The sequence below is a fragment of the Artibeus jamaicensis genome, unplaced genomic scaffold, assembly GCF_021234435.1.
Source record: "Artibeus jamaicensis isolate MK-2021 breed Jamaican fruit bat unplaced genomic scaffold, CSHL_Jam_final contig_426, whole genome shotgun sequence".
Classification (NCBI taxonomy): Eukaryota; Metazoa; Chordata; class Mammalia; order Chiroptera; family Phyllostomidae; genus Artibeus; species Artibeus jamaicensis.
The window spans coordinates 2372689-2637403 of NW_026521826.1; the positions used below are offsets into that span (position 1 = coordinate 2372689).

A 264715-nucleotide genomic window follows, 5' to 3' on the forward strand; every position below is an offset into this window, starting at 1 on the left:
AGGCGAGCATCTGAAATTCCTCCTTCTGGCATATAGAGATGCTCTCAGAGCCTTCTGGGAAAGGAGGGGAGGCAGCAGGACAGCTGCTGGGAGAAAGCAAGAATCCCATTGTTCTAAAGGATGCTGGTCACGTGGCTACAGACCCATTCAGGACTTAGGAAGACAAATGAAGGAAGCCGAGAGGCCTGTCTAGGAGACAGGCGCCGAGAGGGGCAGCAGGAGGGCGAACTGCCTGGCGAGGATCCAAGAGCGCGTGCGGCTGTGGTGGGGGTGGGTAGCCTCATTTCTGCAAGCCTTTCTTCCTTCTAACAGATAACGGGATAACGCTTTCCTTTTGGAAATACAGCAGAAGAAAAAGAAGTAAAAGGATTTACAAGCAAAGAAGCAGTAAGCTTAGATTGAGTGGAAGTTTAGAGACATTAGTGAGTAGCTGACATCTGTCCCCTCTGAGCAGAGAGTAGCCCAGTGTACCCCAATTAAACAGGGGGAGGGAAAACTCCAGCCATCAGCAGGTTAGGCCCAGAAGCGAGCCCCCAAATAAATCTCCTCTCCTTGTGGTTGGAAGTTTTCCACAGGCCTGCTCAGAGCAGGAATCGGAGGGGCAGAGAAAAGAAGGAGTTTGCTCACAGAGTAATTCTCCCTCCATTCTTTAGGTTCTTCCGAGTCTGGGCAGGGATCAACTGTACCTCCCTTCATGGGGTTTGCCGGGCTGGTTTCCTCTCCAAGGGAGACCATTATGGACTGACTGCATCCTCTTAAATTCACATGTTGTGAGACCCTAACACCCAATGTGATGGTGTTTGGAAGTGGGGCCTTTGGGAGAAAATAGATGGGTGGGTCCCCCATGATGGCTTGAGTACCCTTATAGAAGAAAAGACAAAGAGATTCCTCTCTCTCTTCTCACACATGAAGATGACGTCATGTGAGCATACAGCAAGATGACTGTGTGCCGTCTGCAAGCCGTCAACCAGGACCCGAATCTGCTGGGTGTTGCTCTCGGGTTGCCAGCCTCCACAACCATGAGAAATGCGTGTCTGCTGTTTCCGCCTCAGTCTGTGGTGGTCTATTAAAGTAGCCTGAGCTGCCCAAGACAGGGAGGGACTGCTCTGCCATCCGGAACCCCAGGATTCTCTCTATAAAGCGCAGTCTAATAGATGCACACAAAAAATGCACCCTGAGGTTTAAATCCACAGGTGTTTAATAAAACACTCCTTTAGGGATTGCACCTTCGGCTCTACTACCCAGCTCCAGTGCCACACAGGGCACATTACAAGCCTGGGACAAATGTTTGTTGAATAAAGGCAATAAAGAGAGGCACTTAATATCACCAGTTCTCCTAAGACACGTTACTTGGGGTATTTATGGTTGTTAGCTCCAAAATTGGATCCCAGATGAATGCAGAGGGATGAAATAAAAAGGCCACTATCTATTTGGTAACTGCTATTGCGGCCCCCAAATGTGACACTCTCTTAGGATTCTAAATACGTCCCATGCCACTATATGGTGCCCAGAGAGAGAAGGAAGCCCGGCAGCCCTGCCTTAGCAGCACCAGAAAGTTAAAGTACCTGCGGATCTTTGCTATGAAAATTACATGTACCTCTTCATTGCATAGTTAATTCAGAGCCAATTATTTCTCTGTCCAGAAGAGTAAATGCATTCTTCGAAACCCTGCGGTGGAAAAGCATTCATGACATGCCCTTTCATTTCTAACAAAAGATAATTCGCACATGCTCTTTCCATGGGAGAATGTCATTTAAACTAGACTAAGCTTCCTGTAAAAAAAAATAAAAGAGGGGGAATGAAAAAAGCAAAAGAATTAATGAGACAGGGGAAAAAAAACCCATCACCAGACCATGTCCCGATCCATGCCAGAATGATCATGTCCACGGGAAGTATGCTCAGAGTATCGGTATTGTATTCCCTCACCTATCACTATTTAAAATTTAGAAGACTTAATAAAAATCACTCATCAGACGCTTGTAGCAATCACTGTGGGCTGAGTTCCCAGCCACATTTGTGGGTCTCAGATGGAACACGATCCTGAAAGGCAGCAGAAGCTGTTGGTTTATTTATGGTGCAGGTCTTTTTAATGGAATGGATTATTTCCTTGATGTGAGTACGATCAGCTGCCTTTGGTGCCACATTTATTTGGTCTGCATAGGCTGACTATGAAGGAGAGCCACCTGCAGAATATATTTTCTTTCTATTCCAAGATCCAAACTGTTAACAGAAAATTGCTGCTTTGGGTGTAAAGAGTTGGCCCAAAGTGACAAATGAATGTGTGGTAGCAAAACTGGGCTTTTACAAAACCATACTGGCAAAGTCAAACTACATCCTGACTCCACATCTCCAAAGAAGGCAGAGTAAGAGCCAGCAAATTACTATCTTCATAGCAACAAGAAAGCATAATGCCATTTACCCTACATGGTTATACTCATTCACACTTTTCAACATGTTCTCCATCCCCACGTCCACCCCTGGCCCAAGCCATCATCTCCCACACCTGGGCTGCTACCATAGCTTCTCATTGACCCCCAACTCCATCAGGATTAGAATTAGGGGGAAGCAAGTAGTCATTTTGGGTGCAAAACATAACAGGGTGCTGAAACACGTAGAAATCAAGATAAATAATATTTTAGTGCAATATTTTTTAAAAAACTAAGTTTCTAAAAACATATCCATAATGAACAAATTATCACAATTATAAATAAAGACTTGATACATAATGCCACACCAACTCATACTGGAATCTGAAGCTACAAAGAAATTGTGCACCTCTATCCGCAGCCTTAGCCCAGGGCCTAAGAAGAGTGCAATCCCCAGAAACCAGAGAATCAGTAAGAAGCAGGATTTAAGAAAACAATATATTCACTGGGACTAATAGAGAAACTCACTGGATTCTAATTGTCCGAACATTCGAGAACTAATGGACTAAGCTAACCAGTCTGCCAACTGTTGCCCTTTCCTGGACAGTGTCTGCTCCAGCCAGCAGCCACAATGAGCAGGTTAAAGCACAACTGGATCCCATCAGTCCCCTCCCAAGGAGGTCCATCTTTTGTAAAATTCAAATTCCTTACAATGGCCTTCAAGGCACTGTGCCGTCTGACTTCCTTAAACCTGTCTCCTACCCCAGCCATCCTGCTTCAGTCCAACCAGCTACCTTGCAGGGCCTCGACCTCTTCCAGCACAGTCCTGCCATAGCCCTTCACCAGGACACTCTTCCTGCAGGTATACCCACACCGCTTCCCTCACTTCCCTCAAGTCTCTGTTCACAGGTGGCCTTATCAGAGTCCTTCCCTGAGCACCCTAGAGAAAGTGCCAGGTCCCCCAAGGCCCTATCCCTAGGAGTCAGCTATGCTTTTAAATAGTACTGACTGCATCCTTCATGTGCATTTGTTATCAGTCCCACTAGATTGTAAATTCCCACTAGGATACAAATTCCCATGAAGTAGTGAGCATTTTGTTCACTTCTACATCCCCAACATGTAGCACTGTGCCCACCTGTGGGGCCAACAGCAGAAGCTGGGGACTAGACATTGGCACATTTGCAGGATATCTGTCCCTGCAGGGATTACATTTAAATCAACTCACAATTAGTCAGGGAGTAATGGAGAACAAGATGGAAAGCAGGATATGAAGAAGATACCAAGTTCTAGGCCTGGGAGTGAAGACATGAAGGGCAGCACTGGACAAGCTCCGCCATGATGTCTATTTCCATCACCACGCAGGTAGGGCTGCCTCTACCTTGTACAGCATGTCTGCACTGAGCACTACACTCCCCCAGACAATTGTGACGGGTCAGGAACAAATGCGCCAGGCAGCATGGAGAGCAAAGTGATGACTGCAGTAAGGCAATTCTTCACATATAATCCCACCTGCCCGCCCCAGGTGTGGCTGGGCCCCTCCATCCAGCCCTGTGTGCTCTCAGCTTCCACTTTGTCATTTCTTGCTGAATATATGTGGTCCAGCACAAATAATGCCCCTATTTTATAACAAAATATTTTATTACAAAATCATAAGCATATAATTCTGTAATATAACAATAGCACACTCAAGCACACCATATGACATTTTATGTGAACTGGTCAAGTTAAAACTATAAATTATTACATCCATATTATTACCCTACCAACCACACTCAAGCTGGCCTCACTTCTGCGGGACCCTGCTATATACTGTTAAAGAAAAATAAGCAGAATAAAAATGCAATTGCTCTAACTTGTAATTTCTTCCTTTCATTCCCATTGACAGCCTGATATTTTGTCATATGTGAGAGACGAAGTCAGGTCATGCCCAACCTAATGTCACGGGCAAGTCTGCACTCTTGGGCCCTAACATTTGTAAAACTGTGAAAGCCTAGCTGTGATATCCCCAGTGTGGTTTTCTGGGAAATGTGTCATGCTGCCCCAGGGATGAAAAGCAGCAAAGAGACTTGAGCTCACGTCCTTCCTTTCTTGAAAGCATGCTTCATTTCTCTGTCAATCTGAAAGTCAGTTGTGACTGACAGACACGGAGAAAAATAAAGCAGTGGTGTTGTGGGGATTTGGAACACATCAGAACTGAGATCAACCAGGATGGTAGCTGGCTTTAATGCTCAAAGCTACGGTATTGGGCTCCCACTTTCCACTTTTAGTTATCCTTGGTTGTTACCTAGTATTCTTTTCTTAAAATACACACACACACACACACACATGCACACGTGGCTGGCAAAGGACCCAGCCCTACTAGAGATCTCCCACATGACTTAAAATGGATCTGACAAGTCCGACCTGACAAAAACATAAGCATCAAGATATTGCCAACAAGGACGGGATTTCACTAGATTTAATTTTAAGGCAAAAAAAAATAACAGTGAAACTTAAAATTCAGGATGTAAGTGGATAAATTAGTTCAGGTAGAGTGAAACAGATGTTGTGTAATGGCTTGTCCACAGCGTCCCCTCAGGTGCTGTGCAGGAGGTAGAGGGACCTTGGTGGGAGCGGAGAGAGCGAACAAGCCAGTGAAGAAGTACGGGACCAGGGCCTGGGAGAGAACAGAGCTCTGGGGAAATCAGCTGATATTTAGGACTGATTTTTCCTAGAACTATTTGCCAATTTCTAAGAATATAGCTGAAAGACTGAGCACTGCTTTTGCCTGATAAAGTGGTTTAAGGTCTAGAGTCCCGCAAAAAAAGAAGTCCTGGTGAATGCCCTCTTTGGTTGGGTCTTTAAGGAGCTACTTCCTAGGAGTAAAGTCTTTAAACCTGGAGGTATGGGGGCCTTTTTAGGCTTCTTGATGATCTCAGTCCCTGAAAATGTATTAAGGAAATCTCAGATGTTAGTGCCATCCAGCCTACTGGCAAAGGAAAATGAAATCATCCTAGGTCTCTTATTATTTCTACAAATAATTTTATAAATTTACTATTAAAATGAACCCAGAATATGAATATATAAGGCAACCTGAATAAAACTGAGTAGAAATATCAGACAAGAGAAACATACCTATAAGATTCTATATTAGACTTCCAGCCAAGATGGAAGTGTAGGTAGATACACTTAGCCTCCTTGGACAAAAAAAAAAGAAGAACAACAAATTTAAAAACAAAAAATCACCAGAACTGCCAGAAAATCTAACTGTATGGAAGTCTGACAACCAAGGGGTTAAAGAAGAAACATTCATACAGACCTGTAGGCGGGGTGGAGAGAGGCAGTGGAGCAGAAAGGACTCGCAGCAAGGCAGTTGCTGGAGGACCAGGGCAGAAGAGGTGGAGGCCGGCAGACTGGGGCAGTCCCACATTTGCCTGTGGATGAAACAGGAAGAACAACTGGGGAGTAAGACAGACCGTGCACCCCACAGTTCCAGTGTGGGGAAATAAAGCCTCAAAACCTCTGACTGAAAAAACTTGTGGGGGTTGCAGCAGCAGAAGAAATTCCCAGCTTCAAAGGGGAGTTCATTGGGAGAACAGTAAACTTACAACAAACTCACAAGTGTCTCCAATTCCAAGATTGGAGAGACCCACAGGGTTGTAGAACACGTGCACAAAACCACCCACCTGGGGATCAGCACCAGAAGGGCCCAATTTGATTGTGGGTAGCAGGGGACATGACTGAAAGCTGACCAAGAGCTCTGCAAGCAGCATTGTTCCCTCTCAGACCCCTCCTCCACATACAGCACCACAACACAATGACAGGGACATGTGTTGCCCCACCCTGGTGGATTCCTAAGGCTCCACCCCTTTCTACGTAATAGGCTCGTGGGGAAAAAAAATATGGCCCAAATGAAAGAGCAAATCAAAGCTCCAGAAAAAATACGACTAAGCAATGAAAAGATATCCAACCTATCGGAGGCAGAGTTCAAAACACTGGTAGTCAGGAAGCTCACAGAAATGGTTGAGTATGGTCACAAAACAGAGGAAGAAGTGAAGGCTATGAAAAGTGAAATAAAGGAAAATGTACAGGGAACCAACAGTGACAGGAAGGAAATCAGGACTCATATCAATGATTTGGAGAAAGAAGAACTAAACATTCAACCAGAAAAGAATGAAAAAACAAGAATTCAAAAATATGAGAGAGGCTCAGGAACCTCCAGGACAACTTTAAATGCTCCAACATCCAAATCATAGGGGTGCCAGAAGGAGAAGAAGAGCAAGAAGCTGAAAACTTATTTGAAAACATAATGAAGGAGAACTTCCCCAATCTGGCCAAGGAAATAGACTTCCAGGAAGTCCAGGAAGCTCAGAGATTCCCAAACAAGTTGGACCCAAGGAAGCACACACCAAGGCACATCATAATTACATTACCCAAGATTAAAGATAAAGAGAGAATCTTAAAAGCAGCAAGAGAAAAGGAGACACTTACTTACAAAGGAGTGCCCATAAGGCTATCAGCTGATTTCTCAAAAGAAATCTTACAGGCAAGAAGAGGCTGGAAAGAAGTGTTCGAAGTCATGAAAGGAAAGGACCTACTTCCAAGATTACTCTATTCAGCAAAGCTATCATTTAGAATGGAAGGGCAGATCAAGTGCTTCCCAGATAAGGTCAAGTTAAAGGAGTTCATCATCACCCAGCCCTTGTTATATGAAATGTTAAAGGGACTTATCTAAGAAAAAGAAGTAGATCAAAAATAAGAACAGTAAACTTACAACAAACTCACAAGTGTCAACAGCTGAACCTGAAAAAACAAACTAAGCAAACAACTAGAACAGGAACAGAATCACAGAAATGGAGATCACATGGAGGGTTATCAGCGGGGAGGGGAAGGGAAGAGAATGGGGGAAAGGCGCAGGAAATAAGCATAAGTGGTAGGTTAAAAATAGACAGGGGGAGGTTAAGAATAGTATGGGAAATGGAGAAGCTAAAGAACTTATATGGATGACCCATGGACATGAACTAGGTGGGGAAATAATGGTGGCAGAGGGTTACAGGGCACAGGAGAATAAAGGGGAGGAAAAATGGGACAACTGTAATAGCATAATCAATAAAATGTATTTTAAAAAAGAAAAAAGTTAAATATGTGAGTAAAAATTAATCATTTTTGACTTCTAAAAACAAGCAAAAAAGTTTTGTGAGATATAAAATTTAAAATATATATACAGCAGTGATCACATATACATTGGAAAAAGGTTAAATTTAGGAAAGTGTTGTAAGGACCTTGTTTTCTCCCAGAAGAGCTAAAAGCATCAGTTATTAATTAGGCAAAGACTGTGTTGTGAAACCTATGATAACCATCAACTATAAGAAAAAGAATTAAAAAATTGTAAAAAGCAACAACAAAGCCTATCAACTTTCAAGCTAAGAGCAGATTGTCTTCTAAGCTTCTTCCCTAAGGAATTTACCTGAAACTCAAGCAAGGATCAACATACAAACTTGTTCACTGAAGGGGTATTTATGATAACAAATGTTGGAATCAAATGTCCAGCAATAGAACTCTATTTGCGATGAACTATTTTGCGGCCATTTAAAATGATGCCTTCCAGTTATATCTCGTGGCATTGAGGAAATGCTGTGGGAACAGGAATGAATGAAAAGAGCAGAAGGGAAGTGTCAGTAGAGCATGCCCAAATTCAGTTTATAAAGTATGCACACACAGGGCAAACACCATTAGAAATAGACAAGATAGTAGTGTCAGGCCGAGTGGGGAAATTACAAGTGATTTTAATTTTTTTCTTATTTTTACTGGTTTTCTACCTTAGGTATATATTAATTTTATAATCAGAAAAGAAGTTCTTAACAGGCAAGAAACTGATTGTTTTTCTTTAAAATAAAATGATTTAAGATCCTTCTTTATCTGAGGCAAAAGGAGACTCAGGCAGGATGTGTAAAAAATAATAAAGATTTTTCTGATTTGTTTTCTTCAATCCTTTTGGATAAATAAGGGTGACCTAACATCGCTATAGCTTTTCACCCACGTAGCTTTATTTATATGTGTGTTCAGTCAATTTAATGCATTCATTCACTCAAAATCTCAACCATTTTTGCTTTATACATTTATGAGGTTTGTTTGTTTGGTTCTTGCTTTTTATATTTTAAGTGAATAAATATGGAAAAAATAAAAGTTATTTATTGGGAACTGGGATTCTGGGTACTTTTTCCCCCAAATCTCTGTTATTGCTATAATAGCATGGTTCATGCAATTTTCAAAAAAAAAAATACTCTCAGCTTGGTTTATCTGGTTCCATGGAAGGTGAAGTGCAGTCTTCCCGAAGCACCCATCAATCTTCCACACAGTGAGATCTTGGAACTGGAGGCATGACTCACAGGCCAGCCATCTGTGACCTGGACTTGTGTCCTTCGTGGCTCTTGAAAGCCAACAGTATGACATGAAGTCATCCTGGAAGAAGACAGACAGTATGTGCAGAACCCCTGGAACAGTGCCCAGCCTTTAGAAAGAAACAGGCATCAGTCTGTTTTGATGCAAATGTCTTCTCCATTTTTGATCTCTGCTTCAAGTTCATTTCCAAATCAGGTGACTGAAGATTATAAGTACCCTGGCCTGGCTCAGAGGTTTGTTTTGTTTTATTTTTAATTTCCTAGAATATTTTATCTCAATTTCTTTATCCATTTTGAATATATATTTTTTCTCTTGTTAGGCATGGAAATAAAATTGACTAGAGGGCAATATAAATCAGAATATGTCAGGTTGGTATTCCCTCCTGATGTTTCTTCAGAATTCCCTGTGGGAAGGAGCATCACCTCTAAAACGGCTCACAGTAACTCTCCCAGGACACAGACGGCACCCCTAACACAGCCAGCTGGAGAGAGAAGAGAAAGGATGGGGTCGGCTGGCTACTGGACAAATCAAGCAACACAGCCGGGGTCAAGGTTTCAAACTATCATTAGGCACGCCCTGGGGGCCCACCAGGAGACGTGCCATGATGCCCCAATTCCACAGGGCTCTTTCCTCCTCCTTCCAAGACAGGACTGGTGTTAATCATGAAAACCTTTGCAAAAAGACTACAAATATTTCATTGAAATAAAATGAAATGCAGGTCCCAGCTTGAGTTTCAGCTGGTGTATCTGTTGGGCTGGTCTGGCAAACTAGTGGGACAGACTTGCTGCTGGCGCCAGCACTGGCATTTCCTGGGGGAGAACTCATTCTAGGGGGGAGGGAGCCAGGCACGGAGAGCAGGGTTCATAGGAAGGGCACACTGGCTCTTACTAGGGTCTGACGGAGAAAGAAGGATGTACGAAAAATCAGACTGGTTATTTCATTCCTATATTGCAAAACTTCATGGTGCAAGCATGACTGATTGTACACGCACACACAACATAGAATAACAGAGAGAGAGGCGCTGGTTCTCCCCCACCTGGCCACAGGCCTTGGTACACAGCTTGGTACCAGGAGTGCCCCGGTGAATTAGGAGCAGTGCCCAGAGACAGATGTCTTGGTATCGGTGGAAGACCGTAAGGTCCAGGAAAAACAGTGGGACATCAGATGTGCCCAGGGGGACACTGCATGCCCTGAACAGGGGACAGTACACGAGGGAGCAGCTTTATCCAGTGGTGAGTGAGGCATGCCCCGAGGAGTGCCTGAGATGTGTTGGGAGAGCCTGGCCCCGAAATGGAGGTCACAGGGGGAGCATTAGTGGGAGACAATAAAATCTGAGTTATGACTCATAATGTGACCCCGTTAGACACAGAGGCTGGCGACAGCCAGGGAAACACAGGCTGCGAGACTGTATCTGAGGCTGTAATTATCAGACCATTTGTTTTCACCGATGACAGGGACAGAAGCACAGTAATTGGAAGAGAGTTGTGCAAAGACTCAGACAAATTGTGTTCCTTCTATCCCATATTTTATAGGGAAAGCTTACAACCAAAGATGAACTCTGGGACACACTACGGCTCGTTACTTTTGACACGCTGGGCCAGAAAACATGTATCGCCAAGTGATTCATCACTGTTTACACCCAGATCATAAATCTTTATTTTCCAAAAGCTAAGCTTTGGATTCAGGACAGACCATGGTGTTTATTCTTTTTCGTTGGCAGTCAGAATAGCCTCCTGACATCCTTCCCTATGGATTTTATCATTTCCTTGGGGACCATTTTATATACTTTCTGTGACTTGTATTCCACCTGACCGAAAAAATACAGTTGCTGTAATGAAGGAAAGGATTTTTCACAAGTCAGTTTGCAAATTCCTTTGGGGAGATTGTGTTGGCCTGACCCTGCAAAACTATGTCTAACCAGTTATAAACTGTGTCTAAACTAAACTCTGAAATTGCTAAGGAAATGGGATTGCTACTTTAAAAATCTTATTTTTAAAAAAGAATATATTTTAAGACCCCAAATTATCATAAGACCATATGGGGGGAAAAAAGAACTTTGGTTTATCACTTACCAAGTACCAGGCCCTTCAGAGAATTGAAATAAGCCCCATTTAATCCTCCTGAAAACCTTGCCAAGTGGCCACACTCCCCCTGCCAGGGCTCTTTACGCCATAACTGGAGTCCTCCGGGATCCACAGGTCAGTTACAGATTGAAACCAATCTGGCCCCCAGTGTTCCAAGGAGGTTTTGTTGATATGATGCCGGCTATACACCCTGGGAACCATGGATGTCCACCCCACGTAGACATTCTGACCAAGACTTGGCCTTGAAGAAGCAAACCTGACGTGTACAGACCACACCCTGTGAGCAAGAGGCAAGGAGAACAGGCACCAGAGATTCAGGGCTCGAGGATGTTCCTCCAGAACCTTCACTGTCAACACTGGGCCAGGAAGCCTCCTTCTATGTCCCCTCAGAGGGCTCCTGTCATCTTACCACATTCAGATAGACATTTGGGCCTGGGGACCCTCCTTTACATCCAGATCAGGTGACCAGCCAAAACCACGGAGATCCTTCATGTCACTTGGGAGATACATGAAGGCAAAATATTCAAAGACAAAATGTAATAATGCAGGTTAACATGAGAGGTGTCTTAAAGAGAAGAAAATGCAGGTTTCCATATAGCAACAACAAAGAAATAGTTAAAAAAAAAAGTCGTTCTGCCCCAGAATGGCTTCTCCTTCTGTAGAGATGAAGAATGAAGAACATCCCCCCAGTTCAGATAGTGCTTCAGAGTGAATCTGGCTCTTCAGCTGCGAACCCCAATTCAGGTGCCCTCGGGGCTTTATAGAAATCTTATCTTGAGGGAAAGAAAACTGACCAGAGAGGTTAAGTCCTATGTTCTAGGTCACGCAACGCCCAGTGGGGAAGCCGGGGTGGGAAGCGGGTTCCAAGCACGGGGTTCGTGGTCTGGGCCTCGTGCGGCGTCACCTCCTGTGTAGGACAGAACTGCCTGTGACTCAGTGCTCGGCTGCGAACGACCAGAGCTCCTCAGATGCTGCGACTGCCCTCAGGAGCGCGAATGCCTAAGCGACACCCACCACCACGCTCAGCACTGATGTCCTGGGGGTGGAAGGACAGAAAAACATCCTGCTTGTTAAAAGTCATGGAATTTTCTTAGAAAAATAAAAATCAACCTGCCTTTTGCCCCAGCAATTCCACTGCTAGGATTATATCCTAAGAATCCTAAAATATCAATTTCAAAGAACCTATGCACCACAATGTTCATAGCAGCACAATTTACAATAGACAAGAGTTAGAAGCAACCTAGGGGCCCGACAGTAAATGAATAGATCAAAAATTGTGGTACATATACACAATGGAATTCTATGCAGCAGAGAGAAAGAAGGAGCTACTACCCTTTGCAACAGCATGGATGGAACTGGAAAGCATTATGCTGAGTGAAATAGGCCAGGCATTGAAAGACAAATACCATATGATCTCACCTTTAACAGGAAGCTAAACAACAAAATAAACAAGCAAGCAGAATAAAAACAAAGACACTGAAATAGAGAACAAGGGGACAGTGACCAAAGGGGAGAGGGGAGGGAATTTAAGGGGGGAAAAGGGGAGGGATTTGGAGGAACAAATAGGAAGGACACAGGGACGAGAACTAAGGAGGGTGGAAATGGGAGGGAGGTGGGGAGCACGGGGCGGGGGAGGCTGGGATGGGAGAAATAGACAAAAAACTGTACTTGAAAAATAACTAAATAAAAATTTTAAAAAATAATAAATAAAATTGCTGAAGCCAAGAAAAAAACCTTTATGAATACCAAATTAATAATTAATGATATTGACTTAATGCTACATTTTGTGGACATTAATTAAACTTTTAATAACTTTAAAAAAAAAGTCATGCCTTGTATCTCTTCCAAAAGATTAGACCAGAACAAGAGTTAAATGAGTAATTCTGCAGTGGAGACACCTGGCTAATGGCACCCAATCACGGGGGTGGGGTCCACCTCATCCATGCCGCCTTGAGGAAGTCACGTGCCCCTGATACAGGGGGATAAGAAGGGAACTTCACCTCTGCAGCCTTTCTCCCAAAGATCCACAACTTAGACAAACCCAAATTGAGGGCCTTTCTACCAAATACCTGACCAGTACTCCTTAAACTCTCAAGGTCATCAGAAACAAAGAAAGACTGACAAATGGTCCCAGACGAGAAGAGACAGAGGAACCCCACCACTGAGAGCAACGTGGGACCCAGATGGACTGGGAAACGGAACGGAGAAAAAGCAGTACAGGCACAACAGGTGAGATCCAAATGAACTCAGGTGTCCAGTTACCGGTAAGGTACCAGGGTTGTTTTGTTGGTGTGGACCAGTGCTAATGTGAGATGAGACCACTGCAGAAAATGGAAATGGCCGGGGGGCTCTCTGTGCCAGCTTTGCAACTTTTCTGCAAATCTAACATTCTTCCAAAATAAAAGGTTATTTTTTAAAAATCAACAAACCATCCAAGGAAATAATAAACCACTTGGAATTAATCTCTCTATTAAAATAAGTATTTTATTCATAGACACACAATTGTAACGTAAATAATTGTAAACTAAAATTAAAGCAGAAGGGAAGCACCTAGGGGCTAGTTGAAGTAGTGGGCAGCTTGGGAAAAGAGGGACTTCCTGGTGAGGGGATCAGTCTCTCCTCTCAGTTGAATTAGGATGGGTGTCCTGTGGAGGGGAGGTTCAAGTGAAGGGGAGAGCATGGCCAACTGGCCAGTGGACTCTTCCAGAAAGGGAAGAAAGCTTGAGAAGACGGCAGCCGTAGTGGGAAGGACAAAGAGAGAACATTGGCTGGAAGTGGGCAGAACAGCAGCACCCTAGAACCCGCCCCCAACACTCACTCACGCACCCTCCTACCACCACTCACCCCGACACCAGCAGCTGAGCCCTGGTAATTTCAGCTAGAAAACATTTCTCAAATCTTCCCCTCCTCCTCCTTGCTCTGATCACAGCCCCAGGTCAGACCCACGATGACCTGGACTCACAAAAGTCTCCCAGCAGATTTCCGGGCTCCTGACCTCCCCGCTCCAACCCCTCTACTCAGCCCTGCGTTCAATGTGTATGAACGCAGAACAGTTTCCTATCCCTTCAGAAAACCTCCCTTGGCTCCCAAGTCCTTGGATGGCCCCACCTCTGGCCCCGCCTGAGTGCACAGTCACCACCTCACACCTGCACCTCTCACTCCAGAACCCCAGCCGCGTGGTCCCGGTGGTCCACACTCCACTCCTCAGGGCCTCAGTCAAAGCTGGCCCTGGCTCACTGCACATACAGCCCCAGGGGTCTGGACAATGAAGCCTCCACAGACCCTTTTCTGATTCACCTCCTGTCCTCGACAGCATTTCACTAACATGTTAAAACTCTGTTTGTGGGTCCTAGACCTTGAGCTTCTCAAAGACAGAAAATGTCTGGCCTGTGATGGCTGTTCTAGAAATGTTGGCTGAACTGACTGAAGTGCGTACAGAGGCACTGAGGAAACAGAGCATCCCAGAGCTGGTCAGGAGCAGTGAGACTCCAGGAGCGTGGTGGGACTTGTCTGGATAAGGCTGGGACAGGCAGGAAGGGGACGGCGGAGCCTGGAGCAGAAAGGACACTGAATTGAGGCTGCCCTGTGGGACCCACAGAATCAAGGGGGTTGACAGTGATGACTCCCCAGGCTGGGTTGCACGGCCCTGACCCAGCCTGGAGGAAGCACAGCGGCCCTGAAGCCGCCAACACTAGAGACGGCCCAGGGGTGGAGAGACGAAGGAGACGGAGAAGTAGTGGCCTCCGCTGCCTGCTCATCCAGCTGAGGCCCAGGTGCTGGGGAGCAGAACCCGGTCGTCCCCGCTGACCCCTGTCCCAACTGCACATTGATGCCGATAATGGGCTGAGTCGTGGCCCCGAATTCATAAGTTGAAGTGTGACTATATTTAAAGAGAGGAAATTTAAAGTGGTGACTAAGTTACAGTGAGGTCAATAGGGTGGGCTCCACTCCGGTGTGACTGGTGTCCTTACCCAGAGAGGAGGCGAGGGCACAGACACACACAGAGGAGTGACCGAGTGAGGACAAGGGCACAGCCAGCCTCACAGGAGCCAAGGAAAGAGGCCTCGGGAGAAACCCACCGGCCCACACCTTGATCTCTGACTCCCGGCTCCAGAACCCTGAGAAAATACGTTTCTGTTGTTGAAGCTGCCCTGTCTGTGCACCTTGTTACGGCAGCCCTAGCAAACCAATGCAATGATCATAGTGAATACGGTTGTCTAGGCCACCGGAGTTTGGGGGCAATTTGCTACACAACACTCTATAACCAGCCTACCCCAATCTCCCAGATATTTTTTAGTCACTGGCACAACAGAGGCTCTACTACACCTTCCAAAGAAACGCATTTGACATTGGAAAGTGATTGTTATGTTTGGAAACAGACATTCTTCTTATGAGAGCTTGACTGTTGTTTTTGTGGTGGTAGTCCCACCGCGAAGAGACCATGGGGTGGGAGGGCAGTTTCTGGGCACCTCAGGGTGAGGGAGTGCCCTGCCGGGAGACTCCAGCCCCCCCTCTGGGCCGCAGTCAAGTGGAGAAGTTAATTGCCAGGCTATAAAAACGCAGTAATGATTAGGTCCCTCAATGTGCTATCATCTATTAGCATCATGATGTCTGCGGAATTAGGTGAAACAAATGTGCTTTCCGGCCTCCCCGCTGAAATACTGCTAAAGATTAATTGGATTCCATTTCAGAATCTGTGCACCTCAGAGTGGGTTGGACACGTTCATCACCAAACAAAACACAAGATGCCAGGGAATTCAGCTTACTCTGATTCCGGGGTTGTGCACTGCCCATCCCTGAAGTAATGCCATCATCAGGTTTTGAGTTTTCTTTCCCCGAAGTTTTAAACCCTTTGCAGGTGTTCCCACTCATTGATCTGTAAATTGCAGATGTCTCTGAGTGGCATCTCTTTGCAGGGAGAATAAAAGCAGTGAGAATTTTCTGAGTTACTTCACTGCTGTGGGGGGCCCAGAATTGCCGATAACACATAAAACACAGTAACTTCCTCCCAATCTATGGCCAGGTCACAGCCAGCTAAGAGGCCCCACCAAACCCCAAGGAGAGTTCCAGGCTAGCTGCAGTCTGACGTTCGGCTTCCGAAACGGAGGTGTTGGAAATGTCAAGAGCACCATCCCCAACGTGAGGGTGTGTCCGTGGCACACCCTCTTCCTTATTCTTTGGCTCTTCACACTCTCGAGTCATTGTCTGGACTATGGTGGTAAAAGCCACTTGAAAGTGCTCAGCACACGCTGATGTGTGTGATCTCATCTCTCAGTGTGATCCATTCTGCAACCAGTCAGACATCACGTTGGAACAAGTCAGGGCACCAGTGACTATAGAATTGCCTGATATCTTGTACAGTTTTTCTACCATTTCCAAAGCGGGTCCCAAGCCTCCAGCAGAAGAAAGGCCACCTTGACCAAGCACTTGCTGGGTCAAATTTCCTTTGCTACTCATATCCTGTGCCAAGTCCAAAGCCAGTGGACTTGGCACAAACCCCGGCGGACTCGGCCACTGGATATGAGAAAGGCAACTTTGGTCACATCGGTTGCAGGATACTCCTTGGTCCTGAGTTGGGAAGGCTCCAGCTCAGGGGCCACTGCACATGGAACCAGAAGACAAAGGAACCGGGCATGGAAACCTTCGGATAGCCCAGTATTGCCTTATACCTGGGCAACCAGGGCCCCTGCCAGAGCCCTTCCCCAGGTGAGCACCTAGGTGGACAGGGACACCCACTAGGCTGAGAGGATGTCCCCTCCCTGTCCAAGTCCCAGAGTTCAAGCCCTTTCCGGGGCTGGCACGGACCCCCACCCCAGTTTTGGCTCTGCAGGGTGGCTCAGGCTGCCTCCATGCACCTGCAGGAACACAGAGTGCCCTGGGGTGGGCGCTTACTTGGGAAGGGCTGGGGCCCCGCTGGTGCGGGAGCAGGAGGACGGGCTCTCTGCGCGGCCTGCGATGCTGCCTTAGCAACAAGGCAGTTCATGCAAGATCAGTCCTGGAAAGGCTGCCCGTGCTTTATCAATGACAAGGCCATAGCTATACTTTCTCCTCCCACCGTCTGCTCCGAGACTCCCTCACCACCACAGCAAAACCCTGTAGCTTCGTTCCTTGAACATTATCTTTCTATTCTTTATTTCCTAACATGAGTTAAAATTTCTGTTTCTCATTTCATAAGCAATGGTTAGCCTTTTCATGTGATCCTCTATTTCTTATGAGTTATTGACCCTTAGTGGAAAAAACTGAACATGACCACCGAGGTTTTCCTCTCCAGCACCTACTAGTGGCATGTGAAGAACAAGGGTGCTTCATGGCTGCGAGGAGCCCCAGCCCCTGGGATGAAGAGCTCGTGCAGGACAAGGCACAGCCTGAGCCACAGGACCCTGGTGTCCTTGAATTTATTCTCATATGCTTCACGCCTGAGGGAGTGAATTCATGTATGGGAACCGACTTTGTGGAGGCCCCCCAGGGGCCCAGCCCTGTCACAAATCTAAACCTAAGTCAGTCTGCACGTAGAGGGAACGCCAGTCGAGGAGACCTGACCCACAGTCATCACAGCCCCCCAGCTGAGCCTTCACTCACTCGTGTGACCCCGGAAGCTGGGCCTGCTGGCCTTCGGAGGAAATCCCAGCCTCCCAGTGCCCCCTGCCCGGTTTCTGAGTTGCTGCTTCCAACGCTCCACAAGTGCCGCTCTCTCCAAAATCCTCGGGAGGAGTCTCCACTGCCTGCGAGGTGCCGTGCTCCCCCTTCTGTGGACTGCTTTCCTCTGAGTAAAAGACACCAGTCTCGTGACTCCACTGTTTCAGCTTCGTCACCGGACACGCCACTCGGAGGGACAGGGGGTACCACCCCTTGTTTATTCCCCACACTGATATTTCAGCACAAAACCAGTAGCCAGACCCAGTTTGCCTCCTAGATGAGGGTGAGATAAAAGGATCTGAGTAAAGTCCCATGGTTAATTGAAGAGCCATATATAAATAAAATTAAATTGAGCTGGGACTAGGAGTGAGGGGAAGAAAAGAGCTCTTTTCTTGTGGCTCTGGCCAGGGCCGCAGCAGCGCAGGCCTGATGAGTAAGATCTAATTTGCCACGCCACAGAGAATTCACTGGCTCAAATTTCCTTTGCTCCTCACTTTTTGTTCCAAGTCAGAAGCCACTGAAGCCAGAGGACCCTGAGCAGGGTCACTGGATCACAAGGAGAGGGGGTCCCCTAGTGCCGAGGCACTTCCCTGCCACCCAGCGGCACAGCCGGGTCTCGTGTTCATCCATTTCTCTGACGGTTACAGTACTATTTCTTGGCGAAAGCCTTTACGTGAAAGTTTAAGGGAAGCATTTGTCTTTCACTTTTGGCTTAACTTTAATGCGTTTAAGAATGGCAAAACACAAGCTGTAACATACAACATTAAGAAAATCCTTATGTAACCAAAAATATTTATGAAAGGGCTATTAAATCTTCAGCCCCAGGATGGATACTAAAATTTCAAGAAGCCTAAGATATACGAAGGCGGCTAAAGTACCAGTAGCCAATGAGTCCCGAGTGAAGAATGAGGTTTTAAGTGCACACATATCTTTCATTTGTAAACTCAGCAGACACCTACGGAGTAAATCCCATGTTGCAGGCACCTGACTAGGATGCCAGAAATGAAAGACCTAGCCCCTATCCTTAGGGGCCCAGAGATGGTCAGGGGAAGCAGACGCATCACAAGGAGGACGGAACAACATTCACACGGCAGCACGTCTGGCCAGGGCTCCAAAGATGGATAGGAGCTGGACAGGCGGGGGAATCGGGGATGGATGTCCCAGGCCCAGGGAGGGCCTGAGCAGCTGGGGCTGGGGAAACCCAGCCAGTGCTCAGGGCTGGCAGGAACTCGGTTCCTACGCATAGGGCACGATGGGAGAGAAGGTTAAGGCATGCGTCCTGCTTCTCATTCAACTGACTTGCTGAGCGCTTTCTGTTATCAGGCCCTGGGTTCTGCAGAGAGCTCAGCAAGATGGGCTACGGGGAAGGGAACAGGGCAGCAACCAACCGCGATGCCATGAGATAAGCACAGCCTGAGGCTGTGATCCACCTCACGTGATCCACATCACATCAGGATCCAATGTGATGGAGAGAGTGACTGGCTGGATCTGAGCCAAGGATTCACAGAGGAGGCTGCATCTGGGTTGAGTCTTCAAGTCCAGCAGCAGGGCCCCAGGCTGACAAGGGGAGGAGGAGAAGAGGGCACACCCAGAGGGGCCTGGCCTCTGCAAGCAACCAGGCAAGTGGTTCCGCCCGATCAGAACCCAGCACAGGAGCCTGGCGTGGCTCTGGTGGTGAGAGCTACAGAATCCTGGGAAACCAAGACCGAGGGTCTGCAGGGGCCCCCATGGGGAGACTTGGAGGCCCTTCTTTTCCCCCCAGAACGCTGAAGGTGGGAGCAGGAAGTGGCATGGTAAAATTTTACTTTTAAATAATATCTGGAGATTTTGTGAAAAGCGGATGGAAGGGGCACAACCACCCAGTCTGTGTTGACCACAATCACACACTGTTGAGGGACCCTTGACTTCAGTGTTGGGGGATTCAACTGCCCTGAGAAGATTTGGAATCAACTTCGTTTGGGCTAAAATTCCTTCCCATTATTCTTTCAAATGAATAATAGTAGCAAGCATGCAAATGCAGTTATTTGTTGTGCATTTAGAATATGCAAGGCCTGGTTCTAAGGACCTCAGCTGAGAACCCATGTGTGAGAAGCCCCACATGGCACAGGCACAGAAACCAAGGCTCCCAGGAGCGAGGTCATTAGCTGGATTAGCGGGGGAGCATGGATTTTTTTAGACTCCCAAGTCCACGTTTTTAACCCTACAGGATCTTCTCATTTTTCACACCATTAGTCAAGGCCCCTTGGTGATGACTATCCCTGGCGCCAGGGATAGTCATGGTGTTACTTGCCTGATATACAACTGAATAGGGTGGGGAAAGAGTCAACTGGTAACTTTGTTCCCAACCTCTTAAGTGAAGGCTGGAAGTTTTCAGTGCTGATTGTAGGGCGTTGGCTTCTCTAAACTGAGCACGAACCTGAAGAGCCTACCAAGGCTGAACTAGAGGCAAAACCTGCGTCGGGGGACTCTCCCACCAGTCAGCACCACCTCCGGCCCCTGGTGGGACTCTCCCACCAGTTAGCACCACCTCCGGCCCCTGGTGGGACTCTCCCACCAGTTAGCACCATCTCCGGCCCAGGGGCCGACAGGAGAGCTAAACCAAGAGGGAATTCTGGAGTGTTCTAAGGAGAGAAGGAACTTTTCCTTTAACACAGCTTTCACCAAAAACGTACCCTTTGAGCTAATCTCAGTCCTTGTCCATCGCCTGCTCCAACGTGGCAGCTGTCGTCCGCATGGCTGTCACATCTGGCCATTGGTCCCAGCTCTGCTTTACAACTGAGAGTCGCTCAAAGCCTGATGTTAGCTGTGCCCGGAATTCTCTTTCAAGAGCTAAAGATCTGCAGGGCAATTTTGGCAACATCAAAGTACTTCATTGACTTCTGTAGTATTATCTCCAGAAATCGATAGAAAACAGAAATTGATAAGAAAACGAGAACCAATTCTTGGTCTACTTAACAAGTGTTTTGGATAGAAGACCTTAGACTGAGGTCAGTGAGCAAACTCCTGTTCCTGTGATATTCTATCACTTTGCAACAAAAAAAACACTTTGTCTTTTTCACTCCTCCTCTCTGCCTCTCCTGCTCCTCCTGCCTCCCTTGTAGCTGTTATTTTCCCCCGGCTTAGATGCCTCTCCGGGAGGACTCTGAGTACCGCTAGTCCCTGCCAATGGCTAACAAGATGGCCAACCCTCACCATTGCCCCAGGGCTGGTCTGGAAGGCCCACCTTCCACTAGTGGGCAAACATGCTGAGTCCTCCTCACAACCTTCTTCCCCACTTTCCCACCTCCTGGTACTTAAATTCTACATCTACCAATTACTTTCCACCTTGAGGAGTTGGTTTCTTTTTGAACAGGCAGCTGGAGGCAGTCAAAGCATGACTTAAATGATTGCTTGCTATTGTAAAGCTCCTTTCATCCACAGGCTTACCATTAATCACACTGGAAAATAACAGAATGGTAAGGAGTGAGTGCTGGTATTAATAAAATCGTGCCAGCCACACACAGAACCAACCAGACACGGACACCAAGAACCATGGTGTCACCTCCTCATCTCCCAATGATTGTCCAGCTGCCGGAGCCAAGCTCACAACAAAGGTCCCAGCCAGAGGGACACCAGGAGGAAGGGCAGTGGGCTGTAGGCACAGTTACATCTGCAGGCTTCGTAACTTAGAAAAACAGAGGTCTGACTTGTTAACCAAAACGCCAATTTATTACTACACAATGAAGTGTAAGATATTTTTAAATACAGGGCTGAAAAAAATTAGTAAAGCTATAAGGCAAGTTGTTGTATGACTCTGACCTGACAGAAAAGGAAGTGAGGATGGTCACTCAGCTACCCCACAGGACCGGTCACCCTTCTCACTGCCACAGGTTCCTGCCTTCACAGGTGTTGGCAGATGCCCCTGTTCACCAGACAGACACTGTTCTTGGTGCTGGGGCTGGAGAAGCTGGCAGACAAAGCCCTGCCCTCTCAGAGTTTATTCCTATTGAGGGGAAAGACAAGAGGCATAAATACATCAGATAAATGTATCATACCATGTCGAAGAGTGGTAAGTGCTCAGAAATAAAAATAAAGCTAGGAAGGAGAGGGAAGATAAAGGTGTTTAGGAGCCATCCCTCCCAAAAGGACACATCCATGCAGAGAACTGAGTGCAGGGCAGAGAGCTCTGTGAGCACCTGGGGCAAGAGCCCCAGCTCCAGTGGGGAGAGCAAAGCAAAGGCCCCAGGGCAGCGCTCAAAGGCTTTGTTTCCTAACAAACCCATTGTTAACTGACAGGGACACCAGAATTAGAGTTTTTATCCTCAGGTAAACAGAGGGCACCTATTATAATGAGATCACTGTTTTGCAATTGCCCTTTTAGAATCATTTTCAGGTTGCCATTTACATCTTTTGACTTTAGAACTCCCACTGAAATAACCAAAGAACATAAACCTAAGCAAAGAAAACAGGGCTTTGAAACACAGGGTCACCAGCAGGCCAGAAATGTTTTTTCTGGGGAATTCCAAATGAACTTCCCTGTGATGAAATGCTATCGCTCCCCTAGCCTCAGGTCAGGGGCCAGTGCAAGAAGACCGGGATCTGGAGTGTGCACCAGCACACTCAGAGGCCAGCATGCACTTGACAGACTGATTACAATTGTTCCCAGTGCTATGGATTTTTAAAAACTAGTAGGTGAAGCAAATCTTATCTAAATCCCTTCGCTGCAATATTAATGCACCCTGGAGATGTAACCGTGTCCAAACCCTGGGAACAAAAAAATGTGTATTTCCGCCACTGTGCGTGGGCAGTCGCTGGAACCCTCTGGGAGTGCTGGCTGGTGTTTGTGCAGAGCAGTGGGAGAAGGACTCACTCTGAGACGAGGTTAGGCACCCTTTCCTGGAGAGCCGGTTCTGTGAACCCCTCCTGCCTGGCTGCTTGGCTCCAGCCCCCGGCTCCTTCTCCTCTCCGGGTATGTCAGTGTCTGCATCCCAGGTCACCGAGGTTTCTTTTATGACACCAGTCACAGGTTTCATTAGAAATTCACACTTTAAAAAATTTAACGTGAAATATCTCATATTGTAGAGGACTGTATCAAACATATGCCTATGCTATAAATAATTATAAAGCAAACACTGAGGCTAAGAAGGAAGAAGGTACAGAGAATGAGTAGCACAGACGGTAGGTAGAAAATAGAGGGGAGGGCAAGAATAGTATGGGAAATGTAAAAGCTAAAGAACTTGTGACACGTGAACATGAACTAAAGGGGGGTGTGCAGGGTGGAGGGGAATGAAGGGGGGAAATGGGACAACTATAACTATAACAGCATAATCAATAAAATACATTAAAAAGAAAAAGAAGTGGAAGGGGAGAACAATTTAGTCGCCTCCTGCTCTCGTCCCCTGGACCCCCTCCTTCTAAATCCCCAGGGGTAAGTGGAGTCGCTGAGTTTCTAAAGGATAGCTTCCTTCCCTTTCCGATAGTTTTGTCACATTTCAGTGCATCCCTGTGCAACAGGTTTTTGTCACACAATAGTCTCATTTTGTCTCTCTCTGTACTTTGTGTAAAAGGAGCCAAACTGTATGCATTTCTCTGGGATAAATTTCTTTTGCTTAACATGGTATGTGATATTCATCCCTATTCACAAATGTACTTGTAGTCCACTTATTTCTACTGCTGCACAGAATTTCATCTTATGGCTATATCACAATTTGCTCACCTGGACTATGGTGACAAACCCTGGCGAGTACTCACTTGTTTGGGTTGTGATTATGAACATCGTTATATTTGGCTTCTAGGACACCCGTAGAGCAGTTTCTCGTGGGTACACACGGGGCGAGGCAAAACACTGCAACACCTCCCAAGACTTCCCACCCTCCTCCCCGGAACCGTGATTAGGAGGAGACAGCGTACTCATGAGGATGTTAAGTTATGTGGAAGAGAGATTCTACATACATAATTAAGGTTACTGGTCAGTTGGCTTTGAGTTAATCAAAACGGAGATTATCCCAAGGGCTTAATCAAATCACATGAGCCCTTTAAAAGCAGAAGGTTTTCTCCAGCTGACCACTGAAGTCAGAGAGATTCGAAGCCAGGGAAGGGTTTGATGTGCTGTCGCTGGCCCGAGAGAGGACCCCAGGACCTGAGAGTGACCCTCCACCCCCACTAACAGCAAACAAGCAACTGAAAACCTCAGCCCTACAACCACAAGGAACTGAATCTACCAACAATCTGCATAACCTTAGAAGTGCATTCTTCCCCAAGACTTCCAAATAACAGCCAAGCCCAGATGACCTTTGACTTTGGCCTTGTTAGCTTAAGAAGAAAACCCAATCAAGCTCATCTGACTTCAGACCTACAGAACTGTCAGCTGCTAAATGTGTGACAGTTTAACCTGCTACATTGGTGGTGAGTTTTGTTACACAGCATCAGCAAACCAATACAACATCCATACAAGTGAAATTCTTAGGTCCCAGAGCATGCACTTGCCCAATGTTACAAAGTAATACCAACTGTTTTGCAAAGCACTGCAACAATATTTACCCTTGCCCCAGAGTATAGTAGTTCCAGTTGCTCCACATTCTTGTCAACACATGATATTCTCAGTCATTTACCCTATGGTTTTAATTTGCATTTTTATAGCTACTAATGAGGCTGACCATCCTTCTTTCTTTTTTTTGGCTATTGTGTTTTCCTTCCTTTGTGCAGTATTTGTTCACATCTTTTAGTCCAATTCTTTTTGGGTTCTTTATGTTTCCTCTTATTAATTGATAAGCTTCCTTTATTCTGGATCTGAGTCCTTTGTCAATTATCATTTTACTTGTAACTTCCTTATAATTTTTGTCTTAAGAAATGCTTCACTATTTATCCCAAAGAAAAAGGACTTCGGGTTTAACCTTCCTAACCCGTCTTCAGAAAGAGGAAACTGGCCACCACCAGGGAGCTGTCCTTTTTAACGTACTGGTGGCAGTGCTCGGTGCTCCTTCGTTCTTCCCTGTGCTTGTTAGATTTTAAATTGCACAAGCAATTTACATTCATACTTCTCCACAATGCCCACCATTTTCCAATTAATTAGGCTCCAATTTATAGGCAAGGAAATTGATTTCTAAAATCAATTAAGTGACTCCAAGTAATGAGGCTGCACAGCCAAGATCTGATGTACCTTAGGATTGGAAGGGACCTCGGAAATCATCTGGGGGCTCTTTGTTCCACTGAGAAGGTTAATGAGATTCAGCCAGTGAGGGGCGGAGTCCCAGCAGCAACCAAGTCCCCGACCCGGAGGCCAGGACCCCTTTCATCACCTGGCGCAGGTCCCCCTCCTGTTGGAGTCCCCGCACTGAGGCTTGTCAAAGCTCTGAAAGGAGGGTCAGACTTGCTCTCGTACAAAGTCTGGGGAGGATGGTTTCACGCCTCTCTCTCAGTGACAACAGCACATTTCCCCACTTAGTGACCTCTGGTGAAAGGGGCAGAAACAATCTTTAGTTGACATGGAAAGTGGACGAAAATAAGAAGACAATGCTCAGGCACAAATGAATATTTCATGTTCCAAATCTGTTCACACTTTATAAAAAATTTTAAAAGCATCTGCTGGCTTATGTTTGACTGATGCTTGACAGTTTACAGAGCACTTTCTCCTGTAGTGCTGTCCATTTACTACAATTCAGCAAACCTCCACTAGGTCAGACTGCAGCACTGTCTACGAGGCCTCCTGCACTGTGCCCAGGGAGGCAAACGTGTGTCATGTGTGACAGGGCCTGACACATGCCATGATGCTTCTAGGAGTGGAGGGGGGGCAGAGCAGGGGCAGAGTGGTGTCAGGAGCAGCCTGGTGGCCGGGATATTTGAGCTGGGTCATGAGCAGCAGGTGGAATTGCCCAGGTGGCTGTGGAGAGGCAAGCACACCGGTGTGAGGTGCAGAGCAGGCAGCACTATGGCCGTGGGACCCCCCTGGCTCAGGGTGTGGGCCCTGCTGTCAGGTGGGCCTGGGTCAGCGGTGCAGTGCCTGCTGTTGGCTAGTCTGTTAGGCATGTTCTTCACCACCCTCTGCCTCCGATTCCTCATAGAAAAACACAGAGTAGAACATGGAGGCGTAAGTGGAAACACTGTGCCTCCTCACACAACCAAGTTTAAAGACAACAAAGTATTAGTAACGAAAACACAGAAAATTGAACTGTACGGAAGTCTGACAACAACTAACCGTTCAGCCAGACAGGTAAGAGGGGTGGAGTCAGCGGCTGGCGGAGAGGGGTGGAGCAGGAAAACTTGACCAGACCGATGCAGGCACAAGGGTGGCGGTTGGCAGATCCCAGGCATGGGGTTTCAACGGGCAGACCCAGTGAGGGTGCAAGGTGGCAGGCTGACCGCGGTCACACATTCGCGACAGATAAACCAGGTGAAGGAGCAAGCAGTGGGACGGACCATGCAGGCCCCAGCAGCAGGAAGCAGCAGAGGAGACCGCCATTGCCCCTCTCTGACCCCGCCCCCACATATAGCGTCACAACCCTGCGACTGAGTTGCCCCGCCCTGGTGAACACCTAGGGCTCTGCCCCTCATATGTAACAGACGCGAACAGACCAAAACATTATGGCTCAAGAAGAACTCAAAGCCCCAGAGCCCATACCTCTAAGTGATGAAGAAATAGCCAACCTACCAAATGCACAGTTCAAATCACTGGTGATCAGGATGCTCACAGAACTGGCTGATTTTAGTCACTAATTAGAGAAACATATGATGGGCTAAACTAATTGAAATAAAGGGAAATGCACAGGAAACCAATAGTGATGGAAAGAAAACTGGGACTCAGATCAAGGGAGTGGACCAGAAGGAAGAAAAAAATGACCAAACAGAAAAGGATGAAGAAACAAGAATTCAAAAAAATAAGGAGAGGCTTAAGAACCTTCAGGACATCTCTAAACGTTTCAACATCCGAATTATAGGGGTACCAGAGGGTGAAGAGGAAGAGCGACAAGTGAAAAACTTATTGGAACAAATAATAAAGAAGAATTTCCCCAATATGGCAAAGGAAATAGACTTCCAGGAAATCCAGGAAGCTCAGAGAGTCCCAAAGAAGTTGGACCCAAGGAGGAACACACCAAGGCACATCATCATTACATTAGCCAAGGTTAAAATGAAGGAGAGAATCCTAGAAGCAGCAATAGATAAGGGGACAGTCACCTGCAAAGGAGTTCCCATCAGACTGTCAGCTGATTTCTCAAAAAAGACCTTACAGGCAAGGAGGGGCCGGAAAGAAGTATTCCAAGTCATGAAATCCAAAGACCTACATCCAAGATTGCTCTATCCAGCAAAGCTTTCATTTAGAATGGAAGGGCAGATAAAGTGCTTCTCAGATAAGATCAAATTCAAGGAGTTCATCGTCACCAAGCCCTTATTATATGAAATGTTAAAGGGACTTACCTAAGAAAAAGAAGATAAAAAAAGATGAACAGTGAAAGGACAGTAAACTCACAGTTATTAAGAAGCACACCTAAAACAAAAGCAAACTAAGAGGACAGTTAGATCAGGAGTGGAAACATAGAAATGAAGATCACATGGAGGGTTAGCAACAGGGGAGTGGGAGAAGGAGAAGGGGGGAGAAGGTACAGCATAGATGTAGGCAGAAAATAGATAGAGGGGAGGGCAAGAATAGTATGGGAAATACAGAATCTAAAGAACTTGAGACATGTGGTCATAAACTAAGGGGACTGGTGGGGGAGCCGGTGTGCAGGGTGAAGGGGAATGAAAGGGGGAAATAGGACAGCTGTAATGGCAAAATCAATAAAATATATCTTTTTAAAAAAAAAAACACAGAGTAATAATGGGGCACAGCTTTGGGGTTGTTGTGAGGAATGACAGACAAAAGCACTTGGCAAAATACCTGACTCATGGTGAAGGCTACCTGCTATTATTTCAAAAGCTGTACATAGCCTGATGGAGCTGGCCAGTGCCATTAGGGCCAGAGCCTCCATGACAATATAAATGGATTTTATTATGCTGACAAGAGAGAGGTTTCTGAGCGAGGGAGTGATATGCCGAGATCTGTTTCAGGAAAGAACTGGCAGTACTGTGGAAGGAGGCAGTGCGGAAGCAGAGAGGAGGGAGGAAGAGAGCCTTCTGTTGTATTAGTGGTGTGAGGAAAGGTTTAGTGGTTTGTGCATAGTGTGTGTGCATGTATTTCATCCCCCGAGAGCCCGTGCCCGGCTGGCAGCACCCTGCCTTCCTTACTCCCCTCGGGTCCAGTGCTAGAGCACAGCCAGCTTCACTACACATCACCGGATGCGTGAAAGAATGGGTAAAACTGCAACCCTTACAAGGCTCCTCTGCTGTGAGCAGGAAAAGGATGGTGGCCCCTTTCCCAGATGAGGAAAAGAGAGCATCCGAGGCTACGTGACTTGCCCAGGCCTCTCTGCAGGAGGCAGCTCTGGGGCTAGGAAAGAGGGCTTTTCACTCTGTGGTATCAAACCCGTCCCGATGGGGTTGCTTTACATTAGTTCACCTCAACCAAGAACATAAGATGAGCATCCTAAGAATAAAATACAAAGACCAGATGAATAAATAATAATAATAATAATAATAATAATAATAATAATAATAAAATTTCCTCTGAAAAAGTAAAAAAGTTCTGCTGATGCCCACTAGATGGCAGCATCTAGCATCATTTTAAGGACAGCAACGGCAGCAGCCACACCCCTCCACTGAGGGTCTGTGTAGACCTGGCCCCAAGGTATGGCTAAGCTAGGGCTTGAATTTGTTATTCGATCTATGCCTCACAACCACTGAATACTTTAAATTAAAATCTCCTAGCAAAAAAGTATCAAATCCCGACTTGCAGAAGCATAATGTCAGCAAGCCTCTTGTTGCCAGAGTGGGCATGGAATGAGGTTTCATTACGCTGCCTTGACTCTTCATTAAAGACGTCCCCAGGGGAGGCCTTGATTCCTAGACGCATCTTAATTGGATTTTTCCAGGGTTAAGAAGGTGCAGCAGGACCAGAGGCTTCCCCTGGCCTTAGAATGGGCCGGCAACACCTCCCACCCAGGCCCGAGACTTGGGCTGAGCTGGGCCAGCCCCCCACGCACTGTTGAGAGCCTCGCCTACCAGTGCCCAAGACTCCCCCTTCCAAGTGCTGTCCGAGTGCTCGCACCGCCCCCTCCGCTGAAGGCACACAGCCCCTGATGCGCCCTGGTTCAAGCGGTCAGCCAGGGAGAGTTAGTCTGACAGTTAGTTCTAAACGCGTTGCCTCGGGCTGTACTACGTTTTGCTTTTACACAAACAACACGCGTGTGTGAGTGTCTGGCCACGTTCATGTGGTGACACAGACAAGACTGGGGAGCTTCCCTGTGACACCTACACCTGCACCTCCCTCACCCTCTCCTAGGAAAACACAAATCGCACTTCATCGCTCCCACAGCACTTTGTCATGTACCCACCTTTGTCGTGGTCGACATCCGAGGGCGCCTTCATGCTGACAAGCACACACAGTCAGTGCTCAAAAATTGTTAGTCGACACCAAATAAAGTGTGAACACAACACCCTAGGGAGGGGGAGGGTGGGCTCAGGGGAGACTGGGTCTCTCTGGGTTCCTGCCCCCTCACTGCCTGGGATGGCGGCCCCACCGTGCTGCCCCGCACTGGGCCTCTCTCACAGTGCTCCGTAACACCCCTGGGGAAGGAAGATGGAGGACAGCGCACAGCACTGCAGAAAGAGCCAGCACAGCTTGCACTGAGGTGACATGAGCAAAGTTCCCAAAGACCTCGTGCAAGAAACAGGGCGCTGCAGAAAATAAAGAAAGAAAGTAAAGAAAGTAGAGACCAACACAAAAAGTTCATGCATTTGAGCCTAAAGGTCACCGGTTTGCAAAAAACTCACCTGGCCAAACAGTTCATAATCAGTCCTTGAGTCCTTTTTTTAATTATGTAAGGAGGGAGAGAGAACAGATAGAGAGGGAGGGGAAGTTAATGAGTTTCGCTGAGAATGGAGAGGGCACTTACGTATAAGACTTAAGCTTATCAGTAAGAGGAAATAAATAGCCCCTTTTGGAGATCATCCAAGTGTTGATCATAGGTTAAACTTCCTTGCCTGCAAAACAAAATGTGGAGCAGAAAGGGCACTTATGTGTTGACCTAGTGAGACTTGTCCATGACTTTGCCTGTCATTTCCCATGGGCTTGATTTATTCCCAGTGACTCGTCCACCTTCGCTGCCTGGCTTCTGCTTCTGCTGGGGGCTTTGCTGCACTCGACCAGAGCTGCCATCTCCTACTTATTGGTGTAATTCTTTAAAAACGACTTGTCTGCTAACTAGATACATTAAGCTCCCAAAAAGGCAGGGAGTGAATATGCTTTTGCTCAATGTTATATCCCCAACACTGGGCACTGAGTTAAAAAAACGGACCCACAGCCTGAACCCAAAATGCATGCTTCCCGAGAGCTCCATTCACCCCTGTGCGCCCACCAGAGACAGGCACACAGGGACGGCCTGCCACTTGGCTGCTATTAATTATGCCAAGCAAACCACACCATTCTTCCAATTCACACTAGAAAGCAGCTCTAAACTCACCACATCCTAACCTCAAGCAACTCAGGAAATTCTTTGGAAATAAACAATGACAGATGTTACCCAGCAAGACTACTGTGATGCAGGGGGAGGCTAAGGGTTACTTTTCTGCCCCTTCCTTGTCCCACTCCACCCTATCACTGATGCTCATAAGGACCTGGGTTTTCAACTGTCCAGTTGTATTTTCTGGAGAAGAGTCTCTGAAACGAAGAGGAAGATCAAGACTAAGAGTCCCAGTTAATTTAAAACATCATTTGAACTGTTCATTTCCACTGCCTTCCTCAGAGGGCATTTCTACGGTGTCTATACGCAGCAATGTAACCATCTGATTTAGTGTTTAACTCCTTCCTTAATTTGTTCCCATGGTTCTTATCTTCTAGGTGTTCATGTGGCATTTTATTAATTTAATGCTTGTTATTATTTATTACACCTTCTGCAAGGTCTGTCTTATCTCTGAATAAGATGATAAAGACCTCAATGGCTGGAACCAGCCCCCAGCAAGGCACCGTGTAAACATATTCGTCGGTAACTTCAGTTGACTGATCTGGCTGCTTATCTCTGAGAAACATGGAACTCACTGGGTGGGAAACAAGAACGGAGAGAAAGAGCACAATGGGGAGGACCCTCTCCAAGAAACAAAGCTCAGACTCATGGAATTTACAGGAGCCAGAAAATCGCTGTGGCTCATTTGAGTTCACGCAGTAAATTTTGTCCTTGTGAAGGTCCTGGGGCGGCTACCAGCCCCCGGGGGGGCTGCCTGTGACCACAGCCTGACCCAACTCTCAGTTCGCTGGGTACGATCTTGCCCTGCCAGTTGGCAGGTTTTCGGTCCTGCTGCCTGCCCCTTTGCCAGTGCCTGGCCAATACAGGCGAGACGGTTTCCTGGAACCTGGTGAACGAATAAATCGCTGTGGGCCAACGACCAAAGACACACCGTGTGAGGGCACCTCAGGCCTCCGCAGTGACGGCAGATGGGCGGCACTGCCCTCGGCGTCCTCTGCTGCGAATGCATTTCGAAGCCGGCCTCTTGGGCTAACCCAGCGTTCTCCCGAGGCCCAGAGCCAGGAGCCCGCCCAGAGCTGCATGACCCCGTGTTCCCAATCACCATGAACTTGGCCAACAAAATCAACTGATAGGAGAAGCCAGTCCTGTCACCACATTACCTTAAATTGCAACAGCAGCGGAGATATTCAAAGGGCAGAGTCATTTTCACAGTGAACCCTACAACTGGATCCCTTACAAGGAAGCCCTCCATCCCCTCCCAGGGGGTTGACAGAATCGAAGGTTTCTCAGGGCCATGTGGGGTCTCAGCTTCTCTTTGTGCCTTCGCTGGCTTTCTCTCTTGGACTCGCCATCATTTACACTCCTGTGCACTTAAAATTGGGTTGGTGGCGGTTTCCTAAGCCAGACTCCCTGTGACTGCACTGTCTGGGACCGTTAAACCGCTGTGTGGTGACGTCTCACCACACCGCACTCCACACACCGTGACGACGTGAACAGCACTGAACCTTCAGAAAGTAGGTTTGTGTGACGCATGCATGTTTTCCAGGTTTTTCTTTCCTTCTTATGCTCTTTTAAACACTAGTGATTCAAGAACAAACACATTCTCATTTTAAAAAATGATTCCTTTCTTTATTGTTGTTTAACTATAGTTGTCCCAGTTTTCCCCATTGCTCTCCCTTACCCTGCCCACCCCCTCCCACGCTCAATCAAATGTTTTAAATATAAAAATATGCTGACTGAACACAGACCTCTCTCTCTATTTCTAACCCCAACTCCCTTCCCCACTGTAGACATGATAGATTTCCGGTCCTATTTATAAGCATTTACATAGAAGTATGGATTTATGTACTTTTAATTTTTTCATGTAAATGAGATTATACCATGTGCATTTTTCTGCAGCTTGCTTTATTATGCAACGATATAGCTTCAGTCTTATTTCTGTACATGTAGAACTATGTAATAATCTTACTTTTAGAGTCATGCCTCGTGGTCCGTAATAGGAAATAGGGACACATCATACTTAACCTAGTCAACTACTGCTAAACAGGTGGGTTGTTTCCCAGAGAAGTTACGGGAGATGCTGCAAATATATCTTTGAACAACAATCTCTGTGTGTAAATATTTCTGAAGACCAAATTCCTGGAGATGCAATTGTGTATCAAAGAATATGTGCATTTTAAAAGCTTTATTGGAGTGTAACTGAAACACCATAAAACACACTCATTTTAAGTGGATATTGGCATATTTACACTAATTTGGTCATTAGTATAAGAGTTGTCCAACCATCACCACAATTTTATTTCCAACTGTTCCTTCACACCCATTTCCTGTCACTCCCCACCCCCACCAAACCCACCCCAGGCTGAAGCAACCACTAACCTGCCTTCTGTCCTTATAATTTTCACTGTTCTGGACATCGCTATGCACATGTAACCATGCCTTCTGGGTCTGCCCTCTTTCACAGAGCATGCTGTTCTTCAGGTACACTGACACTGTGGAAGGTATCAGTACTGTGTTCCTTTTTAGGACTGAATAATATTCCGCTGTGTGGATGTACCATCTTTGCTTATCCGCTCACCAGTTGATAGACATTGGGGCTGCTCCCACTTTTTAGCTATTATGAATAGTGCCGCCATGAACATCTGTGTGCAAGCCTTTGTGCAGACGTATGTTTTCATTTGCCGTAGGTATACGCTTGAGTAGAACTGCTGAGTCACCATCTTACATCATCACCAGCATCCTAGTCAACACCTGTTATCTTGTCAATAACCTCCGTTCTAGTGTGTGTTTTAAACTCGAGTGCCTGTCTCTACACATGCTCACCAACAGTATCAATTATCAACCTTTTAACTTTTGCTTTGTGAACATTTGTATAAAATTACCTCATTGTTGTTCAAATTTTCACTTACTGCACTAGTATCAAATTTCCAGGTACTAGTGAGATGTAGCATCTCTTCATGTAAGGGGTCCTTCATGTTTTTGTGGAAGTGCCTGTATATGTTTGGTCATTTTGTTATTGGATTGATAATTACAGACACTCTGTAGATAATGGAGGTATTACACATTTGTTGCCATCTATGTAATATACCTTAGTCTGTTACTTGTAACCTTTTTTTTTTCATTTTAATTGTTGTTCAAGTACAGTTTTCTGCCTTTTACACCTATCCCAGCCTACCCCCGTGCTCCCCACCTCCCTCCCATTTCCACCCCCACCCTTGTTATTGTCCATGTGTCCTTTATATTTGTTCCTGTAAACCCTTCCCCTTTTCACCTGAAATTCCCTCCCCACTCCTCTCTGGTCACTGTCAGCCTATTCTCAATTTCAGTGTTTTTTTTTTTTAATGTTTCATTTTTGCCAGCTAAATGTTTTCTTTGTTACAGATTTTAAGTTAGATGTCTTGCCTGGAAAAGCCTCTCCCACCTCTAGGATTATAAATAATAATCCCTCATATTGTCTCCTAATACTTCTGTAGTTTTATTTTTATGTTGACCACTTTAATAAATTTGGAAATTAGTGTTACATATGATGTTAAATAGAGGAATACCTTACTTGTTTGGTTCTAGTGGCCCTCAAACCTTTTGTTGAATTATTTATCCTTTTGTAACTCATTTGGAATAAAATTCCACCTCATCATAAATTTCAGTATGTGAATGGGTCTTTCTCTGAACTTTATTCCATTCTATTGATCTATTTGTCTCCTCAGGGCCAGTATCAACCCAGTGAAATCACTATTGCTTGCAAGCATGTTCTGGTATCTGGTCAATCAAGTCCTCTTTCATAATTTCTACTTTAAAAGAAAATCTCTCAGTAATTCTTTGTAACTGTAATGAAAAGGTTTCTGGTCCAATGAGACTCACACTATAAGAAATATGAGGTCAAGTGTCATCAGGGGGTAAAATGGAAAAGCCAGGGTGACTCCGTGTCCAGTGGCTCCGTGGCCACTCACAGTGCAGGAGCACCTCCGCCCCCAGCGACTGCCCCGTGCGCTCGTGCTGGGTGTGGACCTCTCTCCCTGCTCCCCGCCAGGGAACCAGTGCTCCTCGACAGGCACAGAGTCCTATGTCTTACATGAGGAAAGAAAAACAGGACGGTCTGAGAAATCCTACTGTTGTAACAAAATAAGGATGTTCTTGTACCTATTAGAAGCAATATTTCATAAAACTCAAAAAAAATAAAAGTGAAAACAAAGGAATAAGCTTGCAGAGCTTCCACTAGCTGAGTTTCAACATTCTGATTATCTAAAAAAAGGAGATGAAAATTTTAGGTTGAATATATTACAGGCCACAGACTCATGACGATAAAAAGAAAAAGGAATTGTAATACAAAATAAGGATGACTATATGTTTAGGGGAATGTTCACGTGTAAGGGTAGTTAACTTGTTCCACTAAGAATATACATTCGTACAAATTGTGGGCATATCTTATCTTTAGCTATGTAGACAGAAGAAACAAGGGACATCTGGAAGATAAATGAGGAAACTACAGTACAAAAAGAAGACCGACCACCATCAGTGGCCACATATGATAACTCAGGAGAAAAGGAGTCCAGCTGATCAACAATAATAACAAATTTCAAAGGACCCAACAGTATGTCCAAGATTATTATCTTGGAGCTAAGTACCTCCAACTACAGAACTCATCACACAGACTGGATGACTCTTGGCAGACAAAATCTCAAGATGATCCTCCTAATTATACGATATTGATAAAGCATACCTAAGTTTTCAATAACACTAGCAGACGAGACCAATACATCACAAAGGCAGGACCAGAGGTGATGCAGCCATACCAAACGGAAGCACATGCTTTCTGGGAATTGCACCAAGTTTCAAAACATTAAAGTAATATAAATGGCAAGATATTAAAAGTTCCATGACAAAATAAGGACGCATTATAAAAGGACTTACCCTCCCCCCGGAAAGGACTTACCCAAGGCCTGTGACTCATGGTTGAATCAGCTTGGACAACATACCCAGCTTTGGATATCTTTACATCCTGAGTAAGAATCAGTCAACAACCCAGATTACAGATTATGTTCTCTCAGTCACTCTGAGCAACTATTCCTTTTTTTTTTTTTTCTTTTAGGGTTTGGTAAGGTTACTACAAGCCCAGGGCACATAATAAAGTATAACCAAATCCCTAGGGAGATATGATAATATATACGGCCATAAAAATAGGGAAGTAATTTTAATGCAATATTGTTGGACATTTTAATGCTTAAAGGTTGATTTGTAAAACAGATTTTTTAAATTTTTAACGTGTGTATCATTGTATTCAATTATATTATGTGTCAACTCAGCTGTTAGGCATTACATCTGGGTGTGCCTGGCTGGTGTTTCCAAATGAGACCGGCATCTGAACTGACTGTCGGACACAGTAGATAGTCCTCTCTAATGTGGGTGGGCAGGCATCATCTGATCAGTTGAGGGTCTGAAGGGAACAAAAAGGCAGAGGAAGGGAGGTTTTGCTTCTCTCTGCCTGATGGCAAAGCTGGAACACTGGTCTTCTCCTGCCCTCAGACTAAGATTTACATTCTCAGTTCTCCTGGTTTTCAGGTCTTCAGACTCAGACTTATCTGCACCACCTGTTCTCTTGATCTCCAGCTTACAGATGCCGATGGTGGGACTTCTCAGCCTCCACCAATGTGTGAGCCGATTTCTCAAGTATATCTTGCTTTATATTTAGATATACCTTTCCTTTATATCTATTTCCTAGTGGCTCTGACTTTCTGGAGAAGCAATCTATCAAGCACGGTTCATGTGCTATATAAGGAGTCTGGAAGGTTCAACACAATCAGGCACACCAAACTGCAACTGCAATTTAAGTTGTTTGAGACAGTTTAATTCAATTCACATTAAATAACTGTTTAAATACACAAGGAAAACAAAAACCGGCGTTTCCTTCCTGAGCAATTCAGGCAAGGTCAGAGTGCAGACGGTGGCTCAGCAAAGTTCAGAGATGAGTTACCTCCAACATGACTAAGAAATAAGGATGTGGGGGGGGCAGCTAGGCTTCCCCTGCTGGAAAAGGGGGCTACTAATATGGAAAAGAAGAAAAAGCTAGAATGTGCTATTGGGTCAGAATTGGGGATATCACTGTGAACTAATGATTTCCAACCATTATAAATATCAATGCAAATGTATGAATACATATTTACACTCACACGCATGTGTATTTCCTAACCTTCCAGGGCCCAGGTGCAGTAACATCCCAGCGGCGATCAGCACTGTCCATAGATAACCAAGTGCCCTAGGAAATCCAGGAGCAACTGAGAAGACATTCAGAATAGATTCCACTGATAATCAAAATGCATTTTCTCATGAGAAAAAAGTGAAAATTGTAATTGTGGAGCTTACTCATAAAGACTTTATTTACCCTAAGACCTCAGAAGGAAACACTCTTTCTCAGTATACTAACCAGTAAATGTAAGCCTGGCAGTAATATTCTAACACTTCTTCTAGCTGTACAATAGCATTTCAAGTCCGACCAAAAGCATTAGTCGCCACGTCTCCTTTCAAATCTACCTGCTACTATAAGCAACAAACATACAGGGGCCCAGTGAATGGACTGGCTGCCTTAAAACCGTCACCTTGTGAAAATGCCTTCTTGTTCCAAGGATACAGCTACTGTTCTAATAATTTTTGGAACCCGTCTTCTGTGCTGGCCTTTAGAACTCATGGTATAACCTTAGAGAAAGAAAACCTTTACTGCCCTGAGTATATCTGATTTTCAAAAGAGTCCAAGGATACTAGGAATTGGGTGATCAGGCTGAGTAATAATCTGGGCTTGCAAAAGTAAAGAGATTGAAACCTCCAAACTAATGTAATTGATAGCATGATAAAATCATGTGTATAGCTTCCCAAAGTAACTTCTCTGAGGGCAACCTTATTCTAGCTGCATCAGCAAAATAATTTTATGCTCATAGTTCAGACATGCCAGGTATACTAGTTCACAAGCACTGAAAACTGTTCCTTCCCAAAATACATCTCCCACTGTCCTACCAAGCTACCTAACATTCGGAATACTCTGATCTGCAGCACTGACAGCTGCTGCTAAAATACCATGTATTCTACGCAAAGTGCAGCATTATACCTTAGCATAAATTCAACATCATAAATTATCAGTCTTGACTGACACAAGGCAAGAGGACATAACTAATTTGGGGACAAGTTTGTACAATAGGACAGCCATCAAAGCGAGACCTCAGAACCACTGTCTGATCTTTGAACTGAACATGACCCACCTTCCCCACCCCTCGGTTACACACGTCCATTGTAAAAACACCAGACAGATAATGCTGCATGGTCCAAGCATGTGGTGATTTTTATTAAGAATAACTTTGGTTCTAAGAATTCCACCCTTGATTCTGTAATACTTTCATTAAAAACAATTATACAAGAGCAAATACAAAAAATATTAAATTATGAAAACAAACCCATTAAGGCTCCCTTTATATATATTATATACACTCAAATGAGTCAAGATTTTTCAGAGTAGAAGAATAAAGTCAACTGTTATAGCTTAGAAAGCAACACTACTTTCCTACTAGGAGACTATAAAACACTGAACTAGTTTAAGAAAACCATGGAGTGGAAAAATGGAGCCGATTTTGTCCAAAAGTGGCTCAAAGCACAAAGCTGCTCGGATGTCCGTGAGTCCCGGGGTCTGGAGGGTACAGTGTTGAAGCGCTGAAGGAGACCGAGGCCTTTTAAAACATGGGCCTATGAGCTAAGCTGATCTGCTGACTTCAGGGAGCTTCTCTACATGTACCTTCCACTAAGACATCACTGTGTCCTATTTACAAGCGTTGGTTTGGCCAGACCTTGTACTACGAACTACAAAGAAGTCTGCGGATTTATGAGATTGGGAGGGCAATGCTTGTGTAATTTATTTTTTCCCAGGGAAGAATGGATTCTAGGTAAGTTCTAGAGACAGAATTCATCCTACTAAAGGAGTCTGCCAGAGCGAGCCCTTGAGAATTTCATCAAGTGGCAGAACTGCTTCAAGGACACAGGATCTGAAGATCTTCCATGCAGTAAAGGCTACGTCTGAGCCAGTCCTGAAGCCTCACTTTACAGGTCACATCGTTAGTGCACACACACAGAGAAAGAACTGCGGTCAGTGTGCAATCGGAAATGTGCTTTCAAGACAATCAGTTAACGTACTTTCTTCTCTGAAAAGGTAGTGATGGAAAAAAGTTGCCATTCCATCCTTCAAAAGCCCACTACGATAGAGCAATATATTCTCTGAAATGCCTCCTATTTTATTCAAATAATACTTACTGATGAGGGAAGTCACCCATTCCACATGTGATCTACATAGTCTCAAACTAGCAGTATACGATCACTGCATTTACTTATATCTTGTTCACATTAGCACTGATTATGAGCATAATGGTCAACTATGAAAAGCATTCCCACAGGAAGCCAATTTCTCCTATGCTTATTAAGAATTCAAAAGCTCAGAACCCAGCTTTCCATGTGCCTTTAGAGGAATTATAAGAAGGTCTTCAATGGAGAAACTACTGGCTGAATCGTCGCTATGGAGAGCATACTGAATCCACATAAATTCTTCCGGACTGCCCCAAGTCGAATGTACCACACCAGCAGTAGAGAATGAATCCTGCCTAAGAACTTGCTGCTACTGGCAACTTGGGCTTCACTTTGAGTAGCTTGCTAGCTAGAATTCAAAAACTAAGCAGCTTCTCCCTTCACGTTGGCTTTTCCTGAGATGCAGAATAGTAGTCATTAACGTCATCATTATCAATAGCATCATCGTAACTAAGAGAGTGGGGAGACAGTCTTTCTTCTCAAGAAAAAAAAAGTAAAGAAATGGGTGATCATTACTCAGAAATTTTCAAGGCTTGGATTCTGATAACGTTCAACGTGTACAAATGCTATGACTCTTCCGACGTGGCCTCCTTGAGACCGGTCTACACTTGCTTCACATTCAAACAGCCAAAGAACCCCTCCTTTCGAGGCTCCCAGCGGGAGCATTCTCCACACAGCTCTCAGAAGGAGTCAAAAGATTTAGACCCTCTACTTTCGACACTGAAATTAGTTACGTGGACTAGCTTTTATTGTCCAAAGGATGGAGGAGATTATTTCATATAAAAGGACAAGCTCAGCAAGAAATTAAAAAAATAAAATAGTTATCAAAGCAATAAATGGATTTACATAATGTGCCTTCTCTGAGCTGGAATGTTACCATGGAATATAACCCCCAAAATTAAAATAAAGTCAAGATGGCCGTTCAGGTATTTTGTTTATGTATGTTTGTTTACATATTTTAAACCCTCTTCACCCTACGGCTGTCCATAAAGGTAACAGTTGTGCTCAACATTATCACCTACGTTCTCAGGTGTGAATTCACCTAACGGGCGTGGAAGTGTAAATAAAACAACAAAATCTGGGGTTCCCAAAACAGAATTACTGAATATTGGCTGTAACAGATCAAATGCATTTCTATGTGATCTAAATTACCTAGCAGATAACTAAAGGAAGAATAAAACACGTTTTCTTTAGTTTTTGAAAGAAAAAAGGCTCTGTGCCCCCACTGAACTTGGATCGGCAGGAAAACCAAGTAGTGCAACTCTCAAGATTTTATTCCAGTGTCCTGTTCCTTTACTTGTTGTTTTCAGAGTCTTTGAACACAGGTCCATATCCCAACTTGGGTGCTGGTCAACGTCCTTTGTTTGGCGAATAGGAACTGCAGCTGTCGCAGGTAATGCACCCACCCAGATAGCAGGTGGGCCAAGGCCAAATCCTTTTTAAGTGATGATGCTCTGCTGGCTGGGATGCTCCCCAGGGGTTTGTGCCCCGAGATGAAGCCTTGAGGAGGCACCGCTCACAGTGTCAGCACAGTCTCTGAGGCCTGGGCCTACGACTCCTGGGCTTGGGCCACTTCTTGGCCTGTTCTCCTAAGATTGCCTTTAACCTTCACAAATTCTGGGGCGTTTTCTTGCTCTTCTTGCAGTTTCTGCTTCTCAAGTTCAAGCTGAATAAAATTCAGAAACAGGAAAATTATTTACAAACTGAGAGGCTTTTCAAAACACTCCTCTTTCCAAAGTCCTTAATGGCTTTGTTTCTCCTGGTCTCGGTTTTAAGCAATGCACACACACATATGTATATTAGCCTCATGTAATTCCACACAGGAACAGCAGCCGGATGGGCTGTAACTACAAGCCATGCCAGAGATGATGAGAATCTAAAAATCAGGGTTAAGACAACGAGATCTTGAGATCATCCCAGTTCTACACTCTCAGTGAAGTTAAAGTTCACTCAATTGCCTGAGTTCCCAACACTGTGAATCCACTGAAAGCCCCTGGTGTTGGCTTTGCCTCCTGAATCTCTTCTAGGTCCTCAACAGAATCCTGGACTTTCACTTAAATGTGTTTTAGGCCATTTGCTGATATTTTGCCTCACATTTTCTTTTCATGGCATAAACATTTATATCTGACATGTCAGGTAAAGTTTCTTTCAGTAGGAGAAATGGAAGAAGAGAGAGAGAGAGATTACTGAGAACATTTTTTCTTCCTTTTTAAAGACAGGAAGGGGGAGAGAGAGAAACAGTGATGTGAAAGAAAAACATTGATTGATTGCACTCTTGCACACACCCTGACCAGGATGGAACCCGCAACCTGGGTAACGTGCCCTGACTGGGCATCAACCCGCAACCCTTTGGTCTCTGGGACAATGCTCCAACACTGATCCTCAATGGCAAGGGCCGATTCTGCTTATTCCAACATTCTTATTTTTCAGGACAAGTTGTCTCAAAGACAACTTGTGAGATAAGTCAGAGAAAAACAAATATTATACCATATATCTTGCATGTGGAGTCTTTTAAAAAAAAAAACTTGTGAAAGCAGAAAGCAGAGTGGAAGTTACCAGGGGCTGGAGGTGGGGAGGTGGAAGATGGTGGTCAAAGAAAGGGTGCAAACCCGAAACTAGGAGACAAACAGTCCTGGAGACCTGATAAATAACAGCACGGTGACACAATAGCACAGTGACTGCAGACAACAAAACTGCCATAAATCTTCAACTTGCTGAGAGACGAGATCTTAACTGTCCCCAACTACGGAAGAATCATTGTGTGATGCAACAGCAGTATCAACTAAGGTGACAATCGTATTGCAACATAAGTGTACCAAAGCAATATGCTGTACACCTTAAACTTACACAGTGTCGTATGCCGAGTATAGCTCAGTGACAAAAAAGACCACCTTCACCCCGTCATCCTTACCTGTTCTAGCTTCTGCTGTCGTTTTAATAGTTCTATTTCCAAGTCAGACTTCTTCTTTTGTGCTTCCTCTTCCTTCTGCTTTATTACCTGATCTCGTTTTCTCTTTTCCATCACCTTCTGCAGTTCTGGCTTATTCTGAGGGGCAAGACCCCTGCAAAAAAAACCAAATTAACAAAATTAAAAAGTTGTAATCAACTAGACACATTCTTTCATGAATAGAAATTCAAGGCATCAGCCACAGAAAAGGGGGTCTTGTGAATTGGCATGATTGTGACACCTTGTCCCAGTTAATTAGTCAACATTGGCAGTCTCAAAACTCATGAGCATGAAAGGGCAAGAGGAAGTAATATCCATTGACTGAATAAAAATGCACTGAGTGCCAGACACTAGGCTATACAAAGGAGGTTAGTGGGGGTGGGGTGGGGTGGGGAAGGGGAAACAGCATGCTCTTTCAATGGTGTGACAACCACCTGGGGGGACGCGGAGATGAGATGACTTCACCAGAAATTTAAACAGCAAAATGGCCCAAGTTTCAGGTTTGTAACAGGGTTCTTGCCTGTGTGAAGGCACGCCCAATATTTCATTATTACTGCGGGGCATGGCCACGTACACCTCTGACCCGGGACACCTCACCCAGTGATGCCTGCAGCTGAACCATTTCAGATGTGTGCTCAGCTACTGACAATGCACGGAAGTCAGGCTCCAGGGAAGTCCTGCATTTCTGGGGGATAAGTTAGGCTAGCAGCTCTTCCAATGGGGAGACACAAAATCAAAGCAACCCTCCTTCTAAAGAGTCTGTTGCAAATCAAGGGAAGAGCATTCCCTAGCTTTCCAGCCAGGCTCCACAAGCTCTTAAGTAGTCTCCACTACTTGGTATTAATATTTACTGAAAGCATTTAAAATAAAAATAAAACAAACCACAGAACAAGAAAAGGGTGCTGACCATCACCCTTTGTGATGGTCAGCAAATGCACTCTCATGCATCCACACACACGTACTTGACTGAACAGGATCTCGTGCTTTCCTGGGCTGAGGAAAGTTAGCACTACTGCTGAATCGGCTTTCGATGAGATGGGCCTGTGCACCTTCCCACCACTGTCTGGTCTGGCTTAGCACAGCTGCTAGTCTGTACACCACAGAGGTCTACCTCGATGGCTGTTCCCCAAAATACTTGCACCAAGTAATGGGACTGATCGACTAATCATGTGAATAACTGTTAAGTCAAATAATGTCCAAAATGCGTGCTCTGGATATGAGAAGCTCAACTACACACTCATCTCAATCTCTCTGAAGTTCACAGTGTCACCCTCTGTGAACTAATACTCAAAATCATATTCCTTCCTCATATCTAGTTGGAATCTTTAAAAAATGCTAGCATCTCTCTAAGCTACATATTTTTTTAAATTGCAATAAATTTTTCAGTTGTTTACAAAATAAAGATCAATATATTCTGTTACTGAAGATAAGGGATACATAGTCAAAGTAATGTGTCTATTTTTTCCCAATTTTCATTAACAAAACTTTTGGTGAAAAATAAAAGAGGAAGAAGAAAGAAGGATGAAAGAAGGTGAAGGGATTAGTCAAAGAACATCCACGCATGACCCAGGGACGGGGCAGTGGTGTGGGGGCCGCCTGAGCCAACAGGCGGAGGGTGGGTGGAGATGGACAAAGGGGGGAGAATTGGGACAACTCTAATAGCATATACAGTAAAATATCATTAAAAAAATAATGATAAATTCGACCAAATTTCCAGTGACACAAAAGAGACAGGCTACTTTTGTGATTTAACTATGGTTTCACAGTCACTAAGGCAGTATGACGGAGACAAAAGTGTATATAGACGATTCTGAAAATTACATCTTTAATCAGCACAATGAAAGTTGCTGATGGTATTTTGTTCACAACAAACCTAAGTGCCATTGAACACAGGAAGTAACCGGAGTAAGGACTCATTCAGTTTCATGACTATTAAAAAGCCTCTAAGACACTCCAGACAGATTTAAGGGATTTAAAGTTTAGGATTAAGGACTTAGCTATCTGCATAATTTAAATTCCAAACATTTCTCTTTCCCTATTATTTCACAGGCAAAATTAACCTCAACTGTTATTAAATTCTTCTGGATTCCGTAGAAGCTATCGAGCAAACTTTGATGTATGACACACTAGGCTGACACTCCACTGCCAAGTATGAATGGGCTTAATTAATACACAGTAGTCATCTCCTATTCAAAGATTTTAAACAATGGTGGCAGGAAGATAAAACATTTAGTAACAGCTCAGGAACGGTGCTTATATGATAAATGCTCTTCACTTGTAACAGTCACGAAGCCACACAAATTCAGTTACTATTTCGACATCGCCGACCACAGTCTGTGCTGAGTGGAAAGAAGTCAGGCTCACCCTGCCTGTAGACGCCCAGTGTCTAAAACTGGGTCAGACGGCATTCCTTCCTCATACCTAGTTGGAAATGAGCTTCCGGAAATTCATAAAAACTACACCACCATTCTGTGCATGCAAGCAGTCAATGCTCTTTAATCAATTCTGACATGTACAATTAACAAGTACTTTAATCCCTTTACAACTGACAGGTGCTCAAGTCCTGGTGGCTTTGTAGCACTCAAAGCCAACAGTTAATCCTGAGCCTGCTAGCTGGGACTATTGCAGTGGGCCAAGGCAGTTTTTAAAATGAGTAAGTGCTCCTCACATAAACACAGGTTAGGTGACATGCACATATATGTAAAATGAACATTGAAAACGCACCTGAACTCTCCTTGTTAAACAGATCTTGAGAGCACCCCTTACACTGTACTTTATGTCAATGGTCCCCCCACCAAAATGAACAAGGTGGGCCCTCCCCCATTGGACCCAGAGATAACAGCATCGTGAAGGCTCCTCCAACTTTCTATACCTTTACAGACAAAGCTCCCCCTCAATCTTTATAACACCCACACAAGACATCACAGCACATACAGAAGTGCCATCCATTTGCCACTCTCATGTGGACATGCATTTAGGTTGTTGCCAACTGTTCCCTGTTACAAGTAATGAAGCAATGACCTTTCTTGTACCTTCATATTTGCATTCTTACATAAGTATTTCTGTTGGCTACCTTCATAGAAGTAGAATTGGTGGCTACGTGTCAGCACATTTTACATCTTCATGTATATTGCCAACTGCCCTCCAAAAAGATGGCGACACGTTATATATACATTTCACATGCCACAAAAACCACTGAATACATCCAGGGGTGGGCTGGAACCGTCCACCTCCACCCCACCCTCACCTCCACTCCACCCTCACCTCCACTCCATCCTCACCTCCACTCCATCATCTCTACCCCATCCTCACCTCCACTCCATCCTCACCTCCACTCCATCCTCACCTCCCCCCCACCCTCATCTCCACCCCATCCTCACCTCCACTCCATCCTCACCACCACCCCACCCTCACCTCCACTCCATCATCTCTACCCCATCCTCACCTCTACTCCATCCTCACCTCCACTCCATCCTCACCTCCCCCCCATCCTCACCTCCACTCCATCACCTCCACCCCATCCTCACCACCACCCCATCCTCACCCCCACTCCAGAGGCACTTGAACCCACAAAAGTGAAACTGGGTGGAAGACCTGAGCCAGAGGCGAGGGCCAGCGCAGACCCTAACAGCACATGCTCCCCTGCTCACCCAGCCAAACATCTCCTGGCCTAACTGTTCTCTTAGGGGAGAGGGAGAGTGCATTTGCACGCCAAGCCCTTGATCTTTAATCTTGGAATCCTCTGGCCCAGCCTGCCTTGTCTGCATTTGTGCCTGAACCATTTGATATCTACCTGCATAGATTCAAATGCAAATGCTTCTACTCCAATTTCCTGTACTTTCCATGTTGTATAGCAACAAGTATTTATTGAGAAAATATCTATCTAGCAAAGCCAAATGAAGATCAACCGAACACACTGGGAGTAAAAACCGACTGAAGAGTACAAGCCAAAGAACCACTGTTAGGAGTATGTTTGAATAGTTGGGTGTTCTGTATTTGCCTTCCAAAAGAACTCTTGTAGAGAAGACAGTATATATATTATATTAGAAATATTTTTAAGGCCTCTTAAACACTAATCTTTCAACTTAAAAAAAAACAGCTTGTCTTTTGAACCCTGCTCTTCTTACGTTGGGAATACCTACAGAACCTGAGAACCTGAAAGTGGCCTTAGTCAGACCTTAGGGCAAACTGTGACCAGCTCAAAATGTGAAGACTTTTAACCTGAAACTTAGTACAAAAGAGAGCAAATAGAGGAGCAGAGTTATATACTTAAAAGAACTTAAATTTCAGAGTTAGAAAACCTATGGGTAGAGTATTTGGTCTCCTAAGCGGTGACTTTGCTTTCATCTTAAGATCTTTTCAAAGTAACTCAAAAAAACTCTTTGAACTAACTGCTCCGGGGCTTGGAGCCAACTTCTGCGGGGCAAAGGTACAGGGCTCTGCGGAAAGCTCGTCGTACGTCGACCTCATTTCTGTCTCCCTCTCATTTCCCTACCCCTTTTCCGATTTTTATCATTCCTATATTTGATTCTCTGCCTTTCATTTAAACTGCCTTGAGTCGTATGTTTATTTCTACCCTTTTGATTCCAAAAAACTGCCGTGAGATCGGGAGAAGATTCCTTAGCCTGTTACTCTGAGTCCCCTCCTGTCGCCGTGTTGAATCAGGACGACCCCAAGATAACACAGGCTGGGTCACTGGGAAGGTCACTGGCTTGGCCGAGGTAAACTATGGGAAGACCCTTTACAAATTATAGAAAATGGATAGACTTTCATTATGGTACAAACCAGTAATCAAGTATAATTACCCTTTAACCAAACATACATATATTATTGATGTAATACTTCCTATATTCTACCATCAAAATTTAGAAATGACCCCCCTACAGTCTCTGAAATACATATGTGATAGAAGATGAATAAAAGAAGAAACTGCCTGAGAAGTCTGCACATTAAAACCAGCCGTACTTCTAGCCCTGGCTGGTGTAGCTCAGTGAAATGAGCACGGGCCTGCAAAGCAAACAATCGTGGTTCGATTCCCAGTCAGGGCACATGCCTGGGTTGCAGGCCAGTTCCCAGCAGGGGATCCACAAGAGGCAACCATACATTGATATTTCTCTCCTTCTCTCCTTCCCTTCCCCTCTAGAGATAAATAAATAAAATCTTTTAAAAAATGCACTTCTATAGCCAAACCAGGAATTTTCAAACAAGAAGGGAAAAAGCAGTAGGAGCTCCCTGATGACACCGCATAGAGGGTGGACAGGCGGTTGAGACTGAGTACTAACTGTACGCCATGCCTTCTAACAGGTGTTATACGTGCTATTTACTTTCATTTTTACGAGAAGGATATTTTATCTATCTTTCTCATATTTACTTCATGCCAGTTTTTGTTCTGCCTTTGCCGACCCCATCTGACTTGGAGCCTTTTCACGGACCTGGCAGGAAGAAACAGGACAGAAAAGCAGCGTGACCTCCAGGGGTTCTTAGAGACCAACGAGGCCCCCTGCCCACACCTCACAGGTAAGGGAACTGAGATCCAAGACGTACGATCAGACAGCCATTGAGTTTGGAACGCCATTCAGCTACCCTCTTCTGGAGTGTACTGAACTTTATCTTTCCCCTAAAATGCAGACTTCGCCAGGCAGGACTGTCTCTAAATTCTGTGGCGTTTAGGAAATTGGAGAGCCCTATTCTTGCTTTGGGCATGATGATAATGAACCCATTTTTTCCCTTTGATGTGAGAAAAACCAGGAGAAGCTCAGTACTGCTCAGGAAGGATCGGACGCGATGATTTCAGTTTATAAGCACTAAAGCAGCACCACTCACGCGCCTGGGGCTGAGAGGGGCACACGGCCCAGAGGAAGGATGTGCTTACAAAGAGGTCCTGGGACGGGAGTTCGGGCAGGGCGACAGTCGGGAAGAACTGCTATAAAAACGCCCCCTCATTTCCTTTACAATAATTTTTTTAAAATTTTTAATGAGGCCTTCCCTCTAAAACATGACTCTAATGCTTAATTTGATCTACGTATCTTTCAGTTAGATGGGTAGTACCAGGGCTTAGCAAAGGCTGGGTGGAGGAGTGAGCCATACAGTCTCACAAGTTGGATCAACAGTGCTCATTCTGGAGATCTGAAAACAGTTCTAAATGCAGCTTAACTGACCTTAAATAATGAAGGTAGCCCTGTGTCCTAATCAATAAAAAAAAAACTTTGCACCCTCCACTCTCCCTGTCTCCTGGCCCTGGGCCAGCATCACTTAAAAAGCAGCACCACAACCCCAACATCCAAAATTACTCATGGCACCGGGGGACTAACAAATAGTTTACACAGAAAATAGAAGGCAAAGAAACTGTTTCCACAATTAAAAATAATACAAATGTCAATAACAATAACTAAAATGCTACTGAAAAACAAAGACAAAGCAAGCGTTATTATCTATTAAAACAGATGTAGTTCTAGAGGCTTCGACCTAACACTCACAGGTGCTAGAACAGGCAATATTTACCTCTGACTCCCACATATTCACATACAGAAGGGGGAAATTCAGAATTTTTACCAACCTGAGAAATAATGTATTTCTCTTTGACACAGGACACCCCCTTTTATCCTCAGTGCAGACCCTCCCACCCAGGTTTAAGATCTGTGTCCCTCTGAGAAGGGACAGAGGACTGCAGACATGTGGACAACCCGGTGCTGGCAGCTGCGCCTCCTCCAGCCTCGCTGTGCGGAGCGACGTCCTGGCTCAAGGGTGCTGGAGGGAATACGGAGCCTCAAATCCAGTGAAGAAACAAACAGTTCTTTGAAGCCTTTCTAAACATAATTAAAGTTATACCTAGTCACAAGTCCCCCGAGAGGACCTCTGCTCGCAAAGGCATCTTACCTTTTCTGATTCATAAGAAGTTCTCTGTGAAGATCTTGGTGGTTGCGGGACGTTTTGACCGGATTGACGAGTTTCTGAGGCCTAATTAGTTCAGGATTGTCATCTTCTATATAGTCTGGTTCAGCCATGATATTTCTTGGAGTGAGGTATGTGTCCTTCTGGTCGGGATCCTCAAACGGGCTGTCTGAAACAGAAAGACGAGACTCATTTGTGGTCTCTTCTGAGAAGACACCTCACACAGACGCAGGGGCCCAGCACGGCCGTGCAGGTGCACGGGCCGAACACGCCGTGGCCCACGCCGCTACTTCCTTCAACAACTTTCTGAAGCTCCAGGAAAGCAACTGGGGGAGTAAAGGAGAGAGAAGAACATCCGTGGTGTTCCGTGCTGCCTATGACTAAAGCAAATAATCCCCTGACCTGGACCTGGCTCTGGTCACACCTCTGATTTCAGGTCACGCAGGACACTTCCCACCACCATGTCCAGAGACCAACTCAGTCCCACATGTAGTGTGTGCTCACTGCATGTTACATGCAATGAGACAGAAGAGAATGAATGCTCGCTGGGGGCAGAGCTTCAAGGACCAAGGCTGGCTGAGCATCAAGCACGAACTGTTCCCCAAAGCAGAACTGGCAAATATTTCAAGATCTTTAACATACCGTTTCATGCTTCCCTGCCCCTGTAAGATTACTTCATTTTCCAAACCAAAAACCAGATGCAGGGCCTGACACTGCAGACAGTTGGACACAGGGCCTTCCCAGAAAAGTTCAGAGGGCAGGCCGACTAATTCTCTGGCCAGTCTTCTGCCACGAAACGAAATGGCGATCCCCGTGTGAACCAGCTGATGCCCAAGAACGCCACCTCCCCCAACTCTCCAGGGAAGTCTAGAGAACAAGCAGCAGCCTCCGTGCCCTCGGCGCCCCAGCATGGTGCAGGGGTACTTCCATCACAAAGGCGCCCTAACAGAGGGTAACCCCAGGTTTCTGTCTATTCTCTGCAAAGTTAGAACCACTTTCTTTCCCAGTTTTGAATCCCAAGGTCCAGCAAAGTGCCTGGCACATGGCAGAAACTACATAAATGTTGAACTAAACCAAGTACTAAACAGAAAAAGTGGAGAGACCCTCCATGAACATGCTCTGAGAGAAGAAGGGCTCCATCTTTATTTCAAGCCACGGCATCAAACACCCAAGGAAAGAGTGTGTGTGTGTATGTGTGTGTGTGTTTACACATGAGGCAGGGCTAACAGGAGGCAGATCGGTGCTTCCGTGGACTTGGGCGTGGTGAGGGGGTGACTGGGAAGGAATAAAGATGTGCACAAAAACACCAGAACACAGGTCTAGTGGCCATTCGCTGATAAATGCATGAGTTTGATTTCAAAGTCATCGATGATGTTTTCCTGAATCCCTGAACTGTCCCAAAACACTGCTGTACTCTGACACACCCAGTAAGAAACACTATTCCAGGTGGCAGCCAACAATGACCCAGGCTGCAGATACAGCACTTAGAGGTACGTGACCACATCTGATCTCAGCAACAAACCTATGTGCAGAAGAATTAGAATCTTCACTTTACAGATAATAAAACGGAGAAGCAAAAGCTAAATAACTTGTCCATGCTGACATTGCCAATAGTGTAAAGATCAAATGAAGGTAAAAATCCACATCCTCTGATCTTAAAAATCTATGTTCTGTTTACCCAATTATGATGTTTAATGTTTTTGTAGAAAAATATTGTGAAAATAAGGAGGATAAACATCCAAAGAATAAATGATCAATGAAAACTGAAATATTGTAGATATGTCATTGTTTATAGATTTGAGGTATTACTACATAATCAAGGCTCAAAATTACACCACACATTCCTTACACCCTACTGTGCTGCCTTAATCTTTTAAGTGAGAAAGCCTCTGGCCTTGACCAGATGGAGAATTACAAACCTCGCCCATGCTGACCCAGCGATCCCACCATGGCCTTCCTGACTTCGGCGTGCCGGCCCTCGGAAAAGTGTGTTCCTCGGGGGGAAAACAAACCGCTCCACACACAGCTCTGTGCAGTCCCCACTGCCTTTAAGAGCCGACAGCAGTTTCATCCTAGTTAATCTTTAGATGAGAAAGCGCATGTGCTTCCATAAAAGGATCTGTTTGTCTGCCCTAAACCATGGGTAATCTCCATGACCCCAAATCAAAGCAGAGCCCTGCCTCCTAATAAGATGAGTACTAGGGCGGGGGAGAGAAGCACTGTGGGTGTGTAGGGGGAAGAGCATTCCAGACAGAGGAACGGCCAGTGCAAAGGCCACGGGCAGGAGTGTGCCTGACGGGCATGAGGAATAACAAAGAAGCCAGTTTGGGAGGATGCTGGTCTTCACTGTGAGGGACAATGGGGACCCAGCCACTTAGGGTTTTGAGCATAGAAGTGACAAGATCTGAGGACTTCCGCCAAGATGGAGGTATAGGTGGATGTGCCGTGCCTTCTCACACAACCAAGTTTAGGGACAACTAAATATTAGCATCAGAAAACACAACCAGAACACGGAAAATTGAACTTTTCGGAAGTCCGTTAACAACAAATTCTTCGGCCCGACCGGTAAGGGGCGAAACCGGCGTCTGGTGAGGGATTGCACAGGAGGGCTCGGTCGGACCCGGGCGCGGAATCCAGACGCTCGAATCCAGACGCACGGGTTCCAAACGCAGGATTGGACCTAGTGAGCGACCGAGCAACCCACTGGGTGAGCGACTGCTGAGGAGACAGTGGGGAGGCGGTGCTGCGTGTTGACTGCGGTTGCCTATTTGTGGGCGAGCGGACAGGCGAGGGAGTGGGCAGTTGGACCGGGGCCCGGCAGTAAAGGGCGCCGCCATTTCCCCGCTCTGACCACGCCCCCACATACAGCGTCACAACCCAGCGACCTGGGAGTCCAAGGCGCCGCTTCTCACATTTAAAGGGCCAAAACAGACCAAAAATGTCGCAGGAAGACCTCAAAGCCCCAGAGATAAATCTAAGCGACGAAGAAATAGCAAAACTCTCAGACGCACAGTTTAAAACACTGGTCATCAGGATCCTCACAGATCTGGTTGATTATAGCCACAAATTAGAGAAACATATGAAGGCTAAACTAATGGAAATGAATGGAATTCCACAGGAAACCCATAGCGATGAAAAGGAAACTGGGACTCAAATCAAGGGAGTGGACCAGAAGGAAGCAAATAATGGCCAAACAGAAAAGAGTCAAGGAGCAAGAATTCAAAGAAATGAGGAGAGTCTTAGGAACCTCCAGGACATCTTTAAACGCTCCAATATCCGAATTATAGGGGTACCAGAAGGGGGAAAGACACAACCACCAGTGGAAAAATTATTTGAACAAATAATAAAAGAAAATTTCCCCCAATCTGGCAAAGGAAATAGACTTCCAAGAAATCCAAGAAGCTCAGAGAGTACCAAAAAAGTTGGACTCAAGAAGAAACACACCAAGGCACATCATAATTACATTAGCCAAAATTAAAATGAAGGAGAGAATCCTAGAAGCAGCAAGAGCTAAGGGGACAATCACCTACAAAGGAGTCCCCATCAGACTGTCAGCAGATTTCTCAAAAGAGACCTTACAGGCAAGAAGGGGCTGGAAAGAAATATTCCAAGTCATGAAATCTAAAGACCTACAACCAAGATTGCTCTATCCAGCAAAACTTTCATTTAGAATGGAAGGACAGATAAAGTGCTTCTCAGATAAGATCAAATTCAAGGAGTTCATCATCACCAAGCCCTTATTATATGAAATGTTAAAGGGACTTATCTAAGAAAAAGAAGTTAAAGAAACATGAACAGTGAAAGAACGACAAGCTCACAGTTATTAACAACCACACCTAAAACGAAAGCAAACTAAAAGAACAGCTAGTTCAGGAGTGGAAACATAGAAATGAAGATCTCAAGGAGGGTTAGCAACAGGGGAGTGGGAGGAGGAGATGGGGGGAGAAGGTACAGAAAATAAGTAGCATAGACAGTAGATAGAAAATAGATGGGGGGGGGCAAGAATAGCATGGGAAATATAGAACCTAAAGGACTTGAGACACATGGACATAAACTAAAGGGGGGTAATGGTGGGGATGGGGGAGCAGGGTGGAGGGGAATGAAGGGGGGAATGGAACAACTGTAACAGCATAATCAATTTTAAAAAATAAATTAAAAAAATAAAATAAAATTTGTTTGAAGAAATTAAAAAAAAAAAAAAAGAAGTGACAAGATCTGACTCATGTTTTTAAAAGATCACCCTAGCTTCCGAGTTTAGAACAGACCTAAGCAGGCAAGGAAAGAATCGGGGGGGGCCGCTATTACAGCAGTGCAGGTGAGAGAGGGCTTAGAGCCGATGGCGGCAGTGTAGGTCAGAGGACAAACTGATCACGACGTATTCTGGAGGCAAAGCCTCTGGGGTTTCCTACAGGACTGGAGATGAGGTGTGAAACACACGGGGGAATCAAGGATGACCAGGTTTCTGGCCCGAGCAACTAGAAGGTTAGCACTGTCGACGGGGAAGGAGGCTGCGGGCAGAGCGGCCAGGCAATGAGCCCAGGGGTTCCACTGGGGACGAGCTGAGTTTGAGATGTCCGCTAGACATCTTAGTGGTGACGGAGAGAAGGCAAAGGCAGTTAGTACGCAGACGCTGGGGGACTCTTCCCTTTGTCTTACTGATTTGACCTCCACGGTTTCTCACTTCACAGTCCCCCTTCTCTGCCCCTGCATTCCCACCATTCCCACAAGTAGGGGTGGCACCAGAGCCCCACTCCCAGTCTTCCCCGAAGGCCAGCACCAGAGTGCAGACATGTATTGGGCTCGGAGCCGAGAGGTGGGTTGAGCTTTCAGTGTGCAGAATGAAAAGGCTTCAGTCCTGAGTCTAGGAAACAAATTCTAGCTTGGGTTATTTTTTCTGATTTCTTCTCAGACTCGGTGTCTGGTAGTCCTTCTTTTCCCACAGGACCAGTATAGTAAGATGGACCTTAGCCTGTCTCCTACTGGACAGAGTAGACAGACGGGGGCTGGAGTCCTGCTGTACATGAAGGTGCAAATGTATCCCTTCCTTCTTACTGGTTGGCCCTGCTTCCCAACTGGAGTTGGGGCAGGGGCCCTGGAAGCCCCTGGGACAGAGTCAAGTGCGTAGACTTCAGGCCTGCCTGTGGGCCAGGCCAGAGTCCCTGTGCCCGTCATGCAGTAGGACCACACTGGGATGCAGGAAAGGTCGTTTAGGAAGGAGGAGCCGAACTGACCGGGAGCATCCTCTGTCACTCTGCATACACACAGGAGTGCTGGGGGCTGGGAAAGTGTAGGAGCTGGTTCGGGCCACTTCTCGGGGACTTTCCACCCTGGAGCCATGACCGACATTTGGTGATAATCACCAAAATGACCTTGTCCAACTTCTTCCCTTTGCCAGCCATGCTCCTCGTTGCTACCAAGACTGGGAAATGCCACTCTGACCCTAAGGGAGCACTCCCATCTCCAAGACCCTATCCTTTGACCAAACAGACCGAGCACATCCCTGTGTTTGCGCACCTCTCTGCCCCCCTAACCCGCACCTTTGCAGCTGGTTCCCTCCAGCAGGGGAGCTGGGCCTCTTTCTACCCATCCCTGCACCGCCCCCTCGTCATGTCCAGGTAAGTGTCAAACCTCCCACATGAAGCCTTCCCTGATTTCCCAGATGCAGTTAAACACTCTGACCTCTAAGCATCTACGGAATTTTCTTTGTTTCCTCTTCCTAGTATTCACTGACCTCCACCTCATATCACATCGACACATATACAAATCCTACCACCTATTCACTGCAAAGGCCACATCTGGTTTACATTCACATTTCTCTGGTCCCTCGGACCGGGTCCATGAATCTTAATTACGTAAATGAAGTAACAGAGTCGCAGATAACTAACTACCAGCAGAGGGAGCCCGTGACCTGTGGAGGCCACAGCAGCAGGTGAAAAGCATTGACCTTGGAGCTGGGAGGACAGACCTATTTCCTCGCTGAGCACCAAGCCGTAAACACGGAAGCCTGACAGGGAAGACGAGACGGAAATGTCTGGAAGTAACAGCATGTTGGAAGTGGTTGTTACTATTACCACAAGACACATTCTTCCAGACATAAACACAGACATTCTGGTCATATCCACTCCTCTGGTGGAGTAAATGAGTCATAAAGTTAATTTCTTTTTAAAGTATCAAGTCAGTGAAGAAAAACTAGTGTCGACCCAGTGTTAAGAGGAAGAAAGCTGCCTCGAGATCTTGGACAAAACTTCCTATGTCCAAAACTACATCCTATGAGATTTAAAAATTGGAACTTAGAGGTTATGTTAAAGTTCATGTTTACCTAAATCTTTAAAATCTAATTGTACCTAGAAGCACTAACAGTTGAACCCTTTTGAAAACAATTCCTGAAGCATGACAATGTATACAGTTTACAGGTGTACCAGAACCAATCAAAGCTAAACAATTTTAACTTCTGAATTGCTGCAGCTACTTCTAGAAAGTTACAAATAATTCCAAAACATTCTTTAAGACAATGTTTCCCAGGCTGTCTCAAAGAGATTCTAGCCACCCTCTGACACCATCTGAGAGACCCAAGTCACTTCTGATCGCAGGCCAGCGAACTAACTCTCTGGGCCTCGGGCAGCCTGAAAGCAGAAAGGCTCTCCCTGGACCCCCAGCCATCGGCCTCAGCCCCATGGTTCCCAGAAGGGAGGATGCTGGTGAGGACTGAGTGAAGGCAGAAATTTCTCCCAAACAGCAAAGCCTTTTCTGACAAACTCCTGACTTGCCTGACCCTGAGGCAAACTACAATTCCATCCTGGACCAGGAGGAATTGTGACACCAGCTGATACCCACACGCACTGGACAAGTGTCCAGGGGACCTTTAGGGCCACACACCTAAACTAAGGCTTACAAATGGCGCCCAACCAGAGCAATCTACACAAGTACAGAAACGTGACTTTTCACTTTACTGCTGGAACTCCAAACTCTCAGTAAATTGGCTGCCAACATGCCGCTGTACAAATGCCAAATAGTGAAACTCTTGGGAAAACATCAAACTTATTTTCTCATCGATTTTTTTCATTCCCCTCAAAATGTATTTTTACCCAAAAAAGGCATATATTTTATATTTAGAAAGAGAGAGAGGAGGCAAGAAACTCCAGGAAGACAGGACACAGAGCCAACAGCCGCGCTAAGCGGGTCTGAGCCAGGTGAGACCAGCAGGTGGCGATGGCTCCACAAGTAACTCGCGCCCCTGGCCTGACAGCCAGGGGCAGAGGGAGACGTCTCACCCTGGACTCCCAGCACCCGCCGTGAGTGAGCGAAGGGACACAGGGAAAGCACAGGAAACACGCCATGACAGGAGCCCATCGTGGAGTCACTGTGTGTCTGCCCTCGGTGCTGTACACAAACGTCTCCCCATCATTTAATCCTCTCAACAGCCCTGTGAGGCAGGGGTTACTGTCCACGTGGGTTTACCAAGGAGGCTCAGGCAGCTTCACGATCATGGGTTCCAGATCACACTGACCAAGTCTGACTTCCAGCTTCCTCCTTCACTGCCCGTGTGCCTTTGAGCACATTTCCTCACCAGTTTAAAAAAAAAAAAAAACCAGCAGATGACCTCATAGGGCTGTGAGGAAGAGCCAGTGAGAAATGCACACCAAAAGCATCTGATGGTAGAAACAGTAAGCCTTCCGTGACTGTCACCTGTTATTAGTGCTGTCACTGGCAGCAAATAACAATAGAACCAGGGCTGGAACTTGGGTCTGATTGCGAAAGGACGCTCTCTGTACATTCCACTGGAATCCCCTCTATGTGGGCTGGAATAACGGGGGAGGAGAACTGGGTTTCCTTTCAACAGGATGATTTTCTCTCTGTTTCTGAAAGACTGTAGAAGCTTTCTGTCATAGCTTTATAATCTCAAACAAAAAATACCTTGTAGAAGTCCACACTAAAGTAAGGATAAAAGCCAGGAAAGACACATTTTCCTTAAAACATACAAGCATTTATATAAGAATGTTAACAGCAGGGCTATTCGTGACAGCCCCAAACTGGAAGCAACGCAAATGTCCACTATCAGCAGATACACTGGGAAACTACACGGCCGTGAGAATAAACGGACACCAGCTGTGAGCAACAGCACCGCTGAATCTCACAAACGTAACCCTGGACAAAGAAGGCAGACACAGAAGAGCCCGTACTGGATGCCTGCATGTATATGATGTTCAAAAACAGGCAACAACCAACCCTTGGTGTCAGCACAACAGTGGGTGTCTTGGGAGCTGGGGGAAGTGTAAGAGGATAAAGGGGGTTCCTGGGGTGCTGCTAATACTGTCTCCTGGTACAAGTTCTGGTTACACTGGCGTGTCCACTCTGCAAAATCACCGATCAGTATTTTATTGACTCCTGTGCTGCTCTGTATATACAGCATAACTCAATAAATATGGTACATATTAAATAGCTATTAAAATTACTATCTAGAGATCATTTGGTTCCTGCTGGATCACGACGATTTTGTTATTTCATCCACTTTAAACCATGTCCATGAGAAGCAATGCGGTATAATGGAAAAGAGCAGCAGGTTTGAAAAACGCCTATCCTGAATTAGAATACTGGTTACGTAACTCACCAGCTATCTGATTGTGTATAAACTACTCGACCTGAGTCTTGATTTCCTCGACCATAAATCAGGGCCAGCACACCTACATTTGCAGAGTTGTTGCAGGCATTGAAGAAAACATATGGAAAACATTCACCAAACATAGTACCTGCTCATGTGGCAGGTGCTCGATAAACTGGACAGTTCGACAGTCCCAACAAATCAACTCATTTATCTAACTCTCCGTTAGTTAATGTCCTAAATGAAAATGGCCAGCCATATACTACAAGCATGCTAGTTAAGACCAAGTCTAATAAGAAAAAACCCACATTGGTCTCTGCTCATTTTTCCAGTTCGGACTTAGACAGGTGACTGAGAGGAGCAGGGAGGAAGGAAGAGGAGGGGAAGGAAAGGAAATCCCGGGTAGGTGAGACCAAGGGCTGGCAGGCAGCCTGAGCCCTCCCAGGCCTTGAAAATCCTCGTGATGTCCCAATCTCCCTGCTTTGGTCTTCTTATCTGCACAGCCAAAGGGTCATTAGTTCTCATTTCTCAGTAATCTGTTGTAAATAACTATTCTGAGCACAGGGCAATTGTATAAATGAGGTATATACAAATACATAAGTCTCCTAGGTTAGTCCAACATAAAGAGTTTAACTCTTCAACATCAACTAAATCTTATCAATGTTCACAATTTACTTAACCTCCCACGTCCCTTCTGAAATCTGAACTGACGACCCATTGGTACATGACAATGCTATGGAAAAGCCAAAACAGAAAATAGGCAAGATAATTTCAGAGGCATGTTTTGCATAATGTTTAATTCAAGGTGTTGGGAAAAGAATGGGCAGATAAGCAATGGGTAGAAGGCAGGTAACAAAAATGTTCTTGAAAAGCAATGCAATACTTTAAGCTTCTGCCTTCCACTCTTTTTTTAATACAGGTACTGCTCACAAAGCTTACTGCTCCTGTCAGGTTCAGATTGAGTTCCTGGACATTAACGATGCATTTACACTCACATCTAACAAATCACTCAAATACATACAAGGGATACCCAGAAAGGAAGTAACTGCGGTAGGGCCTCAGAGAGCACTTACACCCAAGACGAGTACCAGAGATCCTGCTGGTGCCCGACTGCAAGACAGAGATGCTGACAGTTGACAAAGGAAAATTTGGGCTGCTTCCATGGAAACCAGCACATCAACCCAGCAGCTGAAGTCCTTCTGTCTCCTATCCCCCCAAAAGCCAATGCTTTGCTATAAAGAGGAGCTTTCAATATTGCCCAATGATATCATGTTCAAAACCAAACTATAAGTTTAAAAAAAAAAGGAAAAGCAGCTCTTGAATAACCTGGTTTTGCTATAAAGTTGGATATTCAGCTAACCTGGAAATGTGTGAAGACAAAATATAAAGAGAAAAGGAAAACAAAAACAAAAACACACTGTGGATGTGAGGAAAAGGAGTCTGTAGGCAGAACAAAGTTAAAATAAAATAAACTTTCACCAGGTGCTGGGTGGGGGGTGAAAGTGGTTACAGAGATAAATAAAACCCTACAGAGCTCTCAGCCAACCGCGACTCCCCCTGTCCTGGCAGGCCCAACCTTGGTGGTTTTTTCACCCAGATACCTGCTGCCTCCAGGGCAGATTCCAGGACCCTAATTCCGAGCAGTGCTAGTGCGAGATGGGAGGGGAAACGCCCTCAGCCCCGGGCAACAGCAGCCCCCGCCCGAGAGGAGAAGGGGTGACCAGATAGATGCCTGGCATCACCACAGTGGGGACCATACAGCACCACCAGGGAGAGACAGGCTGTGCCACAGAGGGTCAGAGCCCTCTCACTTCCTCCGTTCTGCATGTCCCAGCCTGCTTAGTCCTCCCTGAAGCACAAGATGGTTTCTTAACCAAAGCCAAGCATTTGGGCTTACTCCTCAGAAAATGGTTGTGTACTACAGATATTCATTCCAAACTGGAATGGCCTCAGCAAATGTCCTCCTCACCAACTGGTACCTACTGGGCAGATGAAAGCCCTGTGTGCCGGCCCTCAATATGCCTGTGAGGCAGCCAAGGACAAACAACTGCCCCTGCATCATTAACCAAAACCTGAGAGAAAACAAATTTCATGCAAAACACATTCACTCCCTGAGCACTCACTACTGAGTGGTGCGTGCCTACCCGCAGAGCAGTCCACATTCAGGGCTTTTCCCCAGGGCTCCCAAGGCTCCAGGCTTCTTAGGGTACATTCTCCTTTGCCTCTCCCGGAACCCCAGGCCACTGTCAGTCTCCTGGAGTTGACCACCAGCCCTTGGACAACCCTCCCTGCTTCTCCGTGCACCCATCTGCCCAAGTGTCCTGCCCCTTTCAGTCCCTTGGTGCCAACCGTCCTCCAGGAACAGGTGCCTAGCCCTACGCTCTCTCTCCATCTAGGCTGCGGAGGCCCCACTCACCCCCGGCCCTTCCACCAGGTGAGCGACTCCTACAGCGTGTGTGCAGCTGACCTCTCCCCAGGTCCTCCCACGGCCACTCCTCAGGAGCCATCTCCTGCTTGTCTGGACAACCGAGTGCAGTTTTACTTGACCACCCTCCCCCCACGAATGTGACAATTTTTTGTGTCTCCACGTGGTCTTCTTTCGAGGGTGTCCCATCAGAAGGGAGGAGACCTCGGACTGACTGCAATCGCTCCCCACAGCTCTAGCACATGCCTCACGCCTAAGCCATACAGTAGCCACGTGGTGAGCAGCTGGTGCAGACCTGGTAGAGAGCTGGGGCCGCAGACTCCCTGTGCCTTTGGCCAAGGTCACGGGGCCAGCGGCACGCCTGGCGTTACTCCCCACCATGTTCCCAGTGCTGTGCCTGGGTACACGGTGGGCACGCTACGAAAATAAACTGAATGAAGGGGGCAAACACGGAAGGATCCGAGCGTCCACATGAAGCAACTCCTTCCAGGAAGCCTTTCCTGGGTCCTCTGGAAGTTGAGGTTTCCCCCCTTCCTATCCCCCAGGACAGGAAGGGTACTTCCATCTGCTTCCATTAAAACCAGAAGTTTTCTCATCCCTCACATTCAACTCACGAAGGGAGGGCCTGGCTCACTCCTTATCCCCACAAACATCTCCGTGTGCCTTCCACATACTGCTTAACTGAACCTGACCCGCTGCCACTCAGCTCCAGAGAAGTGTGGAGCTCAGATTTATAGAAGGGGCCAAAATCAGGGCGGGGAGGGGAGCTCATGCTTTGCACAAACTGTCCTAACATGACCTTGAAGGAGCTCAAATTAGTTAGACAAGTGGCCGCTTCTCCGAAGGGAGAACCCAATCTGTCTCCTAAACCAGTTGATTCCGTTCCCTCTGCAATAAGATGACACAATAAAACCCTCCCTAAAAGTTCAGACCATCAATTGCTGTGTATGAGCGATGAGTGTTTTGCCATAGAAAGATAATTCGAATTGCTGCCTGATGGAAAATAGATATGAGTACACTGGCTTGCAGAAATATGCCAGGAAGTAATTAGCACTTCATTAATATGCAACCCATTAATCTGCACAAATCTCTAAGCAATTGAAATGCTATCCAATTATCCAATTAACAGATTTCTTCAATAATCAATCACCTTAAATTCACTGGCCTTAAACTTGCCTTAACTGATATATTTATCAGATGACATTTTATAGATGACCATTATGTGATTCAGAGGTTCTCTGTCTCCTGCATAAAGCAGCTTGATGAGATCTGAAGTTCAAGGACCCTTCATTGCACCAGTGAGGAATGTTCTGTAGCCTAACAGTGTCACCAGTGGTCGAAGGCACAGTTTGTGTTCAGAGCAGCTGTTTTTTAAAAGAAATATTGATCACATGTGTTTTTCTTAATTTATAATTTTTTAATCCTCACTGACAATTATGTTTATTGATTTTAGAGAGAGGTGAAGGGAGGGAGAGAAAGAGAGGAGAGAGAAAAACATTGATGTGAGAGAGAATCATCCATCTGTTGCCTCCTGTATGTACCCCAACCAGGGACTGAACCTGCAACCTAAGTGCATGCCCTGGCCAGGTATCAAACCTGCAACACTTTGGTGTATGGAACAGCACTCCAACCAACTAAGCCACCTGGCCAGGGTGCATGTGTGGTTTCTTGTCTGCTCTCCTAGCTGCCATTCAACCACTTCAATTCTCAAAAGCTCAGCTCTTCCAGAGCAAGGAAAGAAAAACCCGGCAATTCTGTTGCAGGGCTGACTGATTTTTAAAATGCTTAATTGAAAATAATGATTTATTTCCATACCTGTAAAAAGAGAAGATTGAACCAGAGGACCCTTGAGATCCCTACTCGTTCTAACATTCTTTATACAGAAGAATCTGGTTTATGTCTCCACAACGGGGGGGGGGGGGGGGGGGGGGCGGGGTGTGTGTGCAGGTGGGGGCGGTGCTTAGGAGCCAAGGGCTGCAGAGCTTGGGCCCTGTGCTTAGGGCCAGGCCTGGGGAGGACACGCCTCTCACATTCCACACATACCTCACCGTGCCTCCACTCCCCACCCAGGCCTGTGAGTCACAGACTTCTCCAAAGGACATCTAGGCTGAGTAGGTTTCCTCCCAGTGATCCGAACTGTCCCGGGACAGCCATCCTCATTCCAAGTCCCTTTAGAAGAGTCTCAACTGTTTGGTCCAGGGCTAGAAATGTCCACCCAGCATGGAGTGTGGACCAGACTTTATTAAACCAAAACTCCAAATCCAGGGGGTTTCTGGATATTAGTCATGAATCACATATGTACCATAGCTGATACACAAAAATGAAGCACCATGTAGTCTTCTTTGCATAAAATCACCCAGGAGTCCCTAACCCCTGGGCCACGGTCCTGCACGGGTCTGTGGCCTATTGGAACCAGGCTGCACAGCAGAAGGAGAACAACAGGCCAGCCAGCGAAGCTTTGCTCACATCGCCTGCCTCCTGCGCCCCTCCCCAGGCCACGGAAAAACCGTCTTCCACGAAACCAGTCCTGGGTGCCAAGTGGGTTGGGGAGCACTGCATTACGCCATATTTAAATTAAGTCGAGTCTGCGTCCTGAGCCTCCTCTGAAATCCAGCCACAAGGCAGTGCCCACTGCTGCTCCCCTGGTTTCTCACGATTTACCTTTGTCCTCTCTGTGAATCCACAGACAGCCTCCTGCCTTCTCCCACAAAGCCCACACACGTAAGTTTTATAAAGTTAGTGAGCGGTTTTCTCCTCATCCCCTTACGTTTAGAAAACCAGTGTTTCCTCTCACAGACTACTCTTAAAAGGATAAAGTTTTGCTACTTCCTTCCTGAAGAATTTGTCGGTAGTATGTGACAGAAGGCTTTAACATGTATCCCTCGAAGCCGATAATTCTACTTCGAGGAATGTACTCCAATGAGATAATCAGAGATGTACTCAAACTGTATGTATAGGCATAGTTTATCTGTGATAGTGAGAAAAAAGGAAACCATTAACTATCTAATAATACAATACAATGCAGCTTGAAAATCATATTATTAAAACAAATAATGAAAGAGAAAATAATCACAATGTATCACATGGGAGAAAATATCAGGTTCCCAAGCAGAATGCCCTTGATTTCCTAGTACACACATTTGTGTGTACAGAAGCTATTTAAAGTGTAGTCCAAAAAACAGCTGCATCAGCACAAGCAAGGAACTTAATAAATGCAAATGCTGGACCAGAGAGCTCCTGACTCAGAGTCACTGGGGGTGGGCCCGCAATCTGCCTTCTCGTGCTTACTAAGTGCCACACAGCTTTGAGGTAGATATTCACCCCATTGTACCGATAGGGAAATTGAGGCCAGAGAAGCTAGGTAACTCAGCCAAGGCAACAAAGCGGCATCACACCACTAGCTCCAGAGTCTACACTCTTAACCACTTTGCTCTAGAACTTCTCTAGGTTAACTCATATGGGATTTGGAAGTGTGCACTGTGCTCTTTCTCCTAAATTGACAGCATGATGCATCCCACCTGTCGATTTGTTCCCCACAGTGTTTTAGCACCGCTGTTACAAAGTCACTGACTGGGGGGCAGGAGTATTGGCACTATCACATTGACAGTCATCTTGGTGAATACCTGCCTGACATCTCTGACGGCTACAATAACATGTTTAGATTAACATGCACATTAAACACTAGCCCACAGGAGCAGACACCTCTCTGCCTGCCAGTGACAGACAGCATGGAGGGCACGATACCCACTGAGGACAGAAGGTCCTCCTGCTGCAGCTAAAGTGAAGCTGCCGTGCGGCAGTCCCAGAAACACTGTCTACAAACCACCTGGCCCATCGTCTTTGAAACTATGCAACTCTTGATCAATTTCTTTTTTGTTTGTTTGTTTCTAAATTATTTCAAAATTTATATACAATATTAATATTTAAATTTTTATATTATGCTTTTCTATATTCAAAAAATTTAAATTTGCTAACAAATGCTACGGGATTTTATCCCCAAACTGCAAAATTCCTGAATAAAAAGGCCTTGCTTAGCACTTTATTTTATGCTATTTTCTGAAACACCTCAGGCCGTCATTTCAGCAAACTACAAAGGAGATGGACCAGGAAGATGGTTGATTTAGGCCTTGTCACTCCCGAGAGGAAGGAAACTTCACAGACTAGAAAAAATTTCCAGCTGGACTAGTTTTCAAAGCCGTCACACATTCCTGTCTTCAAGAACGGAACAATAATCCCATAAAAATTATGGCCTGGCCCTACTGGGCAACCAAACAAATATTTTCAAAAAGAAGACACTATCTTCAAAAGTACTTAATGACAGAAACTTTGGAAGAAACAGAGACCATCTGTTCAACTTCCTCATCACCACAGAGGAGGAAACTGAGGCCATTACTGCAGACGGCCCGGCTAAGTTCACAGAGAAGGTCGCAGAGCCTGGACCACAGCCGGTGTCCGACTGTGGTTCACACTTCACCGCACCACACTGCCTCTCCCACTTCTGACTCCTACACTGTATTTCCTACATTGATTTTTGTACATGTTCTACTGACTCCAGGGGAAGTGTTTTTGGCACTATCATTAACACCACCATTAACCTTATCTCCTGATCAATAACTGGATGCCATCTTTGAAGATGATAGTACGTTTAAACTGTAAGTATACTTTAATACAAGCACCGTAGTTCTAGCTGATTTTCTATCCTGCCAAATTCCAGAAGAGTGCAAAGTCATTGTGAGATTAAAAACAAAACAAAAAACCAAGCTTCTCAGGTAAGAGAAAACTACTCATGTGTCTCTTTTTTTACCTGAGATATTAACATTGACCAACTACAATGTTAAAAAAACAGTGACGGCTTAGACACAGTAACTTCAGACATCCTCTTTTAGGTTCTCCATTTACACCTCATCCTTCCTTTATTAAAACCTATTCTTCCTCAAACATCAGCATTCAGGATATAATTAAATAAGCTATTGGAAAAGTAAGTCAGCCCTACTGACAACCAGAAAAGACAGGCCTGACTTACTGACCCCCGTGTTGCCATGAAAACATGAAGAATACTCAGAACGACCCCACGCTGCCACTACAAAATGACCAGACATCTCCCTGGTCTCACCAGCACGTGGAGCTGGGAATTCTTCACTGAGTGGTAGCTCTAACCCCACACGCACCTCCCACCACACAGATAACATACACTCAGGGTCCCTGGTCCCTGCAATGCGCCTGTTTCCTGACCACGCCTCAGCCGAGTCTGGCTCTGCTTCCCCAACTCCACCATGTAATCACCCAGCACAAGCACCAATCCAATCCTGCCTTCCCCCCACCAAAAAAAATCCAACAATCTTCTGGTCTCCATCCGCCTACGGCAGCAGACTAAATGAACGAAACTTTGGGATGACTACCCCTGGGGTCCCGGTGCTGGCTGACCGACTGGATTCAACACGTTTTGTTTTAACAAGTTACCGGTAAGGTGTGGTGGAGTAGAAAGAACCTGAAATTAAAAGGCCCACAAACCTATATCCTGACTTACCATTTCTCTGGGTGACAGGCAGCAATCCATCATTTTAGAAGTTTTCATCTCCAATCTGCTATTTCTCACATTTCAGCCACACTGTGGGTCAAACACACTCCCCCCACGACAGGATGTGCTCCGTCCGCCCACCACTACTGCACTGCTGGGGTTTGTCTGGAGAACTTCATTCTTCACTCAAAGAAAAAGGGAGCCTTTCATGCCAGGAACAATGATTACGTTTTTCTAAATGGTTATGTGTTTTCAAAATGGCTGTCATGCTTCATAGTTATAAGAATATAAATGGACTGGTACGTGATTTCTGCTTTCACAATGAAAACAGGGCACGTCTCCGTCTGGGTCTTTGGAGGACTGTCTGGCTCTAACTAAACCCCAGAGAGCAGCTATTTACACAGCCCAGGTACTTTTAATCAACGTCTGTTTTCCATCTTACCTCTCTTCAGGTTACCTCATGGGTTCTCTGTGCCCAACAAAGAGAGGGAGTCTTGTTATGACACCAAAACCCAAGTAGGGATATTAAACCAACAGCTGTCGGCAAGACTAGAAGTGTCCTTAGACAATCACTGTGTGCCCCTGCGTGCAATATGGGCTGTGGGTTGGGCCCTAAAGATCTAGGGAGGAGTGAGACATGGTCCCTGGTGTCCAGAGCTCAACGCCAGTGAGGGCAGACACACACAATTAAGTGCAGTGTGGGGAGTACACCACAAGGGGGAGTGTCAGACTTCAAGACTGTACCGCCTCCTAGAGGAGGAAGGCTTCTCCTCGTGGACTGTGTCCCTGGTGATGCTGTGGGGCACGTGGAACTACACCAGACTAAAAGCTGCTCAAAGCGCGGGGCGCGCCTCCACCTCACGGCAGAAGCCAGCACTGGGCCGTACAAGGCTATTTCGGAGCTCCTGGGTGACATCAGCACCCAGGGCTCTAGTCATCCTCCTGCTCTGCCTCAGCGGCCCCGAAGCCTCGCCTCACAGCCTGTCTATCTTGGAAGGAAGTCCTGCCCAGAAGCCTTTAGGGGAGTTCTCCTATGTCATTAGCCAGAGCTGTGCCATGTGATCGCAGCAGCAAAGGAAGCTGGGAAAATGGGAACAGGGCAATGGCACAGTGAAGAGCACACAGCATATCTGTCGAGCAGACAATCATGCTGTCACATACACAGACTGTTACGGGCTGAATGTGCTCCCCCGCCACCCCATTCTTTATGTTGAAGCCCTACTCCCCAATGTAAAACTGAACTTGGAGTGAGTCTTTGGTGAAGTGAATAGGATTAAAGAGGTCATATGAGTGGAGCCCCATGATGAGATTACTGTCCTCGCAAAAGGAAAAGGCACCAAAGTTTGCTCGCTCTCTCTCTCTCTCTCTCTCTCTGCCCTTTGATGAAGGCTGCCATCTACAAGCCAAGGAAACAGTCCTCACTAGGAACTGAATCAGCCAGCACCTTGATATTGGACTTCCCAGACTGCAAAACTGTGAGAAATAAATGTACACCAGTTAAGTCACCCAGTCTATAGTATTTTGTCAGGGCAGCCTAACAGACTAAGGCACATACTCAGTTCAACTGTCTTCAAAGGCACCGGGACCTCCTGACGGGGCTTCCCCAGCCCCTGCATGACAAGGTCACTGAGCTACTCTAGACCTCAGCTCCAGAGCTGAAAGGGAAACTACTGCAATAACAATTTCTTAGAAGTGTTTAGTCCATACGGTATCTATAATGAAAGCTTCAATAAGCAACAAAGACAGGAGACTTTTAATGGAAGCCCTTTCAGCCTTAGCTTTTCCATCTCCACAAAACCTCCCCTTTTAAACTAAGGGAGTTTTGGCAAAAGTTCAAATGTAAGCACATGTGTAGTGGGTGTGAGCCCCGGAAGAGGGAGTAAACTATACTGACGGCTCTGCACATTAATTCAACTCCCTCCAGAGGCTTGTCATTCTAAGTCGCCAGGCCTTATTACCATTTTCCCACAGGCTGTCTCATGGAGTCACTGAAATGCAAAAGCAAGGCACCCCCAGCTCCTTGAGACCGCCTGCTTATCATAAGCAGTCATTTTAGTCACCCTCACAGCGTAGGCACACACAGTCCAGACACTGGATCTGATCGCCCCGTGGGGCCACACCAAAGCCTTGACTCTCATATGTGCAGTAACAGGCAGAGGAAAATGAGGATGGGAAGGAATGGCAGCAACCCAAACAAGGCACACAGAGAAATAAATGCTAACAACGAGCGGCCTGCACTGAACCAAGCAGGCGTGCGTGGCTGCGATGTCCAAAAAGCGGACGGCCTTCCTCCCGACTGACACGGCACGGAGGCTCACTGTTTTAAAGGCTCACTCATGACTGCTCAGTTATGATTTCAAAAATGCATTCACTGTACTTCTGGAGTAAACGGAGGCCTGATCGTGGGTAAATAGAGGCCTGAGAGAAATACCGACTTAATTTCAGTGATGAGGAACAGATACCTCAGTCAGAATCCAGATCCCACAGAAGTTGAGTGATTGCATTCAACTTCACTCAAACGGGATTCTTTAAAGGACAATTTATGACTACTGCAATACTTACTGTCAAATGAATCTGTGATCGTTGCCTCATGTTTACTTTGTAGCTTCCATCTTCAAGCAAATTTTCTTTCTCACAATAAAGCCTTAACTCCTTCCTCCTCCCCCTGCAGCTCAAACCACTGCCCCACTGTGTCCACAGTCCCCATGTCCTCGGCCACCAGAGATTAGACTTTTGCCCCAAGTACCAACATACCCTCCATCAGGCCACTCAGGCATTTCAATCAAACCCATTTCTGTTTAATAACACTACAGTCAGGTAATGTTTTCCCCAAGTCTTGACACATCATCAAGCTACTTCAATCCTACAGCAGCAATACTGCTGAAGTAAAAGAACGGGATGGGCTGATAACTAGTAAATGCTTTGCAAGACCAGTTCCACATGAAAGGGAGAACTCTGTTCTCTCCCTGAAGTCACCCAAGTTTTAAATACGTTCATTTCTCCTGTTGCAATAGGTTCCCTGTTACTCAAGAACTCAGCTTTGGAATCCTCCCATCAGCACTGAATTCTCTCATTTTCAGAAAGTCTAGGACTTCATTTTAATAGTATCTGTTTTAAAATCCACACCAAAGGGAGTTAACTGAATTAAATGAGAAGGGCAAGAACAAATGGCATGTCAACACACTCCTAATGAAAACTTGTCCTCTGCTTACAACTGGTTATAAAGGAAATCATTAATCACTTCCAGAAGAACAATTATAATATGATTCCCTAACAAGAAGCTACAGATGCATCATGACAGCTAACTTCCCTTATGCAAAAACAAACAAACAAAAACAAAAACACTCTAATCCAAAAAGCTTAATTAAGATAGGATAGTTTTACCCAATCAAGTTAAGGATTCAAAGTAAAATGTAGCCAAAGGGCCATGTAAAAAGACTTAACTCTTTTAAAAGTTGTTAAGATAATAAAGAGTTAAAAGAACAAAATGTAGAAATAAATTTTCTACTCTTTAGTCTGTAATCCTACAAATATTAAACTGGTAAGGGTCCAAGTATTTTGGAGTAAAATTTATCTAAGATTTTAAAATTCAGTTTATAGTACAAAATCTACAAACACAATGGTACATGTGACATGTTAATTAGTAAGGACACTAACAACTTTATTTTCCTAATTTTATCTAAGAATCTTCAGAATTGAAGCCATAAACCTTATTTTCCATTTATAAACTATATTAGCTCTGGGAAAATATCTGTTACCAAAAGACAAATACCATATGATTTCACTCATATGTGGAATCTAATGAACAAACTGAACTAACAAGCAAAACAGAGACAGACTCATAGATAGAGAGCAGATGACAGTTATAGGGTGGCGGAGGGGTGGGGGAGGAATGAAGCAAAAAGGGAAAAGGACTCATGGACATGGACAACAGTGTGGTGATTGCTATGGAGAGGAGGGTATAAGGAGACTAAAATCGTCATGGAAAAAAAATACCAAAAAAATAAAGTGATGAGTTACATACAAAAAAAATCTGTTGTGCCCTGGCTGGTGTAGCTCAGTGGATTGAGCACAGGCCTGCGAAGCAAAGGGTCACTGGTTTGATTCCCAGTCAGGGCACATGCCTGGGTTGCAGGCCAGGTCCCCAGTAGGGGACACAGGAGAGACAACCACACATTGATGTTTCTCTCCCACTTTCTCCTTCCCTTCTCCTCTTTCTAAAAATAAAGACATAAAATATTTTTTTAATCTGTTGTTACTATTTCTAAACTTCATTATATCTGACGAAAACTCACAAAAACCAATGCTAAAGATTCAATTATAAGCACTTCAATTCACAGAGTTAGTCTAAAGTTGTGTACAAACTCTCTAAAACTCCTCAGATCAATGGCTTTCAAACTTCACTGTCTGTAATCCCCTTTGCACACAGTGACCCAAAACATACCCACACTAAAATTAGCTGAAATAAATTTTCCAGAAGCAATACATAGCCTTTACTACATGCCATACACCCTGACATTTCCATCATTTCACTTTTTGGCAATGCTTGTCATGACCCACTAAATTGATTTCATGACCCGCTAATGGAAGCAGCATGAACAATACCGCCCTCATTCACTTACTTAAACTTGCCACAATAATTCGGCAGCACTCCAAAGACTAGGGAAGGCATCTGAAAACTTCCAACAGACATGCAAGTTGGATGAGCTGCTGATGCCAAGGGTCATCATCCCTCCAAATGGAAAACACCTAAAAACCATGACCTTTATAAAGCTGTATTTGGGCTACAAGCAATGCTATTAAAGCCACCATGGTCTTTTGAACCATCCTTTAAAACCCTCCAGTCATTAAAGAATGACCTCAAATCTTTCTGGCTACTTATGAAGGAGGAAAGGAATAACAATTAAAAATTAGAGAATTATATTTGTTCTTAGGTAAGTCATTGTCCCCGCTATGATGGAACATGAGAAATAGAGATGACCCAGAAGGTACTTCCTTGCCTTATTAAAACATTTTTTAAAAGCAGTTTCAGCCCTGGCTGGTGTAGCTCAGTGGACTGAGTGCGGGACTGTGGAGCGAAGGGTCGCCGGTTTGATTCCCAGTCAGGGCACATGCCTGAGTTGCAGGCCAGGTCCCCAGTGGGGGACACATGAGAGGCAACCACACATTGATGTTTCTATCCCACTCTTTCTCCTTCCCATCCCCTCTCTAAAAATAAATAAATAAAATATTTTTTTAAAAAAGCAGTTTCAATAATTTCTATATCCATAAATAAAATGACAGCTACAGTACATCATTATTTAAAACTAACTTTAATGACATTTGCCTTTATAATAAAACTACAGTGTAACTCAAATAACATGTTTAATATGAACAGAACAGTAATCCTGTTTGCACAACTTTTTAAGGAGAACAAAATTCCACACACTTTGCTGAAATAAACAATGAGTAAGAGAATGTTCTCCAGACCCGGGTATCTAGAGCCCAACGGTCCAAGGCCATTTATCCCCACCACACAGGAAACAGTAAGAAAATGAAGAACTGATCTATTTTTCTTCCTGGTGAAAAAAAGACAGGGCAACGGTGATGGTGGTCCGGAGCTGAGCGGCAAACCCAGGCTTTACGGTCACAGCAACCCGAACCCAGCTCCACCATGTATCGGCTGCATGACCTTAGTTCCACAGTGAAAACGCTCCGAATCGTAACTCAATATTAGCTGTGGGCTGGGCACAGTCCTAACTGCCCACATCCATCACCTCACTGAATTTTCACAACACTCTAAGTTAGGTTTGGAGGGTCAGAGAAGCTAAGAAACTTGCCCAGATTCACACAATTAGTAACAGGAAGGCCAGAATTCAAACAAATCCATTTCGAAACCTTTGCAGGGGATCATATTACCTTCTGAGCCCCAGTTTCCTTATATTTCTCTCAGTGTTATTACAGGAGTTAACTTTAATCCATATAGTAACAAGTGCCTCTGGCCTGTCATATTGGTGCGACAGAACAGGAAGGAGCTAGAAAAATTCCTTGGCAAGTGGAGTGGGGAAACTAAGAAAGATAGCTAAACAAACTGGCCCAGCAATTCACAGCCAGATACAGGTCACCAGGATGGAAGGCCCTGGGTGCCTAGCAACAGGCACAACCGGTGGGGGACCTTGGCCCCAAGATGACCTTTCTTCCCCCGGCATGCTGCTGTTCATACAGGTTTTGAACAAGAAACTACAGCTGTATCATGAACTTTCGTGTTGCTGGTCATGTGGTTTAGACCCCCCCTGACTTTTCTTCCTCCAGACATAACATCTAGGCCTCAGTTACATTTCAGCTCCAGGCCCAGAGAAGCAGCAAAACCAGTCAGGCGACAACCAGGACCAGCTGCTACAACTAATGACTCCTGTCTTTGTGCCAACCAATCAGTAGACACCATGACCCCAAAAAAGCACACCTGGAAAAGCTGATGAATATTCTGTTGAGACCCTTCCCTAAGACTGCCCCTAAACTCCCACTCTAAAACCCTCAAGACTGAGAACCTGGAGCGCTCTCCCTCCCAGGAGCACACCCACGCCTTTCCCGTCCCCCTCGCCTTCCCCCTCCTCTTCCCCCACAGGTTTGCATCTGCTCAACTCTAAGGGAGCAGTGGGCAGTGACAGTTCATGGCGGACTAACCCCCCGAACCTGTCCCCAAGGCCCCGTTTTCTCTGACTCGCGGTGAGCTGCCAGCAGCCCTGCCTTGGCTCCCTTCTCGCCTGTTCTGTTCCTATAGCTCAAAGCAGCTGCACCTGGTCTCCCTCCTGTTGCTGCTTCTGTCCTAGGCCCTTCTTGTTTCACTGTCCCCAGCTTTAATAAATGTCCTCTCAAAATCACCTGGATGCATGTTGTGAAATCTTTTTCCTTCACAAAGTCAACCCACGTGATACAGGCCGGCCCTGGGCAGACCTGTTCTGAACCGCTCCCCTTTCTGGCCTCATCAACACCTTGATCCAAACACAGCTGCCACCAGCACAGGTCACGGAGTATCTTAGGTAAACTGGCTGCATGCCTTATTTAGAGTCAGAAACTTCTTTATCTTTTGTTCAGAGTCAGAAGCTTTATCTTTTTCCCTCTACCCTCCTACTGCCCCACCCCTCAAATACACCTCCTCCAGGAATACCTTTCCCTGATCTTTGGAAACAGGACCCTCGGTCATCAGTACTGAAGGTCTGAGTAACAGAACACCTACCTTGAGCATATTTACTAAAGAGAGGGCAGTGAATGTCTAATGTTTGTTAAGACAGGACAAAGTTGCCAGGCTTAATCAAAACCAAGACGATGGGCAGAGAGCCATAAGGCTGGGCCTGGGAGGCTGCAGCGGGAAAGTGCAGGAACGATCAGAGGGTTAAACTTATTTGCCCCACAAGGTCTTTACCACCAACAGCAGGAAGGCAGGAGAGAGATGGATTGGGCTGGTTGTGGTTTGAGGATCTGGCACAAATTAAAGGGGCAGGGCCTCAAATATGCTAGGAATTCTGCTGAAGGCAATAAACAATCTCAGGATGAAGGATAGGATTACATTAACATCAGATTGGAAACAGGAAGCACCAGTACCAAGTAGCTAATAAGTGAGGACAGAAGGTTTCAAAAGAGGGTTGGGTTACATTCTCCCTTTCTTTCCTGTCTACGCTGGTTAGCCAATGCTTTCCTCTCCAGTTCCCTACCAAAAAAAAAAAAGTGTATGTGAATGGCCGCAGTGAAAGGCTCCTCAATGGAAATAATCAGGTTGATAAAAGCCATGATGATAATATACCATCGCCTAATCTGGTCAGGTCAGTTTTTAAAACAAATATACAATAACTGTGTGAGTGTCTGTGCCCCTGTGGTGTAACACGTTAACTGTTAATGTTAGACTCAAATTGTTGGTTGTCATAGCGACAGTGGACCATAATGCCTGCTCAGATTGGTGCTGAGCAGTCTAGCTCTTTCACATTAGACATATCACTAATTATTATATAAACTACCATTCAGGTATTAAGAAATCACTAGTTTGCCAAACCAAAAGGGCATGGATCCCCCTGATCCATAACCTTGACTTGAAAAAAAGCAGTAAGTCTAAATGACACAAACTGAATTTATGAATGTTCACAAAACAGGTCATTGTTGTTATAAAGCTATTTACTAATCTGAAGAGATACCATGTTTGTTTTTCACCCTTAAGAAAAAAATTAATTATGGAACTAACTACCAAATTAAACAGTATTATGAAACAAAAGTAGATTTACTAATACATCTATTATTCAAATTAAGTACAGATGACATTTCTAAACCCAGGTTAATGTTACTCCCACTGACATAATTTAATGCCTGATTAGAGAATAAACATTCAAAGTATCCTAGACAAACATTTTATTCCTGTTCTTAATCTACTTTTATTTTGCCTTGTTCTTTTTTTTTTAATAAGTTCTGTTTCCTCCTCCATTAGGAACACATTTTGTTTTAAGCTGCAGAGATAAAAAGATTCAACTCAGTGACTTGGAATAATTGGACATTATTTATTTCTGCATTACATTTGTTACTGACCATTTTCTTCACAGCTAACTAAGCATCGTGCTTTGACAAAGGACACAGGTGGCAGTGGGTACTATCACCAGCTCTACGGCCCTCAGGCTGTGTACGTACAGAAGAGGAAGGTCCTGAGGTCAGTTTCCTTACCTGTGCGCCTCAGGCCAGATCAGAGGGTCTCACTGGTCAGGACACTCAGCTCCACACCTGCAGACTTGCACACTCGCAGGCTCTGCACTGGGCACCACAGCCAGGCCCCCTTTCAAAGCCACACACACTCCCCATCCCTCCCCCTCAAAAAAGGGAACTGGGAGAAATCTGCATTGTACCTGTCTGCAGCTAAAGTACAAAATATTAGTGTGACTCCTAAGAGATCTATGATCCATTAGAACACTCTATCGAAGCTTGTGTCTGAATGTAGCCCCCACTGCTGCAATGAGCCTTTCAGTACAAGGAGGTGATCAGGCAGAGGGAGAAGGCCAAGGGCAACAAGAGCATTAAATTCCCTCCTCGATATCAATACAGGAAGAGCACTGTTTGGTGATGATTACTTTAAAATGGCCTTCCAAAGAGCCCTTCCCAGTGCTCAGAACCAGCCGATCTGAAAGTTGGTATTTGGTATCAGAAATTTACAATACAGTTGTCCCGGGTTACTCCAACCCAAAGCCTAGAAGATCTGCAAAGTACTGATCACAGAGTTTCTGGATTGTTCTTGGCTCAGCCAGGATGCCGTGATTGTTCAAGGAAACAGACTAGTCAGCACTCAGCGTGCCAGATGTTGGCTGGGTCATGACATTGTCATCTGTCACAGCCCTGACCAAATGAATGAGAGTCCTGCCCTTGACATGACAAAGTTGTGCAGACCTCTGGTTTGATGAACAACCTACTGTGTGCTCGGCTTGACAGGATAACAGGACTCTGTGTGATATGGCCAAGGCCAGAGGCCACCAGCGGAACCTCCACAGTTCAGCTGCAATGTAATGCAGGGTAAAAATTCAGAAGGCCCCCTTGGCATTGTGTTCCTCAAATACACCCAGGTACCAAGAGTCCCACGGCTAGAAACAAAACAAAAAAAGTCCCAATGTTTACATTATTGAGTAGAAAAATGTCAAAGCACGCAACCTGCACCAAAAATTATCTTTCTTACCTTGGGTTTGTCTTAAAATGTAAATTAGGTTAGTTCACTCCCCACTAGCTTCTGACCCTCACTCCCAGCTGACCTGACCCGGGCCTGCTTCTCCCGCCTCATCTCAGCCTTCCCTCCGCCCTCGCTCCCTGCACTCCAGCCAGGCTGGCCTCCCTTTGTTTCCTCCCTGGCCAAGTCTTTGCACATACAACCCCCCCAAATCTCTCCTACCTCTGGCTCATCTTCACCCTTTTCATCTCTACTCAAACATCACCTTTCCATATCACCCCATTAGCTTGGGTTTCTCCCCCAACAGTCTCTGTCCTAAATTCTCACAGTCCAGAACTGTCCAGTTTACTGCTGAGGACACATTATTCCATCATCTCCCCTCTAGATGTACAGCTGAGGACCAGGGCTATTTCTCTCTTATATAGCACTCTATCTCCAGGATTTAAAATATATTACATATTCAATTATTAGCATTTGCTAACACAATTCAATGTCTCAATAAGCTTTGCATGAAAAAGAGATGCAGGCCATAAACATATTTATTTGTCCTAAATTGGTCATGGTACCAAAAAAAAAAAAAAGTTGTTCACTAATCTTGGGTAAAACTGACTTCTACTCTTTCTATTTCTCCCTACTAAATGCCCACCCTGGTTTGGTCTGTGCTCTACTGCAACGGGATTTTTAAAAATGGTTTAAAATATGTAATAGAAACTAGATTATCAGTGATGTTGCTTCCCAGGTAACCCACAGACATTCTACTTCTCCCACTAGCTAATATTTATCCAGTGCTTAGTACTGACTGAAATGGGTCCAAGTACCACTTTCAACACTGCATAGCTCATCTTCTTGAACTCCGGCAGTTCTATGAGGAAGGTATTTTCACCCCTACTAACAGAGGAGTAGCTGAGGCTCAGGGACAACCTGCTCAAGGTCAGCACTCAGCCCGGTGGGTCTGCAGCCAGAGCTTGAGCTCTTCACTGCTGTACTGTATTTTATCTCTTGCCAAAGAAGTCAACAGGCTAGAAGAGAAAAAAAAATTTAAGTTTTAGAAAAAAAATTAATTTTTTGACCCACTACAATCCAGGTAATTCCCTCCTAGTTTCTCCAAACATGTCTTCCCCGTGCCCTCCCACTCCTCCTGAGTTCCCCCGCATGCTTTGGAATTCAGGACACAGTCCATAATGACTTTCCTTCCCCACCTGTGTGCGTGCACACACACACACAAATGCAGACATGTTTTTAAAACTCCTTTTTGCTCCCTGTAGCGTTTAGAGGTCAGGAAGTAAACAGATCACCTAATTATTTCACCCTGAAGTATAAAAGGTAAATAACTTGACCTTTCTAGAGATGCCAAAATACGTAACTTTTAAAATGTTACTTATGCACAAAGTAGAGTTTGAATTATTACACAGCCTGAAAATGGACAAAATTGGATAGAAATTTCAAGTGTCCAGGAATATAATTAAACAGAGAGGTCAGCTTGCAACCACTGAGCTGATCCCAATTTTCCTAACTGTATTCCTCCCTTGGATTCTGAACTCAAGAGTCTAATAAGTGTACTTCTAGTGAATGCAGGGAGGGCTGGAAATCTGGGGGATGGGTGATGAGTTGAGCAGGAAGATTCTAAATCTAGTGTTTAGAGCTGGAGACCACCTACGCTCTTACACTATGTTGCTGAATCTTTTAAATCCCATCAACACCTTAATAATATGTTCTGCTAAGTATAATAAAAATGTGCCCAAAGAACTTAAATCTTATTAGCTGCCAAGCAAAATGTGAAAGGAGGCCCAAAGTAGCAGCTGATGATGTAGGAGAAAGAAAACCTCTTTTATTACTGAGTGGTATGGGTCCAACCAAAAAGCAAATAAAAGATATATTACTATAAAAGGCTATGCCAATTTCATTTATTTACATATAAACCAACGGCTTAAGTTAACCACCATTCACCTTCAAACACTCTACGGCTGTGATTTTCAACCCTGGCTTGCACATCAGAACCTCTGAAACTTAAAAAATAAATAAATAAATAAGCAGTGTCTAGGTCCAGGAGGGCACCGCAAAGGGAGACTCTACCATGATCAGCCACTCCAAAAACACACCGTGACCACGTAAAGAGGGAAGGCTGGGAGGACTGTAAGGGCCAATCAGTCCACACATCTCCTCTCCCCTCCAAGACCAAGCAGCTGAACCAACCCCCCAGCCATCCACCCTCACTGAGCACCTCTGAGCCAGCACTGAGGACCAGGGACCCATGGCGGAATTCTGGTGGACCTACCCTCTAAAGTTCCCACCCTAGTGGAAATCAAAGCAAGGAGCTGTGTTACTTTATTCTTTAAAGAAAAAAAAAAAGAGAGAGAGAGAGAGAAACCTTTTAGAACCTTTTAAAAGTTCCCCCAAGCTATTTCGATCAATGCTATTGAACTGAAGCCCTTCTAGCCCATAGCTTCTCCTTTAGTCATCAGAGAAGCATGGTGCTGTGCTGTGCTGTGTGGAAGGAACTGGTACGAGCCTTCTCTAAATGTGGAGAAAATTACACTAGTTTAAATTTTTGGATTGCAACATCTTCCTCCCTGGGTTGAAAAATTCTAGTTCATACAATGCTTCACACAATCTCCAGGTTTATAAATCCACAACCCCTGCCTGCTCAGTATCAGTTCAACTGGCAGGCTACACACTACCCGACACATGGACCAACTCAACAGCTTGCTTAGATCACCGGTCGGCACTGGCTCAGCCCCGCTCAGGCCCACGTCCTCGGACTGGGGAACTGAGTGTGCCCCGACCAAAAGTCGGTCCCATGGGCGTTCTGCAGTTCACATCTTGTCTTTCATTTTTTCCACCTGAAACAGATGGCCATCATAGAATCAGGGGATATAAAAAGTGTATAAAGAGGAATCTCTTTTAGGGAGTATTTAGTCTTTCTGTAAAAACTAAACCAAGGTATATTAAATATTAGCGTCACATAACATCACATACTGATTTAGAACTAAACTGTATGACTAGTAGGTTAGACCAGTATGTGAGATCTCACTGAAGCAAGTCTAGAAAAAAGGGTTTGGCTAGTCAGTTAGCAACGACCAAGCAGGACATTTTCGGGAGCACCAAGGGCCCACAAATTCGAGGAACAATGGAGACACCAGCCTGGCTGAATGCAGGAGGACTCAGCCTGTAAATGGCAGAAGACAAGGCTGAGCAGGTAGGAGGAGCAGTTACCACAGGGCTCTGAAACCAGCTGTGGTCCACCTGTGACACAGTCAGGGAGACAGCAGTGTGGCAGGTCCCTAGTAAGGCATGATGGAAACGGTTTTTTCAGTCACATGGATGAATCGCAGCCATCAACTCTGTCAGAACCTGTGATGAATGCCTGACACACCAATCAAGTATTGTCAACAAGAACATCATTGAGGTTGTTCAATCACTTCTACTCCTAACATCAAAACTCAAGGAATGCCAAAGGCCCAATATATTTACAAATTAGGAATTCCAAACTGCTTCCACCCCCTTCCCTGGGCTTTCATGCCCTCGTTCTCTGCACCCCCAGGGCACATTACTGTTGTGGGAGACAGCACAGGGACACACACAGCCAACCACCTGGCCGTCCAACTGGAAGTTTGTTCTCTGAACATTTGACCATCAACTTCACGTCAGGCATGGTTTTTGGCAAGTTTGAGTCAAGCCTAAAATGTAACAAAGCCTTTGATTCCCTGTCTTTCAAAAGAGGTATGCAATCTTGCGTACACAGACCACACAAGAGACAATCTGAGTTCATTCTTCCATTAATTCATCAAGTATTTATTTTGTGATCTAAGTGCTAGGTACTGTTTAAATAGAGTGGAATTAGCAATTTGCAGCAAAGAAAACAAAGCTCCGTCCCTTGTGAAACCTCCGTCATGGGGGGCAGGCAGACAATAAGCAAGTAAACAAAAATATAGTATCAGCTACTGATAAGTACTATGGAAAAATACAGGTAAGGAAATAGAGAAATGGCAGGCTATGCTGTTTTGGGTGTTCAGGGAGACACCTGAATGGTATTTGAACAAAGGTCTGAATGAAGGAGAGGAGCAAGCCATGTGCTGTGTGGAGTTCCATTCCAGACAGAGCCACCAGCAAGCACAGAGGCCAAGGCCAGAGGCTAGGAGGCCCCAGGGCTGTAGCACAGGGAAGATGGGAACAGTCGTCAGTGTCGAGAGTAGGACCTAAGATGGTGTCAGTCCTGCCTATCTAAGAGGCCGTGTTTAGAACAGGCACAGGGGAACAGTGACTCAGAGGGATATAGTGCCACCCCTCCAGCATGCACAGAGCACCGTGGTAGACAGCGTGTGCTTACGGTGGAGGAACACCTCCCTCTCAGAGTGTGCGCAGTGGAGCCACGGGGACAATGTGCACTTATCGGAGGGGTAGCACCATCCTCTCTGAGCATGAGCAGTAGAGCAGTATAATCAGCATGTGCTTATCAAGGTGGCGAAGACAACATGTGTTAATCAAAGGCTGATGCAGTGTACATCAGACAAGACTATGAAAGCAAAGGCCTTCAATCAGACAGCTGAGACAGCTGAGAGAGAAAGCACAGCACGCAGCTGCTCCTACCGACCCTGCTCTCTGACTCTGAAGTCCCCGAAAACTGTCTTGCAAGACATTGACCAGCTGCCTCCAGGACCTGGACTCTAATCTGGACTCTTGGACTCAGGTTTGTTATCCCCCAATTCTCTGGTGTGATGTTACTGCTGACTGTTTCTGAGTGACTATTAGTGTTGTTATAGATTTGGATTGAATCTGCATTAATATAAGCTGAGTGAATAGCACAGTCACCTGTGTTAACTCTATTATTCTTGGTCCTGCGTTACCTGTAGGGCTGGTGGCCATATAGGTGGCCCAGCCTTTTCTGTCCCTAAGGTCCGGGTCAGACGACCTGAGCTCGGGCATCTAAGGCTGACTTACAGGAAAGACTACATTGTGAAACATTTGCTCTCGACAATCAGGACCCAGATTTGGCAAGGATTTCAGATTTTATTCTCAAAACCACAGGTAGGCGAGGATAAACCACCCTTGCAGTTTATGACTATGGTAATACCATAATGATGCTCCTCAGTCCCTACTTAAGACTCTGCAAATCCTTCCCAGCCCGGACTATTACATAAAAGACAATGACAGATCCAAGAAAAAACTAAATGCAAAAGGCAGTTTCAATAATAAAAAAGAAAAAACCACAAGGTATATTTAGTGTATTATTTCTTAGACTCCAGAATGCTTAACTCATAAAATCCGATGGATATTAAATCAAATTTAATGATGACTTTATCCATTGGGGATGCCCCCAAGTAGAATATTTAATTGGTTTAAGCAGAGGACAGAATGACTTTTTATTTTTATTTTTAATTGCATCTTATTGATATGCTATTACAGTTGTCACAAATTTTATCCCTTTGCCCTCCACACCCCCAACACCCCCCAACTCCCTCAGGCAATCCCCACACCTTGTTCATGACCATGGGTCATGTTCTAAATTCTTTGGCTACTCCATTTCCTATACTGAATTTTGTATTCCTGTGGCTATTCTGTAACTACCTATTTGTACTTCTTAATCCCCTCACCTCTCTCCCCCACATCCCCCTCCCATCTGGCAACCATCCAAATGCTCAGTGTATCCATGATTCTGTCTCTCTTCTTCTTGTGTGCTTAGTTTGTTTTTTTTAGATTTAATTGTTGATAGATATGTATTTATTGCCATTTTATTGATCATAGTTTCCATCTTCATTTAGATGACTTTTTAAAGCAAAGCAATATTAGCACAGGCAATTAAGTAGTTACCCATGACAATTTACACTTCAGAGTGAGCTGTGTCTTTTAGCAAACAGTCTTGGGAAAGACTGCAAACTCTGCATGTCACTAACTTATTAACTGAAGTCGCAAAACTGTAGTTCAGCTGGAATGTCGAAGTCATGATGTTCTCATCTTTAAGATGGTAAGTATAGGATGTGAAGCCACTAATTTCCTATTTTATGGATATTTTGTAGCTTCTGTAGACATCTTAATAATCACATAATTATGTCATAAGGAACATAACACAAAGAAGTACCAACAATGGATGAAGACCTCCATTTTTCAGGAAAACAGACCATCAGCAGATTTAGACCTTGTCTACAGAGAGGACAAAAGCCTTCATGTGCCAACACTCTAGTACAATACAGCATCAGCAACATAACAGTGAGCAACATCCTTTCTAAATCCAGCAGTAAAAGCAGGAAACCAGTCCCCAGATGGGAGCTGCCCTTTTCATTTCTCTGAAGCCCCTTCAACTTCTAGCCATAAATTATAAAGCGAAACACACAACTAGCAAAATGACTCAGAGGCAATAACTGAGAGGTTAACTACATGCTAATTTCCAAGATACCTCTCCACTTGTCCTAGATGAGAGTAACTTAGTATCACTATAGGACAAAATCCTTTCGCCATTTACTTACATAGGAGTTAGTACTTGCATGAGGTGTAACACAAATGAGGAAAATCAACTTATGTCTCTGCAATAAAGTTTAATAATGTTTTTCTTGGATAAGTCTTGAATAAAGTTTCTCTAATAAATCAATTAATTGCTATTAAAATAAAAAGGAAAAGTTCTGAGGCTTAGAACAGTCACAGAAAGGGTACATTACCCTATTAAATAAACAAAAACTTTAGGTGGTAAAAATCTTTGTTACCACTCAAATACTGGGGTTTTACTTATAAAAGGTGGCCCATGAATGAGGGAAACATCCTATTTAAGGATGTCTTTAATAGACATCCTTATTTCTGTACTTTTTAAATAAGAAACTTATTTTCCCCTGGTTTTAGAAGCAATGGCTGATATTGAAAATTTGAAAAATATGGAAAAGAATAAAGAAAATAAAATATCACCCGTGAATGCATCACCAAGCATATTCATACTTTGATATATTTTCCTTTCAATTAATAAACACACCTCTTGTTTTTTTTAGCAAAATTGGGTTCATACTTAGTAGAGAATTTGTTTATTACATTTGTAAGCATTCCATCTGTGAGGAAATACTTTTTAAATATGGTTGCATAATATACCATTGTATGGATGTGTTGTAACTGACTTAACTATCTCTCTTCTGTCCTACTTAAAATGCAAGATAAGTTAATGAATTTTAATGTAACAGAGTAGGAAAAGATCTTTGTTATGTTCCAGAATCCACACTGCACCTAACCTTTAAGAAAACTACTGGTTGTTGAGTTTTGGTTTGACATCAAAGAATATCCATAACTATCTGAAAAGGTTATTTCCCTGCTCCTGCCTTTTCCCAATTGCATACCTGGTGAGACTGGATTTTCTGCATACAATCAAACAAAAAGAACATAGCAACAGACCATGCAGAAAGAGATAGGAGAGCCTATATTCTATTAAAGCTGATTATGAAACAAACAAAACAATGCCACTCTTCTCACTAAATTTCTTATATTTTGAAAGAGTTATTTTTCATTTAAAAAGTCATTAGGAGACTTGTACAAATGCTAAATGATGTCATCCATCTCAGCACTTTGTTTCAGAAAACTTATTTTTCATCACAAATTATCTTTTTAGTACGTAATATGTTGTTATTTTTTTAAGTGAATTTTAAATTTCCCCATTTTAAAGCCTAACACAGTAAATATCAATAGATATAACAACAGAAAAAGTTCTCTGGGCCCTCGACTACGTTTTCAACCAGGTAAAGGAGTCCTGAGATCAAAGCGCTTGAGAACCACTAAGCTGTAGAAAAAAGGATCACGTTAACAAATAAATAAACCCACGTATTATTTTGTTTGCTTGTCACTAACATCTGCTTAAGGCCCCCAAGCACTTAACATATTTCGGCATTCTATTACCAAACACGTTTTAAAGAAGCTATTGCAAGGTTTAAAAAACCAATATATCAAACTACATCTAGGTGAGAGCAGTGTGCTTCAGAGGACGGTACCCGATACACATCTGCCTTCAGTCCTCTCCGGTTTTCACTTCCTCCTGCCCAAATTACACAAGCCGTTCTGGGCACTCTGCGGGCCAGTGACACCGCTCCCGTCCACCTACCTGTGCCCGGAGGAACCCCACATTTCATTTTGCACTGGGCCATGCACGTTATGTAGCAAATTCTGCCTCTAAGTTTCAGCGAAGTGCAGAGGTAAAGAATATAAATAGAATACAGTGGTTTAAGGATTTTAAAAAATAGAATATGGTGGTTTAAGGAGACAATGAGGAATGAGCCAGTCGAGACATGTGGTGAGAGACGTTCAGGTAGGCCCCCCCCCATCCTCGTCTCCTACTGCAATCCCCTAGCCCCAAGTGGGCAGGACCCGTGAGTCACTGCTAGCCAAGAGAATCTGGAAAACGTGGTCAGATATCACTTCTGTGAGTCTGCTCAAGTGTCTGTCTCTCTCCCTTGCCATCTGTGGAGGCTGTCACAAAGTAAATAAAATCCCGTATGGAGGGGAAGTGCAAGTGACCTCCAGGAAGTGAGACGACCTAAGTCCCACAACTGCAAAGACATGCATTCTGCCAACCTGAGTGACCTTAGAAATGGATTCTTCCCCAGCTGAGCCTCTTCTGAGACCACAGCCCTGGTGCACACACGGACTGTAGCCTGGGGAGACCCCGAAGCACAGGACCCACAGGAGATGGGCCTGGATTTCTGACCCGCAGAAACTGTGAGATGATAAATGTCTGTCGTCGTAAGCTACTAAGTTCATGATAATGTGTTATGCAGCAGTAGATAACAAGTACAAACCAAAAAGTAGAATACTCCTCTCGAGAAGTTTAAATGGAAGGAGAAAATAGCCAGAAGAGGAGGGTGCCAGGGAAGGCTGGGTTTCACGGTGTTCAGTTTTTGTTTTATGACGGGTGAGACCAAAAATCTGTAAATCCTTATGAGAAATACCAAGGTAGAGGCTGAAATAGGAGGTGGGAGAAGATGGCTGTAGAGAAATTGATTTTTAAAAAGTGAGGGGGATACCTTTTGTACTACAAACAGAAAAATGAGCAAAGGATCTAGGAGCAAGCAGATTTACAAAGGGGCAGTGGGAAGAAGATAGAATGGCCTTCAAAAACTGTCTCGTATTAGTAGCGGAAAGGTTATCTAAGGATAACGCACAATGAGGGATGGGCTGACTATGAAATGGGAGGTTTAAGAAGTGTAGAGAAGGTTGAAATAGTCGTTATGCAGATTAAGAGTACTGATGAGGAAAACAGGTCATCTCCAGGCAGTGTGGAGGCCCCGGTGAAGCTGGAGACCAGGTCTTGATAATGGCGTTTATGTGACATTCTCTGGCAGAACCTGGCAGTCCAGGAACAAAGGTGGAGACAGATGGCGGGTCCCTTGGTCCTCCAGTGCTGGGATGTGCTAAGACAGTAGATGGAAGGAAATCTGGTGTATTGAGAAGTGCATCGTGAAAATGTTGGCCACGGAACTGGAGAAGTAGAGGGGAGACATGCCTGACGTGCAGGGTGACAGCAGGGGCAAGGGACTTGGAATGGACCTGGAAAAGCCAAAACCCAAGTGACTGATGTTACTTGGGACAATCTGTCAGATGAACTAGAGGGATGAAAGGTTCTAGCCAGCAAGTGGGATCTCTGAATTTCAGATCAGAAGTAGTTCCTGTTATTAACAAGATCTACAAGAGTCACTGAAAGCCCCAAGTCCTGGGAAATACCCAAGTCCCAGACAAACTGGGTTGGTTTTAAACCTGAAAGTACCCCATCAAAGAAAGCCCCACCCCCAGTTCCAGGCAAACTGACACTCGCTGCTCACCCACCTTTGGCTACCACTTTATAAATATTGATACCTGGAGCAGAAGATCACCTTCCAGGTGCCAAAATTATCAACAAAGCAGATGGCCAGTAAGCGACAGCACTGAGGAATAGAAGATAGAATCGGACTGAAATGAGCAACCAGTGGGCAAGAAGAAAAAGTGCAGAAATCTGGAAGTGACCATGAGGAGAGGGCCCCAGCCCATGTGGAAGAAGCTCACTCTCCACTCGCTAGGGCCCCAGACAGCAGCCAGCTCAGATGGCGAGGACTCAGTCAGGACCAGGAGGGGAAGACTTTGGGGGAAGAACCTGGCCGATCATGGAGCAGACTCAGAGCACACAGTGGAAAAGCCTGAAAGTCCAGGGAGAGAGGGGGAAGTACAGAGCAGTCCTGGTAGGAAAGTCCCAGGAATCCAAGGGCTGGAGGATGCTGCAGAGGTAACGTCGGGGAAAATGGGGGTGGGTGGGGGGTGTACCCCATGGGGTTTGCAGGATAGACGGCTAGTGACACACTAAATGGCAACGCCAGGAAGCTGGTGTCCCATGATGTCTGTGGGACATAAACACAGGTCATTTAATACCCTGAGATAGCTATTTGATATAAAGATTTATATTTATCCTGAAGAAAGAGATTAGAAATTTTCTGCCAGAATGGGTTCCTCTGGTCTTTGTCAAAAGTCCTTTCATCCTGGAACTCAATTCTGTTTCACAAATCATCATCTTTGTTCTGATGTTCAAACCTTCACCCAACCCTAAGATTCTCCTTGAATCTCTCACATTTCACTTATACACATGCATGTTAACTGAATCCAGAAAATCCTCATGAATTTGCTAATATAACTGTCAATAACTAACATGAAAGAGTACCAAAATATATTTCTTGACAATAAAATGCCAAAGGAAAAAAGGGGAGGTTTTGGGTTCTGTGTTATCATGGTGAGTTTTATTCTCTGTTGCGTGTGTGCAAGGAGATTTAGTCCTTGGGAAGCCAGAAAAACTCAGCAATAAAACATTCTATATCAGCAAAAACTTTTTGGCATTATTCAGAAAAAATATATACCGAAAACTCCCCTGCCTCCAGAACAACTCGAGTACTTCTTTTCAGTCTAACCTTGCTCTCAAATTTTGGAGCAGACAGCATTAAGCCGGGCCTGAGAGTGCGGGCCCTAATCAAACAAAAAAGGACGGTAAGCTCATGGGTCACCAGGAGACGGGATGGTTACTGGACACTTAGGACCTAGGAGGGAAATCGAGGGCCCCCAAGCTCTCTCTCCCGAACTAGCCCATCGGTTCAAGGCTGGGCCTCACGAAGGGGAACCTGGACCGTGCCTCGCGGGTGTGCTTTTGCGGTTTCCCCAGGACCCAGGGCAGTGACAGAGTCGGACGCCTCCCAGCCTTGGGCCAGCCAGGGGCTTGTCCAGACCCAGAACATGGACACTGGAGCGAAACCCCCACCAGTCCAGCCCGTCTTTCACAAATGTCTTTACCAATACATAAATATTTCTAAGCCATTTTATTAGCTACAGAAGGGGAATCCTTCTGTAAATTAAAGCTTTCAAAAGTGAATTCGGTATTAAGATGGCACTAATCACTGCATACCATGTAGATGAGAAATCATGTTTTTTATCCAATGAAAAGACACCGCCAACGTGATGTGTCCAGATCACCACCACACTGTCCCCAAATATCTGGGCACACTGGAGCCAGGCACAAGGAGCATGCAGCAAGGCAGGCCAAAGCCACAGGGAAATTGTTAGCACAACACAACAAAGAGAACATTTAAATACCTACTCTCATTGGACAGAAATTAATGTTAATAGAGATTCAACATACTGTCTCCATATTGGACATCAAGAAATCATCATTCCTAACTCCAACCAAGGAATAAGAAGCAAATTAAACTGAGGGCATATTAGAGTGTTTTGTTGTTGTTTTCACATACTAGTGTTTCTTTTTTTTAAGATTTTATTTATTTATCTTTAGAGGGGAAGGGAAGGAGAGAGAGAGAAATATCAATGTATGGTTGCTTCTTGTGCATCTCTTGCTGGGAACTAGCCTGCAACCCAGGCCTGTGCCCTGAATGGGAATCGAATAGCGGTTGTTTGGTTCGCAGGCCCCCACTCAATCCACTGAGCTACACCAGCCAGAACTACTAGTCTTTCTTTATATCCACAACCACTAGGGAGAAGGTGAAGGCAATGAACAAAACAATTTCAAACCAAGCGCTATTTTGTTAAAATGAGTAACTTCAAAAAACATGTAAGTCCTATCATTTTCATTGGATTGTCACATTTTACCAGAGGTGGATATCTTTAAAAAAAAAAAGCACACTTTTATTATCAGGAACCCATATACTGAATGAAACATGGGATAAAATAATGGTGATAAAACTTAACATAAAAAGATATTTTTAAAGGTAAGCAAAAAGGAGTTCATGACAGAGATGGTTGGACATTTGAAGAAATCTGACGGAAAAAAATAGTTTATGACTGCAGACAGCCTAAGGGGGCGTTCTTACCCTGGCAAAGATATGATCTCCAAAACTATAAACAAGGTATATCTATTTATTGTTCTATAGATCTGCTGTTTATCAAGCCCAAGTTCAAGTTTACACATTTGAAGGACTTGATTATTCAGTGACTAATAAGCATATCTCAAGGTTTAGTCTTACCTCTTGTTTATACTTTAATCATGAACATTCAAAGCTTTAAAAAAACATTCTGTAGTAAAATAAAGTTTGCTTCACACTTGTCACCTATTCAAGGCATAAGCAACAAAAGGTTACACGGAATGAATGCTAACCTCTGGATATATTTGCAGGCTCCTAGTTCAAGGCCACAAATAAAAAGATCACAGTAAGAATGCACCTCCCAACAGTCATACTTCCTTCTGGCAGTGAAGAACACGCAAAACAAGCATTTACTGCCACCATCCCCCCGCCCCCACACAGAAGCTCTCTTTCTGGAAACCAAAAAAAAAAAAAAACACCTGACTTCAAGTTCAAAGGGAGACACTGTAGTAACTTCATATGGCATAGAAACAAGAGCAAACAATGAAAAACAACAAACTGCTCCAACTCTGGTACCAGTTACAGACCTTCCAGACCAATGGAACACACTGTCTCTGGCAGCACAAGAACGTCTTTATGCATTAAACATCAATTCCTCTGCTTGAAAGCAAACACCCTCTATACAAGTTAACCAAAATCTATTAGTGAAAGTGAACGTTTCCTCCCCTGATTCAGCTCCCTCGTTAACTGGTGTGAAAACAGACACATAAACATGTCGAATGCACTAGAACTCCCCAGGCCTGCATGGCACAGTCCCAGTCCCACATTCACACAGCTTAACCATGCTCCAGTCACCTTTCCAGCTACTCAAAAACGCCTGCGGGAGGAGGCTGAGTTTCAATATTCACTGCGATGTCACCGCAACACCTACAGCACACAGGCTTTAAGACAACTAAATCTTGCACTCAAGGTTAGTAATGCATGACATTACAGTCCACTCATGAAATACACTGAGATTTTTCTTTTTTGCTGTAAGTGTTTAATAGAGCACGGAAAAGCCACAGTCGGGGGAAGAACGGCCCCGGGCACTCTAGTCCCAATTCTGTGTGCCTCTGGGCTGACCACCTCTCTAAACCAAAGATGCTTCCTTCCAGGTCCAGATTGTTATTAAATTAGTAGGAAATATCAAATCTAAATTGAGGGCATGTGCGAAATCACAATCGCAGAGCTACATAAAAGACACACACGTAGTGAGCTAACTGCAGGTGTGGCCCAGTCCGCCCGCACGCCCGCCCCAAGCCTGACCAAACCACAGGGCCTGTGGACCTCTCCGGCTGACACAGCCCTGTGCCATTCGGGGCACTGTGCAAGCAGGAGGGTTCTCCTTCAAAAAACCCTGAGAACTTTACAAACAATGCTGTTACGCTCACATAGGATTCACCGGAATGCCTTCCAAGTGCATCACTGTGGACATGTGATTTGAAAAAAAACAAGTTGGCAGGCCCTGCTCTTTCTCCCTCACCCCACCCCTCCCACAACACAGGAAAGATTGTGTAGCTCTCAACATGAAAAATTTCATAAGACCTGCTAGATACTTAAGAGTGCAACTCTACCCTGCCTGTAAAAAATGTAAAAAACCAACAGAGTTTTGGGTACAACACACACACACACACATTTCACAACACAGTACTGATCCCTAATGTGGGCACATTTCCTATTGCATTTTATGTTTTAAAACGTTGACTGAGACCCACAATATAAAAAACAGATCCACTGAAGAAGGCATAAATAAAAGATGGTATCAAAATACAGTGGAATATGATTCAGCCTTAAGAAGGAATGACATTGCAGCACAGGCTACAACATGGGTGAACTTTGAAGGCCTTGTACTAAGTGAAATACGCCTGTCACAAAAAGATGAATACTGTGTGACTCCACTTACATCAGGTACCCGGGGAGGCCAATTCACAGACAGGAAACAGAATGATGCTTCTGGGGACCGGGGAGGGAAGACAGGGTTATTTATAGGTGCAGAAATTCAGCCTGGGAAGATGAAGAACTCCAGAGAAGCAGAGATGATGACGGTGTGAATGCATTTAATGCCACTGAATTACACACTTAACAATGGATACAATGGTAAATTTCGTTAGAAAAGCAGTCAACAACTGGGAAATTCCTCCAAAGAATGAATGCTTGCTATACTATGTGATGTAGTGAAATCAGCACAACTGGGAAGAAACATATATAGTTAATATCCTGCAGCATTAGTGTGAGATCACAGAAAATACATGTTGGTCTCTGCCCCTGGTTCCTGGCGCGGGGGTCCTGAAACCCTGTGGCCTCCTCAGTGATGAGAGCACGAGGAGCCCCTTTTGTTCTGATGAGGCCACTCTGGTAGGTCCCTGGATGGGGGCCCTTCACCAGATTGCCCAAGGTGTGGTTAGAAGCTCCATCGGCCCTGACCCCCTCCCTTTCTCCAGAGGGGGGGTGGGCAGGAGACTGTGTTAATAACTGCTCATGCCCACTGGAGGAGCTCCCCGCAGAAATGCCAACAGGGGGGTTGGAGAGCTTCGGGGCTGGTGGGCTCACCCACGTGGTCGGGAGGGCGATGCGCCCCACACCCCGCAAGGACGGGTGCCCCTGCGCCCCGTGTCTCTCTCCATCTGGCTGTTCATCTGTACCCTTATCGGGTCCTTTCATAAACTGCAGACATGAGCGTTTCCCTGAGTTCTGCGAGCTGCTCTAGAGAATTATTCGAACCCGAGGAGGGGGTTGTAGGAACCTCCAACTCGTAGCCCAGTCAGACCTGCAGCCCTACTACTAGAGATGGGCATTTGAAGAGGGGCAAGGGGCGGTCTCTTGGACTGAACCCTTAACCTGTAGGAGCTGATACTGTCCCTGGCAGATAGTGTCAGAAGTGAGTTAAATTGCAGGACACCCAGCCAGTGTCGCAGAGAATTGCCTGGTGTGGGGAAAGCCCACACACATCCGGCGGCAGAAGAGCAGTGGGTGTGGCTGCGGTGTGAGAGGAAAGGAGGACGTGGGAGCAAAGACTGGGCGGGTTTTTTCCTAAAAGAATTAGAATCCTAATGGTGTACTCAACTTACACTACTGACTCTTCGTTCTTTCCAACTATAAAACAGGAATAAAAATGTTTGGTACAAGATTAAAGTTGCAACGCTCAAAAAATATTTGTTGATGAAAAAGTTAAGAACACTGAAAATTTAGTTAAAAATAGAAATTGTCAGATAACTGAATAGCGAAGGGACATTTTATTAGATTAAATCTTCCTAAAGTATTGATATTTTTATATGTTTCTTGTATTAAAAAATAGAGGGGAAAAAGAAATTAATCACTGAGTTTAGGCAGTACATCAAAAAGAGTATAATCATGTGAAGCTTCTTTTGATCAAAAATTATTTCTTTTTAGAAACTTTCATTTTGAAAACTGATTAATATCTGTGTTTGCCCTTGCTTTTAAGTTGAGATCTGAGGAATTTAGCTCTCAGGAGGATAGGAGGGGCCTTGTTCTCTTACCCTCTCTCAGGCCCAGCTTCCCCAGGGGCCGCGCCCTTTCACCTCAGACCTGTTGCCTGTGCCGTAGGCGTAGACGTGACTACACGTGTCCACAGCAGGTAGGTACTCTGACTGAGTCAGCCTCATGTTTTTATCACAAAGGTGAATAACAGTATTTTACGATCCACAGTCTTCTATTCACATACCACTTCAGTAAAGCTTTTTTTCTTCTCCAAATAGATATTTCAGGCAATTGACATTTCTGTGGCTACAGCAGGCCAGGAAATACAATGAGTTAAACTGAGTTTTATTAAAGGTACTAACACTACTAATACTACCTAAGGATGATTCCTTTTCCCCTAGTTCTTCCCTACTGAACTCAGCCCTAAAGCTGACACCGCCTTTTATGTTTAAATCAAGCCTCAGGGGGATCTCAAACTCCAGGCCCAGAGGGAGGACATGGGAGGACAAAGCCTTCTTTTAATCAGAAAAGTTCACAAAGCAAAACGGCACGGACTTCACGTCCAACAGAATGAGCAACTAGTTTCCCTAACATATTTATTTGTTAACTCTAAGTGTGTGCCTAGCTGCCTTAATTAGACATAAACTCCCTCAGGAAAAATACCCTGCAGACTTACCTGTGCGCAGAACACTGGGTCTTTCATCAGTTTAATAAACATCACTTAGATTAATACACTCCACAAACGCAACCCATTTTTTTCACCTTTCTTCACTTTGCCAAATGTCTCTGAGTAATTTTCTCAATGTACAGTGAAGAAAAATGTAGAATAAACAAGTTCCTTCCTTATCGTGGACATGCATTTCCTTTGGAGATTCTGAAATCACACCACTGGGTTCTATATAAACATTACGAGTCCTTACTGAGGGGAATAAATCCACTTCAGGCCTGCCAAGAGATGGGATCCTGCCAAATGGTTCACTACAAAGTATGAAAGAACAGCATACTTCGATTAGGATCGATATCCCATCAGGAGGCATTGATAAGGCAGAAAACCACAAACTGCGTCCTCTGTTACCAGAAAAAATTGTTTACCCAGAAATTCTTGTCTAGCAAAAGAAAAACATGACCATTCTAGAAAAGATTTTCCATGAATTTTCACAGGCCCCTCAGGAAAACTCCAGTAACAAACACCTGGCAAAGGCTATCTACTCATTACATTAACCACTAAGCCCAGGTCACCAAACACACTGATTTTCTAAAGGGAAAGATATTTCCTTAACTGCTTAGGATATAGTTACTAACTGGACACACCAATTTTGAAAACCAGTTTGCTAGAAGGTAAGCCTCTTAAAAGGAGGTTCAGCTAGTTAAGTATCACTTGTAACATCCATATCATCCAGTGTACACCTCGGAACACAGGAAGGCACTAAGTTACTGAATGAAAAAACTCAAATCCTTCGGAAATAGCAAAGCTTAAGAAATTGTATTGTAATATCCAAAGCCAGTTTTCCTGTAACAGTGCACATTTAGTTTCAAGCCCTTGAGCGCAAGTAACCAAACTCTTGCAACTGGAATAAGCCTGATAAAGCCAATGAGATATTTCCCTCAAGATTGTACTCTGACTATTTACAGGCTCCTCCCTCCCCACCCAACTGGCAGCTTGCTTCCCTGAGCTTATCTGCTGAAGAAATGGAAATTCTACCTCAGCAAACACAGATTTTTCTGTCAAAAGCATTACTCAAGTACAAACACACAAAGGCAACCGGATTTCAAAACCAAGTTGGCTTCTCAATACTTTGCATTAAGAGATGAGGCAGGAATTAAATTGTGTCCTTCTCTAGTTCTTCCCAAAGATCTGGAGTACCTCAAAATAAGTCACATATGCAACTACATGGATAGAAATTTAAAAGTCAAGGCTGTACCACAGAAGAAACAGCAGAAGTGTGACACATTCCTAATATAATTCCCAGATCTGAGTATTAAATGTGGGTTTAAGCTTCCTAGTGGCAAGGACAAAAAAAAAAAGGCTACTTTCCATTATCAGGAAAAAAAAACAGCATCCCATCTTCCTTCTCAAGAAAGAAGTCAAATCATGAAGAAACAAATCATGGCACACGGCCCGAAGGTGTAAATGGGTTTCCCCACCGGGGACCTTACACACGAGGACCAATGGGAACAGCACGGACAGTATCCTCAGCCATTCACCCACAAGTAAAGGTTCAGGAATAGCTACAAGACACGACCACAAGAAAATGGCTATTTTCGATTAAAAACAACCTGTCAAAGGCCAAAGGCAAAGGTTTATGGCCTTTAATTCATTTTAATTTACTGAAAGGAAATGCAACCTGATCCTCCTCACTGGCATCCAAAATATGGCCCCATACAAAGGTGAAATTTAAAATAATGTATTCTGCAGAGTTTTCTTCCCAAATATTTTCTTCCTGTTGAGAAGACAGATGATTCAGTAGTCCTCAATGGTTAAGGACTATGGGACGCGGACCCTGTGTTGCTTTGGGAGTACAGTAGAAGAAGTCACAGGAACCACTGCTGTAAGAACGAAGCAGAGTCCCTGTTGCTGGAAATGCTGGTTTGAGGGACTCTCATTGATACAGGGTGCAGCGGGGGGGGGGCCTCAAAAAAAAGATTTGGAATGGTGTCCAGAATTCAAAGTGTATAGGAATATTGGAGAAACATATAAGATGTCCTCACACCTCCCCCCAGGGGGAAGAAACGAATAGAGCCAGGCCATTGAGAGCTGTTTTGCATAGCAATAGTTTTGCAGCTAACCTCTGGAATGATTATTTAACATATCTATAACCTTTAACTGGTTTCATAGATATGTTAAATAGCTATGGCCAAGTTTGGAGCAAGAGAGAAGGGAGTAGCTGGGACTGAGGATGGAAACTAGGGGCTGCGCTCCTGAGTGAGAAGGCCTGTGAGAGAGCTTGGAAAAGATGGGCTCCAGGACACGAGGGGATAGCTGCCCAGGTGAAAGGAAAAACCACGCAGCTTTGCCAGAATGGAGATCCCTGCAGCCAGGTGAAGAAGAAAGCCACATGCTTTTGGTGGAGTGCGGACCCCTGCAACTTTGGTAGAAGAGGCCCACGCGGCTTTGGGGTGCCCCCTTTGGCTGCGTGGCCTGGAAAAGCAGGAGAGACTTTGACTGGAACTGGGTACAAAGGACTCTTGCCAGTGGACCATGAGAGGGTACCACAGTACTTTGGATTAACCAGAGATCCTGCACAGTGACACAGCTGACGGTGCCAGCGGCCTGCAACACAGACGTGTGTGCTCTTTTCCTGATTTACGGTACCCGGAGTTGGGACAGTGGGAGAAGGGAGCGCTGTGTGGGTATAGATGTACAACCTAAAGGACTTTGATATTTTAGTGGAGGCATTAGGCCTGAATAGGATTAAATAAACATTTTGTTTCCTTTTCACAAATCTCTGGCATTGAGAGATGTCTTTCCAATTGGCGGCGGACAGAAGAGCCCAGTAGATACTAGTATTTTGTTTTTAGTAGGGGCCCCTGTTGTATAGCAGTTTTCGGCATCCCTAGGTGAGCCGAATATTGTATTGCCCCTCCCTCGGACCTCTTGTTCGGTAACATCATCTCCTAGTGGTGAGGTGAGGGGAGGAGGAAGACAGGCAGAAACGAAGGAGCACACACTGCAATCGGTTCAGTAGAGTCAGGAGGAGAAATAAAGCAGGTGCGGCAGGTCGGGGGGCTGCTTTTAAAGCGAGGCCTCTGAGTTATCTGAGCTTTTCAGAGAGCAGATCTGGAGGGCCTCACAGAACCTGGGCAAGCGTAAGCTTGGCTGGTTCAGGAAAACAGAGAGGCCAGTGCGGCTGGAGCCTGCAAAGGAGGAAAGCGGCTGGAAACTGGGGCAGGGAGGTGGCAGAGGCGAAACCACTTCTGAGTCACTGCACACTTGGAGACAAGGTTGATTTAGGTCTCAGTTTCATGCCACTGAGCCCTCTGAGACCCTGACAGATGACATCCCCTGCATCAGCCTTAAAAAACCACCAAGAGGGTCCCAGGGACATCTAACTTGCACTTCACCTGCAGCTGTCCACACCAGCAGCAGTTTTGAAATCAATGCCCAGTCACTGTAAGAAGACACTACAGGGAGTTTAGGATTATTGTTTCAGATTGTGTAAAACCCTTGACAGTTCAGTCTTGGCTTCAGTTTCACACATTCTTTGTTGACAGCAGTTAATATGGTATGTTAGACTAGAACTCTTCAACCCTAGAGCTCACCCTCACCATCTCACTTGCTGCAGGTTAAATCTGGGTTTCCTGGGACACTCCTGTTTCAAATATTCTTTGCTGTCCCCAGAAACACACACACAGTTCTCAAACAATAGTTCCCAAATCATGATTAGGGAACAGTCAATGACTAAGCCTGTAGGAGATAGCTAACAGTTCTTCTAAGAACAGTACCAGAGTACTGAGGTATGCATTTATCAGTAACATGCCCAGACTTTTAAACATTTTATTGAGTGCTTACTATATATAGTAATGCACTAGTTGGGTTTCTGTAAAACTCTGTAAAGTGTGTACTATTATTATCCCTCTGTTACTGATGAAGCTAATAAACTGCAGACCAAAAGGTGAGCCCAAGCGGCCAGACCCCAGAGGCTGCCAAATCACACTACTTCTCTACCGGAAGAAGTGGGATGGAAAAGAATTGCTCATTGACAGAAGTTACCCAGGGACAGAGCAGAGGACATACTCTTTTCTTTTTAGCTAATGAGGCAGTCTGTGTGTTATTTAACATCCAGAATCAAGACTCTTTGAGGAGATATATATAACCCAGAGGTACAGGGAAAGATTCTACTGTTTCTTAGTGACAAGTGACATGAAACAAAGAACCACTGTACGGACCACAGAACTCTGAAAACAGGATGCAGGCTCACCTTCCTCAGCATGCAACCACCACCCACCAGCTGCCGTTCTCTTAGTTTTATATTCTTTCATCTGTGGGAGGTCACAGCTTGTTGCCTAGCCCTCTATCTGCTTTATCTTTTTAAAGGGGTCACGGAAGTTGTGTCCTGACACCCCACCCAAGTCATAAAGATATGGTGGGTAGGGATGGAGGAGGAAGAAAAGGATCAGCCCAACCAACCTGCACATTTACTTGCCAACATCAGACGCCACAAAGGAAGGGGAAAAGTTCAGAATGCAAGTCAGCAACAGAAGAACGGAAAACACACAAACACACCATCTTCCCCTCCCGAGAACTATCTTCTGTGGTCAGGGCTGGGACTCTCTGCAACACACCACAGACCTGTTGTCATTACTACATGTGAGTATATGCATGAGTATGTGTGTCTTGTATGTTTCAGGGCAAGTCCTCAGGAGGGAGGGGTGCGTGTGTGTGTGCATGTGAGTGTGGGTGTGTGCATGTGAGTGTGTGTTTCCAGAGAAGTTCTTAGGAGGGAGGGTTTTAAGCTGAGAAAGTGGGGCAGAAATGATACAAAGATGGCAGTAAGTGATGCCTCAGCTGCCGGCACGCGGAGTCTGAAATGACGGCTGATGGAAGAGGCCAAGCCCCCGCTGTGTGCTTTATGACTTCAGGACTGCAGCCAACCCAGTCCCATCTGAACAGACAGCAACACTCAGGTCCGAATCTGGCCCCTCAGTGTCCCACCTAGAACAGCAGCAGTAATTAGGAAGAAGCACCAACTCTCCATAGTATGAGTTTAGGATGACACAGCCCCCACCCTCGGAGTTTCCAATCAGAGATGGAAAAACACAATCCACGATCAAGTGACCACGGAGAAATCCAAGGTGGAAAAGTACTTGCCAGCAGGGCAGGCGAGTCCTGCTTCCTCATCCCAGGGCACTCAAGAGCTCTGGTCTTTCGCCCCATTTCATCACAGACAAAGCAGCCTCTGCACGCCAGTGTCCTGTGCCACGCTGGTATCCAACTCAAACATTTCACGTGGCACCTCAAGGAAGAACATTAACTCTTCTTTTGGGGATTGAAGCTCCTCTTACCAGAGGGGACAGAGGACCCATGCCAAAGGAAGCATGAGGAGTGCGTTAGCAACGACACCAGGATGGCACCCAGGGCCCTGCTCCCCCCACCCCACCTCCCCCCAATCCCTCACTCCCCAACTGCCAAGAACACAGACAAGACTTCCCAAAACTCTTCTAACCAGTAAAGGAAGGCAAAGCCTCTTCTCCCTCTTCTCTTTCCCTCCCTCACCAGTTCCTGCCACCAAGGGACTGGTTAGGTGGAGTACTGTACCCCATGGCACCCAGGGGAAGGGACAGAGTCTCCTGAGAACCCCAGGCAGAGATGCAATTACAGATGCTGCTGGGCGTGTCTGTATTAAAGTTTACAGCATTACGCAGATCACTGCCAAAACTGACAGGCACTGAAAACATCAACCAAGAGAGAAAAATGTAATACGGAAAATTCTCCAGAGTTCAAATACTAAGGAAAGAGATGGCAGCCAAGCTCCCCCAATGAGGCAAGCAGACCTTGTGCTTAAGATAGAACCTCAAATCAAACAAACCTGTGATGAGGATCTTTGATAGAACCATCACAGTTACCTGCACTAGGGTATGTACGTAGTAAGAGAGGTATAGTATTTGTCAACGAGACCAGGACTGGTTGGACAGAATGTGGAAGAAGGCTCTACTAATAATTACCAGGACAAAAATGATAGAAATCAAGCTCATCCCAGACAAAACAGGAGGTGCACCTGCCTTGTGTGTGAGGCACCAGGATGAACCACTCTCCTGCCATTAACTGCTGACCCTGAACCCCTCTTGTCTGGGGGTATAGGGCTGCCCTCACCCAGCAATCAGTTCGTGTGTACACAGGAACCCATGCACCAACAAATGTACAGGGTGAGAACTTTTACTCAGCATCACTGTGAACTCCTGGCTACTGGTGACCTACTGACCTGATTTTCTCCTCTGCTGGCTCAGATTTCTGACCCACAGCTTCACTTTCTAATCATATCCTCCTCCTTCCACTGCCATCCTGGTCTCTGAAAACCTACCTTCTCTACAGAACACTTCTTTGTTTCTTAGAACCCTGCCTGCCCATACATTCTAAACCTCTGTTCACCTTGGCCATTGCTACGGGCCGAATGTTTATTTCCCCAAAATTCAAACATTGAAGCCCTAATCCCCAGTGTGATGATACTTGGAGGTGGGGGACTTGGGGATGTTTAGGTCATGAGGGTGGAGCCCTCATGGATGAGATTAGAAGAAGAGACATGAGTGAAATGATCTCTCTCTACCATGTGAGGACATTAGAAGACGGCCATCTACAAACCATTAAGTGGGTCCTTACCAGGCACCGAATCTGCCAGCACCTTGACCTTGGACTTTCCAGCCTCCAGAACTGTGAGAAACAAATGTCTGTTGTTTAGACCACCTAGTCCATGGCATTTCTTATAGGTGACTAAGACTTCTATACCTTTGAGCCCAGCAGTCTCTCTCCCACTCTCCAATTGGCCCCCGAACTCCAGCTTTGGCCCTTCACCCCAAGCTTCCTAACCCAGCTCTCCATGCTACCACTACTTATAAGACTGGCTCATGCAGCAGGCCCATGAGGATGGCACGGGCAAAACAGGCACTCTTCCTAAACCTGGGGCAACTCCAACGGAGCCCTAATGGAACTGAACAGTTTCGCTCCACTGGGTGAGTGAAACCAAGCATGTACCCAGACGGCAGTTGGGGGGCAGCACACACCAGGAGACCACCACCGTTTGTTCATGTACGTGCAGGCACCGCGCCTGGTGCTTTATCTGCACTACCTGTCTAATATGCACATCGCAGAGGTGAGAAAACGAGCTCAGAGAGGTAAAGAACGTACCACCTAGCACATACCACCGGGCCATCTAAAATCAGATCTGTATTCTTTCTGGGATGACAATGTTAGAACTAATAAATGATAACAAACACCTGAAAAAGCCTTGAAGGGCATAGTAATATGAAAAGCATCCTTCCAAAATCATGAAAAGAACTCATATTTATTTAGAAATATATGCTCATGCCCTGGCTGGTGAGGCTCAATGGATTGAGTGTTGGCCTACGAACCAAAGGGTTGCCAGTTCGATTCCCAGTCAGGGCCCATACTGGGTTGCGGGCAAGGTCCCCAGTAGGGGGCGTGCGAGAGGCAACCACACATCAATGTTTCTCTCCCTCCATTCCCCTCTCTCTAAAAATAAATAAAATATTTTTAAAATAGAAATATATACTCATATATTTATATGTATTTAGAAAGAAATCATGTATGTATTCACTTAGTGGACAAAAGACTACAGTCAGTAAAAACAGTTCTCATACATTTAAATAAATACCTAGGCTTTTGTTTATGCTATGAATAACTATATTAATGTTTAATGCTTTTCACATGTTGTATTAATGTGAAGAACACACATATAAAAAAGAAACTTTTGGGGGATGACAGAGTTGTGTGAAGTTTTCTTTAAAACACTATTATTTTTCTGCAATAAAATCATCACCATCATCCCAGTAACAAGGGAGTTTTTGGTTTTGATTTTACTTCTTTTGTGGGGACAAGTGAAAGCACGGGTGGGAGGCAGGGTGAAGCAAGGCAGGGGAAAGCAGAGAAGACTGTACCGACTCCGGACTCGGGGGGAGAGTTCTAGTCCCAGACGCGCACTAAGGAGCTTTGTAAGAGCTGGGTTCATCAGCATTCCCGAGCTTCCATTTCCTCCGCGGGTCTGAGAGCTCCGTGTTCCAGGGGGCCGCATTCCCCACTCAATCCCATGACTATTGTGAACACACCAGCGCAGGCTCGTGACCGGAGTGACACACTTCAGGGAAGCCGTGGGTGTGTATTTGAAGAGGACTATCAAATGAATCATCCATGAGTAAGAAAATAATTTACCTCCATTTAAAAAGTCATGTTAATCTACAGGATGTCAGTAGAAAGAACATCTTACAAATATTCTGAAGAGGCCACAAATAGGCAGTATTTGAAATTAGTCAGCTCCGTGCCCTGGCTCACCAAGAAGCACATGTATGCAGCATGTTGCAGACGGCGCTTGCAAGCTGTTCAGTTTCCAGCACAAACGGAGAGTGGGGAGAAACCAGTCTTGGTGGATCCAATCATTACAGATTCCAGCTGCGCTCATGAAACAAGGAAGCTCATGAAGAATCACAATTTAGAAGCATTTAAAACAAACAACACAGGAAAACCTACTTTGGGTACATACACGGATAACTGCAAAGCCAACTGTTTTTGTTTTACGCCAAGCTGTTTAAAGTAACCCATGGTCCAGAGTACGATGGACATCCGAGTGCAGATTTCCCTGGACTTGACCAGAGTCCACGTTTCCCCCACTGTGTACTCATTTAATACCCATTATAGAATATAATGATCACCTCCGTGGCACCCACATCAGGCTCCGTGTGGGCAGCATGGACAGACAGAAAGGTGAGTATACCAGTCTTAAGAAATAAGAGGCTACTTATTTTCTGCACCTTCTCCCCCCTTCTCCTCCTCCCACCCCCCTGTTGCTAACCCTCCATGTGATCTTCATTTCTATAGAATCTAAACAACTTAAGACACATGGTCATAAACTAAAGGGGGGGTAATGGTGGGGATGGGGGGGTAGGGTGGAGGGGAATGAAGGGGGGAATAGAACAACTGTAATGGCATAATCAATAAAAAATAATATTAAATATATATATATATATATATATATACACACACAAAAACTGTTTAATAGATTTTTTAAGGAAAAAAAAAGAAAGAAAGAAGAGGCTGACGACACTCAGGAAATCAATACCTAATCCTGTTTTCAGAGGGGTGACTTCTCACCTGCATTGCTCCCCGCCCATCACCCTTCACACTCTTGCTCCCAAAAGCCGGCTTGCTCTTTATGAAATCTTTCCCCAGGACGTGCAGGGCTGCCCAGGATGTGACTGAGGACAAGGGGAGAAAGGGGAGGGAGAAGGTGAAAAGAGACAAGAAGCCCTCACGTAAGAAACATTTGCTTTCCCAGACCCGTCATAAGTCAGTTCTTTGGTGACATTTTCAATCTTTAAAAGATAAGTAGTGATTTAAAAAAAAGAAAAGAACAACCAAAGGAATTATTTTTAAAGCTCTGGGTTGGTACAAGGCATTTACAAAAGAAAGAAGCTATCAGTTCAAAACTACTTAGACATTTCTTAACAGTCCTGAACTGTCTATTACCCAAATACTCTTTAAATGTTAGGAAGCCAAGCAAAATTATTATTTAAATACTTATCATAGCGAGTGTGTCCCTTTCCAATAATAATTTATTTACAATAAATTAGAGCTGGCGAGTTTGAATAGATCTTTAGAGTACATGGAAGGCCCTGAAAAGGCAATGTTTATGAACTATTAGGAATAAGGCATTTTTTAATAAGATACAATAAGGTTAAAATAATAATAAAAAGGAAAGAAGAAAGAAAGATGGGAGGAGTAATGAGCGGCAGTGCCCCCGAGCGGGTAAGCGCACATTCCTGCATTGAGAATATCCGGAGTTCTGTGGGATCTTGGGTAAGTCACTGTGTGCGCGCCTCAGTGTCCTCCTCAGTAAAACGTATACAGTCAACGATAGTCCTACATCACGCGGCGCGGCTTGAAAACAAAGATGCATGTAAAATATTTAGTATGTCTGTCAGAAACACTTAAGTATTTAGGGATTGTCATTCTGGGATGAGTTTTAGTGCCAACTCTACTAACCATTAGCTGTGTGGTCTTGGGCAAGCTAGTTCACACATCTAAGCACTAGCTTATTGACCAAAGAATGAGGAGTCCAGATTAAATGATCTCTTAGTCTCTATGGCTTCTCTGAGCTCAAGCCCCCCCATAACAACACAATCTAGTTCATAATTTCAAATTATTTTCAATTTCTGGCTTTCACACCTTTTTGATGACTTATTGGTCATGGCCAAGATTTATTTGATACAAGTGTGCGGTCACAAGCACGGCTAATTATGAGGCTGTGCCTACAAGAATCCTGGACCCTGCTACATGACGATGCTTCTCATTGTGGTTTCCAGGAACACGCTGGGCCAAAGGAAGGCCTGCCTGAGGGAGGACGAACCGATTCCATCCCAGTGGCCTTCAAATGTTAAGGCTGTCTCCAGATCAGGTGTACTCTGTCCCTGTGCAGCCCAGCAATGACGGGGCACACGTACATGCACTTGTCATCACCGGCCCCTTTGAAAGGGACTCCCAGTGACGTCCTGCTGGGAACACTGCAATAATCTGTCCTTTCTGATCTTAACAACCAAGTCAAAAGTTGTAGTCAGAGACCCATTTCTCTTACACACACCTTGGCAGAACAGAAACCAAACTATTTCAGATTTACCATTTATCATTCTCCTCTTGCATTTTTAAACTCATCAATGACTTACTTTTTCTTTTATAAGGAAAGACAGAATGTAAAAGTCCTTACAAATCAGGGAATTTTAAATTATTACTGAAAAAACAATCTATTTTGGTTTGCACCATCACGTGGAATTCCATCTCAAAACCCCATGTCCAATCTCTTAATTTAGGTGGGTGCCAGGTATCCATGTTCTGTAAACAATAAAATCAGCATATACAGACAGAATTTAACGCCTCGGCTAAATGATTCAATAAAATTGTGTTGGCTGCTCATAGCACAAATATACTAAAAATGATGGAACTATCCATGTAGAATGGGTGAACTGTATATTACTCATATAAAAACTATTTCCCAATAAAGCAGTACTTTTTAAAAAAGGATGTGTTTTGGAAGTGTTCACACAGCCTATTTCACTCCAATCTGTTATGACAACCAACTGAGATATTTTCCACAGTATAGCAAAAAGGGCTGAGAACACAAGGCTTGGGCAACAGCCAGACTTTGGTCCTAATCCTGACTTCCTTCCTCGGTCAAACTTCTTTACGTCTCTGACCCTCCGTTTCCACATCTGAGAAATGGAAATCATAACAGCATTAATGTCAGTGGCTGTTGTGAGCACTACATAATCTTCCCCCAGGCTTCCCGTCAGTCAGTGGCACCACCCTTCAGGTGCTGAGGCTAAAAACGCAGGTGTCACTCCCAACTGCTTTCCTTCTTGCATATTAGCTCCAGTCCTTAGCAAGTGCTGATCACCCATCATCCAAATATATCAGGCATCTAAACACCTCTCCCCAGCTGCATCCCAGGCCTGACAACATCCCCAGGGACTCCCAAGAGCTTCCTATAGGTCCTCCTGCTTCCATTCTGACTGCTCTGCAGAGATCACCACAATTCAGGCCAGAGGGTTATTTATAACCTGCAAGGCGGATCTGATCTCCACCATCCCCTACTCAGAACCACCTCATGGTCTCCCCAGCAGCCAAGACCAGACCACATGCAACAGGTCCCACGTGATCTGGCCCCAACTCAGACCTCATCTCACAACCCTCCCCACAAACCAGGTCTATCCACATGGCTTTCCTGGCATTTTTTCAAGACGGAGCTCCTCCTCCAATCTCTAGGCCACTATTTGCCCTCGCCTCTGCACAGACGGATGAGAGCAAGGCTCACCCCTTCCTTCATGCAGAGCTCAAATTCTCCTCATCAGGGGGGCCTCACCCCATTAAAAACACCACCTCTTCTCCCACCAGACTCCTGATCTGACCTGATCCACTTTTCTTACAGCACTGACATTACCTGGCATCATGTTATCTATGTAGCTATTTACATTCTGTCTTCCCGTGAATATAAGCTCCATGCAGGCAGGGATTTTGTCAGTCCTACCCACTGCCCTATTCACATATCCCCAGCATCTGGCACCTGGCATATGGGAAAATGTGTTAAACACTTGCTACATGAATGAAGAAATTTCATAAAGCACTGAGCCCAATGCCTGCAGAAGTGCTCAAGAACTGCAAGTTGGTAACAATAAAAATAATATTATTACACTTATTATTATTATATTTCACAGACAAGAATACAGAAGCCCTTCTAGGTTAACTGACTAACCCAGGTCGAAACCCTAAGTCTGACAGTCTAGAACTTCCCAGATGCTTATTTCCATCCCTTGAGTGCAGAATGGCTGCTGTTCCCACCGCAGCAGGAATCTAAAGGATGGTAAGGCCAGTTCTCCTTACCTTTCTGTGCCCTGCCTCCTGTCACTTTCAAAGAGTCACCCCTATCCTGGAGGGGTGGCCCTCATGCAGTAGAAGCCTAGAGTAGTCCCAACAATGACAACTTAGAGTCACAGGGTGCTCCACCAGATGTCAAGAATAAGGCTTTCACGTCACTCGAGCACTCTAAGAGTTAGGCAAGTGTGATTATCTCCGTTTTACAGATGAAGAAACAGAAAAACAAATAGTCTGCTCAAAAACCATACACTAATAAGTGAGGACCTCAGATTCTGAGAGCTAAAAAGACTAGAACTGTCTCTTTCCGATGCACCACAGTACTCTGGGACTCTGTTAAAAAAAGGAAAGGAGAAAAAAGGACCCTGGCCACAACTGTACCTATTTTAAATAACATTAAGTTTTAAGGGAAAGAATATTATTTTTAAAGTCCCTCTACATATTCCTATCCACAGTGACATTCTTAACTTCCCCTAGGACATGGGAATTTTAATACACCTACATCAGACACTCATACACTGCTAATTATGTACACTGCAGGAGTTATAATATGACTGTAGGATTTTGTAAACTCATTAGCATGCATCAGGCCCAGAGGCCTGACAGACTTGGATAAATTGTGAACTTTAACTTTAATTCTCGCAGATTGTGCATGTTTCATGTATTAATAATGACACGGAGAAGCTTACACCACCGTCAGGGCCCTCTCTCTCACACACTTTATTACGACACAACTTGCATCCCAGAATTGAGTAAAACATGCCATTTCTAATATGAAAGCCAGGTCGTCTTTACAACACCCCTGAAGGCACACGGGCACGCTGAGGAGCCCAGTGAAGACAGAAGGGAGAAAGCCTCTCACCCTCCCCAGTCGTCCCTCATCAGCTCATCAGTATGACAGCATCCCTACTGCTAGGTTACTGAAGACCTGACTCAGAAGTGACAACAGCCTAAACACCACAGCTGGCCATGTCAGGGACCACATGCTTAGGGCTTCGTGGCCCTCGCCTTGCTGTGGGAGGTGTGTCTTGCCAAGTTCATCTCCCAGTCAAGAGCCCTAGAGCTGCCGGGGGTCTGTGACCTACTAGACATCATAACACTGGGGCCTAGATCCTAACTCAGATGTGTCTGGCTTCAAAGGTTCAAATTATTCCCCTATACCACATTAAAAAATGTACGCTGTTCCCAATCCCACCCTTTTAGTCCAGGACTGGCACCGAGGAGGTGGTCCATTATAACTTTAGTTAGCACTGACGACAAAAATGACAAGAGAGGATGAGGTGACAAAATCTTCCAGACTACATGTAACTACAATCAGCCACGGTCTGGCTAACTGGTCTACCTGTATTTTTTCCTATCTTGTTTTTAGAGACTTCCCAACACATATTCAACCCGAAAAGCTGTCTGGACTTGGCATTCCCCCTTAAGACTTTTCCTGCTAAGGATTCATGATTCAGTGGTAGGAAAGAGCATTAGAGACAGCCCGAGGCTCCTGCATTTCATGGTAGCTAAAGGGGATTTTCTTCAAAAATCCCGCTCCTGAACCCTAAGACTTTACCATGCGCACGCAACATTACTGTCACCAAACCATGCTTCCGTCCCACCTCCCCATGCACACACAACACTACAGAGCACAGGGAATGGTTACTGCTCTGCACCAGCTGCTTCCCATTCCATGAAATCTGTGACAGAACTGCACTCTGTTCAAGAGCTCCCCCAGTGTTAACGCAACCCTCTCTGTTTCTGCACCTCCCCCATTTCCCTTCCTATAGTCCACCTGAGTTTGAAAAACTTTATGTAAGTAACCCCACAATTTCCCCACAAACCCAGGTCAAATCCCCGGTGGCCACAGGGGTAGTCAGTTCCCCTCTGCATAACACTAGTCTCCCACTTCCAGGAATTCCTCAGGACGACAGCTCAGGACACCACATCCCCACAACTGCCTCAAGGTTCACCTTTGGTGAGAATGCTGGAACAATACCATGGTTCTCCTCCTCTAGACAAAAGCGAACAGCCAAGACCCCACCACATGCTCTTAAATTAATCAGCACTGAGACCAGAATCCAAGTCCCGAATCATCAGGAACCTGTCCCTAACCTTATCATCAGGAACCTGAATCCAAGGCCTTAGCTGTAATTTACATCATTCTTTCCAAGTTATCTTAATTCACGAAGAGCTACTTTCTCCTCAGAGCTCTTAACATAACTGTCATTAAATATGTTTTGGGTAATATTGTGCAATTCTTTAACTACCTCCCTTGCCTGTCCTGCCATGAGGGGACCCCATCAGTCTTGTCACCTGCAATATACCCAGGGCTAGGCGAGTGCTGGAGCATAAGCAGCTCCGAAGGAGTGAATGAAAAGCAAGAAACAGCCTGAGTAACAGCTTGTCGACTTACCAGGGCTAAATGGCAACCTACGCCAGTTTGCCAAATGAGTTTCTTTCTTTCTTTTTTTTTTTAATGTATACCTTTTTTTCCCATTTTTAAAATTTTATTATTGTTCAAGTACAGTTTTCTGCATTTTCCCTCCACCTGTCTCCTCACCCCAGCCATCCCCAACCTCCCTCCCCTTGGTTTTGTCCATGTGTCCTTTATAGTTGTTCCTGGAAACCCTTCGCCTTTCCCACCCCCCATTATCCCCTCCCATCTCCCCTCTGGTTACTGTCTGTTCTTAATTTCAGCATCTCTGGTTATGTTTTGCTTGCTTGCTTGTTTTGTTGATTGAGTTTCTTTCTTTATTGACGAGGTACTGGAATCAATATCGGATGGGTAAAGTGCAGATGCCTTTTGGCTGAGTTTTAAGTACTTAGCATAAGGAAAAAGTTCAGATGGAAAAGGCCCAGCACTTCTTGCACTAGAAAGGAAAAGGGGAGAAAAATGTTTTGCTTCAAGAAAGAAAAGCAAAAACAGGCCTAGATGAGCGAAGGCAGTAAAGGAAGTCTCGCCCAGTTACCCCAGCACTAGGCGGCCCAGCACTACGTGGCCCAGTGCTGCGCGCACAGGCTTCTCACTGGCACCGCAGCTTCCCAGGCAACGCATGCCCAAAGGGAGATGCAAAGTGGGACGGTGCCCACGGCTGCTTTCTCTAGACTTAGAGAATAGTCACGACTCCCACGAGATACCTGGGGATTTCTAGAAGCACCTGCAATCTAGATGTCATATAACCAATCTTCCTGACCCACAGAAAATTCTGGAGGGACAGGCAGACCGGACAGTAATAACAACAATAAGCCATAGTACTAATCTACTACATTTTGTCTTTTGGAGAAAAGTCTTCCACTCCTCAACCACCCCCAAAGAAAATCAGTAAAAATCTCTTCCTCCTTTACTTGCGACATTTTAAACAATTAAGAAATCAAAGGAAAAAAGAAAAGAGGGAGGGAAGAAGGGAGGACACTGTCTATCCTACTACAGTGCAGGAACAGGATTTCTCATTGTACTGCTCTCAAGCAAAAGGAAATCTACTCTTCAACATCCCAGGAATGGACTTGCCAGGCCATAGGGACACGAGGCTGGCCATTACAAATAACCATAGCAAGCCCACCACACTGGACCACTCTGAAACTTTTCTCCTTCCTGCAAAGGTAACATTCCAGAAAAAAAGTAAAGCTACTGAACTCTGACCTCAAATCCAGCTTGGTTATGCTGCTTACATTGCCCAAGGCCACAGGAGGGTTGAAAAATAAGATTTAGAGAGTCTGATATTTTCCATTTGAGTTTCTTTTTTGGCTTTAGTATGGAGAAAGGTACCATTATTTCAGAAGGAATGTTGATCCTTCTGATTACATACTTCACACATTCACTTACAGGTCACCTCTGCACTGCAAAATACCCTAGTACATGCAGATTAAGACTCCCCAAATAAGGAACAGTAACAAAGATTGCACCTGACAGTATCTATAACCACAACTTCCCTCTTTAAATTCTCCTAATTTCAAAAAGTATTTGCATCATCCTCATGATCAACTTACTTCTAAACAGTTTTCTCCAAGACCATTTTTTCATTTTGCACATTGGAGAAATGAAATGGTCAAAATTTTACAAGTGGAAAATAGAAATATGTAAACGACAAAAGCATTCAGTGGCTAAACCTGAGACCGCACAATGTGTTGTTTTTTGTTTTTTGGTTTTTGGGTTTTTTTGTGTGTTTTTTTTTTTTTTTCCCATAAAACACACACTCAAAACTACTCAGGACTTGTAAGGAAATCCCTTATTTATTTTCTCAATGCAAAGTCTTCCAGAAGCACCCAGCTCTAAAACCACTGCTACTCCTGGTGCTACAAAGAGTTCCTTTCCAACTTATACTTCTCATGAATCTCAATTTTTAAATATTTTGAAAACAGAAAGACTGACTTTTCTGTCAATCTATTCTTCAAAGGTGGAAACTGCATTGCTTTTTCTCTTTCTTACCTCCCCTTTCTGTACAGGTGGGAGGAATAACTTTGCAAGGGTATAAGAAAACTGGTTTGTGTTCATCTTACATGGAAGTGGCAAACCACTGCTGTATAACTGGCCATGCAATGTACTGTAGTCTGATGTGCCTGGTAAAGGTGCAGAATCAGTAACTCCCCCATTTTCACACACACACCCCACCCATGGCTGTCAAGTCAAAAATCAAGCAAGGATGCCTTCATCCTCAGGGTGTGTCTTGGTGGCTGAGTAACATGAGTGACTTTTCCTTTCTACAATTTTTCAATTTTTAATACATACATATAATTTTATACTTAGTAGTTTCAAACTTTAAACTACTAACACTAAGAAATATCTACACAGGCATGCTGGACAGTATTTCAACTTAAAGCAACTTGGACAGCTAAAATCTCCAAAGCAGTGTAGGAAGAACATGACCAGAGAAGAAAGAAATCCTCAAGTTTAAAAATATAAATGTAGCAGGCCTCATATGGTTTTTCTGTACTTCCCTTGATTATCCACTCATTCTAACCAGACGACTGCTCTGTTGGCATTGATTAAGATCTTGTAAGGGGAAGGAAGACCATGGTACCTTGCTGCAGACAGCAAGACCTAAAATTTATCCTTTCAAGAGGGTCCCTGTCCAAATTAAAGAAGGGGCTTCACCATCCCCTACCCATTATGTTAAAACTTAGCCATCAGCATCCATACCATCCCCAAGGAACCTGGAAATGCTTGGGGAAAAATTCAGAACCCAAATTTTAGGACTTCTTAGGTGCAGACGCCACCCAAGATATTGGGTTCCCTGGAGCGGCGGTAGGAGAGATGTGTCAAAATGAAAAAGTTACTTAGAGACTGGAAACAGTGCCTATGTCACCTTTAAACCAGACGGGCAAACCCCTACGGCCCCTCCTTTGTTTGCCCAGGCTGCGGCTCTGCTGGGCCACGGACCCCGCATCCGGACGCCCCGGGCGGTGAGGGGCGCGCCGAGGGGTCGGCATCTGGCCGCGCGTGGCGCACGCCGGGTGGGCAGCGCATCCCCTCTCCAGAAGGGGTCTCTTCATTTTCTGGGCCAAAGAAGCAACAATAAGGCGACCGGAGCGGCAGTCCGGGCTCCCTCCTTCGTGGCGCCCACCGCCTCCCCAGGACCCCCCGGGCACGGGATCACCGCGAGGTGTCCCCGCACAGCCCGGCCCTGCGCCCTCCCCGGGAACTACGCGGGGTGACCGGCGGACCCCGCACGCCCAGCGCTCGCAGCGACCCCCGCCTCACAGCCCCCGCTGCTCTGATGCCCGGCGGCAGAGAGGAGAAGCCCCGCGGCTCTGGCCGCCCGGGGGTCCCTGGGGCCGGGGTCGGAGCAGGGCGGGGGCCCCACAGTCTCCCGGCGGGCACAACGCCTCCCCGGAGCTCCCAGTCTTTGTGTAAAGTAAGTGCAGAAGCCGAACCTACCTCAGCGCGCGCACAAAGGCGCTGGGCTGCCTCCTCGGCGCTCGCTCCGGGCGGCCGCGGCGGTGCTCAGAGGCCCCGCGGCTCTAGGCGGCGGACTCCGCGTTAGAGGCGGCTCGGAAGGTTGCTGCTGCCCGACAGACGCGGGGCGACTCTTTCACACCCTTGGCCCGGCGCGTCCGAATTAAGCGGCAGGGCGGGTTGGGGGCGGGGCGGGGCAAAAGCTGCTGAGACCCCGCCCCGGCCCCGCCCCGCCCCGCGGCGCGGGCCTCGGGCGCCGCTTTCCCGCTGTAGCTTTTGGAGTGGACTGGCCCGGAAGATGCGGGAGCTCGGAGAAAGTCTGGGGATTTGGTTCCGAGAGGTTTTCCTTCTGTTGCTTTAGTTCGTTTGGCTTCGGAAACTCTCTAAAGAGGAGAGGGAATGTTGTAATAAAAAAACTAAGTGTCCCCAGATGAGAAAGATGTGAGAAATCGAAGGTGGCTGCTGGGGGTCTGGCCTCCAACCCCACTCCACACCTGTGACGTTCAGAGATGTCTGTCCCATTGAAATCCTGCTAATAAATCCCAGAGGAAAACTCCAAAGGAATCAGGGAGGAAAAAAAAAAGATTTGCTGTAACTATACAAACTTCAAGCTGGAGCTTGAAACCCAGTGACCTGGGAATTTACTCATATTCCTCACCCCCTTTCCCTCCCTGCCAAAAAGTAACTGGAGATTTTAATTTCTGCGCAAGGAAAAAGGCGTTTGTTTCACATCTTTTTTCTCTTCGATTTTCTTTCTTTTTTTTTCCCAGCTCTCTTACAGTAAATTACTTCTCTACCCAACCCTAAAATTCTTAGATTACCATCCACCTGAATCTTAATAGGTATATAAACAGGAGATACCTGTTTCAGAGTCACAAACAAGGATATCAGGTTGATGGATTTTAGATCAAAAGTGATTTAATTTTCTTGGAAACAGATGAGTAAGTGCTTATTTGTTGGGAAGTTTTTCTGACTAAAACAGCTTGGGTCATGATCACACAGAAAAGTCACATCAATTATGGATTTCAATAAACACATTACTCCAAACACACTCTAAAGCCACAGCTCTTGAAGGTTCTGGCCATCCTTAGGTCCCTGAAGCCCAGTGAGGGGTGGAATAACCAGCCACAGGATTCAGAGAAGGAAAAGCTCCTTAGCCTGAGAAACTGCGCTGCGTAAGCTTCATCCATGGTGTTCCCCACCAGTCTTCCCTCTCTCCTCTCCTTGCATTATGCTGTTTCTGTTCTTGACATTGGGTCCACCAGTCACCAAACCAGAACCTGGGATCCAGTCTACATTTTCCTCTCACTCCTCACATGGGATTAAGTACAGGATGCCTAGATTGTCCCACCCCCATCCCACTGGTCACAGTTGACCTTTGGGGTCTGTCACCACACTGTGGCATGAGTCTCCCAGCTGTCCCCAGCCTTCAATGTCACACTCTTTTCCTCCAAACTGCTTCCCCAGTGAAATTTCCATGTGCAAATATGCCCAGGTTTATCCTCTTCTTAAAAGAGGATGCCCAATTTCTATAACATGATCAAGTCCAAGCTCCTTAGTACAGAACACCAAAGGTCAGCATACTTCTTCATATCACCTTTAACCACTTCTGACCTCTTCCTCCATCCCCCAAACACCCAGGGCTTCACTCAGCCAGAGTGCTGTGTGTGCTAAATGGCCTCGCTCCGTTAATATGAAGGCTGGATGAAAGAATCTGTCACCTGTTATGTTCTTCCCCATGCCTCCCCTCTGCCTCCATACCTTAACCCCCACCCTCTCGCCTCCCAAGAGCTTCTCTCCTCCCTGAGACCCAGGTTCCTCTGAAAAGACTTCCCTCTCCTGCTCAAACTGAATGGACCTTTTCTGCCTTCCCCACACCTAGCACAGTCTTGTTATTATCGTATGGTTTTGTAAATGTGTGCCCTCCCAGAAGAGAGAGGGTGCTTGATATAGATGCATATCTTTACATCCCTGTGCTTAACACAGTGTCTGGCATATGAAAAGTGTTAGGGACTAAATTGTGTTGTCCCCCACCCAAATTCATTTGTTGAAATTCCAACCCTCGATATGATTATTTGGAGATAGGGCCTTTAGAGAGATGATTAAGGTTAAATGATGTGATAAGGGTAGGGCCCTAACCCGGGAGGACTGGTGACCTTAAAGGAAGAGGAAGAGACTTGAAAGATTTCACTCAGTCAGCACACAGAGAAGAGGTCCTATGAATACACAGATAGAAAGCCACCATCTATAAGCCAGGAAGAGGTCTTACCAGAAACCAACCCTGCTGGTACCTGATTTTGGACTTCCAGAACTGTGAGAAAACAAATGCCTGTTGTATAAGCCACTGTTATGGCAGCCCAAGCAGATTAATATTAAAAAAAAAAAAAAATGCAGCCCTGGCTGGTATAGCTCAGTAGATTGAGCACGGGCCTGTGAAGCAAAGGATCGCTGGTTTGATTCCCAGTCAGGGCACATGCCTGGGTTGCAGGCCAGGTCCCCAGTAGGGGACACATGAGAGGCAACCACACATTGATGTTTCTCCCCAACTCTTTCTCCTTCCCTTCCCCTCTCTCTAAAAAAAACCAAAGAAGTAAAATATTTTTAAAAACATGCATTGATTCCAGACTTTAAACTTGGAAAAGCACTAACTTGCCAGTGAGCCTGTAACGTCCCCCCCACCCCCGCAGCCTGCACGAACCTCTGTGATACCAGGACAGTGGGCAGAGTGTCTGCAAGTGATAAGTGACCACACAGCCTTTCCCTCGCCCTGCAAGAGATGAAAACATGTAGCTTATTCCACAGTCTGAGGTATAAAATGTCCACGGGCTCTCAGCCATGGCCCTTCTATGGTATTAAGAACTGTAATTTCTTTTAAACCAAAAACAATAAGAGGAAATCAAACTTCGTTAAGAGATAAGACACCGCGACTCATTTATTAATGACCCCATTAATGACTCATTAAGACCCCAACACTGTTTGGGGCCTGAATATTTCATATTGTTCGGGAATCTTAGCAAGATTTTGATCCATGTAGGATCAAGTATTTAACTGGGTTGGGGTGCCTGGAGTCACTGTGGGTTGACCCCAGAAATAAGACCTTTACAGTTATGAACTAGAGTGATATTTATTTTTATATCTATACCATCTACCAACAGCATCTGGAACATAGTAGGTGCACAAATGAATACGCCTGGATTTTCGGGGCACAGCTAGACTCCCAAGGATTACACCAAATGACAGCAGACTCTCAGCCAGAGTTTGATGTTCTGTGCATTTTATATTCTGGATGAGGACGGGACTCCAGAAAGGTCAGATGAGCCAGTGGCCCAGGCACCTAGTGCTCTTCGTGGGTTTCTGCTCGCAGGATTACACGGTTTATCAGGCACATGGAGGGCCTTTGTGACTTGCTTTCTGCAAATACAAGGCAAAGAAAATACTGCTCTAAATGATTTTTTAGACATTTAACCCATCATCATTGGGAGATTCTCTAATCTCACATTACTAGAAAACATATACAATAATTTTCCATCCTACATTCCTCACCCACAAGGTCCCACATACACTCAGCTTTCACCTCACCCTTTAGCTTTGACGTCTAGGGGCCTTTTAAAGGGGCCTTTTAAATTCACTCCTAAGGAAAACAGAAGAAAGCAGAGACAAATATTTGAGGACATAAAGTAGAGCAAAGCAAACCAGTTAGGAATGTTATGTTGTTGTTGTTTTTGAATCTCCTACTTTGATCATTTTCCCAATGATCAGTCTTGAAATTGTTGCATTACACCCTATCATCCTGAGGAGCTCCAACGAGATGAGAAAAGCTTAACAACGCCCTAAGTAAGGGAAATTTATTTTTACGTGTATACTCTTTTGAATCTTAAATTTTGCACTGTGTACATGGACTTTGAATGAAATGCAATTTTAATTTTAAAATCATACTTAAAGTCATGTTGTTTAATATCAGTATCTGTTATCTTTTACTGCATAACAAATCACTTCAAGACATAATGGCTTGAAATTAGAGCTAATGGCCTGCTCACAATGCTGTGGGTTGGCAATTCGCATAATGCTAAACTGGAGCAACTCATTTATGCTCCATTTGATCCTAGCTAGGCTCCGTCATGTATCTGCAGTCAGTTGGGAGGTCAACCAGGGACTAGCTTGTCCTGGTTGCCCCAAAGTCCTTTGAGGTCTGGTAGCCTCAAAGTCCAGATGTTACATGGAGCTGTCTGCTTGGGTGCCTCATGCGCCACTCACACAACTGTCAGCAAGCTCACTATAATCTCCCCACAGGACAGCTGGGCCCAAGAGGGTGAAAGAGGAAGCTGTAACCTCAAGGTCATTCTACTACTCAAAAATATCACAGAGACATCCCAAATGCAAGGTTTGGGGAAATGGACTCTACCCCCTGATGCTAACCATATTACAAAGGGACCTGAGCACTGAAATAGGAGAAATCATTAGGCCCATCTTTGCAAATAATCTTCCCCTGAATCAGTTGTGGAGGCACACAGTGGGGTAACCACGCCAGGTAGATAACAGCAGTCTCAAGGAAAATCATTCTGATTATAAACAAACCAAGAGCCCTTTGCGATTAAACATAAAACCCACAACAGATTCAATAAAGCACTAAGGTTTCAGGACTCTAAAGAAGCTAAGGATGATCAGGTTCTAAATGGGAGTATTATTTATTGCTACATAACAAATTACCATAGATGTAGTAGCTTAAGCTCATTCTTGCTTTTGTTTACACATTTTCTGGCTAGATTCTCTGATCAAGTCCCCCAGGTTAGAAATCAAGATCTTGGAGAAGTCATAGGTCATCTCATGTAGAGCTCAAGATCTTGTTGGCTGATTCAGTTCCCTGTGGTTGTAGGATTGAGGCCCCTGTTTCCCTATTGGCTGTCACCTGGGAGCCACTCTCAGCTCCTAAAGGCTGTCCACATACCTTAGTGTGTGGTCCTCTCCATCATCAAGTCAGCAATGGCACAAGAAATCCTTCCAGCGCTTCCAATCTCTACCTCCCTTCATTTGTGAGGAGGTAAGGCCCACCTAGATCATCTGTCTTAAAGTCAACTAATTTGAGACCTTCCTTACATTAGCAAAATCCCTTCACAGCAGCACCTAGATTATTGTATTGTTGAAAATTGGGAGAAGTTATGAATACATGGAGGTCCAGAAATCTTAGAGCCTAGCTCAAAATTCTGCCCACACCATCAGAAATATATCGTATTTTTCAAACTATAAGGCACACCTCCCCCCAACCAAATTTGGGAGGAATAATGACTGTTAATGCTACTGTTGAATTCTGTTTATATTTACATTGGTGAAATATTATGTGATTTACATTATTAAATATTTTGCCACATTTTTTGCTTCAAAAAATTTTTTCTACCCTGGCTGTTGTAGCTCAGTGGATTGAGCACGACCCTGTGAACTAAGGAATTGCAGTTCGATTCCCAGTCAGGGCACATGCCTGGGCTGCAGGCCAGCTCCCAGTGGGGAACACACGAGAGGCAACCATACATTGATATTTCTCTCCCTCTCTCCTTCCCTTCCCCTCTAAAGATAAATGAATAAAATCTTAAATTTTTTTCTTATTTTCCTCCTCTAAAACCTAGGTTATGTCTTATGGTCCAAAAACTATGGTAGATAGATAGATGGATAGGCAGACAGATAGACAAATGTTCCTTAGTACAAAACATAAAATGTGAGGGCAGGCTGAAGATGGGGGCCCTGGGGAGATACCACATACAAACTCATCAGTTTCTTAGGTAAACTGGGAGCCAGGCCTGAGAAGGAATTCCGATTAGGTAATAATCCATCTCCCACACTGCTCAATAGATAGTTTTCATTAAATCCTGATGAACTGATTACTAAAAAGTAAAGACAAAATTAAGAATATTAACTAATTTTATCACTTAAATAGCATAGTATGAATATAATACTATTTTCTTTATCTGATACTATTTGCTTAACTAGTTTGCACTGCTGTGAACATAATACAATGCACAATGTTCTTATGACCCATGAACATAATGCTTTTCAATGAAAAGATGTATAGAACTCATTTGTGGAGAATGTTTGTGGAAAAAATGTATGACTTGCCAAACAAATATAGTCAGTATGTACCTTTTTAAATTAGTAGTACTTGAAAAGGATCAAAATGATGACCAAATCAAAAAGAACATGCCATAAGCAATATCATAAGCTGTTATGTTAAATAGCCTTTTTGCATGAGTATTTGTGAGCAAAGGAATGGAATAATTTCATTAAATATGCTACTAGCACTAATAATAAAACTTAATATCCTCCTCTTTAATAGTTATCCACTCTACATCAGAACTGGGTTTTACAATGTAACTGAACACTATTTCTAGAGAGTTTAAAGTTTAGGAGTTTTAATTTTAAAATCTTTACAGTACTGTATTTGTTGTCTAAAATGCTTAATTTAGTTTTAACAAAACATTTGCTCTTTGTTGTTCATAATTTTAAAATCAAAGGGACTCTGTAAAATGGTGATTCAAATTTGTAACTAAGTATCACTTAAGAATCAAGAGAAACAGCTGTTAGTCATATAAACAACTACTGAATGATGCAAAGACCTGAGTTTTACATCTTTTTCTTCACATGAATCAAAAACCAGAAAAAAAGGATTTCCTGAGAGTCTTCCTGTATATTAAAACTAAAATTTCTAAAAAGCAGTGAGGGGGAAAAACATTCAAACTCTCATTCTGTCAAAAACATTAAGATATTTTAAAGTATATTTTATTGATTATGCTATTACAGTTGTCCCATTTTTTCTCCCTTTGATTTTCCTTTGTCCTGCACACCCACTCCCACTAGCATTTCCCCACTTTGTTCATGTCCATGGCTTCTCCATTTCCCATAGTATTCTTAACCTCCCCCTGTCTATTTTGTTCCTACCATTTATGCTTCTTATCCCCTGTACCTTTTGCCCCATCTCCCCCCACCCCTCCCCACTGATAACCCTCCATGTGATCTTCATTTTTGTGATTCTGTTCCTATTCTAGTTGTTTGCTTACTTTGTTTTTTTTAGGTTCAGTTGTTGATAGTTGTGAGTTTGTTGTCATTTTACTGTTCATATTTTTGATCATCTTCTTTTTCTTAGATAAGTCCCTTTAACATTTCATAAAATAAGGGCTTGGCGATGGTGAACTCCTTGAATTTGACCTTATCTGGAAAGCACTTGATCTGCCCTTCCATTCTAAATGAGAGCTTAGCTGGATAGAATAATCTTGGATGTAGGTTCTTGCCTTTCTTGCCTTTGAATACTTCTTTCCAGCCTCATCTTGCCTGCAAGGTTTCTTTTGAGAAATCAGCTAATTGTCTTATGGGAATTCCTTTGTAGGTAACTGTCTCATTTTCTCTTGCTGCTTTTAAGATTCTCTCCTTATCTTTAATCTTGGGTAATGTAATTATGATGTGCCTTGGTGTGTGCTTCCTTGAGTCCAACTTCTTTGGGACTCTCTGAGCTTCCTGGACTTCCTAAAAGTCTATTTCCTTTGCCAGATGGGGAAGTTCTTCTTCATTATTTTTTCAAGTAAGTTTTCAATTTCTCGCTCTTCCTCTTCTCCTCCTGGCACCCCTATGATTCAGATGTTGGGGCATTTAAGGTTGTCCCAGAGGTCCCTAAGCTTCTCATATTTTTGAATTCTTGTTTCTTCATTCTGTTCTGATTGAATGTTTATTGCTTCCTTCTGATCCAAATCATTCATTTGAGTCCTGATTTCCTTCCCTTCACTGTCAGTTCCCTGTATATTTCTTTTTATTTCACTTTTCACAGCATTCACTTTTTCCTCTACTTTGAGACCATACTAAATCAGTTCTATGAGCATCCTGATTACCAGTGTTTTGAAATCTGCATCTGATAGGTTGGCTATTCTTCATCACTTGGTTCTATGTATGGAGCTTTGATCTGTTCTCTCATTTAGACCATATTTCTTTGTCTTGGTGCACCTGTTACATTGTAAGGGGCAGTGCCTTAGGTATTCACCAGAATGGGAGAACCCACATTGCTGCATTGTGGTGCCCTATGTCAGAGAGGGATCAAAGAGGGAACAATACTGCTTGCTTGGCTCTCAGTAGGTTTCAGTCACTTCCTCCTCTACCCACAAGTAAACTGGGCCCTTTCTAGTGCTGATTCCTGCATGGGTGGGTCTGTGCATGTTCTAGGACCCTGTGGATCTCTCTAATGAACTCTCTTGTGAGGCTGGGAGCTTCTCCCACTGCCACAACCTCCACAGGTTTTTTTTTCAGTGAGAGGTTTGAGGCTTTCTTTCCTATGTTGGAACCCTGTGTTGTGTGGTCTGTCTTACTCCCAGGTTGTTCCTCCTGATTTATGTGCACACAAATGTGGGACCACCAGCCACCACTTTGCCATGCATCCTCTCTGCCCCGCCTGCCCATCTCCACCCCTCCTACGGGGTCTGAATGAATATTTCTTCTTTAACTCCTTGGTTGTTGGACTTCCATACAGTTTGATTTTCTGGCAGTTCTAGTTGTTTTTTGTTTTTATTTATTTTAAAAAAATATTTTATTTATATATATTTAGAGGGGAAGGGAAGGAGAGAAGGACAAGAAGGAATGAAATATCAATGTATGGTTGCCTCTCGTGGGTCCCCTGCTGGGAACTGGCCTGCAACCCAGGCATGTGCCCTGACTGGGGACTGAACCTCAATCTTTTGGTTCGCAGGCCCGTGCTCAATCCACTGAGCTACACCAGCCAAGGCTTGTTTTTTGTTTCTAAATCTGTTGTTGTCCTTCTCTTGGTTATGTGTGGAGGTGAACTGTATGTACCTATGCCTCCCTCTTGGCCAGAAGTTGCTGATCTTAAGATATTTTTAACAGCAGCTAACAATGAGCGAACCAACCATCTCTACATTGAAGCATAATAAAGACTATTTCTATATGTTTCCTTATTCAAATAATTAACATACAAAACAAATGGCCAATTCATTGAGAATATTTTTGCTCCAACACTTTTTTCTTTCTGATATACTTTCCAGATACACACATTTCTATTAACGGGAAGTAGCCCCTGAAACTCTTGCATTGGTAATAAATAATTAAATGCCATTTGTATGTACTGACATATGTTTTAAGTGATGCAATAAATAAGTGTATGGAGTAGTGAAGTGAAGACTAGGCCAGGTTAGAGGAGATGTTAGTCCTGGCTCTGCCACCACCTGGTTCTGAGACTTAGGACACAATATTTAACTCAGCAGCGGCTGTTTGCTCCGGATTTAATTCTTAGTGATTCTATAGTAAAATACAGATTTAGACATGCTCTTCTGTATAAAAATTGAAGTACTCTAGTATATATATATATATATATATATATATATATATATATATATATATCTGAATATATGTGTGTGTATAACTTTGTGTGTGTGTGTGTGTGTGTGTGTGTGTGTATTATGAGGGAGAACCCAAAGTATAAACTTGTCACTTTCAAAGTGCTCTCCATTTGATGCAATATATCTATTGAGATGTTTTTCCTACTGCACAAAACAGTTTTTGAACTCACTGATTTTGATACTTTTTAGTGCTTCTATTTTTTCATTTTACCTCTTCTACATCTGCAAAACGTTTCCATTTGAGGACTTTTTTCCTTTGGGGAAATTTTAAAAAGTCACTTAGGGCTAGATCAGTTGAATAGGGAGGGTAGAGCTCAGGGGTCATGCCATTTTTTTATCAAAAACTGCTGAACACTCAGAGCAGTGTGGACAGGTGTGCTTGGAAACCACCCATCATGAAATGGGCGAATGCACTGACAGAGTCTTCAAAAACAATTTCACTGAAGCCAAATGCAGCCTCTCACTACAACACCAGCTGGTACAGTGATACAGACAGGTTGCTAGAAACACTCACATAGCATGGGTATGCCTGAACTAGAAGGTGTCCCTCTTCCAGAAGTAATTCCAGTTTTTGGGGGGTCCCTCCTCATACCTTTGTGTGTGTGTGTTTATTATAGCACTGATGGTGTTTCTGTTGCTTCCTAGGCTTGGCTGGAAAGGAGTCCTGCTCAATCCAATTTTAGTTTAAAAGTAAAGTCCAAACTGCATTTAAAGTTAAATTTTGCCAGAGAAAGTTTGCTTATTAACCTTGCTTAGAGAACTGGATTACCCAGACATTGACATATAAATTTCCTGAGCTTTTCACATGATAACATTCTTCTATTTGTTCCACCCAAACTTAACATGAATTAAAAGTCTACTTAATGTTAGCTTTAAGTGGATAATGTTAACATTAATAAAATTTGCACTTTATAAGGAGAAAGAATGAATGAGAAAAGACTAGAGTCTACTAGGGCACCCAGAGGCAATTTGTGGAGATGTTTTGTAATTCTCCCCATTTACCTCACAAACAGCCACTGTCCTTGTTCAGAACAACCTGCCTTGCTCTGATGACCTCGCTTTTGCAAGTCAACAGCTGAGACACATAGCAGGACACCATACTTCGACACGCACCTGCTTTCCCCAGATCATTTTTGACTACGACAACTGCTTAAGCCATCTGCTGTCATCTACATCGGTGGGTAAAAGACTGCTTAAAAGGGTAAAGGGAGTAAAGAGATGCAAAGGTATAATGGAAATTAACTCTTTTTCTTTAAAAAAAACAGTAAAATTGACAAACTTCTGTCCAAAATAATGAGAGACATAGAAAGACACACAGAAGAGAACAAGTAAAACAATATTAAAAATGAAAATGCAGACCTAATTAGAGATATGTGAAGGCTAAAAAGAAAATACAAAAATACTCTGGACAATTAACAATTTTATTTAAAAGTTAGATGAAATGGAAAAAATATTGCAACTGACTTGGGATAAAATAAGAAAATGTAATGTTTCATAAACTTTCAATGAATTGCATCAGCAATTAAAATTTTCTCATAAAATAGGAACAACTTAGTACTATGGACATTGATTTTAAGAACAATTTGCTAGTGCCAATTCTTAGCTTGGCTAGAGATATTCTTAATCTTTTTGAGAGATAATTTACCATCATGACTAATGAAAAATGGAACTTCTCTTTTCACTCTTAACTTGTCTACTTATCCATATGCACCTTTTCAAGAAGACTACTAATAATTGTGGCCTCAGCTTTAAGATAATCTTCATTTCCTCTCTCAGACTCCAGATCAACTTAAGTCACAAAACCAAGCCACTACTTTTCCCATCATGTTTCAAATCCACCTCTATCAAATTCTGCCTGAACCATGGAAACTCAGTCCTCATTGAGTGGACATCCCCTGGAAGGAATACTGTTTTCCTTCCAACTGACCCGCACAGTATACACTCTTGCCCAAGCCGTAGCAACAGCAAGCCACATCCACCAGGCTGATCCCGTACAAACTGTACAATACTTCTCCTCTCAGATCCAGAGAAGCAGCTTTTATTTTATTTTTTCTTTCATTAAAATTCCAAATTGCTTATTCCTTTAAGAAGTGTTTTTTTCAAAAAAATGTAACTGCCATATGACCCAACATTCTTTCTTCTGGGTATACATGCAAAAGAAATGAAATTGGTGCTTCCAGAAGATTTCGGCACTATCTCCTCCCTGCAGCACTGTTCACAATAGCCAAGACACAGAAACAACCTAAGTGTCCACTGATGGATGAATGGATAAAGATTTTATGATATAAGTATGCAATGGAATATTATCCAGTTTTTAAAAAGGAGATCCTGCCATTTGCAAAAATATGGGTGAAGAACATTATGCTAAGTGAAATAAGCCAAATGTAAGAAAAGAATTACATGATCTCATTTATAAGCAGAATCTAAAAATGTTAAATACATAGAAACAGAGGGTAGAATGGTGGTTACCAAAGGCAGGGAGGTGGGAAGATTGGGTGAAGCGATATGAATAAATCTAGAGATCCAATGGACAGCACGATGACTACAGTCATCAATACTGTATTGTACACTGGAAATTTGCTAGGAGAGTGGATTTTAGATGCTCTCACCACAGAAAATGGTAACTGTGTCAGGAGATGATATGTTAATTAGCTTGGCTGTGGTAATCATTTTACTATGTATAAATATCAGATCAGCATGCTATACACTTTAAATATAACCATTTTTATTTTAAAAATGATTTTCTTTCCCCCTAAACAGTTGTCCTAAAGAGCCAATAATAATGAATTCAACTAAGCTAAATATATAAAGTCTGGGGAAGTTTACTCCTATAAAAAAATATTTTCTTATGAATTACAGTTGCTGATCAGAATTATTACTATGAAGAAAGAACTTTACACATATTCAGAAATAGTAGACTCAAGGATTTCGAAAGAGCAGGGTCTTAAATATTATTACATATAAATAATATCAAAATATGTGTCTAGATAATTATTTCCTAATTTTCTTGGTACATTTAATATGAAAACATATAAGCCACATTATGAAGGACTATGAATATTTCTTCTGTCATAAAATGTTTAAAGCTACTTTACTATTCTGGATAACACATTTAATTCAATTTCTGATTTTTCCTATCTTCTCAAAATACAGACGAATTCTAAAATCAAACCTTTAGTAATCTATAAAGTGACATGTGGATTTGGAATTAAGATGTTCTTTTATAGTTATTTATTTATTTATTTTAATCTTCTTAATCTTAATTAGGTCAATACAATAGTGCTCTTCTTTACATGTTGCTACAGATTATCAAGGGAAGGGTTTAGAATGGAGACATGAAGATGCTGCAGGTATGTGATAGAACTACCGAATGGTACCAAATGATGCTGCTATTGTGTTGCTTTGTGTTTTCTTACTTTTTTCTTTCAATTTTATTTTGTATTGTTTTCAGGTATACAGCATAACGATCAGATAATCATATACTTTACATAGTGTTCCCCTTGCTATTTCCAGTACCCCAACTATAAAAAAAAGCTATTATACAAATATATGCAATGGAATATTACCCAGCCATAAAAGAGAATAGAATATTGCCATTTGTGACAGTGTGGATGACCTAGAAGCCATCATTATGCTCAGTGACATGTCAGGCAAAGAAAGATAAATACCATTCTTACTTATTTTTGAGCAAGTTATGACTTCCAATAATGGGGAAAATATCAAATTTTTCATGTTAAGGAAAAGCCATCATAACATAATAAAAATGCCTTGAAAAAAACAACATCATGCTTTGTGTAAGATAAAGAATGGTTGCTTTGCTGATTAAAAAGCCCAATATCATAATGATTATGTCCTCAGTCCAACCGATATAAGTTTGCATCCAAAAGCTCCGGCTTACCAGCTGAGCGAGCCTGGCTGTTATTGAACTTCTCTAAGATTCAGTTTTCTCATTAGTAAAATGGGGGTTTATTCATTCTTTTGTGCAACAAGTGTTTCTCAAGCACATTGTTTGTTCCAGGCACTGTTCTAGTTTTTGAGAATACAACAATGAACAATACAGAAAAATAATCCCTGCCGTTATGGGATGTATATTGCTTTGTAGAAGAGGGAATCAAACAGGAAAGGAAGAAGGAAGGAAGGGAGAAAGGAAGAAAAGAGAAAAAGACAAGAAAAACAAAAGCATATGCTTTGTCAGACAGCCTTCATTATTGCTACACTATAGAAACATAATAATAAAGCTGGGCAGGTGATGCAAAGTGGTGGCAGGAACGTGTAATTTTAAATAGGGTGGCAAGGGAAGTTTTCTCTGAGAACGTGTTATTGAGCAAACACCCAGAGACATGAGGAAGTTCCTTCCGCCGGCATCTGGAGGACAGGCTCTCTGAGCAGCTAGACTAGCAGACGCAGAGGTCTTGAGGCTAGTTCACATGGCAAATTCAGGGCACAGTGAGAGTTCAGCATGGCCAGAGAATATGAACAGGAAAAATGATAGATGATGGGGTCAGAGAGGTCATGGGGGGAAGGCAAAACAAATTCCAGAAGGCCCTATTGTAAGCTACTGTATCAGGGAGTCTGGCTTTCACTCTGAGCAAACCAGGAAAACAATGGAGGGTTTTGGACAGAGGACAGACCTGGTCAGATGTACATTTTAAGTGAATTGCCTAGCGATGGGTTGAAAATAGACTCTGAGAGACCAGAGGTAGACTCAGAAAGAACATTTAGAAGGCTGTTTCATTGGTCCAGGAGAGTGAAGGTGGTGCTTTGAACCAGAGTGATAAGAAACAATTACATTATGAATATTTTGAAGGTGAAATCAACAGGAGTTGTAACTGGATTAGATGTGGAAAGGGAGAAAAAGAGATTCAAGGGTGACTTCATATTGGGGGCCTGAAGCCCTGAAAGGATGGATTTCCCTTTTCTGAGGAGGAAGAGGCTATGAGAGGAACTGCTTTTAGAGAGAACACAGGAAGTTCAGCTTTGGGTATGTTGAGTCTGAGACGCCCTTCATGATCTAAATGAAGATATCCAGTAAGTAGTTGGATATGAGTGTAGAGTAAGAAGGAGAACTCACAGCTGAAACTAAAATTTAGGAGTCATCAAAGGGTATATGATACCAAATGCCAGGAAACTGCGTGTATCACCAAGTAACTGAGGTCTAGGCCCTGGCTTACCCCAACTTAGAGAGGTCAGAAGGTGAAGAAAATGGGCTGCAGCATATTAGCCAGGTCATTAACTAGAAAGGCAGACTGAGAATGAATGGCCAGTGAAAGAATGAAAACCAAGACAGTACAGATCCTGGAGGCCAAGTGAGTCCAGTGTTTCAAGGAACAGAGTGGTTAACAGTCTCCTGCAGGTGGAGTGAGATGGCAACTGAGAGGTGACTGTCGGAGTACCACTCAAATGTCACTCAAGGAGCAGCAGGATGGAAACCCAGCTGGGACAGACAGCTCCAAGAAAGAACGGAGGAGAGGTGCTGGAGGCAGCTGGTCCAGGCAACTTTTGCAAGGGCAGTAAATAAAGGAGAATAGAGCCAAGAAAGGTTCTGCTTAATTGTTTGGTTTGGTTTGTAAATGGAAAAAAAATCAATGGCATGTTGAGATCTCCATGTAATTCTTGTTAGGTTCTTTGTAAGCTGGTGGGAATGATCCTGTTTGAGAGAATTAATAATTACCCTTATTGGCCTTTTAAACAGTAAACCCTGACCTGGCTAACATGAACATTGCTCCAGCCAATTTTCTTCACTCTGGCATGAGCACACTTGCTCCCACCTCTGAATTCTGTTTATGCTGTTTCCCCTGGCAAGAATGTTGTTCCTCCCCCTTTTAACAGGTCCAAATTCTACCCATATGTTAAGTTTCAGCTCACGTTCTACTTCCGCCAGAAGGCTTTCCTAACTCTTATAATCTAGATGAATTGCTTCCTTTATTTTACTTTTATAACACTCAATATTTCTAAAACACCTATCAGCTATCTCTGTGTACAAAGGAGTGAGCTAGATTTGGAAGGTGAGTTCAGTAAGAAGCACTGTGCCCGTACTCAAGAAGCTAATAAACTTGTTCTCTGTTGTGCATTATAATTTTTGTACATATCTTTTCCCCCTAATTACCTTGTAAATCTTGCATGCAGGCAAGAGTCAATGTTTTCATCCTCTCAATGTTTAGCACAAGGAGAGAGCTATCAGTATGATAATATTATTTAAATTATTTAAAATATGACTTCCCAATAATATAAAATAATTACCCTCCCAAACCTTTGCCTAACAGTTTATTCCTTCAAGCATTTTTATTACAGTTATTCTAAGTCTTTCTAAAAGACAATACACATTTACCTGCTGTGTTTTATAAAGGTTCTTAGAGATGATGTTTTCAAAACTGATTCTATCTCCTTGTGGAAGGCCAAACTGAGTATCTTCATTCAGAATTTTGATAAAGCTGAACATAGAGCACATTGTCCATTTGCTAGAATAACGTTCTTAAGATTCAGGTTTATATGTAGGAAAAGAATCCAATAAGCAGTTCTGTGGGGAGATTGGAAACAGTGCTCAAAAAAAATATCAAGGCAAATGAAGAGACAAGGGGCATTGTCTTAGCTGAGATTTCCACAATTCCCAGTGCTCTCCTGATGACTCTGAGTAAGCCCGGGGGACTACTAATGAGGTAGGAAATATGAATATGCATGAGCTGGAATCACACCAAGAAGCTGATAAAGGGTATTGTTTTCTCGCCTAGGTCTGCCTGGTACAAAAAAAAGTGGAAAGATCCAGTGAGTGTATGGTTGGTAAGTGTGCAGCAGATTTTCTCCTGAGCTTATTGGAAACACAAAACTTTATTAAATAAAAACAGCAATAATGGAAGATACATGTTGAGTCCCTTATAATAGCCAGTTAAAAAGAGTGAGGAGTAGGAAAACTTAGGTAAAAATTAGATTAGCAGGTGGGCAAATGAAAGCTGAAGGAGGAAAAGAAGGAAGGAAGGAAGGAGGGAGCAATAAGAGAAAAAAAGAAGGAAGACGGAGAGGAAGAACTAACTGCCCAGGGACAGGAGTGAGGCAGGAGGAAGAAGAGGAAATAAAAGGCCAGAAAGGAAAAGGAAGTTAGCAGGGAGAAAGACATCAGATATTTTAAGATTTTTTTCTTGAAGGTCATGCCCTAGTTTTCACTGTGAATTAAAGATTCAGGAAACAAACCTTCCTGTCGCATGTGTGTTATTCTTGTTATGTTCCTTATAAGCGCTTCTTGCTTATTAAGATAAGAATATCTGCAAAAAAAGAGGGTTGCACCTGAAGGCTGGGGCCCTTTCCTTGGGGGAGATACATGTCTGTTATACCTGAAAAAGGAAGTGAGCGAGAGAGCCTTGGTCTTGCTCAAGAAGCACTCAAGTCATACAAGAGACAGTCTTAATAAAAGGTTTACATACATTAATATGATTTAACATAACATTATGTATTCTGTCATTTGAAGCTTAATATATCATCATTTCATAATCGATGGCTTCTTTGAGTTGAAACATAGAAGTACAAGGTGGGGCAAAGGTAAGTTTACAGTTGTGAGTATGCAAAACAGTTTATTCTTGTATTATCAGTTATTAATTATTATATTATTTTTCTTTTTAAAAAGATTTTACTTATTTTTTTTAGAGAGGGGGAGGGAGAAAGAAAGGAAGAGAAACATCAGTTTGTGGTTACCTCTTGAGTGCCCTCCACTGGGAACCTGGCCTGCAACCCAGCCATGGGCCCTGACTAAGGAGTGGAACCAGTGACCCTTTGGTTCACAGGCCAGCACCCAATCCACTGAGCCACACCAGCCAGGACTTATTGTATTATTTTTCATATGAACAACTGTAAACCTACTTTTGCCCCACCCTGTATGTAGTTTTCTATAGTGGACTTCAGATAAAAGTAGAATGCCAAGTCCAAAGCCGGGACAGATAAAAACCAAGAGCAAGTTGTCCTGGTAGGGAAGGCGGAACACAGTCACATCTGGGGAAGGGCTGTCAGGGGAACAGAACATTCAGGAAGATGCCAAAGAAATAGCCTGAGGCACACCTAGAAGCCAGGCTGGGGGCTTCATTGCTGCTTACCATTTAGGTTTTCTAAGTCTTGGGTTGTCTTAAGGGATGCTTTCTGTAATTATTAGAAGACCATTCCCCCAAAGTATGCACCGTGACTCTTCAAAGGTTTCCTTTCTTGATTTCCAGCCAAGGGAATCTACAATGATATTTACTAATTCTCATTAACCTTAATATGTCTAACGATCTTTGTTAGAAAACTTAATTCCTCAAATCATAATAGTTTATATACACTGGACCTTTGAATAAAAAAACATGATTTGAACTTCATGGATCTACCTATATGTGGACTGTTTTCTATCCACAGTGGGGTCCTCAGATGTGGAGGCTGACTGTAGACATTGTTCTACGCCATTTTATATAAGGGACTTGTGCACCTATGGAGTTTGTGATCTGCAAAGGGCCTGGAACCAAGTCCGTGCAGATACCAAGGGACAACCAAGTTTTGGCAGAGTCAAAAGTTATATGTGAGTTTTCAGCTGCATGGGTTGGGGTGGCAGGTGGTGGGGGGGGTTGTCAGGCCCTCCCCACAGTGTTCAAGGATCAACTATGTAGATTGCCCACAGTAATATCTTAAAGAACCTTGGGTTCTATTTTTTTTAAGTACTTCTGATTTTCAAATTGTAGTTATTAGAATTTTTGTGAAAGTTTTATTAAGGTAGGATTTATATACAGTAAAGTTTACTCTTTATAATTAATGCATAGTTCTATGAATTTTGACAAAGGTATATATATGACTATATAATCACCACTGCAGAAAGAGAATATTTTCTTCACCTGAGAAAGTTGCCTTCTGCCCCTTTGTGACCAGTACTCCCCACCCACCTCCAGTCCCAACTGAGGGTTAGTTACTCCTCTGATTTTTACCCCTTAATTTGGACTTTTCCAGAATGTTGAATAAATGGTATTATAGGGTTTTTATTCTTTTTGATATAACTTTTTTTACTTAACATATTGCTTTGAGATTCCTCCACGTTTCATGGATGTATTAATAATTTGGTTCTTTTATTGCCATGTGGTAAAAGAGTATCTCATTGTGCAGGTGTTTGGACAGCAGTTTATCCATTTACAGTTGCTAGATGGTTCGACCGTTTCCAGTTTTGGGTGACTATGAATAAAGCTGCTATGAACATCTCATGCAGGTCTTTATAAACACATATGTTTTCATTTCTCCTGGATAAATACCTAGTAGTAAGATTGTTGGTATGTATGATGTTATGAGTTGAAATGTACTCCCCAAAACAGATAGGTTGAAGTCTTCAACACCCCCCCAGTCCTTAAGAATATAATCTGATATGGAAATAAAGTCATTGCAGATATAATTATTTATGAGGTCATACTAGAGTAGGGTGGTGTCCTTATAAGAAGGGGGAAGAGACACAAAAACAGAGACATGTGGAAAGAATACAGCCATGCGACAACAGAGGCAGAGACTGGAGTGACACATCCATAAGCCGAGGAATGCCAGGGACTACTGGCAATACACCTATTTCTGGACTTTCTATTCTTTCCCATGTGTTTATCTATCTATCCTTTCAGCAACACCACACTGTATTATTTTTTTTGCTTTATGTAATACAGTTATACCCCCGATGCATAGGGAATATATTCCAAGAACCCCAATGGATGCCTGAAACTTTGGATAGTACCATATGAATAGGAAAGTACCATACATAGTACCATATGTATGGGAAAACCCATGTACACAATATATACATACATTTTTCAAGGAAGCAGCTTATGCCTCCTCTTCAGCACGTCTGAATTGCCAGCATTACCACTCTGGCACTTTAGGGCCATTGTCCAGTAAAATAACTGTGACTCGAACACAAGCACTTTGACACTGTGACAGTAGATCTGATGACCAAGATGCATACTAAGACCTAATGCGTGCAGAGCACCCACAATTTGGAGAAGCTGGACAAAGGGATGTTTCCCACCCTGTGTGAGGCAGAGCAGGACACTGGGAGATTTCATCACACTCCTATGAATTGTTTATTTCTGGAACTTTCCATTTAATATTTTCAGACTGCAGTTGACCAAGGGTAACTGAAAGCACGGAAAGCCGAACTGCACAGAAGGCAGGGACAGCTGCCTTACATGCAGGCACTGTGGGTCATTCCACTTCGTTCTTCAGAATGGCTTTAGTTATGCCAGGTCTTCTGCTTTCCCATACATATTTTAGAATCAACATGCCAATGTTTTTCAAAAAATTGTCGGAATTTTAATTGAGATTGTCTCAAATCTATAGATAAATTTGGAGAGAACTGACATCTTAATATTCAGCCTTCTAAAGCATAAGCATGCTATATCTTTCTATTTATTCTTTAAAAATTTCTCCCACCAGTTTTATACTTTTTGGCGTACAAACCTTGCAAATATTTTATTACAGTTATCCATGCATATTTCATGGTTTTGATGCTATTGTAAAGGATAAATTTTTAAATTTTAATTTCCAATTATTTATTTTAATATATAGAAATACATTTGATTTCCATAGGTTGAGACCTTACATCCAATGAACTTGATAAATTCTCATGCTACTTCTAGTAGTTCATTTTGAGAATCCTTTGGGATTTTTTAATAGAGATAATCATGTCTTTTTAATAAAGAGAGTTTTATTTCTTAAGTTCCCTCTTTTTTTAATTTGGCATTCCTTTCAGAGGACTCCAGAAAAACAGCAAAGCTTATAGCAAATGAGAAGCATCGGATTCAGTATTTATGTGCTTACAAAACCCCCATTAAGCTGCTGCTTATCATAAATAGATTCATTTAAAAATTCGCTGCTAAACTGTGCCTGTGTCACCTGTGTTCTGTGGCTGATCCTGCTGCAGACCATGCGGTTCTAAACTTCTAGGTGTCCAAACGGCAATGTTCACTTCGGATGAAATATTTCCTGTTGCGGGCCACTTTTTAAAACGTACACAAAATGGAACCTTTTATGGCTGGACATGAACCAAATGCCACAGGGCAAGGGAAAATTAAAGCAAGACATTTGATTAAAGAGGTAAGACCAGGGAATTAAAGAATGTAAAAGACAAAAAGGAAGCGAACACTTAGCTTAGTTAGCCTGGAAATCTATTAAAGGAAACAGGATACGTGGCCTTAAGAACTCCTCTAGATTCCCAGACTAGAAGCACATGTCTACTGAGACTGAGGAAGGGAGGAAGAAGAATAAACAAGACTTGAAACAGAAGGACTGAGATTCTTTGAGGCTCTCCCAGCCAGTGCAGGGTGGAACCAGCCCTGGTCCACAGCCTGCTCATTAGCCAGTGGGAGCAGAACACAGCACGTGGAAAGCAAATAAACAGGGGAAGGAAAATTCTGCAGGGTGGAAAAGACCCTTAGAAATATCTTGCAGTTAGAATATGTGTCAAAACAATGCAAGCAATAAAATATATTTGACCCCCACCTAGTTTCTCTTTAAGCTCATGATGTAACACATCTTAAATAATGGAGAAATGACCCCCATACCAACAAAATTTTTCCATGGTCTTTCCACAAAGTAATATACCTGTTATTTTTAATCTTGGTTGTTCCATCAACACTTCAACGAAGTCTGTCTTTCAGCATTCATTCAGTGAGCATTTGTACATCCACCCTGGGGCCAGGCAGTATTTTAGGATCTAAGACTATGGAGATTATAATAGAGTTCCCTGCCTCAGCAAGGTAACAGCCCAGTGGAGGAGACAGACAATGAAGCAAACAGTTATGGCCTCATGAAACACTGTGGTGGACAAACAGCCAGGAGCCAGGATGAGGGATTCTTCACCCAGGCTGGAGACGAGAGTCAGAGAGAACTTCCTGGAGGAAACTGCAACTAAGAAGTCTGTTAAAGGGTCTGTACATTGGAAATCCTTTTATCAGCTATTGGTTCAGACAGATGGGCAATTAATCAGAGCGGTAAATTATGTAAAAATAACAGATACCTGAAATACTTAATTTAAACAGTAACATATGTTGAGCATTTGTGCACCAATTTACTTGATTATAGGACCAAGGTTTTCTTTTAAGCGTAAGCCTTGTACCTGGAGTTCCCTTATTTCCTTTCCTATATAGATCACACCCATAACCCATTAACTATTCAATCTCCAGTTTCTTTAAATGGGAGCCAGAATGTGGAGAAAATTGTAGAACAATATGAGTAGAGAATCCTTCTTGATTTTTAGTACTTTATTTGTCTTATATAGTTTTCTTGCCAATGCCTAATTTGACAGCATTTGTCTTAAAATGCCCATTTTCATGCTTTTCCAAGCATTTGATTTTCATTGTAATGACCTTCTTTCCTTTGGCACTCAAATTTTGTTGACTCATTTAATGCTTAATTATTTTACAGTATCACAATAACAACTAGTGTAAACAAGTTTGAAGAAAACACATCTTATTTTTAGTTATCCAACAACTCGGTCAGTAAAAGCAAAAGTATGTAAGAGTAGCCATCAGCTGCAAGGATCTAGCATACCCTGGGACTTGCCCTGCACACCTCACAGGGAGAGTTTACAGTGACAGTTAATCCAGGAGGAAGCTAAGGGGAGGTCTCTTAAAAGGACATCCACTACAGCAAGGGCACAGACCCTCCAAGGAGAGTGAGCAGCACAGGGATATGGAGACGGCACAAACGCACAATTATGGAGGCAGAGGATGAGTTTAGACTTCACGCTAAATAGGTCATAGTTAGACTTTGCATTTTAAAGACATATAAAACAGTCCATTTTGCCTTAATTTTCTATTGTTTAACAAAGATGTCAAACTCATCTTTCTTAACATACTTGAATGAATTTGCCAACATCAGTTACAGGGCGCTCTTCTGAACAATGGAGCATTGTAAAACATCAGTTGTCTGTGTCATCAGCTTCCATGGTACATTCCCTCAAACAGTTCCCAGCAAACATAAAACAATGTGAGCAGGTGAGGTTGGGGCCCAACTCAGAAAACACACGCAGGGCAATTAAAGAACCACTGGAAGCTCTGAATGAGACCTATTAACAATGTAAACAATCTAATGGCCCAAAGAACAATAAATAAAACCATGAAGCTCTTCAGAAGATGTGAGAAATGTAGAAGGTATTCCAGCATCGGGTGGAAAGGCGGGGGGAGGAGTGGCAGAGCCAGTTCCCACAGGGCCACAGTTTTGTTTGGCCCGAGTTATCTCAAAGTGCAAAGAACTTGGGAGTCAGTTCCCAAGGAGCTTGAAGGTCCCCGAGGAGCTTTCCATATTTGGGTACCTCAAGTTTCACTAGGACAAATGTAGTAAATTAACTCAAGCAGCTGACAAATGTAGGGGAAATATAGGCAGTGGAGCTGTTAAATCAATAACACAGAGGTCTTATAAACCAAAACACATAATAAAGTTTATTTATCTTGATCAGTGAGTATTCAAAAGGAAGAAACCCTTGTACTTCTGGTGGCCCATTGACCTAGTTGTATTTCAACAATTCTATTGATCAGAATGTCGTGTGTGTGTGTGTGTGTGTGTGTGTGTGTGTGTGTAAGAGAAAGAGATAGACAGACAGACACAGAGGAACAGAGAGACACAGAGAGAAGATCCCATCCAGCCCTCTCAGTTTTTCAACTCGGTGCTAAATGTCTGCCCTGTCTCAGGGTCATCCTTCATTCCTTCTTCTTTGACCTTCCAGCAAAGCCTCATCTAGTCCTTACACGCCTTCCCAGGACAATGAGCAGAGCTGGCCCCTACTCTGTCATTGCTCCTGCCAGGGTCTGACAGTCATGAATGTGACTTTTCTGGCAGCCCTGCAGGGAGCTTATAAGAACAGGCAAACAGGAGGGACCGACCCTGCTTTGCAGCTGTGACATGACGAGCCAAAATAGGCATTAACGTCGCATGAAAGAGAAACAGGCATAAGGGACAGAAAGAATTTGTCTCATATTAGAACTGAGCTGTGGTTTACAATCCAGATCACATTTCTTGGTCATTTTTATGGTGAAATTTGAGTGGTTTTAGAATCTAGTGCTATTGCTTAGAACAAGAAAAACATGGCACAAAGAAATAATTGAGTTAAATAAATATTCAGGAGTGCTCCAGCCCAGACCCACTCAGTTTCATACTACAAGCAAAACTGTCCAACCCTGCACGCAGCTGCTCATGGATAAATGAACAGCTAATTTCAACAGGGCTGCTGAATAATCAAGGCTAGAAAGGAGACATCCTAATGGAATCTGATCTCTTGCCTACCTCATTAGAAAACCTACGGCTGTACATCAAAGCCAAGCACGTCCTTCCTCCTCCTTCATTAGGGCCAGAGGGAGGCTGGGACTCTGGGTGCCCCCAAAGTCCTCTTGGGACTCTTTTAAAATAGTGGTTGTTTTGAAGCTGCCAAAGCAGAAGAGAAGAAAAAAGCCATCTCCTGTTATGGTGATGATTTTATTTAAATTTCTGAGGGCTGGTCACTGCTGGCCACTGCTGGCCACTGCCAGTCCCTGACTGGCCTTGTGTTTACACAAGACCTTTCTTGTGGCATGAATCAACTGAGATCCCCTCCTGTCTCCTCTGTCTCCAGCATACAATTTATTAGTGGAACAATAAAAACAATACTGTTTTATATTTGAATGACAATTTATAATTTTCCATTCAACTTGTACCATACAATTGTCCAAGAGTTGAAGATCTTGGAAGTTAGATGCAAAAGAGCATATTTTCCCCTACCGCTTCTGCTTTTTGGTTCCTCATTTGGGGTAACAGTGTTCATAGGAACTAACTTTCATGGAAAGATTGTGGCATTCGATGTGGACTGTTCTGTAGCTTTAGGTGTCGTATAAGCCTCCCTGTACCTCAGTGCAGCTCTTGGGCCATGCATAAAAAGCACCACTGAGGACGTGGTCAACAGCCCCCAAACTAGTTTCCGGTCTGCCCCCATCTGAGCCGTCTGTACCTCACTCCACCTCCTGTCCATCACGTATAAACCCTGCGGGTGGGCGTGGGAAAGAACACACCAGTTCGCCTGCTTCCTCCCATGTCTCAATTACCACCAGGGCAATTTAGGCAAATCATCATGGCTCCAACAGCGTAGTCTAAATTGTGGTCATATGATTAAAAAGGAAGTTTCTGAAATGAGTGGTTATTAATTCTTAATGTACTGCAGTCTGGTTCTATCAAAACATACTTCTCTCACAGTCCAAAATTTCCTACTTCCCCTATATATTTAATGTTAATTAAGAATATTATAATTAGAATGACTTCAGAAACTGACCATGCTGCTAAGCAGTCAGGAAAGACATGCAGAATCTAAAGGAGATTCTGCAGATATATGCAGATATCCAAATATCTGTTTGAAGTAGCAGTTCTGTGAGGTGGAAAGGTTGTAAAGGAGAATTCAGAGGAGAAACAAACATTTAACATATTGGTTGAATGCAGTGATGTTCTGGAGCAAAGATAGGGAATAAATTTGGGTTTTGGAGGGAAGTTAACGTGATATAATTTGCCCTGATCAGAAGATACATTTGAGATTAATTAGAAAAAATTAGCATGAATTCAGGGGCCCTGGGTATCCAGAGTCCCCTGTTAGCATAATCTGTTAATTAAAAAGTCTCAAACATTATTAGTCATTAGGGAAATGCAAATTAAAGTAGGTGTGAGATACCACTTCACACCTACTAGGGATTACTAAATTTTTTTTTTAATGGAAGAAAACAAATGTAGGTAAGAATGTGCAGAAATTAAAACCCTCATACACTGTTAATGGGGGTGAAAAAATGGTTCAGGTACTGTGAAAACAGTTTGCCAGTTCCTCAGAAAGCTGAACGTAGAATTACCATGTAACCCAGCAATGCCAGGTACGTACAGATGCTCACACAAACCCATGTATGGGCATGTTCATAGCAGCATTACTCACAATATCAAAAAGTTAGAAATCCCAAATGTCTGTCAATGGATGAATGTAGTACATGCATACAATAAAATATTATTCAACCCTGAAAAGGAATAAACTATTGCTACACATTATACAATGGACAGACCTTAAAAACATTATTTTTAAGAGAAAGAAGCTAGATATGAACGTTTATTTATTGTATGTTTCCATCTATATGAAATATCCAGGACAGGCAGCTCCGCAGGAATAAAAAGCAGGTTTGTGGTTACCTAGAGCTGGGGGCAGTGAACGACAGGCAGCCACTGTTCGGTGGGTGCGAGCTTTAGTTTGGGACAATGGAAATATTCTAGAACTAAATAAAGCGGCGAGTGTACAACACTGCGAATGCACTAAAAGCCATCAAATCTTTTTATTTTAAAATGCATAATTGTATGTTCCATAATTTTTTAAAGGCTCAGTAAGGCCGTCTACTGGTGAAAAAAATTATACCAGATGTCTACAGCCCCTTGTTTCCCACCCAGGCCGGTCTCCGGCTTACATGCCCCTCTGTCTCACAGAAGGTCTCTGGCACTTGCGTGGAAATCCCACTTCCTTAGCACAGCTTACCCAAATATACCAGGAGAGAAAAATGAAATTAATGTGGGATACTGTTACTGGTTCCCTGGTGGATATGTTTATTTTAACTCTAGCCAGCTTAGAACTAAATCTGAAGATGATTAAGTAAATGCAGTTCATAGTATTCATACTTTTTGTGATATATATATATATATAGTTTGTCTTATATTTGAAATGTTTATATTGTCTAAATTAATAATTGATATGGATAATTGATTCAGACTCATGATCATTAAGTTGACAAAGTAAAACATAGTTTGTAAACAGTACTGAAAAATTAAGGAGAATTTAGCAATATATATAAGCTAATATGTGTAATTTATACAGTATCATATTATATATTAGATTCATAGTAAGTTTTGGTGTTAGAGAGACAATTGAAGGACTTGAAAATAAAGCTCATACATAAACTACATACATGTACATATATTGAAAATGTTTAAAGGTGCTTAGGTTTTAAATGGGACCAAAGATTAATCAAAGAGCTTTCAAAGTGATTTTTAAAAATGTACTGGCATTATATAGAGCAAAATAAAATTTATAAATTAGGGGAAAATATGACTTTTAATATTTTTAAAAATCAAGTATTAATGTTAAAAAACACACAAGTCACGGAAGTGTGAACAAGCTTTCAGTCTAAACTAATGAAAATACATGTATGCGCCTTAGGTCACACGAGTGAACAGCATGTGTCGCGGTAAATCTCTCTAAGGGAGCTTTGTCTCCTTCCACAGGATGCTGTGCATGGATAGGGGTTTCCTCGGCTGCCGAATTTCCTATCCTCTGTACCTCAACCTCAGTGTGATAATCAAGATTAAAAGAAAGTATGCAAAATGTAATTCTCTTGTTCGCTTCAGCAGTTTGTATTAAACACTTTATGCCCTGTACCCAGTGTTAAAACTTGGTTGTTAGTTCAATGTACCCTCACTTGCCCCTTAGGGTTAAAACCCACAATGGAAATAGACTTGCAGAAAAATATCTGAATGCGTGATTGAACGTGATAATCAGCAGCAAAATATACTATGGCCTACGGAAACCCACTGCTCCCAAAGGATCCCTGCAAATAAGAGACAAAGCAATGTGCCTGGTAGAGCTGGATTTTACATATACATTTTACTCAGTTCTCATTTTCAAAATCATGATTTGTAATGAACTCTCTTTAAGAGTGGTCAATTCTCAGTATTGAAAGCATTTCAGCAAAGGGTCTTCAAATGCTATTGTTTGAAATTCCATGAATTATAATGGGATCTAGTCTGTTTGAAATGGTTTACAGAATGGATTTTTATCATTATTTTACATTTGTTGAGAGCTAACAAAACAATGAACACAAGCAAACAGATTTGCAATCTCAACTATGCCTCTGTTATTATCGTGTAGATCATTATAAAAACCATTCTATTTAAATTGATGTATACATGTCTTTTATTTTCTGAAGAGTTTGCAATTACCTTGCATGTTTTTCTTTATTTCCTTCTCACACACGAATCTCCATGTTTCTCCCCTGAGTTTCACCTAAACACCATTCTAGCACCTCATCAACAAGTCTCCTCTTCCAAGTTTCCTCTCCCAGGATTTCTTTTCTGAACCTCTACCATAACATTTTACACCTAACACCCGCTAAAAAAGTACCTAACTGCCACTTCTAAGTTTTTGTTCATGGCTTTTCTGGGATAAACTTGTCTTTTATATTAGATTAACTGTTTAGATGAAAGAGATGTTTAAATTTCATGGCAGGACTATTAGAATTAATCTTTATTTATTTATTTATTTATTTATTACTTTTGTAATCCTTACACAAGGATATGTTTATTGATTTTCGAGAGAGAGGAAGGGAGAGAGAGAGAGGAACATCAACCGGTTGCCTCCCACAGGTCCCCTGACTGAGGATCAAACCCACAACTTTTGGTGTATGGTATGACTCTCCAACCAGCAGAGTCAACCGGCCAGGGCTCGAATCAATCTACCTTGAGACATAGATTCCTTTTCTAGATTATGGCCAGGATTCCTCAGGAACAGGTTGAAATGTTGGCTATGAACGGGTTAAAATATAACTATCATATTTTCACTATGATCAAAATAATCCCTGGTTGATTGAAAAGGAGACTACCAGCATGCCCTTCAACCCCGGCCTGCACTTTAAGGAAATTCCCAGGGGAGAGCGCGCACTGCTGAAAGGCAGTTCCATCTTCCCTCCTCCTCTAACCTCCCTGCCCTCCTCATCCCCCCCATGCCAATGATGCCACCAACAGTCCTGACGGTTCCTTTTTTCTAGTGCACTGCATGACTCTTGACCCTCTGAGAACACGCCATGCTGCAGGACTAGCTACATAGCTCATGAGGCCCAATGCAAAATGAAAATGTGTGGCCCTTGTAAGAAAAACTGAGCATTTCAAGATGGTGACCACATAGCACTGAGCCCAGTGCAGGGCCCTTCTAAGTTCAGGTCCCTGTGTCCAGGAAAAAAAGTCCAAACTCCTGACCGTCAGAATCAAAATCTCCTCCCACAGGATTCAGAAATCTGCATAGAAAAAGTATTATGTAGAGGATATCCAAAAGTAACTTTTCCCTAGGGAATGGGCGTGAAGAAAGACCAGGAAAGAGAAGATAAGAATGATGTGAGATAGGGAAGCAGGAACACAGGTCAGAGCAGAGGGATTGAGAGGCTGACCTGCAGATGACAGAGAAGACAGGGTCCAGGACAAAAAGTGCTAGGGAGGAAAGGGCTTCATAGGTTAGCTGGAGGCCTATATAGGAATAAACAACCTATGTAAAATCGTACAGCTAGTTAAAAGCATCTCATTGAATGGAGGTCCCGTTCAGGAGATCATGGCTAATTTACATAGGTCTTTCATTGTGAAACTGACAAACAGAAAGAGAACCTTCCGGTAATACTTTGAGACAACCTGTACATATACTACAGAGGGACTCCTGGTTTTCAAATAATAATGCAAGAAGGTATAGATGATGTTAGAATTATCCTGAGCAAGCCTTAATCAATGTGGTACTTCAGAGAGCATCTCAGGAGCTTGCAGTGCCTTGGAATAAACATTAAGAATTCAAGTGACCAGAGAGAAGAGGGGAGGGAATTTCAGGGGAAAAAGGGAAGGGTTTGCAAGTATAAAGGACACATGGCCAATACAAGGGCGGGGGGTGGAAACGGGAGGGAGGGAGGAAGGACTGGGGGGGGGGCTGGGATGGGAGTAAAAGGCAGAGAACTGTACTTGAACAACAAGTAAAATAAATACATAAATAAAAACTTTGACTCAAACAAATAAACAAAAAGAATTCAAGGATGAATTAAATTACTTCATTGATTTATTCAAAAATTATCTAAATTATCTAAATTAAATTCATAACATAAATTAATTTCTTGATGAATAAAAGCATGAGCAGACAACTAATTCTTAACTCGCAAATTACTAAATTATTTTTCATTAAACAAACTAAATTAAATAATACATAGAGGGGTCTAACAAATATTTGTTGAGCAAATGAATAAATAGATGAATGCAGACTAATTCTTTATTAGTCCCAAATCTCAGAATTATAATTGACCAATCTGCAAGCTGACAAATTTTATTCACAAAGTGACCAGAGAAAATACTGATTCAATAAACATTTGATTTACATGATTAACCTTGTATTTGTCCTACTTCCCACAAAAAAATTTAAAACACTTCTGGTCATTTTTTGTGCCACTTCATGGAGCATAGCTAAAGTTAGGGAAAGGCTGAAATGAGTTGTAACAATGAGTCTCAGCTCACAGTAGAGGACTGTGTGGCCATTGCACGCAGGCCCCTTGGCTATGGACTGGGGTGGGGGTTTTTTGTCTTTGCCTTATGCGTTTAAGACATCATATCTAATCCTCATGTTTTTATTTACTTATGTTCTTTATCACTTTTAACATTCTTATTTTTTAGCCTTTTCTGTACTGTACTAGTTTGCTAGGGCTGCCATGCTAAAATAGCACAGACTGGGCAGTATAAACACCAGAAATTGACTTTCTCACAGTTCTGCAGGCCAGATGTCCAAAATCAAGGTGCTGACAGAGTTGGATTTCTCTGCAGCCCCTCTCCTTGGCTTGTGGGTGACCGCCTTCTCCCAGTGTCCCGCATGGTCTTCCCTCTGTGTGTGTCTGTTTCTTAATCTTGTCTTCTTATAAGGGCACAGTCAGATTGGATTGGGGCCTACCATAAAGGCTTTGTTTTAACCTCATCACTTTTTATAGGTTCTAACTCCAAATGTGTCACATTTTGAGGTGCTGGGGGCTAGGGCTCGAACATATGAATTTGGAGGGGACACAATTCAGCCCATAATACACATCATTTTCTATTAAGTTCTTGGAGATTTACTCCTGCTTCTTGAGACTGCTGCCTCTAACTCACAATAAATTAGAGTTTCCTCACAGGTTTCATAATTTGGAATTGTGATCTTTGCCTTCAGTGGAGCTTTATCTGTGGGTATTTTTTCAAAGGACGTGGGCACATCCTTCCAAAAAGGTTTTCCATGCTTTCTGAGAATTTACTGATCCAGAGCATTTTGTACATTCATTTTTTACCTTGGACAGTCATGGGACTCCTCAATAAGCTTGAATCTCAAATCCATGCATCCTATAGACTTTGACCATAATTTTCATGAGAGAGATTTTCCCCCATAGTCTGTGCTGAGACAGAGAACTTTCCCTGATATCTCCCTTTGAATGTGGGTATAGTTCCTCAAGGTCCTGGCTTAATGAGGGGGTCTCATTTACAACACCATGCCTCTCATAGGACTCTGTGGCAGTGAGATTCTTGGGGTGGTCCCCCATGATCTCTGTCTCCTGGTGTACATGCCCTTGTGGGATCTTCTCTCCAGTGTGGGCAGGACCTGTGACTGCTTCTAAACAACAGACCATTGCAAGGATGATGGCATGTACACGATCACTTTATATATGATTCTAATACCCCTCCCTCTGGACCACTTACTTCATGAGAAGAAGAAAGCTTCCCTGTTGAAGCTGCTGTTTTTAGGAAGCTCACCTGGCACTAAGGGCAGCCTTTAGCCAACAACTGGGAAAAATAGAAGCTCTCATTCCTACAACCATGTAGAATCTAGTTCTGCCAAAAAAATGTGTCTCCTTCTTCAGTGGAGACCTCAGCCCAGCTGACATTTTAATTGAGGCAATGGGGACACTGTGCAGAGTCACTAAGCCTTGTTCAGGCTCTTGACTCACAGACACTGTGAGATAACCAATCTCTGTTGTTTGTAGCCAAATTTGTGTAATGTGTTGCAGGGGAAAAGATAACTAACATTCTCCCACAACTCACATAAGCACCAAACCTAAGACCCAAGATTTCTAAGACATCCTACCAAGGTCCTAATTTACAAGATTACTAGTTGGTTTTTAATTGCCTCTTTGATTTTGGCCCTTAGCAATTTCCATTATTTCTTTAACAATTAGCTGAACATTTACAAAAGAATCTGTTAATTTTTATGTAACATATTCAGATTGTTTTTTATTTCTTTATTTTTTGGCAAACCAATGTTTCTCAGTTTATAAAGTCCTCCATATTGTTAGAAATGGAAGGACTTGTTAAAAGTTTCCAATCACATTGGAAGCATTATGTTCTTTTCTCTTTATATTCTTCCTACAGAAAGTTTATCTCCTTACAAAGTTCAAATAAAATGTGTCTGTAGATGACACTCAAATCTTTGAAGTGTTAAAACAGGGCAAAATAACCTTTGGATTGGACCCAAGCAATCTTGTTTCCCAAAGAACTGTTTGCAAAGATAACAAGAAAAGTTACTATGATTATTGTTACCTTATCCATAGTGACATCTCTGAGCTCCTATTTATATCCAACAGAGAGCTTGGCCACAGTAACACACACAACACTTAACGGATGACTTCTACGTGCTGGGCACTGTTATCAATATTTTACATATATCACCTTATATATCCTTCATAACAAGTCTTTGAGATGAAAACTATAAATGAGGAAACAAAAATTAAGTAGCTTGCTCAAGGCCTCAAAGCACATAAGTAGTAGAACTTGGATTTGAACCCAGGGTATCTAACTCCAGAGCTTGAAACATTTAAACATATACTATACTGCTTTTAAATAAATGTCAGTTAAATAAATGCGTGCATGAATGAACAGTTTCTCCAGAATGATAGGAAGTAATCAGTCTTTTCCATTTGCCTCCATTGCTCACTTTAGCACGTCCTAGGTGAACTCTCTTTGGGCCCACATCTCTCAAGGGAGATTTTTGTCCGCTCTCGTTCTCTTGGAACTTGCACCAGTACAGCTCTCACGTGAACCTAATGTGACCAGTCTGGGTGGCAGACACTGGATAATAAGGGGGTGCTTTCCTCCAAGTTAAATAAAACCAGCAAGTTTTCTTTTTGTTTTCTGGATTTCTTAGGATAGCACCTTGCCTAAATGTTAGCTGGCACTACAGAATTTTAGAGCCAGAAGGGCCTTAGAGATAATGCAATGTATTCCAATTCCTTCCTTCCTTCCTTCCTTCCTTCCTTCCTTCCTTCCTTCCTTCCTTCCTTCCTTCCTTCCTTCCTTCCTTCCTTCCTTCCGTTTGTTTATTTTTTATCTTCACCCAAGGACATGCTTATTGATTTTAGAGAAAGAGGAAGGGAGAGAGGGAGAGGGGGAGAAATGTTAATGTGAGAGAGAAACATCGATCAGTTGCCTCTTACATGTGCTCTAAGGACCAAACTCGCGACCCAGACATGTGCCCTGAGCAGGAATCGAACTGGAGAACTTTCAGTTTAAGGGATGATGCTCCAGCCAACTGAACCACACCAGCCAGAGCCCCAGTCCCTTAAGTTAATGACAAAGGAGACTGAGTCTCCAATCTCTAAAACTGCCAAACTTCCCCTGACCACAGAGGTAGTGATCCCTAGGCCAGAGGCCAGAGACAGACTGACCCAAAATCTATTATGCATCCTTTACCTCCAAACGAAATGTCCAGTTCTGACATTTCTTTCCCAATCCTTTTTTTAAATAAAAAATGTGCTTTAAAGGCGTTATAATCCAATTACAGTGATCTCACCCTTTTCCTAGTGTAATTTTCTTCCACTTTCAAGTGGGCTTAGATTGAAAGGATTTATGCAGGTTCTGTGACATCCCACCAGATGAATGTTCTTTTGCCTCACAAATGAAGAGACTGCTTTCGTTACCAGAAGCTTTAGCAGAAGGAGAAAATGTGCTTTAACCAAATGTGTTTGCTTAAATAATAGACTTGATCATCAACAAAGTCCTACACACTATGTAGTTTTATCCTAGGTAGATAAAAAAACAATTTGAAACTTTCTAATGGACTCAGTTGTATTATGCATATTATATATACATAATATATATAATGTTTTTTAATTTTATACATATAAAATACCAATTGTGTTAGATAAATGGATAAAACACATGTTGAGAGTTGGGGTCCCCTGCCACATGAGACTTATGAATAATTCAAGCCAACACTGGATTGGGAAAGTACAAGGTGCTGCACTGAGCACAATACTTGGGTTTCACAAACTGATGCAAAGGCAAGTCAGGCCAGGTTCAGATGACGGACCCTCAGGTTCAGAACCTCAGTGGCCATCTCAGGCGGCCAGGCAACCATTCCAGAGGCCAATTTAAAGTCCCTTTGGGCAAAGACATAAAACAACAATTGTTCACTATAAGATTTTTAAAAAACTATTATCATATTATTTATTTGGGAATGACCAAATGGTGTCAGTAACAAGGAGGAGCGTTCAAGTGCACAGAGGAAGGACATGTCCTTTCCCCCCATGACATCTTATTCTCTCTCTGTCCACCCAATCCTGTTACTGCTGTAAAATGGCACAGCTGTAAAAGAGGCCAGCGTATCTGGGAATCTGCCACAGCAATGCAACAATGTTAATGAGGATGACTAACATTTGTTGAATACTCGCTATGTTGCAAGCACTCTTCTCATTTAATTTTTATTTAATTCTGTACTGTGTACTTGGCACTGTACATTTTCCATAAATTACGTTGTGTTAATCTTTATACCTAGCTAAGAGATAGGTCTTCTTATCCTATTTTACAGCTAAGAAAATTTCCCAAAGTCAAACAACAAACCAAGGCTTGACTTTCTTGGAACCTCATGATCTCTCCCACTTACACCACCCGCCACTGCCAAGGCCACTCAGCACCATGTACAGTGGCAGACATAACTAGTACAAATGATCGATGTTTTCCTCTATGCTAGGCGCCATTAAAGGTACGGGTCTCATCTTGGTTTTGTTTTCAATTTGCCACGTGACCTTAACAAGTCACTTATGTCCTCTTTGACTCAGTTTCTTCACTTGTAAAGTGAAAGTTATTACCTGTTCCACCCTATCTATGACAAGATATTTTAATAACAAATTTGATAAAACAATTGTGAAAGCATTATGAAGGATAATGTACCAATGGGCATTGGTATGATGGTGTTTACAAAATGCAGAAATCTTTCTTCTTCTTTGCCAGACAGGAGAGGTCTTTCTTTATACTTTATCCTGTGTGTCCTGGGATGAAAATCACTTATTTGGCTACAGAAAAGTTCCTTTATTGCCTGTCTCATATTCTCCACTTCATCAACTTTAATAGGTGTCTATTCCGCAGAAGGTAGTGGACCATTCCAGTAAGTCTAAAATGATCCCCAAATACTCATTACCTGGACACATTAACATGACTTTTCCATTATCCTTTAGTCTCAGGCAGCCTGAGAAAGAGCACGCTATGGCTGCCTGACTTTGGTGGGTACTTTCTTCCCCGCATCTCCATTGATTTACAACTCAGTTTGTCTAGTTAACTGTGACCATCACCACCTGGGGTGGTGACAGGGCACACTACCCCAGGTAGACTCCGCGGTTTGTAGGGGGATACGCCTGTGAGGGGGAGAGCCTGGCTCCCTGAGAATTTGTCTCCTGAGATGCATTTTCCTTCCTTTCTCATTTACTAGGAGAAAATAAAGCCTGGGAGGAAACTAAGATAAACAGTGGTGATTCAAATGTCCCCTTAGCTAGGATTTATTTTTTCACTTTTCCCAGATCCCAGATAAATTCTCTTCCTGGTTTCTGTTTTATGTCACTTCAGCTCACATATGTCAAGCTCTTAACATTGACTAAAAATAGCCCATTTAGATGCACACGGAATATCATGACAGGGGATTCTGCTGTTCCATTTTGTTGTCTTAATAAACATAAGGTTAAAAAAGAGCTAAAAGAATAGTCTTGGAGACTAAGACTCTTCTGTTTACCTAGAGAACACATGTAACTTCTCAGTCTCCCTCCCTCCCACGCACGCTACTGAATTACTCAGAAAGTTGGGTTCACCCGACCCTCCACTGCTGCCCCCTTAGATAGAGCTGATTAAAGAGAACATCTGTCATTGCATCGTGATCTTCATTTAGGCTACAATCCTGCTTGATAGTTACGTGGGTTCAAATCTACCACCTCTTTTAAATTGAGGCTTCTCTAGGATTACAGATTATGTCATTCATGTTTTTCCCACAAGATGCAACATGATGTCTTCCACAGAGGACAGGCTCAATCACAAATACTTGCTGGTTACCTAAATTAGTGAACTAAAAAATTTTAAAAGGTACAGATGACAAGAATTCTAGAAGCTGTTAGGCTCAATCATAATTAGCCACACACTGTCATGCACCACCAGCAGCCTTGGGTGGACATTCAAGGCTACCAACTGATACTGGCCAACTGGTAGCTAAAACTAGATAACCAGCTCCTATAAGATTGCTGTTCTTGTGCAGATTATTATTTGAAGATGAAACAAGGCATTTCGAGTCAGCAATTCTGAACCCAGACTAGAGCCAAATGCTGCGGGCTGTACAGGTTTACAGTTTAAAACGGGGCACTGGGGCTGGAAGAGGAACAGGATCAGTGTCCCCAGTTAAGGAGGACGGTCCCTAGAAGCTGTTTTGTGAGACTGAGATGATGCGGTAAAAAGATACTTTAGTGTTTCCCCAGCCATTTTGTGTATGAAACTGTATATTGAGATGCTGACAATATAAGGAATGAAGAATTTATTTGGCTTCTGTGGAAAAACAAAGCATGGGGTAAGAATAAATTCTTCAGGAGAAAGAAAGCCTATTCGACTTTTTCTGAAGAGATTTAGCTCTGTTGAAAAAGGTGCAAAAGATGGTACTTTTCTTTTAAAAAAATCCTCAATTAAAATTTTCTTTGAGCACCTCAGTATTTTCCATTTCTGGTCAAAATCTGAAAAACAAAAACAGAAGTATGACCTGAGGTCATTATCATCTAACCAGAAGCAAAACAGGCCCCAGACCTCATGAAGAAGCTTAAGTGAAAGAGGAACAGGGTCCTCCGACATGCTAAAACTAAACTACGTGAGTTTAACTGACCAGCCCTAATTCAGAGCAGGTGCAGTCACTGCCTTTTGCTGACGGGCAATATTGCAAGAGAGAAAACACAAAGCAGGGAGAAGCACTGAGTGCTAAGAGGCTTTCAGAGGCTCCTGTTGCTAGGGAACCACTTCCTCTGTGCTCATACACAGCTAACTCAAGCTATTCAGATATCACTAGAATAATCTTTCTTAGCCTTAGTAGGAAAGGAAACAGCTCTCAAAGCTCAGACGTCATGGTAACGCCAGGCAAGACTCAGCTTTTCCAGCGGACACCGCAGAGCCAAGGATGCCAGGAGAGAACCAAAAGTGAATGGGCATCTTATTTCCATTCAGACAGATGGAGGGCTGACCCTTTACCTCCCCAGGTGTGTCAGTTGCAAACAGTAACAACACATGTGTGCACACACATGCAATTTTATTATCAGTTACCTGAGAGCAGAGACAATGTTTTATTCATCTTCAGATGCTCAAATCATTCAACATGGTGCTTCATGTTTAGTTCTCCAAGTTTGTTACATTTAACTCCTTCATTTCACAAAGATTTAATCAGGATTTTATTCTCTGTGCACTGTCTGGAGTGCCATGATGGAGACAAAAATGCACAGATATAATCCTCACCCTAAGAAGTTTCCTGATTTTATAAGAGACACTTTAAGAGAGGATTAGGTTTGGTTGCAAAATTAGCTTATATATGTCATTGGCAGGGATGGTGGTATGTAGGATATGTAATAGCAGGTAAAGCCTGGATGCAAAAATGCCAGTTAGGAGACTATTAAAATACATTTCATCCTTGAATAATGTAGGGATTAGGGACATCAACCTCTTACACAGTTGAAAGTCTGCATATAACTTTTGACTCACCCAAAACTTGACTAACATCCTACTGTTGACCAGAAGCCTTATCAATAACATAAATAGTGAATTAACAAGTATTTTATATGTTTATGTGTTATATGCTACATTCTTATAATAAAGTAAGCTAGAGAAAGCATTATTAATAAAATCTTTAGGAAAAGAAAATATATTTACAGTATTTATCAAAAAAATCTGTGTATAAGTGGACCCACACAGTTCAAACCATGTTTTTGAAGGGTCAGCTGTAGATTGGGTAGAAGGGAATAATGACTTAGACTGGAGACTGACAGCAGGACTGGAAAAGCTGAAATAGATGGGAGAAATACTGCAAAGAGACTCAATGAGAGTGAGTTGAGGGTTAAGCAGAAAGAAGGAATCGAATATGACCTTGAAGCTTGAAGGCAAGATGGATGTTGACACTGTAAACAGAAATTGTACAAATTGTACAACTGGAAAGAAGAGCCAAGTTTGGGGTAAATTTGTTACTGTCTTTGAATCTACCAGATTTAAACATAATGTCCCAAAAGAGTAAAACAGATCTAAAACGGAGATGCTCGGCCTCACCAAATCTTTTGGTTTGTTTGTTTAAATGAGGACTCTCATTTCTATTCTTTATCTCAATCAAAGTGTAACTCTATATGCCCAGGACAAATTCCAAGAACTCACCCTACCCCAGCACTTACTTCTTAAAGAAAACCAGAAGGGTTAGGCTTTCTAAAGAACACCATATCTAAGATTCCTGCTGATAAACTTGCTCAATTCAAGGAGATGAAATCAACCCTCTCAGTACAGCAGGGGATTTTTTGCAGATTTGCTGAAATGGCTAAGAGTAGAGGGCTATGGACTCAACCAGGACTATATTGGGATAAGTTAGCATTTTAAGCTTGAGTTTCCTTATCTGCAGATGGAGACACTTAGTACCTATTCATAGGGTTGTCAAGAGGATTAAAGAAGAAATCCGTGTAAAGCACTTAGATCAGGGCCTAATGCACTGCAAGTACTTAATAAATGTTAGCTAGTGTTATTGTTAGAGTACCAGGCAATAGTAGTTACCAGATGTTTTGTGTTCAGTTGTTAGGAAAGAACAATTCAGATCATGTGAGTCTGAATGTACACAAATTAAAAATGGCAGCTGGACCAGATTAATTCACATACAATCAATGGGTTGTAAGTGGTGAGAAACAGAGAAAGTGGTAGTTACCTAAACTGATGCAATTACTCATTTTCTTTAAGCCTTTTAAAATTGTTGGATGGAATTACATACTGTGGACCTACTTAGGGCAGGAAAGCCATGAAAATAATTCAGGCACAGAAAAAATGGCCAAGTGTAAACTCTGGAAACATGGCTATTATTAGGGTTGAGGGCAGTAACAGGCTTCAGATGAATAAAAAACCAAGAAGATGAGACTTAAGGCCCTATCTCGGTGCCCAGCATAGAGGACAAGCTCCACAGACACTTACTGAACACATGAACAAATTAACCATGTGACCAGATGAACGGATGCCACAGCATTTACAACTGTGGCCAACAACTAGAACTGAGCCTTTGCAAAATATGCCCTGACCTTTTGGGTCCTTGATCTGTTCTGCTACTGTGGCTCAGAAAAAGCCAAAAGCAATTTGTCCCTTTTGTCAGTTTCTCCTTGGATAGGAAAACTGAAATTTTCCATGATGATTACACATACTAGAGCCACACTTGATTGACATCCATCTAGAAGATGCCAGGCACACAGCCAGATGGGAAAGTGCTCACAAAGGGAATTTTATATCAGTCTTGCTGAGCAAAAGCAGAGACAGAAGGCCTCCGCTACAGCCCTCTCAGTTCCCATGATTGGAGAAGGCTCAGAGGAAAAGTTTGTGGCCCTGTAGCTTTTCTGGTGACCTCAATGTCCTATGGCACCAAGGTGCCAGCTGGAACGATGCTTCTAGCTATTTAGCCACACCCACCTATTAAGTGATTCTGTTTCTTTGTGGTACCCTTACCTTACTAGTTGTGAAATGTTTGTCATCCTCCATTACTGAAATGAGAATGCTCTGAATAGTGTAGTATTAACCTCTTACACAGAAGAAAAGGTAAATGCAGGAGCTTTGGGGAATTATGTAAAGATCACTAGCTGAGGTAGTGCTCCCCAGCTTGATGTTAGCATTTCCTCCCCTGTTTCCATAGCAATGACCCCCACACAATCTTATCTGCTCTGCAGACCACAGGCAGGATGGGAAGGGACCTCAAGCAAATGAAACGCCAGCTGACTTTTTTTTTTAACCATTTAGGAACGCAGGTCCGCATTGGCCGGTTCTTACAGTTTCTCAAGAGAAATTGGAACCTATATTTTTTACAGGAACTTTTCCAGTTTTTGAACACTGGCAAACAATTTTTAAAATTTTAAGAGTTGCAGGCCAAACAAAACACATTCACAAGCTGAGTTTGCCCTGTTTGCAACCTTCGTCCTAAGCAGTTAAAATCACCTTTCGGGTTTTCAGAATGACTCACCCTGTTTGAATATTTGTGTGGAATGTAGGTTGCATATCAACCCTCAGCCACAACTTGTTGGAGACTGGTCTTCATTAACATTTTATTATTGCCTTTTATTTCCTCTTTCTCTTATTCTTTCTCTGTGCTGAAAAATAAGGAACTTGAGGGGTTCTTTTCTAAGCTGTTTTAAAAATCAGGCTCAAAACAGGTTAGATGAATACTCAAGTTCACACAGATCCAGTCAGAAATTAAGCTGAACTTTCAGGCCCACATTTGGAACTCAAGAATAAATGACTTTATGATGCAAATCCACTCTTAAACTGAAATCAAGCATGCTCCAATTAAGCCAAATATGGCAGTATCTAAACAAATGTTTTGGGTGATTGTTAACTTCCAGATAGAAAAAAAAGATTCCTTCCTACATTAAATGTGCCCAATGGACATGTAAGGATAGACCACATAAGACATCAGAAAAGGTCAGAGAATTTTAGAAAACTTAAGAATGCTGTCATTTTCACCAGGTAATATAGTAGTAATCAAAGTAGCTATTATGCATTTAGGGGTTTTTTTTTGGATCTCTGTCAAGATTATTGATGCTTTTAAATATGTTACAGTGTGTTCAATGCAGTGGCTGCACCAACGGTCCTTCTTAGTTTGGGTTCTCCCAGAAGCAATTTATTGGGTTGGCTAAAAAGTCTGTTTAGTTTTTTCTATGAAATGAAAGACAGGCTTTTCATTTTCACCAATAACTTTATTGATTTGGATACTTTGAGTATGTCGGCTATCTCCCACACGATGTAACATTGATTGTTCTCAATTAATGTCTTGATTTGATCACTGTCAACTACAACTGGTCTACCCAACTGTGGAGCAGTCCAATGAGAAATCTCCAGCATGAAACTTCGCAAACCACTTCTCACACATCTGAGCAGTCATAGCACCTTCTCCATACACTGCACAATTTTTTTTTTGCATTTCAGTTGCATTTTTATCTTTCTTGAAATGATAAAGCATAAATAATATGCTGAAAATATTGTGTAATTTCTTCCATTTTCAATATTAAAGTGGCTACATAAAAATTCACCACTTTTAATGTTCTTTTAAAAATACATGCTGATCTAACAGCTGTCACAATACAATCTAACAAAATTGTTTTGAATGAAGTTAAAGACAACTAAGCGCTACTAGAGCCATTGTATGGAAAAAACCCCAAACAAAATTTTTTGGCCAACCCAGTATGTGGAGGTAAAGGGAATACCAGGAGGGGAGAAGGGTAATGAGACAGGCTCTGTCCAGCCAACTATTTCTGTGGGTGACTGGGGCTTCGCCATGTTGGGGCAACTCCAAGAGCCTGTGCAGAATGTGTTCTGCAGCTGTTCTGCCTGAGAGGCCAGTGAGCAGGGTATTTCATCAGCCAGTTCCATCAGTGATTACTTTGAGGGCTATTTTTGAGGAGCATTAGAACAGCTCCTGGAAGAAAATGCCTCAGGCAGAGACCTGAGTGAGGGTGCCGGAAGTAAGGCCAGTGTGCACTGCCACGGAAGGCAGGGGGGCAGCAAGGATGGGGCACTGAGTGTTATTTGCACCATGAGCCACCAACGTCATCAGTCCTGCCTCTCCCATCTTTGATACAGACAATGACATTTTTTCAATGTTATGTGAAGTGTTGAAAGGTTGAAAAACAGCCTTAAGTCAAATCCCTTTCTGTGTTTTCAACCATATTGCTTAATCCTGTGCCCCTTCCATGTACGGAATCTGGAGCAGTGGCGGATCCATCAGGAAATGTTTAAGTGTATAGTAAGGCATGGTTCCCACCAAGCCAAGTTGAACTGCACTGTGGGGCATGCAGGGAAATGCAGAAGCTGACTTCAGAAAACCCTAGGACCAAAAGTGCCACTTCATTTAAATGCTTGCAGGAAAACACGGGTAAACAGCAACAACGACAATGGCAATAATCTTTGAGATTTAAAACTTCACATTCTCTCCCCTAAGAGCATCTGTGGCAATAATCATCTGGAATTTCTAGGTGGTGATTTCCACTCTCCATATACTGCCAATGAGAGGGAAAGCACATTCCAAGGGCAGAGCCAGTTGGGCATCTGAACGCATAGCACGCAACACAAGTTCCGCCTTTTAATTCATGTGCAGGGAAAGGAACTGAGACGCGGGTAGAGAGATGCCTCCAGGATGGAAACATTTAAAGACCATCACTTCGGTTTGAGCTGTTTAAATATATGTGCTACGTCAATCATTGCTGCTTTGTATATTAATGTCACCTTCCCAATTCTTTCTCCCTTAAGCGATTCTTTTTTTTTATCCTCACCTGAAGACATCCTTGCTGATTTTAAAGAAAGAGGAAGGGAGAAAGAGAGAGAGAGAAACATTGATTTGAGAGAGAAACATGGATCAGTTGCTTCTTGTATGCACCCCAACCAGGAACCAAACCCACAACCTAGGCATGTGCCCTGATTGGGAATCGAACCTACAATCTTTTGGTTTACAGTATGACACTCCAAACACCTGAGCCACACCCGCCAGGGCATCCACTAAGGCATTCTTATAAAGGCCCAATAACAACTTTTAAACAAATAAACAACAAAATAAAGTGAAATAGCATAGAAATTAGGTAATTTTGCTCCAGGTATCACCACACTGAAAATTTCATTCCTGGTAACTGATTCACTTTATGACCCAGAGAAACTTCTAGAAAATTCCACACCTCCATCTTCACTGTGCTAAGGAGACATAGGATTGGATAGAGAATAGTAGGCAATAAAAATACTGAGGTGTCTCATGGGGTGTGTGGGCACAGTAGCGCAACTAAACATTTGCTGTGCGGGTCCATTTCAGCTCCTCTTCAAGGCACAAGTGCAGCCGATGAACAACGCATCGAATATACCTGAACACAGAGGGCTAAACCAAACCCTCATTTTTATTCGCATTTGTGTTTTCCCATTTATGAACAATAAGTGGTCTGTTGAATTTCCATAATAAAAAAATCTGGAAACAATTAGCTCTCTGCCCATGGAAATGAGAGAAAAAGCAGAGCCTGATCTCTGGAGACTCTGAGGAGAATGGATGCTGTGCTTCAGAGCAGTAGGTGGTAATATCACTTCATAGATTTTGCCTGGGAAATGCTGAGAATGTGAAAAGCAAGTTTCATTAGTCTGACGCCATCTCAATGCAAAATAAAGTGAGCTGGGAGCACGCTGCTCCATCTGCAGTCAGCAGGCCAGGAAGTCTCTCCTCACCTCAGTCCAGAAGCACAACATCACTCCTTCTCCTGTTTACGACAGACAACACCGCCCCCATGTCCTCCCATCCCTGTCACCAGAGAAACACCTCCTTAGATCGTAAGGCAAATTCACTAATTTTACAGGTGAAGAAAATCTAGGCAAAAAAAAAGACTTTTTTCCTACTCATGCCAATAAAACAGGATCTTAACTAAATTCTGAAAACATCTTCCTCATGATGAATATAGCGCCCATGGCCTCCTGCCCGGTGGTGTCTTATTCTTGGAACAGGGAATATATTACCTTCAAGCTCTGTGTTCCTCTGGTAAACCTCTTACAGCAAGTATGTTGCCTTCCTTCCTGGGGAAGAATATATGTGATAGCGAACCTCTAATCGTTGTCAATTTAAAGTTGACACAAAATAGTGGGACTCCTTCAACTAAAATAAAATTATAAGAGCTAAATCCCATAAAGGGATTTAAGGGTCAGAACTTTGCTGAAAGTCATCTACAACCCTACTAGCATTTTCTCTAATAAAAGGCCTCCCAGGAAAACCTCAGACTGTTCTACTCTTAAGGGAATGGAAAAAAGAAAAACTCAGGTTAAAGGAAGTACATTTGGTACCTTGAGAGCAAAAACATGTCATCACATCTTCGGCTACCCTGTGGATTAGCATGCTTCACTTCATGTTTGTTAAACCCACCCTCATTTACATAGCAGTTTTCATACCAAAAGTGGTGTTGTAAACCAGACTCAAACATGCATGCATGCATGTATACTTCATTGAAACAACCATTTATTTTTAGTTCTTCCACATTTCAGACATTGCACTAGGAGCTGAGTGAAAAACAAATAGAAGACACTCCGTGTTCAGTTTCTGATTGGCCTAATTGCTCCAGCAAGAGTTTAATAGAAAAGAGCAAGCATTAATTTTTCGTCCAACAAACATCAACTGAGTGCCCTATAAGCCAGGCTCTGTACGAGGCATTCATTCTGTATGCAGCAGCAGCAGCACATAAAATGTTTAAACATCCTGCCTTCGTGGAGCTTGTGTTTTGGAAGGGAAGATACACAAAGAGCGAGTCAAGGAGTCGGCAGATCAGACAGAGAGTGAACAGTGGTTTGCAGACAGCAAGCAAGGCGCGCTAGGAGTCAGGAGATGATGGCGAGGTTGCAGTTCTGCTCAAGGTGGTCAGGAAAAGCCTTCCTGAGAGCAAAGGCCCAGCAGGGGGTGGGATATGAGCCCTGCTGACTGACCATCCCACACAGGAATTGAGTAATCAGGTCTTAGCTAAAACCATCTATGACCTAGTGATGTTGTCTCCACTAGAAGACCTCCCAGAACCCTCAGACTGTTCCAAGGTTAGGGGAATGGAAAGAAAGGACTTTAGGAAAAAGGAAGTACGCCACCCTTCCGTTTTCTAACTTTCCTACCTGAACAGTTTTCTATTCATTCTTTGGCTAGAGCCTCAGAAAAATCAGTAAAGAAGATAACTTTTTTGTACAAGCAGAGGAGGGTATGACTAAAACATAGCTGTTTGGGCCAGAAACCTCATTTTGACTTTTCTATGATATGAAAGTAAAAGCAGACACTTTGTCTGAGTTGTCAGAAAATGGGTCTCATTCTGTCACCTCCCAGGGCTCCCAGCCAGAAAGTCTGACCTCTGAGTGCGGGCAGCTGGCCTCACACACAGTAACACCATGTTACTCAGTGCAACCCTGGTCTCACTTCCGCATAAAGGTTACAAAAATACATATATTTTTCCCCATTGAATCCATTTTTAGTTGAAGAATTTTGACCGTTTGAGGTTCATTACTTCACACTTGAGAAACCTACAAACCACAGGAAATGAAAACTTGACTAAATGCAGATGACACAAACAGCCAACCCGAAAGTGTGCCAGGCCCTGCTCAGCACCGGGTGACCTTTAGCAGAAAGAGAATGTTCTAATGAAACTCCTTCACCATCACAAAATGGCTTCAACTTGCAGGATTCTCCCCTCTTTTGATCAAAATGTTGCAATCTTGGGGTCTTTTTATAAAGATTTTATTTATTTATGTTTAGAGAGAGAGGAAGGGAAGAAAAAAGAGAGGGAGAGAAACATCAGTAATGTGTGGTTTTCTCTCACCTACTCCCTCCTGGGGACCTGGCCTACAACCCAGGCGTGCACGCTGACTGGGAATCAAAATGGTGACCTATCGGTCTGCAGGCCACACTCAACCCACTGAGCCACACCAGCCAGGGCCAATCTTAAAGTCTTGACAGCACAAGTTGAGTGCAACCCAAAAGATAATACGGGTTCTGCAAAATCTTCTTGAATTTTCAACACGTTTAAGGTTGTTTTAGCATTCAAAAATACTTGGCCTGCTTCTAAAACAATGCATGTGCAAGAAAAATGGCAAGACCCAACCAACACTTTAAAAATATGTTTTACTTTTTTTTCAAAAAGGCACCATAAAAAGCACAATTCATTTTTTTAAAAGAATTTTCTCCAGAAAGCGTAACTGGCCCATTCATCGGTTTTTCTTTCTGCAAGGGAATAAATGAACAAATTAAGATACGCTGTGACACCTCTGAAAGGTCGCTTATCCCCTTTCTCCCTGGAAAATTGGTACGACATTTCCACTCACTTGGCTACAAATAAGACTGGTAAAGACAAGATCTGTAGTTTCTTTATGTGATCTATAAACCTGAGTTTCTGTACTAAGAAAGAATGTTCCATTTTAATCTTATTTGATGTGATGGTTTTATAAGCCGTTGTATGTATGTATGTTTGTTCCAAGGGTCTTTCAGTGGAATAGAAAGAAATTCAATGAAGACTCATCATAAAACTTCTCTAACCATAGAAGCATAAAACTTCAGAGCAACCACAGTAGAGTCTGGAAAAGGAACACATTCCATGGAAAGGCAAAAAAGACAGAGAGGCTGACTACCTGTGAAAAGAAAAACCAAAGAGGAAATGGGGACAGGAGACATAAGGACCAGAAAGTCTTACCACTTTGACACAGCAGTAACTGAAAAATCAGGCATAAACCCACACAAGAGCATGTAAACTAGTTTCTTCCTCTGTCCTCAGCTGCTTCTAAGAACTGGGTTATCCTCAGAGGGTTATGGTAACAGGCTCCAAATCGTGCCTTCTCACTTACATACTGCTCTCTCTGTTTGGAATTATAATCTCTGCCTTGTAACTATTAGTAAAGTGTCTTTGCTTTTTCTCTATTATACAAACAACATCATGGTTACATCAAAGGAACTCTGGAGCATGGACATCTTTCTTCTGCAATACCTCCACTCACATCACCATTTTTCATGGATCTATTACCTCATTCTTCCTTTACCTCATGCATAGCCCAGGTTCAGTTTTTAATCCATTTCTTTATTTTTGCATTGAATGTTACACCAGATGCACTGCATCTTTAAAATACCACCTTTTGGTAAAGGATATGAGGTCACCTGCAAACAGACACAGGTCCTTAGAAACGCACAGTCTGATGGGAACCTCACTGACTGTCCCCATGATTCAGGGCCTTGCTAGGTTCAGGTCAAGAAAGTGGCTAACCATGCGTTGTGATTGTAGCCAGACCTGCCCCCACTCTACCTTCTTTACCTGTTTGCTGATGTTTCAGATCCCTTTAGCAGCTACCAAATTTTCCCATTCTGTAGGCAGATTTACAACTTAAAATGCCAATAGGCTGAAGAACAGGCAACACAGTGGTATTAATTAACATGTGCTGATTGCATGTCCCTTTGATGGAGAACAACTGGGGACCAGAGTAGTGAGGAGGGAATTCCACTGAGGAGAAGCAGGGCACCAAGAGGGCAGGCTGGAGGCAAAGGTACACTTCATCCGTCTGCTGAAGCTACCCCGCACTGATCTTGCAGGGATGGAGCAGCAGCTGACGGCAACCCACATGGCATCATAGTAAGAAGGACTTATTATAAATGGGTTACCCTGTCCACTCAGTTAATATGTCCATGAAGTCAAGAACAATTACCATCTGCTTCTGAGTAGGCATTAGGCTTCTATCTATTACAGGCAGGCCACTTACCAAAAAAAATAAAAATAAAAAACAACCCTCACATATACATAGACACTGAATTATTGGAGAGAAAAAAAAACAGGTAATGAGGGTGGCAAAGTTGAATGCACTCCTAATTGACCTGTCATTATCCTCTGGGCAGGCCCTGCAGGTGTAAATTATAGACCTCAGGATAAAGTGACAGATGCCTTAGGATTAAGTCACCAACAAAAAAATGGGTGGAATTCCAAATAGGTACCACTTCATATACCTATGAGTAACAATACTCGATTTTCACTTTATAAATACCCAGCTTAATGGGTCTCCTTTCACAAATGATTTTCATATTTATCCTTCAAAAGTCAGCTCATGCCGCAATTTCTCAGAGAACTTCCTGGACCCCCCAAATGTAATTTCTCCCACCTCTTTGGCACTCCCACCCCCCATCTTTCTTTTAACCTGTACTGTATCCTACCTTTCTGTGTCCATGTTTTATTGGCCCTATTTCACTGCAAGCTCTGTGATGGCAAGATTCGCACAGCCACCTGCCTTATCTGTGACCTACAATTTATCTGTTTAAAGGCTACAATTTCTCTCTAATTTACATTTTCTTTTATATATGTGTAATGGCTGCATTTCTCATTTTCCCATAAGTTCCATGAAGCACGGAGTCGTGTCTGTCCTATTTACCACTCTAGACATTGCACAGTTCCCAGCACAGTGTGTAGCATTTAGTAGACACCCAGTAAACATTTCTGAGTCAATGTGTTATATGTTCACACTTTTCAAATAACCTAGCAGACACAAGTTATACCAAACGGGATTTCGAATAATGGCTAAGTACAGTGGATTTGAATTGAATGGACTGAGACCTGAGACACAGCCCAGTAAGGCCACATTATAAAAACACACATTTGGAGTAAATCCTGTATAAAGAAGAAGGGCTCTGCAGCAAGCCCCCAAGTCAGTGGACACAAGTACTTTTTAGGAAAGAGTGAGAAACATTGCATTTTCTGCTTGAAATTCTAGTTAGAGTATAAGGTTATTAGGTGTTTTTCTATTTTTAAGAAAACAGGGAAATGATCCACTTATTTAAAATCCAAAATCTAAAAACCATCTAATCTGGTCACAAAGAAACTAGGATTATAGATTTCTAACTAAACCGTGTCCCTCCTGTTCTGCGGGATGATGTTCTGTGGAGATCTCTGACTCTACATGTATGAGCTGAGGGAAATCTTTATCCCTACACTAGATTTCTAGTAAAGTATGCTGATGCTATTAATGACCTAGGAACTAGCAGGTTTGTGAAGCTGGAATCTCTGATTTCTCACCCTGACATGTCACAATAGAACTCACTGGAATCAACTAGTCTTAGAAAAGCCTTGATGAGTAGTGGTCCCTACACAACACATAGAGTGATCAATGCTCTGGATGTGGACAAATGTCCTCCGTGGACATTTGTGTCCATACAGTGGACACTATGCCAAGAAAGCAAAAGATATCGCTTATAACAGCAGCTGAGAAACAAAGTCTCTTGGTTGGCCCACCTGCATTGCGCCAGCACTGGCCATCACTCCAGCTTTCCTTTCTAGCTGGGGAACTAAAGATCAGTGATAAGTGTGCAAAAAGGGGCACTCAGGACAGTTTTCAGGGCTATAACAGCAAACTCCAACTCTGCTCCCCAATACCTGCCTTCGAACTCCAAAATTTGGTCCATGAACACTTTTGCAAATGTAACCCTGGGGGATTTCTTAGACACTCCTTCCCCAATACAACTGTATTTGCCCCTTCCTCAGTGCTTCCAGTAACGTTTTAATTGGGTCAACCTTTCAAAGCTATTTTTCATGTGCTAACTTCATCTGTCTCTTAGACATGGTTTCCTAGAGGTCAAGAATCATGTCTTATTCTCTTTTATATGCCAGAAATCCAAAATAGGTACGGAGTTGGCTCACATCAAGCCCACCCCATCTGCATATCCCATACAGGGAAAAAAGAATGCCTCTCACATAGCAGACATGAGGGCCTCAGTAAGAATTTAGTGACTGATTACTATGTGCCAGGCACTGTCCAGCATGCGAGGGATACCATTAAACAAGTAGGTGAGCCCTGATTGGTGTGGCTCAGGTGGTTGGGTGAACTGGGTTGCCAGTTCAATTTCCAGTCAGGGAACATGCCTAGGTTTCAGGTTCAGCCCTCGAATGGGGCATATGTAAGAGGCAACGAATCAATGTTCCTCTCTCAAAAGGATATTTCTCTCCCTCTCTATCTCCCTCCCTTCCCCTCTCTCCAAAAAAAAAAAAAAAAGATCTTTTATTTTAAAAAGTAGGTAAACTCTTACTCTCTAGAGGACATTAAGTAGATAAACCAAACAACATAGAGATTATTTTGGATCATAACAGGTATTATGAAAAAAATAATAAAAATGGGCAATGGGATGAAGAGTGATTGGGAGGAATGATAAGGTGACTAGGGCACTGAACCTTCCAGCTGAGACCTGATTGATGAGAGTGAGCCAGTCACACAAGGATCTACAAGGGAGAATGTCCTAGACAGAGGCACTAACTAAAGCAATTTTTGTTATTGGTGGGGGTAGACACTGGGAGGCATCTGAGGGAGATGACTAAGCTGGTTAATTGCCGATTCTTTCTCCTCCATCTATATCAGAGCAAGGCACCATCTTTCCCCTCCATTCCACATGTTCTTTTCATTACCATTTCCATTTTCTTAATTCTGCTCCCTGATTTCTATTTAATTGTAAGAACATGAGCCTCTGCCAGCAGCAAACACATCTGGAGCCCTCTTCTAACCTCTAATCATGTAAAACACCAAACAAAAAACCATTGATAAATAGAAGTGGGCAGTATTAAGATTTAGCTTTTATTCCTATTAGGTCCATCCAACTAATGTTTATTTTATCATTACATCTCATTATCAGTACTGATGATAGTCAGAAACTAAATTATGAATTGCTCATCATTTGTTCCTTTCCATATTACCACATAGGAAGTTCTATTATGTGATAAATATCTTTAGCAAAGCTGCACATTGAACTACATACAGAAACATTTTAAAAAACTAGCAAATGCATCTAATAACATTTTCCAAGATAAGCATAAACATTTTAGTGAATAAGTATGCTACTTATGTTAGTATTACTGATTTGAAGTTTCTTCATCATTATTATCATGTACTTCATTGCAAGTATTCATCAAAAACAGTAATCAATAAAAGAAAGAAGGAGAGAAGAAGCTATTTTCTACAGCATGACCAGATTGTCCAGATGTCGTGCTTGGAATACATCACAAGTGACATTTCTAGTCATGTTTCCAATCGTGTGGAACACACAGATTTTCTGTTGCAATCTGAAAACTGTGAGCCCTGCAGTCAGCAAAAGCAATGCAGGGAGGGTGCATCACACAGAATGTGCTCTACCTGATGTTGCCTTTTCTTCCAACTGGAGGCATCTAGGTTCTTCTTGGGATTCCTCTCCTCCCTGAGTTCCAGCCCCACAAACCAAACACACAAACAAACAAAAAACAAAAACAAGGAGAAAGTCAAAATAATGCATTCATTACAAGCAACACTTTTGCAAATGTAATTAATATGAGATCAAGCTCTGGAAACATTATACCAAGCCCTTATAAAAACTGAGATTTTGGAGAAGCAACAGTGCAACTATAGATGTTGGGTAGATAAATATGGGGCCTCTGCATTACAAACTACAGGGTGCCCCCTAAATGGTTCTGTCTATAAATGCTGCCCCTGAGTAATACAACTGAAGGGCCTTTCTGACTAATACATCGGGGAGCAGCAACTACTTAGACATACGAGGGGCAGCATTTCTGCCAGTGTGGCACAACACAAGAGAATGATGTTTTAGTTCTTATAACTCAAAGACCCAATTTCATGTACTTTTGAAAATGCTATCATTGTTCACAATTATTTTTTTTTAATATTCACAGCAGCTTTATTAGTAACAGCCAAAAACTGAAAATGGCCCCAGTATCCTTCAGTGGGTGAATGGTTAAGCAACCTGTGGCACACCCACACCAGGAAACGCTGCTGAGCAATAAAGAGGAACAAACTATTGATGCATGCAACAACTTGGATGGATTCCAAGGGCATTACGCTGAGTGAAAAGAGTTGATCTCAAAAGGTTACATACTATATGGTTCCATTTATGCAACGGTCTTGGAATAACAAAATTAGACAGAGGACAAATTAGTGGTTGCTAGAGGTCGAGGTTTGGGAGCAAAGAAGGCAGGTGGCTGTGGCTATAAAAGGGAAGACCAAGGGACCTGTGTGATGGAACTGTTCTGCATTTTGCGGTGGTCATCTCATGAGTCTACACATGTAAGAAAATTGCATAGAACTAAATAAACATAAATACCCCCCACCCAAAAATTCAAGCAGTTGAGCACAAATATTTTAATTCTCTAAAACAAAACTTTCTTTAAAGAGCTATCTATAGTTCAAAGCTCATTTCTATGAGGTGTTACATCCATCACTCTTTTAAGAGACATAAAATTATGAAAAGATACCACCAGAAGCTACTGAAAATTTTCAGCTGAGGGTTAAGATAAAGCTAATGATGTTTTCATGCAGAAATCCAAAGAGGGCAATCTGAGTGAAACAAGTGCCCCATGGCCACATAAACCCCAGAAAAGGAATAGAGGGGAAGCCCAAGCCGGTGATCAAGTGAGAGAAGGAAAGAAAACATGGTTTTGCCAGACCACACGAGAAAACCCAGTCCAGATGCTGGCTCCAGCATTATCTAAGTAACCCTTATTTTTCATCATAGGTGACTCTGATAACAGTGCTATCATAGCAAAACCAGTCCAACTTTTATCAAGTTAAAAAAGAATTCCCTCATTGACTTGCTGGGTGTAGGTAGTAGGTAACCCATGTCCTCCCACACCAAGAGAAATCAGTTCTGGAATCAGTTCTATCCCAATGGGCCTTGATGGTGCTGTTAGTCGGCCAGGCACCTCCCAGTGATGTTCTGCTGGCTGGAATAGAAGGTGGGGAAAGGCGGTGAAGAGTAGGTCTTATTACTCAGTCAACTTCTTGCCCTTGAAAGAGCAATGAAGGTAAAACAAGGCCTTCCAAGTGGCTAGTCCAATGAGACAGAACATTGAAAAGATGCTGAAGTACAGGACCCAACTGTTGACCCATTGGTATCATGCATCTTCTTCTCTGGCTTTTTGACATAGGCAAAATCATTAATGATAGACTCTGAAAGGTCTCTATGTGTCATACCTCTGCCTCTAAATGCTTGAACTTCTCAACTTTTGTGATCACTTCATAATTTTTGCTTCCACTCCATGCTTCATGCCTAGTGTAACGAGTTCATCAGCTATATGTCCTGTTCCCTTGCTCTCAAAGCACACTTCCATGTTATAATCCTCAGTGGTAAAGGCAAATTTCCCCTTGGTTGCAACCTCCTTGTAGTATAGAATCTGGCAGCAGAATCTGATCTTGAGGTGGGTGCACAGGTCACCAGCAGGTCCTTGTGGATCTTGTGGAAGCACTTGCAGTAGTTAATGAGCATATGGAAGGAGATGGCAAGAACCTAGCTGGGGCCAAGCAGAAGTAAAAGGAGCAACACTAACCAGCAAGGATCGTGCTGGGGTTGTGGGCCAGACAAGACAGACCTGGTGCCACATAATCGTTTTTATCTCTGGGGACATGGGTAAGCATATTCTCTGAGTCCTGGTATGATATTCTTTAGAGACAATTGTCACTGCTGTAGCATTAATACATAAGCAGACCCAGCTAGGAGTGAGGGAGATAAATCAAGAGGAATGTCTACATGGTACTTTTGTAGTTTGTCTGCAAGATGGTTTTATGCTGATTTCTTCATTTATTTTTTCTTTCATTGAGTAAATATTTGTTGAGTGCCTGTTATGGGGCTATTTCTGTGGAACCTTAATCTTCAGGCAGAATCCCTTCTGGCATCCTCTGAATTGTACTGCAGGCAATTGCCTTCTCAGCTTCTTTCCTAAGCAGCACACTTTCTGTGCATATTTGGTTCCACCTAACAGATCAGTCTGATCAAAGGTAATCTGGACTATAACGAACCATACTGTTATGGTTTCATGAATGATACCTGAAGCTACTGTGAAGCTATAGTGGAGCAATGGAACTCAAACACTGATGTTATCCAGCAGAGGAGCACTCCCCAGTTCGCTCTAAGTTTGCAGTTCCTGGGCCATATCCCGTTGCTGGTGACAAGAATCCACTGTCTCTCAAGGCTGGTTATAAGGTTTGAAAACAAATGTTCTTTTTAATTTGTAAAGATTAGTTTCCTTAAATCACCACCATCATCCACTCATAAGGGAATTGATTTCACCTGTTTGAGAGTAAATATTTTTCCTAGAGATCAAAAATCATCTTAAAATGTTCATCATCAGGGAACAGTTTCAAAAATTTGTCCTGCTTTTAAAATCCATGAAATAGCACTCTGATGGGCAATTTGGGTAAATAAGCCTTCAGCTCAATTATCTCACATTTATGTGTTATAAGAAGTTTTAATAAAAATTGCTTTCAAAATTACATTTGTGAAAAGGATGTGAATTAATGCTATACCAAAAGACACATAAATGATTTTTAAAAGGCCCCCATCACACAGCAACTAAATGGAGCAAATAATTTCGCATTTCATAAGTCCCAACAAGACAGTATACAATAAAAACAGGAGGACCTATTTTATAATACAACTGCAGAGAAAGTCTCTTGAGATGCCAAAATAACCCAAATAAAGTTGTTTCATAGTTGAAAGGATTCTCCTTTGAGCCAGTAAGACTGTTTACTTTTTTATTGCTCTGAATTCCAGAATGGTGAAATAACTCAGCCCTTTAGCTTTCCTCCAAGCATATTTATTCATTTTAAATTGCCCCTCCTCCAATTTTCTCATAAACTAGTAAAAATTGCAAAGCCCTAGAATGATCTGCAGATGGAAGGATATTTGGAATACTTTCGACTGGAGAGCTCTCAGAATAGAATAAATAAGCATCTGTCTTCAATAGTATAAACTATGTTTTAGTTGGTGAAAAAAGGCTGAGCTCCTTGGATTCTTGTGTTTGTGCTCTTCAGTGCAAGTCTGCGATTTGCTGAATTTGTTCTTATTGGCTTTTTCCCAGCACAGCTAGAATTAAACGACAATAGTCCAACTGTAGCAGCCATCTGTTGATTTTGCTGCCTGGCATTCATGTACTCTGTCTAGTAAATGTGTCCTGATTTCCTCTTTAAAGTCACTCTTTTCCACTCTTAATGAGTTGTGATTTCTATAAAACCAACCCCATGCTCTGCACAGGCCCATCCTCATCCGCCACACAGGTGACTGAGGGCTAAGCCCATCAGTCCAGGGCATTTCCCTGTGATTGGTGCAGGATGGTTGTGTGACCCAGAGCTATGTTTACCAACCCAGTGCAATTTTCCCTGAGATTTACAGTAGTCATGTGACGCAGGGCTGTGCCCATTAGTCCACTTCATTTCCCTGTGATTGGTTCACAGTGGTTATGTAACCCAGTCAGGGATAGTGAGGGATACTCCCGGGACTTCTGGGAATATGACTTTTATTTTTACCCACTGATCCTGAAACCTGACAGAACTGTGAGCGTTGGAGCTGCTGCTGTCACTTGAGGCTGAGACAAAAGTCCACACAAAGCCAGGCAGAGCCAAAGGAGAGCCCGATGATACAAATTCCCCGTGATACAATTTGAGCCCCCAAACCAGCCATGCCCGGAGCAAGTTAACCCTGGACTTTTCAGCCTATCAGAAATGATATTCCTCTTAATTTTTTAATCTACATTGATTTTTTAAATCAAAACCATTTCTATCAGGTTTTCGGATGCAGGGGAGCCCAGAAGGATGGAAGGTGTCGCTCCTGCCTTAACCACTTCAGCACCACACTCTGCCACCTCTGAGTTCATTGAGGATATATTCTTCACGAGCAAAAACTGCAATTCATTAAACTACTCAAGACTGGGGAGACTGGGCTTTGACCAGAGGTTTGCTTCATTCACTGCCTATATGGTTCCATAGAGCACTAAGTGCTATTCTACAACTCTGCTTGTAGGAAACCTAAGTAACTGCAGCAAAAGAGAAGAGGCATCAATCACATACTTGCAAAACTGTAGTGCTTAGCCTTGGCTGATGTAGCTCAGTGGATTGAGCGCTGGCGTGCAAACCAAAGGATCGCGGTTCAATTCCCAGTCAGGGCACATGCCTGAGTTGCAGGCCAGTTCCCAGCAGGGGACAAACGAGAGGCAGCCATACATTGATATTTCTCTCCCTCTCCCCTTTCCCTTCCATTCTAAAGATAAATAAATCAAATATTAAAAACAAAAACTATAGTTCTTAAACCTGGGTATGTATCCTCCTCACCTGGAGGACAGGGCAGAAATACAGAGGACCATGCCCTTTCCAATTTCAACAAGCCTGGGCCTCTGGATTCCTTATTAGCTCTCCCAGCGGTGCTAATGCACACCCAACTTTGAGAATGACTGTTGTCAAGGATGGAAATTGGCTCTCATATTCAGACATTACCATCCGGGCCTCTCCTTTTCTCAGTATCTTCATTTGTCTGTTTCGGCAAGTTTATCAGTTTGCTCTTTCATGGCATGGTCAAAGCCACTAAAAATTCTGAAGCCACATCCTCTCAGCTCATTGAGACATCAGAGAAGTGTCTCTGAACCCCAGTACAAAGAGAGCGCCTTTCAAAGGGGATAAGGAGAGTCTCAGTGCCTGCATTCATAATCCAGAGTTCCAGGGGAAGACTCTGACTGGTCCATCTTGAGTCACATACTCAGTATCCTAGTAACAGGCACATGTTGGTGAGAGAACAGGGGCTATAATTTTCCAAACCTATATCACTACCCATCCCAAGAGGCACTGGACAGAGAATGTTGCAACTGGAAGCCTCACCAGAATCTCAAAGAATAGGGAAGACTCAGATCTCTAAAGGAAGGAAGTCTATGTCCCAAAGCTGGGCACAAAGAGGCAGGAAGGAATGCTGGCCACAGTATTATTCAAAATATAAACTCCCAGGTAGACTGAATTCTTCAAAACCACAAGAATAGAACTGCCTGCTGACTATTTACTGCCTAGCATGTGGCAGGAGCTTCATCTGTTACATATAACATGGAATGATATTCAAAGTACTTAAAAATATGGATGTTACAGGCCACTGAGTACACAGAATAGGAAGAGTCCTGGAGGTCCCTGGGGTACAGGTCTCAACACTTTATTTAGCTCATCCGAAGGGGGGTGTATAATGTGGAGCATGGACACTCGAGGGCTTGGGGAGCAGTTATTTACCAATCAATACAAAGGTGTTTTAATATTTTAACTTACTGATGTTCTTACTGATGCACACCTGCTGAATATTTTCAGTCCTGAGTATCATCTGAACAACCACACTTCTAAAGGAAGGGTACTTCCTGGAAATATGTTGTAATATGCTGGAGGAATGGAAAGCCTCTCTTTGGAGCATCAATTTTACTCAAAGATATGGAAGGAAAAATGTGATTTGTTTATTTAAACAAATTTAAGTTCATTGTGGAAGGTGTATGTAGAACAGTTATAAATGTTGAGCGTCACTGTGGAATGTTGAGGAAGTCTGGACATGGGGTCCCTGATACAGGGTACTCCTGTGGAAAAGGTTGAAAAGCATTGTCACAGCTACTCAATATTGGTATTTGTGACCCCATTTCACAGAAGGAGCCCTGAAGGCGTGAAGACTTCATCTGAGCATGCGTACTTTTAAGTGGGGCAAGATTCGCAACATCTGCCTGGGTCAGAGCAAGCCCATATTTGCTTCTCACTGGTGTTATTTATAGAGAATTTAACCTTAAGTGGAAGGACAGTTTGTTATTAAATAGCTATATTTAGCAAAAGGACTAACTGGAGAGAACTCTGGGTAAGGAAGAGCATAGCGCATATAGCTTTACAGAGGAGTGAGTGATTGCTCTTTGGAGCTAGGGAAGGACGTTATAAAGACAGGCCATTGTGTGTTTTGAGGTTTAGAGAGCCCCAGGCCAAGAAAACCACAGAACAAAACAACACTTATCACGCGGAAATTTCAGAACCAAGAATGTAGGAAAGTTTGACACAATCTTTAGGGCTGTAATTCAGCATGCTGGCCCTAAGTTTAGAGTTACATAATGATTGCAAAAATATTCAAATTAAAATAAACTCTCAAACTACCGGGGAATGGAAGGGGTAAGACTGCTGCCCATCCTGATTGCTATGGTCTGAGTGTTTCTCTCAGAAATTCACATGTTGAAATCCTGATGTCCAAGGTGATGGTGTCAGGAGTTCTAGCTATTGGGGTGATTTGGTATAAAGGTGGAGCCCTCCTGAAAGGCATTAGCACCCTTATAACAGAGCCCCCAGAGAGCTCCCTCCCCCCTCCCCCCATGTGAGGACACAGGAAGGAGACAGCTGTCATCTATGAACTGTAGATTCTCACAAGATGTCAAATCTGCCAGCACCTTGATCTTGGACTTCTTAACTGTTAGACTATGAGAAATAAATCACTGTTGTTTAGGCCACCCAGTCTATGGTAGTTCGTTATAGCAGACTAAGAGACTGATTTACTGCGGATCATTATACTCGTATTATATCCTATGTGAAGATCTGTGTCACAGATCTCAAATGAGTGCTGAGAGAGATCACAGCTCTCTAGCTGCGTGTAGTTTATACTCCATAGGCACTCTATAAGCACTTGCTGAACAAATATGTGTTTTAAAGAAAAAAATTCCCTCCAAATCTTTTTTTTTCTTTTACATAAAACTGAAGCTCCAGAAAACTATGCATGCATATTCCATGGCTTCAAGCTCTGCAGGGCACATAGACAATGGGCACATAGGCACATTGTCTCTGGAAGGCAATGTGGGTTTCAGAGACAATGCACCGAAGGACTTCATACATCCATTGAGAACCAGAGAACGAGAGTTTTTGCTGGAAATTTGGGTACCGGCTTTATTTCTGTCTCCATGTTGGTTCACAAAATTAGTAATACCTCATATTTACCTAGCACCTCTCAAATTATAAAGTGCTGTCCAGTGCATAATTTTATTTGATTCCTTCAATAACTCTCCATGGTAGACAGAGCAGGTATCTCCCTGTCTTAAAAAGCACTGCTTTTCTCTACTCACATTTATAAAACTAGATGTGTGGGGTTCTGTCCCGGACAGAACAATTCTCCAGCACTAGCCAGGTGTCCACAATTCAGTAAATTCTGACACTAACCATAGTTAGCAATGGCCCCATAGGCTAAGGGCTCAGCTCCATAAGAATGCCCTGACTTTAGATGCCAATCACAAGTAGTAGGTCCCCAGGTTATCCATAATTTCTGTCTGACTTAGTTACAAATTGGAGGTCTCCTCAGCCCCCTCCTCAATGTCCATATTTTGCTAGAGTATCTCCTAGGACCCAGGAAAACAGTTTAGTTTCTTTGACAATTTATTACAAAGGATATTTTTAAGGATATATATGAACAGCCAGATGAAAAGATACATAGGGAAAGGTCCAGAAGGGTCCCAGATATGGGAGCTTCTGTCCCTTTGCAGGTGGGGTGGGTAGATGTGTTCACCAACTCTGAAACTTTATAAAACCCATACTTTTAGGATTATTATGGAGGCCTCCTGATGTGGGCACAATATATTATTATATTCATTTCCGGACCCTCTTCCTTTTCTGGTGAATTGGGCGGTTCAGAAATTTCCAAGCTTCTAACCATGGCTTGGTATTTCTAATCATGGTTGGGGTGCTCCAACCCAGAAACCCACACAGAGTTACCCCATTAGAACAAGACATTCTATCAACCAGGAAATTCCAAGAGAGTTAGAATTTCTGTGTCAGATGCTCCTGTAACTTATAAAATCACAGGGTTTAGGAGCTCTGTGTTAAGAACTGGGTCAAGGATCTAACATTAGAACCATGATTCTCCTAGCACCCCTATTTACACGGGTTTTAGGAGTCCTGTATCAGGAACTGGGGGCAGAGAATATAATAAATATAATATAATATAATATAATATAATATAATATAATATAATATAATATAATATAATATAATAATCTCTTTACACCCTCATTTTCCACATGATGAATTCGAGGAATTAGTCACACAACTGTCAAGAAAGGCAAGGCCAGACCCTCAGCTCACTAGCCATTGAAGGAACACTTCAGTTTCCTCCGTCCATTTTTCAGAGTGCAGGTTGAAGGACCAGAAAGTAGGGTCTCCTATCAGGAATCAAGAAGTAGGGACAGATAAGAGGTGCTGTCAGAGACCCAAACAGCACCAGTGCGGACGCCTTCTGAGAGCTTGTGGAAGACTTCGGGAGGTGACTTCCGAGGGCTAGTTTCATTCCTGATCGGTCTCACTCTCAGAACTTATTCTGAGCCGTGACATTTGTGGAAGCTGGAATTATGTCTATGAGCAGAAGTTACAGCCCTAGACAGTAATACCCAACAACTCTTTTGGTTTCCTGTAGAACTTTCCAGAATAAACAAAAATTGGAGGGTGGATTTTTTTTTGTTTTTGGGATACCTAAATTTTCCTAGTCCTAGACAAAGTTAAGCTATGGTAAAGGAAGTTTTAGATTCAAGTTCCAAAACTCAACCTCTCTTTTGAAGCCTGAATTGACATAAAGTACTACCGTATTTTTCAGACTATAAGACACACACCCCAAATTGGGGAGGAAAAGGGGATGCGTCTTACCATCCAAATGTAGCTTGCCTGGCTCGCTGTGGGTGGGGGATGGGTAGTGGTGGAGTGGAGTCACAGGTTATTAAATATTTTACCACATTTTTTGCCTCAAAATGTTTTCCCCCTATTTTCCTCCTCTAAAACCTAGATGCATCTTATGGTACGGTTCGTCTTACAGTCCTAAAAATACGGTATTTATTAATTGCCCAAACACACTTAAAATATTGTCTGGATCTATCCTGGAAAAAAAATGCTGAACTGGAGTTGCTCAATGCTGTCCTGCCCTCTCCCAGATTCCACCAATATGTAGGACCCTGACCAAGCACACCTCTTAAAGGGACTTTTAAAGCATCATTTGAAAATGTAATTGTGCAGGCTCTTAACCATGGCTGTACAGGAACTTCCCTCACAGAAGCTTTATGCTCAGAAATCCTGAAAAGCCTGTCAGAGAGGACTCAGGATTTCCCTGGGTCAATATATAGCCTCATATTTTAGGCTGTGTTATAAATAAAACAATGAAAAAGAATGTCCTTTCACTAATCTTTGTTAACAATGCTTTAGAAGGGCAACGATACCTAATGAAAATGAGTCAGAAGAACCATCTTCCAACCCATATAATTATTGGAACCTGATGAAGTTCATAATACCTGGGCTTTATTTTCTCCTTAACAAAATGGAGAGAGCGGCAGCCCTTTGCGATGTCGTGGCCATGTTTCCAGATCAAACAAGGGAGGGAGCAGAAAAAGCATCCACACTCTTTTAAATAACAGACAACATTCTTGTTATTTGCAAAAAGATCCTTATAAAGGTCAGTATTTATCGGTTCACTTCAATAGAAACCATTCAGTACAAAATCAACACAATGAATAGAATCCTGTCACCTTGTACACAGTGATCACTTAGCAAGTATTTACGGTTTGTAGGCTAACCTCCCCATGCAGACAATTAGGCGTGTGTGTTGGGGGCTGGGACAGTGTAGGAGGGCAGGCAGGTTATAATGAAAAGTGTTGCCAAGAGGGATCTTCTGCCATTTTCATTCCCATTCTGCCTGTACGTGCTTCTTTGCCCAATTATTACTTCTGGATGGAGCCTGATAGAACCACTCACTCCCAGATTATAAGGGTCAGGGTAATTTAGACACACATACACGCAAACACTTACACACACGTGCACACACACACACTCAAACACACACCTATACAAACACATACACACAGAGGCACAAATACACACACATATGATCAAACACATGCACATATGAGTGCACATACATGCATGCACATACACAAACACACATGCAAACACACAGAGCACCAAAAGTAACCTGAATAACAATAAGGAAAACTGGTAAAGAGGTTTTTCTGTTGCTCAGCCTCGCCAAGCCCCCTGTCGATGCCTCTGCCCTTCCTACCAGGAAGCATCCTGTTGGTTTCAGAATTTTTTTGTCAGAGCTTCCAGAAAGAGAAGGGCAGTCACTGAAAATTCGAGTGTTAACTTAAGTGATGCCCAAAGCTCCTGTACAAGGAATTAATGAATGGCGTTGCCTTTTCCCAGACACCGCTGCATGATCTGAGCACAGTGCACCCACCTTCCTGCTGGCCCACTGCTTCCCACAGTGACTTGCTCCTGTGTTCAGGATCCCCAGACTTGCTCACCTCTTTCTATGGGCCTTCTCCTGCCTCCTCCTCTAAGGAAGAAGAGAGATTCTTACTGGGACGGGGTTGATTTTGAGCTTTAATCCAGCAAACCAACACAAATGACAAGCCTGCTTTCTTTTCATGAGAAACTTAATCATTCAGCAAACTCAGTGACTGAGTACCTACTGTGTGCCTACCTGTTGCTAGGCTATGTGTGGGAGAAATGAGGAGGACCAAAACACAGTCTTGGCCCTCAAGGAGCACCTAGAGGAGGGAACCAATCATTAGAATGTGAGGAGCGCAAGGAGAAGTTAAGAGAAGGGCACTCAGGCACCTGCAGGTGCTGACAGTTAAGAAAGAAGGAAAACTTCTCAGGGGAGATAATCTCTTGTTCCAAGAAAGCAGGGGGATGGGTATTCTAGGTAGTGAACAAATTCAAGAAACACAACTTCTGATAATGTTTTTCCATTTTAATTTCCTCTTTAAAATGTACCTTGTATCTCAGAGATAGCTGTGTCCCAATACCTTCCACATACCCCATCCTTCTTCCCAGCCTGCCCATTAATAAATACACCATGGGTTCTCTTGCTTCTGGCTTCCCACTGGGCTCAGTCCATGACAATAATGAGCAGATCTGAGGGAGGGAGGAGGGTGAAGTCAAGGCCCTAATTCTACTCCCCTATCAAGGCAGACTTCTTAGGAAATGCTCTTTTTTCCAGATTCCTGTTGTGGCTTCCTCCCACCCTCATCCCTTTGGGCCTCTCAGTGGTAACAGCTCTTTTACTGTTAAGAGTATCCCTTGTAGTTATTCTCCACCCCACCCACAATTTTGTAAACAGTGGCTTTATTAACCTCTCCTTGAATTATTCCAATGTGAGGGCCATCTGTTTCCTGTTGGAACCTCGACTGACAGAACAAATAGCAAATATAGCATAAAGAACAGGATGCAAAAATGATATAAATGTATGTGTGTGTGCGCGTGTGTGTGTGTGTGTGTGTGTATGCCAGTGATGGTAGTGACAATGTCTGATAGATTCAGTCATTTATTCCATAGACATTTATGAAGGTCAACTATGTGAAAAGCACAATGGTAAGGGAACTACACTTTCTGGATTTTATGAGACAATATCAGTTACAACATTATTTGTTATGGTCAGACTAAATATTTTAATTTGGGGTTCATAAAATATGACTTCAATAGTTATGGGCAAAGGGAAAATGAGTACTCTCAGTTTATACTCTCATCTAGCTTAGTCCTCCAAAACCCAAGTCTTTTACAGAAGAAAAGCAAGGGCAGAAAGTCCTAGTCACAACCAAGTAAGAGCTCTGTATACTGCAGGTTACGCTCTGGGCACAGCTCCCTTACTTGCTCACTGAGCACTGAGTCGGCTGCTTTGGGGCAAAAGGCATCGACAGTGATAATGAAGGTTCATGATGGGCCAGGCAGTGAGCTGAGAGCTTCACATATAATACTGAATTTATTATTCACAAAAATTTCTATAAAACATGCATGGTTATCCTCATTTTGCAGAAAACTGAGGCTTAGAATGTTAAGCAGTTAGTGGTAGTAGTTAGCATCTCTGCTAAACCAGGCCTGTAGTCAAGGTCCATTGCTCTGAACCACTCTGCTTCAGTGTCTCTTCCAGGAATAGACAATTCACAGCCAAGACCAGAGGGTGTTTAGTGAATGAGACAATTACAGGTTTGGAGGCAAAGGGCTATCCTGCAATTTTGGCTTACTCTCTGTTATTACATCCACATAGTGAGAAACTGGCTGAGGAACCAACTTCATAGGAGTCTTTTGATTCCATGTAGTAGAATTAGCCCTCAGCTACCAATTTTCTCAGATTAGATTAAAAAGATTAGAAGGAAGCTTTAGGAAGAAGGGCAAGGGCAAACCAAACAAGGTATACCCCAGGGGCATGCCAAAGATTTGTTTCTGTGGAGGCTCTGACTCCCTTTGAACAATCAAATAATTATTGCTTTGGGAGGCAGTGGGGATTAAAGTGATAATGGGAGTGGTTGTAAGGGACACATTTGAAATTTAAAGCTGTTCTACTTGTGATTAGTCACGTTGGGTCAGAGGTGGGAAGCTTGAACACATACTCTTTTGAGTACAAGGGCAGCCAACCTAACCACACAGGTGGATTTTATAAAGGCAAGCAATGCAAATGCTTGTAAATTTAAAGTACCCCATAGATTTTGAAGAATTTATTTTAAGACCTGTTGATGCCCTTATAAAAAATGTATCCTGCTTTCCCCCACACCTAAAATAACCATATATCATGGTTTATGCCCGATGTCCCAAATGATCATTAATCATGTCCCCTTCCACTCTCAAAAGTGTCAATTTAGATGATAAATTTCACCCTACATTTGATATATGTAACTAATCAACAAAAGGTGAGATAAAGGGCCCCTGAGATTTCAATACTCCAAGCCTGGTTTCATAATGAACATTGTCTTCTTTTATAAGCCTAAGTGATTAAAATTAACCTCTCTGATCCTTTACCTGTCAAGTGAGAATAAAATATGTGGTCCTTAACTTTTATGAGCAATATAAATAGAAGTAGTTCATAGAGTTACAGATCTTAGATGTAGACTCAACCTGGAGAGATCATTTAGCACATAAGGCTATGCAGAAACATACAGAAATGATGATGATGTAATCAGCCTTCCCAACGGCCCTCTGCTATTTTGGAGAAATCTAGTGACATAACCCGGCCATGGTAAACTACATGACAGAGAGCTGATGGCCTTTTATCAAGTGGAATTCTAATTGCCAATCAGCCTGTGTCTGTTTGCCTGTGTTTACCACAACAAAATATCCAGTGACCACTGGATATTTTGTTGTGCTAAAAGGTCCCCTTGTGCTGTTAACAAACCTCAGAAAGGCATCCGACCTGGATTCAGTTCCTGGTTTTCAATGTGGATTGTACTTGCCAAGAAGGGTGGGATCAAAGGACCCAACACCAAAGACCCACTGGCTGTGACCAAAGGCAATGTGTCTGGTCCCAGTGATTTGTTTCTTCAGCGTCTCTAAAGACCATCACACTCTGCTCCTCTCTGTCCTCTTTGCTCTTGGTTTGAATCAAGTGTGTCGTTAGTCTCCACTATTCAACCAGGCCTAAAAATTTTATTCAGATGACGGCTGATAAATTGGTGGTGCAGAGAGGAAAAAAAGTCACTGAAGTGCATGATATTCAGCTGAGGCTATGGATGGAAAGGACACAATAAATCAGTGTCTTAGACAAGGAGCTGGAACAGGCTGACTTGGTTCCTCTGCTCCTTCATCTGCTTGTAGCTAACTTTCCTTTCCTCCTCTCCACCCCACCCCTACCCCCAACCCTGCCTTCTCCAAACACAACTGGGGTCCAGAAATGGCAGTGGGCCACTCCTTCAGAAATGGAACACCCTAGAATCTAGAATCATTTCCAGGGCAAGCACCACAGGCTTTTGATATAATATAGGGTTTCATGTTTATGGAATTGAAAAGTTGGCCACAACTGCCTGGGAACTAATCATATGCCAAATTGAAATTTGGGTGCCAATAATTTATAAAGTACTGTGTTTCAGAATGTGAGTTTTTTGTTTGCTTGTTTTTTCACTCTTACAATAGTTGTATAGGAAATGGGAAGAGGCAAGTAAAAATAGTAACTTTCCAATGCCTTCAATATCCCTTGTGTTGGGATATCCCTAAAGTATCCCTGCTACTTTATCCCTTTGAAAAAATGGGTTGCCCACGGGCCTTAGTGAAAGAATATTGTTTTCCTTTGTCACAGTTTGTGACACCCATGTCTATGCATCTCTACCTAGACTTCTTCTATAATTTTGTTTCTTTATTATTATGGGGCCACTTGTCACACATTGGTCCAGCTCCAGTTTAATTTCTGGTCTTGAAACACAAATACCAAGATTAAAAATAATATCCATGGTAATGTAAAAACCCATGAAAACAAATCATTCATGTAGCAGTACTCCTTGGCCAAGTTGAATCATGGCGGATTTCCTTGGGGAGAGGTAGAAATCCACTGTGAGCAGTTCCCCCTGTCTTTTTAACTTAGTGATCAAAGGCCCAATTGAAAGAGATACTTGTGTAAAAGCATAAAGCAGTTACACTAAGTATGGGTAGAGCTAATGCAAAACCTAGAAGGTTTTGCCCGTGTCTGGGAGATTTTTGGAAACTATTTGCAAACTTCAAAATTTAATTCACAAAACATTTACCATTTACACCTATATGTGCATTTTACTTTATAATTTTAAAAGATATTTTATATATATCATCTCATATGAGCCATGCAGCAGCTCTTTGTGGAAAATACTACCATACTCACTTTACACTTGGCTCAAAAAGGTTATGCGATTTGACCAAAATCATATGGCTAATACTCAACTCTAGATCTGTCCGATTTTCAGCGTGGGATGCATTTCACCATATCCCTACTGCCTTGTTTATGCTTACTGTATACAAAGTAGTGTGCCAGGTTTCAGAGAACTACAGATTAGAAAACATTGCCCTGCCATCTTTGAGGCTAAGATAGAAACATAAATAACTTGTAACACAAAGTAGATGTAACCACCATAAAACTCGCAGGAGCACATGCTGTGGAGATTCTGGGAAGAACAGAACCATATTTTGTAGGGGGACTAGGAAAACTTAGACAAAAATAAGTTTAACTTGAAGCATAAAAACTGGGCATAGTGTGAGCAGGTAGAGCTGGGAGGCAGGGATACATTATGAACTAAGTGGACCATGTGAAGAAAGGAAGGGAAAAAGTATGGTGCGTGATGAGAACAGTAAGACACAGGTTCTGGCCAAAGAGAGGGCATTTGTAGGGGAGGAGAAATAGGCTAAACACACAGTACAGTGTATGAGGGCCATGGTAAGGCTTTTTACTCAATTTGCCCAGGTGTGGGAGGCCCGCAGTGGAGCATAAAGATTGCCCACTGGGAAGATTTCCATTGGTCTGGAAACAGTGTGTAGACTGTATTGGCATGTGTACAGCTTTTTAGTAGGGAGGACAATGAAGCGTCCTTAAAAAAAAAAGCCATAATGACCATTGTGATTCAGGGAGAGTAGCTGACAAAATGAGGTCAAGCAAAATCCAGAAGAAAATCAAGAGTTGAGAAATAATCCCCAGTGAAAAGACGATTCTTTGAAGGCGAGCCATTTCTTTGGGCAATTAATGAAACTGGAGGGAAGCCCTGTCACATTAAAAGGCCATTAAACCTAGCATCCTCTAAGGTGCCTTGAGGGGATGAGAGAGCACCTGGCCCCACAAATGCTATCTTTCAGAACTCAGGAAAAATGGAGTGGATGGCTTACTCCCATATGGAAGCCTTGGAGGCATTTCAGTGTTTGCAGTGAATTTAATGTACGGAGAGTAATTAGTGCTGACATCAGACATCAGATGAGATCCAATAAAAAGATGAATGCCCTGATTCTAAAGCAACAATAAAAATGGAGGGGGGAGACAGGGGGCAGTGGAAGCTAAAAAACCCAGCCTGGGCTTATCTCTGTACCCTGAGCTGGATCCATGATGCATAATCTGCTATAGTTCCCAAGGCATCCCATTTTCTGCCACAAACGATGACATTCTCCTTCCCAGATGCTGAAACAAACTGACGTCTACCATCCACCGGCAGCTCTGACAAATGTTATTTGAAATCTCACCTGTTCTGGTTGAACTACAGGCCCAGCTGGTCTCTTCAATACCATAAGCAAGAGGGGAAAAATGCCATTCTGAAGGTGAGCAAAAATACAGCTGTGTTCACTAATAACCTTTTGGGTTACAGGTAAGCACCAACACAGTGACTGACACATGGGATGCACCCCGGTGCACACACATACCCACATACATTCACGTACTCACTCACACGCACACATGCACAAGCAACCACATCCACCTTCACCCCTGGTGTGGCCCCTCAAGAGCTCTGAACTGGCAAGCACTTCACCTTGATGCCAGATAGAACCCAAAGTGAAACCCAGTCATGTTTTTCTTTAAAAATTCCTCTCTACTGCCAACTTCTTACGGAAATAAGTATGGAGTTCATCTGATTTTTAGTCACATCTATAAACGCATTGTTTAATGTCCTATTTTAACCTCCTGTTCCCTGTCATTGTGCTGAAATTCTAACAAAATTATTATTTTTTAAACATTAGTGCTAGGCAAGCCCTCCATCCATCTTTCTTTCCTACCTTCCTTCCTTCCATCCTTTCTTCCTTCCTTCCTTCTTTCTTTTCACCACTTTAAATAGTCACAACAGCTCCAATTCTAATTTCCTGTCTCTCACAGAACTGTGGAACGTGGGAACAAGAAAAGAATGCAAAGGCCATTCAGTCCATCAGCTGAAGTTCAACACCAGGAAGGAGACCAGACAGAAGGCATGGCTGGCCCCAGGCAAATAGTTTGGTTTTCTGTTTTCATTTTGTTTGGTTTGGTTTTCCCTAACAAAAATGGTGAGGGAAGAGGGGACTGTGTGGTGTCATAGTGGTGACCTTCTGCAACACTACCCTGTTGCAAACTTGTCCCTCTGGTGGCCTTTTTCTTTCCCTTTTAAAAATTTATTTTATTTTTAAAATTAAATTTATTGGGGTAAATTAATTAGTGACATTATATATACTTTTCAGGTTTACAAAATTATAATTCAATATCTGTGTACTTTATTGCATGCTCCCCACCCAAAGTCTAGTGACCTTCCAGCTGTCTCCTTTTTGCCCCCACCTCCCTGCTCACTATCTTCTTTTCCCTCTGGTATCCACCATCCTTTTGTTTTTATCTATAAGTTTGTTTTTAAAAGTAATAAACTACTAAACCAACAAAAACTCTGGTGGCTTTTGAGACCAGCAATGCAGCAGTTTCTTACTACTGGAGGGCTAAAGAGATGTAAGGTGTAGTTAAGCCCACTCAAATGTACTTTTAAGACAACAAAATAGAATAAAACAATTGTCACAATGTTAGCAATGTTTTAAAACAAACTTTTAGAGATTCAGGGTTCAGGCACCTGGCCTCCCTACTGCCCCCAAATATTGCAGAAATATTTTTCTACCTTTTTTTCCAAATGAAAAATAGAAAACACTCTGATAACTAAATGCAGGAATTATGACAGTTCATTCCACAAACAAGTGCATTTAATGAAATATTCTTAACAAAGAGAAATGCATGCTTTATTCATATACATGCACAGTATTATATGCATAGGTTAAATATGTATGTGTATATCTCAAGGGGTTCTTCTGCTTAGCAATTTTCCTTGGCCAGATGTAATTAAGTTTGTATTGAAATTTGGCTCCTTTTCATAAAGACTTTATTTTAATAATCAAACTTATGATCTTTCTAAAAATGCAGTAGAGGGACATGCATTTGATGCTTCACAGCTGGAAGACCGGCTCTCCCATAGCAGATTAAAGTTTAGATCTTTTTGAGTTTGAACAAAACACAAAAAAGTCTTTAAAAAATGACATTTTGACTGATTTCTGAGTCTTCTTTGTGTAATAATGAGATGCAGTGACCAACTCTGCTTTTAGTGTTTAATAAGGAGATGCTCCCACTTTTCATGCCTGCATCAGGGTTTCATGTCAAATTTGATTTCAAAGTCATCTTTTTTCAGAAATGCTGCCTCAATTTTTTTTTAGGGTTGTCATTCATGGTCAACTGGTCATCACAGATGGCAATGTCTGGTTTGTTTCCAGGTTCAGTAGCAACAGAGATGGTCAAGCAGGGAATCAGGCATTACAATTTTTTTAAAAAACATTTTTGAATGTTGGAGAAGAAAAATGCTAAAACGTTTGAAGAGAAAACTAACTTCTCTTCCCAGCAAGTGCTAAGTAAACCCTGTACATTCTGTGTTACCTGCCTCTAGAGAGAAGCAACAATTATGATGCCATTTTTAAATGCTAGGAGTCACTCTTCTGTGTTTGGAGACAGCACATGCATGTGGCCTATGTGTGGGTCCTCAAAGACTGTTAGGTGATTGAATGAAGTCCACCTCCCTGAATCAGGACTTAAGGATTTGAAGGCTTGAAAGGAAAGATTCAATCACTTTATTTTCTCTTACATGGCTAAATATTCTAAGAAGCTAATAGTAAAAGTGTGGACCAATTGCTATGCAAAGTAAATACAATAAATGAATCATCCAAACAAAAAGGAACATGTTTTTTTGTATGTGTGCTTTTTTATTTGTTTGCTTCATACATTACTTTATTGTTGTTCAATTACAGTTGTCTGCATTTTCTCCCTATCACTCCCCCCCTCCACTCCCCCCAACCCCAACCAAATGCACCTCCCTCCCTTGCTCCCACCCTCCCCCTTGGTTTTGTCTGTGTATCAAAAAGGAACAGGTTTGAACTGATAGCTCACAAGGTACTACAAGTCATAGGAGAATCCACTAACAAATGATTTTCTACTATTTACTCTAAAAATGTTGAAAGGCTATAGCCCTTTCTCAAAAAGATAAATCTACCCAGAGACAAGCCCCTGACAAAATCAGGAAAAAATAGAGGGCACATCTGGACCAGCTGGGGTGGATGTATGTGAGGAAAAAAATCAAGACAGAGTACAACTCACAGAACAGAAGAAAGACATTTTCAGATCATATATCTGATAAGAGGTTAATATCAAGACTATATAAAGAACTCCAACAACTCAAGAACAAACAAAAACTAACAACCCAATTCAAAAACGGACAAAGAACTTGAATAGACATTTATCCAAAAAAAATATACAAGTGGCCAATGAGTATATGAAAGATACTCAGTATCATTAGTCATTAAGGAAATGCAAATCAAACCACAGTGAGATTTCACTTCACACTCATTATAATGGCTAGAATTGAAAAGAAAAACAAAAACAAAACAAGTGTTGGTGTGGATGTGCATTGTGGTGACATCAAATGGTACAGCCACTGTGGAAAAACAATACGGTAGTTCCTCAAAAGTTAACATAGAATTACTATATGACCCGGCAATAGTGCTTCTAGTATATATACCTAAAAGAAGTGAAAGCAGGTACTGAAACAAACCTTTGTCTACCCATGTTTATAGCATCATTATTCACATATGAAAAGATGCACATGCATGCAGACACTGGGATTATTACTCAGCCTTTAAAAGGGATGGAATTCTGATATGACTACAATATGGACCAACCTTGTAGACATTATGTGCAATAAGTCAGACACAAAAGGACAATTCTGTGGGAGTAGGCAAGCTCATAGAGGCAGAAAGTAGAACAGTGGTCACCAGGAATTTGGGGAGGGAGCGACATGGGGAGTCGATGTTTAGTGGGTAGAGTTTCAGTTCAGTTTGCATCCACCTGCAGATGGATGGTGGTATGGTTGCACAACAATGGCAGTGCGATTAATGTCACTGAACTGTACACACAAGAGTAATTTTATGTTATGTATATTCTACCGCATTAAAAAGAGGTAAAGATGATTTTAAATGGTCTAGCTCTGATTCTGTCACAGCCACCTCTTAAGTGAGTCAAAACGCTGTCATTATGACCTCTCCTCCACCTCTTCTAATTGCTCCCACAATGAGATTCTCCTCAAGGACAGAGAGAGACAGGACCTCTGGGTCAGGGGATCATCACTCGCAGCAGCTCAGAGAGTTTGTACTTCCAGGTACCTCTCAGAGATCTCTACTTAGAACCAGCAAAAAAGGAATAACAATCACTAGCAGGCTGTCCCCAAGACCAAAAAGAGGTGAACCCATTCCTGCCTCCACGGGCCAATGTTATAACTCGGCAAACTCGAGTCTTTCAAGAGACAAATGTTTGGCTCCCCGCCAAGAGCTGTGGCTGCAGCGGTACTTTAAGAAGACATTACTGCTATAAATAGGAGAGCTCAAGTATTTATACTCCTTTTTTTTTCTATTCTTCATTTTGTTAAAATCACTTTACTTTTGCCATTTATGCTCATGGTTCCCTACCCTCACTCTGTATATATATTAATAGTGAAATACTCATATATTTTGGATATTTAAAAAATAATTAGAAAGACATCATTAGTCTCACAATGAATCTCATCTTGTGGAGGAGAAAACAAGTTTATGAAGACAAATAATAATGCAAATTCAGGTCAGGCTGCAAAAAGCACAACCCATGTTCATGGCTATTAATGGGAGAGTCTTCAGCCATTAACATCACCAGCAAACAGTACAGCCGTGACATGCTGTCCCCACACTTTCCCTCCCATTCCCCATCTGGCTGTCACTTTGTGTGATGGCCCAATCTCTCCTCCATAGGAGGTTTGAACTTCAGGTCAATGTGACCATTTCCCTTTCTCATGACTTCATGTACATTTTGACAGACATCTGCAGAAAGGATATGACAAGGTTATATCCCACTTTTTTCATGATCTGTGGAGCTGAAGTTCCCAGGGAAACAGCCTTGAGATCAATGGGGAAGTAAAAATGCAGCCAGACCATATTTATTCCTTTCTTTGCTCATTGGATCTCAAGCCTGGCAGTGTATTTGAAGAAAAAAAAGGGAAGTCGGACTTTATTAAAATTAAAAATGCCTAATCCACTGTTAAGAGAATGAAAAGATAAACAATAGCTTGGGAGAAAATATTTGCAAAACACATATATGATAAAGGACTTCTATTCAGAATATACAGAGAACTCTTAAAACTCAACAACAAAACAAATTTTTAAATGGACAAAGTATCTGAGCAGAAATCTCACCAAAGAAGATATATAGATGGTAAAATAGCATATGAAAAGATACTTAGCATCCCTGGCTGCTGTAGCTCAGTGGATTGAGCGTGGGCCTCAAACCACACGATCGTGTTTCGATTCCCAGTCAGGGCCCATGCCTGGGTTGCAGGCCATTTCCCAGCCGGGGACCCACGAGAGGCAACCATACATTGATATTTCTCTCCTTCTCTCCTTCCCTTCCCCTCTAATGGTAAATAAATAAAATCTCTTAAAAAAAGAAAAGATACTTAACATATATTATTAGGGAATTGAAAATTAAAACAACAATTCAGTATAAAGAGCTGCCTAGAAAAAAGTCCAGCCATTGTTAATATAACAAAAACATTTTGTGCAACATCTGTGTAACCTGGCAGCCAAGGACAGTGCACTGGAATGCGCATGCATGAACAATGGTGACTTCACTGTACTAGTCAGTGGGGGCAGTAAACGCTGTTGAGTGAGCATGTGCACTACTGTGTGGCCATTGCATTAAAAATGACTGAGTGAGAAGAGCAATGAATCTGCATCAAATTTTGTGTTAAGCTTGAGTATTTCTCTGTGGAAACTGTTGGGATGATTCAAAAGGCCACAGCTACAGACAACTGGTGATTGGCAGCTTTGTCATGACAATGCACCTGCTCGTACATCATGTCTAGGCAGAGGTTTTGGTGAAACATCAAGTTACCCAGATGACTCAGCCCTCCCACAGCCCAGGTTTGGCACCCTGTGACTTCTGACTTTTCCCAAAACTAAAATCACCTCTGAAAGGAAAGAGACTTCAGACCACTGATGAGACTCAGGAAAATACATTAAGGCAGCTGATGGTGATTGGGAGAACTTGTGTGAGGTCCCAAGATGCCTGCCTACTTTGAAGAGGACTGAGATGTCATTGTCCTATGTACCGTTTCTGGTTTCTTGTATCTTGTTGAATAATTGTCTCTATTTTCCACATGACATGGCTGGACACCTTCTGGACAGACCTCATACCTCTATCTGAATGGCTAAAATCCAAAACACTGACAACACCAAATGCTGACAGGGATGTCGTACAATAAAAACTCCTATACTGCTGGGAATGACAAATGGTACAGCCACTTTGGAATTTGGCAGTTTCTTACAAAATTAGACATAACTCCAACCATATGACCCAGCAGCTATACTCCTCAGCATTTACTCAAATGAATTAAAAATGTATGTCTTCATAGAAACCTGCACATGAATGTTGATAGTAGTTTCATTAAGAATTGCTAAAACTTGGAAGCAACAAAGAGGCTTTCAATAGTGAATGGATAAACAAATGTAGGACATCCAGACAATGGGACATTATATTCAATATAAAAAGAAATGAGCTACGAAGCCATGAAAAGATGTAGAAGAACCCTGAACACTCAATACATGTAGCTAGGTGAGAAAAGGTAATTTGAAAAAAGCTACATACTCTATGATACCAACAATGAAACATTCTGGAAAGGGCAAAACCATGAAGATACTAAAATGATCAGGGGATGAGGATGGGGAGGAGAAATAGGTAAAGCACAGGGAGTTTTTAGAGCAGTGAAATTCTGTTGTATGACACTGTACTGATGGATACAGGTCATTATGCCTCTATCAACACCCACTAAAATATAAAACACAGAGAGTAAATCCTAATGTAAACTATGGATTTTAGTTAATAATGATATGTCAATTTTGGCTCATTGATTGTTAACAAATGTATCACATACCAGTGCAAGATACTGATAATAGGGGAAACTTTGGGGAGGGAGCAGGTAGTATATGGGAACTGTCTGGATTTTCCACTCGATTTTTCTGTAAACCTAAAACTGCTGCAAGAAATTGATAAGATAAACAACTATCTTTATTAATTTAAAGATGGATAGATAGACAGATAAATATTTTGAAATGCCAATGCCTGGGCACCACTCCAGAAGTTCTGATTTGATCAGTGTCCGGAAGTACACACAGGTTTCCCTGAGGTAGTTGGGGGCTTACATTCACAGCTTCTTACCAAACAGAGAGTTTACAAAGACAGAACTTTCAACCCTATTGCATCAGCAACACTTAAGAAAAGTGCAGGTTTATTGCTATTTTAGGCAGTTACCAAACTGAGGGTGAATAACAGGAAGGCAAGACCATCGATGCAGAAAGTCTAGGACTTAAGGATTTACAGAAACTGTAGCTGGGAATAGGTTTAAGAGACAAATAGAGCTTCAGATGAGAAGTGTATTTTTTTTCCCCTTAAGTTCTTTTTCTTGAAAGTAGGCAGGAAGGTTTTATTAAAAAAAAAAAAAAAAAGTCAGTCACTTTGGGCTGTAGTTTCTGGCACTTTTCTTCATAGTAACTAAGACTAAAAATGTACCTGCCTTTCACTTCAGGGCTTCCTATTTCCTTGCACTTCCATCCCTAAACTTCAGGTTTCTGCTGTAGCCCCTGTCTCGGCTACTAAGCTTCAGGGTGGCCCTGACAACCCCCGCCCCGGAGAATGAACTCATTGCACTCTTTGTTCTAGGTGCAGGTTTGGAATCTCACTCAAATTCATGCTGCCTCCGGCTACGCAGATTCAGTTAACCACGTTGTTGTAGTGGCAGATAATGGGTTATTCTGTTACTCCTTCTTAACAATTGACCATATGCACCAGAAGCCTCCCCATTGTTCATGGCCCTTGGCCCAGCAATTTCCTAAATGCCAGCAAAACTCCATCCATAAGGATGTTCATTTTGCAATGTGGATAATGTTGCACACAAAACATTTTGAGAATATGTGACAGGGGACTACTCCTCAAGAAGTTTCCTTGTAACGTTCCTCATTCCCGCCCCACAGACTGCAGGAAGGGAATGCCACCTAGGGTGGGAAGAATCTGTGAAACAGGGAAAGTCTGTGAGTAGGAGGAAATAAAGCAATTCTCTTGCCACTTCTGGAGAAGAGGGAAAAGGGTGGGGAGCTGAGTTGGAGGAAATTGGCAGGCGCTGGTGTTTGGTTTTCCCTGTTCTGCACCAGAACTCCAGAACAGCATGTTAAATGGGTTGAGCAGAAACAGAATTTCAGGGTCCCTGGTTGCCTAGTATGACAGCTCCTGCAAGTATCTGGGAGAAGGTTTTTATTCAGCCACGTCCCACGTGGGGTTGGAGTGCTGGTAGCTCAGGACTGGTGGTAGGAAGGGGTCATTGAGGGGCCCTGGAGCCATGTAGCTGGACCTTCAGCGTCTCTGTTGGCTCAGGAACCTCACAGGTCCCTCCGTGTGCCTCAGTGTGGGCACAGACGACGGGCGAGCTTGTGGCCTTAGCTCAGGACACAGAGATGACAGTGTGCTGGGACTTTAAAACAAGATGTAAATGGTTACTACAATGAAATCCAGTAATAAGAGCCACACAGTGGCTCAAAAATGCCAGAGACACTGTCACACCTCAGCAGACAGCAGTCCCAGGACACATCCAGACATGCCAGTCTCTGTCTGAGGGCAGCGAGGACACAAATGGGAGCACAGGGACCCAATGCTTTTACCCAATACTGCCACTCCTCCTCCCGGAAATCCAGACTCATTCTCAGGAAGGTGCTGAGGGAGGGGCCCTGAAAACTGAACATTTATCCAAAGAAACCTATCTGATTAGGACTCTAACCTGGAAAAAACTGAGAAAAATTTCATTTTATTCCTAAAATAATAGTGTTGGAAGCCAGAAAAGCAGGCTGGGATCAATGATGGAAAATGAACCACATTTCTTCTCCCTCTGGGTGGTGCTGTGCTAAACTTTCAAACCACTATATTTACCATCTAGCCAGGTTACCCTCAAGGCAGAACATTGGAGGACCCTTCTTTAAATATTTAAGCCAGATAAAAGTGCGTTAGCTATTGATGTTGGGATGTTTATAATAAAAAACTGGTGATCCTCCTGTTGCTCTCTAGTGAAATCAGTAATTGGCAACCTCCAGACCTCAAGAAGACAGTTCGGGGAGGTTAGGCCCCTATCTACTGAGTGCCTCTTTTTAAAATGTGAATGGACAAGCAAGGCTCAGCAGACATTTGAGGACAACTTCCCATGTGAGAGAGAAACAGAGAAAAGGACTCAGAAGAATCAGAGAGAAAGAACACAAAGGATAGGAGAAATATTTGAGAAATCATTAACATTTTCAAGACAAAGAAGATCCTTATAACAATAACAGGTTATGTGTAAAAAAATCAGCACAAAAAACATTAGAAATTACAAATATGACAGCTAAAATGAAAAGAGATGAAGATAAAATCAAGGAGATTTTTCAGGAAATAAATTTAAAAAGAGACAGGAGAAGTTCAGTGGGTAGAACAACATAAGAAAATTAGCACATCAATTCAGGAGGTTGTACTAGTTATCCACGACTGTGTAAACAAATTGGTCCCCAGTTTGCTGGCTTTAAACAACAATAAACACGATCCCACACAGTGTTTGCAAGTCACGCTGCACTTAGCTGAGTGATTCTGGCTCCGAGTCTGTCCTAAGTTGTGGTCAAGACCACAATCACCCAAGGGCATGACCAGGCTGCAGGGTCACCTCCGAGATGGCTCCCTCACAGGATAGTTCCTTGCTGGTTGTTGGCAGCAGGCCCAGGTCCTTGATTGTGGACCTCTGCCTGGAGCTGCTTGAGTGTGCTCATAACATGGCAGCTGGCTTCTGCCAGAGCACGGAATCCAACAGAGAGAACAAGTGGGAAGTTGCGATGCTTTTCAGAAGTAACAAACCCTTCCATCACATTCTTTTTACTAGCAGTAAGTCAGTAAGTCTGGCTCAGGGAGAGGGAGCCCGAAAACAGCAATGGGCTGACTCACAGCAGTGCCAGGCAGTCGTATGGAGAGGTGGAAAGGACACAGGCTCTGATGTCAGCTAGTCATGGGCTTGATTCTTGGCTCCTCATCAAGCAAATAATTTAACCTCTCCTCAGTCTTCTCCTCTATGGAATGGGTATAATATTGCCACTACACAGGATTTTATAAAGCTGCCAATAAACTGTTTAAAGTGACTTGCACGTGGCAGGTACCAAATACATCAGCTGTTATCATTATGACCACTGCGATGCCTTTGGGTAAGACAGAAAGGATGTGTTCTGCTGTGGAGTCCTGGCTAAGTTCCAAACCAAATCCAGAAAGACAGCAAACCCCCTCTGAACGGCCTCAGTGAAGGACAGCTAAGCAGTTGGTATGCATTGCTCTGTCACTTCTGCATAACATCGGGGATTCTGCTTAGAACCCAGAGAAACCACACGGGTCTTACAGATTTGGAGGAAACTTTTCAGCCGATGAAGGGTCATATTTTGGTTTCTAGTTCTTGGGAGGTCTTTGCCCAAACCAGGAGGAGAAATGTCTGTGAATCTACAACCTCACAGATTCAATAACAGCATGATTTCATGAGTAGCAAGAAGGAATCAACCATCCTTAAGTCAAAACTCCCCCAGTAAGACTAGCTTCCGATAGGCCTAATGGGTTCTCCACCTGCCCCTGAATGTACAAAAGCATCTCTATTTATAACCTACTTGGCTTTGGGAAATAGGTGATGTAGGATACAGAAAAACAAGACTGCTTTTGTGGCAATGTTGGCTAAGACTGTTGCGGTAGATGAGGTACATTAGTGATAACACTAACTCTGGTTTGTATCTGCCTCCCCACTTTCCACAGCCATTATTGTTTTGGATCTTTAACAACCTCAAGAGTTGGGAAAAGTCAAAATTTTTATTTCCACTTTCACAAGTAAGAAAACAGAGACTCAAAAAGATGAAGCAACATTTCTGATATTGTACGTGTTTTTGCAGAACTAAGACCAGAATTCAGGTCTTCTTGGGGTCCATTGTGGCTCCTATCACCTTGCCATCCCGTGGCACTTTGCTAGCGATGGAGGGAATGAACCTTCATGGTCAGATGATGGTATCATAGCAGTGGTCCTCTAATCTGGAATTCACTGGACAAAGCCTGCCCTAAAGACACACACTCAGGCCTGGGTCTTGGGCCTCAGAGTTCAGTTAGAGACACATTCTGTCTTGGCCCTATTTTCTCTCCTCTGCAATAGAAATTCTGGCCTACTTTGTTAGACTTTCCTCAGGGATGAGGTCAACAATTTTAAATTATAAATGTATTTGTAAATGCCTTAATGCAACATAATTCGTTGCCTTCAATGATGCTTTTTTTCCTTGAGAATCTAAAAGAAGATTATTTATATTATTTCAATTAATACAAATATTTTATAGAAAATGAAAGATACAAAAATATTAGTAATTGCCTCCAGGGAACCAACACAAGTCATTTGCCTATTTGATCTCAGATTCACACTCTGTAGCTTCCCCCCACACACTACATTTCCCAGGCTCCATCGCTCACTGGCTTTCTGCCACAGATGGCCAATGGGAGGCATAGAGGAGTTTGGAAGTAAAGAGGAAGGGAGAAGCCAGAGTACTTATCACCCTGTTCCTCTCTCCTTCAGACATCATTCACTACAGTGGCTGTGCCTCCTTTGTGGTTCTAGCTCCTGACAACAACTTTCTCTCCCCTGGGATCACTCCTGCTGCTGGCCCCAGCTCCCAGGCTTGCTCATACCAGCTCTTTCTCTTGTCCTTGTAGCCCCAAGAGTAGTAGCTGCTTCTAGCTATTGCTACTCTGAGTTGCCTCACCATGCCCTGCAGGCTTTCCAGGTCTTACAACTTTGTCACAGGTTGTGTTAAATTCTACCTGTTGAACTCCATGGTACTGGCTCTGCTTTCTTCAACAGGCCCCAGATGTTTGGGTACCACAGAGAAAGTGGAGTAGGGGGGGTGCCTTCACCTGGAAGGAGATCTTGGCCTGTGTTGGGGTACTCCTGCTAACGAGTTTATGATCACAGTAAAGTCACAACCTCTTTGGACTTTGGTATCCTTTTCTGAGAAATGAAAAAACTAAACTAGGTGATTCCTGCCATCAATTTTATAGTTAGCATTTACTTAGTAGGTAGGTGATTCTCTAACTTTGCCAGAACACCCAGCTTCCACTGCTATTCCTAATAAGATGTTTTATTAAAGTCTATTAAAAAAGTTATTGGGCCCAATGAAGGCCAATTCATCAATCATCTGATGGGCCATGTGGGGAATATGAGAAGGTGAAAACAAACTGAACGACTCCCTCAAAATTCTACCAGACACCATTGTCTAAACAAATGTGAGTCGTCTACAGGCAAGTATTTTAAGGAACGGAATAATCCAAAGGACTTCAAATCCATTGGCAAATACTGTTTATAACACCTTTTTCCTCCGTTATGGAATATCTAATAGTTTTAATAGACAATACTTTTTAAATTTTACTTTAAAATTTTTAACTGTATAATCAGTGGTTTTTAGTGTATTCACAAAGTTGTGCAAATATCACTACTAATTTCACATTTTCTTCACCCCCAAAAGAAAAGAAAACCCACACCTGTTAGCAGTCACTCCCCATTTCTCCCTTCCTCCAACCCCTGACAAACACTAATCTACTTTCTGTCTTTATAGATTTGTCTATTTCCCCATGTTTTCTAAAAATGAAATCACATAATATATGTGGTCTTTGTGCCTGGTTTCTTTTACTTAGCCTATTTCAAAGTCCATCCATGTTGTAGCATGTTTCAGTTTTTCATTCTTTTTTCTTAAACCTTGACCTTTTAAAAAAGATTTTATTTATTTATTTTTTAGTGAGGGGAGGGGAAGGAGAAAGAGAAGGAGAGAAACATCAGTGTGTGGTTGCCTCTTGTGCACCTCCATCCAGGGACCTGACCCACAACCCAGGCATGTGCCCTGACTGGGAATTGAACTGTCAACCCTTTGGTTTGCAGTCTGACTCCCAATCCACTGAGCCACACCAGCCAGGGCTTCATTCCTTTTTATTGCCAAATAACATAACATCATATACCACATATCGCTCATCCATTCATCAGTTAGACATTTTGGGTTGTATCAACTTTGGATTATTATTAATAATACTGCAACAATCATTCTTACATGACTTTTATATAGACACCGCTAAGGATAGAATTGCTAGGTCATACGGCCAGTCTATATTTAATGTTTTGAGGAACTGCCAGTCTGTTCTACAAAGCAGCTCTACTATCTAACCTTCCCACCAGCAGTGTAGGAGAGTCCCAGTTTTCCACATCTCTGTCTTTCTGACTGTCTTTTTGTATTACAGCTATCCTAATAGCTATAATAAAGTGGTATCATATTGTGATTTTGATTTATATTTCCCTAAGTGACTAATATATTTCCCTAATGACTAATATATTAAGCATCCTTTTAGATGTTTCTTGCCCATTTCTGTGTCTTCCTTGGAGAAATATTTAGTCAAATCATCTGTCCATTTAAGAATTGATTTATTTGTCTTTGTATTGTTATGTATCGAGAGTTCTTTACATATTCTGGATACAAGAATATGTAAAGATATACAGATATCTTTATCAGATATACAATTTGCAAATATTTTCTCCCAGCCTATAGGTTCTCTTTTCAACTTCTTCATGGAGTCTTTTGACGTATAAAAATTTTTAACCCTGATCATGTTGAATTACCTATTTTTTTATAGCTTGTATTATTTTAGTGTCAGTTCTGTAAGAAGCCATTGCTGTATCCAAGGCCATGAAAATTTACTTCTTTTTCTTCTATGAATTTTATAATCTTGCTACTGCGTTTAGGCCTTTGATATTCTTGGGGTTAATTTTTGTATGCAGCGTGAGGTAGAGGTTCAACGTTGTCCTTGTGCATGTGACTAGCCATTTGTCCCAGCACCATTTATTGAAATACTTATTCTTTTCCTCTTGAATTTTCTTGGAATCTTTGTCAAAAATCAATTGGCCATAAATGTAAGTGTTTATTTCTAAACTACTAATTCTATAGATGTGTGTCTCCTTATGCCAGTGCTGGCCTGTCTTGAATCAAGTTTTTCAAGTCAGGAAGTTTGAGTCCTTCAACCGTATCATTTTTTAAAGATTGTTCTTTGTTGTTCTGGGCCCATTGCATTTTCATATAAATTTTAAGATCAGTTTGTCAATTTTTGCAAAAAATGGGGGCTGGTATTTTTATAGGGATTGTGTTGAATCCATACACCAGTGTGAAAAATATTGACATCTGAACAATATTAATTCTCCCAATTCATGAACATCAGATATCTTTCCATTTATTTAGATCTTCTTTAACTTCTTTTAATGATATTTTATAGTTTTCAGTGTACAAGTATTATGCCCCTAGTTAAATTTATTCTTAAGTATTTTCTTCTTTTTTAATAGTATTATATGGAATGATATTCTTCATTTCATTTGCGGAGTTTTGATGCCAGTGTATAGAAATACAATTCACTATTACACATTTCCGTTGTATCCTGCAGCTGTGCTGATCTTGTTCATTGGTTTCAATAGTTTATTAAGGAATTCCTTAGGTTTTTCTGTACACAATATCATATTATCTGAAACAGAGACAGTTTTACTTACTCCTTTCCATTCTGGATGTGTTTTTATTTCTTTCTCTGGCCTACTTGTCTGGACTAGAACCACCAAAACAATGTTCAATAGACATGGCAAGGGCAGACATCTTTGTCTCGTTCCTGATCTTCGGGCAAAAGCTTTCAGTCATTCGCCATTAAGTATGATGTTAGTTGTGAGTTTTTCATAAATGCCCTTTATCAGGTTGATGAAGTTCCCTTCTATTTTTAGTTTATCAAAGTATTTTTACCATTAAAAAAATACGGCTTTGTGCCCTGGCCTAACCCATAGATCCTTTAGTCCTTGCTGCTCTGAATGAATTTCTTTTATCTCATGGCAATGACCACAAACAGCTACTCCCCACTAACTAGCTCATTCCCTCAGATTGAACAAAGCAGTTAAATTGCTTGGAAAGGTATCTAGGATGTTCCATAATGTATAAAGCATACATGGTACCAAAACTTAAAAAGCAAGCAAAGAAAAAAGTTATGTGGTAAAACAAAATGTGTGTTTTATTAATGCCAGATGTCTGTCGCTGCTTCAGCCTCCCCCCACCCCTGTTATCCCACGGCAGTGGGCACGAGTGGGCCTCTCTCAGTCGTTTGTGGGAAATAGGTGGGAGTGGGGTTGTGCTTTTTTACTTTGTAACCTACAGTAAATTACCTAATTTCTCTGTCCCTTAATCATCCCATCTGCAAAATGATCCTGAGTACTGTACTTATAAAGATACCGATAGTCTATCTATATAAAGTACTTAAGTTACTTCCTGACACTTGGCAAGTACACAGTGAGTTAGCTCCTGTCATTATTTGAATCCTTTTTGTTACTAATACACTTAGCCACATATCAGCTCTGAGTTTCTATTTCATATTCTACAGGTTACTTGACATTTGTGTACGGAGAAGAGGCCCTTTAGGAAGCAGAAAGGAAGTTTGCGATAGTCCAATAACCACCATAACTGCCATTTCCAGGCACCACTTCTATCAAATATCAACCACATCTGAGTCTGTAGTTTTAAAAACCAACTTAGACATAGAATTACTGAAAGTGATTTTTAAAATTTAGACCCATAAAATTTTTACTTTATCCTTTGCATTTTCACTAGCTTAAAAAATTCATAGAAATAAAATAAAAAGAAACTAATGTACGTAGTTTGTCTCAATGTTATTAAAAAGAAACATTGAGCATGAGATACTTTTGACATCCCAGAGGGAATAGTTCCTCCCACATTTGTACAACAACACCCACAAAGATGGGCTCACACTCCCTGTTGCTTCAGTGTTTGCAAGGTTGGGGGTGATGGGGGAAGAGAGATGTGTCCATGGGGACAAGCCCTTCCCAAGACCTGTTGCTGGATTTTGTAATGCTGTCATTCTATATCAATCTTGGGGATTTTCACTGAAACTTTCTTGTTTCTTTATGGCAGAGACAGATAATTACCCCCAAAATCAATGCTTCCTTTCCCTAAGTAGAACTATCACTGGGAAGTGGCTAACTCCGCCTGGGACCACATTCTGTGCAGCTGGGTGTTACCATGTTCACTAATGGAGTGTCCAGAGAAGCAATGACACTTCTTGGGCTGCTCATGAAATTTTGTGGGGCACCTTCAAGCTCTTATTTCTTCTTGGCTGGACTAGAAATAAACCCCAGGGAATCGAAGATGGTGAAGCCTCCATCACCCTGAGTCCCTGAATAACTGTAGGCAAGAAACAGCTATACCGATTTCTACCTATCAGTACTATGAGTTAGAAATAAATTCTGCCATGTTACACTTCTGAAAGTTCAGCATTTGTTTAATCAGCTAGCATTACTCTAACTCAGTGATTTCCAACCAGTGCACCACAAGAAATTTTAAAACATGCAATACCTAACTATTTAGTCACGGGCACCAACCTCTTTTCCCTGAGGTTGTCCATTAAAAATGATGACAGACAACACAACAACAGCCATCTGATGTGAATGAATCAAAATTTTACCTATTTTTGTCAGATCAGCAAAAATACATTTTTTTTTTTTTTGGTGTGCCGCAGGATGTTAGTAATTAGTTTATGTGTGCCATGAGGTGAAAATGTTGAAAATCACTGCTCTAAATTAGTTCAGCTTTTCTCACTTTGACAAACCCCAAATATTTATATAACTTGGGTTGATTTTATGGTTAGCATTTGTCTTAGTCTGTCTGGGCTGCTGTAGAGCAAATTACTACAAACTGGGTGGCTTATAAACAACAAAAATTTATTTCTTACAGTATGGAGGCTGGAAATCTGAGATCAGGGTACCGGCATGGTTGGGTTAGGTGGGGGCCATCTGCCAGGTTGCAGACTTCTCGGTGTCCTCTCACAGTGGAATGGATGAGCTAGCTCTGTGAGGTCTCTAATCCCATTCATGAGGGCTCCACCTCATCACCTAATCACCTCCCAAAAGACTCTACCCCCTAAACCCATCACCTTGGGCACTAGGTTTCAATATATGGATTTTTTTTCAATATATGGATTTTGATGAACATAAACATTCAGACCATAGCACCATTATAGGGGAGAAGTCTTTTTCTTTCCCTAAGCAGTGAAAATAATATCCACCTTGATTTACTTTAGAACCCTGGTTTCTCAGGCTACATTAATTTAAGAGAAATAAAGAACAAACTGACAGTAACCAGAGAGGAGTGGGTAGAAGAATAATAGGAGATAATAGGGGCAGGGCCATCAAGGAACATGTATAAAGGACACATGGACAAAGCCAAAGAGGGTAAGTTCGAGGGTGGAAGGTAGGGATTGGTAGGGTAGGAGGAGTATGGTGGGGTAAAAATGTATTTGAACAACAATTTAAAAAATAAATTAAAAATATCAATAGGTGAGTACTTACATGAATATGTATATATAGTCATATGTTTATACATATCTCCCTTATCTACTGAGTAGCCATCTGGATATTCTTTAAGCATCGAGTACCTACAATATGCCAGTCACTGTTTGATTGCAAAAGAATAAAGGTTGATAAGATACAGTCCCTAGTCTCAAGGCACTCACAGAAAGCTGCTAGCCAAGTTTTGCAGATATTCCATATGTTCAAGTAGTTTATCTACTAGTATGACACAGAACACTGTGAATTTTTAGATCAACTCTAGAAATTCTCTAGAGCATGTGCTCACTTTTCATGTTCAGGAGAAGAGTATTCTCTAGAATCAGAAGCTTGGACCAGAACCCTCCCAACAGGAAAGAAATCAGTCCTCAGACTTCATGCAGATTCCCAGGAGCTGGGCAGCAGTGAGGACAGGAAGAAGGCTAAGGAGGAAATGCAATCACAGAAGCTCATCCACATCTGGGGAATAGAGAAGTTCCCAGGCCTCAAACACACAAAGGCTTAAATCTCTTCTCTGCCGAGGTCACTGGCTGTGCGAAAATGAAGCATGGACATTTCTAAAGCTGGTTTGAGAATGAAAGCACAAGAATACACATTTGTGGAATCTATGCATAAAGCTCTCATAACTTCAAAAGGTTGCAAGGAAACAACACTGTTAGGAATTTGGTATGAATGAAACAGAAACATATGATTTAGATTTCTATGAAAATAAACTCAGCTCCAGAGGAGGAAGAGAAACAGCATCTGAGGGCCATATGCCTCTGGGTGGGCCTTTCTGTTTGTAAACCCACGAGCCTTGCAGAAACAGCTGAGAATCTCAGAGCCTCAGCAATATCTAGCTCCCTGCAGAGCCAGGCTCATTGAGCTGGGTAATGAAGCTCGGCTGGGTATTCTAGAGGCTAGAATCTTTACTTGAAATCAGAGACACTTAAAGATAATACAAGAAAGGGAGAAGGAGAATAAGATTGAGATTTACTCCTCAAAAAGCAAGGTTTACGAAGCACAGAATACCTTTTTAGCTGGATTTTATGTTAAATCAAAGCTCCTGTCTTAGTCAGGTTGGGCTACTATAACAAACATACTAGAAACTGTGTGGCTTAAACAACACACATTTCTTATAGATCTAGAGGCTGGGAAGTCCAAGATTAGGATGCCTACTGATGTAAGATGCAGAGTCTAATGAGGTCCTGCTTCCTGGTTTGGGATGGCCATTGTCTCAGTGCATGCTCCCATGGGGGTTGAGGGAAGAGTTGGTTCTCTCCAGTATCATCTTACAGGGACCCTAATTCCATCATGAGGGCTTCACTCTTTTGATTTCACTCCCTCTCAAAGTCACCACCCTCTAACGCTATCATATTGGAAGTTAAGATTTTTAACACAAGAATCTTGGAACGGTAGGGGTGAGGGGAGGAACACAAACATTCAGTCCATAACAATTCCTAATCAAATCTGGAGGCTATCAGACAACATGGAATTATACTGGAAGGACAGCTGTTTGTCAGATCTCTGGGGGTATATTTTTTTGGTAATATTCCAAAATTAAGGACAATAATGTTGCACTTCCCTCTAGAAACCACGTCTACTCACATGGCAGCTAGAAATTTATATAGCCAACTTTGTGCAAATGGCTTGACCCTACAAAGGACCAGGACAGATTAAATGACTCTTCCACGCTTCCCCAATTATCAGCTGTTCTCTTGAGCCTTCCCCACCCCATAAAGGGGTCCTTTAAACTCTGATCATTCTCTGATCTTCGAAAACAGATACCTATTGCTCCAGAAATAATACCATCATGCTTTGGGCTGAGCTGTCTCCAAATCTTAACTGGGATAGTGTGTTCCAGCCTGGACTCCCAACTGTCAACTGAGAACTCTTGGGAAGTTTTGTATAAGTACCCCAGCTCCCTCAGCTCTCAATGGGATCATGCTGGAGCATGTATTTTACATACTCCTCACAGTATCCCTGTGGTACTAAGTTCCAATGTCCACTGTGGTAGCTAACTTAATAACAGGCATCTTTCCCTACTCTCTTCCTGGGACTTCTAGGGAAGCCTACACTAAAGCAGACCTCCAATGCTTAGCTTGAATCCCCAGGCTTTAGCAACCCACCTCATTTCCTAATTTTAAGTAAGAAGCTTATGAAGTGATTTCAGAAAGTTTGAGATAAGTATAAAAGCTCTAAGCAGATAAAAGATGAAATACCCTCTAGGAAAGTCTTCAATTCCAAGCAAAGGACAGAGAACCACACTAAGCACTGGGGTCACCAGCAACCTCTATTACCAGTCATCACTCACTGTCACATTCTCTCTCTCATTTACAGCTGGACTCACTCTCATACCATTAAGGAACAAAGAAGGGTTATTTATTGAATAACCCAAGAAGTAAAAGGGCATGAATGTCCAGGCAGCACAACATTGGTGAACTAGAAGATGGTCTCAGATCTGGGCTCAAAGCCATGGCTTCTGTCATCATCTGAATCTTTAAGATCAACTGCATTTGCACTGTTCTCTTTAGCCAGAGATTTTTCCAATGATCAAACTTACTTCAATCCATCAAAGTTTTTGAATAACAGTCAACAATTATTTTTCATTTTTTTTGGTTATTTATTTCTTCAGTGGTGTGGTTTCCAGTGTGTGCTATGTCTATGTACATCTGTGTTTTCTTTTTAATTGCCAGTGTTAGAAGTCATAATTTGAAAGTAAACTCAGTGAGAAATGTAAAAACAGAATACACTAAATAGAAGTGAAAGGGAAAGGAGAACAGAACCACCCCAGGGTATCTATTCCAAGTGGCGCGGAAGCCCAGCTGGACCAGCAGGGGTAATTTATGTGGGCTATCCATCACTGAGGGCCTCCAGAAATACATTCCTTCACTTTGTCAAGAGCTTCCCCATCCTGACATATTCTTATAAACTAGAATATTGGATTGGGAGGTCCTATTTCCCTCTTAGTGCACAATGATTTATTAGCAAAACTCTGAATCGCAGATAAGCTTGCAAAGCAATCAGCTGGGGAGGACACAGATGTTTCTAAAGTGTTTAGCCATTGTATAACACTACTTCTAGGTTGCTTCCAGCACTTGGCTATTGTAAATTGTGCTGCTATGAACATTGGGGTGCATAGGTTCTGTTGGATTGGTGTTTCAGGGTTCTTAGGGTATAATCCCAGCAGTGAAATTGCTGGGTCAAAAGGCAGGTCCATTTTTAGTTTTCTGAGAAAATTCCATACTGTTTTCCATAATAATAAAATTTTTAAAATCTTTAAAAAAATAAAATAAAATAACACTACTTCTACTCACTTCCATCTTCGTTTTGAACATGTACACTTTCAACATCATTTTCAAGAGAAATTTTGGGTGATGATACCCAAATATCAGTCAATTCATTGATTCCTTTATTAAGCACCTACTAGATCCTAGGCACTGAAAAAATATCACTGCCTTTATGGAGCTCTCAGTCTGGTGGGAGAAAGGAATTAAATCAATAATTTTACCACAACCCCCCAGTTTATTTCTCAATACACACACTCCTCTGTTTTCAGCATGTTATTCCCCTGTTATATCTAAGGTGCCCAGACATCTCGTTTCCCTGGACCAGTACCAGTTTACCCCTACTGTCTCCATGTAATTATTATTAACGGTCCCTTTCACTCTCAAAAGTGCCTCAGTTTCTTTGGTAAATTGTGTGATTACCTGACTGTAACCTTCCTCTCTATACCACCTCAATCATACTATTGATTTTCTTAATTCATTTTCTCACAATAGCTAGCCCTCAGCAGAGACATCACCGCTCAGCAGATATTGACCTCATTCTGAACAGCCCATGAGCAAGAGCAGGGGAATGACTCGCGTCTATTTCTCCACTCCGTAACCCAGTCTCTCCCGGAGATGGATAATTCATCAACTTCTCAGGGAGGCAGTGCCGTCGTGGGAAAATACTGATTAGTCCAGGAGTCCAAAGAGCTGTTTTCAGTGATAGCTTTGTCATGTACCAGATTTCATTTCATTTACTGGAGATAAGTGGCCTTATCTTCAAAACAGGGAATAATAATACCTGCCTGGGCTATTTTAGATGGCTCTTTTAAGAAGCAGATGTATGTGAAAGTACCTCTAAAACTGTACTGTGCTTACAAATGTAAGATATTATAAATATGAAAGTACAGCACACTTGGTATTTTATATTATAATTGATGACTACTGATAGAAACATATGTTTGTGTGCAAAATACAAATATTTAATAGATATTGGTATTAAAATATTTAATATTATTATATGTAATATTAGCATTAAACCTGGTTTTTGAGAATATATTTTATATAATATATCCTATAATATTTTATATAATATTTGATATTTGGAAATAAACTAAATTATTCAAATCACACAGTATTTTAACTATTCCAGCCATCATGCCAACTTCTGTGACCAAAAAAATATCAGGTACAATACATGCAATCACCTGTGCCCAACTTTTCAAAATCAAATAGCCCCAAATGCACCTGATTCAGTTTTGTCAATGAACATCACATGGGCTTTCAATTTTGTCAGTCTCATGCAGAGATGGCATTTTGTTAACTTCAGGCAACCTTACCTAAAGTTATGTGTTAAGCAAAAATGATTCCCACTGAGATGGTATTGTATTACCCATGATAACAAACTAATTCCTAAATGTCAGCTATAGTGACAATAGCCTGCGTGTCACAACCAGGAAGTTACTCTGGCAAATGATACATCATGGGGCCCCTCCCTATAGCAGAGTTGATAACATGCGGCATTGAAGAACGTTGCTTCCTGAGGCCGTAAAGTAAGCGATGGTAAACTCAGCCCCTGCTCTCTAACTTCATCTCACAGCCCTGGGAGGTGGGTTTTATACCTTCCCGTTTCACTAAACTGTGGCTCAAAGAGACGGTGCAAGTTGCCCAGGATCAAACAGCAGGTGAGTAGCTCAGTCCATCTAACTTTGGAGTTAATTCATGTTCTTTCCAGAAAACCACAGTGCTTATCAACCTTTTTTTCTTCAGTAGATTCCCAATTTGGTTATACTAACTGCCTAAGCCCTTTGGAATTAATTTTAGTGAATGTTTCTATATTAATCAGGATTCTCCAGAGGAACAGAATCAATAGGATATAAAAAGAGATTTATTATGAAGAATTGGTTCACACAATTATGAAAGCTGAGAAGTCCCACAATCTGCTGTGTGCAAGCTAGAGACCCAGGGACACCAGGAATGTAATCTGGTCAGAGTCCTACAGCCTGACAACCAAGGGAACTGATTATTTAAATCCTAGTAGAAGGGCAGGAGAAGATGAGACAAGGCGTCCCAGCTCGGGCAGTGTGGCAGAAAACAGGGGACCATTCCTCCTCCCTCCAGCTTTTTGTTGTGCTCAGGCCTTCGACAGATCACCTGATGCTCAGCCACACTGGAGAGGGTACTCTGCTAAATCCACTGATTCAAACTCAGATCTCACCCAGGACACCCTCACAGACACACTGAGCAATAATGTTTAACCAGACACTGGGGCGTCTCCTAATCCAGTAAAGTTGACACATAAAATTAACTATCACAGTCCCTACAGGCTGATTATACAGGACTTTGGCAAAGACAACTGGTGCTAAACCAAAGCTGTCATCACTTGAGCCACTGACTCAGATAAATGGACTTTTAACCACACCCACATAAACTGGGGACTAGATTTGTTCCTGCACAAACACAGAGTCAGTGGAGTGTTCTTCACTGAAAACCCACTAATCGATTTGTAATGAGATTAAAATGATAAGATAAAGAAAATGAACGTCCTGCCCTACACGGAATCACAAATCCATTGTATCATTGCTTTATAAGCTGTGGGGGTGGGTGGAGTGAATTAAAGGTCAAGCTGACAGGTTTCCACGGTAATGAATGGAGCCCTCACAGACACCAATATTGTCAGACCCAAGCCATAGCCCAACTATACTTTCCTTACACTGGCCTATTTAGATGGAGAGGGAATTAGAGCATCTACTAAATGATGGTAAAAGTGATTATTAAGAACTAGTTGGACCCACACCCCAACGGTCAGGGCATGTCTTCATTGCTCACACCGAGTGACAGCTTGGTGGGGTCTACAGAGATAGCATTGCTCTCTGTGCTTTTGTGTTTTACAGCTCTGTGCTTTTAAGTACTTCAGTTGGCTGGTAACTTGCTAGTGAAATACAGTGGGTATGGTTTTACAAACGCCTTACAGGACAAATTAATATACCTCACCTCCCCTTTTGGCACACGGAAGCCCATCTGTCCCAGTCTAACCTGCCAAGGCACCTCAGTCCTGAGCCAGTCAGTGCTGGCTGCCCCATCGGCTGGTGTCCTGCAAGATGTCATTCACCTGCTGTCTCAAGGCTTGTATTGCAAAATTGGGTTTTATTTTAGTGTTCAGTCATTCTGAAGTCCTGTGCATGTTACAGGGGAAAATAAGTGGAATTCATCCCCCAACACCTGATGGTCTTTAGTGATGGGCCTGATATAGGTCTGTTGCAACTATTTAGGTGTAGCCTTGACTAAAAGCAGGATAACAGCTGGTTAAATGACCCCTGAGGATGTCTGTCTGCCCAGTAAAGGAAAAAGAACTTGAATTCCAGGTCCACTGCAGGGAAATGCATCATTAAAAGGTTAGCAAGAAAACTTGAGGCAAAAGAAAGTGTGCTTTAGACTGCTTCTAGGAAGAATTCCCTACTTGCAAGGAAGGGAACAGGACATTGGAATGCATTATTTAACAAGATTGGGAAGACTCTTTTCCAAAGAATTTAAAGCAAAGGGTGGCTAATGTTCTGCCAAGCTTCTCTGAGCCAGGACATGGACTGAATGCTACTCACAGTCAACTTCCACGGATTGTCCAGTATTACCAGAACTCTAGAGTCCCTTTCTAGGAAACACAGTAATATTAACATTTAATTTTTGCATATTGCTCTGTGATTCCCTGGAGTGCTATTACATATTACATTTTATTGTTATAGGAAACTATGAGGAAGGGAGAGCATGATTGTAGGTGAAATGTCATAAAATACTATGAGAGGTTTTAGCTATTGTGTCCGGTGTGCAGAGGGGGACAGTAGGGAGAGAGGGCAGCCGGTGAAGATAGCAGTCCTCAAAAAAGGCTTTCTCTGTGGCAAAGCATTGATGCATGTCTCTAGAAGATTATACTGAGATAATTAGTCTTAAAATGGACAAGCCAAAAGGGAATGAGAGACCACCCATTTATTCTCTAGTTTTTAAATCAAGAAATGGGCCCATAAAAGGAAAGGGATCAGGCCAAGTTATGTCAAAAGAGAGGCAGGACCCAACAAAAGCATAGGTGGCAGAGCTCCCAGCCCTGTGCCCTTCCTGTGTGTCAGCACAGTCTCCTTTAAAATTCTCCCTTCTTCCAGTTTCCTACCTTATCCATACCAGAAACCTGAGTTTAAGATTGATTATAAATGATAATAATTTTACCTGTTGTCTATGAAAAACACTATAAGCATCACTTTAACTTTTAAGTACCAGTTTTAAAGAACAAATAAGTAGAAATAAATAGCAGCTCCTAGTAAGAATGATAATAATTTCTATATATAAATACACCACCGAGTATTTGTCTACTGAGGTGCATTTAGGTTACCTGCAGTTGTGTTATTCTGAATAAAGCTGCTAGGAACATTCTCATTCATGTCTCTTGATGGCTATAAGCACTCATTTCTGTTGGGTATACTTAGAAGTAGGAATTACTGAATCATGGGAGATCCTTAATATTGCTCCTCATGCCGCCGCCACCACCCACCTAATTTTCAAATTCCAAATCTCTGGTTTTCGCCTTCTATTCCCACCACCATTCACTCATCTGTGAGTTCTTTTGACTTAAAAATGTAATATGAGCCCTGGCCACATTGTCCCGCAAACAAAATGTTGCCAATTCAATTCCCTGGCACATGCCTCGGTTGCAGATTCAGTCCCTGGCCAGGGTGCATGTGGAAGGCAGCCAATCGATGTTTCTCTCCATATCGATGTTCCTCTTCCTCTCCTTCTCCCTCCCTTTCTCTCCCTCTAAAATAAAAAAAAATGTAATATGAATATGTCTACTTATAACACTGCTATTCTAATATCCTCTTTAAGCCACCATTACCCTGTCTCAGGGCTCCTGCAATCATCTTCCAAATGTCTCCTTGCTTCCACTTTCTTTCTCCTCAATTCCTTCTTATATAGCAACCAAGGTTTTAGTAATGTAAATCATATCATATAATTTGCTTGCTTAAAACCACCCTTCAAATTTTGAATAAAATCCAAATTCCTTTTCTGGTTTACCAAGTCTTATTTTTTATTTGGCCACTACCTACCTCTGAAACTTTAGCTCTTCAATGCTCCAGCTACCTCTGGACTTCCTTCTTGAGAGCCCCAAGCTCATTCCGGGCACTGGCACCAGTTATTTTCTTCAGCCAAGAAGGCTATTCCCCAGATGTTTGCATGGCTAGCTCCTGCCATCAGCTCAGATCTCAACCCCAAAGTCACCACGTCTGAAAGGCCTTCCTTAAACACCTGACCGGTATAGCCATTCAGTCACTGGCTTTCATAGCAATGTAGTTTAATTCTCTGCAGGGGAATTATGACTACCTGACGTTTTTATTTATTCCTTCCTTTACTGGGTGTTTCCACACAAGAATGTGTGCTCCATGAGAACAGGGAGCACCGCCTGCTTGCTGCCACACCCATGCTCATACTGTCCCTGGCATACATAGTAAATGCATGACTTTAGTGACAGCAGGGGTCCAAATGTAACATCTTCCAGCAGTGCTCAGAAACTGATATGGTAAACTAGAGAGAGCAGATGGTTGGAGTAATTCAAGTTATAAGTTTGACAGGAGGACACAGACTTTGTTCGGGAGGTGATGGTGTTGAGGGCATTGGCAAGAGAATGCTAGAAATGATAGAGCCCAGAATCCAGGCTGGATAACAAAGGGAAGAAGCTATGTGGGGTGAAACTATGGTGGTGGGGGGAGGCAAAACTGGAGGTCTTAACACAGTAGAAGAACATCTATATCCAGAAGATTATGTTGAAAACCTAGTCAGAAAGGGAGGACAAAATAGTTGAGGAAGTACTCAGACTTAACACTGCCCTCCAATGGTTCAGCCACATGACCGAACTTTCCTGTGTAAACTTCACTCACACAGCTCAGTGCTTGGCACTGATCAGCAAATATTAATTGAATGAATGAATGGGTAGATTAATGGAAGGATACTTAAAATAACAAAGAGATGCTAATAATTAAATGAATTAATGATAGAATTCAAAACTCATTCTATCATATCACTTCCAGAAGTTAAAAGAAATAATATCTTTATGTAAATTTGTAAACCTATTTTCAGCAGGTCTCTGATGTTGTGGCTAGTTTTCTCCCACCTCCCATCTAAGGGATAGGCCAAACTGTTTGGGATAGCTTTCTTACAGACTCACAGTTAAGACTCTATCCATATGTATGTTCTTAACTTCCAATTGCATTAAAATTGAACAATATTTAATGTAAGCAGTACATTTGCTGAAAAAAAAAACCACATTACCACTCAGTTCTTCTGTAATGTCTTGATAAATCTATAAATCAATGCTATTTTTTAAAGTTCAAGCTACACTAAAAACTTTTGCTAAGTATAAACATCATAAATCATTTACTGATTATTTCTAAAAAATTATTTTAACTGCAGCCAGAGGTAACTATTACTGGGATTTGTTTCCACTCACAGGCACGCAATATTATTTCAGGACGGTCAATGCTGTAATTTTGAAAGGGTCATCTAAAAATAGACCTTAAATGAATGCATGGGAAATATTGCCAATAGAATACAGAGTGAATGTTGTGGCTTAAAGATGCAGAGGAACCCACTGGGGCCTTGATAATGTCATTTCCCAGCAGTCGAATCGGAGGCCAGCACCAGGTGGCCTTGTTGACAGCCTGCCCTGTGAAGCCATAGAAGGATAGAAATAAGGGAAGGAGTAATGAAGGACACATAAAAGCAAATGCATCCAGAGAAATTCCCAGAGCATGATGAATCCAGACTTGCTCATCAGAGTGCTGAGCAAAAGCAAAGAGACTCCATTCATCTCTGCTTTACAGTAGGTCCTTTTGTTTTGCTCATATGGTTTCTCTCTTATTCATATATCACAGTGTCAGGATGCTATCGAGAGCAAAGGGAAACAGGAGAGAGAGAAGGGAGGGGAGCAGGGTGAAGACAAGCACTTCTTTCATAGGAAAAGCATTGTCTTTCCACAGGGAAATAGTCTAAGATAAATTTACCTTCCCTGACATTCTGAGAACGGTCTCCAGGCCAACAGGCCAGTCCATCCCTTTGGGGTACTGCTCTCTCCAACTAGCTTGTTGGCTTTATTTACACCTGACATCAGCTCAGTGCCTCAGTTTATCTTTTCTTCATCTGAAAATGTGATTGTCCCCACTGACTGATGGTGAAACTGTAAAGCATGCTAAACATACTAGAATGAAACCTGTTCATGGACAAAAGCTCCATCTCTACGCATTTAATTCCCATGACACTAAGCAGCAGCTAGTGTCACCACGGTGGAGCATTTACAATACATCAGCATTGTGAGAAACAAGGTACTTACAAGACCTCATTGGAATTTAACAATACTTATAGACACAAAAGTACATCCACTAGAGAGGAAGACTTCCCATTCTACAGCTAAGGAAGCTAAAACACAGGAAGTGTAGGTAACTCATCATGAAAGTAATAAATGGCTGAACTTGGACCTGAATCCACATCTGACTCTAGAGCCCAGGTTGCCTTAAAATAGTCTTTTTTTAAAAATATATTTTATTAATTATGCCATTACAGTTATTCTATTTCCCCCCTTCATTCCCCTCTACCCTGCACACCCCTCCCCCACCATTCTCCCCTTTAGTTTATGACTGCTTGTCTCGAGTTCTTTAGATTCTATATCTCCCCTACTATTCTTGCCCTCCCCCTATCTATTTTCTACCTACTGTCTATGCTACTTATTTTCTGTACCTTCTCCCTCCTTCTCCTTCTTCCACTCCCCTGTTGCTAACCCTCCATGTGATCTTCATTTCTATGGTTCTGCTCCTGATCTAGCTGTCCTCTTAGATTGCTTTTGTTTTAGGTGTGCTTCTTAATAACTGTGAGTTTGCTGTCCTTTCACTGTTCATCTTTTTTTATCTTCTTTTTCTTAGGTAAGTCCCTTTAACATTTCATATAATAAGGGCTTGGTGACGATGAACTTCTTGAATTTGATCTTATCTGAGAGGCACTTTATCTGCCCTTCCATTCTAAATGAAGGCTTTGCTTGGATGTAGGTCTTTGGATTTCATGACTTGGAATACTTCTTTCCAGCCCCTTCTTGCCTATAAGGTCTCTTTTGAGAAATCAGCTGACAGTCTGATGGGAAGTCCTTTGTAGGTGACTGTCCCCTTATCTCTTGCTGCTTCTAAGATTCTCTCCTTCATTTTAATCTTGGCTAATATAATGATGATGTGCCTTGGTGTGTTCCTTCTTGGATCCAACTTCTTTGGGACTCTCTGAGCTTCCTGGATTTCCTGGAAGTCTATTTCCTTTGCCAGATTGGGGAAGTTCTCCTTTATGATTTGTTCAAATAAGTTTTCCACTGGTGGCTGTTCTTCTTCTTCTTCTGGTACCCCTATAATTCAGATGTTGGAATGTTTAAAGATGTCCTGAAGGTTTCTAAGCCTCTCCTCATTTTTTTGAATTCTTGTTTCTTCATCCTTTTCTGTTTGGTCATTTTTTTTTTCCTCCTTCTGGTTCACTCCTTTGATTTGAGTCCCAATTTCCTTTCCATTACTATGCTCTGGTGAACATCTAAGTCTCCACTCCTCATACGTAACAGACACAAACAGATTCAAAACATGGCTCAAGAACAACTGAGAGCCCCAGAGCCGATAAATCTAAGCGATGAAGAAATAGCCAAACTTTCAGATGCACAGTTCAAAACACTGGTGACCAGGATGCTCACAGAACTGGTTGATTTTAGTCACAAATTAGAGGAACATATGAAGGCTAAACTAATTGAAATGAATGGAAATACACAGGAAACCAATAGTAAAATAGTCTTAAATTAGATAAGATAAAGCAATCGGAATAGTGAATTTGCTGGGAGTGGGAGTTAGGGAAAGATAAATCAGATTTCAAAGCAGAGTTGGAGTTATCCACACCACCCTCAAGCTCATGAGTTTGTACAGAGAATTGATTTTGACTGGTAAGTAATGAAAGTGATGGTCATCTTCGGCTCCAGGCCAGGCTTCTTCCTCCTAACCACAGTTATGCCCCTTCACCTCCTTAGGTCTCTTTAAGTCTTATCTGTTAAATAAGACATTTCTTGGGGCCGTTTCAGCTCCAAAATATTCCCAAGGGATTCCCAGCAATAGCTTATTTCTGGGTAGCCTGAAGCATGTCACATGCCATCTGAAAAAGGAGGTTAGATGAGTAATCACAAAATTAGGTCAGCAGCACCTGCAGGACTGCCTGTAGGAATAGTGAATGCAAAATATCCAGACAGTAAAACAAGCAAATGAATTGGGTCAATGGGTTGGTATACTAAGTTTTAGTTGATTCTATTGTCAAACTAGTTGCTATCTGTTCTGGATATTAATTTTTAAAGATTTTATTTATTTGTTTTTAGATAGAGGGGAAGAGGAGAAGAAAGGGAGGGAGAGAAACATCAATGTGTGGTTGCCTCTCACACGCCCCTACTAGGGACCTGGCCTGCAACTCAGGCATGAGCCCTGATTGGGAATCGAACTGGTAACCCTTTGATTCACAGCCCGCACTATATCCACTGAGCTACACCAGTCAGGGCTGCTCTGTATATTATTGCTGTGTAACAGGCAACCCCAAAACTAGTGGCTTGAAGCAACTACTTAATTTTGCTCACAATTTTGTGGGTCAGAAATTTGGAAATAACTCAGCTGAGCTGTTCGAATCTGATCCACGTACATCAGCTGGGATGGCTGGGGCTGGAGCTATTCTTCCAAGATGGTTCCCTCACCTGATGTCTGGAGATTCTCCTCGTGGCTGCTCCACCACCTGACCTCTTCTTGTGGCTGAGACTTCTCCCAGGATGGTGGTGTGAGGGTATTCATACTTCTAATGTGGCAGGTGGTTTCTAAAAGACTCAGACAAAAGCTGCCAGCCCTCTTAGAGGTTATGCCCAGAGTGGAATAGTGTCACTTCCATCATACCCTATTAGTCAAAGCAATCACAGAGTAGTAGTTCAGATCAAAGGGAGGGAAAACAGCCTCCTCTTGTTCATGGCAGACGTGGCAATGTGCCCTGGTGTTCTGCCTCAGAATCTGGTCAGAAAAGACCCAAGTAAAGGTTGGATTTGTGGAATGTGCATGATCCAGGATATATGACTCCAGCTATCCACCAGCAAAACAGGCACTGTGGGCAAACTCAGCAATGGTTTTGCCTGACCAACAACATCCATGATTCAGCCAGCTCTCTTCTGGCAACAGCATCTTGGGGAACTTGATCTCCTCAGCTCTTAATTCAGTTCACGTGCTTTGGATGGTGGCTAGATTTGACCCCTGGAACACATGGAATGTGTGATTTGGGCCTGACCCATCATCATCTGTGCCTAGATCAATGACTGACACATAGCAGGTGCTCACTATGAATAAGTGAAAGAAAAAGAATTCATTCCTCTGGCCACAAGGCTAGAGTCAAGTTCAAGGACTTCTAGAATGACTAAGCAAGAAGATCCTCCTTATGTTAAACTTGGAGTTGTGGACATGTGATCCTGGAGGCACTGAGAGATACTAAAACAAGCAAAATCGACTTTAGTAGGAGAATAAACTGTGCTACATAACTGGAATGGGTTATTATTCAAGTATAGAAAGAAATTAACTATTGAGGCATGAAAAGACATGGACAAAACTTAAATGGATATTGCTAAGTAAAAGAAACCAATATTGGAAGGCTAAAGGCTTTATACTATATAATTCCAAATATATGACTTTCTGGAAAAGGCAAAACTCAAGAGGAGGGAGAGAAGGAAGGAGTGGTGAATGAATACATAGAGAACAGGAGATTTTTAGGGCAGTGAAAATATTCTGTATGATACTATGTTAGTGGATATATGTCATTATACAATTGTCAAAACCAATAAAATGTACAGCAAAAAGTGAGGCCTAATGTAAACTATGAGTTTAGCTAACAATAATGTTATTGATATTGGCTTATCAATTGTTATAAATGTGCCACACTCATGTAAGATGTTAATAATAGCAGAAATTATGTGCATGGGAGGGAAGAGGGATATATGGAGATTCTGTATTTTTGGTTCAATTCTTCTATAAACTTAAAATTGCTCTAAAAATAAAAATTGCTGTTTTTTAAGCTATATAGTCTTGATGACATAATTTTCATAACTAAATGAGTCTATCACCTGGACTATTCAGAAGTCAGTCAATACATTCTTTAGTTTAATCAAGCTTGGAAGGAAATCCAGTTTGGTGGCCATGAAACAGCATGCAATCACTGTGACAGACCTGACCGAAACAGACAGCAAGCAGCAGTCAGCAAAGCATATTAGGATTTCCCAATAAGCAGGAAGTGCTTGGGTGGACCTTCCTGTGGCTCTGGTGATCAGAAAAATGGCAGGCAATATGCCATCCAGAATCAGGGTACCAGGTGAGGGCTCAGCCAGGACTCCAGACTAGAGACTGGGGAATGGGAAGAGCAAGGTGGGAGCTGGAACACTGAACAGATTGTCAAGACAACTCCCAGGGAGCAAGGCAAAAGCCAGATATCAAGAGCAGTGAAACTTAGTCTGAACAGACCAAGTAACATGTCAATTGCTTGTCACTCAATACAGACCCTCAGTCTCCCTTATCTTTCCTACTTTTTCTTTATATGTGTGTGTGTGTGTATACAGATATATATATATATATATCAACCACATCAATGTGTGGTTGCCTCTCACACATTCCCCATTGGGGACCTGGCCCACAACCCAGGCATGTGCCCTGACTGGGATTCGAAGCAGTGAACCTTCAGTTCGCAGGTCAGCGCTCAAGCCACTGAGCCACACCAGCCAGGGTCTTACTTTTTCTTTATTCCTTAGCATTTAGCACTAACAACTATATAATTTGCTTATTTATTATGTTCCACTAAAATCTGAGCTCAATGTGGGCAGCACTTGTCTGTTTTGTTCAGTTGCTCACTAAATACCTGCTAAATTCTGAACAAATTATTCTTACTTTCATTCTCAGCTAAAACGAAGGGACAAAAAGAGGCACTATAGATTGCTTCCACTCAAAGATCAGAATTGGACTGGGTAATAAAATGCTAGAAAGGTAGTAATGGCCAGATAGATTTTAGCGATTGCTCCCTGGATCCTACATCACCCCTTAGTCCCTGTACCCTCTCTTTCCTTTGCCCTTTTTCTCTAGATTTAATTTACGTGTCACCTCCTCTGATAGGTACCCCCTGCTTACTTCTGCCACAGCACTTACTGTAGCATTCTTATCCTGTTTTTCTACATTCCCCACCAAATTGAGGGCAACTCGAGAAGATCATTTTCTTTTATCTCTGGACTTCCCTCAGAAGTAAACACCATGCCCAGCTCATAACAAGTGCTCAGTAAATATATATGTTAAATGAATGAATGAATATCTTCAAGCTGGGAATGAGGGTCAAGGTTGGATCTAACAAAGGATAATGGACATTTACCATTCCTTTTGGCCACTTAATATCTGAACGTTCCTCCCATATCTAGAGGATTCCTCTGAATCTCAGTGGGAAGCAGAGCCTACCTCCCATTATAGATGCTGAAGATATCAGCAGCTCACTGTCCCAGACTTTCCTGTAGCTATAGCAAAGGCTCTACCCTGACTTCCTGTGTACAGATGGGCAACTTTGCATTCCTGGGCCAGCAACAGCGGTGCTGCTAGTAGCAGAATCCAGGGTCCAGAGCCTGTAGAATCGGAGGAGCAAGCTGCAGCATCTATTCTAGCAGGGGCCATGGAGCTGTCCTCACAGGACAGCATAGAATGCTATTCCAGGCTGCATAGCCCAGATCCTAATTTCTCAGCCTCCTGGTGACTCTATAACTACCTAGCTAGTCTCTGACCAATTTTTTTTCAATCAACCAGAGTTAATTTCTGTTGCTTGCAACTACAGACTCTTATTGGTACACAGAGGTTTCAATGGTATAGCAATTAAGCAAGATGCAGCCCAAAGAAAACCAGGTAAAATTCCAGGGACATCAAAGCCTCAGCCATCCCCACGGTACTGTGTGATCTACTTGCTCAAGGGCCAGCTGGCCTAGATTTTACCCCTCTCCTTCCTCAAAGCAAGGAGTAAGAATAAATTTGATTATACCTTTGGGATCCAGAGTAACTTTTCTTTTAAAAAAGAAAAAAAAATCCCAAATGCCTGTCATAGAGTCAAAACACAAATGTTCCATGGTGTGACAGAGTTTAGCACCCGATCAAAGACTCTTAAAGGGCTGCAAGAGGACTGGAGTTTGGTTGCAGCCAGCCTTTCTGGGAAGATGAATCGTTGAGGTAGAATGGCTGTGTATATAAGCCAGGGAACAATGCCATTCAAAAGCAGCAAAAGTCCAGATCAGGCAATCTGCCAGCCTTTGAAAGCCAGTTTGTCTGATGACTTGGAACCTAAGTGACACTTGGAGGTTAAGCTGGTGACTGGACAGCCTTTTCCTGCTCACGCATTGAATGTGTTGTTTGCTCATCACCCCTCAATGAGATCCTTATATTTTGGCATTTCCCTGACACCCTCCTTTCCCTCTCAATCAGTCTGGTTTCTGTGATATTAGTGCCTCATTCCTCTTTCCTGGTAAAAATCTATCCGGTATATCAAAGCTAGATTGTGATTTCATCTAAGTAAAATACACAGACTTTATATAATAACTTCCCCTGGTGCCAGCACCCTTACCCCCTGGCCAAATGAATAATGCATTGGCCTTATTAGAACTGAAGTGTGGCCAAAGTTCATGTCCCAGTCATAATGAGGTTGTCACAGAGACCTGAGATGAGTCAGAAAGACAATAGTTGCTATATGCCAGTATTGCTCTATTCCCATAATTTCTCACCATTGGCCTCTTATATCTCAGGGAGCAGAGGCACCAGGAACTCACCCCCTCCCAATAAAATTCTTCCTGCTATTTTGCTGTAGTGCTTAAAATCAGCAGCAGTCAAGTCTTTGAGATAAGGCATAATCCTCAAACCACTCAATGACAATGCAAATGAGTTATAGAGGGATCATTAACTGCCACAGCCAGTAGACCTGGAGGGAATGAAATCTAAGATAGGAAAGGGGGAAGAAAAAAAAGGTCTAATCCCATCATGGGAGCCTGTCATCACTGAGGCATCTCAGTCATCCTCCTGAGGAGTCAGGCACTTGGGCACTCCCATCAGAAAGATGGGAGTGAACAGCTCCTAGGGAGAGCACCTAGGGAAAAACGGCCCGGAGCCAGGAAGAACAATTTGGAGGCAAGGCTAGAACGAAAACCCATTAGTAGTGTCTCCAAGGCCTTTCTTATGGAAGCAAACTGCATTCCATGAATGCATTTTAAATGCGTCTTCCCCCTACAATGGCTGACCACGTCTTATGACATAGGATACGAAGGGAGTTGACTCATAATGGAAATACATACAAATGAAATTTGCTGGAAAAACATATTTAAAGTACTGTAAAGCTCTCAAAGACAAGAACATTGAGGTCTATGAAAAGTACAAATATAGGTATGATTTTTACTGATATTACGCCAAGATATCATGAACCTACAGAACCCAAAATCTAACTCTTAGACCCAGGCAGTCAGGGCTTCTGCCCTCAGCACTTTGCTCTAGAGACTCCCACCCAAGAGTTCTGGGCCAGGGAACATGCCCATGCAGCACCCATCTCCCTTCCAGACTATGCTCAAGGCACCTGGGACCCAGGAATTCCCTGACCCGACCACCCCCAGTGGAGGCTTCTTCCTCAGGCCTGTGCTCCTGAAGGACCACAGGACAGGTGTGTGCACCTATAGTCAGGAAGAGGGTTAAAAAGTAGCTCTTTGGTGTGGGATGGGACAGCATTAGGACCTGCAGGCTGAGGTGTACGGACATGTGTTAGAGGGCCTTCAAAGTGCAAAGCACAATTAGGAGTGGCACAAAGAGGGAGCTTGGCCTCAGGCTTTTTCTTTTTTTTTTTTTTACATCATTGCTCCAGTCCTGCAAATACTAGGAGCAGGTCTGCCCCGTGCATTATTTGTATATCAGCACATCTGTTAGGGGACTGGCCCCATATGCTTTTGGACATCCACTAGGTAATGAGAAGGGGGAGAACAACAGGCACAGCTGGGCAGATGGGGCGTGCACATCTGCTCCCTTCTTTCCTCATTATGATCCCCTGGGAAAGGTTGAATCCCAATACAAAGACCCCACCTCCAGCCGCCCCAAACAAGATGTAGTTCCAAAGCAAACTCACAAATGCGGGTTTTTAAAGAATCTCACTTTATCATTAAAACTGGAGGGCCTTTTGGGAAACCATTCTATTTTCATATAATTTCTGCTACAAGGGCCCTGTCCTGTAAGGGGCTGAGCATGCTTTGATGACACAGCTTGTCCTCTGTGACGCTTTTCGAGCTTATCAGTTAAGGATGGGGAACTGCCCCTGAAAAGGAAAATCTGAACAAGTCTTGGATGTCAAGCATTGGGTACAGTTTCTAAGGGAGGCAGGCAGAGTGGAGGGACCTGGTGAGCTAACACTTTGAAAAAGTGTGGGAAGTCCTGGGACATCTGTAGTTCCCTAGGCCATCCCCAGATGCCCCTATAGTTGTCCCTGGGTGTTCTTCTGCCCTGGTCTGAGGCTCTGAGAGCTGCAGGGACAAGAGGGCAAGGAAGTGTCAGGTGGTCACATACCCACTGAAGTCTACCTGCTCTGAGCTCCCACCTCCACCTTTAAAGGAGGTGAGGAGCTGGGACCTGCCCCAGAGAGCTTTCCCCAGTGGTAGTGAAGGTGAGGAAGCTGCAAAAAGAATGAAAGGGATCAGGAAAGAGATTGAATCCACAGCTTCTCTCTTGTTCTGGGTTCCAAACGTTTTTTGAAATACCAACTGGTCTCCCTCTTTTAATAGTTAGTAGGCCAGGGTGGATTTTTCCACTTCATGCTGATGTCATTCCTGGCCTGCAGGTTTCCCAGAATCCCGTCTGCTGATGCCACTGACTCCTGCTGACCCGCTCACTCTGGCCTGAGAGAGCATCCTTCCTTCCTGTTTTTGCTGCAGTCTGGAAAGTGATGCCTGGAAAAAGGAATTCAACCTGTTGCTTATCAAGTCTATATGACGTCAGGATTTCTTCCTTTTTGCTCCTCACTCATCTTTTCAAAGGTGGCCCTCTGAACTACCCCAGTGCAGAGCCCCCAGAAGGGACGGAATACCTGGAAGGGACCCAACTTTCCACTCAAAGGTTCCATTTTCCCATTCCGCTTGCAAAAAGTTCAGACAATAATTTTCCTTCCTCTCCAGGGCCAAGTCCAGACATGCAAAGGTATGAATATATAGCTTCTAGCGAACTGTGCTTGGAGTGCGGTTAATAATAAGAAGAGTTTCGTATAGAATATAAACAGCCAATTCAAATTCTACTATAGAATCTGAACTAAGTTTATGCCGTGGTGTGTAATCCTGCCATGTGTGTGAGGACCTGTGTGTGACAGTATCTGGTGATGACTGTAAGATGTGGTGGGTTAGGCTCATGTCATCTTAGTCGTTCAAACATTATATTGTATAAAAGAAAATGTAAGAATGGGCAAGTTCTATCAACCTAAGTATAATTCAATAAGTGTTCCCTAAGCACAAAACTTCTAGTTCAAAAGCTATTTACGATATTATTGAAAGGATAGTCATAAAGAGTGGTAACATGTCAGTGCGTGTACACACACAAACATACACACACCGACAAACACTAAGTTTTTATAGCCACCCTTTTTGGGAGAAACCAAGCTCTACTATTCAGTACTAACCAGGGTGGCAACATGAACCAGAAGTTCCAAATGGGAGTATAAAGTGCCATTATACTGAAGACATAGAGATCAGAGCAAAAAATAAGTTCTTCCCCCTGCTCCCCACACCTTAATCACACAAGGGGCTACCGAGACTTCTTGGTGCTTGGCCAAGATTCACTGTATACAGAAGGAACTTCTAGATTTACTGTAGAGACCCATTGTAATTGTTTCATACTTACTTAATGGTAAAATAGAGTTCTTTTTTAGTTTTCCTCATATCCATGTTATATTTACTGTGTGTGGATGAGTGGAAGGCAATAAAGGAATAAGGAACAGAATAGTTAAATGACTGACTTTTTCATTTATTCCAACTTTTTACTCTACATCTAGTCTTCAGTGAGTAAGAGAACTTTCACTGCTTTTCAAAAAAGGAAAAACAGTATGCTTACTTTTCCATTTTGATAACCAAAGTATTTTGTATATTATTTTTTAAATTTTCAACATCTTCTTTTTCCCCATACAAAATGTAATGGCTTTAAAAATTGCCTTGAAATTAACTAACACTTTTTTTCATATAAAAATATTTTCAATCCAAACAGTTTCTGAAATATATATGTCTGTGTGGTCGAGCATCCTGTGAAGCCGTTATGCCCATCCACCAACAAACACCTAAGCACTGTGGGTAGGATGGCCTCGAGCTCAGCTCCAGAGCTAGGCTCTGCCTTGTCTAGCCAAGCAGTACAGTTCCATCTCCTCGGACATCAGGACAACAAGAGTAGGTCCAAGGCTTGTTTTATGGTTGAAAAAAAACCCATAAAAACGCACTGATCTTCCTCCTCCAACTGAACAAGGATGTGAAACCCTATGAATTACTAACAGCCATGTAGTGACTAGGAAGGGAGCCAGCCTTAAAAAAAGGGAAAGTGACACTGTGAAAGGCAGAAAGCAACACGGAATGGGCTGGTCTTTGGTGCCTATTTGAGCTCCTGTGTCAAACAACTGCAAAGCCTTCCCTGACTCTAAACTTTTCAGTAGTAAAAGCTGTACTTTCCTCACTTGCTTCAGTTGAGGTTTCTTCAACTAAGACACAGTGTATCTTGCCAGGTATGGCGCATCCACGTGTCTGCAACTGTATGGATTATTTAATTTTTCTTCTAGAAATCTATTACATACTTAAAACTATGACCTTCTTTCCTTTTAAAGGTATTCAGTCAAAGATGAAACACAAATCTGTAGTAAATGAAAAAATACTTAACACCAAAGTTTGGATTAGATTCCTAAGAACAAGATACAATTAGTAAGCAGGGTGGAGGCCACTTCTGTTTGCCAGGGCCAGGGCCAGGGCCTGATTTAAGAGTTGCTTTATGGCCATTTAATTTATTTGCCAACATTTCACTATGAGAGGAAAGCAGATTTTAAAAGTATAAAACTTGGAAACCGACCATTTGAACCAACTCAGCAAATTTTGACACTTCTTAGAAGTACTTAACACTGACCATGGCCTAAATTAAGTTCAAAGTGACTCAGTGGTCCTAGAGAAATCTTTTTTGAGCAAGAACAAGTGACACACTAGGTTATAGGCCAGAGTTGATTCCGGGAGAGTAAAGTTACCGACAATTGAATAAAAGTAACTCCAAGATCCCCAAAGCAAAGGCTCTCTATCACAATGGTACAGCATCATCCTCAGTGCAAATCCTTCCACTCAATTCCATTATCACTGCTCTCTCCAGGAATCACCCCATCAATTCCCTTTTCCTCAGAGAATCCATTGTTTCCCAGAGAACATTTTTTCATTCACTGCAAATCCCTTGTGAAAAGAAGCACAAAATCCATAACCTGGGAACATCTGTACCTTCAAGATAAGGGGGGAAGACAATCAGGACACTGAGTGACCTGGGAAGGCTCTGAGAACTTTAGAGCCAAATCACACAATACTGCCTTAGCAACTTCTTGTCTATGCTCCATCCCCAAGTCTCTGGAAGAGTAAAAAATAGGACTCGAAAAGTTTGTGAGATGTGTTCAAGATCCATTTAGCAAGAATCAAGACTAGAGCCCAGGTCTTCTGACTCCAAAATCCATGATGCTTTTCTCTTCATTAAACTCCATGATAGTTTTATGTGACAACTTGGCTAGGCTATGGTACCCAGGCATCTAATCAAACACTAATCTAGGTGTTGCCATGAAGGTACTTTGTAGACCTCGTTAACATCCACGATTAGAAGATTTTCAGTAAAGATTACCCTTAATAATGTGGGCAAGCTTCATGCAATCTATTAAAGGCTTTAAGAACAAAGACCAAGATTTCCCAAAAGAAAAAGGTTTCCCAAAGAAAAAGGCATTCTACCCGAAGACTGCAGCAAGTCCTGCTGGAGTATCCACCTGCTGGCTTGACCTGTGGATTTTGGATTTGCAGGTTCCCACAACTCTGTGAACTAATTTCTTTAAATCTCCTGATAAGTATGTAGGTGGATAGATAGATAAAGAGATAGATAGATAGATAGCTATAGATATAGATAAAGAGATAGATGATAGATAGATAGATAGATAGATTAGATAGATATCGAAATATATAGAGATACACACACATACACACATACATACTCTTCTTATTGGTTCTGTTTCTCTGACAAACTCTGATATACTGTTCAATGAGCCAGATGGGGCAAATCCAAAATTCCCCTGATGAAGATCAAGAAAATGAGAGGGAAATCCTTTGGGTGAAAGAAACCACTGCCTAATGACTTCTGCAGGGAGATGGTGGTGTGTGAAAAAGACTTGAAAACTGCTATGTCACACAAAGAAAACCACAGGGAAAATAATTTCCAGTAAACCATGAAAAAACACTGCCATTGAGGATTTCTGGAAGCTGGAAGAAATTTTTTATAACATTCATAGATAAAGGAAAAACAACATTGTCTCATATCTATTCATGATTCTGTCTCTTTGCTTCTTTCAGCAACTCTGAAGGCAACCAACATCTGGAATTCTGCTTATGTGAGATAAGACATGTCCATCCTACATAAGCCAAGTGGAGTTAGGTCCTCAACTGCTTGCTGCCAAAAATGACTTGCTCTGCCATGCTCACCTGGTAAACACCTCTTAGCTTTGAGACCCTGCTCTTGTGCAGCGGGGATCCACTACCTTCCTTCTTAGTGCTCCACACTCCTACCAGGGCACCCACACTCTCATGGACATTTCTGTTTCTGTTGGCCAGACTGCAAGCTCCTTAAGACAAGGAAGTAAGTCTTAATCATTTTGTTTTTCCAGAACTAAAGGAGTCCCTGGCATAACAGTTGGAAGGTAGGTGGGTGGGTGGGTGGATGGATGGATGGATGGATGGGGGAGAGAAAGAGGTGGAGACTGATAGAAGACATGCTGAAGCACAAGTATGAGTCAGGGTAAAAAGAGTCAAGAATGGCAAAGGACAGCATGGAAGTAGGGAGTAAGGAGACAGCAAAATGGAAAAAATTTGAGATTGTGATTATGAAAAACTGATATGTGATCCAATTAGGGTTTATGGAAACCCTAATCTCATTTCTATGGGTGGGAAAGAAAAATGTGTGTATAATTATATAAATTCCTTTAACAGTAAGCCAGAGAAATGAGATAAGTGTTCATGCGTTTTGGCATTTGTTACCTCATTTTGCAGCTGTTTATTTGCCTGACTCGAGTCTCAACAGCAAGCAACTCAAAGGTGAAACTGGCACTTTGTTTTTTGTGGCTCGTCCAGTACCTAACACAGCACGTGTTACACCTCGCTAGAGTTTGCTGAACCAAGGAGTGAATGAAGACTTTAAAGCTTCAAAGTTAGACTTCACACTAATTACTGAAACACAGAAGAACTAACCTGCTGAACATTTTATTTGAAATTATTTGTTCCTCATTAAATCAAATTACTTCTCTAACACCCTCTGACTTAACAATAATATGTAAATTATTGACTTTTAGCTTAGATTTAGAAAGTAAACCATTAAGTGCAAAGTCGTATGCTCCATACATAAATCAGACTAACTAACAATGTATTTTAGATATTGAGTTCTCTGAAAATCACTAAAAAATTTTTTCAAGCAAAAGCATTGGAAAGCCAGAATTGTGAAAACAAACTAAACCATTCTTGGAAGTGTCTTTAATGTAGCCTGGCATCTCATTAATGTGAACAATATTGTTCATATACTTTCCACATGCTATTAAAGTAATGAGATAAATACATGCATTTGTTCTCTTCTGCTGCCATTGTAATGGCATCATTATTTGTGTTATTGATAGTCTGTATTTTCTCCTCTAATGCCTAAATTTCTACATAGTCATTTTTTTCAGTACGGTACTAGAATCATAAGAACTCCCATTATCCTCATTTTGCAAATAGGAAAACAGAGGCATAAAGCAGTTAGTTTTTTGCCATGTGGGAAATTCACTGAGGAGTTCAGAAAGTGGACCAGAGGGTAGTTGAAAGGAAACTGCTTCCTCTGGCTAAGTTCATTTCAAAATAAATGTGTTTGGCTCCTTTGTCTCAAACCTGAGCAATAAACAGTTTATTATTCAAGGGGAAAAATTATCTTGGTCCTTACCCTCTGGTGTGGTCTTAAATTATTTCCACGCATTTCTAAAATAATGAGAATACAAAGACTTTGGCAATGCTAAACAACGACTAAGTGATAAGAATATGAAGGTTCATAAACCTCTCCTGATTTTAATATTATTAATTAATCCTTTCATTTATTTAATAAGTATCCATTAAGGATCTTCTACATTCTAGACATTGTTCTAGGTACTACTCATAATAGATAAAAAGAAGAATATATACAGCCTCTCCCTTCAAGGTCCTCACAATCTAGCATGAAAGTCAGACACACAAACAAATAGGTGCAGTTTAGTAAGTACTTTCATTGAGGCGAACATTGAGTGCCAAAGCCACCAAGGCGTGGGCACCAGCCTGGACCTAGGTTCTGGAGATAGTGTCAGAAAAGGGTGACAGAAAGGGGACAGAGAAGGAATTGTCCAAAGTAAGGAGGTAGTGGGGGAGGGAGGAAGCCTGTGATCCAGCTGCTACTGGTGGGTATTTCACAGCCACAAAGGCAATCGCTGGTAGGAGGAAGCCAGTGTTGTTGATGGCTGAGCAGAGATAGAAGAAGCTGGATGCTCAGTGGCTTCGCTGAACTTCTGGCTCCATCAGTCCTACCTCAGGGCATGTTTTCAGGCGACATAACCATTTCCACATGGTCTAAGTTTAAGTAAGATTTCCTTTTCTTGCAGCTAAAAGCATGTTAAGTGATAGCTAAAGGCTTGGGGGAGAGTTCATTTCTGAACATGCTGAATTTAAAATGGCTGTGGTACCACTTGCAGAATTCCCAGGGGTAGTTGTTCCTTGATAACCCTTGTTAAAACAGTTTGTAATTATTTTAAACTACTTCCGTGTCAACACTTTAAGTGCCTACACCCTAGAGACAGTTGCACTCAAAGTGGTTCCATGGCATCCTGAAGAACCCAGACGCTTTCTTACCTTCCTGTTCTGCCATCTCTAGATCACTTGTTTCTGTTTATAGACTTGCTCTCTCATACTTGCAGGATGGCAAGTGAGGTGCCAAGCAACCCACGCTCACCCAACAATGATCTAAGGCCAAATTCAAGCTTATCTTTCCTGCGTTCCTTCTTGAGAGCAAAGAAAGTTCTGGAGTCACTGCTCAGACGTGGTTAGTTAGTATTTGTTGGGCCTAATCAGGAGTTTGCATTCAGAGGGGGCTACAGGAAGAGTTTCAATATTAGCTGAACCTGAACCAGAAGATTCACTAATTAGCATAAGAGACTTTGGAAATCAATTTTCACTTGTGAACTGAATGGTACTCGAGTACATGACTGACCAGCACTTTTGCCTTTGCAAAATGAAGTATAAGATTGTAGCAAATTCAGGAGTCCAACCCCTTTTACAGTAGCATCCTGGATCTTGCGCTCCATTTGATCCTCCACACACCTTTAACAGAGGGCTTCTGCACCCCCTGTGACTTTCAGGCTTGCTGGTTTTGCTGTTAAAATATTGCTGCATTCCTATATATCATTTTATTCATGCAAGGGGCTACTGTGTAAAAAGGACAGAAGTTGGAGAACTTCTCTGGCACACAGAATTAAGGAATATGCTTCTTTCTGTGCCTGACTGCCAAAAAAATATTTGTAGTGGTGGCAGAATTCATGTGAGACTTTCTTTATTGCAGCATATCCCAGGGGAACAAGTTGTGGGTGGGCTGGACAGACATGTAGCCTCTACCTGCCTCTAATCATTGGATGCAACTGACAGGCCTTGCAGAATCCTGGAAAGGGCTGGGGAATGGGAACCTTCTCGGGGAGCCATCACCTCACTAGGTACCAGAATCTATTCATCTGGTCCCCTCTCTCCATTGCTCTCTCATATCTCTCTCTCTTGAAGCACCCAGGAAAGGAAAAGAGCTCCCAGCTGAGAGGAATGACTACTATTGATAAGTATATTCATTAATGCTCCCATTCAAGAGCTTCCTTAGACAGGATCTCACCCTTTCTTTGGCCTCTGTATGCATGATTTTCTCACAGCTGCCACTCACAGTCAGGGACATGGCCAGCACTTCCTGATGGCCAGTGCCTTCCAGTTCTGTCTCCATTATTTCCCCCTTGGGTTAGTATACCAGAAAGAAATTGAGTGACAGCGCTATTTTTCCAGCTTCATTAAGGAATGATCAACAAACAAAAATTGTATATAGCCCTGACTGGCATGGCTCGGTTGGGCATTGTTCCACAAAGCAAGGGGTCACCAATCTGATTCCCCGTCAGGGCACATGCCTGAGTTATGGGCCAGGTCCCTGGTCGGAGAGGGTGCAAAAGGTAACCAATCGATGTTTCTCTTTCACATCGAGGTTTCTCCCCTCTCTTTCTCCCTCCCTTCCTCTCTCTCTAAAAATAAAATAATCTTTTAAAAATTAAAAAATTGTATATATTTCAGGTGTGCAACATAATGTTTTGTGTTTTGATATATGCTTATATTGTGAAATAATTACTACAATTCACTAATTAAGATACCTATCCTCCAGCATAATTACCTCTTTTTTTGGCAGTTGTTACTATCAAAAAATAAGATTCACTTAAGATCTACTCTCTTAGACAATTTCAAGTACACAATATATTGTTGTAAACTACAGTCCCCGTGCTGCACATTAGGTCTCCGGAACTTATTTATCTTATAACTGGAAATTTATATCCTTTGACCAAAATCCCCCAATTTCCCTCATCACCCTCAGCCTCTGGCAATGACCACTCTGTTACTATGAGTTCAACATTTTTAGATTCCACACAAAAACGAGATTATACAGTGTTTTTCTTTCTGTTCCTGGCTTATTTTATTTATTAGAATGTCCTCCAAGTTTATCCATGTTGTCACAAATGACCAAGACAAATTTACTTCTTTCTTAAGGCCGAATAATATTCCTGTGTGTGTGTGTGTCATGTCTTTAAAATCCATTTATCTGTTGACAGACACTTAGGACTTAGGTTGTTTCCAAGTGTTCACTGTGAACAATGCATCCATGAACATGGAAGTGCGAATATTTCTTCAAGGTAGTGGCTTTATGTCCTTTGGATATATACCCAGAAGTGGGGTTGCTAGATCATATGGTAGTTCTATTTTTAATTTTTTGAGCAACCACCATACTGTTTTTCAAATGGCTGTACCAACTTAGATGCCCCCTAACAATGTATAAAAGTTCCCTTTTCTTCACATTCTTGTCTCTTTTGGCTTTTGGATAATTGACATCTTAACAGGTGTGATATTTCATTGTGGTTTTCATTTGCATTTTCTTAATGTTTAGTAAAATTGAGCATCTTTTCATATATTCATTGCTCATTCATATGTCTTATTTAGAGAAATGTCTGACTCCTCATGCATATTTTAATTAGGTTATTTTTATGCTATTGAGCTGTATGAGTGACTCAATATATATTTTAGATATTAGTCCTTATCATACAGATGTTTTACCAATATTTTCTCCAGTCTATGGGTTGTCTTTTAATTTTGTTTGATAGTTTTCTTTGCTGTGCAGAAGATTTTTAGTTTTATATAGTTCCACTTGTTTATTTTTGCCTTTATTGCCTGTGATTTTGATGTCAAATCCAAAAACTCATTGCTAAGACCATTGTCAAGGAGCTTTCTCACTATGTGAGAGATTTAAGCTTTCAGATCTTTAATCCATTTTGAGTTGATTTTTGAGTATAGCATAAGATAAGGGTCCAATTTCATTCTTCTGTGTGTGGATATCCAGTTTTCCCAACACCACTTATTGAAGAGACTATCTTTTCCCTACTGTATATTCTTGGTGCATTTGGTGAAGATTACTCGACCATGTATCAGAGACTGTGGGGATAACTTGAATGAGTCCTAATCAGCAGTATACATACATCATTTTGAAATTTTTATAAGACTATGAATTGTTTTAATAATTTTTTAAAGTTTTTAAAGTCAGTTTATTGTTTGCAAATTACAGCACATTAATTACTACTAGTAATAAATAATGTGAGATATCTCTGAGATTTTAAGATACAGAAACTGACTCTCCTAATGCAGGTGGCTCATTTGAGGGGAAGGTTCTTGTTTTCTATAGACAATCAAATCATGCTTATGTGTTAAGGTTCTAATAGTTGCCTGAGTTGTCCTTGTCATTTTAACTGAATGTGGAACACCCACAAACCAGCTTCCCAAAACAAAATCGTAAAGACTTCCCACAGGACTACCTATGCCCAGTAGGGAGATTCCCCCTTCCTCTAATTGTCTCAGATTTCCAAACCGTCACCTCTCCTGGTACGGAATTACAAAACTAAGTGTGTCAACTTTATGGTGGAAAAAGTGCTAACTTGATAAGCTCTATTTTCTTTGGAAAGAAGGAACTGTGAGTGCGAAACCTAAGGCAACTCAGATCAGGTTAATGCATGTCCTTGGCTGGGAAAAAAAGCCTACTGATTTCCCATGATTGATATAGCACATTCATTCAAGTAGCTTTTGTGGTTCCTAGAGCATAAGAAATTAAAAAATTTCCAGCATACCCAGCAAGTACAGTATTGGATTTTTTTTAAACTGGAGCATACTGCATGTTATATAATCAAGAGGATGGAAATTCCAACCCTACAGATGCAGGTATTTGAGGAAAATGGGTCTTATCAATGAGTTGGAATACCCTTGTTGGTGCTTTGGTTGAACACTCCAGACCATTACCTACATACAAAGTAGGTATTACTCTTTTATTAACCACCTGTGAAAATGAGGACAAAGGATCAACTAGGTCATGGGCAGATTGCCAGGTTCTCTCTAATGAGCTAGAAATAGGTGCTGCTCACAAATGGGACGACCTCTTCCTTTTGTACCTTTCTCATTCTAAAATATCAACATCTGCTTAGAAAATATTTATCCTTCTTATCTGAATTGTACATGCAGGAGTAACCTCACTTGAAAGTTATGCTTTAAAATTTGGTGAAATTATACACTCAACTTTTATTTCATAGTTTGAAATATATGTGCCCATCAGCTCTAAGTGGTTGGAAAATTTTGCATTTTTGCTATTCTCTGGCACTATTGGTGGATGGTCTCCAATAATCAAAGCTGCTCAATGTAAATTTTCATGGTTTTATGTGGACTATTTATTTTAGTTTTTTCTAGAAGCTAAGAAGCTCACTCTCTCTCTTTTCCAGTTGGGATGCAACTGAATATCTAGATTGGAAAATTCTTGTCTGAGTGCACTGGGTATATCATGCACTATCATGACACTATGTTTCACATCTTTTGAAAGTAGAAACCCAGCATAAGAAATGATCAGGGCTTAAAAAGAATGAGAAGGGATTCCCACAAGCTCATGAGATATTTTCCTCATTTGGGGTGGGGGCAGTTTATGATTTTGCTTAGGAGCATGAAAGGGAATTAGAAAAGTAACATTTGGTTGCATGGATCTATAAGCTGTTTTCTATTAAAAATTCTCATGTCAAGTCATCTCTCTAGCAGAGAGTTTTCTTAATAGAGTATTCATTTTTATAGGTAGCCTAGAATTGTTTTCTCCTCTATTAGGGCCCTAAAATGGAGGGAATATTTCGTTGTTAAAAAAAACACACACAACTGGTTTGTACTAGAAAACAGAAATTCAGCCTAGAAGAGTTGCCCCCAATAACACAGAAATAAGGATGATGCAGAGTTAGGCTGGGAAGAAGGGCGATAGAAGTTTACACATGTGTTTACAATATGCTTCTAAGCAGCACTACCCTCTACAGATACTGCCATGGCTTGACTTCAAGACAACTCTAGAATGTAGGAAATTAAAATCAACTTACTGAAAGAGATCAGTTTCTTATAGTGGTGAACAACTCCGAGAGCTTTTCCGTTAATAGGTATCCGGGAGTCTCTCCAACACCAAATTCCAATTAACATGGCCTTGATGTATCTTCAAGAGAGCATGGCTGGAATATGATTCTAAACAAGGAAGCTGAAACCCAATTAATTAAGCTACCTTAAGTTTTAACAAAGACTGTGCCAAGGAAAGAGGAAGGATGGGCCTGGAGCCTAGACAAGGAGAGCAGACTGAGCAGCTAGTTAGTTATTAGTAGTGTGAGTTCAGCACTGCCCAGGGAAGTCATGCTTTGACCAGTTGACTTGAGTGTCTCCTTCTGCTCCAACAGTTACCCTTCAAGTAGAAACAGATCAAATGTTTAATTCCACGGAGTCCTAGTGTCCCCATCAGTAATAATAGAGGGCAGTGAATTCAGAGAGGTAGTGGCATAGTTTGCACAGGACCGATAGGCCACTGTGAAGACTTGACTTTTACTTTGAGGGAACTAGGGAAACAATGGAGGGTTTTCAGGAGAGGATTGATTGGTATTATCAGGAGCTAACACCATAAAAGGATTAGAAGGATCAAATGAGCTAATCCATGTAAAGCACTTAGCACTGTGCCTCGTCTATTAATAGTGCTTAATAAGTGGTTATAATTACCATACTTCAATGATACTATCAAAGTAGCTCCTCTTCACCAAGACTGAATTATTAAGAAGTAAAAAATATGAATATACCTATAAAACTAGTAAGGAGACTGAATCATTAATCACAAACCTCCCAAGAAAGAAAAGCCTTGGACCAGATGGCTTCACTGGTGACTTCCAAAACACAAAGAAAAAATTAACACAAATCCTCCTCAAACTTTTCCAAAAAAGTAAAGAAGAAGGATCACTTTCTAACTCATTCTATGAGGCCAGCATTACCTTTATCAAAGTTAGACAAAGACATTACAAGAAAAGAAAACTAGAAGACCAATATCCCTGATAACTATTGATGCAAAATCCTCAACATAATATTATCAAACAGAATTACACCATATACTAAAAGGATTATATCATGTCCATGTGGAATTTATCTCTAGAATGCAAAGATTGTTCAACATAAAAACATTATTCAATATAAAACACCACATTAACAACATGAAGGGGAAAAAACAGATGATCACATCAATGGATACAGAAAAACCATTGACAAAATTTAACACACTTTCATGATAACAATACTCAACAAACTAGAAATAGACTAAAAAAACTATTTCAATGAAATAAAGGCCATATATGAAAAAGCTATATCATACTCAATGGTGAAAGACTGAAACTTATTGTCTAAGATAAGGGACCTAGGACATTCACTTTTATAACATCTAAGCAACACATTGTTGTTGAATAGTATTGGAAGTTCCAGCCAGAGCTTTTACACAAGAAAAAGAAAAGTCATCTAAATTAGAAAGGAAGAAGTAAAATTATCTCTGTTTATAGATAATATTATTTTATACATAGAAACCATAAAGATTCCACAAGCACAGACACATGTACATACACGCTCAATTAATAAACAAATTCAGCAAAATTTTAGGATACAAAACCTATGCACAAAAAAATCTATTGGCTATCTATACACCAACAACTAATAATCTAAGGGAAATTAAAAGCCCTGACTGGTATGGCTCAGTGGGTTGGGCATCATCTTGCAAACCAAAAGGTTGCCAGTTAAATTTCTGGTCAGGGCACATGACTGGGTTGCAGGCAAGGTCCCCAGTTGGGGACATGTGAAAAGCAATGGATCAATGTCACTCTCACACATCGCTGTTTCTCTCCTTCTCTTTATCCTTCCCTTCCCCTCTCTCTAAAAATAAAATCTTGAAAAAATAAAAGAAATTAAGAAAATTTCATTTACAATAGCATAAAAAAGAATAAAATATTTAAAGATAAGCTTAAGTTCAGTCCAAAGACTTGTATACTGAAAGTTTAAAAATTTGCTGAAAGAAGTTAAAGAAGACACAAATAAATAGGAAAACAAACCAAGTTCATGGATTAGAAGATCAACTGTTATCGAGATATCAATACTACTCAAAGCAATCTATAGTTTCAATCTCCATGATTTTTTTCTACAAATAGAAAGATATAGCTTAAAATTTATATGAAATTTCAAGGGACCCTACAAGCCAAAACAATTTTGAAACAGAGAATGAATTTGAAAGTCTCAAATTTATGATTTAAAAACCTACTACAAAGCTATAGTTATCAAAGCAGTGTGGTACTGACATAAAGAAAGACATAGAGAACAATGGAATAGAATAGAGAGCTCAAAAATAAACACTCACATGTGTGATCAAATGATGTTTCACAAGGGTGCCAAGACCATTCGGTGGAGAAAGATGTTTTCAACAAATGGTGCTGCAAAAATTAGATATTCACACACACAAAAAAAATGCATTTGGAGTCTTACCTTACACCGTATTACAAAAACTAACTCAAAATGGATAAAACTTCCCATCAAGATGGTGGCATAGCTAAACACAGCTCACCACCTTGCACAACCACATCAAAATTACAATGATACTATAGAACAACCATCACTCAGAACCATAAGAAATTGAGTTAAATAGAAGTCTGACAAGAACAGACACAAAGAAACTACATCCAACCAGAATAATAGGAGGGGCAGAGATGTAAAATTGGCTGATCCCATATCTACATGCAGTGGATAAAAATTCAGAAGGGATATCTTGGGAGAAGGTATCCTAGCCCCACTCCAGGCCACCCAGCCCAGGGTACCAGTGACAGGAATATAAGTCCCCATAACTTCTGGCTGCAAAATCCAGCAGGGCTCCAGTCAGTGGAAGAAACTTCTGGGGTCCCAAGCTGTTCTTCTTCAAGAAGAACCCACACACAGACTCACTCAGATTTGCTCCCTATGAACTCTAGCAATGGGGTAGCAGCTTGAAAGGCACGAATGGCAGAAAGGAATAAACTGAAGTGAGAGCTGAGGGGTGGCTTTCTCCTAGACAGAAAGGCAGGCAGTGGCCATTGACCCTTTTCTGAACTTTCCCCTCACAGAGCGAGAGCTTATACAGGCAGGTGCCATGTCTGAGACTCCATCAACCTGGCTAAGATTAAAACTGTTTACTCCACCCTAGAGATCCCCTAAGACCTGTCCAACCCAAATTACAGACCCATCCAGCTGCTTTTCCATATGAATACTGGTTTAGACTAATGCTTCACAACTTCCTAAACCCTACCAAACAAACAACAGCTGGCCTCAATGAGCCTCCAGCCCCCATATTACTTGCTAAGTAGACCTGGACACAGCACTAGCAGCAGCCAGCCTAGACTTGCAACTTGGTTTTGCCTGCGAGCCCAGCATAAGTAGCAACCATCTCAGACTGCTTTGCAGCTCAGGCAAGGTGGCCCAGGCAGAACACAGGTGGGGGCAGACTTGCCCTGTGCACCCAATGGAGAGCAACAGACCATGTTGGAGCACCACCACTTTGCCCCTGCACAGCTGATCCTCCACAAAAAGTGGAGGTTGGTAGTCAGTGGTCACAGCCAGTCTTTGCAGCTGATGGGCCTGGATAAAGCCATCCCATTGACCTGCCAACAGCAATCAAGACTCAACTACAAGAGGAGGGTGTACTCAGCCCACACAGAGGGCCTACCTCGAGTACCTACCTTGGGTGATAGGGGAGGCTATGCCACTGGACACTAAAGGACACCTCAAACAATATGCCATGCTACCAACACAGGATGGCATACCAGGTCTACCTAGTACATAGAAACAAACACAGGGAGGCTGTCAAAATGAGGAGACAAAGAAACATGGCCCAGAAGAACAGATCAAAACTCCAGAAAAGAAACTAAACAAAATGGAGACAAGCAATCTGTTAGATGCAGAATTCAAACTTCTGGTTACAAGGATGCTCAAGGAACTTAGGGAGGATTTCAACAGCATAAAAAAAGATCCAATAAGAAATGAAGGATATACTAACTGAAATTAAAAAAAACAATTTACAGGGAAACAGCAGTAGAGAGGATGAAGCTGAGAATCAAATCCATGTCTTGGAACATAAGAAAGCTGAAAAAACAACTAGAACAACAAGAAGAAAAAACAATCCAAAAAAAATAAGAGTAGTATAAGCAGCCTCTGGGATAACGTCAAGAAGTCCAACATTCACACCACAGAAGTACTAGAAGGAGAAGAGAAAGAGCAAGAAACTGAAAGTCTGTTTGAAAAAAATAATGAAAGAAAACTGCCCTAATTTGGTGAAGGAAATAGATATGCAAGTCCACAGAGAGTCCCAAACAAGATGGCGGCAAAGAGGCTCAGTCTAAGATATAATTAAAATGCCAAAGCTTAAAGTTAAAGAGAGAATGTTTTTAAAAGATTTTATTTATTTGTTTTTAGCGAGAAGGGAAGGGAGGAAGAAAAACATCAATGTGTGGTTGCCTCACATGTGCCCCCACTGGGGACCTGGCCTACAACCCATTCATGTGCTCTGATCAGGAACCAAGCCAGCAACCCCTAGGTTTGCAGGATGGCACTCAATCCACTGAGCCACAATATTAAGAGCAGCAAAAGAAAAGCAGTTAGTTACCTACAGGGGAGTTCCCATAAGACTGTCAGCTGATTTCTGAAAATAAACTTTGTAGGCTAGAAGGGATTGGCAAAAAATATACAAAGTCTGTCAGCTGATTTCTGAAAATAAACTTTGTAGGCTAGAAGGGATTGGCAAAAAATATACAAAGTCACAAAACACAGGGACCTACAGCCAAGATTGCTCTATCCAGCAAAGCTATTATTTAGAATCAAAGCATAAATAAAGAGCTTCCCAGATAAGAAAAAAACTAAAAGACTTCATCCTCACCAAAATATTATTATATGAAATGTTAAAGGGACTTATTTAAGGAAAAGAAGATTAAAACTATAAATAATAAAGTGGCACTAAATATATACCTATCAAAAATTGAATCTAAAAAACAAAGTAAGCAAAGAAGAAGAACAGAGACAGAATCATGGATATGGAAAGTGTTTTGATGGTTGCCCAACAGGAAGGGTTTTGGGGAAATAGGTGAAGAGGTGAGGAGATTAAGAAGTACAAATAGGTAGTTATAGAATAGCCATGGAGATGTAAAGTATAGTATAGGAATTTGAGTAAAGAACTTATGTGCATGACCCATGGACATGAACAATGGTGTGGGGATTGCTTGAGGGAGTGGGTAGTTTGGGTGAATGGGAGCCAAGGGAGAAAAATTGGGACAACTGTAATAGCATAATCAATAAGATATAACTTTAAAAAGTTTCCCTCAAAATATGTATCAAAAACCTTTTAAATATAGGAACCAAGAACTAAAATGTAAAGAACAAAAACTCTTAAAAGAATACATAGAATCCTGGCTGACATGGCTCAGCAGATTGAGTGCCAGACTGTGAAGCAAAGGGTTGCCAGTTGATACCCAGTCAGGGCACATGACTGGGTTGCAGGCCAGGTCGCCAGTAAGGGGGCATGTGAGAGGCAACCACACACTGATGTTTCTCTCCCTCTCTCCCTCCCTTCTCTTCTCTAGAAATAAATAAATATAATCTTTAAAAAAGGAATACATAGAGAAAAACTTCTTGAGATTATATTTGGCAATTATTTCTTGAATATGACACTAAGAGCACAAGCAGTAAAAGAAAAAATAGATAAACTGGACTTTGTCAAACATATATTTTTGTACATCAAAGGACACTATCAATAGAGAGAAAAGGCAGCCCACAGAATGGAAGAAAATATTTGCAAATCATATAACCTATAATTCAACAACAAATTTTTTTAATTAAAAAGTGGGCAAAGGCCTTGAATAGACATTTTTACAAAGAAGATAACAAATGGGCAGTGATTTTTACACTTGATAGATGCTCAATATACCTACTCATTAGGAAAATACATATGAAAACCACAGTGAGATAGCACTTCGTATCCACTAGGATAGCTATTATCAAAACAAAAACCCCAGAAAGCAACACATTGTGGCATGGATGTGGAGAAACTGCGGCCCTTGTGTACTGCTCTTGGGAATATAAAGTTGTACAACCACTGTAGAAAATATGTCAATTCCTCAAAAAATTAAAGATAGAATTCTTATGATACAGCAATTTCACTTCTGGGTATATACTCAAAAGAATTTAAACCAAAGTCTTCAAGAGATATTTGTACACACATATTGATAACAGCATCATTCCCAATTGTCAAAAGGTAGAAATGACCAAAGCGTTCATCACTAGATGAATGTGCAAACAAAATGTGGTATACACATGCAGTGGAGTATTGTTCAGCCTTAAAAAGGAAGAACATTTTGACACCTTTCTTCCTCTCTTTATCCTTCCTTCCTTCCTTCCTTCCTTCCTTCCTTCCTTCCTTCCTTCCTTCCTTCCTTCCTTCCTTCCTTCCTTCCTTCTTTCTAACTATAGATCCAGGAATTTTTTTTAATTCAAAAATTCAAAACACCTAGAAATGATAAGTAGCATCACAAAGCAAAAATAACTCATTAGGAATTTAGTCGAATATTTTGCATGCTACTAAGTCAAAGAAGAAAGCCATATAGTTGAGGATGGCTCTCAGGTACTTTCTTCCTGTAATAGACATGCAACTCTCTGGACCAGAAGCGGTAAGCCATGACGAGTCACCTCACACAGCATAATCCACCCTCCATGTACCAGACCTGCTGCTTAATTGCCTATCCTTGAAGTTGATTGTGAAGCTTGACACTGGGCAAGATCTCTGACTTACATGGTTCTGATTTGATAATCTGATCCTTTGTGTTACACCAGATTGTAGATTAAAATTTTTTAACATTTTTTATTTTTCAAACACAATACTATATTACTTTCAGGTGTATGCCCCAGCGAGTAGACATTATAACCCTTACTAAGTGACGGCTGGAGCCTCTGAGGCTTGGTCCAGGCCGCCTTCTGCTTTGGGGGATGTTCTGGCTACCACTTCTGTCTTGCGGCAGAACCAGCCTGGTACAAAAAGCAATGCAATTGTCTACTTCAGGTTGGGCCCTGTTTCCTTCCTTCTTGTAAAACTGACTTTTAGTTAAAATACCAAGGAATGATTTCCTAAGCTATAATTACTTTCCTTTCCTGTGTCAGGCTGGCTACTTTGTTGGAATAAGAACAAGATAAAAACGTACAACTGCTATGGAAAGACTTTCTGAAACTACCAAACTACTCTGAAGCCGCTTAGTGTGGGAACTGTGTCTTTCTTACACTGCCAAGTCTGTTAAAGGGCAGGGAAAGAGGAGAAAAACAGCAGCATTCTACTAGAAAGGGTACAGTGTTGAGTACTGTGTAAAACTATAAAAGAATTTTAAAAAAACACCCTTCTCCTCCACATACAGAGTCAAGCATAAAAAAATTCTGTAACATAACAATATCACACTCAAGCACACCATATGACACATTAGGTGAAATGTTCAAATTGCTGTCCATCTCGTGCAAGACATTCACGTACCCTACCAACCACACTCAAGCAGGCCTTACTTCTGCCACATCCTGTATTTCAGCCCTGTCTTCCCAAGGCTGAGAGGGGAGTCTCTTTCATGGGCTCCTGTAGTGCCCAGTGTTAACCCATAAGCCTTCTCTTACTGCATGGACACTGCCTTTTTTCCCAACTGTGTCTCCCGCCAGAATGTGAGCACCTTCAGGGGTTGTGTCTTAATCACCTTTGTTTCCCCAGGCTTAGTGCTGTCCTGGCGCACACTGAGAACACAGTAACTCTAGGCTAACAGAAACAAGCAGCGTGCTTTTGTATTTCATTGGCTCTATGACCCCACCAGTTATAAGACACTTCAGTTGCAGCACCACTAAGACGGAAAAAATTATGATCAGAAGATAGAAGACATATTACAATTTTAGTGTTGCCATCAATTTCAGGCTGGACCTGGGAAGAGATGACCATAAAAAGGTTGAAGACTAATCAGCATCACTTTATAAATACGAGGTACATGTAACTACACACACAGAAGCCTTTCCTTTTTACTTAGTTCACTTGGCTTCTCTACTTTGAGCTTTTCCTCTAAAACCAGATGTTTCAAATTTAAATGAATTGCCCTCCTGTCTGAACCCCGCTAACTCAGGATGGATAGAGGGACTCGTTTGTCCCCGTTTCTTAGCGATGGTTACTTCCTGAGGCTGAACTCAAAAAGAGAGAGAGAGGATGTGTTATTTGTTGTCTCTACCAAGGCAGCTTAAATGATGAGGATCAGGGGTCCCAAAAGGGAAATATTGTTGCCACTGGGCAAGACTATAATAAAAGAAGCTCATTCATCAACTAATGCAAGGAAACATGTCACGACAAAATTACTAGGTAATGAAAAATCTGGGCATTTCTCTGGCACTTTTAATCAACAGATCTCAAAGCAATCCCACACTGTCATTAACAAAGTCTTGTCACCAGCAAAAGGCAAAATGGATGGTGTCCCTTTCCGTGTTGTTATATACCATGAAACTAAGATAGAAATAGTTAAGGAAATTAATAAAAATCAAATAGTAATTATTATTATATACAAAGATACCTTTATATATAAATACACACATACACACACAAATAGAATTTAAATTTGATTGCATATGAAGTGAGATCACATATGAATATTTGATTGAAAATTATCAAACACCACACATAATAATGAGCAATAGAAGCACTTGCCAAGAAGTAATGCCAAGGCCACACTTCTGGGTTCCAGTCCTGGCTCTACCACTCCTTTCCTCTGTGACCTTGAGCAAGTATCTTAGCCTCTCTAAAGTGTCAATGTCCTCATCTGTGAAATGGGAATTATAAGAATATGTACCTCACTGTGGCTGGAGTTCAGTGGGATGCTCTGTGTAAAGCACTTAGAAGTATGACTAGCAAACAGCAAGTGCTCTATAAATTTTAGCTCATTGCATTTGACTAGGTTGGGTACCCATTTACCATGTCCACAGGACCTAGTCTTCCTGCAAGATGAGGCACTTACTTACTCATCACTACCAGTGTGGTCTATTCAGTCTGCACCCCAGAGTCAGCTGCCGCATTTGCTACCCCTTCTTTGCCTCTTCTACCTTACCGTCCTACTATTCCTCTGATAACTGTCCTCAGGCTGGGGTTATTTCAATGGCTTCTCAGCTCTGGTCTCCCCAACTCTAATCCCCCCTACACAGCTCTACCCTTTTATCTTCCCAGAATGAAATCCCAAGCATGATGTTTCTCTGCTCAAAATTCTCAAGTGTTGCCATTGCCAAATAAACTAATTTTTCACCACAGCACTCAAGACATTTCACTTTTGGCCTTAATCTGCCTTTCCCACTCTCTCTCCAATTTAGCCAATCTGGTGTTACTATTGCTACACCACGTTCCCCTATACCCATGATTTTGTTCATGGTTTCCTTTTATTGAAATATCATCCCCTTCATCTTTGCCTTTAAAAACCCTAACCTTCTTTCTAGACCAATCTCAAACTCCACCCTCTTACAGTGTACCTTTCCAGACCCCCCAACCTCCTTGGAAGCATCTGCTGTGTGTCTCTCTTTGGGACACTGACATTTAGACTTGCATTAAAGCCATTTCTATCATGAGGCCTATCTAACCTCTGTCATCTATCCATGCCTTTGCTCATAACAAGTAGATAATAAATATGGATATTACCTCACTATGTCTAATTGATTACATTTGAACACACATTATGTACCTTGAGGCCCTGTATCACATATGCCCCTAACACAGAAAGATCAATTCATATCAAACCTCTGAGGTTGCTGATGTACTTAGCAATATAGGGTAGCTCCTGGGTTGCTGGAATGTTTACCCAACAAAGCCTTTGGTTTATTAAAACAAGTACATTATTAGTTTATTTAACATGCAAAAAATACAAACTTTGTTTTGACATCCACTCAGCTAACTACAATACTCCTAAAAATATTTTAATATTAAACTAAAAATTAAACAAATGTTTTAGGTTTTGTTTGTTGTTTAGGATTTTGATGTAGTGGCGCTAGAAAAAAATATTTCTGTTCTTGCTGTTACAGAGGACTTGGTGAAATTCTTGGTTCCTTTCATCATTTTATATAAGCTAGTAGAATGTCAAAAGAAACTATTTTGTAAATTATGTTTTAATCCTGTCTTCACCATTTGGCAGTTTTGATTAATTGGTAATGAGGCTTCTTGAAGTCAAGTCAGTAAGTCAAACAAAAATTATTTGTTAAACTACATGGAAGAAAATAATTTTTAAAATCAAAATGTTTTAGTAATGGATCCTCAAAGACTTCTCAGTTTTATAAGTCTGGTCCTAAGCTACTTGCCAGGAATATGACCAAAAAATGTTTAAGGGGTATTTGGTATTTGGAAAACACTATACAAGAAACCCTGCCTCTACTCTGCCTCCCCAAATTGAAATTACCAAAAAACTTTGAAATGATTGTTCAGCTCAACTTAAAACATAATATTCAATAATTAAAATTCAGCAATGCCAAAAAAAGAAAAGAGATAAATTACTCACGATTGCTGCCTTCTAAGAGCAGCAGAACCATACTTTCCAAATAACTTCCTTCTCCTGCCTTTAGGTCTCAGAAAACAATCACAGCAACATTCATACTATAAATAGTTGCATTCATCAGTTCCTTTTTGTTGCTCTGCATACAGTGCTCATCATTTCCAAATTTCCAAGATTGCTCTAATATCATGTGATTCATTTTAAGTAAAGGCAATTTGTTAAATCGTATAATCAAAACTTTCATAGCATGAATTTTCATATAAATAACTTCATAGACCAATTTTTTTTAAAAGCTTTTCCAGAGTATATTACTCCTAATCTTTTATTGGGACACTGTTGGCTCATAAGCACTATGGGCAGTTACTTAAACGTCAGTATGGGTCATTGCTAAGGTCACATCTCTGAGAACTTTATGAGGCTTTACACACTTCCTCTCACTGTTTCCCTCAACGTCTTATATACCTATAGCGTTAAACAAGTTGGTTTCCTGAAGGCATTCACCAAATGATCAGAACTCCTCTCCAACACCATTCCTTCTGCAATAGCATCAGGAATACTCACCATTGGCATCTCAATAATTGATGGTCTTGGGATAGAAGTCTGAAAATTAACCGTTTCACAGGCCATTTCGCCACCTAGGGACCCAGGCACACTCTCAGAGTTCTCGGCCAGCTGGACAGCAGAGTGGTTACTTGAATTCCGATTTGCACTGCCGTTTCTCTCGGAATGGGTGCCAGAATCTTGCCTTTTCTCTGGAGTTCCTTCTTCCCCTCTTGGGTGACTTGGGTGTCCATCTGCTTTAGCCATGGGCTGATCATAGATCGTGGAATGAGTATCAGGCACATTGGGCTGATCAAAGGGAGCATTCTCTCTCGTATTCCCAAAGCAGGTCAGCAGGGCTGAACATGGAAATGGATGCATCCTTCTAGATGGAGCTTTCAGTCTTTTGGCGAGCCTTGCTTTCCAAGTGGACATGACCTGTAGTGAAACATGGCAAAGTTCATGTTTTGGAAAGAAAAATTTCTAGTATTTCAAGTCGCCTCCAGTTTCCTTATCGTAAATAACTATTTCCTTGCCTGAAGAGAAGGTCTTTCTAGAAGTTGCCCCTAAATAGATTAGAAGATGGCCAGGCCACCCTCACTGAGACTCGCTGAGACTCACTGAGACTCGCTGAGACTCGCGGAGACTCACTGAGCGGCTAATCCCCTCTCAGAAGCATTCATCCAGGGAGATTTCACGGCTACAGAAAGCTGTCTGTGAGGTATGTGGCTGGCTTGGGTTACAGTCCCCAGGCAGGGCAACCGCTTCAATGTAAGGCAGTGCCAAGTCAATAGACAGTTGCTTCAGGTTACCTTGGAGGCATAAAGATAATGTAGCCTGATAGTATCCGCCATAATAGCGTCAGCCTGTGTATCAATAACATCATAACAGCCGCATAACCTTCTTCAGTTACCCCCTTCAAATATTTATTGCCCCAAACAAAACAAACACCGCCCAGATATCTATCACAAATGAAGACCCCCGAGAGGGTCCTCGACCTTGGCAGCTGTTTCATTACTAAAATGGGAAAGGTAGACTTGAACCTTTCCTCTGGAGAGATCCAAGTTTGGGTTTGGTGTCACAGGGACTTTTCTGACTCTTTCCAGAATCTTTGCCTCAAACAAACTTCCTGGCTTTATTAACTTGCTTTTTGATGATCATGCTGAGTCCTTGATTAATTTTCAACAACACCAAGAAACAAAAAACAAAAAAAGTGAGCCATTATGAACGATTAGCACAGGTATTATGTGTGAATGTCTGTTTCTTCCATCTATTGTATATATTACTTAATTTCAGAAAATAACCTCCTCTTGAACATAGGTCTTCTACTATTCAACACACTGATATGTGAATGGTGGAAATAATAATAACTTTTGAGAACTGTCTTAGACAGTGCTCAAAGTGGAGATTTTTTCCTTAGCCAAGCATCTGCTAGGAATGTTAGAGAAATATAATACTGTAATGATTTTACCATTGATAGTGACTTTCAGATTTTAGGGTATATGAACCATTTTAATGTATTTGGTTGCTCTCTCTTTTAATTTAATGTCAAGATGGGCTCATAAGCCCAGACAGGTGGTAAATATTATAACACTAATCCCCATGTTACAGATGCAGAAACCGATTCTTTGAGATTTCAAAAAGAAAGGTTACACTGCTGAGGAGGGCTGGTCATAAGCCCGAGATCCCTGCTACCCTATCTGGTCTCTGAGTCTCATTCAGCCTGACAATCATCTTATCATCATAACAGCTGTACTGTTACACACAAAGTCAGACATAACTTAAGGAAGAGTAAATACAGCATCAAATGCAAGCTTTATGTTAATTTTTATCAAAACTTAGAATAAAAGGATACCATGTAGCAGGCCCCAGGCTAACCCAGATATACCAGAATTTCCCGTTTCAGAACATATTCTCCTTTTAATACCCAAGTACAAGCAGTCCTACAGGGTAACGGGAGACCCAGGCGTTTAGCAGGCTCCACCGCAAGTACTCCTGGGAAGCCCTAGGAATTGTGTTTGCCACTCTTCTGCACTACTTGCTACTGTGACCTCGGACAGAGTGACTCCATGATGCTTCCTCCACTTGCTCCTTATCCCAGGTCCCCTTTCTCCCAAGCATGCTTTACAGTAAAGTTAGGCTAAAACAGTTAACAAGACTTTACTGAAGGCTTGAGGCTGACAGGAAAAAATTAAAAAGAAAAAAAAATTCTTAAGCCTAGTTTTATTCACTCACTCATTTATTCACTCAACTATGTGTCAAGCACTGTCTAGAACTAGAGGTACAGCAGTTAACAACATGGCTCTCAAGTGGCCGCATTCGCCTGACTACTGGGTTAGCTCCAAGCTCCTCCCTCAGGTCAACTGCATCCCTCTTGTTGTCCCCATTTGCTGCCCTGCTGTGGGGTCCACCTTACCTCCCCCAAGGATTGTGCCTGGGAACGCTGCCTGCTCCAGCCCACCAAAAATGATGACCTTTTTTTTACTAGTGTGATTGTTAAGTTTTCCTTCTTCATTCCTTGTTTTTCCCCTTTATTTATTTATGTTTGGTACAGGAACTTCTTTTTTACTATTGTGGTTGCTAAGCCTCATCAAGAATAACAACATTAACAGACAGTAGTCATTGAGTGTTTATTATCAGCCATGAATCTCAGCAAATTAACTCATTTAATCCTTACAACCCTAGGAGAAAGGTGATATTATTAATTCTCATTTTTACTCATTAGAAAAACTAGACGCAGAAACTTAAGTAACTTGCCCAAGGTCATGGCAATGCTGAGGAAGAGAGACAAGATTATGAGCCCAGGCAGCTTGGCCCCAGAGTCCATGCTTTTACTCACTGTACGATATCATGTTCCAAACACACACACACACACACACACACTCTCTCACACACACACACACACACACACACACTCTCCAAAGAGGAACTTTCCCAAAACCTTCAGTCCAACACTCCACCTCCAGGAATCTATTCTACAGATGTGCATGTGCACAGAGATATGTCCAAAAGTGTTCATAGCTACAGTTTTGGGAGTCACAAAATTTACTGTTAATCAGTAGAAGACAAGTTAATACATAAGAAAACACGTGTAACAGCAATTTTTAACCAGCGTGCCTCAAGAATTTTTAAAATAAAATCAAAGACACTGAAATAGAGAACAGGGGGACAGTGACCAGAGGGGAGAGAGGAGGGAATTTCAGGGGGAAAAGGGGAAGGATTTATAGGAACTAATATAAAGGATACATGGACAACAACTAAGGGGGGTGGAAATGGCCAGGCCAAGAGATTCAAAAAGAATTGCAACATCAATAACAACATCCAAGGAAAACAAAGAACAGATCCTAACTAGGAAAAGTAAGGGGAGGGTAATTGGGTAGGCAACCATATCTGCCATTCAGAGTATGGTACACGCATGCAGGAAACCTCAGCACCTCTGGAGTCTGGGCAATGGGTTGAGAGCAAGAGAGGAGAATATTTGCAACTGGATACCAAGAACATTCTCTTTGATGGCCACAGCAGCCATGACAGGGGTCCTAGAGAACTTGACACATTAATTCACTCTGCTATAAAAACTGTGTGTGTGTTTTATGTAATATAATACTATAAATACAATTTACATCTTTTAATTCTCAGAATTATTATACAGATAAATAGTTGCACTTTAGTGATTCCCAAGCAAAATTAGTCCTCCAGATGTGTTTTGTTTGGCTAATGACATTAAAAAAAATTATTACACAGCTGTTAGATCACAGTAACCATCACCATCTGTATCTTTCACTCATTCAGTTCACAAGTTTATATAAACAGAACCCTGAAGACGTTAGACTGGTCTAGGGCAGGCATCTGTTATTGCTGGTGCACAGCCTCCTTCCCTCCTTTCTTTTGGTAACACACCCTGACTTCCTTTTGGGGCAACTCCTTCTATGCTCTGGGTAGAGCTCCAGGTGTGGTTCCAGAGATGGGAGTTAGATAATCTGCACACCCAAAGCCTCTGCTCACAGCAGTAAATTCAAGATTAAGCATAAGAACACAGTTTTCCAATCAGAATAAATCCCAAAATTTGCTTTACTGGATTTACTGGGTTTACACTTAAAGAGTGAAAGTCTGGAGCAGCTGCCAACATCTTGCCTCTTAAAGCAGCATTTAAGAAACTCACAGAGAGAAACTGGGTCCTGATAACACTTTTGGATGAAGCTTCCTGTGAGCTTGCATCTTTCCTTACACTTGGGTGTTATGTGAGCAAATTAATTTCCCTTCCTGCTTCATTTATTTTGAGTTGAGTTTTCTGTCACTTGCTACTAAAAGAGTCCTAATCTGCATATGATCCATAGGTACCAGCAAATCACAGAAGACTTTGTTATAGCTACAGAATAGAAGGAAAACTTTATAAACCTTGACAATGACAAAACAATGGGAGAGCCGAGAGATTTTGAAAGATAAAAAGATTGTTGTGGAGGGGGTGTTATAAGTGGAAATAAGGATAGACTCATTAATATTCCAGCATTTCAAAGTCAGAAGATGGTCTCCATAGTTGATACAAAGAGAAATAAAGTTTAAGTATGGCGTTTGAGGCTCCAGAGGTAACCAGAGGGGACATTGTAACTAGAGATGGAACAATATTGGGAGGAGGTAGGATGGAGTAAGTAGCTAAATGCTCACCTATCTCATTAATAAATTGATAGATAAATAGAGACAGTCACATAAGTGGAGTAGATCCTCATCTATCATGGCAGGATATCAATAGATATTTTAAGTCAATAAATTAAGAAACAGAAGTATAAACATGTTACCATATGTTGCTATCCATCAAGAAAAATAAAGACAAAAATAGGTGTAAAAAGTTGCCTCTGGAAGCAGGGCTAGCGGTGAGGGGGTGAGGCAGAAGATGATTCCCTTCCATTATAAACCCTTAACACACGTTTTATATTTAAGTTAGGTGCAAGTATTACTTTACTATAACTTTTATTTTTAAAAAAACAAGGTCAATTTACATGTGGCAATAAGAAAAATCTCTAAGATATATATTTTTATTGAGACATAACTGATGTAAAACATTGCATAAATTTAAGATATACAACATGCTGATTGGACACAGTTATGTATTGCAATATGATTACAAACACAGCATTAGCTAACACCTCCATCACATCAAATAATCATCATTACTTTTTGTGGCAAGAACATTTAAGATGCAGTCTCTCAGCAGCTTTCAGTGCCATATGTCATACCCTCAGGGCATTCATTTTCTAACCTGAAGTCCCTACCCCTCTGACCCCCAATCCCCCCTCCCCACCTCAGCCTCTGGTAACCACCATTCTACTCCTCAGTTCAGCTTTCTTTAGATTCCACAGATAAGTGAGATTATACCATTTTTTTCTCTTCTTCTGCCTGACTTCACTTAGCATAATGTTCCAGGTCAATCCATGTTGTCACAAATTGCAGGATTTCCATCTTTCTTGGGGCTGAATAACATTCCATTTTTATGAGGGCTGTGCAGAAGGTATCCAGCCATGTAATATGGAAAATAGAGACATTTACTGAAGAAGATATAAGATATAAGAAACACTGTACATAGGACAGTGACACCTCAGTCCCCTTCAAAGCAGGCACCTTGGGACCTCACACAGTTCTGTCAGTCACCATCAGCTGCCCTGTCATAGTTTCCTGAATCTCATTGATGGTAATCTCTTCCGTTTCAAAGATGATTTAGTTTTGTGAAAAGCCAGAAGTTGCAGGGCACCAAATTTGGGCCGTGAGAGGGATGAATAACCTGGGTGATTTGATGTTTTGCCAAAAAAACTTTGCAGGAGATGTGGCGTATGAGCAGACATGTTGTCATGAAGAAGCTGCCACTCACCAGCTGCCCATAGCTACAGCCTTCTGAATCATCAAAATAGTTTCTGTGAGGAATGTTCAAACTTAATGAAAAATTTGATGCAGATTCATTACTCTCTCAGTCATTTTGAATCAGATGGCCACACAGTACACATGCTCACTCAATGACATCTAACGCCCCCACTGACTAGAACAGTGAAGTCATCATTATTCACACATGCACATTCCAGTCCATTGTCCTTGTCTGCCGGGTTACATTGATATCATACAAAATGTTCTCATTATGTTAAATATGGCTGGACTTTTTCCAGACAGACTTTATATATATTATGTGTATATATATATATACATAGTTTATGTGTTATATATGTGTACTATATAGTATATATACATGTGATTCTATATATATGTTTGTGTATATATACATTATATATAAATATACCTCACATCTCCATTCATTTATCTGTTGATGAACACATAGGTTGTTTTCATATCTTGGCTATTGTGAATAAGGCAGTATTGGCCACACAGACATCTTTTCAATATTCTGTTTTCATTTCCTCTGGATATATAGACCCAGAAGTGGGATGGCTGGATCATATAATAGTTCTGGTTTTAATAGTTCTAGTTTTTGAGGAACCACCATACTGGCTTTTATGGTGACTAAAGCAGTTTACATTTTTGTCAACAGTGTATACAGGTTCTCTTTTCTGCACATCCTCACCAACATTTGTTATACATCTTCTTTTTGATGATGGCCATTCTAATGAGTGTGAAATGTTATCTCATTGTGATTTTGATTTACATTTTCCTGATGGTTAGTGATGTTTAGCACTTCTTCATGTACCCGTTAGCCAATTGAATGCTTTCATTGGAGAAATATCTGTTCAGTTCCTTTGCCCATTTTTAAATTGGATTGTTTGGGAGGTTTTGTTGTTGTCATTGAGTTTTATGTGTTCTCCATATACTCTGGACATTAGCATATCTTTATCATATATATGGTTTGCAAATATTTTCTCACATCTATAGGTTGCCTTTTCATTTCTTTGTTGTTTTGATGTGAGGAAGCTTTTTAGTTTGACTTAACCCTACTTATTAATTTTTGCTTTTATTGCTGTGCTTTTGGTACCACATCCAAACATTTGTTGCCAAGACTAATGTCAAGGAGCTTTTCCCCTATGTTTTCTTCTAGGATTCTTATAGTCTCAAATCTTATGGTTAAGTCTTTAACTGTTTTCAGTTATGTTTTGTGAGTTGTATAAGATAGGAGTCCAATTTCATTTTTTATATGTGGTTATATAGTTTTTCAAACACCATTTATTGAAGGGATTATCCTTTCCCATGGAGTATTCTTGGCTCTTTTATCAAATATTAATTGATTGTATATGCAAGGATGGTTTCTGGGCCCTCTGTTCTGTTCTATTGTTATATGTCTGTTTTTATGCCAATACCATACTGTTTTGATTACTAAAGCTTTGTAGTGTAGTTTGAAATTAAAAAGTGTGATATCTCCAAGATATATTTTGAATGACAAAAGCAAATTGAAAATTAAGTCATTAAATATGTGTGCATGTCTATAAATTGGGCCATATAAATACATATGTATATGTTTACATTTATAGAAAAAGTTTATGGAAGTGTACCCGAAAAGTTACTATCTGCCTCTGGAGAAAACACACTAAACACTTGCCCTAGGAAGATGACACTTTTAATGCTATCCCCTGTTATAGTGTTTGACTTTTTAAAACCATATGCAAATATGGTTAAAGATGTCATACCACCAATATAATCAGTTTTAGACAGGGACTCAGATAAAAATCAAGCATTTGGCTCACATGATCTGTTCAAAGAGAAGATCAACAGGATTGATGTGAGTCACATAAGAGTGAATGAAGTCATTCCATCATTAGAATTTCTTAAGAATGTTAATCATTTTCCATATAGAATTTAGAGGTAAAACACAAACATTGTGACTCATTTAGCTACAGAATATCTATTAATACATAGCAGATTCTGAGGTAAGTGCTACTGGGGGGATATGAGTCAAACAAGACAGGATCCCTGCCTTCCTGGAGCTCAAAGGCCAGGGGCAGCACATGAACAAGTAGGAAAAGTACAGTAAAGAAATCCCACTGGCTCCCAGAGATAGTGTAGTGACTTCTGTGAGGGAGTATGGCTGACCTTGTCCCCTGACATTCACTTTCCCCTTGGGGATCCCACTCACTGTTATTCTGATACAATGGCCGTAGGAGACACTGCCCTCCCCTTTACAAATCAGCCCCTGAAAAATCACACCTGTCCCTTCTCCTACATAGTTCAGCTAATGCTAGACTGTGTTTGTGATGGTTGATTATATGCGCCAACTTGACTGGGCTGCAGGGTGCCCAGATACCTGATAAAACATATTTCTGGGTATGTCTGAGAGGGTGTCTCGAGAAAATGAGCATTTAAATCAGTAAACTAAGTAAAGAAAAACTACCCTCCCCAATGTGAGTAGACATCAACTGAGGGCCCAAATAGAACAAAGGCAGAAGGGCAAGTTTGCTCTCTCTGTTTGAGGGAAGACACCAACTTCACCTGCTGTGGGACATCAGTGCTCCCGGTCCTCAGGCTTTCAGATTCAGATCGTGATTTACACCATGAGCTCCCCGATTCTCAGGCCTGTGAGTCAGACTGAACTACAGCGCTGGACCTCTTGAGTCTCCAGCTTACAGATGGCAGATCATGGAACTCCTCAGCCTGCATAACTGTTTGGTCCATTTCTCATAACAAATCTTCTCTTATAGCTGTCTGTCTGCCTATCTATCTACGTATCTATCTATCTTATGGATTCTGATTCTCTGGAGAATCCTAATATAGTGGTGTTTGAGCAGACTTTACTGAGTACAAAAGAGAATTTAAAAAATGTTGTAGACTTCCAGTCAAGATTGTGGTGTAGGCAGATATGACTCACCTCTTCATACAATCACATCAAAATTACAACATAAATATAAAACAACCATCACTCAGAACCATCAGATATCGAGTTGAATGGAAGTCTGACAACTGTGGAATTAAGGCAGGGATGTCAAACTCATTTTCACCAGGGGGCCACATTAGCCTCGCAGTTGCCTTCAAGAGGCCAAATGTAATTTTAGGACTCTGTAAATGTACTCCTTAACTAGGGGCACTGCCACCAGGCAGAAACAAGGTGCCAGGCTGGATAAAACAAGGTAGAGGGCCAGATTCCGCCCACGGGCCTTGTATTTGCCACCTGTGAATTAAGGCAACCACCTCCAGTAGAGAGCAGGGCCGCAGACGTGAAATGGGCTGGTCTCTCACCCAAATGTGGAGAATAAAAATCCGGGAGGGATCTCTCAGGAGCAAGGAGTCCCAACCCTATACCAGGCCATGCAGCCCAGGGTTCCAGTGCCAGGAAGACATGTCCCCACAACATCTGGCTGCAAAAACCAGCGGAGATTGACTCAGTAGAAGAAACATCTGGAGCCCCAAGCAGTTCCTCTTGAAGAACCCACACATAGACTCGCCTTCTCAGATTCATTCCCTCTGAATTTCAGCCCCAGGGTAGTAGCTTAAAAGGTGCCTGTAGCATACAGAGATAAACTGACGTGTCTGGCATCAGGCAAGCAGAAACCATTGTCCCTTTTCTGATCCTCCCCTACAGAGCTGCAAGGTGGTGCCATATCTGAGCCTCTATCATCCTGGCTGACACTATTAGATATGCTGTGGAGATCCCCAGAGACTCCGCCCCACCCACGTTAGGGGCCTGCCCTAACCGCTTCCCCATATAAATGGCTGGTCTTGGCTCCTGCTCCACAACGTCCTAACCCCTATCGAATAGCCAGCAGCTGGCTTCAATGAGCGCTAGGCCCAGCACTAGCAACAGCCAAGCTAGATTCACAATTTGGTTTTACCTGGGAATCTCCAAGCCCAACATAAGCAGCAGCCATCTCAGATTACTTTATAACTCAGGCAGGGTGGCCCTGGGCAAAACACAACTGGGGGCTGATGTTGGCCCGCACCACCCAGTAAACTCCAGGGCCAGTGCACCCAGTGGACAGCTACAGACTGTTATACCCAGCTAGGAAAATTACAGCTAGGGCATTACCCAACCCTAAATCTGCAGTTCCTGGAACAGGGTAATGAACAAACATCCGGGAACAATTGGGTTTAAAATTCTAGCCAAATAAGGTAACTAACCCGGGCCGCCAGAAAGTGCCCGCCAGCAGCAGCAGCACCCACCAATCAGGGACCCTCGCCGTTTTTAAATAAGCCAATAGCTAACCGCCACCTCTGCTTCTGTATGCCTTTGCTTGCTTGCTAGAAAATATAAATACCCAGTAGTCTGTAAGCCAGGCGCGACTTCCATTTTGTAGCTCTGAGTAGCTACGTGACTCCGGTCACAGTTGGGGAAGTTCGCCCCTGTGCAGGAAAATCTTTGGCCATTAAAATTTTTATCAATTCGGTTCCGGACTCCGAGAGTGTGTATTTACCCGCCGATCGTCTACAACACAGACCATGTGGGAGCACCACATCCCTGCCCCTGCACAGCTGATCCCCCACAGTGGGTAGAGGTTGGTAGTCACTGTTCACGGACAGTTTTTGCAGGTGACTGACACAAGTACCATAAATCCCATTGATCTGCCAACAGCAACCAAGTTTCAACTATAAGAAGAGGGTATACTTAGCCCACATGAAAGGTGTACCCCAATTACCCACTTTGGGCGACAGGGAAGGCTGTGCCACTGGACCCTATAGGACACCTACTATGTTAGGACACACTACCAATACATGGAGTCAAAGCAGCTCTACCTAATACATAGAAACAAACACACTGAAGCTGAAAGAACAAGGAGACAAAGAAACATGGCCCAAATGAAAGAACAGATCAAAAGTCCAGAAAAAGAGCTAAACAGAATGGAGATGAGCACTCTTATCAGATGTAGAGCTGAAAACAGTGGTTATAAGGATGCTCAAGGAAATTAGTGAGGACCTCAGCAGCATAAAAAAGATCCAGTCAGAAATGAAGGACACACTAATTGAAATAAAAAACAATTTACAGGGAAACAACAGTAGAGTGAGTAAAGCCGAGAATCAATTCAATGATTTGGAACTTAAGCAAGTGAACAACAAGAAGAAGAAAGAATCCCCCAAAATGATACTGTAAGCAGCCTGTGAGACAACTTCAAAAGGTCCAACATTCACATCGTAAGGGTGCCAGCAGAGGAAGAGAAAGAGCAAGAAATTGGAAATCTATTTGCAAAAATATGAAAGAAAACTTCCCTAATTTGGTGAAGGAAATAGATATGTAAGTCCAGGAGGCACAAAGAGTCCCAAACAAAATGGATGCAAAAAGGCCCACATCAAGTCACATCATAATTAAAAAGCCAAAATTTAAAAATGAAGAGAGAATCTTAAAAGCAGCAAGGGAAAAGAAGTTAGTTGCCTACAGGGCCATCCCCTATAAGACTGTCAGCTGATTTGTCAAAAGAAACTTTGCAGGCTAGAAGGGACTGGCAAGAAATATTCAAAGTCATGAAAATCAGGGACCTACAGCCAAGATTGCTCTACCCAGCAAAACTATCATTTAGAATCAAAGGGCAGATAGAGAGCTTCCTAGACAAGAAAAAATTAAAGGAGTTCATCACCAAACCATTATTATATGAAATGTTAAAGGGACTTATTTAAGGAAAAGAAGATTTAAACTATGAACAATAAAATGGCAAAAAAATACTTATCTATCCATCCATCTATCAACAATTGAATTTAAAAAAATAAACTAAGCAAACAAGATGAACAGAGACAGGATCATGGATACAGAGAGCATTTTGATGGTTGCCATAAGGAAGAAGGGTGTGGGGGGAATGGGTGAGGAGGTGAGGGGATTGAGAAATACAAATAAGTAGTTATAAAATAGCCATGGGGATATAATGTACAGTATAGGAAATGAAGAAGCCAAAGAACTTATACACATGAGCCGTAAACAATGGTGTGTGGACTGCTTGAAGGAGTGGGGAGGCTGGGCAGAAGGGTGCCAAGGGGGAAGAATTGGGACAACTATAATAGCATAATCAATAAAATACAATTTTAAAATATTGTGTTTTTGTTTGTTTGTATTTACTGGTTGCTAAATAACAACATTGTCAGTGTCCCAAAGTACTGGGTTACTACTTCGGGGTGTCCCAGGGTTTCCTCCCTGCCTCCTTCCTGTACAGTCTCCAAGTGACAGTTTACATCTTATCCCTCCATGCCATCTAGACTCCTTAGAGACTAGGCTTAAAAGACAAGGTCCTGAGAAAGGAAGGAGCCCCCTCCCCCTCCTGAGAGCCACCTTTCTAGTCATTTCCTGTCCCACTATGATTGACACTGAGACTTCCCCTTGCCCCCAGGCCTCAGCTCACATCCCAGCAAGATAAATAATCACAAAAGAATTTAGGAGTCCAGTATCCGGCCCTGAAAGAAGCAAGAGGGGTTTGCTTCTTTCTAAGGGTGGAGGAAGGAAGGTCACCTAACAACGAAGGGAGGAATGGCGAGGGGTAAGGAGGCAGGAAGCAGGTCAGTCAGACCCAGAAACTTCGCTGTGGTTCTAGATCAGGCCAATAACATGGTCATTGTTTCATTTTGCATCCTTTTCCTCTCCCCATATTTATTTTAGAATCAAAGTGAATAAAAAGGGGATTATGCTTCCCTTTCTTCTTCCTTTGGTAAAAAGTTCTCAGTCTGAGGCCATTGAAAATGCCTGAATTTGTCACAAAACTAGTTTTGACTACCATGAGATGCACCTCGAACTAAGATTGCCCTACCCTCACACTCTTAGATTTCTTTACCCTTCTTTAATCCTCAAACAAAAATTCTGATTACTATGTGATTTTTCTTAGGCAGCAAAAGCAAACTTCTGGTTTCCACCAAAAGCACAGCTAACATTAAAAGGCTGATGTATCAGGTAAGCTGAAAAAATCAGACCCTTTTTGTTTGATGCTCAGCAAAGCTCCAAGCTCAAAGTTATATTTACATTACTATAGCTTCTACCAACACTTCTGAAGAAATACTGATCTATCAGTTTCCTAATTAGTTTCCTTCAAAGTGCCCTTGGTCTTTGGGTGGATTCTGAGATTTCCCAGATATGCCCATTTCCCAGCTCCTTTCACCATTCTTCTTGGTCACAGCCTGCCACTCAGGGGTGTATTCATCCCCCTGGGAGTGGCCATCAGAAAAAGCAGTGGGAGTTGGGGTCAGTGCTGATGAGTTAGTAAAGACCAACACGACATGCCCTGAACCACGTTCATGTCCTTTCCCATGGGCTTCCCCCAGGCAATGATTCATCCTGTACTCACATTCCACCGTCGTTAGGACTTAAAACCCCTCCCAATCTGCACCCCTTCCAGAAGCAGTTGTGTTAACTGCTGTGTTTATTAGCACAAACTAGTTGTGCTAGTTTTCCCACATGGCATAATATGGGTGGGCGGTGACAAAGGAATGAGGAGGGCAAGTCCCCTGGCAATTTAGCAACAAATTAAAAATTATTATACCATATGACTTTTGAAAAGATTGTAAAGCATGATATATGATGTCTTTGTTAAATAAAGAGAAATTGAATTTGAAATAAAAATGTGAATGTGTTTCCAAATGATTCATCTGATTCAAAACACTACTACAGTTTCTAAATGACTAAAGAATAGTAAAATAACAGTAAAAGAATTTAACTGAAGTAACAGCTCTGGCTGCTCTAATGAAATAACATAGACTGGGAGGCTTACAGAGCAGACATTTATTTCTCACAGTTCTAGCCTGACAAGTTCAAGATCAAGGTGTTGGCAATTCAGTTCCTGGTGAGGGCCCTCTTCCTGATTTGCTGATGGTCACTTTCTCACTCTGCTCTTACGTGGATGGCAGAGAGAGATATCTTACACTGCGTCTCTTCCTGTGGTCATAAGGACACTAATTCCATCATGGGGGCCCCACCCTCATGACCCCAACTAATCCTAATGACTTCCCAAAGCTCCCACCTCCTATGTGAAGCCCTATACCTCCACATTGGGTTCAGGGCTTCAACATACGAATTTGGGGAAGACACAAACATCCAGTCTATAACAGTAATTTAAAGAATTAAAATCCATAAGGACAAAGAGGATAGCAGAAGAGACAATAGAAGGAAGGTAAGAGATGCAAAAGGAAACTGGAGGGGAGAGTGTTAACTGTCTTAGCTGACTGAAACTTGCTTATTCAAAAGGATACAAAATAATAAACAAGCCAATTCTTCTCCAGTAAACCACCTCTTCACCCGCCACTCTTCCCTACCCCCTTTAAAAATACAAGGCACCAAGTAATATGGAGGTCAGGAGGAGTGGGGGATTATTGAAAATTTGTTAAAGAGCACTTGGACACCACGTCCTTTCTCTAGTTCAGGCCACCAAGGAATTGCTTTTCCTCACTCCAGGGAAACCTAGATTGTTACTCTCTGAAGAAAATGAATCAGAAAGTTTCTGAGCTTGGTCTAAGGGCAGAAGAAAGCATGGAAATGAAGCAGAAGAGAGTAGAAATGAGAAGATGAACTCAGAAGGTTCAATATCTGGTGAATATAAATTTTAGAAAGAGAGAACAAAATCAAGTGACAAGACATTAAGAAAGGAAGGAATGATGAAGGAAAGGAGAAAGGAAGAGAGGGAAGAAAGAAGAAAAAAATTAATCCCGATCAGCCTTTCATTGTCTTCTCCAACTCACTGATTTTCTCTAGCAAAAACTATCTAATTCCGTATTCCTTATAATTACTAGTTCGTCTTTTCCAAAAGGTCTAAAACATTGCACCCTCTAGTGAAATCCCTTCACTGGCCTTCAATCCCTATTCCACACTAGTACAAAGTTTAACGATAGTAATAGTGCTACGCCCCTGAGGTAATCTCCAGATGGCTGGTAAGTGACCCTCCTTCAAAACTTAATTTCAGAGTCTGTTTCCTAGGACCACTCAGGTGAAATACTGTTCAGATTGGGTTCCCTGGTAAGCAGACTCTGAGTCAGAGATTTACATGTAGAAAGCCTGTTGAGTGATTTCTGTTGGGGAAGAGAAAATAGGGTTGAGTAAAGAGAGAAGATGAACTGCAATGCAGTTACATCAAAGGCTTCAGCTGGTCCCAGGCAGAGCTCAAGAGCCGGATGGCTCTTCAGAGTTATTCCAAATTAAGGCACAGGGGCTGGGCTTTGATACACATACACTGGCCATGTGTAAAATACTACCTGCCCTGGAAAGATATCCTGACTTATATACACATGTGTATATATGTAATATGCTTATACTGACCCATTGTATACATACACTCCTTAGCATTGTCACTGAAAGGACCCAGACATCCTGGTGGCAATGAGCACACCTAGTTTTGACATCCTCATTTGTAAATACTGTTCTCCAATCAAAGGAAACAGGGCTCTTTGGAGGAGTGATGGGCAGAGAAAATACCAGATGAGCCTGCAGCATCTTATGGTCCCGGAAAAGGAAGTACTGAAAAGGAAGGTGGCGTGTGAAAAGAACACAAAGCCAACCTGGAAGAGCTCCCACGAGCTAAAACTAGAACAAACTAAGTAATAAAATATATAATGGTGATATTGGGTTATAATCCAAAGATCAAAATTAATACCCACAGGACCATACTGATATAAATAAGTAATTGAATAAATAAATAGAAGGAAAGGGATACGGTTTCCTCACAGAAGAACACAAATTAATAAAGGTAGAAATGAGAAAGACAGAAAAATCACCGCTGGAATACTACATGAACTGAGGAGAATTACTGTGAAATAAAGGACCGCAATTTCCTGAAGGAAGTGATTGCCGCCATAACATTTACATTTTCCCAAGGCACTGTATTTTGGTTGATGTATCAGTTCGGATCTAAGCAGGTAACAGATGGTGCACTCAAACTGTGAACTCAAAGGCGCCTAATGAAGACTTGTGCAGAGGTGTGGACTCGTTTAAGGGAACCAACGAGGGAAGGCAGCACATCCTGACTCACAGGTCTGAACAGTCAAGGGGAGGTGCCATGGGCCCAGACAGAGCTGGAGCCTTGGAATCAAGTTTGCCTCCGAGGAACTGTAGTTGCAGCAAAATGCGCCCACTGCCAACACTGCAGAGACACAAGCAGGGAATGAGGAAAGTAAATACCCCTCACTCCCCTGTCCTGTGATCTCCTGTTGGAGCCTCCCACTGACCCCAACCAGCAAAAAGTCAGGAGGCAGACAGTCCACAGATGTTAGCCCCTGGGACACACAGCAGGGCAGGAAGCAGAGAGAATGCTTCTGGGAGGACAAATGGAGAATATGTTAACATAGATAAGGAAAAATCATGAATTTTAATTTCATTAATATGTGTTATGGGCTCATTGTGTCCCCCAAAAAGATATGTTGAAGTCCTACCCTCCAGAACCTCAGAAGGTGACCTTATTTGTATACAAGGTCACTGCAGATGCAATCAGTTAAGAGGAGGTCATACTGAACTAGAGTGGTCCCTTAATTCAGTACGACTGCTGTCTTTAAAAGAAGAGTCAAGACTCACAGGAAGAATGTCATGTGACCACAGAGGCAGATATTGGAGTGACGCATCTACAAGCCAAGGAACATCAAGGAATGCCAGCAAACACCAGAAGCTAGAACAGCTAAGGAAGAATTCTGCACAGAAGGTTTTGGAGGGAGTGTGGCCCGGCCAACACCATGGTTTTGAGCTTCTAGCCTCCTTCTAGAACTCTGAGACAGTGCATTTCTGTTGTATGTAAGCCACCCACTTTGTAGTGCTTTGGGGTGGCAGCCCTAAAAAATAAATACAAAGTGTTTACATAAATGAGAGAAGGAAACCATAAATTTTAATTGCTGCCACATAGAAAACTTTTCACCCAATGAAATCCACAATTTTCTTAATAGTCTTTATATTTCACTTTTGGATGACAGCATTTGAAAAAGTAAATGATTTCAAAGGTTTCAAAGATTTGTTTTTTAAAACATGTTATCATCAATACTACGCAATGAGAATTGATATTGACATAGACTGTTAGAGAACTCTTTGCTTCAAAGAGCAGGTTGTATTTCATATACTTAATTTACTCATGCAAAAAATAGACTAATAACACACTTAAACTGTCAACAGCTAGGATCAGTATTGAACAGGTTTTTATGATTATTCACAATTAACCAGAAAATTGAACATTTGAAAACCATTTTCCAAACAGACGTTCATAATTTTTGTTATGTAACAGTTACCCTCACCCTTTATTTGATGTCCCTTTTACTCTCATGCATCTTATGATATCTGACAGCATAGCTAGTGAGAGGAACTGGCAACCACGGGCTGCACCCACTACCTGGAAGGAATGATCGGGGAGCAGCAAGCTATACATCTCTAAGGGAAGGAAACATGTTTTCAAGATTTCTCAATAGATTGCCATCTGCTGGTTGGAAGATCACATCTATGTATAAGCTTGTTTCTCTTACAATGCAATGAACTATAAAAACAAGTGTGTTTGGGGCCATGGTGATGCATTTAAAATAGTAATGGGCTATCAGTCAGGGGTCTGACATTATAGTCCCAACACTGTCACTGAACACATGACCATGAACAAACCATGATATCTCTCTTGGCTTGCACTTCTGCAGGTGGGAAATAAAGGTCTAGGGATACTTCTGTTATGTGACCATTCTAGGAGGGTTTCTCTGCCAGAGATCAATGAGTTAAGGTCCATTACTAAATGATTTTAATTAATAAAAATGATAGCCAAACCTCTGATTTATAGACACACCACCCTTCAATTACTGCAATACAGTACATGAGAAATTTGGGGAATTATGATGTGTGTGGATTGTTAGGTGCATAAGGAAATATTCAGACTGCATAACAGACCATGCCCTGAGTGTAGGGTCACTAGGGTGCTGCCTTGTCGGGGGCAGTTGTGGGTTTTCCCAGGAGCTCCAGCTCTGCAAAGCCTTGCCTTGGAGGTTCTCAATTCCCCCCACTTTTGGGAACAGGCTCACAAATAATCACTCTGCTTTTCTAAGACCACTTTAACGTCAATTGGGAGAGCTGAGCACAGAACACAACAATAGAAGCCCTCTTGAAATTTTGAATCTCAGTATCTGGCTTTTCTTTCACCTGAATTAATTTTACCAAAATTAATTCTGCAACCAGAAGCCTAGCAGGACCTGAAGCTGGCTAACAGAGACCGTAAGTAAATGCAACCAGCATCTATCAGATTTACATGACTGTGTGTGTGTATATATGTATATACATGTATATACAGTTGTACACATGTATATACATGTATATACACTTGTACATATATACATGTGTATATACATATATATATACATACACACATTTTTACCAGCAAACACAGAGAACATTCTAAAATACTAGAACCAAACATTTCAGACATAGAATAAGTCAACAAAGTTCTCTTAAGTGACATTCCTATTCCTTTATGATGTTATGTTGTTTAAGAGGTAAAGAGAATCACTCAAAATAATACCACGAATAACCCCCCACCCAAATACATTAGTGCAGGACTTCCAGCCAAGATGGTAGCACAGGTAAACACAGCTTGCCTTCTAGTACAACCACATTAAAATTACAACAAAAACATAGACAGCCATCACTCAGAACATTCAAAAACTGAGTTGAATGGAAGTCTGACAACTATGGAATTAAAGAAACCACATCCATCCAGACTGGTAGGAGGGGTGAAGATGAACAACAGGTTGGTCCCACATCCACATGTGGTGGATAAAAATTTGGGAGGGATATCTTTGGAGTGAGGAGTCCCAGCCCCATACCAGGCCCCCCAGCCCAGTATTCCAGTGCCAGGAAGTAAGTCCCCACAACTTCTGTTTGTTTTCTTCTGAAATCTCTCTCCTTGGTTGGCTGATGGCCACCTTCTCTCTGTTATGTTTATGTCATCTTCTATTCAAGTATATTTGTGTCTTAATTTCCTCCTTTTATAAGAATACCAGGCACACATACAGAGGATCCAGAGACACATGAAAAGATGCTCCACATTACTAGCCATCAGAGAGATGCAAATTAAAACCACAATGAGATACCACTTCACACCTGTCAGAATGGCCATGATAAACAAATCAACAAACAAGTGTTGGAGGGGCTGTGGAGAAAAGGGGCCCCTAGTGCACTGTTGGTGGGATTGCAGACTGGTACAACCACTGTGGAAAACAGTATGGGATCTTCTCAGAAAACTAAAAATGGATCTGCCTTTTGACCCAGCAATTCCACTGCTAGGATTATATCCTAAGAACTCTGAAACACCAATCCAAAAGAACCTATGCACCCCAATGTTCAGAGCAGAACAATTTACAATAGCCAATTTACTGGAAGCAACCTAGGCGCCTATCAGTAAATGAATGGACCAAAAAACTATGGTACATTTACACAATTGAATTCTATATAGCAGAAAGAAAGAAGGAGCTCATACCCTTTGCGACAGCATGAAGTAACTGGAAAGCATTATGCAAAGTGAAATAAACCAGGCAGTGAAAGACAAATACCATATGATCTCACTTTTAACAGGAACCTAAACAACAAAACAAACAAACAAGCAAAATATAACCAAAGACACTGAAATACAGAACAGGCTGACAGTGACCAGCGAGGGGAGGGGAGGGAATTTCAGGAGAAAAGGGAAAGGGTTTACAGGAACAAGTACGAAGGACACATGGACAAAAACTAGAGGGCAGATGGAAATGAAAGGGAGACAGGGAGGGTTGGGTGGGTAGACTGGGATGGGAGTAAAAGACAGAAAACTGTACTTGGACAACAATTAAAATAAAATTTTAAAAAATAAAAAATAAATAAATAAAATTAAATTCACACCAAAAAATAAAAAAGAAAAAGAATACCAGTCACATTAGATCAGGGCCAATCCTAACAACCCCATATTCACTTAATTAGTTTTTAAATGCCCTTTCTTCAATATAGTCACATTCTGAGATACTGGGTGTTGGAACTTCAACATATGAATTTGGGGGGAACATAATACGGCGTATAGCAAATTTTATGTTATGTGCATTTCACCACAACTAAGAACCTTTTAAATAAAACCAGCATACATGTATGTTATTGGAAATTATACAAAACACGTGAGGTACCCAAAGATGCAGCAGAGAGAAGGGTGCAGGAACCAAGTACCCAAATAGGTGAGAAGAAATGAGCATGGACCGTTCATCATTTGTAACAAAAGGGAAAGCAAAGCTGAGTCTAAAGGTGAGAACATTGGTAGATTTGTGGGTAAAGTTAAGGACGTCCTCTTGTGATCATTTCTGTTTTCTCATTTGGAATCAAGGACATAGCTGAGAGGGAGGACCAGTGGGAAAGTTCTAGAATTTTAGGACAAAAAAGAAAATGTGAAATAGTCTTCTCTTAGAGTAGAAAAGTTTACTGACTTAATAAATGAGGTAGGACTGCTGGGTGCACTGAGGGTTCCCTAAAGTCAACAGTCAAATAGTTGATGTGAGATAGTCCTCAAGGTTGGGAGCCTTTCTCCAGCCACATTCAGCATTCAGGTACAGGGTCACAGCCAACCAGAGGTAGATTTTATTAGGGCTTGCCAGGAGAGTACTGGTCAGCGATGAAAGGAATTGAGGATATATGCAAAACATTTATTATAACATTGCTAAGGTTGGTGAGAAGGGAAATAAAGGTATGGGATGGGGGTAATGGATTTCACACAGTAAAGAAATGAGCTATAAGCAAATATTTGCTAAATGATAAAAGTAGCAAACTCAGCAAATGCACTATGACACATGGCTGACATCTCCCCGGTCCCCTGTCACCATTACCCTTGGCTTGTACCTTTCCTCTTTCCTTCCATCTGCATTTCACATGGAGTTTCTTTTTTATTTTACTTTATTTATTAAGCTATTGAAGTTGTCCTAAATTTTTCCCCTTCTCCCACCTCCACCCAGTATTCCCCACTGCCTCAGACAATCCCCACACTATTGTTCATGTCCATGGGTCATGCATATAAGTTCTTTGGCTACTCCATTTCCCATACTGTATTTTACAACCCCATGAATATTCTGCAACTACCTATTCATATTTCTTAATCCCCTTGCTTCTTCACCTATTCCCCTTCATCCCCTCCTATCTGGCAACCATCCAAATGATCTCTGTATTCATGATTCTGTCTCTCTTCTTCTTGTTTGCTTAGTTTGTCTGGGTTTTTTTTAGATTCAATTGTTGATAGATATGTATTTTTTGAGATTTTATTGTTCATAGTTTTAACTTCTTCTTAAATAAGTCCCTTTAACATTTTGTATAATAATGTTTTGGTGATAATAAACTCCTTTAGATTTTTCTTGTCTGGGAAGCACTTTATCTGCCCTTTGATTCTAAATGACAGCTTTGCTGGGTAGAGCAGTCTTGGCTATAGGTCCCTGCTCTTCATGACTTTGAGTATTTCTTGCCAATCCTTTCTGCCCACAAAGTTTCTTTTGAGAAATCAGCTGACAGTTTTATGGGAACTCCCCTGTAGGTAAGTAACTGTCTTTTTTTTTTTCAATTCTTTTTTCTTATAGTTCTGATTGGTTGGGTTTTTTTGTTTGTTTGTTTGCTTGCTTGCTTGCTTGTGTGCCAAATCATTGATTTGATTCTTCGCTTCATCCACTCTACTGTTGTTTCCCTGTAAATTGTTCTTTATTTCAATTAGTGTGTCCTTCATTTATGAGTACATCTTTTTATGCTGATGAGGTCCTCACCAAGTTCCTTGAGCATCCTTACAACCAGTGTTTTGAGCTCTGCATCTGATAAATTGCTCATCTCCATTCTGTTTAGCTCTTTTTCTGAACTTTTGATCTGTTCTTTCATTTGGGCCATGTTTCTTTGTCTCCTTGTTCTTTCAGCTTCACTGTGTTTGTTTCTATGTATTAGGTAGAGCTGCTTTGACTCCATGTATTGGTAGTGTGGCTTAATGTAGTAGGTGTCCTATAAGGTCCAGTGGCACAGCCTCCCCTACCACCCAAGCTAGGAAATCAAAGTGTGCACTTTGTTGGACTAAATACACCCTCCTCTTGTAGTTGAGCTTTGGTTGCTGTTGGAAGATCAAAGGAGGGACTTACACAGGCCAGTCAGCTTTGAGGATTTGCTATGACCAGTGACCACCAACCTCAACCCTCTGTGGAAGATCAGCTGTACAGGGGCAAGGTGCTGGTATTCCAACATGATCTGTACTTGTCCACTGGGCGCACTTGGCCATGGGGTTTCCCAGGTGGTGCAATCAAGGTCAGCCCCCAATTGTGTTTTGCCTGAGCTATAAAGCAATGAGACGGCTGTTACTTGTGCTGGGCTTGGGGATTCCCAGACAAAGCCAATATGTGAATCTAGGCTGGCTGCTGCTAATGCCAGTCCTGGGACTCACTGAGACCAGCTGTTGTTTATTTGAAAGGATTTAGGAAGTTGTGAAGCATGAGCCAAGACCAGCCATTTACATGGAAAAGCAGCAGGAGTGGCCTCTAAACAGGGTGGGTCAGAGCCTCTGAGGATCTTTAAGGTGGGTCAAAAAGTGTTAGCCAGGTTGACAGAGTCTCAGATATAGCAACAGCTTGCCATTTCTGTGGGAAGATGGTTTAGAAAAGGGACAATGGCTTCTGTTCACCTTGATGCCAGACAATTCAGTTCCTCCCTTTATGTCACTGGTGCCTTTCAAGCTGCTACCCCAGTGCTGGAGCTCAGAGGGAGTAAATCTGAGTAGGTGAGTCCATGTGTGGGTTCTTGAGGAGGAACTGCTTGGGGCTCCAGTAGTTTCTTTCAATGACTCAATCCCCACTGGTTTTTGCAGCCAGAAATTGTGGGGACTTATCTTTCTGGCACTGGAAACCTGGACCTAGGGGCCTGGTTGTGGGGCTGGTATTCCTGGCTCCTGATAAACTCCTCCCAAACTTTTATCCTCCACATTTGGGTGAGGGCCCAGCCCATTGCACCTTTGTGCCCCTGCTACCAATCTGGATGGGTGTGATTTTCTTTAATTCCATAGTTGTCAGACTCGATTCGACTCGAATTTCTGAATGTTCTGAGTGATGATTGTTCTCTATTTTAGTTTTAATTTTGATGTGACTGTGCAAAGAAGCTTCCATGTGTGCCTAAGCCACCATCCTGACCAGAAGTCCACACGGAGTTCCTGTCAACTACTACACAGTGATGCATTTGCTGAAAAGACTGAAAAGTTATTACATTTTAATCGAACACTTTCTTGTTAATGAGTAAAATCTTCCAGACACCAAGTTCTCAAATTTTCATGGGTGAAAATTCAAACCACTAGTATATAGTGAAGAACAAATTTTGGGTAGAATACCTAGCATATAATAGTATGTTTATTAAATGAATGAAAATATAAAGATGGCAGTACTGGAACAGGGCCCTAGACTGGTGATTTTTTATGGACATAAGTAATGGGAAGATCAGTGGATCCTTAGAAGAAACACTCAAAGGGCTGCAAAGCTAAATTGACCTTGGACTAGTATCCTTTCACTGGTCATGAAATAAAAAGTTCCGAGGAAAAAAAAGCTAACTTTTACGTATTTTTCTTTCCCCTTTTCCTCCCCTGGCACCAATATAGTGTTACGTAATTTTTGAGAAAATATTTACAAAATGACCAAGCACATGGTCAGTGGACCAGCCAGAAGAACTGACACCAACATCAAAGGCAGCACAGACGGGATGAGCCCCTGAGTCATCATGTGCACCTCCTTTACAGCGATGCTCCCTCACACCCATTGAACCCATTCCAGGGCCTCATTTGCTCTCGCCAACACCTCAGCACAGAGAAGCTTCAGTGGAGTAGCACTTGAATAGAAAAGGCTCACACCACTGTTGTGGAATCTGGGCTGCAGCCAGCTTCCATAGTAGGTGACTCATTAATGATCCAAGAGGAGGAAACTTATTCCCTGGCCTCCTTCACCTGAGAAGGAAGGAGCTGCCAAGACAGAAGTGCCCACCAGGAGGAGTGCATAGTCCACAAGGTGCAGTGTACACCCTGGCATGCTGGCCCACTGCTTTGTGGGGATGTCATACTATGGGGTTCTGCCAGTAAGGCTCAGGAAAATCAGGGAGTGGTACCCAGAGGGAATCTGGTCCTCACCTTGCAAAGAGAAAAGAGTAGAAATTCCATAATGTTAGTGCCTTACACCCAAAGACCTAGTCCCAATTGTAAACAGTTAACTTTACCTGATCAGATTACCAGTGGTAGCCATTATCTTTTGTTTATCTGCATTTTCTAAATTTTATATAGTGACTATGTTTTCCTTTTGAAAAGGGATGGGAGAAGGAAAATGTTTCACTTCACGCACTGGGGAATATTAGCTGGTTTGATCTTCACACAACAATTTTCTAGAAAAGAAGCCTACATCACCATCCTCAGTTTGCAAATAAAAAACCGAGTCTTAAATTTACATCGTTCTGCACTGGGTTATAGTTATCTCAAGTGAACCAATGGCATAGACAAGCCCCCTTTTGGATGCTTCCCTCCCAGCTGGCTGGTATAGCCACCCATTACCCTGAAGCCTTCTCCTACTGCCCACCCCCTGTGGCCTGCTGGAAGTTGCTATTCATTGTTCAGTCAATGGCTACTTGCCAGGAAGAGGCAGAACCCTTTATTCTGAGACTCAGGATCTGTGATACCCAAATCAGCAAGAAGCATCAAGGTGGCCTGCTTTCTCCTGCTTATGGATTCTTTTGAACAGAGGAATCTTAGAGACAAGAACCAGTTTACTAGTTTACCAAAGATCACACAGCTAACAATGGCACAACTATTACATAAACCTGACATTCAGTCTGTAGAGGTCTCTCAGCCCTTCAGTAAAATCATCAAGATTCATTCGAAGCAACACAGGCGTGGAACTCTCAGCTGGCCCACCGCCAGACTAGGGGAGTCTTGGCTCTTAACCTGCGCTGGCCAATGTGAGTCAAAGCACTGGGGCTGAGAAGACAGCCACCACAGATGAAGATCAACTGCATTCAAAAAAATTAATCAAATACATTGAAAGCAATGGGAGCCAGGCTTCTCACTGATGAAAAAGGGAGGTACAAAAATGAAAACGGGAAAATTAGAATAAGTCATGTGATGCTGGGTTGCAGTTGGAGGCACTGGCACAAACATAGGCTTTCCAAAACACACAGACTCAGATACAGGCCATGTGTGCATGTGTGTATAGCTCCGCCCACTGAGGGTCCAGGAATCAACAGTGCCCTGGAAGCACTGAGCAATTTTGGTGCCTACATCTTGAATTCTAAATATTTTTCTCAACTAAAAGAAGCTAGGGCTCCATGGAAAAAGGATGATTCTGAGGCTGGAGCAGGAAAATATCAGATGAACCTGGAATTTTATGTGACAGCAAATATGGAAGCTCACAAAGAATGATGGGAATAGGAGCTTGAAAATCTGGGCCAATTTGAGCATCCAAGGAAATAATGTTGGTAATGAATTGTAACTCATTCAATGAAACAGGAATCTGTAGCAGTATATAATTATCTATCAACCATTGTAATAATAATCGGGTCAGGTAAGAACCATCTGTGGATGCCAAAAATTAATGTGTAAAGTTATCATGGGGAACCAGAGATTTACAGTCTTAAACTATTTCCTCACAAAATATTAATATCTTAATAAATACTTATCAATACTTATGAATATCTCATCAGAAACTACTGAATTATATGTGAGAAACCTGATAGACACCATCTTAACCAAATAAAAAAGTCAGGTTCACCATTAATAAATTAAATTCATATCATGTACCTTCTGATAACATGCGCTGAGAATACACCATTGTTTCTGTGATCTTCCCATAATGCACCTGAACCTAATCATGACAAAACATTAGACAACCCTGCACTGAGGGGCATTTACTGAAGACGACCAAGGAGGCATGCTAACTGCACACAGTGCTCAGTTCTGGAAGCATAAAGGACAGCATTGGGACAATCTGTGAAACTTGAGTGGGGATCTTTGGATTAGAAAATAGTATGGTAACAATGTTAATTTCCTGATTTTGATGCGATGTTTGTGGTTATGTAAGGAATGTTCTTATATTAAGGAGATACACATTGAGGTATTTAGAGGTCATGGAACATTACACCTTTGCAAGTAAATTTCAAATGCTCAAGAAAAAATAATATATGTACATAAATATATATATAGAGAGAGAAAGATGGAAAATATGGTGGAATAATAACAACTGATAAATCTGAGGAAAGGTATTTAGGATTTCTCTATACTATTCTTGAAACTGAAAATTTTCAGTAGGTTTAAAATTATTTCAAAATAAAAATTAACCCCCCAAAAGTATATGATATAATTGAACACCAACAAAAATAAACAAATAATACATCTATGAAGAGAGAGAAAGAGAGGCAAAAACAGAAAAGGAGAAGGGGAAAAAGAGAAAGGGGTATAATTTGAGACATTTTTCTTTGCTTATGTGCATAGTTTTGTGGCTATTTTTAAAAAATGAGATCACACTATACAACCTCTTCTGCAACTTGTTTCTTTCAGTTAATATATATCTTAGTGACCTTCCCACATCAGTAAAGATAAATCTACTTCAATCTTTTAATTGTTGCATAGAATTGCTTTATTTTTATATTTTTTCAATTTTAAACCAAATCCTCATTTGACAATATTTAAGTTGCTACCTAATATTCATTAAACCACCTATTTTCTTTGTTAACTTTTACTACTAGATAAGATCATGTACTTAAAGTCAGCGTGTGAATGACTATGTAATGTCATAGGAGAAAAATATCCTCAGACTTGGGTTACCAAAGGATTCCAAAGTAATAATAAATTCAAGGTAAAGTTTATGCCAATGAACAAAATTATTAAGACCTTTCAATGGGGCCTGAATTTCCCATGTGCCTACTGGCAGCGCAACTAGCAAATTTTCAAGGTGTCTTGTTGCTTTCTAACAGTCTATTCTCTTTCGAAACTCTGTTTTATTTTAATTTAGGAGGACTCTTTGTAAGCCTACTTAGGAACGAGCATTGCAATTTCTTTTCTTGTCCCACAATCATGAAAGTTTTAGAAAAGGCATGCTCATGTGAAATTATTCAGTCATATTCATAATCAGCAACAGCATAGTCAGAGGAAACCATTTTGTCTGTGGTGTTTGTTGCTAAACAAGAGTTTCTCCCTGATAAACTCCTTGGGAATAACCAAGTGTGTGCATACATGTCCTTATCCTGTAATTAAAGGGGGAAGTGGCAGCAGCATCCATGAAAGAACATGAGCTTCCCAAAGCAGAAGGGACTGGGTCAGAAGTAATTACGGTACCATCATTCTGCCAACATACCAGGGCGATGGTAAGCATAGTAGGTGCAGGGCTTTGGCCAGGGCAAGCATCCAAAGCACTGGGCATTTCTCTTGCAAAACGGACCTCCCAGTCACCTAGGAATCACTAGAAGTACAAGGCATGATTTATGTGTATGCATAAGGGGAGCTTGTTTGTGGTTATATTTGTGAGGCTTTTGAGTTTATACATTAAGGCCAATAAAGCTAAAAGAAAGGTTATCCTAGGAGTCCTTCCTGCCTGTTTCCAATTTCTTAGGAAGGGACACACTCCTCAAAGAGCCAAGATCTTAGGAATGAAAAGTTTATAAACACCACCATCCCAGTCATCCCTCAACTCAAACTGCACGTGATGGTCACTTTAAAAACATTAAATCATCAAATCATCCTCATCCTGACAGCTGGGGAAAAAAGCATTTGAGTGATTATTTAAAGCTTTAAGTGACTTTTCCTTTTTAAGGTAGTATTTACTCATGAAGGCGTACATTTGAATTCAAGGCTCATGTAGGCTTTTAGCCAAAGCACATCTATAGATATTCCTTGACCTTCCCAAACACTATATACATATTTCCCCTCCCTCCAGAAAGGAAATGTATAATTTAGACGGTGTTCCAATAGGTATAGGTTTGGTGAAAATAATTGATACTACTATGAAAACAGGGGGAAAAAGTCAACCCCTACATTGTTTCACAATTTAAACAACTGAAAAGCAACTCTTCAAAATAGAACAATAGAGTATGACATTATGTTATCTTTTTTGCCTCATAGAAAAAGAAAAATACATGGAAAAATTACTGACAGTCACACTAGTTCAAATAAAGCACAACTGACAAAGTGCTTCCTTTCAGATTGCCGAGTTTCAAGAGTTTTAATAGGCATTCTACAGACATGCTGATCAATAAATTTCCCAGGTGTCTCCAGAGAACTGATAGATGTGGCTGCAATAAAAAGATCCATGAACATACTCATCATACTTGTTGGACAAGACAGTTGACCTCAATTCTCCTGCATCTCACATGACACAATAACTTTTAATCTTATGCATGGACATGCATAAGATTAAAGAATGCTCCAGAAATATTGAGTCATCTCAAATAAGAGACCCTGCTACTAATCACAGGTGCCATTTGAGAACACATTATATTCATTATTTATCTAATGCCAATCACCTGAGGTCATTTTTATTTGACTGTTTTTTTCAATCCCTTTAGAAACTGAGAGGCACAAGGTGTAAGTGTGCCGGCTTCCCCAAATCACTTTGAAGTCCTAGTTTCCAAACCATCAATCTCTCTCACCCCTGAATCTGTCAGCCTAAAAATTACATCCGATCTAGGAGTCAGGTGACCTGAATTCATCTCTGGGCCTTGGTATCACCTCTGCCTCACTTCTTCATCTACACAATGGCCCGTACTCACCAAGCCTTTGTGCGGAATGCTGTGACAATAAATGAAATCTCTAAAAGTGCCACTCAGATTAAACTAATATTTATCAAGGTATCTACCCTGAGACAGGCACTCTGTTACATATTTTACTTACAGTCTTACCATTTAATCTTCGCAATAACTCAACTAGGAAAGCATTATTAACCACATTCTAAGATGAAAAACCGAGGGGCAAAAAGCTGAATGACTCTTCTCAGATAGCACAATTATTCACAGGCAGTCCTGGGACGCCAATTCCAATTCAGCTGTCTTGCTGTCTTACAATTTATGCTTCTATTTTTGTATATTCTAGATGGTATTATAGTAATAAGATTTTCCAATAGAATGAAACTTCTGGCAACTACCAATAAGCTGTATTAGAGAAAGTAAAGAGGACTAAAGGTCATTTGCAAGTGGGTCTCAACCAGGCTTTTGAGCAATTACAGCCTAAGGTGCTGTGACTAAACTTTCTGGGAAGACAAAAATATACACATATGAATATAATCTGGAAAGGAAAAAAACTCCAGACTCCTTTCTGAAAGAAACAAAGAACATATTAATTTAGGACTGAGGATCAGCAGAAATATATAAGAAGTGAATATTTGGCTGGCAGTGGAAGACCGACTCAGAAATGAGGAGAGCCCCTAAATTCCTGGGATACACACACATTCTTAGATGATATATATCAGGTGAGCAAGTTCACTGCCTGCTAAAAATTGCACAGCCCAAGATCCCTCAGAACGTACTTAAAGCTGCTCTGTCACTAAGGCGCCAACATTTGATCTGTTCTTTCCAAAATAGGCTTTAAAAAATTCAAAAGGAAAAAGAGAAAGAGCCGTGTAAACAACATCTCCTGCAGCTCCTGTGAAGACTGCAGCTAGAGTGAATATCAGACAGTTGGTGGCAAAGGCTGAACAGACTTTCGAGCTGATGAGAGAAAAGTCTCCAGGGTGGTGGTTGCAGAAAAGAGGAGCAGCTTCTCCTTTCTGCTGCTTGGTTATCGTGACCTGAAGAGGAGAAACCACAGCTGGCCCCCCTGTTTGAAAGGAAGACAGCTTGGTGAGCATGTTTCCTTGGTGGGTATTTATGGCTTACCCTGCACTGTACTCTGGGGAGGCATGTGGCCAAAGAAAGAAGCAAGGCACCTACAGTCCTAATTTTCTGAGGCCCCCCAGCTGCTCTTCAACTTCTTTCTGAGGAGAAAAAAGATCTGTCTGTGGGAGACCAGTCCATGGGAGTAGGAGGTTCTATCCAAGAAGGACCAAAGTCTTAATTCAATGATTAATAACACCAAAACTGGAGTCCCCACAAAATTACAGTGCCGCAGTCTCTCATCCAAGATTCAGAAATCCAAAAGCTCTGAAAATAAAAGGTTCGTTTTTGTGGTTCATTTGACAAGCAAAGCCTGACCTGACTTCTTCCGGTGACAAAAGCAGATCTGGATTTATGGGAGGG

At 42.3% G+C, this 264715-nt stretch overlaps 1 protein-coding gene, 1 long non-coding RNA gene and 1 pseudogene across 9 annotated transcripts; 1 reads left to right on the plus strand and 2 right to left on the minus strand.

The window, feature by feature from the left end:
- Positions 1 to 29482: 29482 nt before the first annotated feature.
- On the minus strand, positions 29483 to 235113 carry FAM107B (family with sequence similarity 107 member B). 7 transcript variants are annotated; one of them, XM_037141262.2, is made up of 5 exons: positions 234696 to 235113; positions 159396 to 159449; positions 48152 to 48335; positions 41240 to 41390; positions 35813 to 39994 (listed from the first exon to the last, which is right to left on the minus strand). In XM_037141262.2, exons 1-5 carry the CDS (start codon positions 235111 to 235113, stop codon positions 39878 to 39880), a joined length of 924 nt encoding a protein of 307 aa, XP_036997157.2. In that variant the 3' UTR covers positions 35813 to 39877. The 7 variants fall into 7 exon arrangements, with proteins under 7 accessions (XP_053521710.1, XP_036997157.2, XP_053521709.1 ...); XM_053665734.1 differs by lacking the exons at positions 159396 to 159449; positions 234696 to 235113 and adding exons at positions 75297 to 75394; positions 109087 to 109282; XM_053665732.1 differs by lacking the exons at positions 159396 to 159449; positions 234696 to 235113 and adding exons at positions 99957 to 100060; positions 109087 to 109282.
- On the plus strand, positions 119398 to 136354 carry LOC128627513 (uncharacterized). 2 transcript variants are annotated; one of them, XR_008391713.1, is made up of 6 exons: positions 119398 to 119661; positions 121752 to 121834; positions 125213 to 125261; positions 126858 to 127017; positions 127593 to 127692; positions 135729 to 136354. It is a non-coding gene; the product is annotated as an uncharacterized LOC128627513 (long non-coding RNA). The 2 variants fall into 2 exon arrangements; XR_008391712.1 differs by having other exon boundaries at positions 119401 to 119661; positions 121790 to 121834.
- LOC119046315 (transmembrane emp24 domain-containing protein 10-like) lies at positions 161015 to 166965 on the minus strand (annotated as a pseudogene).
- Positions 235114 to 264715: the final 29602 nt, after the last annotated feature.

Bases quoted from the DNA above. Each gene is read 5' to 3' on its own strand.
- FAM107B (XM_037141262.2), bottom strand. From the start codon at position 235,113: ATGTCCACTTGGAAAGCAAGGCTCGCCAAAAGACTGAAAGCTCCATCT. The intron at 48,336-159,395 runs GTAGAGCACATT...TTTCTGTTTCAG, and splicing joins GGAAGAAAAGGCAACATCAG to ACAGCCCGTTTGAGGATCCC. The intron at 41,391-48,151 runs GTAAGATGCCTT...TTTTTTTTGCAG, and splicing joins CTTCTTATGAATCAGAAAAG to GGGTCTTGCCCCTCAGAATA.